The following is a 272,722-nucleotide window of genomic DNA, read 5'->3' as shown; positions in this document are numbered from 1 at the left end:
GACCTTTCCCGGAACTCAGATGGCGTGTTATAAACGCTAACACCTAACCATAATGAGCTCGTCAGGTTTAAATGTCATGGTTGTTCAATGTCCTCAAGCGACCTGAAAACAACTACCAAATAATGACGACTACAACGGCTCAGACGGGGACTTAGCTCAAATGGTAGCGTGCTCGTGTAGCGTGTGAGGGATAGTTGGGGTCAGTGCCTCCATTCTCCAGCACACCTTTCTCAGTTCAAAGTTCACTAATACAGCAAAATATTAGTTAGCGGTCTCTGAAGTCCATCAAAACTTTGGATGCGGAGCTCAAGCGGAGCGGAACCATTACATCAAGCAGCAGTAGCTTGACGTAATAGATGCATGGCCACAAGCACGAGTCTATTTTTTTCGACAACTGGAAATGTTTTGCACAGCCTTGATGGCAAAACTACTCCTGACTGATATTCTAGGATGTATTGAATGTTTTGAAGTCATTTTCATGCAAAAGTGGTTAACCAGGGTGAAATCCAAGAAGGCTGCCAAATGTACTTTTCCTTGTATTTCTGGCCGTAAGTGTCTCAATAGTAAAGATATATGTTTTATGGGTCAAATAATGCACTGGAATGCCTTCCAGGTTTCTTGTTTAAGTTCAAACAATTATGGCTGCCATGATGGAAGCCATTCGGCCTGTTGAGATACAGATAATACAGTACATTATGCTTATAACCCCATAAAACATATTTGCCATGTTCTGCATGTCTGCTAATGGAGTCATGATAACATTTTCTTCCAAAAAAAATGATATTACATTTATTATTATTATTATTATTATTATTATTATTAATAATAATAATAATAATAATAATAATAATAATAATAATAATAATATCTTTGCTCAGCAAAAAATTGCTAATCATCAGGTTTACATTTAAAGGTGCATTAAGGAGTTTTTCAACTTTGAAAATGCTTATTTTCCACCATAAATATGTTAAAAAGATCCAATGATGTGTACAATTTGCCCTGACATATTAATTATAAGTACCGCTAACAGCGCTAAATTGTCACTTGAAAGTTGCGGTGCCGGTTCGGCACCAGAATTTTTTGGGGGAGAATTTGAGATGATGTGACGTAATGCGCGCTCCCGCTGGCCTGATTTCCTTAGGTTTCGTTTTGTCCGCCATTACTCCGCCAGATGTTAAGTGAGCAACAACTGAGCAGTATTCAGGATGGATCTTCCAGAAAGTAAGAAAAGACCGGCTTCTAGCACTGACACAACTCCAGCACAGACTCCACCAGGCAAAAGAAACTTAAATTTTACTCGAGCGCTACTTAAAGAGCGGGGAAGACGTTCCCGTCTTCCGTGCACGTACATGGACGCAAGCCAGTGTTTCACTAAGCTGCAACTACGCACAAGGCCTGCAGGGGCCGTTGTTTCGCATAAAATGTGCAAACTCCTTAATGCACCTTTAATATATCCTAGAATTTGCATTTTAGTCAGGTACAAACATTACATTACATTTTCAGAAGTCAGCATAATGGAACTAATCTCTGGACTACAGTCGCTGGTACTAAACACTCAAAGAAATACTGACAGAAATAATGGTTCCTCTGTACTGTGAACATCAAGATAGAACAATACTTTTCATTTTAAAACTTTGAAATCAGGTTTTAACACATGCTTTGAAAAAAAAAATCTGATTTTTAAAATATACGTCTTCCTGTTATTCAGTCTAGAAATGTAAACAATTAACAGTAGCTTCACTTTGCTTCAGTCTTTAAGTTTTTAGTTTTTCAGCGTCAGTGTCAGACTTGCTCTTGCAGCAGTTCCTCGGGCAAAACAAACATTTCTGTCATATACAAATACCAGATTTTATCAGATTGTGCATTATGTTGTGCATATGGAAATTATGTGTCCCTGTTGTTTTCAGAGCAGCCAGATTTGTGGCAAAGAAGTCAGGAGGAAGACACTGACCCCGTTCCAAGAATGAGTGCAGAATGGGAAGGACCGTTGTGCCAAAGCTGAGCAGGGTGGTTCTTCATCTGGTTGCCCCTGTTGTCTTGTGCATCAGTGTATTTGGAAGAGTTTCCTTTGGGCCACAATGCCTGACACAAATGCACGCTTGTCGTGGTCGTGTGACGTGGTGTTTAAAAAAATGAGAATACAGTGCTCATTGGTGAGGATTTGAAAATGAACATGTCTGAAAAATGATCCAGGTATTGCCAAGGGAAGGGTCAGGGTAGCTTTAATGTACATCTGGACAACACGGTACTTTATTAGACACCAACACACAAATGCCCATCTTGCACACACTGCACACTTTCTTCCTTTTGTCCTGACATGGCAGGAAAAATTTGCTTTTTCAACAGTTTTCTACACAGCAGCTTTGGTTTCGAGTCCAGTAATTGGCAAAATATCATTTTCATATAGATGTAATAATCAAAGGCTTTCAGGAAATTAACTTTTTAAGGGTTTTTAAATGCATTGTCAACATCCTCAACCACGGCGGCACGTGTCTGCAGCACACAGACATCAGGTGACCCCCGAGGGCAGCGTGGAGGAAGCCGCGGCCGACAGGCAGCTGCTCGGCACCACCCTGTTCGGTTTCAAAAAAGGGCAGGGTAAAAATGGCAACCTTCGACGTGACAGCAGTAGCTGCTAAAAACAGACGTGACACCGGCGAGATACGAGCCTCCACCCTCCGGGACGAGAGCGCCAGGCCTACTTTTCAGCCAGACAGAGGGCCGACGCTCCGCTGCTTTCAGCAACAAATACACTTTTCTTTAGTCTTTTTTTTGTTGTTATTGTCATTGGTGTAGATTAGTTTGCCAAAATCTGAAGTCATGGACAACTTGGAGAAACAGCTGATTTGTCCCATATGCCTGGAAATGTTTACAAAACCTGTGGTCATCCTGCCATGCCAGCACAACCTCTGTAGAAAATGTGCCAATGATGTTTTCCAGGTAAGCAACTCACATCTTTCAGTTTTTTTCTTTTTTTAATTTACAGTCTGTCTTTTAACAGAAGGAACTGCGACGCTGTATATCCGTGTCCATTGTTGGGGTATTTGCACTGTTGATATTTATATCACATGGCCTGGCCTACATTTCTGATTTATTGAAGAACGAAACACTCACCGTTTGGATAAGAGTCTGAAATGTCGCACTTTAAAACAAATCAATATCTATTGGCTGAACTAACAACTACTTCATGTGATAAATCACTGGAATTGGAAAATGTTTAGTCCTCGGAGTCAGTCATTTAGACGTGTTAGTCCCTGCATTAAAAGCCTTGTGAATCATCAATAGAGCTTTGGTAATGAGGGATTTTTTATGGGCTGTTAAACCACTAAATTAACATTTCTTAGCTGTTCATTAGAACTGTTAATTTTTTCCTGACGGAGATCAAATCCACTCACCGCCGTTTATTAAGGATCTGAACTGTCTTTGCCTGCAGGCTTCAAACCCGTACCTCCCGACGAGAAGCGGCTCGCTCACGTCCGGCGGCCGCTTCAGATGCCCGTCCTGCAGACACGAGGTGGTTCTGGACAGGCACGGCGTCTACGGCCTGCAGAGGAACCTGCTGGTGGAGAACATCATTGACATGTTCAAGCAGGAGTCCAGCAGGTGATGGTTTTGTCCTTGTTTAACACAAATTGCCACAACGGGGAGTTTTCTTTATTATTCAGCGAACAGCTATAGTGAATGAGGGAATGGATGAACGCAAGAAGTGTCCGAGTTACAAGTGTGGCCTGACAGAGAGCTGGAGTGGATGACAAGATGCTTTAGTACATCTGATTTCTCCAGGATCTGACTGAACAGCCAAAAGGCTGCTGTGACATTAGATCCACAACACTTCTGCTCTCAGGAAGCTTCAGCGTCCCTCTGAATCAGGCCTGTGCGGCTCTGCTATGGACGATCAAACTTATGAGGAAAGACTGTATCTGATATAATTCTTAAGAGGATAAGAATACATGACAGTGCGAGTTACAGAGAGAAAGAGTGCGGAATTCGTTGCAGACCTGCACCCACACCTGTGTACCACTCAGCATAAAGGAGTATCGATTACAGTGCCGGTAGTCCGTGTGTGGGGCGAGCCTGACTGACAGATCGTCAATAAACCGCTGGGATGTGTAACGGTGACATTATCAAACTGGCCGGACGCGTCACATCAATATGCGGCCAGATGTGCGCCGCGACGGGGAAATACAACTGTTTTCATTTACGCCTAAACAGCAGCAAGCCGGCGCCGGCGAGCAAGGAAGAGACGCCCATGTGCGACGTCCACGAGGACGAGAAGATCAACATCTTCTGCGTGACCCACGGCGTGCCCACGTGCTCCATGTGCAAGGTTTTCGGGGCCCACAAAGACTGCGAGGTGGCGCCGATCACCAGCATCTACCAGACGAAGAAGGTGAGGGCATGTTCTCCCCGTGTTTTAAAGGAAGTGAATTTGAGTGCCAAAAAAGTAACTTTTTGCCGCGTTTTATTCAGTGCATTTTTTTTTGCTACTTCACTCAAGTTTTAGGTCGGTAATCAGAGCGTGTGTCCTTGTCCCCCCCCCCCCCCCAGACAGAGCTGAGTGACGGGATTGCCATGATGGTCGGCCACAACGACAGGATGCAAGGCATCATTAGTCAGCTGGAGGAAGCCTGTCGTGCCATAGAGGTCAGTGTCCCACCGCCGCTCACTCAACGCAGCGAGCCCCACTCTGCACCTGGTGCCTCTAATGCGCCTGTACAGACATACAGACTGATGTAACGCGTCCTTGTGGCAACCACTCTCGCTGCTTTTACCAGTCTGTGAGATATTAACAACTGTCTGCTTTACGCGCCCCGTCTTCCACTTTCCGCCAGTTTTTTTTCCCTCCATATCTTGAATCGTTATTACTTTCAGAGTTTATGATGTTTCCTCTGCCTCGTTCGTCCAGGAAAATGGCCGCAGGCAGAAAACGCTGGTGTGTGAAAAGTTTGACCACCTGTACTCCATCCTGGAGGAGAAGAAGAGGGAGATGAGTCAGAAGGTGACGGCCGAACAGGAGGAAAAGGTGAACTACATCCGGGGCCTGACCAGGAAGTACGGCGATCACCTGGAGGAGAGCTGTAAGGTTGTGGAGATGGGCATCCAGACGATGGAGGAATCTGAAATGGCGTTGTTTCTGCAGGTCAAAGCCTATTTCAGATACTGATGAAAAATGTTGACAGACAATACATGAGTTCCTCCGAAGTATGCGCTTTATGCACAAAAAGAAAATGGTCTGTTTTTCTCTTTTAGAACACAAAGGCTCTGCTTAAACAGTGAGTATGTGATGCACCGATTCGTCATGGAAAATATCACCTTCCTCATTTTTCTGTCCTTTTATGGTTTGCATGGTTTTTTTTTTTTCATAGCCCGAACACTCATTCATCAAAATCACACCTTCGCTCAGTAGCTGTGGAAAGTAAATCTGTGAAATGTTGCAAATCCCTATATTTAACCTTTGCATGCTAAAATGACTGCCGCAAACGCGCAAAACATCACAGGTTGGATACATTTGAGAGCCGCCACCTTGTCGAACTATAAATATGCCGTTTTGCACCTCATGTGCTCAGGATCGCAGACGCATCCAGCACGGCGCACTTGGACAAAGTGGAGCGCGGCTACGAGAGCATGGATCACTACACTGTGGAGTTTAAGAAAGAGAGCAAGGCCCTGCGCGGCCTCGACTTCCTGCAAGGTGACGAGGGCAGATTTTCATCATGGCCGCCGATGGCGACGTCACTTTTAACTCAGGGCACCTTTCTCCGCCCCCGCAGGCGACGAAGACGAAGACGAGGAGGACGAGGACGCGGAGGCGGGCGCCGGGGAGGGAGAGGGGGCTCAGACCGCGGCTTCAGCCGCCTCCGCTCAGCCGCCGGTCGCCTCCCCCTCCCCCGGCGTAGCCAGGAGCGCCGCCTCCACCTAGCCACCGTCGGCCCGCGGCCCAGGCAACGCCCAAAACCGGGAGCACGATAATTGTAGCTCCGAGATGTTGATTTCAGGTCAGTTGTGATACGTTTTCTCACAGATCGGGGAGCTGTGAGACGAATTTAGATCTGTGCCAAAGGGAAACCCTGAGCTGGGAGGCAGATCTGAAGGAAGAGGCAAAAGTTTCAGTTTTCTGTCTCTCATTTGTTGTCATCGTGCGTCACCGCTTACCGACACATCCCGCTTCTCTTTCCTCTTAATAAACAAGCGTTTGGGGTCTTCTTTTACTTCTGAAATTTATTGACCAACCAACAATGAGAACCTGTGGGTTCTTTCCAGATAAATTCATGCATTTTTTTTTATGAAGCTGACCTTTTGCAACTCACCGCTTAGAGATCATTAGAGTGCATGACAGGAGGGCCTCTGGTCTTTCTCCCTGTTATGTACTTTTTTTTTATTTAAGACTGATCTAACTTTATAGGTCCAGCATCAGTGTAAAAAACTACCGCCTGGCATTTCAGTATTTCCTACAACCAACTGCTTATATTTTGTTTCCTGTCCGTTGTTGTACAGCTGATATATTTTCCTATTACAGGATTTATTGTATATGTGACACATTGTGGGACATTAAAAGCAATCTGAGTACAAATATAGAGTACTGGTTGTTCTGAAATGCACAAGATATTGTTTAATCTTTTGGTGTTGCTGTACTTTCAATCAATTTTTTTTTTTCATTTCTCCTTCTCTCTCTACTCTCAGAGGAAATGCAGCTTGTTAGGTTATAGCCCCCTTCTCAGAGAAGACCGTCACAGTCCTCCTGCTGTGGGTTGATAAAAGCACCGATGCATAGTGTCCGCTACACTTTCAAGCCACGTCGTCGTTCGTCTTGCTACGGTTCTTACCATTCTGTCGATCCACTATAGCTGCTTCGCCACTGAGACTCCTCTAATTATTACACTGTGAGTTTACAAGTAGGCTCAATCCGGCACCGAGCCCCAAGTCCAAACAGGATGACTCACAGCCACGGCTCTCGTTTGGTTTCCCCTGCCACGGTGGGTCAAGGATCGACATCCACACACACACACAGTCCTTTGCACTCATTAGCCGTCGGTGGAGCGTCTTTGAGCTATCTGTGGTTGCCTCTGCTGGTATAATGGGGAATGCCTCCCGAGGATTAAAGGCTTGGAAGAAAGGATGCTGTACAAATGTTTACCTGCATGACTGCGGGCGCCCCAGCAGCACGCTTGTTCATATCTTTGGCAAATTGTTGCTTTTGAAAGCTTTTTTTGTCACTGTTAGAGAGGAGGCATGCTGTTAACCCACGACTTGGCTCCAGAGCAATGCCATGGTTACACCATATACAATTTTTGTGTTCAGTTAGAAGAAAAAAAAAGCCCCAACCTTTCCCTTCTGTGATATCCAATCAATATCTGTGTAGGCATGATTCAAGATGCTGTGTGGCCATTTGTGCTCTCTATAACCACAAGTTTTCTTTTTTTTCCTTCCCTGAACTAGTAAACCTGGATTCAGTGTATTTATTCTATAAATACATGTATTAAAAACCATCCAGGAGATATTTTTGATCAATTCAGTAAATTTAGTGACTGGATATTTTTGCCTAATATGTAAGGATTTCCACAGAGAAGTTTAAACATTGCTTTAATTTTTTTTTTATTAAAAAATATAGATATAAGACGTTCTGTTGCACAACAGAAAATTGACTGGTTGCACATAAGTTTATTAACAAACATAAATAGTTCATGAATACAGTGATTCGTAATCTAAAACAAATTGCCACTTTTGTCAATGCAGTTCATGTATTAACCAAAAGTGTTGATCTCAAAAAATGAAGAATTGTACAGATTTGACACCAACATTAAAATGGCAAGGTACAATCGGCTCATTATAAGTCAAGCCCGTTTCTGCTCCATAGTTTGAGGTTAAAGCTATAAACAATAGAAGTGATAAAGCAGCACTATATTGTACAGAGCATGTTTTGTGCTGATGGTAGAAATGCAAAAAAAAAAAGAAAAAGAAAAAAGAGAGGAATGAAGAAAGAAAAAGAAGTGGGGGGGTGGGGGTGGGGGGGGATCTTTGGCGGACAGGGAAGAGTCCTTCATTTCCCGAAGAGCTCCATCATCCTTCTGTTGTTTTGCGCTTGCTGGGCCAGCTGTTCCGCCCTGGACATCTCCATCATCTCCCGGAGCAGGTGGAAGGTCAGATCCAGGGATATCGGCGGGTCTTCGGATCTTCTCCCCCTCTCCATCGAGTCATCCCCGCGGTCTCCGAACCCGCTTATGAGCGCCCTGATGTTCCCAACTTTCCCCTGTAAAAGGCGCCGCGTCAGCTGGAGTTGTAGCGCTCTGTTGTAGACGGCAGGAGATCCGCCGGGAAACATGGACGCGGATGGGAAAGAGTTAGAGTCCCCGTTGCCCAGTCGGATGAAATACTCCTCTCCAAGCCGCTCCAGAATCGGACCAGACTGCTGCTGTTGCTGCTGCTGGGAGATTTGGGTTTGGGGCGCTGGGACGCGCAGGGTTCCGCCGGGGCTTTCAATAGCCCGACATTCGTAGCGCGGTAAGAAGGCAACTAGCAGAATCACGGTGGTACCAAGTAAATTGAGCTTCATGTCAGGATGTCAACAGGAATCTTTAAAGAAAAGAAAGGAAAGAAGAAAAAAAAACAAGACATCATGGGATTATTTGAGTGCGTTATTATTCTTTCAAGTGTGCCACACATTGTGCTGCGTAAAAACGCTTTTACGCACGAAAAAAATACAGAGAAAAATTCATTTAATAACTTCTACTGTCCATATTTTAACTTAAATATGGTTTACGATTTTATTTAAGATCGGCTATCATCTCTTTCTAACGGGATAATGTCATTTAATATTGCGTGATTGGATACTGATGTGGAATATTTGCGCGTAAAGACGACTCAGATTTATGTTTCAGCACGAATGAAAGTTGAAGTATGGATCCTCATATGTGCTCACTCGATGTAAAAACAACACCAAAAGAGAACATAGATGTATTTCATGAACCATAAGCACTTTTCTGTGGATGGTTATAATCCTGGAATATCACAATTGTCGATTGCTTTCATGAAAAAATAAACCACAATCCACTCCTGTCGGAAATGGAAAGAAAATAGTAAATAAAGGATGGATGGAAAAAGAATAAAACTGATGAAGCTTTTCATACCTTTAGACTTTAGAGGAGGTCCAGTAGAGCCTCGTAGGTTGCCAGGTAGTTGGCGAGATGCCGCCCTCCTTCACCTCTTGGAAGAAACAAGTATATAGTTACTTAAGGGGGAGATGCTGAATGGACTTATATAGCCACCCTCAATGTAAGTGTCGCGCTCCAAGCTGAGATTGAGTCTGCGCGTTCTTGCATGGGTGTAACGTGAATGGACGCCTCTGACAAAGTGCTTTAGTTTAGATGAGATGACTCATATGTGAGCGTGCGCGCGCGTGCCCGAGCGTCGACTCCTGTGCTTTCAGAGCAGGCCCATTAGGTGCCACACCTGCCGGCATTTTTTAACTTGAGTGAGTTGGTTAAAAATAATTACACTACCGGGACAGAATTTTTTTAACAGTATAGTCGAGATGAGTTTGGAAACTGGAAATTCTTCCCACAATAATGCAAAATAAAGTGGAATTCACAAAAAAAAACCTGTTTTGATTTTTCTTGGCTGAAAATATGTTCTCATGTTGCATGAAACAAGCAAAAGGTTCTGATGATGCACTCCAAAGGCGGAGGTATAGATGTACATTTTGGTGAATCCTGCACACCTGCCTCATATTCTGCATTATATACACTGATTATTCTACTGCAAATCTGCATTGTATTCCGTGAATGAGCATTTGCAAACATCTCAGGCAGCGAGCGAGACACAGTCTGCCAGTGATTCATTGCTGCTGCACATATGTACGTCACTACCTCCGCCATTGGGTGTCTTGACCATTCTGGAGGGGCTCGCCGCCAAGCCAAGGCGGGGAGCTCAATTCAATATCTGACAACCCATTAGAATATTAAACAGTTTGAGTGTTTGACTTGTCTGTTTCACACTTAGTCCAACTATTGTGTAATACCAGAAAGCCACCAATTAGTCATACTAATGTCTGTGAATACACATCCAGTGAAATGTGTTGCTGATTGGAAAAAAAAACTCTGACTTTTTTCAACTTTAACATGAACTCAGCATATTTTTTGAGTCACCTTTAACAATGTGGTTGAAAAAAAAAACCTCATTAATCCTTAACAGTAAATCCATTTCACCCAGACATTCAGCCTGGGGTGAAGTGAGTTCCGAACACACACACAGCATATGCATTTGTCAAAGTGGCTACTGAGCACTTAAGTCAAAAGAGTCAAGCTGAGTGAGAACAGGGGAGAAATTTCATTTTACCAAATGTAGCCATGAGGTACAAAGTGTATTTTCCCCAAGATATGCACTTTTTTTTTTTTCCCAAAACTTGCACATTATCTTTTCACATTTCGCTGGATTACTGCGTCCTTTGCAGCCTGTGCGGAAGTGTTTCGCCTGTAGCTCCGCCACTTTGTCGCTCGCCGTGCGCCGCCGTGCTGCTGCAGGGGAGGTGTCAGGTCCCATCATGAGAAACACATGTTGCCTGACACAAATAGAAAACACCGCCGGATTAGAGGTTGACTGCTCGTGGTCAACTCACGTCACCTCATTTTCAAATCACTGTCCCTTGTACACATCAGCGGGAGAGAAATCCTCTTCTGTTCTGCCACACCGGAAAAGACTCGGGCTTAAATTATCATCCCTTTGTTTCCTCAATTAAAGCGAATCCCTCATACGATTAGATTAGATAATACTTTAATGATCGTTCCTGGGAAATTGGGATGTTGCTACTTAATATGACCTTTGCTTCTGACCTTTAGTTAAGCAGAGAAAGGTGAACTGAAAAGGTATATTTCCTTAGCAGGTGATTGCGTCTGGGGGCGAACATTTCACAGAATCACAATCGGATGAATAAATTCTTCCCGGCAGCAGATTCCTTAATTGATCATTTGCTTTTCCAGTTGTGATCTGTTACAAGCACAGGACGAGTACTTCTCACTAAATTGTCCTGAATAATTGGACGGGTTATTCCCACACGGGTTGAGCTCATGTTTTTCTCAACACTTTGAGCGTTCGTGACCTCGACAAACAAATTTTAATTCCAAAGTCACTCTTGCTGTTGAAGTGAGTGTGATTACTGGGACTGCTGAGCCCGCGGCTCCCTGCTCGGACCACCTCCTGACCTCAGTCCTGTTGCTCAGGTGTCCTTCTGGTTTACGGTCCAGCGATAAAAAAAAAATAAATAAAATAAAAACCTGTTATAAAAACACCTTTAATAGAAGGAAGAGCCTGCCCTTTCATCTTACTAAAAAGACGTGAAAAATATCAGAGAAATGCCATTTCTTGCTTTATAGTTGGTCACAAAACTGTGTAAAGCGGTCATGCAATTTCCCGTGAGGCTATATGGGTAGTCAATGGGTGCAGTAACCTTTAGCTGTGCGTCTATGGAAAGGTGGATAACGTAATCCTGCAAATAAAAAAATCAAGCGGTTTAGTTTATTTGATGTTAACGAAATCTTCAGTGTAACACATCCGCATTTTACAAACAACAGGTCTAACGTGAAGATGTGAAAATGCGGCTGACGCGACCGGATCGCTTTTTGCAACGTCCAACGCGTGGCAGCCCTGGTTTTTCTTAGGTTTCTCATATTTGCATGCAGCTTCTCAGCCTGGACACAGCCTGCATGAGAAGACGTGAGGCGAAGCTGCATGGAAATCCCCAAGGGGCGTCCTGTCTATACCGATCTGGCGTCCGAAGGTGTTAAGTCAGAGGCTCGCTTAATGCTCGTTCACGTAGTGCATGCCAGTCTTGTCTCACCGGGGCTTCGACGGGGAAAAATAATTCATATAAAGACAATATTTATTGACACGTACTGCAGCCCTTTGACGGTTAAATATCAAAGTTTGACTCATCGGGTGCCGCTCAGGCTCTTATTGTTTCCCACCCCTACGGAAATGGTGGCACAAACTATCTGACCATCTGTCGTCCGTGTTGACGTCGCCTGGACGCAGGAACTGAGAGAAAGGCGGATTCAGAAAGGAATAAGAAAGTAGCAACCCGGTGTTACTGCGAGTATTACTTTTAATGACCTCTAGTTAACTGGAAAGGGCAGCTGAGGAAAGGTTTTTACAGGTCTGTTCATGTTGTGTAATTAGGCTGCTTGAAGGGAAGAACTGCAAACTCTTGATAGTGATGGCTTAACACTATCGAGGGCGTCAAACTCATTTGGTTACGAGAGCCAAGCTAGTGCTAATGGTACAATAACATAGAAATATTAAGGATTTTTCCCCTGTTTTAGTGAAAAGATATGTGGGCATATCATGGAAAAAAAATACATAAATTTTAGCATTTTCTTACAAAACCTGTGTAATTTCAACATTAAAGCACTTCTAACAATAGTTTCTGGTGCAAGATGCAACAAAAAAATCCATTCATCCATCGTCTTTAATGGCAGGACACTGGAGGACAACAAAGAAGATATTAATTCTAAAAAAAAAAAGCAATATATTGCGGGTTGCATCGGACCTTCTGGAAGGCCCATTTTGGTCCACAAGCCACATGTTTGACACTCCTGCAGTATAGCTGTAAAATGGGACTAATAATGTTAAATCTTCTTTCTCTTTTGGTTGAATCTGAGCTGCGAATCATCTTTACTTTATTCTCAAAAGTTGTTTTCCAAACGAACAGTAATCACTTAAGCACTGCAGGAATATTAAACTGTAATTTTTTTTCTAATGTGAAACTCTGATGTTTGTGGCTTTAAAGGCATTCGTTTTTCAAAACAGTTTAAAAATCTATAATTGTGCTTTTATGTATATGTCAATACATCTCTATGGCACCAGGGAATGGTCAGTTACTTGTAAGCATTTCTCAAATGTGAGAAGATGTCGCATTTGCTCTAAAAGTATGGAGCTTTGAGTGTTGTTTACTGATTTCCCCCTTTTCCCCTGAAAAGCAATTACTCAGAACTCCGAAATGAAATGTGCTTGAATGTGAAACACCTGAATCAGTTGTACATTCTCTCTCGTTCGACCATAATAAATGGCATTAAAGCCGCGGAAGTAAATTTCTCTTCTCACTGTCTTCTCTGTCAATTTATGTCAATTTCATATGCGATGTAGGTTAAGGTGTCTGCTGGAGGAAGAACTGAGAGCTCTGCGTCTGTGCGAGGTGTCTTGTTATGGAGTGATATTCGGGGATTCAGTGATTCGTGACATAGAAGAATAACGTCTGACTTAAAGGCGGCAATTGTCCAATTTTGCACCTTTTCAGTATGATGAAACAAAATTAGAATTTCGTGTGAAATCTAGGCCAAAACCATTTTACCAAAATTGTAACCTGGTTTCCTTTGGTCTTTGATAGCGCTCGTTTGGGCCCCTTCATCTGAACACAAGATGCTGAGTCTGTCTTCCCTCCTGCATCCCCGGCGGCAAACTTTCCAAATCCTCCACAAATCAGTCTTTCTGTCAAAGTCTTTATATAATTGTTATGCAGCCGTGCAGGGCGACCAGTGGCAGGAGATCAGAAACAAAACGATGCTTTTTGTCGGATGATTGACAAACATCTCATGCATTGACAGGTCAAAATACCAGGAGGCCTTCAAGAAAGAAACATTTAGGAAATATTTCTTCAGTTAAAACTTTGCACACCACTGACGTCAACAAATGAATTTACTGGTATTTTCCATTCACAACTTCCTGTTTTCTTTGTTTGCTTTTTGAAAAAGCTGTGTTTATTTTGTTCAGCGTAGCGTGCATCAACTGTAGTAGATGCAAAATGTCAGAATGCAAGAAGTCCACATTAAACTCGTGCGGCTTCATTTAAGGGCCTTCCTGTTGTTTGTGTCGCTCTCAGGCAGGGCGACGCGCCGCTGCCCCTTCATGTGCAGCCCGACACCCGGATGACCACGACCACGCTCGGCATGTTTGCCCCATAGCGCACACATAATGGATGTCCTCCTCGCAGAACGCGAGAAGCCAGTGAAGATGCGGTGAAATCAGCTGTGCTTGTGTAAGATGAGATACTGTTTTTTTTTCTTCTTCTTCTTATTTTTCTTTCTTTTTTTTTTTCAAAAAGTGCATTTATAACAGTCTAATGGGAGAAAATGATGGAGGAGCAAACTGGGTCAAAATCATTTGGAGACCTCTGGTGCAGAGCGGGGACTGTTTTCAGCACAACAACAACAACAAAAAAAAAAAAATATATATATATATATATATGTAGTTTTGATTTTGGTGTTCATTGCATTAGGAGACCACTGGGAAATGTTACGTTCAATAAAGACTCGTCGTACATAACTGGCTGCCTGATCTGTTGATGCCTCACCCCTGGGTAGCACCAGTGACTCATCCTTTGTTTTGTTTTTTGTTTTTTTTTTGGTTTTTCAGTTTTATTGGTAAAGATCAGAAGATGAGTGAAAGTTTCCTCGTGTAAGTTGGAAAGTGCTTCTCCTCTTTAATTGTTTGCGTAGGTGTCGGAGTTCCTCCTTGGCTTCACAGTCTTCCTCGGTGAGGGGGCAAACAGGCGGCGAAATCAAAAGGAGGCAGACAAGAGCACTGTGGGAAAAAAAAAAAGAAAAATACAGGAGAAGCAAAACAAAGTGGATGATATCCACTAATGGCAAAAACAAGTTAAAACACTCACATGTCGTGTTATTAAAACTGAATTGCTAAACAGTAAAAAAAGAACCCGCGTTGGTTTGTGTCAATTTATATGTTTTTAATACAGGTGTTGCTGTGCTGAGAGCATTAACTGTGTCAGAGAATCACTGCAGGAGTGAACCTTGTTCTCTGCGATTAATTCGATTGAGTGGCTGTAATTTAAAAGCTTCCTAAGCTCGGCATCACTCAGCTGAACCAGTCGAATAAAACTAATGTAATGAATCAATCAGCGGAGATATACGCATTAATCTGGACTGCCGCGCCGTCGGAAGTCTTTCGACAACGTTCTTAACCCTCCTTGTAATGAGAGAGAGAGAAAAAAAAAAGAATATATAGTAGAGATTTTTTATAATGAAAGCACGAGATATTTCAGTGAGAGGCTGAGAGGATGGAGCCTGGAGTCCAGTGAGGTACAGGACGGCAGGCGGACGCGCACGCAGCCCCGTCATGTTTCATAAACTCATCAGGGGAAGTGATTTGATGGCGTGAGAGTGGCATCATTTGGAGCTGTGAGCGACGCAGCCGTTAGACGTCATACGGAGGAGAGAGGTGCCAGGAACTGTCCCGTCCTTCAGTTTCCCCCCTACGCCCGCCTCGCCCAGAGCTGATGGGAGGTCATCCAAACTTTTAGCAGCGCAGGGGATCCGGTCCAACCGTCCGCGTAAGCGTGTATAAGTGACCATGTTTTTGCACATAACTGCGATTCGCTACAAACTGGGAAAACCTCAGAATCCCCCCAGGATTCTCCCCGATTGAAACTTTGGCCCACTGACTGAAAAGTCGGACTGTCCTAGTTCAGCAAAGTTAGTTTTACTTACAGCATGACCTGCCGAAGGCCATGTAAGCAAGTCGTCTCTATTTGTATGCTTCAAATTGCAGCTGCCAGGCTCCCGTGCTCTGCAGAGGACGCTGCATTCCGGTGTGTTTGAGAGCAGCTACTTCCGAGCCTACAGCACATGGTCTCCACACACTTGAGCCTGTCTCGTTCCTTTATGCGGTATAGAAATGTATATGTCACCTGTGTTTGTGTATGGTCTCCCTCGGCAGACCTCGTGACGCTGCTGCTGCTGCTGCTGCTGCTGATCAGGCGTTATTGCGTCGAATCAGTGCGTCGAAGGAGTTTGAGTTCTTGTTTTTTTTTTTTGTGTGTGTGTGCAACTTTCCAGACGTTAATTGGTTTATTTACTCTGAGGATTTGATTTTGCAGTGTTGTAGTTACAAATCACAAAACAGCCATCGTTGAGATAACCCCGACGGGCTTCATGAAGCTTGTTTTGGTGTATTTAGGCTCCTTGAAAGTAGGAATATTCTCACTCAGGTGAGGTTTGTCTTTCTCGCCTTATCTCTGGAAAGGCAGCAATTTAGATTCGCTTTCGTGATTCCTTGCAATTAAATTACGCCGCGGTTAAAAAGTGAGTAAGTGCTCCTCCTCCGCAGCAGCAGCAGCAGGTTGTGATTGCAGAGTTTCTGTTTAAGGAGTAATAATTTAAATTCAAGTCATTAAATTTGAGTACCTGCATTTTCATAATTGTTGTTTTCAATTTTAAATATTAAGAACTTGTTCAATTATTTATTCTCGCTGCCAAGAAGATGTTGTTTTTTTCCATCTTATGCAAAAATGTTTTACCTGTTCTTAAATTGAACTTGATGCGGTGAGCATATATTCAAGGATCGTAGCTTGAAGGTTGCACTCAAGTGTTGGAGGAACTTTCAGTTTGATTGCTGAATTGCTTTGTGGCCAGTGTTTTTTAATTAGAGTCTTTTTTTTTTCCCGATTCCTCCTGATGTGTCCGGCTCACTGGGCTGTGCAGGCGACTCCTACGCAAGCCGAGCGTCAACTCAGGTGGGCTTCCCCCGAGCTCCTTGACCCCTCTCGGCATCGGCGAGCAGGAATTTCATTACCCACAGTTATGCAGGCGTTAATTAGACGGGGGAATTTGGATATCGGTGCGCCACCGATCTTTCCACGCGCGCCTAGCCGGAAGCCACGGTTCTGCTGTTGCGTATGCACGCGTGTTTGCGTGTGTGTATTCTCACAACAATGCATATTTTAGGCCACTAAACCTACAGCAGAGATCAGGAGTCTAAATATATGCAGCCATCTGCTCGGCTGGGTTGTGTGATATAACGCTGCGCCTCGGGGCGGAGACGGTTTAGTTTAACTTGGATTGGCAATGACTTTCAAACGGGGCAGAAGGAGCAGGAGCCTAACTAACCACAAGTAGGTTGTAGTTAGCCCGAGGTGGTTCACACAATCGCAGTGGAGAGACGCTGCTTTGTTGCGCCCCGGCTCCCTGCCTGCCTGCGACAACATGTAAAGACTCACAAAGTGAATCCAGCATCTGTTTTTCTTCAGAATCATCTGTGCACTGAATCATCATGTTTTATTCGGGGGGGGGGGGGGGGGGGGGTACATATGGAGCCGAGGCCTCGCGGCGGTCTCTCTGCATCACTCTCTGTTGACACATGTACGCAGGCGACAAGCAAGAAAGAAAATTATCCGCAAATCTCTGCTCTGAAGAGAGAAAAAACAAAAACAAAAGTCAAACTCAACTCAAAATAAACCTGAGAATTAGCAGGGTGGTTGTGATGCTTGGTGCTTGGTGGGAAAAAAAGAAGACCAAAAGTGAAAAAGTCAATGTTTGAACGCGCGTGATGCGCTCTTACAGGAAGTTCCAAGAGAAAAACCAGTCAACTCAAAACACCTGCTGACTTCCGACCGTCTTGATCGCAGCTCATTCTTCACTTCCTGCTGGATCCAAAATGGCAACAGGAGCAGCAGGAGTCCCACAAAAAAAACACACACAAAAAAAAAAAAAACACCACCTGAACTCTGAGCGTGAGGGAGTGTGGACAAAATAACAGGAACACCAAATAACACGGAGCACCTATGAAGGAGCAGCATCATGCTTTGCTTTGAACGCAGATTGGAGCCGTCTTCAGATGCCGCCACAGTCTGAAACTGTGTTTATTGAATAGAAGAAATTCCCTTTTGAAGGATGGAGGAGGTGGAAATCTGCTTTGCACGCCGAGATCCAAAACTCCCCATAAAGGTTCATTGATGTTTGGATCTTTTCATTGCTCAAGGGTGCAGATTTTCTTGCTTCTTCAACCAGGTTTCCTTTCTTTGTGCACAGGCGTGAGATAAAAAGGCAGCCGTACACTCAGGCTTCGCACGCCGAAGGCCACCAACTTACTGTTTCCGTGCACGTGAGTGACCCAGGTGAAAGCTCAATTTAATGGGTTTCTTAAAGTCATCCGACCCACGAAGCAACAGCAGTTTGAAGTCCGTCCGTGTGCGACTGACTCTCCCTTGTTTTTCCCCAGCGCCTGGTGGTTTCCTCACCCTGTGTGGCATGTTTAAGGATAACGGCGCCTAAACTTCAAAATCAAATGTAATTTTAGTAACCAACACGAGGCGCCCTGTGAAATTCTTATAAATTGTTTCACTTACTCAAACTCTGGGGCATGAGGGGGGGGGGAAAGCAGCGATTGCATTTCCATATCAAAGCCAGCAACAACTGAGGCTTGAGGGTCCCTGCATAGATGTATGTGATCCATATTATTTATAGCTGAGGAACGTCTCCTGGGATCCCGACGCTGTTTGGTGTGTGTCATGCTACAACAGAGGACAGTTGGGCGAGTGCAGCTTGTAATTAGCGAGTGTTGCATCATGTAAAGCTGAGGGGGGTTGCACACTGCGTGACCAACATTTAATCGCGGCATTGATCAGACAACTTTTTGGAGAACAAAGCAAACTGGCTGACAGGAGTCACTTTGAGGACCGCAGTCGTTAGAGTCAAGGAAGGGCTTTATAACACCGCCGCCGATTCCCTCCTCTGACATGAATCTGATCATACGGGGGTGTTTAGCATGCCAGCAACACACCGACACTCTGTTGGCAATAAGTGACAGTGGCCCCGAGGATGAGTGGAGCAAGGTGACTTCTGCCCTTTTGCTAATGAGCGCCTTTCCTCTGGCTCATCCAATAACGATGACTGATCCATGAGTTGTTCCCCGTTGAATGGGAACAGGAGAATAAAGTCTCCGTTCCCCGCTGCATTTCTAAGAATCAACGGCTTTTCGAGGTTGCCGAGCTCTAAATGAGCCCAGACAAATAGTTTGACACAATGGAACTGAACACATGCGGGTTCCACGCTGGAGGTTAAAGTGTGACGAGTGTCCAGTTTTTGTTTTGACTCAGGCTAATGGAAAAGTATTTAACAGTTTGTTCCAGGATATAAAAATGCCTCCCAAGCTGAATTATTTAAGAATTTCAAACAGGTAGTTCCAAAAGCTTTTTCAGCGTCCGGGGACAGAAGGACCTCCGGATGCTGTGATGAAGACGATGTGTGAAGGATATTGAGTACATGTCTCACAGACAGGGAGAGAGGATGAGCCAAAACTATTGTCATACATAATTAAAAGCAAGGGATTCAATTTTACTGATTTTTTTTTTCTCTAAAAGTCTTTGAATAAGAATGCTTTGTTACTGTTGTATAATCCCTTAATTATTCCACATTTGACTTACTGTATAGAAGTGCGGGGAAATGCATGTAAAACCTACCTTGATCCAATTTGCATTTTACAGAAACGTGCTCTTCGTGTTGTAAATGGCAGTGGATACAGAGCTCACACAAATCCAATTTTTTTACAATTAGGAACATTAAAATTTAATGAATTGGTTGAACTTAACGTTCTCAAATGTATGTATAAAGCTCACCAGAACACATTACCAGAAAACCTGCAAAATAGATTCAAAAAGAGAGAAAGTAAGTATAATTTAAGAGGATCAGATTTTTTTTGTAAACCTAAGTTTAGAACTAAACCAAAGGAAAGGTGTATCTCAGTCCACGGTGTAAATCTATGGAACAGCCTTGAGTGTGAAATCAAAACCTCAAAATCCATCCATTGTTTTAAAAAGAGTGTGAAACTAATTCTGATGGATAGATACAAAGACGCCATGTAGGACATCTTTGAAATTTGTGTTGTATGATGACAACTTGTTTTTTTGTTATGTATTGTTTCTTTGTTATGTATTGTATGTAGCGCGCACATCGGAAGTTTAAAGGATTCTGAATTGACAAGGGGCAGATATTATAAGCTTTTGCTTCTTTCTGTACCTTTTCATTCATATCTGTGCTGAAGTATGCAGATGCAAGTATGTTGCATTCACTTTTTGTTTTATTTAAATGAATGAAATAAATAAATCAAATCAAATCAAATCATCTGGGCCTGGATATTTGCCACTCTGATCCGTTGAATTTACAGGCACATATAGATTTTAATCAAATTCTCCAGCCAGCTTGATTATCACATCTCCAATGCCTGAATGTATGAATTCAATCCAGTGCTTTCCGTTTGGCATGATCAGAATGTTGCTTTGGTTCGGTTCTCTTGGAAAGTGTCTTTAAATCGCAGCCACACGAGATGGCTTTAGTTAATCATTACCTGAGCGTAGGAGCTGACTCATTTCACCTCCAGCCTCAACCTGCTCCTTCCTCCCCTGGATCTGGACTTGCCCTCCCAACCCGGCACGCTCTGCTTGCATTCTCCAGCGATTCGAAGTTTTTTGAAGTTCAGCAGAGGGATAAAACGTTTCTACATATCCTTTCTTGACGTGTCAGTGAGTCCTGGTCCGCCAGGGAGACGACGGGGCTTTCACAGCCTCTTCTGTGCATTGTTGAAAAGGCCAATTTGTCACTTGTCAGAACACGTATTTTCTCTCAAACAATTTCTTTCTGTATCATTATGGGGTTTTTTTTCTTCTTCTTGCCTTCCCCACGGTCCACAGCCATCAAATTAGTTGGCATCAAGATGAACAGCACTTAGCGGCTAAAAGCCCTCTTATCTTAAAGCATGTGAAGCGTGCGCCGCCGGGGCTTCTTCCTTTCTTATTATGAGCCTCTTTTTAACACAAGATAATCAGTGGTCATTGAAATGACTTTAAGTGATATATATCCTTTTTTACAGGCTGTTTTCCTCACATAATAATGTCTGATTGAACACATTTCTCCATCCTTCTTGCAGCCAGCGATTCCTCGGAGGAATTAGTTGCTGCCTGCATTCATTAAAGTCGGTATCAGTCTAATTATGCGCCAATGTGCACCTATGGGCTAATTAATGGTGAATCAATAAGGGCCCTGGATGCCCCTCACGTAAGGGCCCGGCACTCAGCCCCCTCATTATTGGAGCAGCACCGAGGCTTCAAAGAGGATTTCTCAGGCTCTACCCGAGGGGCCGGATCACACATTAGACTGGAGGTTTGGCAAAAGTTGGTGCTTCTGCTCGTCTCGCTGCCTCTTTCAACACCCGTGTGCACCGGAGGGAAGTGAGCACAACCACGGGCTGTGGGAGAAGACGACGGGATATTTAAAGGCGCTCTGCCGCTCACGAAGTCCGATGGATATTCAACGCGATTACGAGGTGAAAGACTGAAAGGACCTGTGGGAACAGGAATTTGAAAATGTTATGTTGACACTACTAATCAGGCGTGAACCATCATTCACTTCCCGCTGACCTTTAAGGCAAACGTCGATTTGATAGCTCCATGGAATAATCTCCTTTTGATACTTGTGGGAGAAAGTAATATTACTGGATAAAATGTCTCCATAATAAATGTAATATTTATCTCCTGAGCTGATCGTGGCCACCAAAATAAAGAAACATATGAAGAATTCTGATATTCTTATTGTGTTAAAATAATTTAGAATTGTATATTGTTTATGTTAAAATGAGTTTACCATGTGAGCAGTACAGAAAATAATGCATGTTTCAAAGTGTGATCAGTGAGTCATAAGTTACTACCATTTTAAAAAAGTCTGCATAAATTTCCAAACTCACTGATCACAAGGGGAGGAGCAATGCACATGAAAACACACCAAACATACGATGTAAAAGCAAGACAAAATAAAAATAAAACCATAAAACATTTAATATTACACCCTACAGTACAAGTGTGATATAAATAGCAAAACCAGAAATAATGACAGTGATAGGGACTTCTGACTGAGAGAAGAAACATAATGAAGAAACCTGGTGGGAGGAGGGATGAAAACTTTAACAGAGGTCAGCTCAGGGCGAAGGAAAGCAGAGGGTGACCTGAGGAGAGACGGTCCTACACTTTCTAGAAAACATGTTTTTGAAATTGTTTGGTGCCTCTTAAGCCGCCTTTCGGTCCTGACGTGTTCCTCTCTGTTTGACCCGTGATGGACTGGTGACCTTTCCGGAGTGTAATCAACTGCTGGTGGGGTTTCGCCCCAGCCGCCAGCGGCCCCCAGGTGCATGAAGTGGTAAAGAATACAACGGGTCAGACTAAATAAAAACGTGAACAGTAATAACAGCTGAAGCCCAGCCTGACGAGAAAAGCTTTCTGATGCAGTTTAGAAAGTTATGAGGCGACTTGATGGAGGCTCCGGCTCAAAGGCGATGAGGTTGAAGCAGATCACCTCACTGCACCCGACCCCCGACCTCTGGAAGTGGACTCGATGCTGGGCTCCGACACATGCACTCTTTTGCACGAACACAAACACGCACAAGACTAATGCAGCCGGAACGACATCTCAAGGACTCTCCTCTCCTTGTCGTGCTGCGTCCAGGAATCGGGCCAGCGCTTTGGGAAGCCGAACTGCTTTAATGGTGAGGGAGTTCTTCCAAGACGCGGCGGCGGGGTTCCTCGCTCATCTACAAACAAGACGCGGGCCGTGTTCGGGGTGTAGCAGGGGTGACGCGCGCCAACAACAACAGGCCCGACATTAGAATCACCTTCCTGCCCTCGTCTGAATGGAGCGATGAGGCGAGCCCCTGATTAAGCCCCGTTCACGTGTTTGTCGTCTGGCCCTTCAGAGCGAGAGGCGCCACGCGGCGCTGGCGGTCGTTTTGGGAGCAGCAGGTTGCTGTTGACGCATTGCTCATCGCCAAATGGCGCTTTTCCGTCCCGACCGCAGCAGATCAATAAAGGCTCTGACCTCAGCTGTCAGCAAACTAAACTCTTTTCACAAGGGGACGCTCATTTCCCCCGGACGAGATGGGAGGAAGACGGCGGCGTCTGGAAAAGTCTCCCGGCCCATCGGTGAGGTCGTGTGGATTGTTTTTTTTCTTGGTGTGGAATAAGCAGCCGAGGGTGAACACGGACAGAATTGATTCCTGTCGAAGAAATCATGCCACATGACGCTGTTACCTACTGTACCATGATGATGCTATTTACCACAGTGATGGCTCTACAGGTTCAGTGCCTGTTCAGGGAGTGTTTTTACGCATTATGCATTCTTCCTGCAGAAAAGCAGATGCCACACGAAGACATAGCACACCTTTCATCGGCAACAGAGAAACAGATATTCCTCCAAACCTCGATAAAAATGAATTTTTGTCCTCTAGCCAAGTAGGTCAAAGACTTTATGTAATAACACAATGCCTATAAATACACGAGCAAACTGTCGGCAGCTAATCATGTCCGGTTTACGCCAGGGTGGCGCTGATGAGATTATTCTGTTCTCCTATATCTGGGCCCGCGGCGCTCTCACCTCCTCTCTGACGCTAACTGGTCAACTTTGGGGAGGAGAAGCAAGTGTTTAGCCCGAGGCGAGTTTGTGCATGAATGAACGTCCCTCCTTTCCCCCTCGTGATTCACAGATCACAATATGCCCACCAGTCGGTGGGTATTTAAAGACGAGACAATAGGTGATGCACGCCGATCTTTAAATGGAAACAGCAGCTTCTCCGCTGCGAAGAACGCGGAACAATTATATACAGTTGTAAAATGTGAAGAGCGGTGTGAAAAGCTCACATGAATCGAATAAATGCGTCATTTTTTTTCCTGAATCCAGAATGCTGTTTTGCATGGGGCAGTGGTTTTCCAGATGTGAGGCACATCTAGGGCCTTTTCCCAGCTGGATCTTATTGTTGGTTTCTAAAGTTTTGGGGGAATAAATTATAATATAAACAGCCGAGTATATAATAGAGACAAATTGACATAATAAGACACCCATTGTGCAAAATCAGGAGTGAAGCAGCGATTAAAAAACAAAATACGAAGAGAGCAAAGCCACTTCCTAAGATCAGATGGAGGTTATTTTTAGACCTTAATTACAGTAACTGAATAGAGGACAACAAAGTTCCCTTCTACAACGGCTGTCTCTGAAAAAATGGTTCAGATCATGAAAGTGGGGGAGATTTTCTATAAACTCTGGAGTTTTTATCTTTCAATTAAGCTTTCGGGAAAAAAAATAAATAAAGGCCTCTTCTTTTAAGAAGTTGCAGGAGTCATATATAAAAGTGTGCTGCTCGTATTCCCGCTCAGTATCCAAACTTTGTGAATTATCATAGAGACACAGTGAAATAGTGTGTGAGCTGCACCTCATGCAGATGATCAGCTATGGCCACTGCGTCAAACAGACTCGGGCAAGAAATGTGATAGAAATGCATCCAGTCCAAAGTTAAAGAGAAAGACGAAGAAAATTTCAAAGTGAAAAGGATAACATATAATATTTATTTAAAAAAAAAAAAAGCACAGGACAATATGAAGCAGATTATTTTTCCTGCCCAGAAGAATACTTTAAAATTGTTTGGCTTTATATATTTATTTCGTAATATTTCTCAAGATGAATCCCTCGTTAACATGACCTTTTCTGTTTCTTATTATATTACACTTTACATTAGCTGCACTGCAAACTCAAGCAAAATCCAGCCGCTTGCTTAAGGTCAAAACCCCCCTCCAAGTCCCAAATGTCATTTCTCTTAGAGGTACTGAGGGAAAAAAAAGAGGATAGGGAATTGATTCTTTCAGCTGAAACTAACAAATACAAAAGAAAAAAAAAAAATCAAAACCTTCGGGTCTCGCAAAGAAGAAGGGAAATGTTCTGGAGAGGACTCTTTCCTATTGCTATCCTTTAAATACATTTAAAGCTGTGCAGATGCAGACAGTGAAAAATGGGAAGTCTCTGCTTCGTGCTCAGTACTTCAGAGAACTTGATCCGGCCCTTGCTGTGTATCCTTTCACATAAAATACACCATGAAAAAGTAATCCTGTTTGGCCGGATTCACCCTGAATCAAAAAGTCAGCAAGAACTGACGCGGCCAGCCGAGCTCAGGCCGTTAACAAGCGGGCCCTGCTTGAATTGGGTGATGTTTTTTTTTTTTCTTTTTAGACAACATATATCCACGTCACAGAGGACCTTATAGCCTCTTCTAAATCACGACAGGGACTTTGGGCCACTAATTACTCATTTATTCCTCTCATCTCCAAACAGAGCATCACTTGTGACCTTATCTCTGCGCCTGTCAGAGTGCTAGCATTCACATGGCAAGTGTGGCGATGAATGTAATTACTGGAGCCCAAAATAATACAACAACACCGGCGACCAGCAGCCAGTCAATTGAAATAGAAGCCCGCCGCCCCACCCCACCCCTCCAAATTAGAGGAGACAAGGACAAAAATAGAGTCATTATAGTCTGGGGTCTATCTCAGAGATCCATACTGAATATATTGGCGAGCGGCGAAGGGATATTAATAATTCTGAGAATTTAATCTCTCATGAAACAACTTAGTAAGCCTATTATAAAGTTTATTACAGCCCCAGAACTTTAAAAATGACATGTAGCCCCAGTAACTCACAGAGACATGGGATTACTTTATTCTATATGCTTATTTACATGATTTAGAAGGAAATATTTAGTTTTAACATGCAGTGATCTTATAAAGGAAGTCTTGCCAGACTCCAGATTTTGAAATCGCTGCAGAAACATGAAGAGGTTCAGTTGAACTGGTACTTTGTGAACTTTTTCTGCACAAAGTTGAATGTAGTGAGAGATCATTTGAACAGACAAGTCCAGAAACAAGCTTTAAGTACCATAAAGTAAATATATGCACAAGAATGATCAGGGTACCATAAACATAAGCTTTTAAGAGAGCTTTTGTTTTTTCCTCTGGTGGAATCTGGACATAAATATATTTTAAGATTAAATGTGTTTTTCAGAAGATGGACCTGGTGGGTGATGGATGTTCAGGTTAAAAAAAAATAAAAATTATGCTCACATTTAGGTTCTACACCCAAAGTGGAGAGGAGCAGCAAAGAAGTAAAACACCAAGTAATTATGCATGCATCCACACTGAACCATTTATTGGGCAAATAATTACATTAAGTTTGAGAATTGATATAGCACATTGTAGCACTCAGTTATATATTGGGCTTTAAAAGAGGATGTTGGAACCATTTCAACAAATCCAGAGAGAACTGTATCCCATTTGGAAACAGTTTTCTTCCATAAATGAAGAAAATGTGTCTCATTCTGATGTGTTTCACACTTTCCAAACAAATCATTTATGTAAATTGGTGTTCACATACTTTATTAAGCCTTATATACGTTTCTAATTTCCTTGTTTTTCGATGAGATTCATGGAATTTCACCTCAATTTGAAATGGAGAATAAATATAAGTGTGGAGTGCTGTTTTGTCACATGTTGTTTATGAGATCAGCAATGACCAGGGTCATTTTTACACACAGAGATAAGAGTCCTAATAGACTTTTAGGCTACAGAACAATACTGTGCATATTAAAATGTTGTTTTTTTCTGAATGCACCACTTGATGCCTTGATTACTTCAGTGACTTTGTGTAGAAAGATTTAGATGCAGCATTTGACACAACAACACCGTGTTCCCATTGATCTCCTAACAAGGAAAGCTCATCTAAACCCACAGTTTAACATCACAGCTGAACTAAGAGCCAATCTGTGGCTCATTATTTGACTTAAGCAGAATGTAGGCGGATTTTAAACTTTAAACTCTATTTCCCTCTTTTCATTTAAACAATGCAAATACATCTAAGTGTTTATCCTTTATTAACTTCTTCACCTTTGTCTTTTGTTTACTGGTTGTCTTAGCAGATTTTAATATTGCATGTATATACGTACAATTAGCCTCCTTGGTCTAACGTGTTTACTTCTGCTGACAACAGACACATGCTAGTCGAGCAACAACAGTATAAAACAAACAAGACCATCTTTCTCTCTGTGGTGCTCATATATTCCGCAACAAAATGGTTTAACAAAGTTGATTAAAACATTTCTGGTTAATAGGCCCAAAGGGAAAATAAAATAAATCATAATAAATTAGAATGACAGTAAATGCAAATCGATTTCATGAAAGCATAATGCACCACAACTATTTCAAAATGTTTGCGTGAAGAGAAAAACAAAAGTAAAGGGGAATGAAATCATTGGGTGAAGAATGGGGCATATTGATGCTTTTCATAATTAAGAACTGTAAGTTCTAAATGTATTTAAATTTTGTAGACTGAATATTATGCAATGAGATATATTTAGATCATTACAATTGCCTTTTAAAATGGTACTCAAGATAAGTAGTAGTCATTCAACACTTGCTGAGTTTGATCTGTGGATTACTTTTGTGAGAGTTTGTACTTTTTCCTGTATATGATCTGGCTCGTGTTTTCTAAATTAAATTTCCCATGGACGTCACATTCAGTTAGAATTTTTTCCTCAGTTTTCTTTTTCTTTTTTTATAATTTCGTTAGCCTTGTACTGATTTAGCCTGAGCCTAATGTCATTCTTTTCTCCTCGTTTTAGTTTGTGTCTGACTGACTCCACCTTTGCTAGCAATTTAAAAACTGAAGAACACTAGTGTTATTTAGGTTCATTGGCAACGTTAAAGAAAGATTGATTTGCAAACATCAGCCAGAATTAGCTGAATTAATCCAGCATTGTCCTGTGGTTAGTTTTTAGATGCGTGGACAGCTCTGTGGCTGCTACTTGTGCAGTACAATATCATATGGTTGCTGCTTCTGGTATGATACCCTTCCTGGCTGCTGCACGCGCTCACTGTGTACTGGGTAAAACTAGCGAAGCAGCATCGCCTCCTGGTGGCCATAAGAGGAATTTCTACTTTTCTTTGACCCGGAAGTGATTTCAGCCTATTACTTCTGTGTTGCTGTTGCGCACGTGCGTAGAGACGCACGAGCCAACATGGAAGCGTGCAGTGTGGAGGAGCTGCTGGCCAAAGCCGAGCAAGACGAGGCGGAAAAGCTGAAGAGCATCACCGTCCAGAAGGAGCTGGACCTGGAGTTCGACATCGGGAACCTGCTCGCGTGTGACAAGAACCGCCTCGAGCTGCGGGACCTGAAGAAGGGGCAGAAGAAGCAGGACTTCCTCCGGTCGCTGGCGCGAGACAACACGCAGCTTCTCATCAACGAGATATGGAAGCTCCCCACGGAGAGGGTCGAGGGGACCATCGTGGCCAAGCTGCCCGCCCCCGCGACCCCGCTGCCCAGAGAGAAGCCCCCGCCGAAGCCGAGACCCCCGACGAAGTGGGAAGAGTTCGCCAAGCTGAAAGGCATCCAGAAGAAGAAGAAGACCAACCTGGTCTGGGATGAGAACGCGAAGGAGTGGAGGCGGCGGTGGGGCTACAAGCGGGCCAACGACGACACCAAGGAGTGGCTGATCGAGGTGCCGCAGACCGCGGACCCCAACGAGGACCAGTTCGCCAAGCGGGTCAAGGCCAAGAAGGAGAGGGTGGCGCGGAACGAGTTCAACCGGCTGAGGAACATCGCCAGGGCGCAGAAGGTCAAGGTCCCCGGCGCGGGGGGGCTGACCCCCAAAGCCCAGCAGTCCAAAGACGAGCTGACCCGGGCCGTGAGCGTGGCCAAGACCTCCACGGCCTCCATGGGCCGCTTCCAGGAGCGCCTGCCCAAGGAGAAGCCGGCCAAGAGCTCCGGCAAGAAGAGGAAGTTCGAGCCCCTCATCGGCGACTTTTCCAGCGAGAAGGAGAAGCAGCTGGAGCTGCTGAAGCTCATGGAGAGCAAGAAGCCCAAGCTGGACATCACCAAGGCGGTCAACAAGCAGCTGAGAGAGGAGGACAGCGAGGAGGCTGCGGCCAAGCACAAGAGGGGGGCCGGGAAGAAGAACCGCAGGAGCAACATGGGAGGAAAGGGCAAAGGAAAGGGGGGCAAGGGCAGAGGGGGAGGGGGCAAACCTGGGGGCAAACCTGGGGGCAAACCTGGGGGGAAACCTGGGGGGAAACCAGGAGGGGGCAAGCCTGGGGCGGGGAGAGCAGGAGGGGGGAAGAAGAAAGGCAAACCTGGTAAACACTGATGACTGTGGAGTCCTGTCTTACTACACCCACGTGCCTCAGCTGCAGAGCTTCTGGACATTCATGATCAATGTGACTGATTCACCTGTGAGCAGCAGGTGTGAGGCTGTGACTGTGTGTGTGTCTCCTGTCGTGTGTGAGCCAGGTTAATGCTGAGGTGCTTGTGAGAAATGGTGGAATGAAAGAATCTGTCACATAAATGGGGAAAAAAAACTGTACAAATACACTTTACTATTGCAGCTTCAATTCAAACTGAGTGACTCTTCCCTTTTGTCTTTGTAAATGTCTAATGCATACATTTATTTGACATATTTGATGTTCTGAGTAACTCACTAGGAAATATTTAGTTAATCTTAGATGCTTGTTTTGGATGATGATATGCATGGAGATATATATTTATATTACATCCAGTCCATTTTGAAAAAGCTGCTGTCACTAAGAATGGAGATATATGTTTAATGATATCTCGAGTACTGGTTTATCCCTAATAATTGAATTTCCATTAAAAAGTTAAATCATGTGTTAATCCTTTTTTGATTTATTAATAAACTAAAATTTACAGTGTTTTTTAGATTCTGTTATTTTCATTCTGTTTCAATGTAATGCAAGATGAAACTAATATTAATACAGAATAGATTTGAGGTATTTGGCTTTTAATCTAAAATATGAAAGTCCCTTTGTTTTCTATTTGTAGTTGTGAATATTCTTAATGTATCACCAGATTTAATGCAGTAAATGTTAAAGATCTATTTTTGAAACTCAGTTTTTCCAATATGTATCTAAAACTCTTAAAAGCTTAAGATAGCTCAACATATTTATCTCCTGATATGTCTAAAAAATCAAATTGTTCAGACATTAATGCATACTTGGTGAAAGTAGCTTTGCCCAGTCTGCTTTTTCAACGTTTTGCTGTTCGTGGTTATGTTAACTATCAGTATTTGTATTCAGGCGTGTGTTTCCGTCCCTTCAGCCTCCGCTATGAAGTGATGCATATGTTTAATTAATGCAGCGGAGAGAGTCGAGGCTTTCGTACGTAACTTTGTAGTTCACATGACTTTTTAAAAGCTGCTTTAGATTATCTTCATAGATAAAATGATCTCTCAGCTGCAGTGTTCATCTACTTTCTTCTTCTCAGAAGTTGACGTTGGTTTGGTTTTGTAAGCAGCTTAGCCGTGGTTTGGGTTATATAAAGGCTTTGCTTTTGGCCTTGGTGTCTAGACTGGAGGCATCACACTGAATTAGGAGCAGTGAGAGGTGCAGCAGATTCCTCACAATGCCACAAGTTTGATCATTGGAAGGAAACCATGGTCAATAAAGCCTATTTTGACCATGGCGTTTCTGTCATTTGGCTGAGCGCATTTAGTTTATTCAGTGGGATTTCGTGCTCTGTAGATGTGTTCACAGACTCTGCTCAGTTTTTAAAAAGCGTGCCAGCAGTCAGCCGTTTAGCCGGACTACCGAGGCCACAGATAATGTGATCGGTTTCATCCATTCAGCGGCGTTTTCCATTCCAGACAGTAAACAAGTGAAGAGGGCCAAGTTAATCTTTAACCCTCCTGACTGGATTTCAATTGTCTTTCCTGTTGACTTGGACTACAAATAAAATACAATATGAATGGCACATGTTTCCTGTTGGGGATGAAGTCAATAAACCTGTTCTATATGTCTCCTTGCTTTGTATAAATGTCATTTTTCTTTATGGTCACAGGCCGCTCCTTTGTGCAGATATGATTGTCTGGCTGAGTGACTCATATTGATGGATGCTTTTTAATCGCTGACACACGCTCACAGCCAAGCCTCGCCACACCGGGACAGGAGAGGGGAGGCGGTGGGATTTCAATCACCATCTGTTGAGCAGTCCGCCGCCCCGTCCCCAGCCCATTCATCTCTGTCCTTTCTTGCCGTGCAGGCCACTGGGAAGCGGGACACAGTCAATAACTCTAAATCAATCGGGCTGCCTGGAAGAGGTAAAATGATAAATCCTCATTCAGATCAGAACGAGCTGCGGCACTGACCTCTTCACTTGTCATGCATGTGACCAGATGGTCCAAAAAACAATAGAGATTGGCATGAAGGAGGTTTGATCAAGCATGATCTCTAAGAACGAGGTCGTCTTTTATTCCATATTAGAGATATTCAATGTTAAAGACAGATCTTTGATGTGTTTTGTAATCTTTTCATTGATTGGGACTCAAACTGATCAGATCTTTGTTCTGTAATCTAGGATTTTATGTGTCTCCTCCTGCGTTGTTCACGCTTGTGCGTTTCACCCTGGGGAGGTTGTGTTGTTGCTTGTGTCCAGCTCCACTCGGTGCTGCAGTGGATTAGTCAGCTGCATTTATTTAAAGGTAGTGCAGAGGGAGAGAGAGGGAGAGAGAGAGAGGGAGAGGGGGAAGAGACCGCAGGAGCTTCTGTCAGTGGCAGATCGTCAAGATGCAGCGCATCTACATGCACAGCAATGAACACTTTGAAGTCTTCACCACTGTCCTTGCCCCACAAGGTGAGTGGAATCATATCTGCAGTGAAGCGTGGCGTAGCATGACATTATTTATGTTGTTAGTGGGAGCAGGAGGGTGTATCAGTTTCAGCTCTGATGAATAAATAATGCTGCAGATCCTTGGTTTGCCCTCCCTGAGGTCTCTCCTCCTTCATGTTTGTGTACATGCAGTTATGTAAATAAACACTGGTGTATATTTGCAGTTGTGACAAACATTTTTTTTTCTATTGCTGATTCATTTTTCTGCCATTGGTTCACAGGGAGGTATCGTTACAGAGCTGAGTCTGAAAAGGCAAGTTCAAACTTTCTTTATTCCATCATCTTTGAGCAAGCTCTGTTAGTTGGCTTGTGTTTTCTTCATTTAGCCTCACGTATTCTGCAAAACAAAAGCAACATTCACCATAAGAATATGACATTGAGGTCATGTAAACTGTCATGTACTGATATAATGCTTTCAATGCGTCTGAGCCCTCTGACAAACATGGGCCATTTTTAGGTTCAACAGATCATGAAGCGCAGACCCAGATTTGGGGTTTCTATTTCACTGCACGCAGGCTAATCTCCCAGTAATCCCCTCCATTCACTGAGCCTGACCCGTACACTGCCTGGAGGGTTTGGACACAGTCAACAAGTGTTTATAGCCACACAGAGGACAACACAACACAACACAACACAACAGAATATGTCTAATTCAAACCTGAAGAGTGATATAAAGTGGAACTGTACTGTGATCCCCCCTCTGTCCATTAGATGGTAGTGGTGCACAGCTACAAGCCCCACTGGCCGGATGAGCTGGAGCTGTCTGCAGGGGAGGTGGTCCTGGTGCTGTCCAGGCACGAGGAGGGGAGGTGGTTCGGGAGGCTGCAGGGTGGGCAGCAGGGATACTTCCCCGCCTCATGTGTGATGGAGCTGGGCCAGGTGGGTTGGAGTTAGATAATTATAGTTAGATGATTTTGGAGTTCAGCAGTTAAAAAGACTGTAATAAAATAAATTTAATTATAGAAAACTGTATTTTGGGATTTTAGAGCTTCACCTAACACCCAGAAGGCTAAATATGACAATACTTCTTCCTCTGTTGAATTTTGACAGTTCCCCTAATCTGTTTCTGTTTCATCGCACAGAAAACTTGAATGTCCTAAAAATAGAGTCAGCTGAACCAATATTTGTTTAAAGTCACTTAAAAGGAGAGAACTGTTACAAGGAGCATCACTGGCATAATGAATTCAGCTCACAAGAATAAATACTTAACATTTAATTAACCTGACTGAGCAGAAAGTGTAAGTGTATATTTTTCATTGTAATTCAATCTGACTGAAGGTTCAAACTCCACTCTCTTCCCTCCACCTTCAGGCAGGTCTGCCTTCCAGAGGCCTGAGGAGGAGTGTGTCTCTGAGACCCTCAGCCGGGGACAACGAGCGTGCCAGGTATGGAAAGTAAGTGTAAACACAAGAAAGAACCTCATCACTATTTACATGTAACACCCCCACCACCACCCGCCCTCCCTCAACAAGTATTCACACATACATACACACACACACACACACACACACACACTCGGCATCCGGCAGATGTTCCTCCACATCCCCCATCTCCAAATCCCACCCCAAAGCTCTCCGCCCAGCGCCCCTGAACAGGTGGCCCCTCTCGTCCCTCATTAGTTAACAAAGCACACTGATTGCAAAGCCTCCTAAACACACACGCACAGTGGCGCACATACACACACACACACACACACACACATATATGTGCACGGGCTAGTCGGTCCCATCTCCCTGCACTGCATCTCATTAGGGCCAAAAGAGGAGTGAGAGGGAAACAAAACCCTGTTATTCATCATCTGAAAGACTGGAAATGTACAGTATGACTCAAACGAAGGATTTTATTACATATTTCACAACTTTAATAGCTCATTTTTAGAATTGCATCATTTCTCGTTTAGTTTGTGTGTGAATCATGAACGTTTATGTGATATTAGACACACACACATAAGGTAAACACGGGTCTCTGCACGGCTCCATGCCCATCCTGTCTGCACACAGAGGTATGTGGGTCATAAGGAATAAACAGGGCCTTTGTGTTTGTTATTTCCTCTTTGTCCCCCAGTGGACACGTCCTGCAGGCGCTGAAGAGAGGGAGCAAAGCGGGCGGGGGAGGGGGAGCGGGGCTGGACGGGAGCCAGGCCGAGCGCCGGGGCCCCTTCCTGGCGCAGAGGCCCCAGATCCCTCTGCCTCAGCCTGTGGCCTCTCAGCCCCACATGCACCGATCCCCAAGCCTGCTCCACAGGATCTTGTCCAAGTGCCGGAAAAAGAGCGAATGCCAGGGAGCCACCAATGGAGCCTTCGAGGGCGACTAGGAAGCTCTGCTCTCTGCGCTGTTTGACCGTGTTGGGCTGGTTCAGCCTGGTGGAACTGTGTCGGAGGGGAGGGTGGATGGTACGCAGAGGAGCTTCTCAGAGATGCAGACACAAGTCCTGAAAATCCTGACATGAGTCTGTGTTTCTGAAATTCTTGACTTGGCTGCATCTCCAGAAGCAAGCTGGACGTTCAGGGCAGGATGTAAACACCCCAATTAGCGATGCCTTGGAGAGCGGTTCGTTACATGTGACGGACGGGGCGTGCTGGGGCATCACTGAGGGGGGCGTGAACTCCAGCAAGCATGTCAAAGAGTTTGAATGCGAGCGAGCAGAGCTGCTGTTCTCTTCTGCGCAGTTATTCAACATCAAATGCTTCTGGAAATATATAAAACAGTCTGTGTAAAAAATATATATGCTAGCAGGTAGCAAAGCTTTGTAATGAATACATTTCTTTTTCTATAATGTTGATGCTGTCACCTTCAAGAATTTACCCCTGCTTTTTGTTATGTATATAATGTATATTGCTATATAATACACAAGGTATTGGGAAAGAGATGATAAAAACCAGCAAACCATTCCTGTCTGAGGTCTTTTTATTTCAGTATAAACATGCCTCAACATATTACTTAATACTTAAGCTCCTGTTCATTTTCTCTGGAGCTCACTGGGCCTCTCCCTCTTATTTACCAGAGCTGAAGTGAAAGGAGAAAAAAAAAACTCTTTGGAGCAAAAGGAAGTGTGATTGAGGCCTGCTGAAAGCCTCACCGAAGGAGCAGGGATTGTGTCAGTTGCCCCAGCAACACGGAAGCAGCTCTCAGAAGTTGCGCGTCGGCTTCTTCTTCTTCTTCTTCTGCGGTGCCTCCCAGCACGTCCCCGTGGCAGGATCTCCACATAGGGTGGGCTGTAGATTACCTCCTTCCAGGGGCACACAAACAGCAAGCCCCAAAGCCTAACTTTGGCCTTGACCCCCGTAAGGAAATCCAGCCCTCCCTCAGCCCCCGCTGTTTGATATTCACTGTTGTATAATCCTTTGTGATCAAGGCCGTAGGAGGCAGTCACTCTGGGGCCAGTGTTTGGGAGGCATGTTCTGCACGGGAAAAGGGTGTTAATGTTACAAAGAGAGACGGTGCCACTGGTCCTCACGAGCTGAATATGCAGCCGCTCACACAGATAATCTGCCGTTGGCGACTCGGTTTTTATGCCAGAGAGGCGTTGGAGATCAGCAATGAAGCATGCAAAAGACAGAAATGTGGGAGCTTTTCAGAGAAATGTAGTCAGAGGTTCAGATAGGACAACATGAAGTGCAATTATACGTCAGTTTCTATTCAAATGAAAACAAGTCATTCGGTCTAGGTGGTGCTGCTGCTGCTGCAGAGGAAAATCCTGGTCATATGTGAGCCTGACTTACCTCACATGCTGCTGAACACCCAGCAGTGGAAACAGTGACCTATATCAGGCAGCGAGGCCAGGGTCCAGTTTTAACACACACACACACACACACACTCAGGGCTGTGGACTCTCCCGCCTAAAAGCGCCCTGCCCCTGCTGCGCTGTGTTGGGTGTCTCTGGGAGAGGTGGAGGGGAGGGGGAGGGGCACTGGGGTGCCTGCCAGATGACTGTTCTGTCAGCCCTATAATGGGCTGCCATCTGCTGTCTAGCATACACAAAGACAAAACACTGCGTGTGTGTGTGTGTGTGTGTGTGTGTGTGTGTGTGTGTGTGTGTTTGAGAGAGAGAGAGAGAGAGTTGGTGCGCTCTCTTATGAGTGTGTGCGGGAAGAGAGGAGGTTTTGTCAGGCGCCTTGCAGGCTCTATCTCATGTCTTCAGTGTACAAGGTGGACATTAAAAAGACATGAGTCTGACTTTGACACTCGATGGGTCAATAATTGTAGAAACAGAATAAGAACACTCAGGCAGTTCAAACTACGGCATTCACCAAATATATGTATGTTTGAATAAAAAGGACCGAAAATGTGACATATTTAAGAGGTTGAAATCCTGCATGGAGTGTTTCTGTGTCAATAAGTCACCGTCGTCAGAGGAGATCTCTCCTAAGCACATGCAGAAAGCATAAGGTTGATGGGTCGACGCCAATCGCCAATTAAGAGGCAAAAGGTCCCTGACATCTTTCAGCTCACAGGGCGGGTCACTCTGGAACAAAAGCCGCTCTAGTACAAGAACGAGAGCAAAGGGAGGGCAGATTGATTAAGTGGACGTGGCGTGCATGTGGCGCCTGCGTGTTTATGTGCACATTGTTTGGATGCACGCGCGCCGCTGCCCCTTTAGCATAAGGCAACTCGTCACGTTCTGCAGCACCCCCCCGCACCCACCCAACCCCCCCTCCATTTGGGGGGCAATTGAGTGAATGGAGCCTGTAAAACCAACAGCCCTAAGGACAAAGGAACCCGGGGGCATTAAGTCATGGGTGAGTGGGCCCCTTTAGGGCCAGCAGCTGACCCTGTGGAGAGGCCTCTTGTTCTGGTGGAGGGGGCTCGTGTCCCTGGACCCCGGGCCAAGTTGACAACATCCCAACATATACATGCATGCATGGCAGAGGGGGGGGGGCAGGGGGCGGCTTAAAGCACTCTATCAGTTGTCAGAGACAGACTCCACCTGCTCGGCTGTCAACTCCACCTGGTGAGCAGACTCGGAAGGAAAAGGCCGGGATTTATACTCCTGCGTTCCACAAAAAAAAAAAAGAGAGACCGATCTAAGAAATCAGTGTTTTGGCAAAGAGCCCATGAAGTGACCGCACCTGCTGTGAGCATGTCAGAAAAGTAAACGGACATCAGAAATCTTTATCAGGCAGGAAAAGACACGAAACACACTGATTTCTGCAGAAGCAACTGAAAGAAGAAAAAAAAAAAAAAAGAGGTAAAAATGTTGATACATAAAAAGTCAAAACGCCCAACAGTCATGCAGTAAATGCATTTATTTCCCAAATTAAGTGCACGGTTACAAAATCAGCCGGCAGAATTTCTATGGTACCTTGGTTATGAGTTCAACTGTAAAGGCTATACAGCATAGCGCCAGAGTTACACCTGTGATTCACGTCGTAAATGAAAAGCAAAGTCCAGCATCCTGTGTGTATTGCTCATGCATAACTACAGTAGTATAAGACAACTGCTAATAACCTGCAAATGTACTTAATTCCCTTAGAACCTATGATGTTACGTGGCAAAGTGTTGTTAAGGTAAAAACGTCTTTTCTCGGACTTCACCAATGGAATGTACAAAAAAAAAAAAAAAAAACACACAAGTCAAAACAACAAACACAAATATATACAGATTGGACACATCTCAGCCACCAGATTCAGACAGAAACGGACGACAAATCATGGACGCTAGTCTGCTTTCTGTCAGCGTGTCGTGTACCATATTCTCTTGATCTGCCTGATAAGATTCCCTTCTTATTCTCACTCAGAGGCGCAATACGGGATAATCCAGATTATAACTAATACTCGATCTACTAATGCGAGGAGACCGTTTAAAGCCGTAGTGTCACTTCAGCAGATTAGAGTTTGCTTCTTGATGGTCAGTAGTGTTGGACAGGCGACCTGTCCAGGGCGTGTCCCGCCCTCGCCCAGAGTGAGCTGGGATTGGCTATAACGCGCCTCAGCCCCGCACTGGATTAAGCACTATAGAAGATGAATGAATGAATAAAGATGGATGGATGGATAATAGTGTCACCATTCAGGCTGTTAACACGGAACCACCTATTTTTGAATAGTGCTCAAATTCACAAATATTTAAAAGAACATTTGAGAGAATAGGTAAGAATTTGGATCTTGCTCCAGTGCATTTCAGCAGGATAAAGGGAAACACTGGGCTGCTGCAGCCATCAAATTTGAAATAATACGGTTAGCAATAGCTGCATTCATTCCCCAGAGCCAGATATACTGTATATGCCAAAACACTCCCATGTAGTGTGTTTTAAGTATACATTTTTTTTTGCAGAGGAACAAGAAAAAAAAACATTTTGAAATCAAGCAGCATTACGTTATTGTTAGCATTCGTTACATGATGGGAAAACATCCGTCTAAACCGCACGCACACACAACCACACACAAATAAAGACAAGAGCTACATCATGAAAACAAATTAAAAAAAAAAAGTGCAATTTGTCTATGATTAGAGTTCGGAGATGGAGTTCTGCTACCTAAAAATGTTGAACACATTTCAGTCCAAAAAAATGGAAAAAAAAAAAAAAAAAATCTAAATGTTACAAAATCACACGTAAAAACTACTCAGTGATTACTTGCTAGATTTTGCCTGACCAGCAACAGATATCAACATCACATTAGTGGCAGTGCACGTACTTCTAACTTGGAGAAATGAAACTGAATGGTAATCCAATCCTGATTTTAAGAGAGAAAAGACAATATAATTCTGCAATAATTTCTCTTAAATCTTTCTTTTTAGAAATAAATAAATTAGTAGACATTAAATAAATAAAACCTACAGCCTTCATACAAAACGTAAATCCTTCTCAACCAAATGCTTGTTGTTGCTCACAAATGTATAGGAAAAACCTGTCGGTATGAGCGATCGCACAAGGAAACGCCTGTTCATTTTCTATTTGACAGAACTGCTTTAGAGCGAGTGAGAGTTTTTAGGCTGTTTTTCTCAGCAAAGTTAAACTTCTTAAAACTCATGGCATCCGATTTATATTAATATCTAAGCTTTCGAGCTGTCAGATAATAAATAAAACAAACAGAAATAAACATTAAAGGTACCCTTCAACTTCTGAGGTTCTTACACACGTAAATTACAATGAAATACATTCAACTGATGTCTCCACGGACTTTATGGCCTTGGAAAGGAAACGCTGTGTTGTAAAAAGAAAAAGGAAAAAAAAAAAAAAAAAAAAAAAAAAGAAAGAAAACAGATACCATCACAAGTTCTATCCAGTTTGCCCTTGAAAACACTGCCACTTTTTCAGCAGCGAAAAATCAACGCAGTAGTGCAATACTGACAGCTTCTTACTTCAGTCCTCAAAACGTCGCATCGCCTCAGACCGCTATGATCACAATCACAAAAACCACGACTGCCTTCGAGAGCCTCGAGCTGCAAATCAACGAGTCCTGTGCCGAGTGTGTCTGGTTAAAAACCCCTGGTTGTGGGTTTAGTGCGTCTACAATCAAAGCTAACCAACTGCAATTTTGTGGGTTATTTTTTTTTTAAAATGTGATGACAGCAGTGGGATAGTTGAACGAAGCGAGCTGGAGGAGATATATGATGAACGCCCTTCTTCTCACTCAAACAATATATTAACGATATAAAACTGAGAAGCAGCCACTGCTAGTAATACACACTCTATTTCTACAGCCTGTCGTGTGTGTGTGTGTGTAGGCTGCTTCGACGTTACTCGCTGCTGCAGAATCAAACTACACTGTTTCTGTACAAAAACTGCTGAGGCAGCACAGCTGGGTGCTGAAAACGAAACGCGCCTCCGGACGAGAGGCTACCTTGGCAGTGATCTAGAAGCGTGCTGGAAACAACACCGGCAGCCGCGCCTCTGCGGTGGACGTCCTCGGCAGTGCGTCTCGGTGTCAAAAGCAGGAGACGGTTTGTCTTCACGGGATTGTCTCTTACAGGAATCAGCAGGGGTTCTGGACAGATGTGGGCGGATGGAGGGGGGGGGAGGACGGCTTCTTAGAGGACAAGGGCCCTTGAGGTAGAGCCGGACGACGGGTAGGGATTCAGGTACTGACGAGCCTGTTCTGTCATGATCAGCTGGTCCTCTGTCTTCCCATAAACCACTGCTTCCCATTCACTCACCTGCGGAGAAGGTCATAGTTGTTAAAAGTGATGAAGACCGTCCCATTAATACATTCCTACAGTTATTTCCCTCATTTGACAGAAAACTCTTGCCTATGCAGGTGTGTGTTGTCCGTACAAACCTGCGTGGCGGCGTGTTTAGGCGTCTTCTGTGAGGACGGAAGCGGTTTCTTCAGTCGTGGACTGGTGAAGCGCTGAGGGTGGACGGGGACAGCAGGCAGAGAGCGGCTGCTCTCCTCCTGCTCAGGGATCGAGGCGTCCAGCGGAGAACTTGTCAACTGACTTTCATTAGACACCTGCAACGAGACATTTCGGTTCAGCATCTCTCACCATACAACAGCAGATTTAACAAGCAGAAAGAAAATCTGGAAATAAATTTGAAGGTTTAAAGGTTTCTAGTCAAGTCATTCTACACCTTCCTGTGCTCTGTCCTCACGTTTGAGGTAGAAACTGTTATTTTTTCTGAAGCTGTTGTCAGACTGACTCACCTGTGCATCGTTTAGCTGCTCTTGTAAGAGTTGGACACTGTGGCTGTCTTTGTGGCTCCAAGGGTCTAACACTAGGGACTTTCGCACTTTTCTGGCAGGTCCATCCATCTAAATATGAAAACACAGAATAAGTTACATTGTAATTATAAATAATAAATACAGACATAACAGAAAGCAAAACTTCTGTAATGCAAAGTGACATACAATATTTTTCCACGCTTTGCAGTCAGGCTGGAAATCCGCTCTGTTGAAGATGTCTGTTCCAGTCTCCTGCTGCAGAACTTCTCGAATGTCTTCCTCCAGAAACGCCAACGGCTGCGGCTGCAGAGCACAAGCAGAGCAGTGGAACCAGCAGAACAGACGGACAAACAGTCACTTGGGAATAATCTATTTTGACCACTCTTACCTCCATCTTGAGCGGCCCGTGCATTTTCTCCTGAGCAGCCAAAGCGTTTTTGAAGGGCGTTGGCGTCCTCGGGGTTGGAATCATGACTGTCTTGCGCAATTTAGGCGTCCTGGAACTGCAAAATTATACGTCATTACAATATCCAGCCAGTAAAACCTTTTGTTTTGCGTGTCAGCTTATTTATGTACCCATCGTTTTCTTTCTGGTGCTTCGGCGTGGTTTCTTTGTGGAGCGGCGTGTTGAGGTGACACCTCTGACCGCACACAGGAGTGGAGGTGAGGGCAGGATTCTCCAGATTCAGATGCTCCACCCCTGATATGTTGCAGAACTTGGGAAGCAGAAATACCGAGTTAGTCCCAGTAACATGTGACGTGAGTGTACCATCTGTACAAAGGAGAAACCAAATTAAAAAAGGACTTTTATTTACCCGTGACGGGGTAAAAGGCAGTGACTTTGTGGGCGTTTTCTTAGGCGAGTTTGAGATATTTTCCAAGAAGGAGGCGCACGTCCTGTCACAAAGAGGAGATGATTCTCCTCTCTCTCTTCTCTTCCTCCTCTCGGTGGTTGCCTGGTTGGGTCTGGATGAGTTGACGGGGGTCAGGGAGACGACGCCCCCCAGGCCTAAAGCATCGACGTTCCTCTCAGGGCCTAAGCCTGCGGTGGGGGTGTTGACCGTGTAGCCCATGGGATTGTAAGCTGTCCTCTCCTGAAGGAGGGTGGCGTAGCCCGCCTGGTCGTGCCTGGGGGGCGTCGCTCTGTCCGACAGGTCAAAACTGGCCACGTCGCTCCAGGCAACAGGGTCCTGCAGAGCAAAACACATCTACAGTGCATTTTTAACACATATATGTTATTTCAGCTCTTTCGGACCGAGACACAGCTAATCTGTTTCTGTCAATCGGCTACTCACTGAATCAATGAGTTCCATGGTCTCTGCGAACTCTGGTATGGTCTGCAGGGTGGAGAGCACGGTGCTGGCCTCTACAGCCAGGAACTTGCTGGGGGAAACAGGAAGCTGCACCGGGGGTCCCTGTGGGACCTCAGGGCCCCTCCATGCTGCTCGCTCTGCTTGCTCCTCTATGCTGCTGCTGCTTGTGGTCATCGTGTCGTCCGACACGCCGTCGGACCAGGTTGAATATGACTCGGCGCTCTGAGGGCGAGAAGAGCAGCGTTAGGCCTGCAGCAGGCTGGAGTCCGGCGTGACAGAATGAGGCTGCTAGCTGCTGCGAGACAATGCAGTTCTGCAATGATGTGAGTGCGAAAGTGTGGGAAAAAAAACCAGGTGAAACTGCAACACACCACCTCTGACCAGGAAAGCATAGACCGTGAAGAATCAGCTACTAAATAGATGCATGGAATAAATATCAATGATGGAAGAAAAGGAACAGGAGGGACAGAGTTTTGGATTACATCGGTCTGCTGGCTAAGTGCTGAGTGTTGTTATCGTGTTGTGAAGGTGGAGATGTCATGAATGAGGGAGGGAGTGTGTTCATGTTTGAAACTGAAGTCATGGGAGGAGGCAGTGTGACTACCAAGCACAGCTGCAGGCCAGTCTGAGTAAGTAGCGAGATGGGGAAAAGTAGTTACTATAGCAACACTACAGCAAATCAAGCTACAGGCGCGCATACATTTGCGCCATACCTGTTTCACATATACACTGCAAAAGGTTCACGTTTTGTCACGAATATGAGATTAGAGTAGATTTTCAGCATCAAATTTAAAAAAAAGAAAAAGATGAAGTCACTGAAATTAACCTTATGGAATTTATAAATAATAATGCTACAATTTAATTTCAGTCTCAACAATAAGTAAAACAAATTACTGTATTTAATGTTACAGTGAACCTATTTGCAGTGTGTGTGAACTACAAACACGCAGGCTATACTGGCTAAGTATGCTAACACACATTCGGAGTGTGTTCTTACACATGACACTCTGCACTGCATTTGTCGCTGGACTTCGTTCTCTGCTGACATAAGCAGCAGCTCAAGCTCCTTAATTCTTTGCTCTCTGTCAGGATCATCAAGGCAGGATGGCTGGAATAAACAAACGTCCAGGAAGAGAGAAATTTGAGAGGAAAAAAAAAAAAGGGAAGGGAAAGAGTTAGGATAGTTAAGATCATCAGGAAAACACATAAAATACCCAGGGGAGAATTGAAACGTACACCGAGTTCTCTTATGTTAGATGAAAATAACAAGACATTCAAGTATCTGATTTGAAGTGCAGAGTTAGCAGTCACGAGATTAACAATAGAAAGGCCAGAAAATGAAGAATGTGTAAAGGGTTCCCCACTTGCATGCACAGAAATATATTCAGAGAAAATATAAGACTCACTGATATGTAGCTTGAATTCTCAGGAAGACTGTCCAACATGTGCCCGCTGTGAGGATTATATGAATACCCCCCCATCTGCAACACAAAGGATCACACTCAACACAACTTCAAGTAGTCAACACGTCCGACAGATTGAAGAGGAGACTAAAAACAAACCTGGGTGGGTCCAGGCATGGGCAGAGGACTGTGCTGGGGCTCGGATGGAGCTGGAGGACACGATCGATTGTGTCGTTTCTTCACACTAGTCGACGGAGCAAAAGTCTTGCAGCCATCTTGCAGGTACCCCTCATGTTCTACTTTCCTCCTCATGGTGGAATTCCAGTGGTTCTTGATCGAGTTGTCCGTCCTGTTGGACATCGGATTTATGTGTGTGAGCTACATGTTGAACGCTTCTTCACTCAGACCGGAATCATGTGAGCCATGTTGCATTACCGTCCTGGAAGAAGCTTGGAGATTTCTGCCCAGCGGTTGCCAAGCCTTTTGTGGGCTTCGTAGATGATTCGATCCTCTTCCTGGGTCCATGAAGACTTCTTCACCTCCGGGTTAAGATGGTTGTGCCACCGTTCACGGCACTGCTTTCCGATCCTTCCCTGGAGGTGCTTTGCGATCACTGACCAGCGCTTGGGGCCATACTTATGTACAAGATCAATAACCTGCAGCAAGCACAATTACACAAGAAACATCAAAGATTGTTTTATATTGGAGTTTAACACATTTATTATCCTTTAACTGCTGCAAATTCCAACATTTGGTGTAATCTTTATATCATACAAGATCAGGTAGGGCTTGGCTGTATTAATTCAAAGTACAACATTATATTAAAAAAAGCTCATTTGTAAAAGAATCCCCAGTGTTTAGTCTCGCCTGAGGCAGCAGCAGAGCATGCTCAGCCGTTTCCGTCAAGCCTGAAAAATGCTGTGGCGTCATTGTTGGCGAGCCGTGCTTTCACTGATAGTTCTGTGTTTCTGTTGTGACGCCAGATTTTCAGAGGAATGCAACATCATTCTTCACATTCTTAAATAAAAGGAACCCATTTAAGGAAGGCAATAGTTATCAAAGAGCTGCTGAGGATATTAGCTCACCAGTCGGTACAAAAAAAAAAAAAGCTGGGCAGAAAACGACAGACTTGGAAAGTCTGTGTTTTATTAGGTGTTACATAGTGGAGCACTGAGAAAAGAAGCCAAGGCAAAAACAAATTTGGCGGGAAGTAAGCTTGCGCATGTGCACAGTGCTGTAACAGTCGAGAGGTAAGTGATACATTGCACACTGTGACATTTATGTTTGTACTGCATCCTCTTACCTCTAGTAAGCAGCTCCCTGCTCTCCCCACGGCTTTCCCTCGCCTCCCCTATCATTTACCTTTTCTGTCATCATTTCTTTCTGTCCGTAGCAGGAACTCTCGGCTCATCTTACCTTCTGATCCTCCTCTTTTGTCCATGGGCCTTTCACGAGCTCGGGATTGAGCACCTTCTGCCAGCGATGCTGACACTGGCCATCTGTCCTCCCCTGTGATTGAGACGCACAAAGAGCAACACCTCACTGCACAGTTAGGTCACAGTTACACCTACTCCTGACCACTTGGAATAAATCATTTCCTCCAGGTACTTGACATTACTGTTGAAATCATAGACGTCAGGAAAAACAGCAATTATGGGATGATTGAAAAGATAGGACAACTGCTCTCAGTCACAAACTGAAGAGACTGATCAATATGGAGCGACTTAACAGAAAGCTGCTCCTAAACACAGAAAGCCAAAAGGTTTTTCACTTATTTATTATGCAGTCCAGAAACAGAGATACTCACAGGGAAAAGGTTTGCAATTAATTTCCAAGAGTCAGTTCCATGCTGCTCAACAAGCTTTTTCAACTTTTCATCCTGAGAACAGGAAAGAAAACAGAAACGTTAAGGCCTCCTCAGGGTGTGAAACTGGATAAAATGAAGTACGATCCCATACTCAAATATATTCATATCTCCAAGAAAATAACACACTGTGCGGAACATGCAACAAGCAGTTTTAATCTCTCAAACATTCTCAATCAAGACCTGATATCCACATCTAATGAACTCACCTCGTCTCGAGACCACTTCACTTTGCACAATGTCTTCTTATCTTTGTTCTTCTCTTTGCTCTCTGGATCAGTTGAGTGCAGCTCTTCATCCTCATCACTACTAGAATACAGTATTACAAATGTGGAAAAGGAGTGAAAGCAAAACAAATATCATTAGTGAAGACAGCTGTTTGTCAGATTTCCAGTAATCTTGATATCGAAACAATACTGTGTGGAAATCTTTCCCAGAATCATGACTGGGAAATTGAGTAATTTTTCCTTGAAGTTACACGAGTATCAAAATAGTACAATGAGACAACACAATTGCAGAAATTCACATGCAAAACTGTGTCCTGAGATGTGGCAACTATTTCCTCAGGGTCAAAGAAAGTATTGAGAAAGTTCGAAAAGTTTTACTTTCATCATCTTGGCTACAAACTCGAGTAGAGGACAGTGTTGGCAAGGAAATATTCTACTTTACCACGGCATAACACTTTGAAGAATGAATCTGTGAACATAACTATTCCAATGCAATTTCGTGAGGCAGTTCACCTTTTGATGTAACAGCATGAGATACTAAAAAAAAACAAAACTAAAACCTAGTAAATGTTGACATGAACAAAGCACTGAAACACAGATGCCACTATCGAGATATATTAAGAGTTTATATCCATTAAAAAATGACAGAGCATTGAAGTATTAGCATCTAAATAAGTGATACATAACATAACATGTTTCTCAGTATAGTAAAAATCAAAAAACGTTAATGACAATGGAAGTAAGCAACATAATGTATAGGATGTTCTATGTATAGGAACACTAACATAACCTTTACTAATGAGACAAGAGGCTGGAATCTAATCTTGCACACAGTGCTTACCACGATATCCCACTGAGGAATAATGTTTCGCACTGTGGTCTGTTTAGCAGACTTTAACAAATGGCCAAGAAATTGAATTCCTGAGCAGCTCCCGGGAGTTGCTCCCATACCAGACCTCAACAGTCACACAGGTACAAAAAAATACGTGTTTTCTTCAGGACTTGCATGAAAGGTCGACTTTAATGAGAAAACTTGAAATTGCAGTTGAATTTTGTTAGTGATTCTTCACAGAAGTGGCACAAAGTGAACTGAGCTTAGACTTTTGGCTAAACAGGAAAGAGGGGCGTAGATCCCACATCAAGAGGCTCTTTCACTGCTAGAGGTGTATTTGTGTGTTGTGCATGTGTGTAAGAAATGGAGGAGGTGTGCAGAGGTGTGGTCAGGGAAATGGCAAAGCTCTAACGGTCCAGTATTTTAAAAAACTAAAAAAGAGGAGGTACTATTATATAAGCTCTTGGCATCATGTTGCTCAGCAGCTCATTATTCATTTATAAACTTTAGATGTGTCATGAATGAATCACTAAATGCTGAGGCTAAGCTGCAAGTAAAACAGCTCCAATAGCAAGGTATTCATAGTGTGCTCCTTTTGGGAATAGATCATAGTACATAAAATGTTTATGCTATACTGTTAAATACTTGATGCATTTTTTAAAGTGTTCTAATTGCAACTACTCCAACCATTTCCAGATCAAAAGAGAAGGAACAATATGTAGTAGATGATACATAAACAGTTATTTTAGGTTTTAATATAGTGCAAATATAAATAAGACAAACCTTTAGTGTCATTTAAGGTTTGAGGTGACTGTGGAATATGGAATAATATGTTTTAAAATGCTGCTAAGCATCTGTTGATACAATTGAAATTACTTGTTTATTCTCATCAATCATTTTCTGGGCATAGATTTTCTCACAGGCCGTGAAAAGCAGTGAATCTTTATATCTTGAACCTGGAAGAAATGTTATTTTTACTTGATAAATGATGGAAATTGTTAGGAAATGTCACATTGCTGACCAATTATTTAATCATTCAACTGAAAGTTTTCACATCATGTAAATGTAAACACATGAGAGCTCATTAACTGGAATAAAATTTGAGACATTGCTTCTCCTGAAAATAAATATCTATTGTTCTGTGTACTTGGGGTCTATGTTTTCTCATTTTTTTGATTTGGTTTGATACAATAAGTTTCTATACTTTTGGAGTGTTTTTATCATTTCTCCTTTGCAGATGAGAGAATTATAAAGTGTATATGTTGCATCTTTTTTTAAATCAAATGAAGCTTTTTAATTCATTCTATTTGACTGATTTTCTTATTCAGATCACATACTATACAAGAGCCAGAAGGCTGTTTTTATTCAGGTTAAATTTCGAGTAAAGTTTCAAGGATGCAGCTGTTGCATAACTACTGCTTGACAAAGACCAGCCCGCCTCCAATGTAATGTAAAGCATTAAAACCTATATTTATCTATCGAGATATGCATACGTAGTGTGTGTATTCTTCAATGCACACTCATTTTTAGCTCATTGAGAGTTATCTGTTATGATCTAATATGTATGTACCCAGCAATACACTGACTTCCATTCATAAATCTCAAGTGGACAGGTGCACATACAGTACATACTATGAAATGAATGAACGCACTGTATGTACAGGGCTCACAGAGCCCACCAACTCATCTGAAGCTATGTTTACGTGAAGATGCAAAGCGTTACTGTTTATTACTTACAAACAACAACAGATGGCTGGACATGAAACCGATAACGAAACAACACTGCATGCTCATTGCTGCTGGCACCCACCTGCGTGATTTCACGTTGTCCATGACAGTCTGTAGGACGATTGACACTTCTCAAAGACGACCCTGTGTGTGGCAGTTTTCTAAAATCCCACATTAACACTCGTATATCCATAGAAAATGCTGTCCGTCATTGCCGGTAGCATCTAGCTAGCAGTATTGGGCTAGCCAGAGAGCTAACTTATCGTACATTAACATTACGCTCCCTTGGTGCAAGCCCTCAGCACAGACTTCATATTCCCACAAAAAAAAGCGTCGGGACGTCTTCTTCTCATGCGTGGGTCTTCAAAGGCAGCATTGAGACGTAAAAAGCGGAAACTACGCTGGTGATACTCCTATATTACTTTCATTTCTCTCCGCGCTGTTTCTATATTAGTCTTTCTGCTCTCTTCTTGTTTGGCGTTATGATATTTGTCCATCCCGCCGATTCTCGCGCCCAGCCCTCTGCGCGGGCGGCCTCGCTCCTGATTGGTCAGAAACGGGGCTACTAAAATAGGAGTCAATACTCGAACCTGATAGGTCAGAAATTAGGAGTAGCTCGAATGTGATTGGTTGGAGACTTGGGGAGGCGGGAGTTGTTTTGGGCACTGTACTGTCAGCTTTTGGAGCAGAAAGGGTCTTTTCATCCAGGTGGTGGTGGCTCAAAGCGGGGTGCAGGGGCTCTCGGAGGCCATATAGGGGGTGGATGCGATTTCCACCCTCATAATGTGTTCTGAAAACGCCATGAAATCCATATTGAACGTTTATGTGTAACCAGTAAGATAAATTATCTCAACTAAATATTGTTTCACATACTTTTGCACAAGTATCATGTTTATTTTTTTTTTATAGTTTCAAGAGTTCGTTTCAATTAAAGTTCATTTCTGTAGCGCCGAACATAATACAGTCATCTCACTGCACTTTTACAGTGAAATGGGGACTCCGTGTACTTATAAAATTTGCACTAATGTACTTTGACACAAGCACATCACCGAGCTTCATAAAAACACATTTTTACGATTACAGTTGATGAAATTGAATTGCCCATGAGTGAAAATGATATCATTGGCCTGTAATTTCCTCTTTGCTCTGACAAGCAAAGTCGCACTGTGTTTTGCTGACACCTTGTGGACAAATCTTTGTTGTCCACATTAGTATTTTCATTCATACAATGTAAGAGGAAATAATATTGATCAAGGGCCGTGTCTGTATTGTTCCTCCATTACTTTTTTTCGTTAATGTATTTATAAAAAAAAAAACCCAACAATAACACCCTTGGTTTCTTTGTAATCAATCAGCGCAACTGCAAGAAGAGGTCGATTCAGGACACTGGGGTAAGTGGTGCAATGCGTCTGTTTGGGCTGAAGCAATAGAAGTCACAGCCAAGAGTGAATGGTTAACACTGGGAATGCAAACCATATGTTTTCCTATGTATTGCTAAGCTTCCCTAACAACCACGTGATGTCCCATTTTAAGATATCAATTCAATCGTTCAATAATTTTAGTAAATTAATTGTTGCTAATTAAAGTGTTGTCATTCTCTGTTTTCTTGAAGGGGTTTCCCGAACACAGTTATTTATCAATTCAGTGTATAAAATGACGATAGTTTGAGTGATTATTTAGTGCCCACAGCTCGTCTATCCGTAGGTGGCACTGTTTAGTTGTTTGACTTCTCAGTGTTGTCATTCCTCAGTGTAAAGGCAGCACTACTCAAGCAATCAAACACAAGGCAGGGAAATGCTTTCTCTACCTCCAAAATTAAATACAGCTTTTCGCTTTAGTCGAAGCACAAACTACACTGTAATCACCATTCATTCAATAATACCATCCACAATTCTCAGCTCATCTGTGACATCTTTGTGTTTTGTTTCTGCTCAATTTGATGGTGGTAGATAAAAATAAAATAAAAAATAAATCCAGTCTTATTTATTCTATTATATTATTATTTGAACAAAAATAATAATGTGAATTTATTCATTCAACAAAATAATACGACTTACATAATTTAACCTTATGTTCACTCACATATACTCTTGGTGAGAGTTCAGAGTCCCCAGTTAAACTATGAATGCACAGGGGGACGTGTATATTCAGGGTTTGATCCAGATACACTCCAATTGATTATAACACTGTGGCAGCACTGCTTGCGACCATTTATGTATTTATCCCAATGCATTGAAGGTGTGCTGTACTTTGAAGAGTCTTTCCGGTGTTTCGGAGTAACTTGCTTCCCCCTTAACTGGTGTCCGCAGGCGCATAAAAACTGGAAAGAAATCTGTAGCAGTCCCGAGGAATGCCGCTTAACTGCATTTAAAATATAGTTTTGAAGCATCATACCTTCAGTGAGTCCAATTATTTTTTTTACATTTTCTGTTATTAGCAGCAACGACGGGCGCTAAAGGAAGTCCATCACCAGTCACCAAGGGAACCAGTCAATCCGAAACACCGGTCCGCCCAGTGTGCTTTGACGGCGTTGGTAGTGCGGAGAGATCCCGTGACACATTTCATCGGAACTTTCTGACGGATGTTTCCTGCTTCTCCCTCACTTGTCAGACCTCTCCAAACTTTTAGGCTTCACTCTCGGGCTCATGTCGAGCCTTGGACCGGGGAAATGGGAGCTGTTTTGACAGCTTGAACGCCGCAGAGAGGAGGGGGAAAAAGCCACACCGGGAGCGAAAAGTAGATGAGCGCCGCATCAAAAGACTGTAAGGTACGTGATGTTCGAGTGAACGCCAGCAGTACAGTCAACTCGTCCTGGCTAACGTGATGTCGACCAATGTGGACTTAACTGACACAACTATTGTTTCAGTTTCATGTGTAACGCTGTAAAATAACACCTTTTGTGATGATTAGCAGTGCGATATCTGCCAATTGTTACATAATGGAAGTTTTTTTTCCCCTGATTTAAAACTAAGATAAGCTGAAGTTCCATCGACGTATAATGTCTTCAAACTTAATTCAATCAGTTTACGTGCGATTGTTTAAACAGCGCTTCAACAGAAAGGGACTACTGTAATGTTTTTTTTTTTTTTTTGGAGCATGTGAAAGCTCTCATTTCGTGTCTGTTGGTGTTTCAGTCGTGTCCAGCTCCTCCCTCCACCGGTTCATTTTGTTCTCGCCGCTGCTTCTGTTTGGGAAGAAGGTTTACTTTTCCCGATAATACACGTGATAAGGTCAGATATTTGTGAAAGTGTGACTAATGCTAATGAAATCGCACTTACAGAGTTGGAAGTGACTAATTAACAATCCCCACATTACTGTAAAGAAGTTGTATACTTGTACATGTTCCTTTAGTATGGCAGTTTAATTATACTTCAGTACAAATTACATTTCAGAGACCACAGGGAGCCCAGTTTGATCTCAGTAGTGTATAAATACCAGTCACTCTATTGCAATCTCTTTTCATATTCTCTTTTCATGTGTCCCCTCTATATATTCTGAAGCCTTCCTGCCACATTGAGTTTCCTCACAGTGAATCCTCTCAGATCATTTCTGCCTTTGCCATACATGTTTTTACAAGTCTCTGTAGCAATCCTTCGATGTTAATGTGATTTTGCTGTTGAACAGGTACTTTATACTCTCACTGATCCCTTTTGGACCAGACAGGACTCTCATGTTGACCAGTTTTGGGTCACGGGCTGCATGTTTGACACTCCTGTGTCATTAATACTATCAAAAAAAAAAAAAAAAAATCAGATGCATTTTTTAACAGATCATTTGTGTAAGAAATATTTGTCTTTATGTGCTTTATTTTATGTCAAGGAAAAGCAATTTGTACCAATAGATGGACTGTGGTATTGTTGCAGTAATTTAAATCTTAAAGTGCAGTGCAATTGAGATTTCACATGAACTTGCCCTTCTTTCAGTGTATCAAACTGTTGCCTAGAAAAGGAAGTCTGTGCGCTGTCTGGACTGTCAGGTTAGGGTAAGACTTTGGTCAGTGCTGAGATTGTTTGCACGCATCGGGGGGTTGACTGAGTTCATGCCTCTTAAACTCCCCCAGCTGCACTTCCTCAATCAGAGATTTGCCCCTCTCATTTAAAATAGACGCTTCAGCATTAAATAGAAAAGTATTGGTAGTGATCCATTGACATAAAACAAGCATCCTTCGTCAAACATTCTAAAAGTATCAGCTGTGATTTCTGCTTTGTTTTCTTTCTGAAAGTCCTTGACACGTGTTGCAAAGCCACTGTGAACCTCCCTCCCCTCCACATCCCCATAGGACCCTCAGTGGCAGGAGTGTGTGTCTGAGTAAAGCAGGAAGAATGTTACTTTTGATCTTGTGTAGTAGTCGAGCATATTTGGACCTGTCAGCACATGTTAATTCACGCCGTGGTGTGATCACGGGGCCTGCTGGTAGGAGAACACGCTTCACATTAATCTTGTTCCTGTTATCGCACAGCCCACTTTCTAAGTTGTATTTGCTTTGCATTAAGCAAACTACACAATGCATGCATTAGTGGGTGTGGTGGTGACCAGAAGCGTCCCTGTAAATTCCAGTTACGCCTGATGGTTTTAGGTTATTTTTATATTCAGCAAAAATATTTCTGGAATGTTAAAAAGCGGGTCCTACCCTGTAATGTACAGTGCCAATTAAGCATGAAAACAAGCACAGATGTGAGAGATGCGTGGATTCCAGGTATTACAAAGCAATAATTATTTTTGGATTAGATGATTGTGAATAAAAGCCAGCACATAAAACTGCTGTTGATTTGCCGCATTCGTGTTTTAAGATTTGCTTCTAACAATTTATGGACATTGAGGTATGTCAGTCAACAGTCAGTAGACAGCATTTAGGAGGTTTTTGCTGGTGTGGCAAAAGAGTATTTGACCTTGTTATCTAATGAGCCAAATATCTGAAATTGTTAGTTGTAACCTCTTTTTTTTTTTTTGTTCTCCACAAAAAAAAAAAAGAACAGTGTCAGGGAGAAACCTCGGCCGAGTTCTCTCGTACGTAGCTGAACATAAAACTGAAAGTTTAACGTCGTAGCTAAAGGAGGAAAAGAGCCAGTGATGAAGAGGGCATGAAGGTCCTCCCTGACTGCACACATGCATTTTAAAGAGGCGCCGCTCTTTTACCGTTCACCCCAACGTGAGCTGAATGAGAGATCTCTTCAGGGTGCTTTCACGGTCTCTACGCACAGAAAGAAATTTGACGTGAAGTCATGTTTTCCTTGGATTTTGAGCAACATGCGCAGAATATAGTAGTAAGGGGGGGGGGGGTATCTAAACAAAGTAGGCTGACCTCACTAACTTCCAACAATGGACAAGTCAGAGCAGCAGACAAAGAGCTTTGTTGTAACAGCAATAGACGTTACATAATTCAAAGGGAAGGATCCGCCTTTTTGTTTGTAATTTTTTTTTCTAAATGTAAATTTAGATCAGAGTGCCAGATAGTTACAATGACTGTTGTAGTTTTCTATGAGAGCTCCAGATGAAATATAATTGACTGTGTTATAGCAGACTTGATGCAGCTTTAATGCCTTTCTTTCTGACCTTGTTTTAAAGTCCTCGCCCTGGCAGCTGTTTTAATTACACCTCAGAAATGAGCTTTATATAATCCCCGGTTTAAATTTAACCCTCTGTGTAACTCCATCGTCAAAAAAGCCCTGGAAGGCTATTGGATTATAAAAATGCTCTTTTACAGACCAAACGGGCAAAAATATCTTTGAAACGAACGTGGGTATGCATGCATACATATATTGTATTTACGAGAGGGCGTGTGTGTATGTGTGTGTGAGATGAACTGCATGTTGAAGAGGCTCCATAGATACAGACTTGTGGGGGAGATAGATAACGCCACTAACAACGGAGCAAAAAGTAGAAACGAGAGAGTCATTGATTATATTCTGCAGCGGTAGATCGTGTTGAAGTGTTAGTTTAGCGGGACGGGCCAGATTAGAGTGAGGATGGGATGTTCCTGCTCAGAGGGAGCAGAGAGTTTGCTGGTTGTCCAGGAGGACACCTGCTCTGTTTGACCCAACTGACCTGAAATTTGTTGGACTTGTACTCCCGTGTCATCCACAATAAAGCAAACAAGTCACTTTTTAACTAGAGTGACACAGTTCTAGCTTTTCATTATGATGTGGAGTTTTTTTTTTTTTTTTCAGTCGTTCAGACCTCGAGTTCACCTGGAATAGATGATTGTTCAGAGATGAAATACTGTTCATCTAATAATTGTCAACTCAATTCAGTTTTATTTTGGCAGTGCCAGTTACAGTGTTTTTACAAACCCCACTAAAAATAAAATACAGAGAAAGACTCAGCAGTCCCACATGAGCAGACATGTGTGACGATGGAAAGGAAAAACTTAACTTCACCATAAAGAAACCTCTGCAGAGCCAGTTAGACGTGGCAGCTTTCCGGATAGAGGGCCAAGGAGGGACGGATTTCAAAAGCTGAGGTCCTGCAAGGAGGTAAAGAGAGGTCAGAGCGGAGAGAGCACAGATTACAGCTGAGACGCAAGAAGTTAGTGACAATCGTACGTGTATTTGTGTATTAAAGAAGTCTAAACCTATAAGCAGCTTAAATGGAAACATTCTTCAGGGTAACATGAGCCAGTCATAACTATGTGTTCCAATTATGCTCTGATCCAATCATATAAACACTCCTTTCCGATTGCGATTAGATCAGATCAGTCTTTCTAAACAGCTTGTTAGATTGCTCCCTACTGCTGGAGCTGCTGATACCTCCAGTATATACAAGGCTGCTGCGTCTCAAAACAGCGCTACACACTCGTCTCTTCCTGACACGTCTGTCATTAAGTTTGATGAACTGAGCTGACAAATGAATTGTAAATACTGGGGGCGGCTGGGTGAAGCTGGACTTACTATTGTGTGAGCATATCACAGGGCAAAGCACCATGGGATTGAACCACTGAATGAGTCACAATAGTCTTGGTGTGTACAAACCTGCACCCATGTTTGATCATTGAATTCAGTGTTTGTGTACGTGGGACAATCTGCTCTATCAGTCAGAAAGCAATCAGACTAACACAGCTGGTGTTAACCAGAAAGGAGTCTCGTTTCTCTTCTCGGCTAACAGAAGGAGTCTGTTCTCTTTGCTCTTCCACAGCTTTGACCAGAGATGGGGATCGGCCAAAAAGATACTTAGTTTTTGTTTTTGTTTTTTTGTTTTTTTACCTGGAGGACGCATTGCTTCGTGACCTTTCACCTTTGAATGCCGACAGGATCGAGGATGGAGGAGCACTCCAGTCTCCCCAATGTCTGCATTCCCTGCCACAACGAGCAGAGGGACAAGAAAAAACGTTACACAGTGCGTACATTGAACTCTACTTTCCCTATGCAAAGGCAGTTTTTAAAGTTAACATGTAAATATTTGTTCTGCTAAGTTCTGAGGAAGATCTGATCGTCATATTTGAGCTGACACGAGTTCTCGTGGCCCTTTGCAGGTTTACAAAGTGATGGTCGCTGTCGGGCGGCAGGAATGGTTTGTCTTCAGGCGATACGCAGAGTTCGATAAACTCTACAACACGGTGAGTTGTGGCAAAACCACATTTTGATTTCACTTCAGATGTGACGCATCACACCTTCCTGTGGCTTTGTTTGTGCGTCACGGTGTTAGCACTGGCATTTAGAATAATTATAGACTCTAAACCTTTCTCTCTGCCTCTTCTTTATCTTTGAACACAGTTAAGGAAACAGTTTCCATCTATGAATTTGAAGATTCCAGCCAAAAGGATATTTGGGGACAACTTTGAGCCAGGTGAGAGCTCGTATCACAAAAGCCTATGGCCGACGAGTCATTTTAAATTTATGCAGAAGCTTGACTTGTTTACACTACATTTATTGTTTATACCTCTATGTCTGTCCAAATAGAGTTCATCAAGCAAAGAAGAGCAGGATTGCATGACTTCATTAAGAGGATTGTTTCACATCCTCAGCTCTGCAACCAGTAAGTGATGAGATTTTCACGTTTATCATCATTTGATATTTGATATTTATGGATTTTCATACCGTTCGAACTTTATCAACATCGATTGATCTAGATTGAAAATGTTATCAGAGCAAAGTATCAAACTTGGCATTCCAGTTACCTCATTTCTGTTTTTCAACTTTCAATTCGCAGTCCAGATGTGAGAACCTTTCTACTGATGGACAAACTGCAAAACTTTTCAGATGCCTCCGAGGACGAGGACGACAAAGTAAGTATCTGTTTAACAAATCAGGATTTTTTTTTTACTTTTTTTTTATTTTGTTCTGCTTTTATTCCCTGTTTTTAATGAGGTTATCTAAATTGAGACTTTTCTGACAGTGTTTCTTATTCTCAGCTTCGTACTCAACTTGCATCTCGGTGTCTAATCCAGACAATGTTTGCTTTGGTGTTTAACAGAGCAGCTCTACCTCCAGAAACATTAACCTGGGACCCTCTGGAAATCCACAGTAAGTTCACCATTAACCTACATTGAAAATAGATCAATAAAAGTCCTGTCATGTTTTAGCATATTTGTAGGTACATGCATTCTCTCACTGTTGAAATTGAAGTGCTGTTCTTTTCTTTCCAGTGCAAAGCCCACAGACTTTGACTTTTTAAAAGTCATAGGAAAAGGGAGTTTTGGGAAGGTATGTAAATAATGCAGAACACTATAATGCTGCTGTTTTTGTTTTCCCTCTGTTGGTGATTCTGCATTAACAGTACAGGAGTATTATGCTGTCATTCTCTGTGAGGGAACCGCAAGTTTTAGTTCTGCATGTGTTGGTTTTTTTATTCAGGAAGTAAGAACCAGTTTGCTTTGTTATCTCCCTACCATATTCTCATGTTTACTCTCAAAACGTGTGAACTTTGTCATGTTTGTGTTGTAGGTTTTCCTTGCAAAGCGAAAGAACGATGGGAAGTATTATGCCGTGAAGGTCTTACAAAAAAAGGTCATTCTCAACAGAAAAGAGGTAACTTCACTGTGAGACAAGACTTTGATAAGTTCCAGGTTTGTCAATATTGACATGTGTACCATGATGCTTCTTTTGAATCATCTTTCCTGCTAGCAAAAGCACATCATGGCCGAGCGCAACGTGCTGCTGAAAAACGTCAAGCACCCTTTCCTCGTGGGTCTCCATTATTCCTTCCAGACCACAGACAAGCTGTACTTCGTCCTGGACTTCATCAATGGAGGAGAAGTGAGTTGTTTCAGTTTTCGTGAATAATCTGATCACACCGACGTGAGTCACGAGCTCCACAGCAGCTGAGAAATGTAGTAAAACAGGAAGCGGTGAATATGCCAAGCATCTCAAATGAAAATGCTTCAGAACTGTACTTTCCCTTGTCAACACACCTCCCAAGTGCAAACGTCTTATAAGAGATGATTGCATTAGTGGGGAGAATATCTTGTGAGTGTGACTTCCTCAGTGGGGCTCCTTCAAGTGTGATCAGCTTTTTTTGAAAGCTGCCATGTGTGACTGTGTGAGGATGACTCATTCCAATCTGTGTCCCGGGAAACCTTCCTCCTGCCCTTCTGTACTTGATGACTACTCAGACCTCTCAGATAAACATGATAATCTGATCACAGTTGAAGTTTTAATAACAACAAGCCACCATTCTCTGTAGCGGACTGTTAAGATTATGGATTTACCTTCGCATTAACACTTCCCCCCTCCGGGATATTTTCATTTCAGCTTTTCTTTCACCTCCAAAGAGAACGGACCTTTCCAGAACCCAGAGCAAAGTTCTACATTGCTGAAATGGCCAGTGCTCTGGGATATCTGCATTCTCTCAACATTGTTTACAGGTGTGTGGTAAATCAAAGTGTAACAAATTGTGTTGAAATAATGCAGTCTTGTCAGTCATCATACTGCCTTGGTAAACTTTGAAATTCTGACTTTGCTGCAAGTCTGAGATATCTAAACACAACATTTTGCCAAGTTCATACCATGAAATGAAACTGAAAATAATTTTCCCTAAAATATGTCTGATATCTACTGGACTCAGCGACGGTGACACTTGTAGCATTCTACATATTCTCACTTGATACACACTGTGAAACGAGACCCACTGATCTGCTATTTTTTTTTTAATAGGGACTTGAAGCCAGAAAATATTCTTCTTGACAATGAGGTGAGTTTTCCTTGTGGCGAGTTGTTTTCAATGAAACCTCAACTGCAGGTGCTTCTCTGAAAATTTGACTGCCATTAAGCAATTTATTTTTTCCATCAATTAATGAAAACAGTGAATGGGTTCAGATATTTGGCACAAGTTGTATGTCCAGTGAACTCACTTACACCTCAGTAGTTGGGGATTAATGTCCACAAAAATTACCAACCTCCAGTACAATATTTAACAAGATCAGATTGTTTTTTTTTTTTTAACACTTACACACTTCATTCTCGGTTCATATTTCTCCCACGATTTTTATTTCCAGTTGCAGCTTGACGGCAGGCGTGCGATTGGATTAGGTCCCACTAATGATTTTTCTGCCTAGACTCATTGAGAAAGCGAGGGCACTGTGAATGGGGCGGCCCGCAGCCAACATTCCTGTGTAACAATAGAATCCTCAGTCCTGAGGGATAATGAGCCGCTTGTGTGGCACATGTTGACTAAAAATGTCCCCGCGTCCTCTCTTTAAAGGGCCACATCGTCCTGACAGACTTTGGATTGTGCAAGGAAGGCATTTCCCAGACCGACACCACCTCCACGTTCTGTGGAACACCTGAGGTACGAGGATTTGGATGTTGCCGAGTTCTGTATCGAGCTGTTCCGAACAAGACACACACTCAAGGTTGAAATGTTGTAATGAAAGCACTGCAACAATTGTTGGGTTTATGATTTCAATGAGTGTGAGGGACTTCCAACTCGCATTCCCAGAAATAAAATTTGATGAAACATTTGTTTCGTATGGTTGAAGAAAGAGTATAGGTGAGGTGAGAAAATGTTGTTTCTTCTCATCAGTACTTGGCTCCAGAAGTGCTAAGAAAGCAGCCGTATGACAACACGGTGGACTGGTGGTGTCTGGGCTCAGTGCTGTATGAAATGCTCTTCGGTCTGGTGAGTTTCTACTTTGATCCCTATTTTCCATAAGTACGTTGAGTGTGAAGATGTAAATGAAACGTCCCTCGAAATGCTGAATCATCTGCCTGCGCTGCCACGTGTTTCTACTTCTCTCTTTTATTTTTCCTTCTTTTTTTTTTCCTTGTCTCAGCCCCCGTTCTATAGCAGGGACACACACGAGATGTACGACAACATCCTCCACAAGCCGCTGGCGAAGCGTCCCGGTGCGTCCAGCATGGCTTGGTCTCTGCTCGAAGGCCTGCTGGAGAAAGACGGCACACTCCGACTCGGGTCCAGGGACGACTTTGTAAGCGCAGGATTCTTAATTTTTCAGCTCCCTCTTGTGGCTCATCATTGAAAATAATCACATCTAAGATTCTTCTCCTTGTTTTCAGAATGAGATCAGAGCACACGGCTTCTTTTCCTCTATTAACTGGGGTGAACTTGAACGGAAGGAGATTCCTCCGCCATTTACACCCAACGTGGTAAACATTTGTTTTTTTAAGTACTTTGCTGTTATATTTTAAACATTTTAGACTGAATGTATTTCTCAGTTTTGCTCTATTTGACTGAATCTCAGTAGCTTTTGTTGTCTTTTCAAAATAATTTCTTGAATCGTTTCTTCCTTCTATTTTCTTTGCACAGAGCTCCTTCAGTGACATCTCTAACTTTGACCCCGAGTTCACAGAAGAAACAGTTCCCAACTCAATCTGTTGGTCTCAAGAACACTCCATCGTCAACGCTAGCGTTATGGAAGCCGACGACGCCTTTGTGGGCTTCTCTTATGCACCGCCCTCTGATGACTCCTTCCTATAAAACATTCCCAACAACTCAGTGTTGCCTTAACCTTTGTAAGTTTTGTAACTTTTGACAAAAGGGAAGAATTAACATCATAGATGAACTTTCTCTATGAAGCCAAAGCAAGCAGCTGAGAAGAATCTGCACTTAAAAACAAAGTATGACTTTATATTTTACCCATATGTGTGTATATATAACAGAAGATATTTTAAGAAAAGACACCTGTACCTTATTAGTGTAACCTTCAATGGTTTCTAAGTCGATCCTTTACAATGCCTTACATTTGACCCTTAAATAACTCAATTTTTTTTTCTGCAGTTTTCTGAAACACACTTGAAGAGTTCACTGGACCTAAAATGCCACAATTGAATAAGTGGAAGATTGAATTGTGTTTTCTTTGTAATTACTGTATAAACAAATATGTATCATACATTATATTGTAAGCTGGAGGTGGGGATTACTTGAGATTCCACCGAGTGAAGCATTCTGGTTCGTAGGTCATGTTTGCATTGAAAAAAAGACTGTCTTCAACCTCTTTAGTTACTTTTTTTTGTTGGTCTATGTCAATGCTGATCATTTTTATTGGATGTTTGGGTTTTGCTACTCTTTGCCTTAATGCATTTATTCATTCAAAAAGTTAAAAAATGCAATGCTTTTCTTCGCCTGGAAATGAGGTTAAATATATTCGTGCATCGTGATTAAAATCAGAAAAGTTATAAAGTGTGTTTTTGTCCAGTATTTTATGTACAGTTTTAATCAGGGGTTATATGTGGTATGTGGTGAACATCCTTCTATGAATCAGCTGCTTTTTTTTTCTTCGTCACCAGATGAAATAAAAGACTTGCACTTAATGAAGAACATGGGAGAATCAAAACATGACTAAACAAAGTGTGGGATGGAAGTGAAACTGTGATCATTAGCAGAGTGGAGGAGTGTGGCCTAGAAGGGCATATTTCCACATCGGCTCCAACTTCCTGTTTAGTGGTTCAGTAACAGCAGCAGCAGTCTAGTGAAGCACATATGCAAAACTGGCAAAGCAAAGCCCCTCATTAGCGCTGAAATAATCTCTAATGTTGACAGTGACGGGATGTCCCAGTGTAGGTGAATCCCGTTTTATTCTAGCATTTTTAAATAAGCTTGCGTTCACCTTTACAACACCCATGTTGCTTTCTCAATGGGTCACTTCAGTTCATTCCAGCTCTCAGAATTCACACATTAAGTTCAGTGCAAGTTGGCTGGAGAAAGTTATTTATCTTGTTTACTACGTTGATCCCTCTTAAGCAATAATCCCTGCATTTAATCCATCCTATTCCAGTGTATGGAGGATTGCTGGGGCTCAGGGCCTCAACCAGTTACTGTGGGATTCGAACCTGCGACCTTCAGTTCTCAAATCCTCTTCTTCAACATGAGTTTCTGTAAATGGAGGTTATTTCTTTGGGAAAAGGAAGGAACGGGAACTAAACAGCTTAGCTAATATGTCGTAGCAACACGACTCTAACACAGCAATAAAATAATGTGAATTTTTATTTTTATTTAAGATTTTTTTAAAGAATAGTAAGTGTGATAAATGACTGGTTCACAGATAGTTCAGAAAGTTCACGCGCTTACCTGAACTTACCTCCGCCACAGCAGTTTCAACCTTTAGCTTCAGCTTTTAATGAACATGGCGGACGTTTTATCGTTAAAACAATCGATTTTAATCTACTTGGAAAGAAGCGGCGGCCTCGAGAGACTGGCGGAGGACTGCGAGCCTTATAACGGTATCTTATATCGCTGCTTTGAAGGTCGGTACAGCTGATAATTAAGCTAATAGTTCGCTTGTTTCCAGACCCGCAGCGGACCGAGGCCGTCTACAGGTTCAACGTGTCTGTTCATCCTTCTGATGTGATGGAGGTGGATCCCGAGCTGGGAGACTGTTTGCTGCACGACCCCCTCACTGCCACGACTCTCTTCCAGTCTGTACGTGAAAGCTGTCGGCTAACTGCCCAGGGAAGTTAGGTTAAGATGCTAACAATGACATGCTAACTATATTCACCAAATCCCTCTTCTAGGCTTGTTTCCAGGTAATCAAGAGTCTTTCTCTGATTGGAAAACTGCAAACAGAAAGCCAGGTATGAACCAAGCAGGGGTGAAACTACTCCATTGATTAAAATGATAATTAAGAAAGACAAAAATGTAAAGAAATATGGTATTTTGCTGGTTAAATTTTACTTTTTGCGTTTTTTTTTTTCAGTAATAAATGTATTTCCACTGAAAAAATATTAACAATTTTGCATTTGTGGGATGAGCAGCTATCAGAGTTGTAATGATGGAAAATGTCCAAGTCATCTCTCACAATACGAGATTTTCTTTGCTCTTTGGTTACAAATGACAAAGAAAATCTGGACTTCTGGTAAATATAGCAGACACTGACAATGCAGGCAGTGCAGGAGTATCAAACAGCCTGGGCCCTGGTCCCATCTGGCCCCAAGAATAAAAATACTTGACATAAGAAATCAAAGCATTTTTTTCAGTTGTGTTGCCTTTTTTTTTTGTCTTTAGGTCAATGTCATCCTAAACTATACACATTTGCCCCCATTTCCCGAGTACACACTGGACCTCTGTAGATTTCCGCGTGTACATCGCCCCGTGAGGCCTGTCTCCATGGAGGGCCTTGTCATCGCCATCACAAGGGTCACGAAGTACACCCAGGGAGCAAGATTCCTCTGCACGAACGACGACTGCCCCTCTGCTGGAGGTAAGTCCGAAGAATACTCATTCTTTGTCTTAATTGCTTTGGAGCGTTAATTGTTAAAAACAAAAACATCAAGATCTATTCTTGTAGGTTCAGTTTTTCAGAAAAGTAATATTCACAGGTATAATGTTAGATTCAAATCCCATGACTCCAGGGTTCCACCACATCCGGGTCCACACACCCGGAGCCACGGAGTCGGCCGTCGTGAGGAATGACTTCAGCTGCACGAACTGCCGCTCCCCGCTGACGGAGGATGTGAAGTTCAGAGTTTTGGGAGGTGAGAGTAGCTGGGAAGTGCTTCTCAGTTCAGAATGATGTGTGTAATGTGTGGTCATATCTGTGCACTGCGTGTGTTTGTTTTGGCGACAGACAAGCAGCTGGTGGAGCTGATTCACGCCGAAGCGCTGGACGTCCTCACAGGCCGGCACCAAAGCTCACTCAGATACCAATCTGTCACTCTGTTTCTCAGAGGTATGTCTATAAGTTTACAACCCAAATGGGTCATTGTATAGTTTGATTGACATTTATTTATTAATTCAGTCCATTTACACTAAAATAATTGATCATTATCAACAAATTGGACATTCATGACGAGGTGAGAGAAAAGCTGGAGAAATATGTGAGCATTACATCAATCGTCGTGATCCAAATTTATATCCACAAAGAACAGAAACACATCTCATGTGTTCATTTTAGAGTAATAGAATCCTAAAATAAAGAATACAACATCATGACATCAATGTCAAGTGTGCCTATTTATCGATAAAAGCAAATCTTTATGGCCCAGAAAAACAGCTGCATAACAGAAGGGCAAATCTTTTCTCTAAAACCATTTTACCAGCATGCGATCTGTTGGTTGTGTTTCCAGTGTCTGCAAATAGAAAGCCGCGTCACGTTTTGCTGCCCGAGAGACATGAGTGAACATCATTATATGATTTCACCGCATTATCTTGCACGTGTGCGCAGGAGTTTGACAAGGATCCATCTGGTTTGGCATAAAAGAGATGCTGGTATCTTTGCATGAAACCTAAAACACTGGGTTCAAATCGACTGGAATTTGAACCAGTAACCTTGTAATTGATGCCACATTACAAGCACTTGGGTTAAAGACAATAAATTTAAAGGACTGATTGCTATTTTGAATACTGATGTTGTAAACTTGTTAATTTCCTTCCATGCTATTTATTTGTAAAAACACATTCTCATTCATTACATTTGCTCCTACTCACGACGAATGAGGATGTGGTCGTTTATATTTACAGTCAGATCTACTGAGTCTCGCCATTAATTTTCTCTGGCTTTTCAAATGAGGCTCACATTGGCGCACTAGCTCAGTAGGGGAGAGTTTAAACAAATAGATTTCTGTGAAGCCAGCTGTGTGCAGTGCCTCACTGAAGGATATTAAGTGTTTCTGTCCCGTCTAGTAACATTGTCCCACCGGTGCTCCCCGAGAGCTTAGCAAATCTCAGCAACACGATTAACATATTATGTTGACCTAGTCTTGCGGAGGAATTCAATACAGTGGGTTCCCGTTACTAAACATATATGTTAATAAGTGCAAGGAGCACTCATTAGCCGGCTCGGCGATGTGCACAGTGAATTCTTTGTGCTGTAGGCCCCTCTCTGTTTCTCTTGGCAGTGGTTTCTCGGTGGCATGCATGTTTCTTCAGTAATCAGCGGGCAGCAGAGAACAAGCACTTCTGAGTCTCACTGCTTTGTTTTCCTCACTCGCACAGATGAGCTGTGCAACTCAATGAGGATCGGTCGGCGCTACAGACTGCTGGGCATTCCTGCGCATGTCCACAAATGGCCCAACATTGCCTGCAGTGTCGAGGCCAATCGTGTCCAACCGTGGAAGCCAGAATGTAAGGAAGCCAGTTATTTCAGGACTGTAAAAAAAACGTCAGTCAGATATTTAGATCAGCAGTATGACTTATAACCTCCTCTTTCTCACTCCACCTTCAGATTGCAGTAAAGTCAGCGCCAGCTTCCAGCGGTTGTTGAGAGAGACGTCCTCCTCTCTCTGGAGATTCTCGGCCGTTGTGGCTCACTGTTTTGGGCTTCACGTGGCTCCTCCGGGGTCGTACAACACGCTGAAACTGAGCTTGCTGCTCAGCTTGATGCAGACCACCACAGACGCAGAAGACACGTTCCACAACGTGGATCTTCTAGTTGTCACCACTGATACTCTCATAGTGGACAGGTTCAAGGGTTCTGAAACATGATGTTTTATAAATGTAAAGCTTCAGATTAAATCATTATTTCTTCTTCTTGGTGCTAGACTCATGACCTACAGCTTGAGCCTGGCGTGTTGCGGGGTCAAGCATCAGGCCTCTGCGGAGATGTTTGCATCTCTGTCCCACGACGAACACGGAGCAGGCACGGCCAGCATCCACGCCGGTTCTGCCCTGCTCGCCACAGAGGGGATCTGCATGCTGGGAGAACTCAACCGTTACAAAAAGGACAAGCTGGAGACCCTTCAGTCCGGTACACTAATACCATAAGCTGGTTCCCGCTTTGATATCTTCTGCCAAACACGATGCTGAGTGGATTTTTATTTTTCCAGTCCTGGAGAGCCGCACCGTGTCCGTGTTTATCCCAGGGAAGAAGTACGGTGAAGATGCGGACCAGCAGCTTTCATTTCCAGTGCAGTGCAGCTTCTGGGCCCTCACAGACTCTTATCACCGGTCCGGAAGAGCAGACTGCACTTTACTGGGAGCGGCCGTGAGTCACATTACGAACCGCAGTCGTGTAAAGACTGAAAGCAGTTGCATTTTAGATCATTGTCTGGCAGATGCAAACAGCAAATTGAGATAATTTAGGTTTTTTTTTTTTTGGTAGCGTCATTCCTGAACATTTCCCCTGAAATTGTTTTCTTTTTTTTGTTGTTGAAAGAAGCCAACGATATGAGCTCAACAATAAACTACCAAATAAAAGGGATTTTAAGAATAATTTTCAATATTATTTTTAAAAAAATCTGTCATTTCCTTCGTTGTGAGCAGGAAATGGGTCCCGTGCCCGTTCAGCTGGCCGACGCCTTCGGACTGGTGGTTCAGTGTAAAGACGACGTGGCAGAGCGGGCCCTGCTGGCCCAGACGGTTCACACCCTCCAGCAGGCGATCCGGGCGCAAAGACCCCAGCGTTTACCCTGCTGGGAGTTCTCTACCCAAGAGTTCCAGGAGGTTGTGAAATGTCCGTAGGATTAATATGTTGGTGAAAAACATAACCTCAACTTGTTTCATTAATTCTGTTTCAGCTGGTTTCTCATGCTCAGGGTCTTCAGGTCGAGCTGAGTCCAGCAGCCGAGAAAATAATCCACGGTTACTACATGGCAACTCGCAGAGTCCGAACCCAGAGTCAGGGGGTCAACGTGACGGTGGCCTCCATCAAACTACTGTAAGTACGCTGCTGCTGAATGTAAACAAATTATTGGTACACTGTGATTCCATCGTACGTTTCAACGAAGAGCTAAAAACCACACATGGAATCCACACATCTCTGCTGTATATACTGATTTACATCGGGAATATTTTGTATTTCATATAAGTGGTTTCATATAGCTTGTAGATTGCAGTTATATAAAAGGGCAGAAAATGACATGCAGCTAAACATAATCCACTATAACATGATCCATCGTTTAGAATTATCACCTTTCTGTGGCAATAAAAGCTTGAAAAGCAAGCAAGAAGTACTAAGCTGGTACAAGATCTGTGTAATGTCACACTTGCACACTAGATGGCACTCATTCAGACTTTTAAATTTTATGACAGACACTTGTTTTCAAAGTGATGTTGCACAATTCATGCAGAAACAAAATTATGAAATGAACTCTTCGGTCACATCTATATTTAGGTTTGAACCCAGTTTGGTTTTATTTTATCACAGGATATCATTGGCTGAGGCTCACTGCAAATTGTGCCTGAGGACTCTGGTCCTGGAGGAGGACGCTGTGATCGCCGTGCTGCTGTGTGAAAACTCAGTCACTCTCAAACATGGTAATTTCATTTAGGGGGGGAAAAAAAAAATCAGCAATTTACTTAAGAAAATATTCTTAAAATATAAACATGACTCAAATATTCCAATTTTCTTGTGCAACACTATTTTGGCAATATTAGAAATACAATCCTCAAAGATGAATGGTGAAAATGAAATAAAAAGAGATTCAGTAATAAGATCAAGAAATAAATGACATTTTAATTTATTTAATGACCATTATCTTGCTCATTTACAGCAGAGTTTTTGATGAGATGCTGGTTTCTTTCCGCAGGCGCCTCCGCTCTCGTTATTCCCCCCGACGCGGTGTTTCCCTGTGACCTGGCAGGCGGGGACGGACTGCACAAGAGGGACGCCATGCTGGACGAGCTCCACCAAAACATTCTGCGCTTCATCTACGCCTACGCACCTGGAGCAGGGACGTACATTACAGAAGAGTAAGACCTTCAAAAAAAGATCAAAAACACAGGTAGGCAAAAAGTCCAATATCTTCTTTATTATTTTCAGTGCAGATTTATTGAAAACAAAGGTAATTGTAAGTCTTAAATTTGTCAGTGCTGTAAGATTTTGAAACACTGGAAATACATGTACAGGTGTCTTCTTACCAATTGTGCTTCTCCGTGTGTCATCTGGTCATTTACTGGCTCCATACGTTTAACCTTATTAAAAAAAAACAGAACAGTGTGTGTTAAGTTCAAGATAAAATGTCAAACTGTGTAGTTTTGACACCGAGCTCAAGTTCAGTTAGTCACATTTTCATCAGCTGTTTCTCTGATGGGTAAACGGCGAAAAGGTGAACTCATCACGATTTGATCCAGACTGAGGAGCCAAACAACGGCCGGTTATATGAGAGGCTTTACTTACCAGAGAGGAGGTGAAGCCAATACTGCCACGTCTGTAAAGAAACGAAAGACAATGTCTTCATGTCAGGTAAATACAAAAAAGACTTGAAAGCAGACGAGATAAAACTTGTAGCTGTTGAATCAGTAGTCACAATCTCATCACTCTATTTTCTGATGGGTAAACGGCGAAAACGTGAATTCATCATTTTCACAGCCACACTAGTTTCTACTGCTCCAATGTTCAGAGGAAACCTCACGTATCTCTTTAGTTTATTCCACTCACTCCGGGGTGAAATTACCTGATGGGGCGCGGCAGACCAGACGTTCGTGTCCGGATCATTTTATCCGACGGCGCGTGATCTGCAGCAGCTGAAATAAAAACACACTTGGGATCAGTAACCTTCACAATCCAGCATATAACATCAAATTGTCACTTAGTGTGATGCTGGCTATTCAGTTTATCACGTCTTCATCATGTAATTTTCTGATGGGTAAACGGCAAAGAGTGAACTCATCACTGAACCAGCTGCTGAATTCTGGGGAAAAAACTCAAGACTAATGTTAAACATGAAGAACTCACCCGAGAGGCTCAGGATGGGGTGATCTTCAGCGGTGGCACTGCATCTGAAATCACACAACCAGACTTTAGATTTCCACAACTTTTGACCTTTTAATTAAAAATGGCATGTTAGATAAGGTTACTTCTTACCTTGTCAGGTGTACCAAAAAGCCATTTTCCTCCTCAATCCTGAAACACAAAAGTCTAAATTATTGAAAATATCGTCTTCATGTACAGTTCTGAATCAGAACATGGCTGTCACTAACTAGTCAGTGGAAGACATAATTACTCTCAGGAGTGATAGAATATTGATTTTCACCTCAGATGAGTGAAACATACTGAAGGAATAGCCAATACAGGGAGAGCAGATGACTGATCACCTGAAGGTCAAAGGGTACAGTGTAACCCAGCAGCTCTGAGGACGGGTTCAACAGCAGGTCACGACCTCTGCCATGACCTCACCCCCCTCATGTGGGGGCCATGAGGGGCTTCCCCAGCGTGATAATGGAGGAGTCAATTCCCTGACCAGCAGCTCTTCTGCTGACCCCTGGTTCAAGACCCGCGAGGACTGGAGCAAGGAGCTCAACTGTCCAAAACCATGATTGATGTATTTTTCTTTTAAGATCTTCACGTGCTGAGGCTCACACACTCCAAGTGAAGGTCCGATTTAACGATAGTCTTGCTACTTGTGTCATCATTGCAGACCCATCCTAGATGTTAGTATCGAACAGGAGTCACTACTAAACAGTTATGATAAAATCCTCTTTAGCCACGTGTGTGGCTTTAACTGCAAGATGCAAACAAAATAACATGCAATGCTTAAGTTTAAAATGCCTGAATGAACCTAAACTACATCCAGTGATGTTTCTGCAGTTTTTCCCCCGTTGGACGCACACGTGGTGCCGCCCACGTGGCCAACATGCTAACTAGCTTCCTGCTAACCACTAACCTACTCGTGCTAGATCTCACCCTTATTTAGTCTGGTCAACAAATCCAGCATATTGCAGGCTCTAAACTCGTGCAAAACAGGCGCACTGCAGCTTACCTGCGCTGCAAAGGCAGGAAAAGGAAGTTAAACGCGGGACGGGAGAGAAGACACGTCTGCTCGCTGCCGCCATGTCCGAAGCAAGAGGAAGAGTTCCCGGCTGCTGCTCCTCCTTCTGCGCCCAGAAGCTGCGCACTGCAACACTGATGATCTGTCTGTCTGTCTGCTTCAGTACCATGCAACATTTCGAGAGATCTCTGTGATCTGTAATACTACTTATATTATTATAACAACTTATATTGGATATCTATCTATCTATCTATCTATCTATATATAATCATATAATAATATTCTATTTTAATAGTGAATGAAGGTCAACGTTTCTTTAAAAGACTACATTTATGCACTTGGCTTTGTTATTCCTCAATATTATGAGCCATCTCATAAAATCACATTAGTTCTAAAAAAAACAGACAAAAAAAAACAAAACAAAAAAACCCCCAAACAATAAGAATTGGAGCGATTGAAGACAAGCAAACTGTTCATCATGTTTCATCCCTTCAAAAAAGTAAATTTAAATTATTTGCGTCTTCATTAAATTGTCTGAACATAGTTTCTTCTTCTTCTTCATCTTCTTCTTCTTTTTATTATTATTATTATTATTATTATTATTATTATTATTATTGTTATTGTTATTTTAGTATTAGTATTATTAATTTATTTTTTAATTTTTTGAAGGCTTGGAAACAAATATTCCCTGTGTGTAACACAACAGAGCAGGTGCAGATTTTTTTTCAGTCACAAATGTCTTTATTGCGACTTTTATCACGGTGCACGTCTCCGTTGGATTTTACTAAATGTCACGATACTAATCAAAATTTTTAAAAAAAAATAATAAGAATAATTTAACGTGTGTAAAAATGCCAATGCAATTTAGGATTACGTTTTTTTCTTCCAATGAAACTTTTACAGACGTCTTTTGTCACGTTATTTATTCACAAACACAAATACAACCATGCATGTAAAAATAAGGAAGATGAGATGAAGAGCCTCCATTGTCGGCTCCCTGACAGACCACTTCACATGACAGATGATAAGTTATTCACACATGCATTTAGTGCAAATGTCTCCACTGAAAGTGCACAAGTCAAGCATGACGGGCTCGTGGAATTCCTGCAGATGAACCATGGCACATGTGTGGAACTGCACAATGCAAACGGAATGAGCCTAAAGAACACGTTTACTCCAATTCTATACATTAAATTCACTTAATATATTAATTCACACTGTATTGCTTTCCGTGGAAATTGGACAGGCTGCAGTAGAAATAAAGCATGAAATCATGCACTTAATTATACTGCTGGATGTAGATGGTTCATGTTACTGAGATGTGGACGATGACGGGCCTTGATTCTCCTCTGAAGGGTTTGAAGAGTTCAGGAATTGTCCACTCGCTCCGACGTACAGTCTGGATCTCATTGGCCACTTCTGTGAAAATATTAAAATTCTTTATGTAAAAAGTGATGATTTATCTACCATTTTAATGAAAAATTATCAGACATAAAATAACTATATTAAGTGCATATGTTTAAGTAATAAAGAGTTATTTTCTCGTGGCTGACCTTGACAGGGTGCAGGTATCCGTCTCCTTTCAGGGAGTGTAACGCCTCAGTCTTGGTGCTCTCTCCCTCCTCCGCGCCTTCCTCCTGCAGAGTTCGAGTTAAATGCGCGATGTAGGTGGTGGCCAGGATCAGCACGTCCAGTTTGGACAGCTTGGTGTCCGGCGGCACCGACGGCAGAGTCCTCTGCAGCTCCAGGAAGGCGTTCCTCAGGGTCTGCACCCGGCTCCTCTCCCGGGCCGCGTTGGCCGCCGCCGGCCGGCCTCTGCCGCCGAGCCCGGCCGTCTGCAGCACCCTGGCCCGGTGGAGCTCCCGGCGGCGGCCGTCCGGACTCGGGCTGGAGCTGGGGCTGGACGCCGGGCTGTCATCCACCGCCGCCCCGGAGCAGCTGCCGCCGTCCATCCGGAGCGTCTGTCTGCCGACCATCCGGCGCCCTTACAAACCTGAGGAGAGAAACCGGCCGTCACTTTGAGGAGTTCAGTAGTTCTTTTTTTCTTGTTGTGTATTTATTAAAACCCGTTCGGTGCTGTACTGTTAAATAACTTTTAACTTATTTTATAATCCATAATATTAAAGTAATGTTCTCGATCTTGTCTCCGGTTTCAATGATCTGTCAAATTGTGCCAAGAATATTATCAAATGCTGAGATCTTCACTTTATACACTGAGAAACTTGAAAAAAAGATGTATATAAAGCAAACAGACAGCTTCTCATCCTGATCGTCCAGTGAGTGGCATGTCAGAAACGTTTTTTCCAGGTCGTTGGTCTGATAAGGAGTTTACCTCTGCTGTTCCTCAAAGGCGCTGGTTTGGAAAACGACATGAAGGCGAGCCAAAGAAGTCTTCTTTCAAAGACAGGAAAGTGCTCGTTGATAGTCCCAGATCCTGATCCTGAAGAGAAGCGGCGCGTCTGCAGGACCGGAGCGCACCGGCGGCACCGTTGCGCGCATCCAAGCGCTTCACCTGTGCGCGTAAAAGTCTCCGGACTCAGGAGCGCCTCATTTATTGGACGCAGAACGTGGCGGATCGGTCTTTTAAATCACTCTCCTCATTCCCTTTCTCGACTTATCCCTGCGTGGAGGCAGCAGAGGCTCGCTTTCAGCGCCAGAGGCAGGGCTCCCTCTTCCTCCAGCTGTGATCTGTGCGGGCCATATCCGCCTCTAATTGGCTGCGAACCTGACCCTGTATTTTCTTTATAAGCCTATCAAAATGTGGCAAAAGCATGAAACGGAGTCAGAATTACCCCCAAAATGGGCTCTTCGTGGCCAGAAGTGAAAAAAAAAACAAAAAACTATTGGAGCCGAACGCTATTTGCAATAGACCATGAAGACAAACTGACAAGTGTAAGATGATATGCAAAACATTTGACGAATTGCCCGGGTGTCTTGAATTGCAAGCTCATTGGAACAGCTAATAAATAAACTCCAGCGCTGCAATCAACAGGCAGGCATTGAGGAAATTCTTGCGAGACTCATAAATTAATCACTCGGATTTTCTTTGCTCCAAACGGAGATGTCGGCAAATTAATGAAAGGAATTATTCATAATATGTATATCCTCGGACTGTTCTTAATAAACATTGTTTTTGTAGGGATGGGGGTAACAGTATACTGCTCCGGGCCACTCATTACAAGCCAAAGTAAAATAAGGTTAAGTAAGCTTGTTGTTGCCCTCATTATCTCACATCATCTTTCAGAGGGTGTAAGCACCCACATGGCTCCTAAAACCTCATTCAAACTCAGAGGAACAATGTTCATAAATAAGCACATCCACATTCTTATTGTATTTGAGAAATTCCAAAAAAAAAAGTCAGACTCATTTCTCACAGCTGTTTGGATGGGAGCATGTGTTGTTGGCTTTGGATGGTGTAAAGACTTGTAGTGATAAGGCAGAGGGATCATTTGTATTGTGCCACTCTGGATCTGGCTGCACACTTTTTACTGGAATGTACTCAGAAGAAAAATTAAACACATCATAGGAAATGTCGGGTTATAAGCAAATATGTGATTATTTATATCCTCAGTCCCAAAAAATAAAGGCAGAAACGAAGCAGCTGTGAAAATGAGGGGAAGCAACACACATGGATGTTCATTTACTCTTTAATTTTTGGAGACTTTCCCTGGCTATTAGTTCAGTTATATCAGTCATAAAATGAAAATATGCGGTGAGACGTGAGATGTTTGTTAAGCGCTGGAATCCTTCAGGACACTGCAGCGACTCTGCGGATGTGTGGACGTCCTGGAGAAGGGGACGCTCCCAGTCTGTCCTTGATATGAAATATCCAGTGATCGAGGCCGAGGTGCTCCAACATGCCAGAGGTGTGTGTGTAGGTGTGTGTGTGTGTGTGTGTGTGTGTGTGTGTGTGTGTGTGTGTGTGTGTGTGTGCTTTGGAGCAGGTCTGCTCTGCTATGCCTCCATATGTCTGAACAGCAGCGGTGAAATAGGAACACGACTGTGGCCGTTCATGGGAATCCCTAATGCTGGCGCCCTACAAAAAGACAAACGAAAACTTATCTAATATTAAAAATTAAATAAAAATGTATCATTGCTCAAGCAAGAAATGTTACATCTCAAACCAGAAAGTAAAAGGAAAATAAATTAAAATGAGAAAGCCTCAATTTATATTAAAACAACTGAATGGACAGTGATGGCCTCTGATTCTGGGCAGCATGAAATCAAGAAACACTTTTGCACATTTTAGCATAAAGCCTATCAGCTCTGTTTTCATATCAAGAGCAGCATCATTCAGTTTATTCTAGACATCACTGAACGGTGAGACTGTAATGGCGTCTACCTCTGTATGTCCATGTGGCTGTAGATGTGACCTGGAGCCGGGCCTTGACCCACGGAGAAGCTGTCTGGAACATAAACAAATTCAAATACACAAGATTTTCAGGTTTAAAACAAACGATGAATGTGTCGCACAGCTAATTATGCCGGGGTTATTTCAGTCTTTCATGTGGCTTCCTCATTTAACTGAGTTAAGGGAGTGTTTAGAGTGTTGAACTGATATAAATTATAATCATAACACACTTGTATGGAACAACAGAAAAATAATATACAAGTGATCATTAATAAAATGTCTCATGCAAAATGTATGATCAATACAATATTAACAGAGATGACAATGAAAACCTAATAAAATCCTAAATTGAGAGACATACCTCGGTCCAGATATGCTCCAGACAGCGTGGATCTGTTGTTTTTCACCCTCCTGGCCTGTTTTGATGCTTTCCATTTAATTAGGAACTGTCTGGTTAATTCATTAATTTCCTTTCCATCTAGAGTTTCTGAAAAATAAATTCAAAAATATATGCATAAAACCATAAAGGAAACAAGGTGTATTTATGATTTATTATGTTAGTACACCTTCAATATTTATCTACATATGAAAATACATTTTCAAACACATATATCAAGGTGAATAAATCAATAAAGTTTTACCAAGAGTTTTGCACTCAGTGATGAGGCGGTCTCTGTATTTTGGCCTTTTACACACTGGATTTCCAGACAAGTCCATGAAACGAAGCTGAGGCCAGTGGCTGAACAGTTCCTCTAACCCCTGAGAAGCATAAACAATGATCTAATAATTTGATTGAAAAATAAAAGAACGCCCAACTTTGTGCTCAACAATTTGTTATGAGGTCAGTAATTAGAGGCAAAGATAAGAATAAAAAAAAAAGTTTTGAAGACATGGCATATATGTGAATGGCAAAAGTGAAACAGAGGGGCTGAAAGAAAGTGCATAAACAACACATCAGTCTGTTTTAATAAACAGTGTCGCCGGTGTCATGTAACTACAAGTTCTCTCCTGGGGCGGCGTGAGGCTGGCTCCTCCAGCCAGTTGCCTGCAGTTGTATGTTTATCTAAAGGCACATTAATCCAAGCTTGGAAATATGAATACTCTCTGGACACGCTCTGATTGTTCATTGCCTTCCTGTCTTGGCCAAAGCGCTTCCACTTTTCCAGCTTGAGCTGCAATCAGTTCAGAGGGGACCCCCGAGCGCCGCGCGCTCCCAGGCTTTGATAAATGATCGTGTCAGGGCCGTCACTCAGAAGGCCCTCACTGAAGAGGAGCCCAGCGCCAAATTGCCCCCCGCACGGGGGCGTGGAGAAACCGCCGGGGCCGGAGAGCGGCTGAGCGCGCCCGGCTCGCTCGCCCGGACTAATGATGGGCCAGTTATGAACCTGTATTTGACCAGAGCTTCGATTCCCCTGTCCTCTACTGCCCTGCGCACGGCTAACAGCCTCAGAAGATGCTCCCCATTTGTCACCCAGGCAGACTGCCTGTCATAATCTATTTTAAAAAATCCATAATGTTCCTCTGGATTTTGACCAAATGGTGCAGAAGAAGGAATTGATCCTTTAGAGCGCTGTCTTTGCAGAATCAATAGTGGCAGACGGGTTGTATAAATTATAGGAGATATCTGCTAAAAATGACACGTGTACAATTACCTGCATCAACATCTGCAAAAAGAGGTAAGAAAGCAGTCAATAGCGAGTGCTATTGCTATTAATCTTTGCGTTAATCTACAGTGATAATGACCAATTATGGCATTTTAATGAAACTCATTACACTTTTCAGCTGGTACATCAGTTAAAACTGAAAAATCCCCGTCGTTACAGAGTCAGCCTGAAAAATAAAGGCCTCATTTATCAAAAGTCCACCGGCATAAATCACATCTCTGCCTCAGATTAATCTCCGATAAAGTGATATCCTGGTGGTTCGGGATATCAAATAGAGGATTTAAAGGCAAAGGGGGAAAATTCAACCTTCCGAGGAAAGAGAGAAACTTGTGCTTGTTTAAAGCTGTCAGCGAGAAAAGTCTCCCGGGGAATAGCTCGCTGATTTGTTGAATAATTTTGACCCTGTGCGAGCTACAGAGACTGGGAACCCCTGGCAGGATTTGCAGGATTTGGTTCTTTACAGCCCACTTCTCCATAGAATTTCACACACCGCTGCAGAAATCACAACGTTAACGCCAAGCCGATCAGCTAATAAACGGCACGCTGATTTTAACATCCTGTGTCGTGCATAGCTGCTGTGATGTGGTGTTCAATGGAATGTGAAACTTGCAGTTTTCACTTCTGTCACACACGGATATAAATCTTGAAAATCAACTGTAACACAAGCATCTTCAGTTCAGTCTTATAAAAGAATATATTTACCTCTATATTGTGCAGCTTATTGCCAGCAGCAGAAAAATGCTGGAGTCCTTTCAGCACAGAGAGGTCCTGGATGTCATCGATGTTGTTGTTATCAATATTCAGGACACACAGAGACTCCTGTACCAAGAGATATCAAGAAAGAAAAAATATATTCAGGGGTTTTCAAAGGTTGAAGTTCAGATTTCCTTGTGCCTTTCACATGTAAGGTATCATTTCTCTGTGATCTTTTGTTCGAAAACCAATTTAAGCCAGTGTGATGTTGGAATAATAAGATTATATTTTGCAGACATTCAACTTCTTAAGCGTCTACTGTGTCTAAAAATGTTTCATAGGATTTTTTAAATCCTTTTTGGCTTATTATCTCTCTTTCTGTTAAGCGTCCGGATTTCTTCTCTGTCCATGTTTAAACTACTGGGAGTCCATCCAAATCAGGCTCTATAAGGAGCTCTCGCTAAATATTCATCATGGTTTTGAAGTTCTATATAATGGCACATTTATAAAAAGCTGGAACTCTTTAAATTTGCACAGCAATTTCTTTAATTTATCCAAACAAACTAGAAGCTGGGACTTTTGGTGTGTTTATTCGTCGCCCGGGCGGTAAACGAAGTAAACAAACCAAACTGATTTGTCCGACCGGAGGGCAACAGAGGTCTCTTTGATATCATCAAACCCTGCACAACACTGCTTTTACAAGGATCACACGAGTCTGAGGCACCTGAGATCTTCGCCACCAGACAAGATAACCTGCCATCTGACACATCGCGCAGCGGTTTGTGTACCTTCTTCTCTCTCGAATCCCACATAAAATTTCCAATGAAATAAATGAGCAGAACCTCCCCAAACTACCCAGAGAGTATGGGAGACTTTTTTTCTTTTTTTCCCTGGTGCTATTTCTGTACGAAACAGTGCAAAAAATAGGTCATACGGCAAGTGAGAGAAGAGTCTGGGGGTCAAAGAGCAACTTTTCCTCTGGTGTCAGCCTCTGATTCTCCAGATGAAGCTCCTTGAGCTGGTGGAGCTGCTCCAAGCCTTCCACCACAGCAATTCTGTTTCCACCCAGATACCTAGAGAGCAGGAAAACCACACACATGTTCACACATACCTCAGACTTCTATTATTATCGCAGCGCCGAGGAGAATCAATCCCGTACTCACAGTTTGGAGAGTTTCTGCAGATTGTGGAGGTTGTCGATATGAGTGATGTTGTTGTTCTGCATATATAGATGGGTGAGGTTGGAGGCGAAGCCAAGGTTGTGGATGTATGTGATGTGATTATCATACAAGTAAAGGACGGTGAGGTTTTTACACGCAGAGAGATCTCCCTAAAATGAAAATCAGAGGAATTTAAAAAGATAAATGTGTGGTTAAAAGCAGGAAATAAAGCACATGAAGGCCGGCCACTTACAATAGCTTCAATATTATTGCTGGAGAAGTAGAGGTGGGTGAGATTCTTGAGGTAGTCTTTGAAAGAGCGGCCCCTTTTCTTTTTGAAGTGGTTTCTGGACTTCGCAATCAGATCTACAGTAAGATGCACCATGGTGGCTTCTCAAAGTCTCTGCTTCAGAGAGGATCTCTTTCAGCTTCAGCCAAGCATTCAGTCCACAGCAGAGACTCAGACGGCCTGTTTGAGAGGAAAATAGACCTCACGCTGACCGAGTAAGCAGCCAAAATGTTGAAAGAAGTGAAATGACAAGAGGATTTGTGACTGCAAATGACAGACTGGGCATGTTCATATTTCTTTGAATGTCTAAATATTAACTGTCAGTCTACAAGTAGAAATAATTAGTGGGAAACATGACATTTTTCAAGAAGGCTGCAAAGAGGGAAATGGATTGAGTAGACCACTGAGTCTGTGTTGTAATTAGGGGGATCTCTTCCCCCATGTAGTCTGGGCAAAGTTTCCCCTGATTCCTCTAATATCGTTTCCCAGTGGGGTTGTTCATTAGCTCGACCTCCAGGTGAGGTATTCAGGTTTGATTCTTCCATGTGGCCGGCGGCTAAACGCTGTAAGGAGGGAGACACATGACACCTACTCTCTTCCACATTTCATCTCGATTTATCTGGAGAAAAATGAAGCCGATCGATAAAAGCAGGGCTGGACTATGGAGAGGAGCTGACAGGTTTCCCATATTTACTGCATCAAACTAGCATGTCGTGAATATCTCCACATTCAGCGTGAACGTATCCTACAATATGGCGCATTTAAATAACTTTAAACATCCGGTAAATTCTCTTACCTTTGAGGATAGGCTGAAAGTTTTTTTTTTTTTTTATGTGAACTAATTCTTCTGTTTTCGAAGACGTAACGTAAACTGCGACGTTTGACGCTTTGTTTGGGGCCGTCAAGCCGTTGCTATAGAAACCACAGCGGAAGACGAAGCGGGTCGACGATTTCAACGGGTCACCGAATTTGACGCAACACCTCCAAAACTACTTAGAACTCATAATATTCACACAACTACTCTTACACAGCCTGAATTTTACTCAGTTGCAAGTAAAAGTACTCTTGCTTAAAATAGTCGAGCAATGTATGTTGTACCGTTAACAAAAACTATTAAAATACTTAGTTACTTTGGGATAATAAATACAAAATAAAATGCATTAGTTCCCAATGAAGCAACTTTTATCAACAAATGTAGGTGTTAAACAAAGATTTGATCAGTTTTGAGAGAAAGATTATTGATTACAAAATAGCCAGATCAAAAGCTGTGAATATTAATTCAAATTGAGGGCATACATAGGAACTTAAAATAGATTAGATCAGTGGACTTTATTGTAACTTCATTGTCCTTTCAAGGAAATTGGTTTTCAGCCCAAAAAAATATAAGACTGGGACTTTGTGTGTATTGGACATATTTAACACTCCTTGCTACCTTTGTCGTCAGTTTGACTGAAAAATAAAACAGGCATAATTTCACAGAAAAATCTGAAAATAACATTACTGTAAACTATGTTAAGGCTAATAATATGAAGTCAAAATGAGTAAAATTGGTGAATCTTACAGTTTTACACATTTTAATAATTATTTAATGCATCTTATTTGATGCACTTCAATATATTAACTTGCGCTCTATTTGTGGTAAACATGTAATTTCATTAAACAGAAGTGTTTTCCATTCAAGACAACATACCGAGGAAAGGGTACGACCCATGTCTCTCAGTGACCCCTGCAGTGTAATCTATATCAGGTCACGACCTGGGTTTCCTGTGAGAGAGAGAGAGAGAGAGAGACATGCATTCACTTATGCAGGAGCACACAGCAAAGAGGAAGTGGGGTACATACATCTTTTTGAGTTGGGATCAACTTCTTCACACATGGTCTAATGCTCACAGCCAAATTCAATACAATACATCCGAAAATCTTTTCAAGGCAATTGGATCTGCAGGGCCCACATACTTTCAGCTATCCATAGTTATGGATCTGTTTCATCAGCCTTCTGCTCTCATGAGTCGTCAAACACAAAGGTGTCAAACTACTGCAAAGAAAGCTTTATATAGTAATGAGGAGCGCACAGATTATAATATTACATTTTAAACAAGAAGGTTGAGCAGATTTTTGGCTGCCCACAATTTGACTTGATTAAAATTAACATAAATTTCCTTATTGCAGCTTTAGTCATGCATACAAATGTCCATCTGGGGATAATCACAATATTTACATGTCTGAACGAGTTCAATATGTTTCGGTGTTATTTAAATCACCATGAAAGACCAAAAATTAAGCGAAACTATTTTAAGAGAGCATACTTGAAATGTTTGCTCAGCACTGCGACTGTCATCTATGTAATACATTTAAATATCTGGCAAAAAAAAATTAAGCTATTCAGTTCAAGGTGTGCCAAAACCTAATCCAAACAAGTAAATTTTTTTAAAAATTACATCAGAAATAATCTAATAAGTTGCCTCTTTCCAAAGCACAATACGCAAAACCCTCCATTCTGAAACATGGCTTAAATAACGGTAGAAGAAAATCATTACAAGAAGCGGTGCCAAAGCTCATGCAAGTGAGAGAAAGCAGGCGCTTCCACTGTCCCACTGGGATTCTCTCCTCTGCAATACATGACATCAAAAATATACATTCGGCCATTACAATACCATAAAGGAAGACATCACGCAAACCCGGGCCAAAGCAGCTGTCAGCTCAAAAAAGGGCAGACGCAGTGAGTGTCTGCCCCGATGGAGAGCAGACACGCGGGGGTGAATAGACTCCAGTGTGCGCGGCTTCTGTTTCTGCGCTGCATCACTGCCACATCACAACGGGGCGAGCGGGCCGCTCTGCCAGAGCGCGCACCGTCCAGCCGCCGAGGGCCGAGCTGGGCAGGGGAGTCGCTCCGCAGAGACGTCCCGCGCACGGCGGCCGGGTCCCGTTGAGCCTGAGCAGGAGCTTCAGTTTGTTGTTCCATTATGTAATGCGACTGCTGAGTGTTGAGAGCGACCGCAGAGTTAGCTACATGTGTAAATGTTTCTTTTCAGCAACATCATGGCATGCTGAGGCATTACTCTATGTTTATGAGACAGATATACATTGTTTTATCTAAAAAGAAAAGTCCACATCCAGTCCTTTCACTATTTCATACTTTATTTTTTTGCTTTTTGTCCAGAATGATTTTCTTGGCTACTTCTAGGAGAAAGACAAAACGGAATAGAAAAGAAATCCCCCGTAGAAAGGTCACACACCAACGCTATTCTGAGCAGTTCGACAGCATTAAACCAATAAATGTTTAAACATGCACATTTAATCACTTTCAGGAGAAATCAAAAATCGCCTTGTGGTTCAGCTTCAATTGGCAGATGTGTTGATTTGATTGAAGAGTTTGTCCTTGATGACTTGGGACATCAGGCCATGGATCGCCTCTATGGTCGTCTTGCAGCTAAAAACAAATAGAAACGAAGAAAAAAAAAAAAAGCATTTAGACTCCCAAAATACAGCAGATAGAATTAAGATATCTACAAACAAAACAAAATAAAAACACCATCCACCTGTCTCGTGTTGCTTTGGCCAGCTTGTCCTCAGATTTCCGGTCGTGTGTGTCCAAGCCGAGCATGAAGCAGCCTCTTCCCAGCTGAGCCTCCGACTGCTCCAGCTTCTCTGACAGGTCAAACACCTGGCCCGTGGTGTAGTCCGAGTTCTGACCATCCAACACACACGCACACAAAATACATATAGAAACCAATTCATGCACAATTTGCTCACAAAAGCTGGAAAACAGATTTTCCACAAAGACATTTTTGCCAAATGACAACAAATCTGTCCAGCGAGCGGCGGGAGAGGGCTGTGGTGACTGAAGAGTAGTCAGTGAAAAGTTTGCTTAAGGTGAGGCCGTGTTTATAGTGAAAAAAGGTAATTAAAACACAATGACACAGGGGCCCCCGACTCGGGCGACAGTGTAGCAACTGACAAAGCCCGTCAGCCGAGGAGCAGCTCGTTCCTGACATGTAGTCAATTCATCTTCATCCAGAATGCCAAAGAGCGAACTGTTTGGATAAGCCTGGTGCCTTTTTAGCCCGTTAAGTCAAGCTCGGGACGGAGTGACTGCAGTCACAATGGGAATTCTTATGAGGGGCTTTCAATCTTTAGACTGAGCCGCGGGAGAAAGGAGCATCATCTTTGCGCTCAGGTCTGCCTTCAACGCTCCTCCGCCGAGTTCACATCCAGATTATTACTAAAACCAATAAACAGGGACTCGGGGCCGATAAACCGCAATAAATCACTTCATCACAAGCTGGTGGCCATATGTCTCTCTGAGTTATCGTGTCATTTATTCATCATAAATCAAAGTGTCAAACAATTAACAAACATTTAGCAGAATTGGGTTTGTGAGCTTGACGACATACCGTGAGGAGACTGGAGGAACTGAGGGTATTAACCCAGTATTTATTCCAAAGAAGTTCCAGCAGCTTTCTATCGAGGGAAGACTTGAAGTATGTCACCTCCAAGGCGTAATACCTAAACAGGACAAATGAACATCAAACATCGGGTAAAAGAAGCATTCACATGAAAAATAAACAATAAAAGAAGTCATTACATTACTCTTCAACATTTTAATAATCATTGTTAAATGTAAATTACTCACTGTTTACAGTGGACACCAAAGTCTTCAATCTTGTTCAGAGGGATTGTCTGATATTCTGATGGTCCCTCATCGGGGGGTTTGTAACCCTAAAAGTCCAGACAGGAAACTTTTAAATACTTACTCCAGTTTAACGTATGGCAAATACAAAATATAAAAGACAAGTTTAAAAATTACACACACAAAAATATCAATGATTAATATTTATTAAAGGATAATTTACATTTCAAAAAGGAGAGAATTGCTCTTTTTCATATATCTTTGCTTTACCTTTGGGTAGGTTCTGAAGGCACCGAGGTTGACTTTCCCAGCAGAAATAGTCCGAGTCGGGTCGATCTGTAGGAAGCAAGATACAGTAGAACAGGAAAACAAAGTCAGAGGTCGTACAAACCTCCAGGGACTCCTCAGACCTGCCCACCCGGAGCCTCTGACTGTGGCTGTCAGCGTGGTGAAGGCACACACTTCATTACACGATGCCCCTGGCATTTAAGTACCGCGAAACCAAATGAAGTGTAAATAACATATATGGTTGCAATAGCAAAATATTCATCAGCACTGCATGGAAAGCTACGACTCATACATCAATAATCGCACTCCCTTCTCAGTTACACACACATATTTGTGTATCCTTACACTGAAATTGAGGGGGGGAGAAAAAAATCTTTCTTTCTTGAACCATTTCAACAGGAGGAAATTAGAAAGCACAGTAAACAAAACATATGGCCCTGAAATAAAAGTAGTGAGTATTTCCGGTCTTACCACAACAGCCACAAAAGGCTCTTGAAACTGCTGGTTGAGCATCTGAGTGCTGACGTCGATGCCCGACAGCCAGCATCCATAGCCTGGGTGACTGTGGTACCAGCCAATGGCGTTCTCCAGACGACCAACCTGGAGAATTGAAAAGAAATGACTCGATGCATGACAATCGTAGCATTTTAAATATCCTAAATTAACCAATATGGCAAATTTCTAAATCACAATATGAAATATTGAGCAAACTAAGTTACTGTTATGATGATATGAAAAATGTTGAACTGGAAGTTGATTGCATGTTTCAATTTTTGGAAGGTGTCACATAAAAAAATTGATCACAATTAGAGTAAGACAATGATTGAAGAAAAAAATGGACATTTGACTTTGTACATGTTCACAAGAGACACGATTTAATAACATATCAGTGGAAAACTCTGTCACTGCATTGATTTCTTGACTCTGAGGAAGACTCAAAAACAAACAGTACATCTTCACAGATGCCATAAATACTTCATATCAATGCAACATTTTTCAATCTCTCATTCAATCATATTATAAATTACTCTTTAAAAAATGCAACTATAGCATCACAGCATCTGACTCAGAATGAATGGAGAAAAAAATAAAGCATTATATCAACATGATGAGCTTGGTAGGTGGAAAAGTAGGAACTCTTCAGTTAGGAATAAGCATTTGACTGGCTGTGTGTCTCTTGGAATGCTTTCTGTGATGGATTAGCACCAAACACAAGTCAGCTGGGAGAGGCACAAACTACTGGCAATCCTTCTTAGAACAGAGTGTTAGCAGATGATGGATGGATACCCACAAGATATTTACACCCAGCTTGAAACTCATCGATCAAAATTTGCCTACTCACAGATATTAGTGTTGTTTTGAAGTTTAATATTTATGATGCATGACAGAAGTGTTGACCAACCTGTTTAGCATTTTCAATATATGCAGCCATGTATTCGTAGGCTGCAGCCTGGGCGTTGACTCTGGTTTCTGTGCCCTCCACAGGCAGAGCAAAGCTGTCCATGATGATCATGGTTTCTCCATCCACCTTCCCCAGCATGAGGCCCATCACCTCCAGGTTCCCTCCAGACCTGGCGTGCATCACCATCTTCAACAGGGCCAGTGCTGAGATCTTGCAGTACTTGAAGTAGTGGTGACTGTGAAGTGTTTAAAGGGTGAAGACATTAGTACATGACCATCACACAGTCTGTGACACTGCTGCTGACACACATACAGGTATGCTAGTTTACAAGCAAGCTATCAGGAGTTTCCTCACAAACACGTTAGAGAACACAATTCACTCCACAAATACCGGTGCACAGGATGGAAACGCAAGCTTTAAACCTACTCTTTTGTCCAGGGCTTCGCAGCGAGGATTTCTTGTTGTTGTTTTTTGTCATATTTGTAGATTTCATCGATGCTCTGAACTTCCTGCATGCTGTTCGTCAGCTCCCATGTTTTCTGAGCCGTACTGCTGCCCGCCATGACGAACGATCTGAGCTAAACGAGTAAGTAGTTTTAAACAATTTCCACTCAAGTACAAGAAGAAATGCTTTATTTCTTCGAGAGATATAGAAAACGGACTCGGACGTTCACTCGTTTAGGGAGCCATGACACTGAACGATACCAACAAGACAAAGTGAAGTCTCGAGGAAGTTAATTTGTTTATGGAAAACAAAACAGTGTTGCCTAATTGATATGGTTGGAATTTATTTTAACATAGAGTAAAACCTAATAACCACTGTTTGTGTACTCCGTAATGCTACTTTCGTTAAAGGAAATACTTCTGTCAAAATTTAACCACCCCTCAAAACAAAATGGTTTAACCCAGAGAAGTTGTTGTCGAAGCGTCAGGGACACACTGACATCGAGCGGCTACTCTCGGTAATGCTTCTTTGTTGAGAGGCTCGCCTGTCATAATAATGTAAAAACAAACATGTAATCCTTAAAATTTATGAGATATTTTACACTGATTCAGTTTTATTAAGATTGAAATAATTTCTATTGCGTATTTTCTGAGATAAGAAATACTGTAAGAACCGGTGTATTGATACACCAAATAAATCCAAAGATCTATGATAGTTATCTGCTCTTCAGATCTATGCTCTTCTCACGCATTCAAGATCATCTTTTTGTGGCACTTTCATTTAGGATGACCACTACCTTACTTAGATTAATCAATTTCAAGAGATTGCTGTGTTGTAACATGACGTTTATTCAGATTCACCCATCTGTCTGCATTGCTTTACACAACTCAGGGTAGTTGGGGTACTGGAGAAGATCCCAGATGTGGTGGCAGGGACAGGTTGAACCATCACAGGGAAAATGGAAAGCAATAGACAATCACAAACATTCACATTCACAGCAACGGGCAATTTAAAAGTAACTCTTATACCTGATTTTTTTTTCTTGGAAAAACACCTTGATGAAACCCTATTCCCAGGACCCCAGGACCAGCAGTGCTCCCTTCTGTTTCAAGGTGGTTTATATCACATATCTTCCATTTGGCCGTGATGACAGTGCTGTAATTTGTGGGGTTTAAATGCCAACAATAATAGTATTATTAGGATTTCATTAAACAAATACATCAAATGCAACTTACAGTGAGCAAATCTTGACTGCATGGTTTACCATGTGCAAAGTTTTGGCAAAAATGTTTGCAGTTTGTTGCAATTTTATTTTAAAATGAATTCCGAACCTGATTTGGGCTTAAATGGCTTTATATCTTGGTCAAGATTGTCAACCAAAACTGCATTTCTGAAATTACAATTGATAATTGCAACTTGCCACAGTTCTATTATTCAGTTCCAAAGAGATAAGCTAATTTTTCTTTGAGGGAAACTAGTCAAGTGGTTATCAGATGATATAATGGTATTATTCTTTGCTGTGATGTCAGCACTTTTGATTGTCATCTTCAGGTCAAGTTGAGGTTCTGGACTTTCATCCATCTGAATCTTGGATTACAGTAGTTGGCCTAATAATTTTTGAAATCACACTGGGGTGCTATCAGCTTAATCAGTGGTAATTATATAGTTATATATAATTTCCCTTGACTACTCAAACTGTAATGATCACCATCCTTAATTTGCTGAAGCTGCTTTACATGGCCTCTTGAAAATCTATTATAAAACTCTTTCAGCTGATGAATTTTCAGTTTATTTGTTCTATTTCCATATTGTTGGAACGCTGAGGTTGAGCCCTCTGTCCCGTTTATCTACTGCGCCACACCAGCATTTTTTTAAATTATTTTTGTGTTGTTGTGATCACATTTTGATGTACAGTATCTTTAAGCGGCCTCCTCACCACTTGCAGGCGCTGTTTGTTTCTATGAAACTGAAAATTCCGAGGTCCCTTTAACTCAGCTCGGCTCAGCTCACGTGGAGCTGCTGGCTGGCTGCGACCCGCGTGCAGGCTGTCGGAGTCGTTCACGGACCAGCCCAGAACCGGAGGTCCCACGTTCCCGTTCTCCCTCTCGCCCACCCTGATCATTCCCACCCCGTCGAGTGTTTGGGTGAGTTTTCCGTGTCGTTTTCACTCACGACGTTGAAAAAAGAAAAACTTTTTCTCATAGAGTTTGTTTACATGTTTGACAGGTTTAGCATACTTGATAGCCACGTTTTGAAAGGACAAGTCTTCTCTGGGAGTCAAGCTGCTAACTGTCAAGATGACTGAAGAGCTGGAGCGGATCCTGTCGCAGCTGACACAGCCGGACAATGAAGTCATCCAGCAGGTAACACAGCTTCTGAGCGCCGTTTGTTTTAGTCAAACACCGGTAACGCTCAAGACTAGCAAACTGTTGGAATGTCTGATTGACTGGTCAGTTTGGTCATTGCTCTAGGACCTGTTTTTTTTTTTTTTTTCTTGACAGGCCACAGTCCTCCTGAAACAGGCTTTCAAAGATCCAGGCATCATACCAGCCCTGTGTGCTGTCATGTGCAACTCCCAAGACCCCCAGGTGTGTGTGTGTGTGTGTGTGCAGTGGCGGTGCCTCATACAGAAGTAGCTTTCATTTGCACAAATAGCACATGGTTCATTTAATTTGTTTTATCTTGATCCACACAAACTTTTGTGTTCATTTCACATTTTCTGTGCAGGTTCGCCAGTCTGCTACAGTGATGCTGAGATTGAGAGTGAAGAAACACTGGAAAAAGATTAACCCCAATGACAGAGAGAGGTTTGAATCACCACCCTGCTCAGTTTGCCAGGATACCCACAAAAACGCGATTGTGTTTAAATTTCCAATATTGTCCTTAGTCTTGTAGAATTTGCAAGCCCTGTTTGATTCTTTAGTGTGCTGAACATCTACTTTTAAACTGACTTCATTGAAACATCATGAAATATAGGTGGAGGATTAAAAGAAAATAGTATGGAGATGATAAATTAAACCTACTACATTGTCACCATCGCTTTCAGTTGGTTTCTATTTTTCTGTCTATTTTCTTCATGTTCAGTCGGGATTTTTCTTGTTTAAAAGGTTCATAGATGAAAAATGAGCAGGAACCTAATTTTAAGCTTGAAGTTAAGTTAATTTATCATCAGTTTAATGTTTGTCTTTCTCCATACAGCCTTAAGGCTGTGGTGTTGCAGGCCTTCATGCAAGAAACGGAGTAAGTATTTCTTTAAAAAAAATAAAAAGAAGCCAAAAATGTTACCTGTATTGTTTATAACCATATTATACCAGACCATACTCACTCGTGAAATGCCAGAGTGTCTTATTTGCTGTGCTTCTGCTTTGCAGGCATACAGTGCGGCACTCGCTCTCCCAGCTGTGTGCAGTTATGGTTAAACACGAAACTCCGGATCGCTGGCCTGCCCTGCTGGAGCTTCTGAATGAATCCACCAAGAGCAGCAACGCTCAGGATAGACAGGTACAGTCACTGCTCAAACAACATGATGTTTAATTACGAGTTAATGTCTCTGTGGTTCATGGTAGTGGAGCTCAGTGAAAGCTGATTTTCGTTACAAAGTGTTTTCTGGATTGTTTAATATCCTGACTCATTCTTTCTCTGTATTTGTCAAAACCTTTTCGTCCCAACAGGTTGGCCTCCTGTTGCTGAATAAGGTGATGGAGTCCAACCCAGAACCGTTCAAGCCTCACTACAATCAGCTGCTTCAGCTGTTCAGTTCTGTGCTACAAGACCACAGCAACCCCTCCGCCTTGTACTACTGCATCCTGACCCTCACATCCATCACAGCTTACACTGGTACAGAGGAGATGGTGAGCATCGCTTCCGTTTAATACACTCAAACTGTTTTCCAAGGTCAGAGCTGGAGTCAAAAATGTCAATTTCAAAAATATGAATGCCTTTTGACTGATGTGTTGTCTTACATCTCTGCAGGCCCAGATGCGTTCCCTCGTTCCGAGCCTGATTGTTGCTCTGAAACACCTCATCAAGGCCGATCAGGTAGACTGTGACGTTCTGAAAGAACATTATGGCCTAAATATGTGGATTAACCTGACATGCTAATGTGTCTCCACAGGATCAAGCCAGTGAAGCCATGGAGGTCTTAAATGAGCTCATGGAGAGTGAAGTGTCCATTATTGTTCCTCACGTCGCTGATATTGTCCACTTCTGCTTGGAGGTCAGATCAAAACGTCCAAATTCGATTATCCTCAGCATAATTCCACTTGTATCTGGTTGCAGACAGTTTGACCAGCGTTCGTTTGTGTTAGGTGGGCAGTGACACTTCACTGAGTGACTCCCTGCGGGTGAAGGGCCTCTCTTGCATCGCCTTTCTCATCAAGTTGAAGAGCAAGGTAGAGACACCCACCAGCTCATATAAATGCGTGGTCTACTTGTTTTTATTTTATAAAGAAAAACAAAGTTTACTATTGAGGAAATAGTATCTGCAGTCATTGAAACACATTTTATTCTGAGTTCTGGATGTTTGTAAACTTGTACTTGGCGTCAACAACCAGATTATTAAGACACAAGCCTGTAGATGAACAGCATTTTCCTCATGAAATGTAACATTTGCATGTTTTTTCCACTTTGCAGACCGTGCTGAAGCAGAAGCTGCTGAACCCCATCCTGCAGACCATTTTTCCGGTGCTCACTGCGTCCCCCCCACCCGGCGAGCAGGATCCAGAGGACGAGGAGGACGACAGCGGCGATGGCACAGACGATGAAAATCCCAAACACACCGCCGCTCAGGTGAAGAGGAGTAGCCAGTGTTCACATACTGTGTGACTTTAATTTCAAGTGAAAATCGTATTAAATTGTTTTTTTTTTTTCTAGATAATTGATACTATGGCGCTTCACATGCCTCCAGAGAAGCTGTTTCATCATCTTGTGAGTTATACAGTTATTACACAGGCATGTAACACGTTTACAAGGAATACTTTGATTTTTGACTGTGTGTGATCTTTGTGTCATGCGATAGCTGCCCCTCACTCAAGCCTGCCTCACCAGTGAAAATCCCTACCAGAAGAAGGGCGGTCTGATGTGCCTGGCCGTGCTGGCTGAAGGATGTGCAGACCACATACGCACCAAGTACGTCTTGTTTTATGAAATTGCTCGTTCTCAAACATCTTATAAAAGAGAATCTTCAGTTCCTGGGTGCTTATGCTATAGTAATATGCAAGATCTGTCATTTTGTCTCTGCCTCTGTAGGATGCTGTCATCAGTGCTGCAGACAGTGTGCCAGAGCCTCTCTGACAGTAACCAGGTGGTCCGCAGTGCTGCGCTTTTTGCTCTGGGGCAATTCTCCGAATATCTACAGGTAAGTCCGGAAACACAGGCTATCATTTTGAAACGATTACAGTTGTTTTTGTTGCAAGTATCCAATTAAATTGTGGCTAGTTCAGTTCTTTTTTGTTATATAATCAAATTAGTACAGTAAAACCACGAGTTGTCTGACTTTCTTATCTTTTTCTTTTATCCTCTGCGTTCCAGCCTGAAGTCAGCAAGTACTGTGCAGAGTTGATGCCGTTACTGCTGGGCTACCTTTCTTCCTTGAACGACACCAAAGTTGGTCATGTCACTAAAGCCTTTTATGCTCTGGAAAACTTCATGGAGAACCTTGGTGAGAAAAAAACCATTAGACTATCACCTCGCCAACTGAGGAAAATTTACTATATATTTACTAAGTTGTGTTAAGAAATAAAAGTCACTGCACACATGTCAGGTTTCTGAACACTTTGTTTTCTCATTTCTCTGAACAGGCGCTGACATTGAGCCCTACCTGCCCACCCTGATGGACACGATGCTGTCTGCTCTCAACAACACTGACAACCTCAAGATTAAAGAGCTGGCTGTGTCTGCCATTGGAGCCATAGGTAGGACCCTGAAGCAGGAATGGGTAACGCTGGTAGCTGAAATGATTTTAGCCCACAATGTGATCAGAGGCCCGATTGTAAGAGGAGTAATCAACAATACTCTAAATTAACCTCAGTGTGAATTGACGCTGAAGCCTGAGGTATAGTTGTACAGCATTTTATTTACCATGAATACATGGTAGACAGGCAGAGCATACCAGATGCTAGAATGTTATTGAAAATAAAGAGACTCAGTCCCGAAATGACTGAATAACTTGTGTTCTCAGCCAATGCTGCCAAGGAGCTGCTGGTTCCCTACTTCCCTCCAGTTATTGAAAGCCTGAAAGGCTTCCTCACCACCACCACAGAGGAGATGCGATCTCTGCAAACTCAGTCTCTGGGTACGTTACCTGAACACACTCACAACATCTGAGCTGCTTTTTTCACGCTCAGGATTTGATCCAGTTATACGTTGCCTTGTTTGTTCCTTTGCGTCCAGAGTAAATGGAAACTAATCCTGGCACTATATTTTGTTTTGTTTTGCTCTCAGATACTCTCTCTGTGCTGGCTCGAACCATTGGAAAAGATGTCTTCAGTCCTCTTGCTGCAGAGTGTGTCGGTTTGGGCCTCAATCTCACGGACACCATCGATGACCCAGACCTAAGACGCTGCACGTATGTCATTTATTCAGTGTGTTTGATTTGTCCTCAGTCAACAGTCCAAAACAAATACTGCTGAATGTGTCCAACAATATTTTAATTTTTCTTCAAGTGTGTCTGTGTTTCCCTCCTTGCAGGTACAGTCTGTACTCTGCTGTATCCACAGTCAGCCCTGACTGCCTCATTCCTCATCTCACCCCGATAACCACCATCATGTTGCTGGCCCTGAAGTCCAATGAAGGCATCACGGTAAAACACGACAGGCCTGGAATTAATTTTTGAAATAAGTTGTAGTTCTAACGCCACACTGTTGGACTCATCACCACCGTTCTTTCTTCCTCCTTTCAGGCCCACCTTGAGGAGGACAAGACGTTCGTCCTGCTGGACGACGACGACGACGATGAGAACGAAAACGAAGAACAAAATGACGCGGAGCATTTTTTGGAAGATGAGCCGGAGACGGATTTGCATGATGTAGCAGGGTGGGCTTTACACACAGACACACACATACACAAACGTGTTGACCTAAAACGGCTCTCACTCAGCCTGATGCCATGAATGTCCGTCTGTTAGGTTCAGTGTGGAAAATGCCTACATCGATGAGAAGGAGGACGCCTGTGACGCTCTGGGAGAGATTGCCTTTAACACTGGGTATTATAGATATTTATTGCTATCTCCCCTCCTGCACGATCCTTCTGTCATCTCCCTTCTAATGTAACTCTAGAAGACCAACACCCATTGCATTATTTTATTCATTTAATTGGGTCTAACCTGTGTCTGACATTTCTGATTTGCGTTTGTGTTTTTGCCGTGGTTTTCCTTCACAGAGCTGCCTTCCAGCCCTTCCTGGAGTCCAGCTTCCAGCAAGTGTACGAGCTGAGAGATGTAAGTCACTGGTCAGAACAGCTCGTCCTCTTTGTGTAATGTGCTGTGAAGGCTGCCTTGTGGGTTTTTTTTTTTTAATTTGCAGACCATGTCCAGTGGGTTTGCTTTTAGCATTATCAATCTATAGCAATCTCAGCAGGTTGAATTCTTCTCATCCAGCTGGACTGTAAAAAAAAAAAAAAAAAAAAAAAAAAAAAACATATATACTGATGCTTCCCAGAGCAGTGATGATCTCTTCACTTGTTCACCTATTATCTGTCATTTGTGTGCATACCACGGTGCAGCGTCATTCTTTATTTGCTTCGTCTCTAGTTTCCCCATGAGGACGTCCGCAGGGCCGCTTTTGGAGCCATGGGCCAGTTTTGCCGCGCTCAGCACAAAGTGTGGAAGGAAAATCCCACCGAGACCAACCACCAGGGTAATGCAGAGAAGCAGGAGAGGGAATTGAGCAGCGGTGCTTACTGTTAATGTGAATTAATGATATGATGAGCGCCTTCAAGTTTTGAAGTCTTTACACTGTCAGATCAGAATTTGTACATGCACATGCTGTGTCAGACTTTAAAATAAGAACCAGTGCTGCTGGGTTTCTTTTCCAGCCCTGTTGAAGCTGCTGGACGTGGTGCTTCCCTGCTTTTTGGAAACTGTGCGGAAGGAGACTGAGCGGCAGGTCGTGATGGGCGTCCTGGAAACCATGAACGGCGTCATCAAGTCGTGTAAAGGAGAAGCTTTTCAAAACCCCACGCGCCTCAAAGACGTCAGCCACGTGATCCGAGACGTGCTGAAGAAAAAGGTCAGAGAGGAAACTGAAGGACGAACCCGCGTCTCTGCTGAAGTCACATTTTATGAAATAACCAAATGTGAACTTTTCTCAGTGAAATCTTTGGGGGAAAAACATTGCTTTTGTTGTTTTAGACTGTTTGTCAGGATGCTGGTGGCGATGAAGCTGATGATGAAGAACAACAGGTACTAAACATCAGCAGTTATTCCAATGCATATGTAACATACCGCCTGATGCAGCTTTATGTCGATAGTGAATGTGGAACTCATTCTGTCTGTTCTGTCCGGGTTCAGGCCGAGTACGACGCCATGCTTCAGGAGTTTGCAGGAGAAGGAATCCCTCTGGTGGCGTCTTCTGTTCCTGCAGACAGCTTCGCCCCCTTCCTCAACGACCTGCTTCCCCTCATCATGGCCAAAGCGGTGGGCTTTGCAGTTAACTTTTAACTTTTAAACCATTTTCTCCAGTTTTAGGTTTGTGTAAAACTAACGCTTCTCCCTTTTAAAGAAATCTTCCTGCCCGGTGTCAGACCGGTCCTTCTCCGTGGGGACCATTGGAGAAATCCTTCAGGCTCTCGTCAGCGTGCCGGGAGGCCGCGGCGTAGCGGGCCGCCTGTCCAACCGCTTGCTCCCAGTGCTGGTGGCCGGAGTGAGGGACAGTGACGCCGAGGTCCGCAACAACAGCGTGTTTGGACTGGGCTGCCTGGCGGAGGCCGCCGGACCCATCATCGTGTCGTATCCTCCTCGTGTCCGTGTTTCTGAGAGATGAGTGTTTTCTAACAGTTCGACGTGAAGTTGTTCCTTAGCAGCGCTCCAGGGACTATCCCACCATGCTGTCTGTGTTTTCCAATATGCTCTCCAAGGAGTCAGACCTGCGAGTGATCGACAATCTGTGCGCCGCCCTCTGCAGGATGATCCTGAGCAACGTGGACGCCGTTCCTCTGGATCATGTTAGTTCTGTCAACTCTGCCAACAGAGTATTAATCTCATGTAAAGTCTGGGATATCAAGATAAATATGTTTCCCCAAATATTTGCTGACCGACAGGTCGTACCTGCTCTGGTGGGTCATCTTCCTCTCAAAGAGGACCTGGAGGAGAACAAGACGGTGTTCAGCTGCCTGGCCTTGCTCTACAAACACAGTCGTGATCTGGTACGGAGAAGCTGAGTGACGTCTGAGCATTTCACATGAAGTCAGATGTTGAGAAAGAAGCAAACGACACCGCCATCAAGCCAGACTGTTTTATTATTAAAAGCTCTTCCATGTTACAGTGCATGTCCCTTTAGAGCAATCTGATTGCTCGACATTATGATTTACAAAAAAATGATGAAACCAAACGTCAGGTGATGTTAACTCAGACTTCATGAGTGAAGACGTGTTGCTCTCCTTTTAGGTTGTGAAGTTGATGAAGCCCATAGTTGCTGCCTCGGGTCACGTTTTGGGCAACAAAAACGTCGATCAAGGTGAAGATTTTTCTTTTTTCTGCCGTATTGAAGTCTGAACATTTCAGATTTTGATGTTGAAGCTGTCTCTGCACAGCGCTCCTCTTCTTCTCTTCCCCTCCCTCTAATGCCTGACTGTTCCGTCCCTCCTCCACAGAGGCGCAGAGCGCTCTGGTCGCCCTCCTGAAAGAATTCGCCCAGAACAACGGCGCAGACTTCCAGGCAGCAGTGACTTCGCTTCCTGCAGAGCAGCAGGCCCACCTGAGCGCGGCGGTCGCCGCCTCGTAGCCCGCAAACGGCAGCAGCCGGCGAAGATGAAGGTGTTTTATACTGTAGCTTCAAATCTGGACAGTTTGACGTGAGACGATTCCCAGTTCGGGGTAAATTCAGCACTTCGATTACTCTGCAAGAGTTATTATCAAATTCTACAGTTGTGACAGTTAACTTTTTATTTATTTACTCGTTTGCATGCTTCCCTGAAGTTTTATTAGTTTAAGTTCTGGCTCACCATCCTGTAGTTTGTATTTTGTTTCCTGGTTCTTTCTGCACAGTGTTTTCAATATTAGTGCCACATTTCTGTCCTTTCTTTCCATCAATTGTAAACATGAACCACAAAATGTTTAGGAGCCGACTGGAACCTCCAGAGCTCCGTGTGTTCGCCTCCAGCTTCCAGCACTGCCTTATTCAGAGATGATTCCTCGGCTGCTTCCAAAGTGGTTTCTGTAACAGCAGCGTAACTCTGTGCAAAGCTCACTAACTCCTCAGATGTTATTAAAACAAAACCAAAAAAAAAAAAATCTTTTATATGTTGTGGATTTAATGAATGTTCATCGGCTACTCCTGAAGCAACACAACTTAAAACTTCGCGCTGCTTATTTTTAGTATAAATAAATAAGAATTCTACGTCACAGACACAACGAGGCCGGAGAGTTTTTACAAATGTCACAAAAATGAAAAAGCAGTTAATTTCAAGCCGTTCAGCCTCCCGCTCCGTCAAAGTCAAACAAAAACATAAAAATGCAAACTTGATGATTCTGCTGCTCCTCAGATGTCCCGCTGCCCCGGAGCCTCCGTCCCGCCAGGCTGCTTGTTTTCCATGTCTAATGCCATCGTCATCTCCACAGGCTTCAGCCCGTCCTCCCCTGATACAAAAACACACACGACACATTTGTAAAAAACCCAGCACTGAAGCAGCGCACGACTTTCAAATTCCACACGTCTGTGACGGAGGAGGTGGACGCCCAACCAGGGAGCCATTTCTTATTTGGTGCAGCAGTCTGACCGCGATTAGTAAAAGTTGCATTGAAAGCTTCTCAAATAGGAGGTGAGCTGCTGCGGTGAAGTGTGTCCAGACCTGTGTGCCTCTGCTTCCAGGGGAGAATGTCCACCCCTGTGCGGCAGAAGGAGCGGTCGGTGTGGGCCTCCGTGCTGTACAGCACCTCCTGCAGCTGTTTGTCTCCTGGTTTCTGTGCTTTCACCCTCACCTGCAAGCAAAGGGAAGACACAAACCGTAACCTCACACCTTTATTCCAGTTTTACACTCGTTGGCGGTGTTACCTCCAGGATGGTGATCTCCTTCTCCTTCAGCTTTCCGGCTTTGTTCTTCACCTGCGTCTTCTTTGTGTCCACCCACACCACCCTCTCCTTCACCTCTGACCTGAACACACGGAAAACACTCGCCGGTTAGTCGGCGCTCCCTGAGCTGGTTCGCCTCCGCCCGGGGGCCACACTCACTCTTGGATGCCCAGGTCGGCCAGCGTGGTGTCCAGGAAGGGGAAGGGCTGGTGCGCCGGGTCCAGCTGCACCTCGACGGGCAGCGTCACCGCCATCGGGACGTCCCACTCCAGCTCCACGCGGATCAGCTTGCCGTGCGCCGCCGGCCTCTCGGCGGCCTCGCCATCCTCCACCGGGCTGTTCGTCTCGTCCGCGGCCAGCTTGACTCACCGGCTTGTATCCCTGTCCTTATCTGCCGTCTCCGTGGCTCTCCACAAATCCTCGGCCGTGCTCTTTCTTCCCCGGGCGGATGATTCAGAGGAAGAGCGCGAGTGTGTCTAATGCGTACAGACTCTGCCCCTGCAGCCTGATATAAACGGCTCGTGCGAATGCGAGCTATGTGTCGCTCAGATGCGAGGTTCATTAGACTGTCAGGGGAGTGATGTACGCACGCCGGTGTCTGAACTCCCAGGTGTCCGTGTGCATCAGCAGTGTGTTCCAGTCCGCGGCCACCGGGACAACACGGCTGCCACCGAACGGACGCACATGCGTTTATTTTTAAAGCGTTGCTTGCACTGACTTGAAGTTGATGAATGTTTATGTTGAGGGTGGGCAGAAGGAATGTTGAATAGCTGTATCACAAATTCAAAACGCTTTAGAGGAGGAGCACGAAGAGAGACTAATGGAGAGCTTGTAAAATGTCCTTGTCAATCTGTTTGTATGAGCATCAAAAAGGCACAAAGTGAGCCGGAAATTTGATACAAAATGATGAAAATGACCACATTGAGACACGCAATGGTAAAAGAAAATATCTTTCAGAATTGTAGAGGATGCTTGTAGCACATTAATGCCACCAGATCTCCGACAGGATTCCTGTTGAGAGAGGGTTGAGATGTTCTACATGTTTTGTAACCCAGCCACGGTGTGGACGGCAGATTGATGAGCGTGTAATGAAAGAAAGCCTCTGCAGCTCATCTGGCCTCTGACTCTCACTGGGAGCCTCCCTCTCGTTTGCCCTCTGCCTTCCCCCGACGGCCGAGCCAAGCATTAGGATGATGTACTCGCCCTTCACGGCGCACCGTCACATTCTCGACTTTTGATGAATGTCCTCCAGGCTGCTGCAGCAAAAACACGGGGCACGTGTAAAACGCCGTGCTGCACGGCTCTCATGTGCTTTCCTGTGTGTCGGGGAGTCTTTTCACACTAAACCGGCACATTTCTTGGGCATCTAGTTCAAATCTCATAAATCTTACTGACCTTTGACCCTGAATTTGCCTTATTTGCGATGCTGACAAGTGAAGTTCTGACTTGCAGAATAATGCATCTATGAACTTTTTTACGAGGAGGTAGAAAGGACGATCCCCTGGACTCGCTCTGGTTCCTGAACGCATCGCAGGTCGCATAAAGGAAACCACTGTGCTGATGTGAACAAATGTTTGAGCTCCCTGACTGCGGCGCTGACCCCGGCTCAGACCTGGCAGTCACAATGAGGCGCCACATTGATGAGGTCTCTCTCTCTCTCTCTTACCAACGCACGCCGCCGCGCATTCAACAAGCAAACACTTTAATTGTGTGGAGTTGCTGAGGCGTGAGGTCAGACCGACGCTTTCTGCCAGCAAGGCACAATCTGATCCTGCTGGAGGGCGGCGGAGCGACCCGCCCTGCCTTCCGCTCACATTATGGAGCAGCACAAAAGACTGATCTGAGAATGTGGCTATGGACACTTTTGGAGTGGCGTTTTTTTTTTCTTTTTTCTATCCGGTGGAAACATTTGGGGGGGATTGAAATCTGCCACTGCGCGGACAGGAGTGAGTGGGATTCAGGAGTTGGCAGCAGGTGCAATGAGTTGTTCAATATAATGCCTCAGCCCGGCACAATTTATGACTCACAATCCAAATATTTAGTTTTATTTCATTAAAAATTTAGTACAATTTGAAAATGTCTCAATGGTTGTCAACGCCGCTAAACAGAACAGGTGTTTTTTCAGCAAAATCTGAGAAAAAATTCAATATTACATTTTTCTCTGCTGAGCAAATAAGATTTTATCAAAGGTAAATACTGGGCAGTACAAATAGCAAGATACAAACCACATGTAAGCTTTTTTAAAACCATTCAAAACTGCAAAAATTCATGCGGGTCAAAATCTTCAGTTCATATTAAGATAACATGTGAAACGGCAATAAAGTCATTAAGTATAAATGTCCAATAATAGAACTGTATAAATACACTGGAACCAACACGAATTTAATACAATGTTGAGTTTCCCCTTTTTTAAAAATCTAACAATATTTAAAAACTCGGTCAATCATGTTAAACATTAAATTCATTATCCCAACCGGGTAAAAAACAGGAGAGCTGATCTGAGAGAACGTCACAGCGACTCTGCAGCCTCCAGGTTCACCGCGATGCGACCGTAAGGTTCAGTCTGACGAGCCGTCACCTGGCCGGCGGAGAGCAGCTCTGTGGAGATGAAATGTTGAAACGAGCAGATCACAGCTCGGGACTCTGAACACAGCAGATCATGTCTGCTCGCTCTTGATGCCCTCACCCAGAAGTTTGGAGAAGGTGTGAGCCGCAGTGAAGCGGTCGGCCTCCAGGGGCAGCATGGAGTGGAAGGAGACTTCACCAGACCCAGTGTGAAGGAGGGAGGCCATCAAGCTGGGAGGGGAGAGGAGGAGAGGGGTGTGTGAGCGGGGTGTGGTGGGATCCAGTCGCTACTGCTTCAACTGTTTCTCATAATAAACAACCTCTTCAGTTCGATTTAACTACATGAACTAGGAGGCTGCTGCACTCGACGGGTAGCCATCTTGCTCAGGAGTCAGAACTTTCCCCTCTTAAACCTCATCGACTTGAACAAGTGACCTTCAAGCTGACCTCTACCAGCCAATCACTCCACACTGCGACCTGCTATGAGAGCAGCGGACCAGCAGGGGGCAGTGTCAACGCATTACCTTCATTCAGAAGCTGTGAGCGCTGTAGTCGGTGTTTAAAACACACACAAGACACCTCTCAAATGCAGAGGAAAGAAAATTAAGGGTCAGGGAAAACAGAAAGGACAAAACAGTCGTGAAAATAATTTCATCTTTGGGTTGAATTTTGATGGTGTGACTCAATACTAAAAACTTTCAAACATCAATATGTTTTCTTCATCATAAATCAAAGTAACATCACAAAACAAAATTCAAAAGGATTTCCAATAGTAACTTTTTATTAGTAAATTTTTCTGCTCTGAAAAAAATGTAATAAGTTTCAAAGTCAAATGACAATCTTCAACTTTAGGTAATAAAGTTGTTCATCTGCACTGAAGGACGACTCGGTTTTGTTTTTTGTGTGTTTGGAGAAGTGATTTATGAGCGAAGCACCTGGGAGTTTCCCTGTCCTCTCCATCAGTCTGGGCCTCGGGCATCTCGATCGTTTCTTCTGCAATGGGCTCCATCATGGGCTGGACATCCTCCAGTAGGGACCTACACACACACACACACACACACACACAGGTAGATCATCTCTCCGTTTTCAGACCCCACAAAGAGAGGAAAGCAAGCGAACCCACAGAGACACACCGACTGGTATCCATCTCGCCGTCCGTCTGTCTGACCACCTGAGACTCACCATCTGCTGGTTGAAGTAATCACATCGCTCACAGATTTATCTTCTTTGGACACGTCCAGGCTCATATTCGTTGCAGCTGTTTACACACACACACACACACGCACACACACGTACACACACTCCATGAATTACTGGGTGTTTTGAAGTAAACGATGTGCTGCTAAAACATGATGTGATGAGTTGATGTGACGTGTCAGAGAAAGAAGAATTCCCACATGAGCCGTCTGCGGGATGAAGTCCCGACTCGCTGGATATCTGCAACACACAGACGCAGCAAAAAAAAAGCAAAACTCAGAGTCTGAGCAGATTAAACTCCTGTTATTGCTCATCATCTCCTCAGCTCCGCTCTCCACAGACCCACCTCCCTCATCTCGGAGTGCTTCCTCTTCCTCTCCGCTCTCAGGATTTCTCTGTCCTGTTCGGATTCCCCCCCGACCTCCTCCTCCTCCTCCAGTCCTCCTGGGTGCAGGACTGTGATGAAGGCCTGCTGCTTCCATAATGACAGCAGGTCGGCATGGAGGAGGGCTGCAGGAGGGTCAAATCGATTAAATGACTGCTGAGAGGATGTTGGAGTTTTTGTTAAGTCTGGCAGCGAGACATCGTGGTTTCCAGGATGCTTTAAAGTATTGCAGGTCTTACAAAGTATTAACTTTGAACCTAAACGTTTCATTTTTTTTTAACTATTTACCAACACTCAACATATTCAAGGATTTAAAAAAAATGTTATGTTTTTGCTCATCAGAGGTTGTTGAGTAATAACTCAGACGTGTAGTTAGTACTGACATCCACAGGGGGCGCTGAAGAGCTGAGCTGCAGTGGTAAGCCAAGTCAGACTCTGGAAGTCCAGCTGCACCTCTGACTGAGAGAAAAGACGAAATATTACTATCACAGGTCATCACAGGGGCTTATCTGGAGCTAAGAAGGGAAAAAAATGTAATTATATCACATAATTAATCACAAGAAATTAAAAATATCAGGGAGGGTAAAAGTCAACGAGCTGCAGTGCAGAAGGCCGAGAGGAAAGAAGAGGAGAGCTGGAAAACTTCAACTCAACTCACAGTAGAAACATTCCTGCTTCGCTCAGGAGTTAATAGTTTTTGCAAATCAAGAGTTTAAAATGTTACATTGAGCTGATTTTACTGATGGTTTTAACTGAAATCAACAAGGTTTATTTATTTCAGATTTCAGAGTCTGAAGCTGGAAAGAAAAGTAAAGAGAGCTGCAGAGCGACTTGACTTCTGTGCATCGAACAGTTTTTCCTTCTGCAGCAGGAGAGCAGCTCCTTCCATCAGCTGCAGCAGCGCCACCTGCTGTCCACACATTAATGTGTTTATGCCTGTCCCACAGAGCAATAACAGCACTGATCAAGTTCATTTCTCTATACTGTGATTATTTATTTATTGTTACCCTGCACTTAGGCCTTTTTTATAATTTTCACACTTGATTTGTTACTTTAATTTCACTGTAATTTGATGGGATCAGAAATTTTTCCTACAGCTAAACTGATTTTGAACCAATGCTAAAATACACAAAATGGAATAAGAGGTATGAATCCGTGCAGCAGACAGAAGCAGCACATGATGCCTGTTTCCGCGAGAGCTGGAAGGTGAACGGCTGAACATGAAGCAGACAACCTTGAAAATGGAGCAGATCCAGAGCGGCGATACGTTCTCCGTTCCTGACCTTATCTGGGGGCGTCAGGAGAACAGAAACGGCCGCTGGAAATAACCTTCAAAGGGCGACTTCGCCCATTTCTAATCTGATTGCCTTTCAGTCCGTCCCTTTGCTTAACTGGACTGAAGGAGTCATCGATTCACTGCTTTCGCCGTTTCTTTGAGAAATCTCTCCTGTGCAGCAGCAACACGTTCATTAAGTTGAGTTACCAGCTTCAGCGTCTCCGTCAGCGGGTTCTCGATCTGCCCCCTCATCGCTCGTTCAGAGATCTGAACCTCGGGGTCCGCGAAGACCAGCTGGCGCCGGCGTCCTCCGGCGGGCTTCCTGGCAGGACGGACTGCCAGCTGATGGAAGAGCGGGAGAACAGACAACGAGATCTGTGAAATCTGATGAAATATCGTTGTGAATGTCATGTTTCAGGTGTTTCATCTAAATCAAACCTCTTCCGAAGAGCTTGCTGAGGTTCCGGGTCCGTCTTTGCCCAAAACCCCAGAGGGAGAAGAAGGCAGGGCAACATGCACGGGGGTCATCTCCAGGTGGGCAGCGCCCTCAGGAGCCTCCGGCGTTCGGCCCAGCTCCGTCTCCTTCAGCCTGCAGGCAGCGCGACAAAATCAGACACAACTAATGAAACAGACGGCGAAATAAAGACCGGCGGTGTGATCAAGAGCTCATTAGTGTCGGTTTGAAGTCTTTAGATGAGACTCACTGGTCGGTAAACGATCCGGCTCCCTCGGCTTCCCCCGTCCTCTCCTCCTCTCCTGAGCGAACAAATACCAGAAAATACGTCAAAACACGCTGAAAATATTTAGTCCAACAGGTGCTTGTTTTTCTGAAAAAGCAAGTTAACTAAATGTTGCATCATCTGAATGTTTCACAAGTTGACGGAGTCAAAATGATCAGTCAAAATGACAAAAGCTGACAAACAGGAAACGGCACAAACAAACACCTTGACCGAACGGATCAGGCTGATCCAGCAGCAGGTCGATGTCTCTGTCTGTGGCTTCGGGAAGGTCGTCACCCTCAAAGCACGGCTACAAAGAAAAATCACAATATTGTAATCGGGGAATGTGAAATCCTCAACGTGACGATCAAAGCCAGAAATAATATAAATGGTGAGGTGATTAGAAGCGATGTGGTACAAAACGCCAATAAGAAGTTTCGGGATCATGTTTTTTTGCTTGCAAAGCAAACCGGAATCCTCGGGATGAAGTGGAGGCGGAGGAGGACGACCGAAATGAGAGCAACACATCTCCGTAAACAAGCTGTGAGCGCCGCCTGATGTGATTAAGTCGGATCTTATCAGGCCGAGGCGGACTTCATCAGCTGACGGGGCTTCAGGAGGAGTGTTATCGGTCCCTAAGTGACAGAATGGGGGGGCCTAATAGTGTGTGAAAGCGCCGCCGGACCGAGACCCGCGCTGCTCAAGCACAGGTGGATTTTACAACTAGAACAATGAGACTCTTCGCTCCTTCATCCGCCGTGAACGGAGAGAGGTGAATTGAGGACAGTCATTTAGACATCAGGTATTTTATGCCCCCGTTCTTCTGCACCATTAACTTTACTGTTTTTTTTTCCCCCATCCCATTCAAGAAAATAAATGGATTTTATGAACATATCTATTAAAGAAAACCTGGTCTTGCTTGAAACAATAAAAAGCAGAAACTATATAAAAGTAAACTCACAGGTCCGTCATAAACGCACAGAACTTTCTGAGTCTCCGACAGAGATGTTAAGCGGAGCTGCTGTGGGCGCACGGTCCACATCTCCGTCCGGTGATTCACCGGGACGTCGAAAAATGATGACGGCAGTGTCTCCCTCCCCCCCCCCAACGTATGTGACAGGGAGTTTACCTCAGCAGCGCTGCTGACGAACTGCTCCCTCTCCGTCAGGGTGATGGCGGCTGGAGACGACCTGAAACCTGGTTCGGCACAGCAGGAGGAGTTAGCAGGAGGACGTTGTTTGAAGGATGCGAGGCGGGCTGAGAGTCACCTCTGCTTATGGCGCTCCAATAACGGACAAGAGTGAACAAGAAAGAGAATTAAATGCAGAATAAATTAGATGACCTTATCCTTCAAGAATACAATGGAGGAACCTCATCAGTGCATTACCACTTCTCGAACTTTTGAAATATGGCCTCGTCTCAAGTCAACCAGCTGCAGCGCCTCAAATGTAAAATACACAGTGTGTGCCGGTCTCACCCTGTTCCTCAGGCGTGCTGTGATAACTGGGCACCAGAGAGTGCTCTTCATTCACAAACTCTGCCTGGAAACACACACGACGGCCGACGTTATGCAGCGAACACAAAGGTTAAAGTTCATAACAAAACAGTGATCTCTTTAATTCCTCTTTTGCTTCTCTGTACCAAAAAAAGCACGGAGCTGTGGAGCGGAGTGGTGAAGTGTGTGTAATGAGCTGTGTGTGACGGCGTACGGCCCGCCGGCTACCACAGCAGAACCAGAACATCTACATAAGAATCAATATTTAGTTGTCTCATGTCTTCATTGGTATTCTGTCCGTGTTACTGTCTCTCTGCCCTGAATTCTCATCCATGAATAAAAGCTGCACGCTGGGAAATATTCCACGTGGGGCAAAGTTCAGCCGCGCTTATCAGATTTATCGCATCCGTCAAGAGTAATAAAGATTTACTGTCCGACATCGGCAGAAGACTGAAAGAAGGAGTACTGCACTCGTCATGGAGAAGAGGGAGCGCCAAACACACGCGGAACACTGATTTATGATGATCGTGTCAAAGAGCGTTTGATATGTGAAAAGATGTTTAATGACCATCCAGTCTTTATTATCTACAGCAGCACCTGTAGCTCATCTCCTCAGGGAGTATCTGTGTCACATCTGGACTGTTCGAAACAGGTAATTTTCATGGCTATAATGGTTTGAAAGGGCTAAAGAAACATACCAGGTGTACTTTATAAGGACTGGGGAGCTGATCTGATCCCATGAGACCAAAGAAGGGGTCCTGAGCTCCTTCGGCCTCCTCCATCATGCACAGGGGGTCGGGAACATCCAACACCCTCCTGACACATACACAGACAATGTGATGCCAACATGGCTGTCACACAGATCTTTGAATATTGCACAAAATGTTGTCATTAATAGGAAATCTTGGTATTACTCATATACTACTGCCGCTCCATAAAGTGACTTATTTACAAAGCAAGCCACTCACATCAAAGTAGCTCTATTTGTCCATCGCTCACTCAATAAAACTCAACCTTCTTCATAAATTCACAAAATAAATACACCTCATAAATATGCTATGGTGAAATCTTTTACTCTCAGCTTTCTCCAAACACACACACAGCTTATAACTCCAGATGTGGCAGAGAATAAAGCTGTCTATGAAAGTGAATCATTCAGACCAGACCTGTCAGCTTCAGCCATGTCGATATGAACGTAGTTCTTGAAGCGCAGCAGGCGGCTGATCACCTGTTGGATCTCCTCTGGAGGACAGAAAGGGAGTCAAGGAGTTAATCAAATGTTATGCAGGTGAGATTTATAATTTTCTAATAAACAGGACTAATTGATGTCAATACTAACACCAGAAGTTGCTGCTTTTTAAAATTATCGTCTGCACACAATAACATTTTTTTTTTTAAGTTTAATGATCAACTCAACTATGCCATGTTTAAGTTAAGTACAAAGGACATGCCTATACATAACTGAAGCCTTGGGAGGTTGTACTGAATTGTATTATACTGGTGGATGAAATTAAATACCATTGCCATAACCGTGAGCCACTGTGGACGACAGGCAGTAGCTGCTTTCTTGGCTTCTCCCGCTGCCGACCATGCTGCATTGTGTTTCACTGTTTCCATCAACCGTGACAACAGCGCGATCGCAAATCTGCCTGATGCAATATCAGTATCAGGGTGTAATTTAACACCTGCATGAATTGAAACTGTTGAGCCACGCTGGATAATATTGTTTTCATCGGCTGTTGGTTTCTGAATTGGATGATGTGAAGGAGAGTGCAGCCTGAGCAGAATGTTTTATCGTTGACCCGTTTCTCTCACCCAGCAGGAAGCCACACTGCCGGTGGTACACGACAACCACCCCGTACTGCAGCTGGGACGACAGGTACAGGGAGAACCGCGGCTTCGGCAGGTTCGGCTGCGGCGCAGGAACCTGTGCGGTCACGTAGTTCAAGATGTCGCCGCTGTCAACAGTTAACAGAGTCAATTTCAAGAGAAATACATGCACAGTTCTTGTTCACGAACACTTTCTGTTTTCTTTGAAATTCCGAGAAATTATTTGGTGATTGGCAGGCCAAATTTGAGCCGCCTGTGGGCCAGTTTTGGCCCACGAGCCTTATGTTTGACAGCCGTGTCTTTGATTCACTCCAGAATATACAAACCTGCTAAAAACTTATTGAATTATTCACACATAAAAGAAAAAGAAAACAGAATTTATCAAAGCCCAGTACTAATATCTTGTGGATTTATGGGGAACAAATAAATCTGACTAGATTATTTACTGATTTCTCAAAAGAAGAGAAAAAAAAAACAGGAAAAAATTAAAGAAAAATCAAATATTATTACCATGTTTGGTTGACATTGACACTGAGCAGCTCTCTGCGATTCACCCTGATCCCCTTAGTGGCTGCTAGCCTGAATAAATACACAGATTCATCATGTTTAGAAACATCCATGCTTAGTTTACAAACAGATGTGACTCAGATCAGAGGATTTTACTGCAATCATCATATCATGTAGTAAAGTTACATCGGCTTGTGGCAACAATCAATCAAACTTCCTGAAACTCACCAAATTGTGGAGAAACATCCAGACTGGCGGTGGAGGACTATTGGATAGTAAAACATTTTGTTTAGCTTGATGAGAGCGAAGATTTGAGAATCCGACAGATGGAAAATTGAAAAGTTTAGCTCATTGGGAATTGGTGAATTTGGCGCGGATTGCTTTCCCGCGTCTAATTACTCGACCAATCAGAAAGCAGAGATTCAAATTGAAGGAAACAGCCGTGAGGCGTTCAGGTGCTTCAGCAACATGGGTCTTTAGGGCATCGTTTGTATAACTATTTTTTTCTTGCTCTGTTGTTTCTTTAAAAAAAATAAAAAAAATAAATAAATAAAAAACAAAATAAAATACAAAAATTTTAAGCAATTATTATGAAGTAATGATTCCCACAGAATGAATGAATAATTAAAAAAAATGTACTCACTTAAATTTCACTCTCCCAATTTATGTTATTTTATTGTAATATTTTTATAAATGAATTCCATTACTGCTGTAATCTAGAATGCCCTCATCAATATTTTTACTTGCTATATGTTTTATCAAACGTCCAGTACTATATTTGTATTTGTGCCCATTGAAGACATCTTTACTCATCAGAACATCACACAGTGTGCGGTATTTGTTATTTAACAATTACTGCACTGGTCACTATGAAAACATTTCTGATAGATTTGAATTTGATGTATTGCATCTCAAGTTCTCATCAGTCAAAGAGAAGACATAATGCTTACCTGCACAAAAAGGTCACCTTTGCCAGTTGTGTATATAGATGTTGCCATGACAGATGTTTGAAATGTAATATTAACTTACACGCCAAAGAGGTCACCAGTCCATCACAGGGCAAATACACAAAAACACAAACTCACATTCACAAAAAAAGACAATTTACGATAACCAATGCATATTTTTGTACAGTGGAAGGAAACTGGAGTAAGACAATTACTTCGGACATAAGACAGTTCATCCTGCTTTACAAAGATATAAGAGAGATAGATTAAAGTAAGACAATTCAGAATCTTAATCTTAAGTGATTAAGATTATGATTTACATTAAAAGCATGCTAAAGGCAACAAAAGAGAAATATATAATGTAAAAGCTTTATTAGGACTGTAATAAAAATTGGAAAACTATTATTCATCGGAAGGCCTGAGCAAATAATAGTGTTTTAAGTCCTAATTTAAAGGAAGTGAGTGTATCAGCAGTATTATGCATATAGTGGAAATTGATATATTGTTGTTATACTGTAGTTATATTATAATTATTCTGTTATATAGTATATATTTATGGGGATAACTATATGGTATGTTTGGGTATATATCATGTATTTATAGGGATATCTGCATGGTACATGTATACATATATTTTATTATATCATATTATATTATATGATGTCCTATGATGTATGATTTTAAAACTTGTTAACAGTTAAAAAGGGGTAGGAATCTCTAAAAAGTTTTTACTTCTTCCTATTCCTTTTTTCGAACTATGCTGTTATGTTGTTGTTGTTTTTTCTTTTTTTTGATTTGCATTAACTTTCTTTTTTATATTTTTTTCTTTCTTCTCTTTATACACGTTCGAAAAATAAATTCATTCATTCATTCATTCATTCAGTCCTCAGGTGTTCAGAAAGTTTGTTTCACAGCTGCTTCACCTTTTTCCTACTGAATGGGAACATTCAGTAATCCTCTTCCTGTGGACCTCAGGGGTCTGAATGTTTCATATCTGTGATTAAACCTGAGATGTATTTTGATCATTGCTTTATATACAAGAAGTAAGATTCTGAAGTCAATCCTTTAACACACAGGCAACCAGTGCAGAGATTTATGCTCATGTCGGTGTAATGTGATCCACCTTGTGTTGGTGAGGACTCTGGATGAGTGCAGCTGTCTGGCAGATTTTTTTTTAAACTGAGATCTGTAAACACACCATTACAATCATCCAGCCTACTGAAAATAAATGCAATTCCTCTGAAACTTGTTTGATCAGAATCCTTTAAATCTGTGAGAAAGGCTGATTTTGACTGATTTGTGGCTTAAAGCGATACTTCAACATTTTGGCAAATTGGCCCATTTAGCGCAATTATTTAGTCATTTCGAACAGTATACTTACTTTTTTTGTGAGGGCGAGCTGTTGTTTATTCAGAGGTGAGTCAGGGAAGGTTTTTGGGACGGACACAATGGAAGTGGATGGTATTTTTGGTTCCCCTCGTCAAACTCATCAAATACACAATCCAACAACCCCAAAACACTTTGGTGGGCAAATTATAATCCGCACATTCACTGCGCTGTGGAACACCAACAAATAATATTGTAGTGTTACGACACTGAAGCAAATACTGGGAACTACTTTTTCTTTTGAAATCACTACGCCCAGACAAGTAGTTCCGTCTTAGCAATCTTCGCATAAACAACTCAATCTCGTAATTTTGCATTAATACTTCACAGCGTAGTGAATGTGCGGATTATAATTTGCCCACCAAAGTGTTTTGGGGTTGTTATATTGCGTATTTGATGAGTTTAACGAGGGGGAACCAAAAATACCATCCACTTCCATTGTGTCCGTCCTGAAAACCTTCCCCGACTCAACTCTGAATAAACAACAGCTCGCCCTCACAAAAAAAGTAAGTATACTGTTCGAAATGACTAATGAATTGCGCTAAACGGGCCAATTTGCCAAAATGTTGAAGTATCGCTTTAATGTAACTGTTAGATTTCAGATGTGAGTCCATAATTACACTCAGATTTCTGGATGTCTTGAGCGACATGAAGTCAAGATGAGCGCTGACCTTTAAAGACCACTGTCTCTACTGGTAAAGTCAGCGGAATGGTTAGAAGGCTTAAGTATCACTGTGAAAATATAACTTGTCATGAACTTGGGTGAGTTGAAGTTTGCCAGTTAATCACTCTCTATCGTGAGTTTTCTCTCGGTTGAAGTTCAGTTTCTGTCATGAGTTTGGATGAGTCGAAGTTTACTGTTTCTATTTTTACCCGGTAGAACGCAGAGGAAAGTGTGACGTCACCGCGCTGATGGGAAGTGGTGAATGATTGGCCCCGCCCCTCCCGCAGAACGCTTGGCCCCGCCCCTCAGGCAGGCGCTAACGTGGACGTCTGAGTGAAGCTTCTCACACAGAGGAGAAACTCCAGCAGGAGGAAATACACTCCCGACCCGCTCCAGTTTTTTTTTGTTGTTGTTGTTTTTGTTGTTGTGGACCGAGCACCCCCTTTTAAAATGGCGTACCACAATTCGTACCGAGGCGCCCCGCACATCAACGCTCCCCCGGACCAGGGCTTCCTGTGGAATATCTTCCAGCGGTGAGTGTGCGGACGGCGGCTCGCTCCGCCGCTGTCTGCCCGTCTCTGACACTCCTTCCGCAATGAAGGGTGGTGCTGACACCGAAGTAGTCATTTGACAGCGCGTTCTTTTCAGTCGCGTCCTTCCCAGCCGAGCCCCGCAGTGGAGAGAGTGATTTACCAGTTTCACCTCTCAGCTCAGAGCCTTTTCGACACTATACGCTCTCGGAAGTGTGTGTTGCGTTACTACACCTCGGCAGCGCTGCATTGTTTGAAATGGTGCTAAAATGAAGTCAGATGAGTTGTCTGGGACCTCTAGGAGTCCTTGAAGGGGGTTTCCCGCCTTTCAAAAAGATAGACAGCTTAAAGCTCTGTATCAAACATGCCCCATTTCTTCAATGAGAGACTTGTCTCACAACCACTTGTGTCTGTGTCAATTTGTACCAAATTAACATTCACAGTGGATTCTCCCCAGGAGGAAATCCTGGCAATAATACCTCCATATGACGCAGTGCATCTGTTATTATATACATACCTACAGCCATACAATATTTTGGATTCATGTCTTTCAACCACAGTCGTGATTTTAGTGTCAGCCATGGCCACTGATGGTGATCACTTGAACCTCAGAACCCGGTCAAAAAGTGTGTCAGCAGCTAAGAAGGTCATAGTAGTAGGCACTGAGAGAAGTGTTGATATGCTTTGGCCCCTGGTAATAGTAAGCTATATAGTTATGTAATACTGCAGAGGATTTTTTTCCTTTCAACACTGAGAGGCTGCAGGCTTCAAACAGCCTTAACGAATTATTTATGTATGGTGCAAAAACCTCAGAGAGATCCGGCCAGCTGTAAACATTTCGTCTCATGTCTACCTTCCCGTGTCTCTGTCAGGGACGCAGCACTTCTCATGGCTATCATGACCGTGTTGCATGTTCTGAGTCATCATCAGTTGCATCAGATAAACACAGGCATTATGACCACGGTGACCACATCGCTCACATGAGCTGCCGCCGCCGCCTCATCTGCATCCTCCCGGTGAAAATCTGCCAGAGCTGTGCTGGAATTCCCTCAGTCATGTGATCAAGAGTCAATAGAGCATGGTTGACGCGGGAGGCCTCTCAATCCCTGTGTCACACGGAGACACACACACACATACACACACCCCTGCCGATTCATGACTCACCGGCCCACTCTTGAGGAGCTTTTGAAAATTCACTGACACACACACACACACACACACACTCGCACACAACCTTTATCTTGTCTGATCATGATTCTGCCTGTGTGGGTGTGTCTTGACGGCAGAAGAAGGGAAGCCATTCATTCTCGAGGTGCTCGGCACATGGCGCACATGAGAGTAGGCAGAGTTGTTTGTTAGTAAGCTTCTAATTTCAGTCTGTTTTTTTTTTTGAGCATATTCGCTTGGGTGACCTGGCTCTGTGTGAATCACGAGAAAAGCTGCCTCTCTCACGACGTATGACGCTGGTATGACAAAAATGCTGGTGCGCTGCCTTAAAGACTCAACAGTCCTTTGAGACGGTGGAGATTTGTTGCCATGGAAAGACAACAAGGTTCGCCGTTTATCTGCTCGTCTCTTGGGCTCAGCATATTCAGACTTGTAGGATAGAAATGTGTGAACACGACAGTGGAGAAAACACAAATAAAATCCATGTTAAGAATTGCTGAAGAGTCATTGGACAACTTAAACCTAAGGCTGTACAAAAGAAATATTTGCCTCAGTTGACCAACATTTTTAAACAATGGGAGAAAATTAGGAGCAGATTTTGACAGATTACATAATGGAGGGTTGATCTTTTACTGCAGCCGTTTGAAATCCACTGTGTCTTCTTCTTCAGCCTTTCCTCCGTTTGAGCCGCACAGACATTACCTCTCTTTTGGAGCGCTTACGTGGAAAGTAGGACAAAGCATTTGTTCCACAAACCGTATTCATACGAGACTGCTAAATAGGAAACAGTGAAACGCTGGGAAAAACTGAGCAGGAAAACAGAACCGGTCACGGTGTTTTACACCGGTTCTCTGCCCCGAGTACAAGCTCATTACTTGACAGCGTAAAGATGGAAACACCAGATGTTTAACTGTCTGTTCTGCGGGCGAATGGGAGGTTTAATGATGCTTTCACTGTTTCTTCTTCTTCTATTTTTTTATCCGGTGAGGTAATTCTACCTGCAGCTGAGTGGCTGAGAGCAGGAAAAGGAGGAATCAGGAGAAAACTGGAATTTTAATACACACACACACACACACACACACACACACACACACACACACACACACACACACACACACTCGAGTCAGTCTATCAGTGTTTGGTGAGGGCAGGGAGCCCCTGCTGCCCACACCCACTCAGCCGCTCCACCTTCAGTGTGACAAAAAGCTCATTTATAAAGACCTTCTTGTTTTTCCCCTCCAAGAAAACTGAAGGAGGTTTGTTTACTTTTAGTTTGTTTTTTCACCCAAGAGGAGTGAAAGGAGTATGTATATACACACACACACACACACACACACACACACACACACACACACACACACACACACACACACACACACACACACGCGCGCGTGATTACAGTGCAGAAAACCAAAAAGGGAGTCAACATGGAGGAGAAACGTCACATCTGGGGGCAAAAATCCAGCTGACAAAGTCGAGGCTGTGATTGACGTACAGCTTTTATTGTTTAAGATAATTGGGGCTTCCCCATCTCCCTCCCTCCGCTCCTCCTCTTCCCCTCTCGCTATTCAGTCTGTTTGTTAAGTGGGCTGGGCGTCAACAGGTTGGGCTGGGGACGTTGCTAAGGAGCAACTGAGTCATGGGATGTTTGACCGAGCCGCCTCTCCACAGCCGCTGTGCGCGCTGCTCTCCAGCTGCTCCATGATTTGCTGTCTTGGCATCTCAGAAAAAGATGATTTCTCACAAGATTTTATAAATGTGTCTTCATGAATTAATTCCCGCATCACAATACTGGCTATTGTTTCTGAGCCAGCACCTCTTTGGTTGTAAGATTTTATTTTCTCTTTATACAGTATTTCCAGAAATGTCTTGAAGAGGGCTTGAGTAGAGCTGAAACAGTTGAATAGTTTTATACCGTTACCTCTGAAGTGTGGAGCATAACTTTAGAATCTGGCAGATTTTCACTTGTTTTATGACCTTTTATAGTGTCATTGATTATGATAATGAATATTACCCTAATCCACAGCTCTTTTGTTGAGAAATCTTTTTTCTCGCAGAATAAATTGGCCAATAGATTTTCTCATGCTTTGTAGTGGTTGGTGCTCTCACCTCACATCAAGAAGTCGCTGGTGCGATTCCTGGTTGTTGCCTTTCTGTGTACAGTATGCTTGAATTCATCTTCTATACCACTTTATTTAAATGATCCCGGCTGGCTCTGCATTAGGGAAAGACACACGGCAAACACAGCGACACACGCGCACACACTCACATTCACAATTTTGTGCAGTTTAGTCCCAGTTTACACAATGTTTTCAAATGAAAACCAAACACTTCAGTGGCAGTTTGGGTTTATGTTTACATGACACCGACTCGGAATTACTGAAAACGGAACCTCTTAAACACTGAGTAAACAGGAAAAACTGAACTTTTGTGAAATGCTGGTATTGCGCTTGCACACTGTGGCTGAAGTAAATTATTTTGCGCAAGTGTGAGAAGTCCAGCAATAATAATAAATGCATCTCTGTGTGGTTGAATTTCCTCCACTGAAGTCGGCATTTACTATACTGCAAACTGGATCACATGTGGAGAAATGATGGAGGTTTCAGTCGATTGATGTCTTGCAAATGGAACCTTAAGGTCACTGATTAACCAAGGTAGACCTCATATTGTTGGATTGTGCAAGAACGAGCGTCAAGTCTACGAGCGTTCTCAAATGTGAGACCAGAGCTCCAACCACTGTTATCATGTTTCTTCCACACGCTTTGTTTATTTGTATGCTTAATTCTAGTGTGTTGCCTGCTTCAAAACTCCTTCAAAAACCTTCAAAAGATGTTCAGTGGAGACATTGTTTTCGATCTCTGTATGAATTTTCTTTCTTGTGAGGCTTTGGGCCCACGGTCTCAACCGTCAGACGCTAATCTGCAGCAGTCTGTTCTCGGCGTTTGTTTGCGGTTATCACTTGGAAAAATATGTTGCAGCATTTGAAATTCTTGCAAGCCGACACTGTGCTGGTAGCACTGAAAGTTACTTTCACAGACGGCAAGGATTCAGTTTCGCTTTCGCTGTCTCAGCATCAACACACACACACACACACACACACACACACACACACACACACACACACACACACACACACACACACACACACACACACACACACACACACACACACACACATATTGACACACAGAGGCTCTGAGCTCGTCGGGGCGCCTCGCTCAGAGCTACAAGCTGCTTTGTGCTCCCTGATTATAGTCCTCCATTCATTCTCTGTGGAGTGTTGAAATCCTAACACGCGCTCCGAGGGGTAAAGTTTCACCTGGCGAGTGAGGACGCCCGCCGCTATTGTGTGCCGCATTGTGCGTGGGTGTGAAGTGGTTAAAGCGGGCGGTATCTAATCTTCTGTTTTTCCTTCCCCAGGGTCGACAAGGACCGGAGCGGCGTGATATCAGACTCAGAGCTTCAGCAGGCCTTATCCAACGGTATGTCTCTGGGCTCTCTGCCACTCCCAGTCGTTTTTTTATATTTTCTTTGCTCCTGTCACTTTCTCTCCTTCCTTCATTTATTATTTTCTCCCTTTCTCATCTTTGATCGCTCTGTCTCGCACTCTCGTTTCCCGGCACACACCGCTGGTCGCCGCTTCTCTTTGATTTAAGGTGAGAAAAAAGGAAAGGAGAAGAAGGAAGTTTCAGGATTCTATTTTTATCTATGGGTGGCAGGTGAAGTGAAAAGAAAATGAATGAAGTTTTATTTTTAGCGTCGGACAACAGAGGAGCAGGTGAAAAGTTTACCAGGGTAACATCAGACAAAACGGCTCTGATCTACATTTGGTGTTGACAGTTAACACGGCGCTTAAAATTAGAGATGTGGATTCAGTTTTACTCCAGTTCACTCCGTGATGTTGATGACTGTAGTAAAATCAATCAGCTGCATTTCAAAGGATGGATTGTGGCTTAAAAAATAAATTACATTTTCCTATTTTCTCATGAACATAACTTTCAAACATGTTTGCCTTCCCAGTCGACGACCATCAGTCAGTAACCGCCTAATCACACTTTGCTATGAGGGATCAGTTCAATTATGCTAAACTTAAAAAACAACTAATGTTTTGCTCCTAACTCATCTCCCTTCTGTTTTTTTAGAGGTACATGTGTTTCTGTGGCTTTCTTTTGTCTGTGGGTCTTGACCTTAGACCTGGGCTTGAATCTTAATTGAGGGAGAAAGGGGTTCCGGTCTAAAAGGTGATCTTGTCTTCAGTGCAACTCGCTCTGAAAGCTTCTGCGGGGAAAAAAAACAGAGATTAGCTGAAGATAATCTTTATTTGGCATGAATTTGATTAAATTGTTTTGGGATAGTTTGTCTTCAGTAAACAGAATGTTTGTTCTCAGTTTGTTCTGAGTTCTACTATAACAGCAGGTTTAAATTGTTTCTGGAATCAAACTGAACAAACTGATAAAATACCATCTATATTATAAAAACCCTTTTCCTGTATTTTTTCTTATGGTTTCTATAGTGTCACAGAAGTGTTCTACAATGAATCATTTGTCTGTTAGTATATAAATATGACCATTTTAGAATGAAATTAAGGTCAGAATACTTTTTCCTTGCCAGACCTTTAATGTCTCTTTGTGGACAGACGTTTTTCAGCTTAAATATTTTTACTTTTTAATTTTTTTTTTTTAATCTTGTTCATCACCATATTTTCGAAAGGAAATGTTTTCACACTTAATCTTACATAATGTGATTCAAACTATGTCCTGGTCTGTGAAGGTCAGTGCCACTGTGGCTTCACATCTAGATTAATTTTGTTGAAATGGGTTAGGGTGAGGATCGACGTCTAAGATCGGAGACTCCCATCTGTTTCATTTACTCATACAGTACCTTCATCATGAAACATCAGAGCAGACGAAGCTTCACAGACCTCCCCTTAAAACTTAATAATCAAGTTAAATAAAACACACACACACACACACACCCGCACACACACACACAGACGACTTCTATATACAGTACGACACTCCTCCAACAGAAGGTGTGTGGAGCTTAGCGCCTCGTGTCGGGGATAATCTGACACACTGAGCGGGTTTTCTTCAGATGACTTGACCACCTGAACCACTGCCCTCAAAAATCACATTGCTGAACGTTCTTCACTACATAGATCGAGGAGCAGCTGTGTCTGCTGAAGTGTTTTCTCTGAGGCGTTCAGTCGTATGGAGGCCGTCCCTTAACGCTTCATCAGCGGACATGAATATTGATAGATTTCCTTTAACATGCCGATTGACCCTCTTTCCTTCCGCAGAATGTCATGCATGGATTGTGTGCGTTATTAGCCGGCTTAATGATGAAATGTGTGCCCGCTGCCCAGCCGGCACCTGAAATATTAATTGATAAATCCATGTAGTGTTTTATTCATGTAGACTTGGCTGCCATGCAGCTTCACACAGCAGAGCCGTGCCTGTTACTTTTTAATGGAAAGTTTCTTTTCTAGATTAGCTGACTAGTCCAGAAAATGTGAAATCCTTAATTTGTATGGCTGATCACGTCATGAAATACCCACGAGTTACCTAAAAAAACAGGCTCGGTTTGTTTTCAAGCAGGTTACAGCTCACGAAAATCTGCTTCCTGAGATTTATTCTCGGCTATTAAAGGCTGCTTTTGTCTTCAGGTTTTCGTGAGGTTACCCACAAGCAGGGGCGCTTATACTGAGCAGCCAAATAAAGCCCAGTTTTAGGGAATCATTTTAGCATTTTGTGTGCATCGCCGCAGAATGACGGCTAATCTGATCCGAGCCCGAGAAGAAATGACTCAAAATTCAGCATGAAAAGGACTCCGGGATACAACACGAGGATTACAGCCGCTGGTGTTGGAAGTGCAGTCACTCTTGGTCTTATGTAGTTCAGAAGGAGCAGGATTCAAGCGGGATTATGGGTTCATTATACACCAGGCCTCCAAACCAAAAGAAAAAAAGACATGTAGTTGTGATTCTGCAGGCAGATGTAGCGAACAGGACCGAATCAATCACGCAGGTCATCTGCTCTACTGAAATCCGTGGATGGAAAGGGAGTGTTTTTTATGCTTCCTTTGACTGAGAAGCGCTGCCACAGCAGAGCGGTCCAGAAAAGAAATCTATTTTCTCGCTGTACGCAGAACCGTAGCAGCATATTGTCGTGACCTTGCGACAGCGCCGCCTAATGAGACGTAGGTTTCGGTGAGACGCTCGCCCAGAAACCGTCGCGCAGGTTGATGTTTGTCCGCTCATTAAAATATAATGTGTTCCCCATCAAGTTCGGTGCCTGAACTGCTCCTTCTGCTTCTCAAAGACTTTTGAACATATTGCTCTCCCCAGAAAGCCTCTTTTTTTTTCTTTTTTTGTGGGCACTTCAAAGGAGGAGGGAAAAGAAGTGTTGAAGCAGCAGCAGCAGTGAAAGAATCTGTTATCAGGGCAGTGCGCCGCGGCTCTGGTTCGGCATACTGATTAGTGTGTGTATGTGTGTGTGTGTTTGTGTATGCATGCATGAACACATGTACTTCTCAAGTGTGTGTTTGTGTTAATTTCACCACCATTATTTGCCAAGGGTCAGTGTGAGCAGTGCTTCTGCCTGCGGACTTGGCGTGTCTGTGCGTTCCCTCACAGTTGTGTGCGCGCCGTGCAACGAACGGCAGGTTTCCTCACCGGCTCGTTACCGTGACGTGAGACGTAGCCAGCGAAGCCCAACACACACACTCACACACACCGCAGTGCATCCTGTCCCGCAGTGTTGCCGGCTCCCACCACCAAGCCCGTCTGTTGTGGCTCCGCTGACCCTCCGCCGACGCCGCGTTTATTTACATCGCCTTCCTTCCATTGACCCAGCTTTTCCGGCCATGACGCTGTAATCCATCTCTTGCTCGTCTCCCTCCTTCCTCCCCCTCTCTCTTCTCTCTCATGGGTGTGGAGTGCAGCCAGTGTCAAAGCCCAGGAGGGAGGCTTCCTCCACCCCACCACATCGTTCCTCTCCATCCTCTGCGCAACCGTCCCTTTTTGGAAATCTTTAAACCACATCCTTTCTTTACATCTTTCACCTCTTGTAATTTTAAAGCAGAACACATATATACAGACACCTACACATTACATCAGTAAATGAGTAAATTAACTGATAAGATACAAATTGATAAAAGAAAGTGTAACCAAATACAGTGACAGACAGATGCATTATTTGCAGCAGTCTCATGTTCCCCTTTGTCAACATGACCATGCATGGCTAACAGAGTTTGTTGAAGTCCTTCTCTTTACCCTTGGTGATATACGCCAGTGGTTCTACTCCGATGCGGCCCAGCAGCTCCTTTGTCCACATTCGTGTGTCGGTGCGTCTATACGTCTCCAACAGAGTTCAGTGGCTCTTCAGGCCTGCAGAAGTCTAAAGTCCATCATTTGTGTCCGGTTTGATGTGGTATGTAAGTGTGCACAGTTTGACCACATTAAATTTAAACATTTCTGACTGACTTTTTCAGACCTGTGTGCAGAATTAGAAAATTAAAAAAGGTTTAGATTTCCATGAACAATATCTGATGTATGATGGAGGCCAGCAGAAGTTATATACACTCTCATTAACCATTTGTACTGTAGTAGTTTAAACTTTTGTCTCTGTGCTTTCATAAAAAGATTAATTCCTGTCTTCGTCATCTATATCCTCCTGCATGTCCATTCAGGTGCTTAGCTTATCCATATTCCTTTCAGCAGTGTGTGCAACTGATAAATGATCATATTTAGAAACATAACCCTTCCCTCCTCCTGTTCTTTCTGTCAGGGATTTACGGTTAGTTGCTACCATGTCGTTCAGTTCAGGAGGGACGTTATCAACATGATAGTTAAACCCATCAGCAGTTGTGTTTACTGTTATGTCTTTCTTCTTTATTAATCAACATTAATACTCATTTTGTGTTGTTCACACAAAAAAATGTACCCAGACAATTCTCCAAAGTGTTCAGTTAATTTAATTAAATTGGGAATACAACTTTTAAAATTTGCCAGGAAAAATACAATGTCGTCTGCATATAATGAAATGCGATAATTCTTTCCACCAGTGGTAATGTCTGATATTTCTGTGTGTGCTTGCCAAACAAGTTCTTTTAAATGAGTGAATGTAATCCTCTTACTCTGCTCTCTGTTCAAGTTATAGTCCAGGGCGAGGTCTTATAAAGCACAGTATGGAGTACTTCAGTAGAGTATATGAAAATAAAGACAAAATCATCTTGTTTTCTTTCTGGTAACATATTTAATTGTTAATTGTTTAATCATATTTAATCTAAAACAAAGATATTTTAGTCATTAGCCGTGCTTTTAACTTCAGGTTGTTGTAATTTTTGGATACAAAGTCGATAGATATACTTGTACGATTTCTCCTCTCTGCCATTTCATCTCCCTTAATTCCTCAGAATGATTTGGCACCGGCTCTGTTCCTGCTGTGTTCGCTGTCTGTTTGTCCTCTTGCACTGAGCATCTCTCTCTGTTTCTCTCTCTCTCTATCGGGTGTGCCTGCCTCTCTTCCCTGAAGAGATTGTAATCAGCCCTGTGTGGTTGATGTGTGCGCTGCAGCTGCGTCATTTACTACAAATATGGATTTCTCTGCCTCCTCTTTGCTCAGCAGTGAGCAGAACAGATATTGTACCAACATGCTGTCGCGCTCCCAACCGTCAGCCACTTCGCTGATTTATTTGGATTTCTTCGAGGAGGTAATGTGGTGAAATTGCTGACATGCAGGGCAGCATTTTGTAGAACTGTTAGTTTCAACTTGCAGCATATTTCCACAGATATTTACCCAATTTAAAATCGGACTTCTGCTCATTTTCTGGGGTTTTACATTATATGCAACCCAGTTTATGGAACCTTTTATGGTTTACAGGGCAAATCGTTGAAGACTCATTGGAGCTCTTTCTGCATCTCCTCACTTCACACAGCTGTGGTGTTTCTCTTCTGGTCTCTCCGCTCTGAAAGATCACTTCATCCACACTGGACAGTTTTCAGTTTTGCTCTTTTGCAACAGCTCAAAGTGTGCCAATGTGCAGGGTCAAATGCGCACGCACTCACACATTGCGATTGTTTCAAAAGCCCTTCTTACTAAAAGTCCTTTATTTGTTGCACAAGTTTAACTCCTGTCATGTCTAACGTAAGACTCTTAACATAAGAAACGGGTTCCTAACAAATGTTTTTTTTACTGACTTGTGTTTCAAAGTAGCATCCTTAAATTCCTTGTAAGTTCTTTTAAAGGTTCTAATTGCTGTCAGTAAACTACTGAAATAAGGTTAGTGCAGTTCGGAGACTACTTATGCTGTCTTGTAGCATTATTCAGCAATGATTTGATTGATAACTCTGATGATAAGGTTTGTGTTTTTCAGTGAATGATAGATTTATGGTTTGAAAAAATCCAATAGTAATGATTAAACGTGGCCTGCTTACGCTGTTATTTGATTTGTACTTAGTTTTTTTTTTTTTTTTTTTTCCTGTCAAGGTCAAGCTAGCGATCTGCTCAGACTGGGTGTGTGTATTTCCAGGCCTGTGTAACGACTCTGTGAGGTGTAGAGCGGAACATTTAAAAGGTGTTTGGAGAATTTTGCATCTGTATGTGTTTGAATTAGTCGAATGTCTGCGTGTGTGTGCGCGTGTGTGTTTAAGCATCCCAGTGAGCTCCGTCACGACCGTTATATGTACACACTGCGGTCGGCCCACTCTGTTTTTCCACCGGCCGGCCCGCCTCCATCCTCTCCTGAATCTCACCGCTCTGCCAGTGAGAGAGCCCAGTGTACGGCGGGGACAGAGGGGGTATTGTCCCGGTTTGCCATCACACAAACACACACAAACACACACACACACACACACATCTCAGCAGTCCTGACCGCCTCACGTTGCTCAGCCGCGGTCCGCCTGGCAAACGCCGGTGACCTCGCAGTGAGCGACTGGTGCAAAACTTGCTGGCGTGAGGAGGAGGATCAGCAGCGTTGCTGGAAAGGTCACACCTTGTTGGTTGCTTCGCCTTTCGTCATTTTTCTCAACGGCGCAATGCTAAAAAAAGCGTTTTCTGTCATTTTAACACAAAAAAATACCCGCAGGTTTTTCATCTCACATGTTTTCCATAAAATTGCGAAGTAATACCAATAATGTGACTTATTACAGTCACTAACCATCAAATGTTGATGATCAGATGATAAACATTCAGTCACGCTGACCTGTTTTGTCGAATTTGCCTCCCGTCGATATCCTCACGATACTTAATGTGTGGCTTTCTGTCAGCGCTCCAACAGATAAATGAGGAGAATAGATTCTGGCCCGGTCCCCAGCTCCGGCTCCAGCGCCAGCCTGAGGCCGCGTCCCAGAGCAGCTCCATCCACATCCCCCAAACAGCCTCGCCCATCAATAAAACAAACCCGCCAAGAGGGAGGCGGCGACTTCTGCCTCCTGTGGCCCATACAGTATTCAAGCAAGTCACAAAGTGTAAAGTTTTAAACTTGTAATTTCATTCCCCGCTCTTCATTATTCATTTGGAGGCTCTGACAGCACCCAAAAGTAGAGTCGAGGTGAAAATAAACATTAAAACCAAATTTTTGAAGGGTCTGCTCGGCGTGAAGTGGTTTCATTTAAATGATGTGCTCTTATCGGAGCTCCAGCAGCTCTCTGCAGACCTGCTTACTGCTGCCGTGGCTCCAACTGCAGAGGGGGAAGGAAAAAAAAAAAAATCAGAAATGAGCAGCGCAGTGTGAAAACGGCTCCACGACGTTAAAATTCTGCACATGCAGTTTTAGGATCTGCAGATAGAGTTGCAGGGGATAATCTCGGGTCAGCAGAAGTAGGCTGGAGAGTTCAAGTTTCAGCAAGAGAAAACCGCAAATGTTTTGTTCGCCTCGTCTCCTCGTGCCTCCTCTCTTTTGTCAAGCTTTCCTCCACTTGCCTTTCTCCTTTTGATGTGTTTTTGTTTCCTCTCTTGGCCGCGTCCTCCCACTCTCACTCCTCTTCATTTCTGGGTCTGAACTGGTGGAACGCCGGTAATAAGTTGCGGTGGTGAGTCGGCGAGGATCGAGACGCCCCTGATAAATCTCGGTGTCTTGAGAGTTGAGAGTGTGAAAGCAGGCTATAAAGTATAAACACTCACCCCAAACCAAAGGCCCACCAGTCTGTTACTCACCATTTAACTGACAGCTTTATTCAAGTAGAAGTGAAGTTTGTCCTTTAAGTGAAAAATGACTGTGCTTTTTTGGGGGTCGAACGACAACGAAAGGCCACGAAAGTCTCCTCACGTCTGAAATAATATGTTCTGTCTCTGGTTCAAAAAAAAAAAAGAAGTATTTTCAGTCTGTTATTAGTGTGGGAAGCTTCTGTGGGAGTTGAAGCATGACCTCTGTCTTTCATGTGTCCAAACACTGATCAGTACAGCTGTATTGAAATAGCCTTTGCATGCACAGGAAGAACATGCAAACATCACTTCATGAACATTCTGTTGAGTCAAGACTCTGAACGCTCATGAACGACAAATTGTTTGTTTCAGACGGCCTAAAATGTGACTGCAGTGTTGGGTTTAGTGCAGTGATATTGTTTATAATGGTGTTAATGTTCGCAGCAGGCCTCAGGAGTTCAGGATGGAGGGTGTTTACTGACTGTGGTTCTCAACTCTGAACAAAGCAATCATTAACGTTATCCTTCCACCTGGACTTTTCCTGAAGGAACAAATGAACGTCTGCTGTAAAAAAATAGACTGCGTCCAAATCACTCCCTGGTTCACTCGTTCATTGCTCCCTGTATTATGAGATATAATGATGATCATCATCAACATTTTTTTCTACTAGCTCTGACAGATGTGGAGCTTAACAGTGATCATTTTCAGCTTTTAAGTTAGCTGCAAATAGACTTTAACTTGTATGGTGCTTATCTTTACTGCTTTGCATTTTCAGAATCGGAAAGCTTTTCGTTGACAGGAATGTTCAGCATGCCAGTCATTTGTTTTTGGGATTTTTTTTTGGCAGCAATATTGAATTCTCATCACACTTAATACGTTCACACCCTGACAGAAATATCTGCTATGTAAGGTGTTGAGAAGAACTTACAGTTAATGAGCCTGTCTACATGACCGTAAAATGTGATAAAGGAGCATCGTATAATTCTAATAATTGCACCTGATGAGTTTACATTTGCTTTTTGATACAAGCTTCTGTTCATTTTCAGGACAAAAGAGTTCTGATTATTTTCAGAATAACAGAGACACACGCACAAGAGCAAATCTCGATTAGTTAGTGGTAGTAAATTAGTGCTCATAAAAATTGATGTACCTTCTACCTCCAAGCCCAGATCAGTTCAGCTGTATTGAAATAGCCTTTGCATGCACAGGAAGAACATGCAAACATCACTTTTCATGAACATTCTGTTGAGTCATGACCGTGAACGCTCATGAACGATAAGTTGTTTTAGTTTCAGACAGCTTAAAATGTGACTGCAGTCTTGGGTTTAGTGCAGTGATGTTGTTGGTAATGGTGTCAGTGTTCGCAGCAGGCCTCAGGAGTTCAGGATGGAGGGTGTTTACTGACTCTGGTTCTCAACTCTGAACAAAGCAATCATTAACGCTGTCCTTCCACCTGGACTTTTCTCGCAGGAACAAGTGAACATCTACTGTCAAAACAAAAAAAAGTCTGCGTCCAAAATCGCTCCCTGGTTCACTCGTTCATTGCTCCCTCTATTATAAGATATAATGAACATCATCATCTTCACATTTTTTTTTTTCTACCATCTCTGACAGATGTGGACTTAACAATGATCATTTTTCCTCAACTGTATATTGATTAGGATTGGTTAGGGGACTTCTGTAAACTGAACAAACAAAAAGTAACTGAAAAAATATTATTATCACTATTATGTATGTTATGTCAGATATCAATGTTACATTTGTCATGCTGTGTTTCTAACTGACTGCAAGTTAGAAGCTTGTTGTTCTAAATCCTGATCACAAACACTCCGCTGATAAAATCCAAAGAACTTTACCAAATAAGTCTTACTAGTAAAAGACAAAATGCATAATACTGCATAACGGAGTGGTTAACTCTTTCACGATCGAGACAAGTTAGTTTGAAATGGTCTCAGGTTCACTCTAACTTCAAATAAAACTATTTTTTCTGTACTATTTCCAGGTGTTTGAAAACTTCTACTATCTAACGATGCAGACTGCAGCTCAAAGTTAATGATATTTAGAGGATCTTAGCATTTTCAATTGCCAAAAGTCACTGTGGTTTCTAAGATTTTCAGCTTTCAAGTTGGTTATAAATGGACTTTAACTTGTATGGTGCTTATCTTTACTGCTTTGCATTTTCAGAATCGGAAAGCTTTTCGTTGACAGGAATGTTCAGCATGCCAATTGTTTGTTTTGGGATTTATTTTGGCGACAATATTGAATTCTCATCACACTGTCCACACCCTGACGGAAATATCTTACGGTCAATGAGCCTGTCTACATGACCGTAAAATGTGATAAAGGAGCATCGTATAATTCTAATAGTTGCACCTGATGAGTTTACATTCGCTTCAGATATGTGATGCCTGAAAAACTATGTATTTGTTACAAGCTTCTGTTCATTATCAGGAGAAATATGTTCTGATTATTTTCAGAATAAGAGGGACACATGCACAAAAGCAAATCTTGTTTAGTTTGTGGTAGTAAATTAGTGCTCATAAAAACAGATGCACCTATTACAAAAACATTTATTGGAATGACAGAAGAAACATTTTAATATGGAGAATATAAATTACAATCTTGAGATAGTTTAATGATATAAAAACGCTCCAGCTCCCACAACACCTGTTAGCTTGTGTACTTAATTTTCCCTGCGAAGCGTCGGGATAATACACTCTTTAAAGCTTTCCTTCTTTCCTAATCATTCCCCGTGCAGCTCGGCGCTCCTTCATCACTCTCTGAAGACATCATTGCGGGTATTTTTGGTCCGGTTGTTAATCTCTGCCCCTCTGTTTCGCAGGAACATGGACTCCTTTCAACCCAGTGACGGTCCGCTCCATCATCTGTAAGTAACTGCCGACGGCGAACGCGCTCGACCTCCACACAGCGACCTGTTGTGCGCGGAGGCCGTGACGGATGCTTATGTGATTCACGGCGACGACCACGTGATTAATTCATTAGGCTGTGAGCAATAGGAGCGAGGCCGTAAACAAAGTTCGTCTTGTGATCCAGGACTGCTGCGCTCCTGGAAACCTGCAGCCATCAATAAAGAGGAGAGGAGAGAGGATCTGGAAGGAAAGGGGGAAAATGACGGCTCCCTCAGGCTGCTTTTAGGAAAATTGGGAATTATCGGGCGAGGATAAAAACTTTAAATGTTGCAGTCAGCTGATGGCTTTGTCGGATATCTGTATTGTGAACAGTGCAGTGTGAATTCGTGTGTTGCTACTTTTGTCGACAACACATCATTAGCTGTTAGTGCTGGAAGCTCATTACTCACTGCGTTTGTCTCGCCCTGTTCTGCTCACAGTTGACCGGTAGCTCTCGTATAGTTCAAAGCTGTTTTGTTCGTGCAGCTCTGTGTTACTGTTTCACTAAGCTCCTGTTTACGGGAGGAACTCTTCATTATTCAGCCTTCTGAACTCATAGCTACATATGAAGTAAAACTACACTATATGTGACTTCCACAGTGAGTCCCTGTTATTCCGTTGTCTCCCCTTCCCACTGCACCATGCAGTCTGAAGCCATGGTGACCCCCCCCCCCCCCCCCCCCCCCCCCCCCCCCCCAAACCCTTTGTTGGGGGGTAATTGGATTGAACTGCATGAGGTTGAGGAGAGGAGATTTGATGTGGGATCAAGCTGTTTTCTCTCTGTTATAACGCAGTCTCATGAGGCCAGGGGTTAGCCAAGTGTGAGTCTTTCTGAACCGCGCCGTCAGTTCCACTGTCCTCCAGCAGCCTCAATAAAACCGCGTGATGCCCCACTGGCTGCGACTCCTCCGGATTTTGTCCACAGTTTCTAAACGATGAGTGTTTGACACCGAGGGAGTAACGCTCTTCTCCTGTTCCTCCCTTCCTCTTCCAGCCATGTTCGACCGGGAAAACAAAGGCGGCGTGAACTTTAACGAGTTTGCCGGCGTGTGGAAGTACATCACAGACTGGCAGAACATCTTCAGAACCTACGACCGGGACAACTCCGGCTTCATCGACAAGAACGAGCTCAAGCAGGCGCTGACTGGATTCGGTGAGCAGCAAAGTATGCTTTGTGTTTTTTACTTTTGATTGCGGAGGTGGAGGGCTCTCTCCGTGGCGGTCTCGGCTTTCTCTGGGTGCGCAGGTCAGATTCCTCGCAGCTTTACTTTGAAAATAATTGTAATGATGTTTCAAGTATCAAAATAAATAAACCGTAGATTCTTCTTTCTTTGTGTTGATGTCTTCACTAAAACAGCCTCCAGTCGTCCTCCTGACGTCCAGTTTAAATGAAGAAATAACAGTAATTCTTTAAACTGTTGTTTTCTCATTGCTACAGCGTCACGTACAGAGTGGCTGCCTTAAAAATGCTTTTTAATGGGAGCATATCACAACTTGTCTCTGCCACTTCCGAAACTCGTTAATCCACCCGAGTGGGCCCGCAGCGGCTCGGCTCCGAGCGCTGCGGCTGTGCCACAGTCAATTTAAAAATGTTATGGTTCACTAAGAAGTCATTACCTGGCCAAGGCTCCTGTGTACGTAGCTGTTCTGTCCTCTCACTGCCGAGGAGCTTAACTCCAACCTCTGGCCGATTGTCCCAATAGGTCGGCCCTGAAAGCTGAATTCAGAATCGGCTTCAGTTGGATTTCTAATGGAGGAATGTTCTGAATTGAATCTGTGATGAAATGTGACGGAGGATGTTGTGCTGTGCAGGATATCGTCTGTCAGACCAGTTCTACGGCACCCTGATAGATAAGTTCGACCGCCAGAGGAAGGGACAGGTGGCCTTCGATGACTTCATCCAGTGCTGTATTGTACTACAGGTAACGCATGCACGTTTTCAACAGGAAGTTACAGTCTTTGCTTTGACTTGAGCCGGGCTGCTCGTTCCCATTAACTGTAGGTTTAGACAGCGATCGGAGAGCCTGCCAAGTCTAACTGAAGCTTGAAGACATAACAAGTGCCGCGCTTGCTCAGCACTGAAGCTTTTATCTTTGATCCTGCGCTAAATTTAAACCCTGATCACACACTATTACTGTACATAGATAAAGGTAAACACTGTAAACTGTGATTGTATTTTCCATGTGATTAAATTCCTTATTTTGTGCCCTCTCCACAGAGGCTCACCGACGTTTTCAGGCGGTACGACACAGACCAGGACGGCTGGATCCAGGTTTCATATGAACAGTATCTTTCCATGGTCTTCAATATAGTATAACGTACACGGATCACCAACAAACGAGCACAACTGGACACAACTGTGCCAAAGCTACAGGCACCTCCTGGATGTCTACCATGATGGACACTACAAGATTTTTTTAAATCAATTTTTTTTTTTAGCCCTGGTTGGGCTTTAAATTTAGAAAAAAAGAAAAACTTAGAGATAACTTAAGTTTTTTTTTCTTTTCTACTGAGGTTGTCATATCCTCCAGATGATGGTAATCATCTGGAAGCACAACATCAATGCTTGATGTATTACATTAAAAAAATCTTGTAGTGTTTTTGTTCGTTGACCAATCTGAAAAATGTCTGTTGGGGACTCTGGGTTGGGGGGAAAATAATACAAACATCTGTTTTTCTGTCTGTCTGTTAGTCTGTCTGTTAATGTTGATAACATTTTTAATGTCTTAACTTTAATTGATGGAACTTAAAAAAAAAAGAAAAAGACGAAATATCTCTGCTGAGAATAAAATGATGCATTGTAAATATGATTTAAAATGCATTGCATGCTTTTCAGGGAAATTTAACCCCACGTTGAAGCATGCTTTCCCTTTCTCTTGACTTTTCCTCTGCCCTGTTTTGCTCAAAGCCATGTTTACAAAAACTGTGAAAGCAGGTGACGCTCTGCTTTGGGATTCACTGACATGCCAGCTTACATGCCATATTTGTACGGACTTATTTTTAACAGCAAATCTTCAAAAATGTTAGAACGTATAATTTTTGGTAGAGGGTAAGCATAATGCCTTTAGTATGGCTGAATTTTTGTGCATGATGCCTTAAAAACATGTAAAAATAAACAACACAAAAGAGACATCTTTTATTAAAAAAGAATAAAGAAGAAGACAAGTTGGTTTCGCTGTCATTATTTACAGTGGATGAGTTTTCATGTGCATTGCAGGGGGACAGGTTGGCTCTGAGCAAGCTCAATATCGCCCCCTGCTGTGCCTTTCCGGTTTTTACCACTGCAATGCACCAAGAGTCCAGAACCGTGTGCGTGCGCTGTTGTTTCTGTGAGGACAGATTTAAACGTTACACAGTAATAAGGAATTGTTCGCAGAAGTCAAAGTTTGCTTCTAAAAAGTTTTCTTGAAGTCCAAGTTCTGACTGCGCAGCTTCCAGAGTTTAGTTTATTAAGAAAATACCGTCGATAGCGCTGAAGTTGTCCTTTATTTCTTGTCAAGCCTCGAGCTTTTCGCTAAAATGGCATTAAGGCAGTGTTTGTCTCTAAAGAGACACGTTAAATATCGGACCTTCGGGCTGCCAGTGGCCACAGCTTTGCTTCAAAAGAAACGGTTCAGCTGTTCAGAAGGAGGCACGGAGACGGGTGAGTAAAAACATGCAGTGACTCAACACGGACTGTAGGGGGCAGCAGAGCCCGCCGCACCTGTCTTCAAATTGTGAATGAATACTTTATTTCTCTTCATTTATAACCACAAGGAAATCAAAAAGTTATTTTAGATTCACTCAGTATTTCTTTTGAGAAAGAATATAGCAACAGACTGACATGTCATAAGTAATAATACTTTGTGATTATAAAATATTGTTTGAATTAGTTTTAAGCACATTTCATGAGAAGAGAGGTTTTGTTCAAATTTTGTTAACCTTGAGATCATAACTGAAATTTTGAAAATGCTTGAAAAGTTTGTATGTCATGACTTCATGATATACAAATAGGAAAGCTATGAACTTTTCAATTATATTCTTTTTGTTATACGTACTGTGTGTTAATAAACTGAAATGAAACTTATTTCACCAAATACACCCCATAAGATGAATATGTGTCCTGTTTGTAAAACAGGTGTGAGCGTAGTGTTGCACTGATCGTTAAAAAGAAGGAAAGGCTTAAACCTAAAAGTTAAAAATCTGCATTCAGACACAAGTTATACATATGTTCAAAGAGAATTCAAGACACTTTCTTTAAAACTCGCATTTTTTGAAAGAAAAAAAAAATCTTTTAAAAGTTAGAGGCTTGTTAGAAATGTACACCAATGGATCTAAAATGTGTATTTTTTTCAAGCCTGGATGATTTCTGTTATTTATATTGTGTCCTTACTGTGCAGTGTAGTTACAATAAAACTTAATTTGGATTTGTGCTCCTGTGTAACATCATTTGAAGATATACAATGTTAGTTTGAAGGCAGTTACTTGCTATTTGTAAATGTTTAATAACTCCCTCTCACGCAGACGCGTCCCCTCCCTTAACCCCCAAATGAACTAAAAACATGATCCTGACATTTAATCTCCTTTGTCCCTGCTGATAGTTTTTTTTTTCTCCTCCAGTTGTAAAATGTAATTGAATTAAAAAAGAAAGCCGGCCCCAGTAGAGAGTTAAAATCTGGTTCCACTCCCTTGGAGCTGCACTGGAGCCGTGTAATTATTTGTGTGAGGTGTAGCAGAGTGGAAAGTGCACCAGATTGTTTTTTTTTTTTCTTTTTTGCACCATGACGTGGCCCACTTGGTTGGGTTTTTGTTTAGCAGCCCGTCCTCTTTAGAAAAAAACCTGTGCGGGCAAAGTTAATGCTTTGAGTGGGTTTGTTTTTATTCTTGGCTCTTTTCGTCTTGGATGCGTTGGCCCCTGGGTGTGGTGGACTGCTGGACTCCCTGCGATGAACCTAAACAGTGTCCGTCCACCTCAGACCACAATCACTGATGGGCACATCCATTAACATTCTCTCTCATTGTGTTATTCCTTCTTCTTTTGAGGGATTGTATTTAAATAAGGTCATTTACAGCCCCCGTTTCTTCCCATTTAGTGCTTGTATCTCGGCCCGAGTCTCTTCCTCGGTGTTGTGGTCCGCACCGACTTCCCTTTGTGCTCCTTCCTCTGTAATTAGCTGCAGGTCAGACTGTGGTCTCAGATCGGAGGGGATCCGTGGTCACTGTGGCGATAAACCGTCCCGAGGCTCGCAATGCGGTGAACCAGGAGACAGCCCGGAGTCTGCTGAAGGAGCTGAAGGCCTTTGACACCGACCCGGATCTCAGTGTTGCTGTGCTGCATGGGAAGGGTAAGAAATCTGAAAAATTTGACCTCATATTCACTCTCACCTAGGCGGAGAGTTTTTAGACATGTGGTGAGGCGTTGCGTAGTATGATTATTCACTGACACAAATACAAACTATTGCAAAATTAGTTGATGCTTTTGAGAAACTCCAGTACAGAGTTGGACATTTTTGACTGCAGTTTTCCCCCCAAAAATGATGGAAGAATGGTTCTAAAAACGGGAAACTCAAGACAGGTTACTGGTGAAAGTGAAAATATCTTTCACAACTCTAACGTTTAAGGATTCACACCTTTCATGCATAACATTTAGAAGCTGGGCTGGGTGATGGAAAACCCAGGGACGCCCCCTGAAACATGTACTCTAATCCGACTCCTGAGCCTTTCTTCCTGACCTCAAGTACTCCGACCACCTTCTCCTGTTTTTTTCCTTCTTTTTCCTCCCTAGAGCGCTCAGATCTCACTGAAACGCTGAGGTGACCAGACAAGAACACACACACACACACACACACACACACACCTGCACGGTGGCCTGCAGTGTGTCAGGCCGCCCAGGACCGGGATCATGCCACGGCTCCTAATGCTTCTAAAAATAATCAGCGAGCGCGTTCCCTCAGTGGAAATAATGTCTCCAGGCCGGATCGACCTGTCTGCTGTGTAAAGTTCAGCCTGGCATCCCAGGCTATACTTTGGACGCTGGAGCCTCTCCAGATGATGCCTCTGGTTTCAGTTGCAAACTGAAAGCAGTGTGTGTATGTGTGTGTGTGTGTGTGTGTGTGTGTGTGTGTGTGTGTGTGTTGGAGAGTAATTAGCCTGCGTGGAATTGGCTAGCAATTAGCAGCACAGTAGGTAGTTTGAGCAAAAGTGGCTCCTCTGCGATTCCCACAACGCCCGTAATGTGATTTTAATCATTCCGCCGCACATTCCCGTCAGCAGGGTGTTCTCCACTGCTAAAGCAAGGCGGGCGACCTTCAGCGGCGATTAGCGGCGTGCCGGTGCTTGCATGCGCTCGTTTTTTCGGTCGTTTTCGCAAGCATAAGGAATCCATTTTGTTCAAATTAGCACCGACACAATCACACTCTGGGCTCTCATTTTTCAGTGTCACAGTTTTTTTTTTTTCTTTTTTAAGCTTATGAAATTAAGAGTAATTGCTTTCAGCAGGTTTCGAATATGCCGAGTCGTATTTGGAGCGTTTGGGATTCAGATTTCTGGGGGTGTTTGCAGTCAGGTACATGTTCCAGGCCGGCTGTGTCTCTGCACACTCACACACACACACACACACACACACACACACACACACACACAAAGATGGTTTTAGTGTCATTGAACACATCGTAAGATCTGAAATGTCCACTCTGCTCTGGAGTGCAACGCATAAAGCGTTTGTACCAACACAGCGAAACCTATTACCTTTGACCTTGAAGGTTGTTTGTACAGTTTTTGTTTCACCGTCATTTTTGTAGTTCACTATTGTAATTACAGGTAATTTTCCTAAACTAAACTAAAGAAACAAGCGGAATTCGGATATCAATAACATGCGCACACTTTGAGGTTTTTCTTCAGGATGGATAAAAAGAGAAAAACAGGTTAAAACAGATTTCAGGTTATTTTGACTTTAGAGAAGACTTTAAACATTTCAAAAATGTTCCTAATGTTGGGTTATTTGCTTTTATATGTAGAATATTCTGAAATCTGTCCTCAAAAATCAGAACTTTATTGAACCAAACGTCTTCAACAGTCTATGACAAACTCTTATCGGGCTAAATAAAGCTGGAGTTGTTTTCTTCACGGAGCCTGAACAGCTCCCACTAATTTCCTCTTACAAGGACAAAGAAGTTTAAACAGCTCAGCTCCCATAAACAGCGTGACACACTATTTTTTCTGTAATTGCTGTGTTGACCCACAGCGGTAATCAAAGCTTCCAGTCGATGGGTGTTGCTCTGCACATGTGTTCATTACAACCAATTCTATTACTGCTACATTACAGGGAGAGATTTTTTTTTTTTTTTTTTTTTATGAATCCCTGCCTGATTCTGTGACGCAGTGCTCGACGGCCTCCTGAGTAATGCTGTAATTACAACATAATTCAGAGGCTGCAGTTGTAATGCACCGCTCCTCCATTAATGAGAGCATGGTGTTTGTGAGCGCATGATCTGTGCCGGCGCTTTGCGTTCATGCCCTCTCATGGAAGAGGAGCGTTTGAGCGCCAGCCCGGCCGAAGCGAGCCGCTGTCCAAATTGCAGCCCTGCAGACTCCAACTCAACTACTTGTTTTTTTTTTTTTTTTTTTTTTTACATCCTCATCATTTTCCCTTCCTCTCCGACTTTCCAGCTGCCATACTTTGTAATTTTGTGGTCTCTTCCAGGAGGGAATTTCTGCGCTGGTTATGATCTGAAGGAGCTGGCCAATCACGCCGCCCCCCCCAAATTAGAGCAAGATGTCACCAAAGGTCCTGGTCCAATGGTGAGCGATGCCTGGGCTGTGTGTGTGTGTGTGTGTGTGTATATACATGCGGGAGTTATGTCTAAATTCCCTCAAGAAGCGCAAAAGCTTTCCGTAAAATGTAAGGCAGAGAGAATGCGGTCGGTACTAATTGTGTGTATTTTTAGGGGGGCTGGGAAATGCAGGTAGTTGGACCGGCGCTGAGAAAAAGAAAGGCCTCGATGACTGCTGTGCGTGCGCAGAGAGTCCTCGGTTTCGGCTCACTCGTACCACTTGACAAAGAGGCAGAATCATAACAGGAATGATGTAGTGTACACTATGAAATAAAACAAAACTGCAGCCTCCATAAAATCTGTTTGGGTTGCACGCTGAGTGTTTTGGATTGAGTGGACCTCCTGTGCAGAAAATTATAGCGTTGTATCTCGCAGGGAAAAACAGAGTGCCTCATTTTGTTCGGCTGCAGCCAGAACTTGGCTCATTTGTTCCCCTTTTGTTTGACAGTTTGAGGAATGAATTAGGAAATGAAATCTGGAACAGACTGTAGCAGATAAACCATTGGAAATCAAAGCACGAAAAGAGCAGTGAAAGTATGCGCAGCGGCAACGTAAGCACGCGGCTTTGCGGACGCTCCTCTGTTTAGAGCGCGCTTCCTCTGCTGATTGTAGTCGTGCGTGTTTGTTTGTTTGGATTCACCGATCCAGTCGTGTCCTTCAGGGTCCGTCCCGCTTGCAGCTGTCGAAGCCTCTGATAGCCGCGGTGAGCGGGTTCGCCGTGGCGGGGGGGCTGGAGCTGGCCCTGCTGGCGGACCTCCGGGTGGTGGAGGAGAGCGCCGTCATGGGAGTGTTCTGCCGCCGGTTCGGTACGTCTGTCACCAAGTTGCAGTCTTACAAGCAACAAGTTGTACCATGTTTAAATGTAATGTTTATTTATAATTTCCTCTTTTGTTTTTCCTATCAATGTGTATAGATTAGGCTAATCATATATCTTTTTCAAACATTTTTTTTCCCTCTCATCCAATCATATATCATCCCTCTCTTAATGCCAGGAAGTTTTCGCCATTTGTACTTTTTCCAACCTTGTTGCTCTATCCTCCGTTATCACCCCAGCCTCCTCTTGTTTGTGTGCAGGAGCGCAGCGGCGTTGCGATAACGCCGCCGTCCGTGACCTTTTGGCATCGCGTCTGTAGTCTGCTGGGCAGTCTTGATAAGTACAAGAGGAAACAACCGACTGCCAGGTTTCCACCGCCGGCCCGAACGGGGCTTACATATTATTTATGTCACTCTATTTCCTCATAAACAGCGTTTTCCCTCTTTGGCGTCTCAGAGCTTACTGGCACCGCTGGCCCGCTGACTTGGCTACTCCGTAAAAGATCAGCCAGAACTTTAGGCTTTCTGCTGTAAACACTCTTAGTTAACCCTGATCCCAGAGAGTCACAGTTGGCTTTCTTCATATAAAACGTCTCTCCTGTTGGACCGCTGCAGCACCTCCTCTACAGCTGTCAGTTCTTGAGTCATTGCTGCCGAAGGGCTTAAGATACAACCATGGCGTTTATAAATACGGTTGTTGTGCTGTAATTTACTGGAAGTACCACATTTAGAACTTGAGCATCCAAGGCTTATCATCTCAGACCTGTAATTTAACAGGAGAGCATCCTGACAGCGACTCTCTACCTGACTCCACCGCTGATGCTGTCACCTCTCGTTTAAGAAGCCTAATGCTACTTTGAGATGTTTCTTAATCAAATAAAATGCCAAGTAACAAATTAAAAAAAACAAATTTCCTACAATATGCATATTTATCGGATATAATTTTTGATATTTAGTGATAATCATGGGTGAGTTTGAGTATAAAGTCGAGGTAAAATCATGTTTTCTATCATAAGTTATCTCTTATCAAAGATATTAAATGTTATGGCTTCTCACCCCCCAAAAAGCTTTGGGGTTAAAGAGGGGGATGCAGCTTAAGGGAAACACGAGAATCCGCATAGTTATCTTTTCAACAGTGGATTTTGAGCACGGCCGTGAAAAGAAGCTGCCAGACGCTCAAACAAACTGAAAAATCTTCACCCTGCGTGTCACACCAGCACGCATTCAGTATCTAGCCTGCGAGCTGTGTTTGGCCGGCTTTAATGAGCGTTGCTGTGGCTTTGACACATTAAACTACACATTTCCTCCCTGTAATTAATTCCCAGCCTCTTGATTGGCTTGTTTGGCTTGTTTGTCAACACATTTAGCCGTTTCCTCCAGAACCACCCTCTCTGTTTTCTCTCTCTCTCTCGCTGAATGTGCATTTAGGAGGATTAGAGTAGAGACTTCAGTGGATGTGGGCTGGAATAGACATCGGGATAAATAGTGTTTAAGCAGTTAATTGAATGAAATGTAAGTTTACAGTGTAAGAAAGACGCTGCCACATGCATCTGAAGTGATTTCTTTTAGGGAACTTTAAACAATTGAGCGCCAAACTTCCACTGCCTTTCACATCAAAAGTAGGGCCTTTTTCTGCGGGACGTGGAGTTTATTTAAAGATCCTGTGTTTCTCCGAGACGATTTCCTTTTAATGGTCGAATCCTGTAACCGTTTTTGGGTCGGGCGCAGATGGCGGCAGCCGGAGGGAATCCCTGGTGGCTTTGGAGTTGAAAAAAAAAAAAAAACCCCGAGAGGCTCGCAGCGTCGCTCTGATGTGGGCCAATGGCTACCACAACGATCTGACAGTTTTCTGGCATTTGATTGGCTGTCGAAACCTGCGGCTTCCTGTCTGGGGCCCCTCTGCCTCACCGAGGAGGAAATGAGAAGGAGGAGATGGTTGCGTCACAGGAATCTGGTATAAGTGTCTGCCGCTCTTTGAGTTTTCAGACCTGAATTAAAAAAAAAAAAAAAAAAAGCCATGGTGCTAACCCAATTTCCCAATGTTGTTTCGGTTACAGAAGAACATCATAAAGCAAAAAAAAAAAAAAGAAAAATTTGGCAAAGGGAAAGGAAACCTAAAATACTTTAGTCATATATAGAAATCCTGAATGAAGGATGTTCTGCATAATGACAGACGTATTCTTCAAATATTATTCTTCCTCCTCCTCCATTTTCCCACATTCAAGTTAAATTTCAGGAGCGGCTGATGCAGGAACTTCTCATCATATTAGATGATTGTCTGATGCACTACAGCCTTGGTGGTCTTGTAAAATAGCAGCAAAGAAGACACAGGCCTGGCATTACACCAGTGGGCTAAGGAGACGTGAGTCACTCGTCTCTGGCCCAACCCGGCCGAGCGTTTCAAAGCGCGCCTCCGATTGAAGGTCTGCTTGTTTTACCATGTGTCCGTTTAAGTCTGGGGTTATCCGGAAATCGTTAATCCACATCAAAACTAATCGCATTGCCCTCACGGGAGGCCATTGTAGTGGGGTTGGCTTTGATGTGGCGAGGATGCCAGCAGCGCCAGGAGCAAACCAGGAAGAGCCCAGTGTGTCACGTTTCACACCGTCGTGTGTTAATCGGGCCTTTTTTTATCTGATTTTTTTTTTTTCTTCAGATTCCTCTTTTAACTTCATTCGTAATAAGTAGCACTATTAGTAATCTGTTGGAACAAACCTTAACATTCCTTAATAACAACGTGAGTTTTATTCTTATCGAAACATATTTCTTAGCTCAGGAGGATGTCTCTTCTTGCATCCAGGACTCAACTTTTAGCATAATCTCAAAATTGCAATAGCAAATGTTGATTGATTTTTAACTTCTTTATCAATTCCACATTAAAGGATTTCATTGTTAACAAGCTGTGACGATCAAGTCTTTCTACACATTCCTGCCATTGTCCTGTATGTTACATTTAAGCTTATTTTATTCGCATTACATTCATTTTAATGACATTTGTTCTTGGACAATGATGATTATTATCGACTACGGTTAGTTTTGAACTTCAATTTTTTGAATTTCTTGCAAAAAGTGAAGAAAAAAAACATGCTACAAATTTCAAAACACAAACTCATTCTGAATTTCATGAATGTAGAGGTGGAGGAATTTAAGCATCTCTGCGTGTGATTGACAAGGAGAGATCCATCCGCTCGTCTTCTTTCCCGTTCAGTCTATACATGTTTACAGTTGCTATTTGGAGAGCAAAGAACCTGGATACACTTTTTTGGGATTTTTCTTTTCTTTCTACACAAGCTAACACATATTCTCTCAGAATTCTCCTCCTTCCCTCTACATCAGTCGGAAAAGCAGTGAATGGCTTGTGATACAGGAAGAAGTCAATTTTTTCATTCTGCTATTAAACAATAGGAGTTGCTGACTCATGCTGACATGTTGATAACAAGCTACAGTCTTAAGACTTTTCTGCATGATACAAGAAGAGCAGCCACTTTTCCAAACAGTTAGCTCAACATCAAGAACCAAATATCACGCTTTTTTGTTTTACAGATAATCTTTAGTCCGGATCTTTCCCAAATGTTTTCTTCCGTCAGGCGCTTGAAAGCCAAACGCACCTTCAGAGTTTGAACTACTTCAAGGAGGAGATGCCGAGCTCTCAGGTCCCATTCATGTGGGACAAAGCACAGCGCTCTCAGACAGGACACATCAGAGACGGGACTGTCAGAGGGAGGCGGGGGGGAGGGGTGGAGGCGCTGGAGACGGGAGCCGTGGATAAGAGGGGAGATCCTTCCGGTTGCTGATAGCAGTGGTGCCAAAGTCGGCAACAAAAGGCAGACAGACTGGAGGTCAGCCCGGCGCTTTATCTGTTCCCCTTTGAGCCAGGCGTTGTCTTCTTCTGTCTCATTTCATCTTCTTGTGCCGCTCATATCTCCGTCACTCCATCCACTTCCTGTTTCTGCCCACTTCAATGATCGAGGAGCTGAACAGTTGAATTTACTGGAATGGATGCAGAGATGCTTAAAGACACTCCTGGTTTTTGCCTCAGTCATTGGAAATTCCTTGAATCTTTTGCTCGAACACACACCTGCGCTGCTGGAACCACCTGTGCTACTTAAAGGACTTCATCTGTCATTTCTGTTGCTTTTGATTGCCTCGAGGTGTCCAACCTTATAGCCCGCAACTTACATTTTATTAGAACACACTCCTGTAATGTGGCAGGACTGAAATCGAGCATTAGCAGACGGTATGGAGCGCTTCCCTACCCGCTTCCCCCCCCCCCCCCCCCCTCGCGGTCTAATCACGGTCTTCACTCTGCCGGAGCGCCACATGTGCTGACTGTCTGAACCTGAGGCCGGCCCCCGGATTGGTCACACATGTATTAACACCGGTATTCCACGTATTCCACTTTAATTTATTTGAACGACGTGGAGAAATAGGCTCGCTTTGCAGAGAATGAATAGAATCACATTATTTCCATGACTCCCCTCAGAATGAGAGAGGGGGAGGGGAAAAAAAAAAAAAAAAAGGAAAATCCCCCAGCTAGCATGATGATTTGGGGTTATGAAAACATGTTCGACACATGTGCTCTCAATAAGGGGCGGTCAAATAGAATCAGTGACTTGGAGGAATTAGGTAGTTGGGATTGTGGTGTGGAACCGAGGAGGGCTGAACAGTAGGAAGTGTGCCAGTTGCAGCTGGTGCTCTTTAGAAATTAGGATGGATGCCAGAGGCTTACTGTACCTTGCAGGGCGTGCTTTTTCCTCTTGTCTCGCGTTTTTTTACCCGCCTCTCTAGTGGACGCAGTGATAATGCAAATGTGTCCAGTGAGGCCGAGCTTTCACGTGAAGGGAGCAGAGTTACTGTATTCAGGTGTTTCAGACACTTACAGGTGTATTCAGTCAAGAACCTCAGCATTTACTCTGTAAAGTCGTCTCATATTTGAAGTTTGGCTCTTTTTTTTCAGGTGTTCCCCTGATTGACGGAGGCACAGTGCGTCTCCCGCGTCTCATTGGACTGTCGAGAGCCCTCGATCTGATCCTGACCGGCCGTCCAATCGGAGCGCAGGAGGCTCTGGCGTACGGACTGGCCAATAGAGTTGTTCCTGATGGCCAAGGTATGTGAGTGACAGCTGGTTTTAACAGTTTATTGTCTGATTTATTCTCATGCAATCCAACTTAAATATCACCAAAGCAATGAGTTTGACACATGTTTAGCGGTTTGTTTTGTTAATGAACAAATATTAAATTGATGGAGACAAAATTAAAATAGTTTTTTGCTGAAAATGGATAGTTGAAGTAAAGGAATCTCCAAAATAGCTTTGTTAAAGTGCGATTTACTAGAGTAACTTGGCTCTCATGTGCAGATAAATTAAGCAGGTGGCAGCAGTAGAATAGCAGGGAATAATGCATACACAACACTGTAATTCAGTTTTAAAATACTGCTTTATTCTTGGTTTAGGTTTTTGATTTATTGGGGGTCGTCAGTGTGAGTTAAAGACTTTGGTTTAACGGTGTTAGCATGAAAATAGAATTGAACATTGAGCACAACATGAGCTGTCATGTGAAAGCACCAAAATGTGATCGTTATAACATAAAAAAATCTCAGTGCAGCACACAAAACAGGGCATGAACCACATTTTTAACAAAGTCTCTCACAATGAAGATCACTGTAAGTTAGAAATCTATTACAGTGACTCCACCGCTCTGATTTTGAAACATCATAAGTTGCCATAAGAAATGTTGACTTCTCTCTCCGTTGAGGTGCGGTTTCAGGATTAGACTATGAGCACATCTCAAAGTGGCATTTTCTGTTATAATAACCAATAAATGCTCGCTTATCCTCAAATCCCCCAAAAAGCCTCTCTGTGCTCTCTTATGGCTCAATCTCTGATTCTCTCTCCTCCCGACACTGACGTGAGGAGATTAGCTTAATTCTTTTTGGGAACGCTTCTTCACACACTCACTCTTTGGCCCTTTAAATAAGGAGGGAAGGATAATCGCTTAATGGCAGTGGAACATCGGATAGGGGCGACGGAGCTACTTGAAAAGAGGACATATTCGAGGGCCGAGGTTTAGCGAGAGGACTGGCTTCCATGGCGCAAAGGTAGAAACAGAAGAGAGCAGATCATTTCCAGTCGTGTGTTTTTGTGCCACGTTGTGTTTTCTGTTATGAATGTGCCGTCATTCTGTGCCGGGCTGACTTGACGCTGCCGTCACAGCCTTGCAGGTTGCTCTGGAGCTGGCAGAGCAGATCAGCTCCTTCCCTCAGCAGTGTCTGCGTGCCGACCGCTCCTCAGCTCTGTACAGCTGCTACGACGCTCCGTCTTTCACGCAGGTACGCCCCATACAGCACATTAACGCTGCCATATATCAGGCATGCCAGGTTATGGTGTGTTTTTGTTCTGCCAAGCGTTGGAGTATCAGTGTCTGTTATTGATATTTTAGTAAAACCCTTACTAGTTTTACCAAAAAAAAAAAAAAAATCAACATTTTCATTATTTGTTTTTTTTTCCTTTGTGCTGAACTGAAATTGGTTTTGCTGTCTCTCGTCACACTAAGGCCATGCAGTATGAAGTCGACCTCGGGCTGACTGTGATTCAGGCAGAATCCGTTCCCGGAGCGAAGAAATTCACTGCCGGAGTTGGAAGAGGAGGGAAATTCTGATAGAAACAGTCCAGCAGAGGCCTGTTGAAATGTGCTTTCAGGTGATCAAACACCTCTCGCTGCAGTGCTGTGTAAGCTGTGATCGAGTTAGAAGAGGATGACTGAAATATCGACTGAAATGTTTTAGAAAGAGAAGACAAAACTGTGAAGTTTAGCAGTTTTATCATTTCATGAAGTGATTCATACTAATCATTTATGAAGACCTGTCCTGTATTTCCCAGCTGGTTTTTAACCTGTTGATGAACCCAAACTGTGATTTTTGTTTTTGTTTAATCGTTCAATGATTTCGAAGTGAACAGAAATGTGTTGCGGGAATGATCTGCATCCACCAGCAGTGTGAATTGTTGATTTCTCTTTTCTTGCTGAGGAATGCAGATTTGTTGTAAACTTCTCCGACGCCTCCGACTGAAACGACATGAAAAGCGGCCGACCCGCAGGAGCTCGCCATTGTTCCTTTGACTCGGGGTCGAAGAACACTCGGCAACTGGGATAAGGCGTCTGCTTTCGCATCCACGAGCATGCACGTGCATGCGTGACTTAGTAACCATGGCGATGTAATTATTGCAGCGATTCCAGCTCCTCTTGTCAGATCTGCAGCAGATGGAAGCATTCCTCCAGCCCCGAGTGCGCCGCCCTTTAATTTTACCTGTTCAAGAGAAGCATGTGTTGTTAAAAAAACAAACCAGAACCGTAACGCCGTCTCAATGCAGTATTTCTGGTAAACTTTTGGATAAAGACATGTCTCACAAGACGAGCAAGATAGAGCCGGGGATGTGTGTGTGTGTGTTTGAGTGTGTGTAACGCAGATACAGACAGACAAAGACCTCATTAGGTCTAGGAGGTGTCCTGTCTAGACAGTGTGATGACAGGACGCAGAGCTTCTGTTTAATGTTTCCTCCTCCCTCTGCTTCCAATTCATCCAGCGCACACACAGATCACCTGCTCTGCCTCGGGGAGTACGCACACACACACACACTCACACACACATGCATGCACGCACACGCACAGCAGCACTACTGGGCAACGTCAAGCAAAATGCCAAGTAAATATAGCGGTATTTAAGTGCTTTTTAAATCATCGTAAGCCCGCGCTGCGTATTTATCACGGGATTTGTTGTGATAGCGCTGGGAAGCACCAAGACGGAGCTGCAAATCATCGGCGGCCATCCGGGTAGTGTTTGTTTAATCTGACACATGCCCACGATTAATGGCCCATGAAGTGTTTAAAACATGGATTCCACGCTGTTTGTTACCCCGAGCTGACTCATATGAGGCGGTAAAAATGACCCATTTCCTTCCATCGTTTTATCCAGAAAATCTCCGTTTCCCCCTTTTTTCTGTGCCAAGGAAGCATCTCAAAAAGGATCAACCATTCATTAAAAAAAACCTTAAAGAATCGTTATATTCTTTGCTCGGGCTCTGCTGAAACACTAAAACGTGGGCTATAAATCAGGAATAAGCTGCTGTTTGAATAAAATGGGAATCTTGATCCAAGAAAAGCTGATAAATGCATCCATGACATAGCGTCTGGCCCGGCAGGTGATGTTATTTTATAGCTGGATCTGTCACTTCACTCCTTCACACACATTTACTTATTAGCAGAATCTGAGTTCAAATATTCGAAGTCATTATACGTTCCCCCCCCCCCCCCCCCCATGTAGCTCTGCCATTCACAATAGTAGACAAAAAATTAGAGTATAAAAAAGACTTGTATATGTGTACAATATTAATATAATAGTTATACAGAAATAAAACGATGACTTGCAGAAAAGCACCAATGCCCTGAAATGACATTTGGTTTATGCTGTGTATAGGAATGATAAGAGTGGTGTGGTATTTAGTCTGGAAGCTACCCAGCGGTAGATCATTCTGTGTGTGTGTGTGTGTGTGTGTGTGTGTGTGTGTGTGTGTGTGTGTGTGTGTGTGTGTGTGTGTGTGTGTGTGTGTGTGTGTGTGTGTGTGTGTGTGTGTGTGTGTGCGTGCACGGTGGTATGTGGAGCTTTGATGCTGGTTCTCACTCTTCACATGCAGATAAGATAGGGCTCTGGCAGCAGCAGTAGCTGGGCCACGGAGAGATATGGACACCTTCGGGCCTTATCATCAAGACCATCACAGTCTGAAGGACCATGAAGACATAACACAGGTTAGGAAAGGAATTATAGGAGGAAGAGACACTAAAGGACAGAAATAAGAATTTTGAATAATCTGTTCATGAAAAAAAAGCATTCATCTCAGGACGATTGTCAAAGATACACATTTTGTTTTTCAGTTGATGCCTCATCCATTGGTGTAAAGCAGTTAATATTCCATGTGGGGTCACATCTTAGCTTTATTTTTTAATTTGTAAAATGTAATTGTAATCCTGGCAAATGCTTCTTGTGATGTTTCACAAGTTTTCACATGCAGAAGAGGTCTCAAAGTTGAATAAGAGTTGCTGTGCAGAGTGAGGAATGAAGGGACAATTATCTGTGATAATCAAGCAGTGAAACATTTCTCAAAACTTAAATCCGCTTATAGATCACATATTTAACACATTAGTCCCACTCAACTCGTGTGTCGTTGGCAGAGCTGCCATGAAAGATGCTCACTATGTTTTTTCTAACCTATTTTTGGATCCAGTCTGGTCAGACTTGAATCAGGTGAGCACTGGGCTCCAACTGCATTTTCATTTGAAGATGATCAGTTCGAACAGCTGAGCCACAGAAACTCCTGAAGTGTCCCAGCGAGAAGCAGCTCCAACCAGGCACACAGATTCCTTCTACTTTTTATCTTAAATGCTCATTTGAAAAATGCATATTTTGTGAGAAACCTTTTTTTTTTATTATTAAATAGGTAACTTTACTGAAAACAGCAAACTGTTAAACCCAGACTGGGATTCATTTGCATCACTCATGCAACTTCTGACATGAGTTTTGACAGCTGGAAAGGTTTGGAGTGCAAAAACTCTCCAAGTCTGTGTTACAAGGTGACCCCTGTTAAAGGGAGCGGCCAAATAGCTTTATTAATGACAGTCATATGGAGAGATGAAGCCAGAGCACCCACCTTCTCTGTTGCTTCGCTGTGGTTTGACCCCGTCTTGTTACCATTGAACCAACAAAATTGACAAATATTTCCCTTTATGATGAATAATTGGATATTTTCAACTGGTTAATTATTTAATTTCAGTGTTTCTGAGATAAAAAAGACCAAAAATATTTGTGTATTTTCATGCAGGGTTAATTCTCCCCCATAAACTTTATACATGGCGCGGTTTTAACCATCGCCTCTTCTCTCCAACCTGCTGTTTCTCGCTCCATCGTCAGGGGTCGTGCCTCAGCTGGACAGCGTTTATTAAGGGAGAGCTCACGCGCCTGGGTTGTGGAGGAGTGATCCGTGTGTCAACACGACGGATGGGGAGAGTTTTATTCGATGTAAATACACTATAAACACAAAGATCAAAATATCGACGAGGAAATGTAAAGCTGGATTTAAATACTGCAGCAATGCTGGTGAGATCTGCATAAATTAAGAAGGCTGGGATTAAGAAAAAGGTGGAAAAGGACAGAATATTTGACTTGACGGGTTTAATGAAGCGGACAGATGATTATTACTCCAGAATACGGAGATGTGATGTGAGACTCGTCCTCTCGGAGCTCCACCTCTGCCTCAGTGCGCACGGAGTGGGCGGTTTCTGAGCGCACGCACACACCGAGTTTACGCGTACGCGCGCACGCACGCTTAATATGGACTGCAACCTGCTGATTCCTTTTAGACTCTCACGCGCAGCCGGCAGGAGTAGGTGACCGTCACTGAGAATTAAAGGTCGGCTTTTGGTCGGTTTGGAAAACCGTTTATACTGAAGAGTGAATTTATGCGTTTTTAGTTCAAATGGCTTTTATCAGAGCAACCCTTCCTTTTCTACTCAAAGTCGCATCAAACTTGGTATTTTGATCGACTTACCGGAGCTCTGAGAGTAAAGTTTCACATGGTGCGCTTCATCCTGGGGCAGCAGAGCGCGCGACCGGACTCAGCGATGAAAGCAGGACCGACACTACTGTGCGCGTTTTGCTTCAGGGAGTTTTTCAAATGGCTTGATACATTACTAAACCTTTGCTTTTGATCTGTGGGTTGCAACAGATAACAGATCGCGGGACTTTGTGACCATTCCGGGCATTTTTGATTTTTGGATAAACGGCTGAATCTCCGAGCCAGGCACACTTGGGACTCCAGGACGCACCGCGGGGGAAACACCATGACCAGCTGCTGGCTTGCCCTGGCCGGATTGTGGTGGGGCGCTTATTGCTGCATGTTCACGGTGGCGGGGAGCAACTATTCACTGGATGGAAACAACGACGCGCAACCGGGCTTCATCCACCGGCGGCTGCGGACGCACGAGAAGCGGGAGATGCAGAAGGAGATCCTGTCCATCCTGGGGCTGCCGCACAGACCGAGACCGCATCTGTCTCACGGAAAGTACAACTCCGCTCCGCTCTTCATGCTGGACTTATACAACACTATTTCCAGCGAGGAGAGGAGCCGGGTGGAGGGCGCGCTGGAGCGCTATCAGTCCATGCGGACGACCCGGAGCCCCCCGCTGGCAACGAATCAGGAGACTGCCTTTCTCAACGACGCAGACATGGTGATGAGCTTCGTTAATTTAGGTGAGTCGAGTGAAAAAAAGCCGATCGGAGAGTTAATAACAGGAATTTAGTGGGGAAAAAAATTCAAGTCAGTGAAGTGAAAAAGTCCGATTATGAGACTGGATCTGAGAGGAACAGGTGTTTAAGTTTTATTAAATGGTGTTTTTGGGCTGAATCGTTAAAAAAGAAGAAGAAACAGAAAGAAAAGTTACTATAATTGACTTTTTTGGAGACCTGCGTTAACAACACCTGTAGCCGAGCCACTCTCCAACCACCTCCTCATCCGTTACGCACGTTTAGCGCAGGTGGACTTTACCTCGCTGCGGGACTTTGTGCAGTTTTTGTGTGTTTTCTTTGTCACACATCCTCTCTCCTGGAAGACTGGCTCCTCTCTGCTCATTTATAGAGCAGAAATTCTGTGGTCGGTCTTGCTGCGTAATCCCCGCCGTGATTTATGTCTTCACATGAGAAAATACCCAGAATCCCCTTCAAAAACCATCAACCTCCACCGCCGGTGTTTGTGCTGTATATATATGAGGGACTATTTTCTGCAGTTGACCCTAAATCGAGTTGCGGTTTCTGTGCGTAAATTGCGTCGCAGTGTTTGTGTTTCCCGGGGCAGATGTGACTTTAATTAGCCCCAGTTGATGATAAAGAGGGAGGTTTTTAATCATAACCAGTTCGGAACATGAAAAGCTCAGAGTCCTTCCTTCCATTAGCAGCTTCAGTGTTTACAGGGAGACTCTAAACAAAGCGCCTGAAGATAAACAGAGACACTGCCAGAGTCAGACGCTGGTGGACGAGCAAGCTCACATCCAGATTGATCACAATTCTGAGAGTATTGTCATCTGGCCATAAGACCAGGGCTCTGGAATGGAATGTCATTTTTTTCCCCACTCCAGGGATACAATAGTTCATTTTTTTTATACCCTTCACATCAACAATTTGATAGTCACTCACTCCCACAAATGAGGATGAGTTGAGTTGGAGCAGCTGAGCTAGAAGTCTCTGCTCCACTTATTGGTCCTCAGAGTATTCAGGTTGCAACATGTAGTGATGAAAAGCAGGTCTTCAGACAGAAGGAAGCCTCTGCCTGCTGCCGCGGGGGAGTGTTTTGGTGGCACGCTGTTGTTTGTGTGTCTGTGGTTCCTCCGCTGTTTTTGGGTTCATTCTCCTTGCGCTGTGGCACATCTGGCTCTCCGCTCTGATTAATCACGTCCTGTGCATCCCTTTTTGACGATTCCCTCAGATTTCTGCGGCGGCCGGGGGGGGGGGGGGGGGGGGGGGGGGGGAGGGATTAGGTTGCCATCTCCTCCAGCCGTACACAGAGTCCTCACCGCCCTGGAGGAGGGACGGCTTCCTCCCTGAATGTGATTGTAATTAATGTTGGACAGGCCAAGGCTCTCCATCTGCTTTGCAAATAAGACCTTGCACGACTACTGTGTGTCATCGCCGTCCGATTAGTTTTTAATGTGTCTTTTGACTCGATTGGAGTGATTTGCGTGGAGCTATAGAAGAAAGAGGCCCGAAACACTTCTGGGTGGTCCCCCTCCTTTCAAAAACTAGCACAAAAAAAAAAAAAATCTGGATCTCATGTGTGGCCGGAGTCAAACTGCAAATTAGAATTAAGATAAATGGAAGGAAGAAAAGTGAGGGAGGCAAACAATCTGCCTGAAATGATTTGAAAAATACAGAACAACATGGGCAAGCCAAGATTCTTACTTGACTAATACTGTTTGGAGGAAGACACTGGAACGAGATAATCTGTCAAGTCGATTTGAAAGAGACGACAGCGGATCTGTTTAGACCGACGGTCTGATTTAAAACAGGATTCACCTGCTTGTTTTATCTCACTTTGCGTAGATGTTCGAATGTCAGACTTTGAACTGACCCTTAACAGATAAAACAATGACAGTGATTTAAACTTTGACCTCTACTGATGTCTTTCACAACCAGATGTGGGAACCGCTCGGACGGACAGCTCATTTTCTCACCGTGCTCTCCGGGGTCCGGATAGATTTAATAACCCATACATTATTTTCACTCACATGTGCACTCCTTCCCTAACCGCATGCCTCCTCCGCTTCGTGATTTATTCAGACGTCTTGTTTAGTCATCCTTTGCTCTCATCGCTTGTTCGGACTGACCTGCTCAGAAAAAAAAAAGGGAAAAGAGAAAAGGCTGAGCAAGTTGTGGAAAACTTCTAATTGGGTGATGAAAATACATTTTCCAGTTCTTTTTTTTTTTTCATCTTCATTCCTAGAATAACGCGTTCATCACTGTTTGCCTTGTGGATGTTCTGCTTTCCACTGCGGTCTGATGAAGTGACGCTGTGTCCTGTGCCACTGTGCAGCTCCGTGCGCGCTCTGCACGCTCTGCAGGTGCTTGTTCAGACTGATTTTTGCTTTCTTTTTACCCACAAAGTATCATGCTGTAATTATAATTGAAGATTTCAAATGTTCACCCAGCTGATGAGGGCCGGCACATTGCTGGACAAACAAGCTCGGCCGCAGAGCGCTATATTAAGCCCGTGGGTGAATTTTTTACTATTCCTATCAGGTTTATGCGGTGGAGCTGTTACCTCGAGGGTCTGGCCAGTCTGAGATGCACAGAAATGCCTCTGGTTTCACGGGTCACAAAACAGGAGCTCCAGATGTTGTTGATGTGTCGTCTGCGTTTAGCGGTGACGGCTTCGCGTCACGCCAGCTCAACAGAAAGGTGTGCGGGCCTCTTGCTATTTCTTTCTAAGTTTAGGTTGTCTCTAGGGGGCAGCCAAAGCTCCTCTAAGTGGTTTATTCTCCCGGCCCTCTGTTTGCTGTGAGGTACGCGGAGATCCTATAATAATCCATGAAAATCCAGGAGCCATCGGGGCATTGTTTTCCTCTTCATTCAGTTTAGTCTGATCACTATTTAACTAAACTCCTGTTTACCTGAGGATGAATCCGGACTGAACTCAGTTCTCGTAACCACGCTGGAAGTAGCTTCCACTTGACCCTGTATCCACAGGTCCTGCGGTAAACAGTCTCATACCTGTGTGATGTGTTTACTGTCTGCATTGTTTAGAGTCAGTTCAGCTGTTTCTTCTCATTGTATCTGCTCTATTAACCAGTTTATTTTAAGAACCGCGAGCGTCCAGATTACATCTTGACATCTTCCTACAGCTTCACGGGAGACTGATGTTTGCAGCTACTTTACCACACAGACCTCAAACTGAAGTACAGCACATTTATTTTCACCTTTCGTAACATCTGGCCAGAATATGTCTCAAAATATCTCCCGAGGTGGTTAAAAAAAAGAAATAAAATTTGACTTCATTCCATCTTGGATGCCTTTTTAGACCTGGCTTTTATTCCAATGTCTGGAAAGTGAAATCACATATCTTCACACTGGAGCTCCAATATTCAGATTTTTCTTTTTTTTTTAATTTTGCTTTTGTTCACTTGTCTGTCATCACCACTATCCTCATTTTCTCTTTCTTTTTTCTCCTCTCCATCTCTGCACACCTCGCTGCAGAGCTTTAGCTGAGCTGTCACTGACCCTCTTGCCTAAGTCAACAGCCGGGCTCTTTACCAGCCTGCCTCCCACGCTTTAAAGGCGAGCAGGCCTGAAAGTCTTAAGAAGTGGGTTTTTGGGAGATTATCTGGGTCCAGACGGTCCTGAGCTTATTCAGAAATGAAGTGCCCTCATTAAACGGCTGTTTTTCTTGTCTTATGATGCCTGGCTGCATTTCTTGGGGTCTAAGCTCAAGTAAGCCACTTCCTTTTCAAGAAAACGTGTCCCAAAGTGCCAAAGCGTGATCAAATAATTAGTTCGCTTCCATCAAAGAGTCAATTGTTTCAAAGCAGAATCGAGCTTTGGAAAATTTTCACTGAATCGTCTCGAAACACGTCCTGCAAAGCCTTCAGAGACCGGAGCGGGACCACCCGTCACTTCACCTCGGCTTCTGAGAGGACCGTAAACAGTACAGGCAAAGAATTCGAGATACGCTCCAGCGGAGTAAAGGATCTTTCCTGAGACACAAACTTGGCAGATGAAATCTTCCTGCCACGGTGAGAAAAGTTACATTAACACAGGAAAACGCTCCGCGTTTGTTTTTATCTGTTTACGGCGTCAGATATTTCACTGCCGCTACAAAATAACTTGAACTCGCGACGACGTTCAAGAACGGGCCAAGATATACAAATAACGCTGCTTATTGGGTTTCAGCGTTTCAAAGTGCTTCCTCCTCTCTCGTGTTTGGATTGTATTGGTTGTCAACTCTGGCAAAACACACAGATGCCTCCAGAAACAAACAACACTGACGGCGAGGAACATCTCTGGTGAACCAGGATCTGTCTTTTCCAGTGGAGATTCACGGCCGTCAGAAAAGACGAGGTGTGACGGAGAAACGCGCATTTTCTTTCACACATGCATGCGCACACACACACACACTGTGTGGATAGGGGAAAGGCGTAACATCAACGGGATCCCTCACACGACGCACGACACACATGACCCGAGGGTCGGCGCGTAGCCGTTCAAAAGAAAGCATGCCATTTATACACGGAGCGCTTTCTGTCCCACCCCGGACTCTGACGAGCCGCCGTGCACGCACATCGCTCGTCTGCACCCCCCCCCAACGCCCACCTATCCCGATCATATCACTCCGTCTCACGCCATAACTCCGGGACTCAGCAAGATGGCAGCTAAGATTGGCTCTAAGTATTAAGATTACACCTCCCACCAGGGTTTTTTTTTTTTAACTCCCTTCTGGCCGTCTTTCTCCCTCCTGCCGTCAGTTCTCATGTCTTCGTCGGGCATTCCAGTTTTGGGGCGATAGCAGTGTGGGATGAAGGAGCGTGACCAGATAAGGAGGTGAGGTACAGCTCACTCCTTGCTGGTAACGATCTGTCGAACGGAGGCGATAACCCCGCCAGAACATCTGATTAGGATCGGCCGCTCTCATTTATCACCTCTGGGTGCAGGCGCGGAGGAATTTGCTGTGTTTGCTTAGCGGCGGCTCAAACCGGGCTTCTCTGCCATCTCTCACTTCAGCTGTTTTTCCCTGCAGTCGTCTGTCTTCATGTGTCGCTTTTCCTCTGGCCGTGTTTGATGTAATTGCTGATTTTCAGCAATTACTGAACACTGATGGATGGATGGATGTGAGGGTTAGTTAACTCATGAAAAAAGTAGAAAAACACAAAAAAGTGCACTCGTGTGTGTTACTCCAGCTTGTCTATCTCCCCTGTGTCTTTGAGGAGGCCGCACGCAGCAGATCATTAACCGGGACTTACAGTTTGTTTATTTCCTCAAAGCTTTTTCTACATTGAAAGTTTGAACATACAAAGTAATAACTGGTGCAGATGAAAACTCAACACTCAGAATGAGTGATGTCCTGATAGTTTTGGTTTTGGCGTTCGTGGCCTCATAAGCTTCAAATCTTTTTTTTTCCTGTTTGTTTTTTCTGCTGTGTTTTGACCTTGAAGCATTGACCTTTGAATTAATATTGTTCCCGAATGTCTCCTCTGTGTACACAGAACACTCAGGCTCTGCATTGTTTGCCGTCTGGAGAAACAATGTAATATTTCTTTTGGATGTTTGCTTGTTTGACCTCATCCACATAACTGATCGGACTCATCGGTAAATACTCCTAAACTGCAATGTTTTTTTTTTCTTCTTTCTAATGAGCTACATTTGTTCCACTTGAAAGACTCCTTCACTGGCTTGTAAATCTTTTTGATGATACATTGGTGATGATAATACAGGTTGGTATGTCTCAGGAATGTCAGTGTTAAGCGAGGTTGTGAACCTGTGAACCGCTGAACTCCCGACTCAGTGTGTCCTTGTGTGCCCAGTAAACTCCATCCATTACCGTAATGACCCCGCCGGGGGAGGCTCGCTCTGGTAATGGAGGTGACCGCGGCCGGCAGGAACGGCGTAAAAGTCACGGTAAACATTCCTGCTGTCACGTTTTTTTTTTCTTTTCTTTTTTTTTTCTTCTGGGAAGTCAATTCGGGAGCCGGCGGGGATTTAACTCAGATCAATAAAAGACGGAAGAGGAAGAGAGCGAGAGAAAAGAGGGAAGAAAGGAAAGAAAAGAGGCACGCCCAAAGAATTCTTGAAGGGTGAGAAACACTGGGACGGATGGAAGGTGATTTAAAGGCTTCGGTGACCTTGAGGGAGCAGAGGAAGGATGGGGTGTGTGTGTGTTTGTTTTGCGTACTGCATAAATATGTTTATATGTGTCTATAAAACATGAATCATATAGACTTCACTTTGTTGAGACTCTTCAGTGGAGAATTAAAAAAACTGTTCCAGTCTGTAACTCTGTAGGACAACAGAGTATAAGAAACAACATTGTGCATTTTAATACATTGCCACAGCAGTGATGCAAGAGTGTAAAGATTCAGAGAGTAAACCTGTTGCTTTGGGCTCGATAGCAGTGAAAAGAGCAGCAGATCTCTCTGCACCTGTGCTGAAATAAGTCATCGACGGCTTGTTGTTCTTACAACTTCAAAAAACATTCTCCTTGTATCATAAATCAGAGCTTATTTAGGTAATACTGATGAATGTGCCAGGGTGCAGTTCTCTTTCAAGGTTAAGTTCAAGGGTTAGAGAACGAGTGCAGATACTAACTCATCACCTGCGGGCCAAAACAGCGACTCCCTCTCTACATTAAACAAGAGCTCTCCATCCCGCGCCGGTGTCGCGCAGAAAGCCGTCCCCCTCGGCCCCTCACATGTTCTCAGGCCGGCCGTTTGCTCCGAGGAGGACGTGCCTGAAACAACAAGAGCAGGTCCGCGGTGAGAGAAAGGCCCCATGTGAGCGCAAACGCTCCTGACCCTCCCGAGCAAGTAGCCTCCCTCTCTGCCGGGCCGCCGCTGACAAATTTATGAGCCCGAGGCTGACCTGCAGTCTGACTTTACAAACACGATACTGACAGGAAAACAGTCGGAGACGCGAGGGATGGAGGGAGGCGGAGGGAGGAGTGGGACGAGAGAAAGAGACAGAAGTGAGACATAAGCATGTGGTTTTATTGGGGAACAATATGTAAAGCCTGGAGGTGAAGTCAAACACAGAAAAGGTGAAAATGAATAATTTAACAAATCTCCTAATATTTTAGGAGATTTGACAGGACGTGTTTGGGTTTTGGCTCCGAATTGAAGCCACCCATGACAAAAATATATCAGTGCCACGAGGCAGTTTGGATAAAAGGAGCTTATCTGTGAGGATGTGCAGGGGAAACTCTGCCCAGTCCTTCCTTCAGAAAGGACACTGTCCACGTCTCCAACAGGCCTTTATCTGACACACTGTTTTCAACCTCCAGTAGGAGGAAATGTCCCATTTGTTTTTTAATGTGGTCAGGACACACACACACAGGCGCACACACAAGCACGCGCGCGCACACACACACACACACACCTCTAGTGAATAAAACAAAAGCTCTTCACGATGTGATTTATGTCTTTCTCTTCCTTTCATCCACCGTGTTTAAGAATAAAATCGACTCACAGAGGGATGAACAGTGTTTCAAGACGTCTTCATCAGAATCACAGCATCTCATTGTGGGAATAGTTTAGATCTGAACTTTCAGCTGCATTATTAAAAAGAAAACCCGAAGCTTTACACGTTGCTTCAGGACTTGGAGTCCTTCAGATTTGTTAGATGTCTGTTAAACCTCCTTCACCAGCAGTCTGGACAAAAAATATCCCGTTCTTATTTAAAGCAGAGCCGCAGAATAAAAGTCACGTAAGATCACGTGGTGCATGTATAGTTTTGTTTACACTATATGATTGTCTGGAGGAGGTTCTTATGTTCACTGCGGCTTATTTGATCATTTTGACTGGTCTTCACCACATCCTGTTAGAAAAAAATAGCATGCTTCCTTTTAGTTTCATAACAAATCACAGCCGTGTGATACGGTTGATACAATTGTCAATATAAATAAATGTCTATGTTCACCCGTTAACCCGACAGGCTGATGAAGCATATTATTATCTACACTCACTGTCTGCAGCTTAATTCTCCCTGCACGTCTCCTCTCATCTCCCGCATGTTGAACACATTGAAACTCTTGCTTTACACTGAACATTTATCAAGCTACTTTTTAGTCGTTTCTCCCCGACGTACTGAAAGACGATGTGATTGTTTCAGGCACTTCACGTTTACATGTGTAGGTTTTGTTGAAATGTAGACGTTTCTGCGCTTTCATCTCACCAACGCCGCGCTGACACTGAGGACAGACGTATTATTAGAGAGTTTGATTATTTTTCTCCTGATTTTCGCCGAGGCCCACCTGCTTTTCGAATATCCACGTATCCGGTTACCATCGCTGTTTTTGGAGCGGTGCCTGTGTGTAAAACAAGCAGTAGGTCTTACATGTAAGTCAGCCCAGGGGGGAGATTGAAACTGGCCCAGACTGATTTATCAGTGGATCATATACGCTCCTCCTGAGCCGCTGAAATGCATTGTGGTCGCCGCGGACTTTCCAAAGGGAATCACACTGAGGCTCCACTGTCTTTATGACGGAGAGAGTGGAGGGGGAAGAAAGGCAGGCGGCGAGGTGAGGATGGGGAGATGTAATGGAGGAGAAGATGTGGAGGAGAAACAAAGGCGGCGAGAGAGGAAATCGAGTCCCAAGCAGCATCGCAGAGCGAGCTGGCCTTCTACCTCGCGGCTGTGGAATGCAAAGCCACCAATATTTTGACTTCTCCTCTGGAAACAGCTGTGTTTCGCCTTTTCAAAGATATTTTTTCCTTATTTATCGGATCCCTCAGGAGAGATCCATCTCCCACTTCTGACACTGGCTTCCTCCTCTAAATCTGGGAGCAGACCGGTCTAGCCCCGACACACGCGAAAACCCGCGCGCTCGCACACACACACACACACACGCACACCTGCTGCCCGGCAGCAGAGGCTATAGCTACAGATCGCTATAGCAGGCCTCTACTGTTCAATACGAAAGGCGCACAAACATCAACTCATCCGTCAGCATGCAGACTTTATAGAGCGTCGACAAACCTGGACGGGCCGGCAAAAAGGATTCCTCATCTCCTTATTGACCCAGTGTAAATAAAATGACGTCTGGTAAAACTCTGAACCGGTAGAAATGTTTTTGTTTTCGCTGAAATCGGGTCCTACAAACCGCAAGAGCGCGTCTCTGTTTACGCAATATTCACTTAGCGCCAAATGGTGGCCGATTCTTCTGGAGTAAGCCGAGGGAGCCGTTTCCGAAAGGCTCTGCGGTCACGACCCAAGAGGAAAGCATTAGCTAGTCATCATCCGTCATATAAATCGCAGAGGAGACGGAGCCAAACTCCAAGAATGGAAGAAGGACCAAGATCAGAGAGTCTTTTTTTTTTTCGGTTCGTAATGGTCATTGAATTCCTCAATAAATGCTGACTTTAATGGTACCTTAAAACTATTACCGTTCCACCTGTTGCCCCGCATTTGGGAATTTCCTTTTTTGTGACCAACTCACGGCCAAAAATACCTTTATTTTCAAAGCTTGCTGAGAGATTTGCAACGATCTAACAGACCGCTGTGCGCTCGGCCAGAGCTCCCTCTTGGCCACCGGCGTGTTTTTTGGTCCCGTATCCCACGGCAACAGCGGGACGGCGAGTCGTGACAATCTGTCCAGCTCCAAACAATGTATTTTAAGTGTGCAATGTATTGTGAAACGAATCCTCCCAGTTTGGGAGGATTGCTGCTGTTAGTCACGTACGTTAGCGAGCGTTACCAGAACGTGGTGTTTATGTCGCCGCTTTTGTTTATTGGAAGCTTGTTTGCTCCGGTTTGTGTACTCATTTGTGTCAAAATAAAAGGGGCATTTGTTTTGTTTTCCCTAAACAGTACAAGATGTTGGAGAATGGTCTCACATACCAAAACACAACTTGAAATTTTGGGGCTTTTATTTACTACAAGTCAAAGTTGGTCTAGAGGTGCAGCCAAAAGCAATCTGTGAGAAGACGGTGGTTTGACTCTCTAGAGTTTGCATGTTTTCCCTGTGGGTTTAGACCAGGTATTCTGGCTTCATATAGATATAAATACTTGTTTTTTTGGCGGGTTATTTAATAAAGGAAGAGTAAAAACAGTGACAGTCAACTTGGATCCACTTGGACGAAGCGGGTTTAGAAGATGGATGAAAGTCCCACAGACAGCAGGAGTCCAACATTTTTTTGGGATTCGCCAAATCAAATCCATTTATCTTACTTTGACCAATCTGTCCGCTGCTGAATGATTTAAAGTGTAGATATGAAGTGTTTTTTTTTTCCTGGTTGCAGGACTCTTTCCACCAAAGAGGACTTGAAAAGACATGTGGATCTTCCATCCGCAGGACTGAAGTCCGATCAGAGGCTGTTGTGACAGCTGCTTTACAGTAGAATTACATTTTTATTAACATCTCATAAATGTAGCAAAAAAAAAAAAAATCTGTTGTTTATTTTCCAGCTCATTTGTGTCCTGATTTCATGGAATTTCCTTATAAATGTGAAAAAGATGTTACATGGCCTTTTGCTGACAGCTCATTGGCTCCGGTCGTCGTCCAGTGAAACGGACACTTGTTTTTACAGGGACTTGAGGGGGAAACACAACTGGCCATTAATATCAATGAGTGTTTGTGTGCGGCCGCGTAAGTGTTAAAGCAGACAGCCGCCGTGTAAAGAGCACAGATGCAAGTGCAAAAGGTTGAAAATGTGCATAAACTCACAGGACGTCTTCCTGTGCTAATGCACATTTGTCTTATGAAGCCCTGTGAGGCTCTTCGGTGTTAAACTGGGGTCTCACAGAGGTTTCCAACTGGAATTACAGTATAAAGTTTTGCTTTTTGTTGAAAATCGAAGCTAAATCTCATTTTGATCCTTAAAAAAAAAAAAAAAAAAAAAAGACACTTTGCTGCTTCTTGGCTTTAAAACTTTCCTTGCAGAAACTCTGAATCTGTAAGTTCATCTAGAATTAAGATTTATTTGGCCATCCACAAACGTATAACTGCGCAACTTGAGTTCTAACTAGAAGTAGTAAGCCTCCATCCTGCCACCATGAGGACGAAGATCTCTGGATGCATGAATGGATGGATTAGAGCTGAAAGGTTTCAGATAACCAGAAGAAAGGTTATTTGATGAAGTAGGTGCATATTATTGGGTGGTCCAGCGTTGAAGTGGTTAGTGCTGTTGGCTCACAGAAAGAATCTTCCTGGTTTGAAGCTCCAGGCTGAGAAAGCCTCTTCTTGATAGTTTTGCATGCTGTGCTTGTGTGGGTTTTCTCTCAGTCTTCCAGTTTCCTCCCAGAATCCAGGTGACACTAAAGTGAGCGTAGGCAAGAGTTTACCCTGATCAGGACTGACTCCAGTAAAGAACACATTTTCCGAAAGGAATTAACTTAAATCAGTAGTCGTGTTTTTACTGTTCGTCTTTATTTGTGAAATTGCAGACTGCACCTTTAGCAGAGGCGACTTTTGTGTGTTTGCTTTCATTTTACTGTAGACGAAACAACAGGACGGCATGTGGAAACTAGGTTAGTGGTGGAAGCAGCTGGCTCGCTCACTCACTCACTCTTTTTGCTCAGTTTATTTTTCATCGTCACCAAAGTTTTGGAGCTAAACTATAAAAAAAATGCTCACAAAAGCCGAAGAATAAGCAGATCTTTAACTTCATTTCTAATGCTGGATATTGTCTGTTGCTCCAATCCAATGCACTTTGCACGTGACTTTTTTGATCAAGCATGCCAAAAAAATGTGTTTTGGTCGTTATTTGTGCAGTTTTAATTGTTATTGACGAATACAAGGAGGAACATAATGAGTTTTTACATAACTTCGAGGTTTAAAAGTGTCCTACGTTGAATTTATTGGGTCCGTCTCTTAATCCTCAGTCATGGCGATGAAGAAATGGAATCAAATCTCCTCTTGACACACAGGTATGGCATGTCCAGCTACCTGGAGGCCTTCTGGAGACTCAACAGAGAGCTGAATCTGACACTGCTACCGCTCGGCTGTCAGTACATTGATGGAAAATACTGATATTACACAGCCTAACAGCCATACCTCGGATATCTATCTGTTAGCAAAGCCCCAGCAAAGGAGCAATTACAGCAAATTATCCTCCTACCCCCGGGGTTACTCACACACACACACACACATGCACCCACACACTGCGCACTGGCTCAGCATCTCAGAGAGATAGATGTGTATCCAGGCTTCGTTTTATCATCTTGAATGGAATGCAGCTCAGTGCTGATAGAGATTAGAGCAGAGGGAACAGGAATCAAACACTCCTGCCTCTGTGGATGTGTACGTGTGTGTGTTGTGTGTGTGTCCTCGGGACGGCTCGCCTGACATCATGTGTCACGGTTTTGGATGGGTCTTTAGAAAACCCAAATGGATTTTTCAGGGATTATATGGAAGATGATGGGACAGAAAAATGTGATTATTTTGGTTGAAACGGGGCCTTTGTTGCCGGGGACGCCGGTCCAGTGAGGCCAGGAGGTGAAGTGACCGGTGGGAGGTACTGGAAGAAGAGCGTGCTCGACATCCAGGACGTGAATGAGTGTGTGTTTCTGTGTGCACACACAGCTTCACATCACTGGACTGTTTGTTACTTGGATCTATTTCCATTGTTTGAAATAATTGTTCTATTTGATTTCTCTTCTGTACCAATCCACACTTTACTTACAAGAATTGCTTGCTTTGTGCTTGTCATCACTTTAGCGTGTTTCCTGACGTACATTACAACAAAAAACTTAAAAACTACAAATATCAGAAACCATTCAGTCTGACTTCCTGCGACTCGTAAGTGAGATCTCAGCCGCATGGCTGAAAACTTTTCTCACAAAGCTTTCAAACTGAGCTAAACGCACCAGGAAAAGAAAAGTCATGTTTATTTTTGCAAGTAAGCAAAACATCCAGCAGATCATAATTTCCCTTTGAAATATTACGGACTGTGAGCGCTGGGATCGCCGTGCAGCGGAAAGCTCGCTTGGCTGTACTTCGCCGTCTGTCAGGAACAATGTTGCAGAAATCAGGAAACGGCGTGTATTCCCATCACTTTGCCGAGTTCTTGCTGGACACACCGGGTGAAGCTGTTGGCCGCCGTTCTCCGGCCGCAAATGGAGCTTGACAGTCAGCAAAGAGGCTGGTCTCACTGCCTCATATCCTCGCTATGGACGGATGCTGCTGCTGCTGCTGCTGCCTGGCCTTGAATTCTCACAGTAGTGACCTCTGGGAAGTTTTTTTTTTTTTTTTTCCTCATCGTCAATACCTGCGTATACATCAGCGCTTCACATGTATGTAATTATCTGAGGGGAGGCCTTTTTTATGCAACGTCTAGGGGTGCGTATACAAGTGTTTGGCGTCAAGCGCGGCTCCTGCCGGTGGCCCTTGGCTGAGCCCGCGGCGCCCAGCGTGTCGGCTTTGATGCGGGGTCAGGGGAGAAGATCAGAGCGCAGAACGAGCCTCCGAAGGCGAGCGTTCACGCACCCTTACTCGACGCCGATGACGACTCCCGGCGGACCGCCGGCCCCGAGGAGCCGCTTCGCCGGCTGCCTCACTACAAAGCGGGAGAGCAAAAAAAAAAACCCAAAAAAGCAGCTCCCTGTGGCAGCCGAGCACTGCCTCGATGCTGAAGGTTAAAGAGTTTCACTCATAAAATGTGCCTTTGGAAATTTGAAAGTTTACAGCGTTGAGATTTTTTCTTAATTAGATGTTTTCTACTTGAATTAAAAAGCGCCGATCGCAGCGGAGTCGAGATCATATCAAACTCCTGGGAAACTCAGCCTTTAATTAGATGCGACTTTGGAGAAAATTTACGGCGAATGGAAGTCATTGACATATCTGACCTCTCCTCAGAAACCATCAAGTCTGAGAGAAAACCCAGACAGATTATGGGCTGTAATTACATAAACACAGATGGATTCTCCTCCTGCCTCGGACACTTCATTGGTTCAGCCGTCCGCAGATGCTGACAGTTTCTTGGTGAGCAATAATTTGATTGAAGGGTGTTTGTGAAATCCTCATTTATTTCCCTTGTGCACGCGCTCTCCTTTACTCCCGACGTAGGTAATAGGAAATGGTAAATTAAGATTATTTATGACAGTCTTTGGGATCCAGTTTTCAAAAGGCTGGATATTGGAGCCTTTGTTATGCTGCAGAGGAAAACCTCACACTGGCTTCTTGTTCCCATGTTAGTTCAGCAAGGTCAGTGGTTTCCGTCTTTAATAAGACTACCGTCGTCCTATTTCCAGCGCGGCCTGCTGCAAGGACGGACAGCACACCGGCGCAGTATGATTTTTAGATCATGCTTCGGCGGTGTCTGTTTCACTGACCGAATCTCAACATCTGCTCTTTCTCACTGGAATGAAGAGGAAGAGTAAACCGCCGGCTGTGTAACGCTCCAGGCCTTACTTAAGAGGAAAAGTGTCATTCAGAGGCAGGTAAACACCACACTATTGAGACCGAGGGAAGAGGGCGGATGACTTGTGCGTCTGCAACTGTAGGAGGATGAAAAAAAAAAAAAAAAAAAAATGTTGTTTAAGTTGGCAGCATGAAGCAAATCTTTCCGTCTGTCATCAGACTGGTACTTAGTAAAATCTTACTGACAGATCTAATAAAAGTTCCCTGAAGACTCTATTATCTGGGTCACAGGTGCTCTGTTCACACTAATCTATATTACAGCGCTGGATGGGACACCCTAGACTATGGCTGGAAAATATTTCCCATTAAAACACTCAGAAGATGCTGCTCTGATAGGAAAGCCGTGGCTGAAGGAGAATTTCACTGACAGAAGGTGGCTGTTGGTTGTTTTGCTCTGCGGTTGTTGGACGTGTGGAGAGAAAGCGGAGGTGATGTGAAGCTGGAGGGCACTCTGAGGGGATTGGCTGGACAGCATGAAGCCCTGACCGCTGACCACAGACCGGCCTGCCTGTCACACGCCACACGGCCTCTCCTACTTTTTCCGCTTCATGTTGAAGAACAACTTTCTTTTTTTTTTTTTTCTTTTTTCTATTTCAATACCCATTTGTTAGCTTGTCTGCCTCGGATCTCCACGTTCTCCCCTCTCCTACCCTTCCTGCCACCACAGTTACCGTTTGCGTCCTCGCGAGCTGTGGTTTTCTCTAAATAATGACTCTATTGGCCCGGAGACTCTCTGCAGAGTTTGCGATGATCAGTCACTGTCAGACGGGGTTTTGCCTCATCCTCCGTCTCGTCCGCCTGTTTGTCCACTCATGCATCCCACCACTCCCCTGCGCAGATAGCCATCTGGCTCCAACTTTCTCTCACTTGTCTTTCTTTCAGCACCTTTTCCCCTTTTTCCTTCCGTCGCTTCTTAAAGAGACACACATCTCAGTTTATAAAAAGCTGCGGTCTGTTTGCATGGAGAGTGCTTTCAGCTCCTCCCGCTGCGTTTTCACCTGGATTTTTCCCTCCAGATGTTACCACTTCTCTTTTAAATCAGATTTATGTGTGAATGATTATGAATTTCTGAAACACTAAAAAACATTTAGTGAGTATTTTTGACTTATTTGAAAGATTGATGAAAAAACGGTTAAGTATAATAATGTTTTTATTATTACATTTTAAGACAAAATCAAAGATTTTCTGGAATAAATTCAACATATTCAAATGAAAGGTTAAATTTAACAAATCTGTTTCCTTCTGAATTCTTTACCCTTGAACATTTGTTAAAAGTTAAAAGTTAAAAAATGTTTTTGTCCTTATGGTGGTTAAACTTTAATCTTTAGATTGTATTCATTTTCTTTCATTCATATCTATTTGTCATTCTCCACATTGTAAAGTTTTCAGTTTATCTTTTGAGACGTGTGTGTGTGTGTGTGTGAGTGTGCGGGTTTTCATATGGTCGTAGGGACATTTTGTCCCCATGACCATACGAAAACTAGGCACAATGTCATTTGTGGGGACATTTCTTGGGTCCCCATGAGGGGAAACAGCGTTTTCTTGGCCATGTTCTTGTTGCTGAAAAAGTAAAAGTGCAAAAACATTTCTTTAGGGCTACGCATTGTTTTGGTGTGGGTTAGGGTTAGGGTAAGGGTCAGGGTTAGGAGTTAGAGATGAATGGGAGTCAATGGAAGGTCCCCACAAGAGTGGGAAACCCAACATATGTGTGTGTGTGTGTGTGTGTGTGTGTGTGTGTGTGTGTGTGTGTGTGTGTGTGTGTGTGTGTGTGTAGGCTGATTTAATACCGACACCAGGTGGGGCAGGACAGCGGAGCCAGATGTTGCGCAGGTGGAAACGAGAGAACAGCTCAAGTCAAAGGCTCCAAGTGACTCTGCAATCCCTCCATCTCACTCCGTTCCTGTCACCCTCTGTTTGGCTCCGCCCCCCCCAACTGGATCCCACTCTCTCTCGACCCCCCCTCTGCCTTCGTATTCCCTCCTGTCACCACTGACCTTGCGTTTCTTCTACCACTGTTGTCGTGTGTATTCAGTTTGATCATTCATTCACAAATAATTCTGACTTAAAGTCATAATTAAACAAACTTTCTCCATGTTTCTGATGTTTTTTCCATCCTGCTTCTGTTACCTTGATTCCATCACTGATACTTTCTCTTTCTGCCTCATGTTTTCTGAATCTTGGTGGCACGTTAGATCACTTCCAGTGTTTATGTGACTCATCAGAGACGTTTCCCCCCGTCTGAAGCTCTCTGGTTAACCTTCCCTTCCTCTGCGGCGGCTCCTGCCGGGGAAAATGAAAGAGGAAACAGTTGACTGTTAGTCATTTCTCCTTCTCTGTATTCTCTCATGAAAATGAGAAAATGAGCTTAATAACATAATGAGCCTCGCAAATGCGTCAAGCTTTTTTCTTTCGGTTTTCGCCGTCTGTGCCGAATTCACAAATGTAATCACTCTTCTTCCATCTTTAGAATCACTTTGAATTCCTCCCTGAATCATCCAGATCTAAATCCCTTTTCCCTTCTGTGTGTTCCTGTCTCAAAGCTCACGTCATGGTGGATTAGCGCAGAGGTTACGCTCCCTCTGTGCGTTGTGTGAAGACTTCCCTTTGATTTTTAGATGCGAAACCTCGGCGGATTTCAATCGAATTTCAAGCCTGGAAGGTGGAGAGGCAGCTGGAATGCTACTTAGCCCGCTAACGCCACCGAGGCTCCCAGGCCGCTGCCTCGGCGAGCATCGCTCCGATAAAAAGACTCCTAGTGTGAGAAGATGGCCGCCTTCATATTTCACACTTTTAATTTTTTTGTCCTCATCCGGATGCCCCTCCGAACGACTCCCCCTCTCTGTAATTACCAGAGAATTTGATGTAAATAAGGTGGTGAATTGCCAAGTGAGAGCTTGGAGAGGGGAATAAACTTTAAAGGAAATGTGGCCTGCGAATTTCATTAAAAATCTAATGAAGTCATTGCGTACATTTTTTTCACCTGAGTGAAAACTGTTTTCTCCTCGGCTCTTGTGCCACTGCTGTAAAACTTTGTAGCAGCCTTCAGGAAATACTGGCAGCTGAATGCGAGCACCTGTCTGTAAATACCTTCACCGTCTGCTTGCTTGGACTCCGGTCAACACTGTCGCAAGTTTTATTCAACAAACACACACACAAAGAGTCGAAACGCGAGCTGAATGTTCTTGTTTCTGTTGAGATTAAAAAAAAAAAACCCAAAAAAACAGTGAAGACATTCTGCCTGAAAACGGTCAGGATTATCCTGCATAGCAAGAACGAGAACAATCTCCACCGAAATATTATAAATCGCAACCTCAATTAAGATACATCCAAGTGTCAGAAGTCATGAAAAGGCCAGTAGTTAAATATCAAAATCTCTTTCGTTTGACTTCAGGCATTGAACTGAATATCAGTTTTATGAGCCTGTTAATTTTGACCGTAGTTACAGATAGAAAAACCTTTTTTTCACAGTTTTACAGCTCATCTTGGTGGCGCTCCAGAGCAATAAACACAGAGGAGAGGGGAGATAAAGGAAGGTTTTTAGTTTTGCTGGTATTCGGTCGTCGCCATATTTATTGCTCGTCATCCCAAAGGGAACATGAATGCTTTTTTTTTTTTTTCTTGCCGAATTTCAAGCCAATCAGCGCCGGTTGGCGATGAGGCTGCGAGTGAAGTCATGCAGAATAAATTCAGTCCCCACCTTCCACCGCAGGTGTGTGATATTGTATTTTGTGCGTACAGCACTGCGTGCAGCAGCTGTAATAAATATATAACACTATGGAACTCCGCCTGACCTTCTCACCCACCTACGGTTTATCTAAGGCTTTTCAAGCCAAAGAGTTCCTCGATTGTTAAATGGGGAATATACAATTTCAAGCTGTTGGTCTTTGAGCCCAGGGGTGTTGGAGTGAGCGTTGTAAAGTCATTTGGAGTGCCGTGACCCCTCTTCAAGGCCTCCAATACACAGACAGACACAAAAAAGCCTCGCTGATCTCTTTACCCTGCGACTCCGAAGCAGGCCTGTTATCACTCCAACGTGTGTGTGTGTGTGTGTGTGTGTGTGTGTGTGTGTGTGTGTGGGCAGCTTCTAGGGAGACATGATAAAACGGTCACTGTCACGTCTGATCGAAGTCACAGCGACACGGATGTGGATGTTATTCGAGATAGGTGGCTTTTCATTTTATTTATTTTCCTTTCTCGCTCTTTCGCTCCAGTATGAACGGTTTTGAAGAAGATGTAAACTGAGAGGTCTCAGTTTTTATGATTTGTTTTGAGCGAGTCACAGTGACTTTTTCCTTGAAAACACTCTGAGGCCAGTATGACACGTCTTCCCGCCCTCCCTGCCTTATCCGCTGGGTTTTTTTGTTTGTTCAGTTCGGGATTTATGTAAGCTGGAAATGTCTGGGGGATGATTGGAGCCGCTGACCTTCCTGGGTGTGGGTACGAGGTGGAGCTGGCACTTCTGGGAGCATCTGATTGGTTCCAGTGTTCTCACATCAACACAATTTTCTCTTCTCCTTTGACTCTGGGAACAAAATGTGTCATTGGTCCATTTTGGGCGGGTCCCCACATCATAAAATTACCAGAGGGCTTTAACAAGCCTGGCTCAGGTACAAGACAATTTTTTTTTCTTCGTACCTAAGCTTTCAGCCTTTAAAAACATAAAAAAATAAGACTGTTAATTTGTTTAAACAAACTAAAATGATCAAGCTCACATTATCAAACTCATGTTTGAGGCTTAACGTTTACTGCTAATGTCTCTGTGTGTGTATTTCTGTATACAGCCTTCTAATTGCATACAACACTGGCTTCTTTCTTCTTTTCGCCCCTTCTTATTCTCTTTGTGTGTGTGTGTGTGTGTGTGTGTGTGTGGCTTATTCTGAGAGAAACCTCCCGCCGAGACAGGAACCGATTTCCCAGAAGGCACATTGTCATTATGGTGCATATTGCACTTAAAACATATGAGGGAGAGCACGAGTTGGTTTTCGTCATTTCACGCTGTTAGAAGTGGCCGCAGAACGTCTCTCTGAGTTTGCTGAAAGAAAAAAAAAAAACAAACCATGGGCTATTGCCCCGAACTGATGATAACAGGGATATATTTAAGGAAAGCGGAAACCACAAACCCTATCAGACTTTATGTATAAATCACATGTTTTACTGGCTTTAAAGGCTTCTGAGCGACGTCTGCAGAGCAGATATCCGCTCATCACTCACCAGTGTGTATTTACATAAAATCCCTCTTTGTAAATAAAGAGGTTGATCCTACTTATAGAAGCAGCAGCATGACGTCTGTATAATCTGCTAAAAATACATTATAATAATGTAGATTTATTCTCTGATCAACCTACAAGACGTCTTAATAGAGAAGAGATACAAGCATTTCCTTTAACCAGAGACTCTGTAACATGGTTGTGTGTCTGTGTGTGTGTGTGTTTCTGGCCCGCAGTGGAGTACGACAGGGAGCTCTCCCCGCAGCGGCGCCACCACAAGGAGTTCAAGTTCAATCTGTCGCAGATCCCCGAGGGCGAGGCCGTCACTGCAGCCGAGTTCCGCCTCTACAAGGAGTGCGTGAGCCGCGCCTTCCGCAACGACACCTTCCTGCTCAGAGTCTACCAGGTGGTCAAGGAGCATCCTGACAGGTACGTGTGTGTGTGTGTGCACTGAAAATTCCAAAAATGCCAAGAATCAACAGTGTTGAGTTTCTTTGGATTTGAGATCCTATCGCCCCATCATTCTCCCGGTGTGTTACACACACACACTCTGGTTTAGCCTCGCAGAAATAGAGCAGCTTCAAAATCCCGCCGTCCCTCCAGAACGAGCACAGCTAATACATACCAAACATTTACATTACGTGTGCCGGGCTGGATAAACATCCAGCGAGATTTCTGAATGATATTTGTGTTTTGTCGAGCCCGCCCACAGAGAGGCGACGCCGACATCAAGGGAATTCCTCCCTTTTTTTTCATTTTTACTCCGACATCTCAGTGTTTTTGTTTACCGGCGAGAAACACACCAAAGGAACTTCCTCCAGAGTACAACACTTAATATAACATTTAGTGTTTAAAGTGGGGGGGTTTCAGGGTGCAGCCGGGGTTCAGCTGTTCAGGGTCCAGCTATAGATGTTGGCCGAGTATATTTTTCTGTCTGTCATAAGGTTTTTGTACGAGCTACTTATTTGCCGCATTCCTCGCCGTCTACAATGGATGGTTTGTGCTCCTCAGCCTGGAGGTTAAACCTTTTATTTTTGGAGATATTTAGAGATTAAAGGGCCCGTATTTATCTTAATCTGTGCGTTGCTGTCGGAGAGGCTTTCCAAATTCAAGGTGTAACATGTGTTTGCAGAAAATATATATACATAATATATAATGACTGAAAGTGCTGTAATTTCACATTCCTGTCTTCATCCTCTTCGGTGCTGAAAGTATCGCCCGAGGAATTCTGATTTATATCAACAAAAATACCAGAAAGACGTCACTTGCCTTAAAGTCGGAGCTGTTTTCCTCATTTTCCGCCCGATGCCAAACTGTACTGTCTGTAATCTCCCAATCAGCGGGAAGCCAATTAAGTTTTTCTCGCGCTCCCGCCGTCGCGCGAAGAAAAGCCGACTCCTGTTTTGACTCTAAGTCCTAATGATAGAGCGCTTAATTAGCTTGACACCCTTTGTACTTTTCATTGGATTGGAGTGGTTTCTCGAACAGCAGGCGAGGAATGCGAGAGATTACAATGCCAAAAATGTGGCAGGCCAGAACATCGTATTGAGGGAAGGCAGGCTGCTGCGAAAGCTGCTTTTACTGACCCATCCATCAGCCTTTTCCCAGCTATTTTCCTCTTCACTGCTTGGTGTTTTTCCCTTATTTCTTTTACATTTTGAATCCTGAGATGGGCAGCTCTGATCATTAAGTCTATCATGTCTGATAGAGGGAATATTTATCTTCTACATTGATTTTGCAATCTTACAAAATTGCCTTTTCAGCAACTTGAAAGGTGACAGTGCACCAACTAATCAAATCAGCTGCACTTTGACACCCTGCATGACAGCTGAATAATCTGATTAAATTATCTGTGCACAACTCATTCAAGTTACTCATGTTTAAATCTACATCCAAAACATGACTTTATGTGCAGATAATGACTCATGTGAAAGATCACATTTACATTTCTGTATCAAATGTGTGACAACAATGATATATGTGTGATTTTATTTAAAAACCCATAACAAATAACAGCCACTGACTAGACTCCTAAAGAAGATTTATTTCAGGAGAAAAAAAAAAAACACCCTTGACCTTATTATTCCAGTTCATTTACTCAGTCTGTCAATAAGGAGTTTTACAGTAGCTCAAAGCCCACCGATGGAAGCCGAGGACGAAGCAGCAGCTTTTCTCAGACTGACGTGTGAACGTAGCCGTGGGGCGGAGAGTGTGTGTGTGCGTGTGTGTGTGCGGGAAGACCGGGTGGAAGGGGCTCATACGGAAGCCGTCAGAAACACTCATTAATGACCAATAAAGAGGGGCCGCCAAGGCATGACTGCAGGGGCATTCTCCGAACACCTGGATGATTGCGCGGCTTTGATGTCGGTTCTGCAGGGAGGGTCCGGCCGGCCCGCCGCTGTGTTATTACAACTGTAATGGGACAGCGGGAGGACAGGCCCTCTTATCACTCACACTCTGTCTTCTCCGCTCGCTTTTTTATTAAACACCGGCTTGTTTTTCCTTCTGTTTGACACCTTCCCGCTGCGTTAAGCACGGTTTCTTTCACACCAAACGCTGTAAACGATATTAACATTCGTGTAGCCCGATACCAAACCTTGATTCCTTCCTTTTCCTGATCCCTCTGAGAGGCAGACTTAAAGGTCAGGTGAAAACAGCGAATCCCAGCGTTCTCTGTTAAGTGCAGCGATCCGTCTTCCTGTCATTTGGTCATGATACCGAGGTTTCCTTCGCTTTCTTAAAAAAGGTACAGCCATCCTCGCTGGCGTTTGAAATCACAATGAACCCAGACTATATTCTTATCCTTTACTGTTTTTTCAATGTGCTCCTTTACTTTTTTTTCCCGTGTTTTCCAGAATAAAACACATGGTTTGATTGATGTTTGATTAATTTGCTTGGTCGGTGTGCTTCATGCGAGCATCCAAATGACGGCACAGCAATTTATCCAATCTAATTTTATGTTGTTGTTTATGTTGTTGTTGAAGCCTTTTACTCTCATTCTGTAACTGTCGACAACAAGAACAGACATTTTTCTCTTAACCATAACATACATGTATATCTAGAAAGTTGGAAAACTCGCAGAAAGCAGAGGAACAGAGCTTTACTAAGCCATAATAATCCTTTAACAGGAGTTCCAAGGTATAATACGAGCTTCTCAATACTGTCAGATTGCAGATATTGAATGTTGAAATTATCTGAAAAAAGGGGCAGAAACATTCAGTCAGTGTACATTTTTTGGAAAATTTAGAGCTGTAAAATAAAAAGAGCTGTGATGGACTGGAGATCTGTCCAGGATGCACCCTGCCTTCACCTTTACTTAGCTGGGATGAGCTCCATCAAGAGACGATCCTCAACAGGCTGAAGCCATATAGGAAATCAAAATAAATCCAGTTTCAGGCTGCTCATCGTCTGATTTCTCTTTTAAAGTTATACATCTTTTACTCTATCAATCCACACTGGTGATCCAACAAATTCCTCCTTTACATTTCTTTCCTCTGCTAACACCCCACCCTTCTAGGGAGGCCGATTTGTTTCTGCTGGAGTCCCGCCGGCTCTGGGCGGCGGAGGAGGGCTGGCTGGAGTTCGACATCACCGCCACCAGCAACCTGTGGGTGATGAGCCCCGCGCACAACCTGGGCCTGCAGGTCAGCGTGGAGACCAGCAGCGGTAAGAGACAGAACAGAAATATTAATATTATGACTGTTAGTGCAGATTTGATCCGAGGGTTTTCTTTGTTTTTCTCCAAGCAGGGCAGAGCATCAGCTCCAAGGAGGCGGGGCTGGTGGGCCGCGACGGCGCTCTGGAGAAGCAGCCCTTCATGGTGGCGTTCTTCAAAGTCAGCGAGGTGCACATCCGCACCGCCCGCTCGGCCGGAGGGAAACGCCGCCAGCAGAACCGCAACCGGTCCACGCAGCCGCAGGACGGATCCAGAGGGCCGGGCCCGGCAGGTCAGCCTCACGCCGACACCGGAACCCCGACTCACCGCTGCCACACGGCGAGACTGCGATCAGACGCAGATTTGACCCCGGCGCGACCTTGTTCCAGCCGTGACTGATGCTCTGACCGGCTGAGATCTGCGGATGGGCAGCATGTGTTTGAAGTCTGGCCGCGGCGTTTCTGTTTGAGATAGCTGACGAATTGGACGTGACTCCTGCCGGATCTCGCTCTAATCAGCCCCCGTCACATGAACGCCGGAGCCAAGAGACCGAGTCCAAAATCTGTTTTTACTGGAGCTTCTCCGCGCGGATTTGAGGGTTCACCGTGTTCCCTCGCTACGATCCAAAACCCGCGTATTGAGCAGGAAATATAGAGCTTTTTTTTCTCAGCAACGTATAAGACGCGTGATTTATGAAGGGCCTTTTCGTTGGCTCCCTGCACAAAGGCAGAGTTACAGTTTGTGGGAGGATTTGGCCTCAAATTTAAGCTACAAGGACTAAATAATAAAAAAGCAAGATTAATAGTGTTTGTGACAGAGTGGGAGAGAAAGAAGTACACGGAAACGACTAAGCGGGTGAATTTATATTTAAAGAAGAGGTGGTCCGTACCGGTGGCTTTGCGTGATAATTTGGCACATTACGGTGCGTTTTAAATATTCAGCGATCGCGGACCCAGACGGTGAATCTATCTTGACAGGTGACCTAATCCTCTGAGCCGGCTCATCAGTCCTCCTCGCCGCTCTTCCTACTCGCAGGATGATGTAATGAGCGGCTATAATCCTCATGTTATGAGCTTCGCAAGCTTTTCAAATTAAATCAATCAACAATCCTCCCACCTTTCACCTGGTGTGTAATTCTGGCCAGACTTTAAAACCCAGCTCCCGCTGTGAGGCTTCATTGTGCGATACGAGGCCAGCAGGAGCCTGCTGGTCGTATCGGTCTGATCCTCGCCTAATTTGACAGATGAGGCATCTCTTCCAGCGTTTTGAGTCACAGCAGATGCAGCAGAAAATAAATAATGAAAGTGCTGTGAGTATCCAGGTTAGTCTGATTTCCTCTGTTAGTCCTTGATAAAAGAATGAGCTGCCAAACTGAATTTCATCTGCCCGGAGTTATTCCCCGTGTTTTAAAAAAGAAACTGTTTATCCCACTCAGATCTGACATATTTGAAACTGCAGATCGTCTTTGTTTATTTCAACTCTCACATTAGGAAAAGATGTCCACTAAAAGAACTGTTGAAATGGAGAAAAGTACTGAGATTTTCAGTGGAAACTAAAAGCCACAAACTATTTTGGGGATGATTTATCCTTATCTTTTTCTGAGCCAGGATCAGAAATTGTATCTGAGTAACATTCAGTACAAACACTCATGATATTCATGCTTTGGTTAATGAAATGTTGAAAGATTATTTTAAGTATCATATTTGTCACATAGCAGTTTATTTAGTTTTATTAAAGCCACTGCAGAGAGGATGAATACCACTTTTTCTAAGATGTGATAAAAACGGTTTGAGCTTTAGAAGAGGATAAAACATTTCCGGCTGAGTCACAGCTGCAGCATCAATATAACATATTTCCAGGTTTAAAGAAGCTGCTGTCTGTAGCTCACAGTGTTTTATTGTTTCTGAATGTTGGAGTAAACTTCAGCTCTACAGCCCGTTTTGACTTGATAGGTGTGTAAAGCTGGTGCACCTGCTTGCTGGAGTCGCGTAGGACTTCTAATAAACGACGTGGCAGAATCGGCGCCTGTATCCCGGTTCCGCTTCCAGCTGCTCAGACCGTTTCGCCGCTCCTATAGCCGAGGCTAACGATGAGACCAAAGCGGCTCGAAAAATCCAGCCAGATCTTGGCCAGAGCCGCTTCTTTTTTTGGACTTCTGGTGCCCGAACACAGCTGAGTGCACTGACACGGAGCTGCAAATAGCACTTCTTGGCCGGCTACCTGGGAAGTGATTTAGCTCGGCCTTTGCTTCTGCTGCTACCTTGCTTAATGGCTCTGCCATCTGTGGAGCGCACAGAAAGTATTTCTGAGACAAGCTGGGTTTGTTTTCACAGCTACGCCGTGCGAAGCCCTCGCTGGCTGCGCTCCTGTGTTTGCTTCAGAGCATCTTCAGTGACTTTCTCAGTAGGGTTACGCCACTCCGCTGCTAACACAACAGGTTGTAAGTGAAATTCCTGCGGGACTTCTGCTCAGTAATTGCCGATAGATGAAAGCGTTGGCCGGCACAACACAGAACAAAGACTCGTCATTTGTTATGCCGCAGGACAGTTGGAGTTTACCACATGTTCAGTTCTGGCTTTAAAGCTGCTTGCTCTCCCACCTCTCATGAAATGAACCGATACTGACCTTACAGCTACAGAAGGAGTTCAAGGTCACCATTTTGCTGATTTCCACGCAGCTATTTTTCTATGAAAATGAGGCTGTAGGTGTGTTTGTGCGTCTCGCTCGGCATGCGGACGATGAGAAAGCTTCAGAATGTGCTCGAACAACGACAATCTGTTAAATATGCGTCCTGGAGGATTGGACTTTACATAACCCAAAACATCAAGACCTCTCCGCCTCGCCACTCGGGACGACTGGGAGTGTAAATATTTAGATCCTACACAGGAAGCCGCGAGGCCCCCCTCGCGACAGCCGTGTGTCCGCGGCCAGCGGCGCAGGACTGGCGGGGGATTGGACGGGATGGGAGGATCCGCGAGGAATTCAGGAGGGCATATGGTTTCAATACCGCATCACTCACTCCAGAGACAGGGAGGAGGCCGCGATGGATGGGGAGAGCATCCGTCTTGTAGCGCGCTCGTGGGGAGAAACAAAATGTAGATGCTCCCCCCCCCCCCCCCCCCCACTGTATCTGTTTGGCACGGCGCTGCAGTACATCGGGTCAGGCCACCGCAGAGCGTGCTAAAAGGAATATTTCCCCCCCATAATTTAACCCGTGGCTGCCTTTCCGTGAGATCTGAGGCCGGAAGGCAGCGACGTGTTTGCTTTTAATTGCAAATGCGTGCACGAGCGTCTGCACAGAGGCTTTTTTAACTCTCTTCAGCGTGAGTTCCTTCACTGGGATTTTTCTATTAATAGCCTCCTGACTTGACCGGTGCGGTAACACACTGATATTACGGCATCTTTCTTCTGTGTCGCTTTGTCCTCATCGCGCCGTCCGTCATATTTAGACCTATTTTAGTCAATCACTGTTTTGATTTGATAAAATCTGACTAAGTCAGAATTTATTAAAAAGGTCTGCTCAGTCTGTGAAGGCTATAAAACAACCTTTTAACTTGGAAACCTTATTTTCCCAACTGTGACCCCCGCGGGGGTTTTGGATCTTGTTATTTTCTCGTTTTCACAATTTTACAAAGCTGGACTTGCAGTGACATGTGATATTAAATATCTTCCAGATGACAAAGGCGGTTGGCTCGAGCCAAAAATATTTCTGCAGCATTAGTTTTGATATGATCATGCGATTTAAATGCAATAAATCATCTTTGTTTTCCAGTTCTTTTTTTTTTTTTAATGTCTATCTGGACAAGTTTTCCCAGTTATTTTAAGCACTTTTTAATTCGCATTTTCCCTCACATTTAGAGTTTCTTGACAGGAATATTTCTGGCTGCACGTGCGATTTTTCCACCCGCTCTGGGCGCGCCTGATGAAAAATGCTCCCGCTTACCTCGCCAGAAGAACAATGCGACACCTTTAAAGATAATTTGGGGTTTCGTGGGCGAAGCGAGGCTGGGGAGGCATTGGGAGTCGGGCTGGGCTCTGGCTGCGGGGGAGGTTAACAACCATCCGGGGAAGGAATATCACGTCCCGGCGCGGCGCAGGGCGGCCTGTAATTAGGTCTAGCCAGTCATTAGCCGCGCAGCTAAAAGACTGACCAAGCTAACAGTATCGCTTAAAGAATTATAATAACACGGCGCTCTGCCAGCTGTGTTTTTTCATCCGTCCCTCCTCACCTCCTCCTCCTCCTCCTCCTCGCCGCTCCTTCCCCACCCAGCCTCCTTTTGTTTACCGTTGGAGTAATTAGACATGGCGGAGCTCCCTCGCAGGGTTTAATAACCTCTGTGATGAAAGACAGGAAGAAAGATAAACTTCAGTAGTAGTGGTTAGAGCGAGAGAGAGAGAGAGAGAGGAAAAAAAGAAAAGACGAGAGACGTCAGGATACAACAGCGACACTCTGCTTTCATGTGTGTGACTCTCTGCCTCGAGGTTTTTCTTTTAGAAAGCAACTTTTCTGTCACTAAAATCATGATAGGAAGTCGTGTAACTACTGATATAAAATCTGACTTATTTTTGCACTCTTGAATTAAGAAAAGAGACATATTTTGAAAGTGGAGCGTGTCCAAACACCATCTGAAATGGCACCATTTCGTTCTTGTATTTTCGGAACAACCTGTGATAAATATAATTTACAGCCTTTTCCTTGGGACAGAGGGGCGAGCGAGAGCGGCTCAGGACTGCAATGAATGGCGGGTAGTGTAGCGGACGGCGGCTATCGGGCCCGGTTTGTGTTTCCGACGCTATCGAGTCGTCGGGGTGGGGGAACCGGCGGCGGACGACCCGCCTCAATGAATTCAATGTGAATCAGTTTTAGTGCCGAGTTTTAATGTGGCGGGGTGAAATGGATGTTTGTCCACTCTCAGAAAACATTTCCAGGTTAAACACAGCGTAATGTGGAAGCGGAGCTCCGTGCCACAGTGTCCATTCAGATTACCGTCTCATTACGGGACATCCTGCTTCGTCTTTTTTTTTTTTTTCTGTGTGATATTCAAATATTTAGTCCTGACTGTAGCTAAAGATCAGGCAACGACTGCCACCCTCATTTGTTTGTTGAAAATTCCAAAAATATAAAGCAGCACTTCATTCTCATTCCGGATATCTGTGTGCGTGTATACAAAATATCAACTTCCCAACTCCTGCTGCTGTTTTATATTTTCTGTAGGTACAAGCTTTTAGAGGAGGAATTGGAAATATGTGGCGCATTAGGTCGAGTCTCCACTCTGAGTTTGTGACTCGGGTTCAAATCCCGGTTGCGGCAGTCAGAGCATCTGGTGTCAAAACGAGCCGAGTCCAAGGTGCCGGTAGGAACGACTTGCTGCGGTGACCCCAGTAAAACACGGGAACAGCCAAATAAGCTTTCCCATTTTAAAGTCAGAAGTTTTTAATAGTTTTGGGGGTGGGGGGTGGGGGGGGGTGGCAGGTATGGGGTCGGACATTTTTTGGAGAACAGATGACAAATTGACACCAAGGTTGACAACTTTGAGTTGATTTTATTTTTTCTGGTCCATTATTTTGGTGGATGTTTATTTCGGACCCAGGAGAGGAAAACCAAGCGGTCCGATGTTGGAAGATGAAAGAAAATGTGAAATACATTGAGCAAAATGACATGAATGTGACTGTGGAAGGGCGACTTTCCTCCTGGCCTGGTTTTAATCAAGTGAATAAGCACATGTATACATCTCTCCTATGTGGAAGACCTATTCTGTTTAAGCTAAGATAATGTAATTAATAGTGAAATGAATTATTTTTGACTTACGACAGCAGTGTAATGCTAAGCATTTTTGGAATACACACCTAAACTCTGCAGCCTACATGTTAATTTATTTTCCCTTACAGACTGGACCGGTCAGTTGTCCATCTTTGTTTCCAGTTCTCACGCTAAACTAAACTGAAATCTTCACAATTATAGGTTGCTGAAAAGACAGCAGTCAGTGGAGATTATAGTTTAATAATCTTTACAATTAAACTATTTTAATATAAACTTTAAACCGAAATCACAATTGCAGAGTTGTTTGACATGTTAGTTTTTTTTTTGGTTTTTCCTTCCTCTGCTCTCCGTCAAGCAAAAGGAAAAAGAAATGAATGGAAGTCTCTCGGGAGCCGGAGCTCAGCGGTAGCTGTGTGGCATTAAATTTTTACAGGCAGGAAGGGGAGATGTGGTTTATGGGCACCACAAATCTGGGCCTTTACACTCAATGAAAGCCCACAGTAAATATCAGCTTTATTCCTTTTAAAGAGCCCCACAGACTGTAAATGCTGATGGCTTTGAAGGCTGAGAGGTGCAGAGAAAATGAGCTGTGTGTGGACGTGTGAAAAAGAGAGGAGGAAGAAGTATGCCACTAAATGCTATACCTTGTGTTGAACTGCACATCATATTTTTTCATTGGCGCTCGCTGCAAGTGGAATATCTTTTAATAAAGATAGTGGAAGTTATATGTTATTTTATTATTAAAATTTGGTCTGATCTCTGTATTGTCATACCAGCCTAATTCTCCTGATGACTGAGGTTCGTTTTATGTCTAAATAAATTAAAAGAACCAAACAGAAATTAAATTACAGTCCGGTTGTCTGGGGCCGTGGTGGATCGGTATATTAGCTTTCGGTGTGAAGGTCAGACTCGTGCGCAGGCAGCGCCGCAGCTCGATTCACCCTCCACCCCGAGCTGTGTGATTTGACCCGAAGCTGAATGTCACGCATCATAAACCAGACCTGGACGAACGAGTAGGAGGTCTCTATGAGACCGTGTGTAGTGAGTGTATGTGTGCACACTGTGAAGCAGTGTGAGTTTCAGCATGCCGAAGGATAGAGCGCCGCTTTTAGACGGTAGTGACGGCGACACGGATACCAATCCCAAGATCACAAAAACCTGAGAGGCTCATAGTCCAAAATACTTTCATAAATCTGGATTATATGAACTTGATGAAGGCTTTGCCATCTTGTAACGTTAAAGTATCGTAGATACAGTGAAGCGAAGTGTCATTTTCTCCCTATAAACACCACTTCAGTTCAAAGGTTCAGCCTTGTTTTCTTGGTGTACTTTTAGAAACACTATGCAAATACGCTTTTGAAATTAGTTTCTTCGTGCAGCCTGGTCTTACAATGGCCGCCATACAATAAGTCGACTAAAATCAAGCGTTGTGGACTCTGCAAGGCCAGTCAGTCCACAAGGGAGGCAGAACAATCTCACACACACACACACACACACACACACACACACACACACACACACACACACACACACACACACACACACACACACACACACACACACACACACACACACATATAAACTCTGTGTTTCCATCTCCGTGGACTACCCTTCCTATTGGAAAGGAAGGAACCCAAACTGGGGAAACACCTGACTGTATTTGACGGTTACAGACGACCTTGTGACCCTTTCGGCGTTACAGATTGTCGTGACCGGTCTCCCCTTTCATTTCCGTCCTCTCAAAGGATTAAACCCTGCTAATCAGACAACATAAACATGTTCTGCTCCAAATAAAATGCAAAAAAAACCCCATCCCTCTGCATAGACAATTCAGAGCCTATGCAAGTTAATCAAAGGCCTTTTGTATCGGTGTGTATGTTCCTCGTGAAGTGGAAACTGAAGGTGACACTCATCCCGTGTGTGAGCTGTCATGTTCTTTAGTCTAAGATGAATCTTAGTGAGGAAAAACTACTTCTTGCCCCCCCTTACGCTCGGTCTGAGCCTCATTTTTCTGTTTGAGATGAGTCCAGCTAAAACACTGAGGTCTGGGCAGCGCGGCCAGCGCGCCTGTTCAGCATGAGATCGAATCTGATGATGAAATCTTAATGCAACAAGCTCTGGCGAGTTTAAATCGCAGCTCGTTGGTTTAATGAGTGGTTAAGTGGGTTTGGCTGTTAAACAGATAAACATCAAGTCATTCTCGTGTATGTGTGTGTGTGTGCGTGTATATTTGTGTACGCACTGGAAGTGCCGCTTGCAATGAGTGATGGACGTGCAGATGCAAGGAACCAAAATCAATGAGTCTTCCGTAATTGAAAAGTTTTTGTGTACGTGTGGGCCTCCCTCCAGCTGCAGCTGACCAAACAGGGCTGCTGTCGGCGAGCTGCTGAGGTGAGCTGATGGGTGGCGGCCGCCACTGAGTGACAAATCCCCGACTGCGGTCTGACTCACTCGCTAAATGACGGACACACACGCAGACGTCTGGAAAAGACATGGACCGTAGACCTATTTCAGTGAATTTAATACATTTGTCGTACATTTAATAACTTTTCCGACTGCTTATACGTGGGAAACGAATTAAATATGAGTTTAATCGATATTTACTTATGCAGCACCGGTACAGATGAGTGAAAAGTGATTTGAAGGTTATGCAGTAAGATTATATGGATTATAACAAAACAAGAGAGACACTCTAATCAATCAACCGACCAGCTGGACGCTGGAATTGACAGGAAAATGGCAACTGCGTGGCTTTAAAACATAAAAGACATTTATGTTGGACTTTGTCGAGTCTGCTGAGACACAAATTGCCTGATGGAGATGGAGGACTGTCGCCGTTTAGGGAGTTGTTTCATAGGTTTATTATCAACCAGTAATAAAATAAATGAGGCGAGACAGAGAAAGTGAGCACAAAAGGGACCTTGAAGTCTCAGTTGGAAAGTCGGTGTCACCATATTGACTTCACGGTGATGACTGATGCCAGCAATGACCTCTTCAACTCCCAACACCAAAAGGTCTACCTGCGATAATTAAGAACAAACTGGAGGGTAAACACAACGCCGTTACTGTCTCAACACTCGTCTCGCTGACCGCTGATGAATTCAGCTCGGCCGCCGTTCAGACACACCGGGCAGCAGATGGATGTGGAAGCGCGAGCGGCGTGCGGAACCTCTGTAACGAGCGCTGGTGTATGCAGCCCCGGCCCACGCCCTCGCATGGGTCTCCACCCAGCGCATTACGCCAGGCGTGTTGTGTTATTCTTCTGCTCTCAGATTCACCGCGTGATGTGTCATTTTCGCAGGGTTTAATTGTGCATTTTCACATCGTCATTTACCCAAGGAGGGGGTTTCGCTGAGTGTGTTGAAACCTCGAACCCAAGTCAAACACAATTATGATTTCAGTCTTAAGGGGACTACTATGCTGGTTTTCAGGTTTTGTGGAATATTTCAAAACTAGTAGTTCTTTGTTTGATTCACAGTTACAGTCTCTATGTTGGCTCCAAGAGCCCATTTACTTTGTAATTTGACACCAGCATCATTGTTGTTCTGGCCTCCACTATATCTGGATGTGAGGAACGTCTGACCCCCGTAAACCGCCTGTCCAGACTTTTCCACCTCGAAGAAGTTATTTAGCTTCTCTCCAGGTTTCTTTGTTCTTATTTCATCCCACATGTACTAAAGAGTGTATCGACACCTTAAAACATTTGCTGAAGGTTTGTGTTCTTCTGTTTCAGACTACAACAGCAGTGATCAGAAGACGGCGTGCAGAAGACACGAGCTGTATGTCAGTTTCCGAGAGCTCGGCTGGCAGGTATTTTATTTTTATTAACATATTTTTCCCCCCTATGCATGCATATTAATAAATCTACCAAATTAAACTTACTGTTCCGGGGAGTATATTACATAAATCTTCTTTAATATTCAGTAGTTGACTACAGAGCTGAACATTAAGTGTGGGATATGCCTTGTTAAAAGTGTTTCTACACACACAGTGAGGAAAGAAACATGACAGACAGTGAGAGGAGAAAGACAGGCAGATTATCGACACAGACGGGACGGTGCACTCGATAAAAATACGAAAAAACAAGTCCGAATGCGGTAAAACACGCTGAGAATTTGTCAGGGCGAAAACAGTAAGACACCGAGAGGAAGGAAGGAAGGAGGAGAGAAGTATTGCTTCCCTGAGTGATTCCGCAGACGGCAGCGTCTGAGCTGGGATTTGTCCTCGGAGACAAGGTTAACTGTGAGTTTACCAACAGGAGGCAGGTGGGCCTCTGCAGGACATGAAGGGAAACACTGTGTTCTCCTCAGGTTTGGCTTTTAGGCAAAAAACTCCACTTAGTATTAAAATAAACACTGACAACGACTAGCACAGCTGCTCCTGACAGCTGTTGGCACACTGTATTACAACACAGCAGATGCTTAGAGACAAAGCCTGAATGATAAAAAGTGGAACAATATACATATATATTTTTTTTTCTTGGCAAGGCAGATTTATTCCTGTTCTTTCTCTCAGGACTGGATCATCGCTCCCGAAGGCTACGCGGCCAACTACTGTGACGGAGAGTGCTCCTTCCCTCTAAATGCCCACATGAACGCCACCAACCACGCCATTGTGCAGACGCTGGTAAGAGCGGCCCACTGCGGTTCACCACATCCAGTGTATGAGTGTTCCTGACAGTGCAGGAAAGACATTCCTTAGAAAGACTTCCTTAGAAAAATGATACTAGCAGACAAGGTCTGATACAAACTATTAAATGAAGTGGAGAAAATGTGAGTTCCAGTCCTTCAAAGCCTCATTAGCACGTTCTCGTCGTCTTCAGGTGCACCTGATGAACCCGGAGAACGTCCCGAAGCCGTGCTGTGCGCCCACCAAGCTCCACGCCATCTCCGTGCTCTACTTCGACGACAACTCCAACGTCATCCTGAAGAAATACAAGAACATGGTGGTGCGAGCCTGCGGCTGCCACTGACGCCATCGAGCGCTGGCTGGCGGCGCTGCTCCGAAAGCCGGCTGAGGTTGACCTCAGGTGGACACGCCACAGTTTCCTGCCCAAACCCCCCCACCCAGACCTGCGAGGAGCGTCCACTTCCATGCTGTATTCCGGTAATCTCGGGGCGGCTCTGACCATCAAACCTATTTACACATTCAAGGGGACCCTTTGTCGGAGCGCCGCGTTCTTCAATTCCTCCATGGCGGATCAGTTCTCAGAGGAGGCCGGATCGCCGATGAACCACTTCTCCAAAAGCAGAGCGACGCTGTGGGGCTGACTCAGCCTCAGCCTCCACCGGCAGAAAGTGTCTGAAGCGTCTGCGTTAAGACGGGAAAACACAAACTCTCTGAATCGGCGTTGTTAACCCAAACAGCTCGGAGCTGTCCGAATGATACATTGCAGTGAGTACGTTGGCGTTTTCCTTTTTTTCAGAAGTGCATATTCTTCACAAGCCATATTTGCCTTCCCAAAAATATAATATGGACTGAACCAAAGTGACCGCGGGCTATTTCAGCGGCGCGCTGCTCCAAATATCCCGTCCGTGTCAATATTTGCGCGGCTCAAGCGGAGCTGCGACTCACCCGGCCGCTCCGGCGTGATGCATGTTGCGGCCGAAGCGATGTTTTTCTCCAAAGAAGTGAAGAATACGGCCTTATCCCCCCCCGACACGCCACAAGTGGCCGTTTCCATGTCGCCGCGCTCGCAAAGTTAACAGACGCTTCCACCCCCCGACAACCCATCAAGAGGCTGTGGAAAAACTTTCAGTGGACGGTTTCTGTCAGCTTTCTGAAATTAGCTGCTCACATTTTTATTTTATTTTTTTTCCTCCTCATACCCAGAGGGTGAAATCACGCTGCGATTTGTGTCCAGTGGCCACATCTTCCCCACTGAACATGTTACTGTGAGCTTCGACTGAATTCTAGAGAACATATTTTAATAATAAAAAAAAAAAACTAATAAGAATCAAAGTACCTTATGTGCCTAATCAATCATAAATTACAAAATATACCTCTGGTAAGCTGCTGTTTACATTTGTGATCATGTTTGGAGTGTTGTTTCTGTAAATACTTGTACATTCTCAGCTTATTTATTGCACCGTTTATTAAAAAGAAAAGTCACATTAACAGATGCAAGAAAAGACAAACTTATTTTTGAAAAAAATTTATTACGAAATCTCATGTTACACTTTGCCATTATTCACTCTTTTTGTACAAAATCTCTGGGAAGTGCACAACCCACGTCCCGTCAGAGGGGAAAAAAAAAAACAAACAAAAAAATAAAAAAACACTTCCGTCACTGGAGCTCCTTTAGACCATGTGCTATCCATAAAAAACTTTTACTGACAAAAGGAAAAAAAAAAACTGCTGTGTCTTTGACTGTTTGTGTACCTGGGTTCAATAAATGGCGCCCCCGCATCGCGGGCCACATCATGTTCACATGACGTGGGTCAAAGAGCGTCTGCGCTGCGGCGGTCACGGCCCGGCAGGTGGCCGAGCGTCACTGCAGCGCGCTTCGTCACAGACGTGCGCCGAAAAACTGCGACGCTCGGGTTCGTGGCAAATCTCATTTTTCTATCCTTTGACTGTGTGAATCTCCAAAAAACTGGCCCCTCGTCGAAGGACAGGTGCTGATTCAGTGAGTCGAGTCAGAAAAGGACATTAAAACCAGATTTCCAGTTGAACACGGACCTGCTGGCCCTCACACGCTCGAACATTAACCAGGACCAGTTTTATGGAGACCCGAGCCACTTTCACACAGCGAGTTCCAATATTATGGTGAGTTTTCAGGGATTCATTAAGTGCCGAGCGGAGACCGCCTGGGGTGAGGTTTCTGCGCAGAAATCTGGCTTCCAGCAGCAAACGCACAGCGTTGGAGTCGCTCACGGCGTGTGGGTTCCGCTGCCGTTTCACCGGCTCGCGCAGAGATTCACAGAGGTGCCGATATGGAGTAAAAGCGCCAGTCTTCATCAAGAAACATTTGAAGCAAAAAGTGCATCGGTATGGGTTTTAAAATCAATTCATTTCAAAGACGAGCTCGACGTGGGGCAGCATGGTCCAGGCCTGAGACTGGCAGAGCCAGGAGATTCACGGCTCATTAAGACCACAGGAGTCCGATCAGATTCCAGCGGCTCGGTAAACATCTGGGACGACAAGAAACGCGACGCCCGACGAGGCCCTGCTGTCGGACCGCTGTGATGACAATGACGCCGTCATTCTTCCAGCCGCGCGGGTGTTTTCCCTGAGAGTTAAGTCAGATAGGCCGTCACCGGCGTGGATAGGAAGTACCTTCAACTTAACGCTCGACTTCACATTGGGGTTGCCACGACGACGTCGCAGCTGGTTTGAGTGGCGGGATTGTAAAACACCAATGGCTTCCCATTTCACAACATATCCCCTGTACAAAATTTAGCACTGAAAAAAAGTCAAATGGCTACACAAGTCAGAAACATTGTCTTAATTTTTTTTTGTTTTGTTTTAAACGAGCAGAAAGTTTAGTGCCACCCTTTAATTCCTATGTGCAGGGGGTTCTGGTTCTGATTGACTGAGCAGTGCTTGCAGAGTGGTTGTCAGAGGTTTTTTTTTGTTTTTTCGTTTGCAGACCCGATCGATACCATACTATCCACAAAATAATTCAAGGTTGAGCAGCAGCAATGAGAAATACATTCACATCCCAAACACTCTGCAGAAGGTTTTGTCCTTGAACACTGGAGAAAGAACAGACTGCATCCGTCTGTCGCTGGCTGAAGAGAACCCAAGTGGAGAGAGAGAGAGAGAGATAGAGAGAGGTTCTGGCTGCTGCAGGACAGAGAGTGAGTGTCCTACGGGCCAGATATGCAGACTGGGCGAGGAGAGTGGTGGATCCGGAGCGTCAGGCCTTGCCCGTTCTTACAGCTCGTCTCTCGCCTGCCGCATCACGAAGGTGTGCAGGCTCTCCAGGTCCCGGCCGCCGTGGTGCTCGTCGCCCTGCTCCCCGCCCCGGAACATGATCAGGGTGGGGTAACCTCGCACCTGCACGGACAGAGGAGTTCAGCAACGCAAGCTTTCGGCCCTCAAAACCTAATGAAGACATTCATTTTGATTTATTAAAAGAAGATAAAGAGATTAAAAAACACATGGAATCATACAGCTGTTAACATTTTTTAACAATACTGTAATGGGACGCAGTTCAACTTTTCCAAACTTCTCAGACATTTCCTTGTTACATAAAGTGTTTTGTACCTTCTCCAGTGTCCTCGGTCTATTCCTCACACTCATCTCCTGCCTGCTCCTCACACAGAGCATCATCCTCGCTGCGGCTCAGCCTTCGAATGTCGGGTTTAACACCGACCAGCCCAGTGTCTGTATCTGGCTTCAGCTCTCACTGCACGTTCTTTCTGAAACCTTTGTGTTTTTGTTGCGCAGAACCTGCCTGAATATTCTCAGAGCAATACGGTAGTTTTAAAGGGATGCAGCTGAAAAACAGACGACACAATCCAGGATGCTCTGTTTTGGTATTGATTTTATGTTAGCAGTATCACTTTATAGTAGGAATCTTCATCTTCCCACCTGTCAGCGTTAGATAATACCTTTGGATTTCCTCACGGTGACTGAAATTCCACCTACAGTCCAAGCCGATCGCCCGCCAGCAGTCCCTTTGGCCACGACGGCATTTAAACCTGCTTTAGGATTTCAGTCCGCAGCAGCTAATTAAAGTATGTGGCAGCTGTATTATTTTATGAGTGCGAGATAAACCAGCAGCTTACTTTTACTGCGTCCAGTATACCACACTTAATCTTGTGGAATAAAAAGCTGACAGAAGGAGCATGTGAGAGGGAGAGAGAGCGTCTGAGTGCAACATGTGCACTTTATGGGCATGTGCTGGTTCATTGTACGCAGCGTGGACGGCGTCCAAGTGTACTCACGGAGTACTTGTTGCAGAGCGTGCGCTCGACAGTGCAGTCCACTTTGGCAATCTTGACGTCAGTGAGACCGGGAAACTCCTTCTTGGAAAGATCCTCCCATGTTGGAGCGAGATTCTTACAGTGGCCGCACCTAGACGGCAGGATGAGCCCAGAGTGACGTCACTTCAGCTAGAAGGCACAATTCTCAGAGAAGACGGTTTAAAAACACAGAAAGCTGGTTTCTTTTTCATTTCTCCACACTCTGGTCTCATTTAATTTAAACTGTTAGCATCCACTCAAGCCTGAAAATGTCTGTTATAGCTCTCTGTCAATGGCTGTCAAAGTCTGAGCAGGCCTCCCTTATAAATAAAACTATTTTATTCAAAACATCTTCTGTATCAGTTACCGGTAATACTTATGAAATCAGTGTAACAAACTAAGAGTTAAGCTTTTTATTGCCCAATGACTGCAGCAGCTGTTAACAACATCTTATGTGGAAAAACATCAGGAAGTTGGGCAATCGACCAAAAAAAATTGTATTTAGTTATTCCATATTGGAATGACTTGCAGTAGCGACCTTAGTAAAAAAAGAGCATAACGTCATGACGTTAATGATCTTACCATGGAGCGTAAAATTTAATAAAGGTGAATCCCTTGGCTACCGTCTCGTCGAAGTTGGCCTCCGTTAGGAGCAACACGCTGGACTGCAGACAGAGAAATGCACAGATGCATGTTTAACGCATTCACTTAAAAAAAAATTGAAGAAGAAGAAGAAGAGAAAGATTTCACTACTGTTGACAGACTTCAAAATCAGGATTAACAAACAGGCAGAAAGTGGGCAGAAGCTGGGACGTGGTCACTGAGTTCTGCAGTAGAATTCTGGCATCAATCACCAGGAAATAGCTCTTCTTCCAAAAGTAGTAGTTATGCGGGCGCCAACATCATCTCTCTTTTATATGTGGAGTCCGTCTGTCCATTAAAAGAAACCAAATAGGGAAAACGATTCTGCCTCAAATTATTTTAGAAAAATGTTTAGGTTGGAATGCTGCATTCACATAATAAATGTTGGTGTACTAATATGACAACGTAAAATAAATAAATAAAAAAATATAAACTGAATTTGAATGCAGCAATATACAGGAAATGGAGAGAACAGCCTGTAAACGTTCCCTCATGAAAATGATCTCTTCTGTTTTCCCACCTTCTCTTCCTCTTTGGCCGGCTCTTCAGTGGGGATCTCGCTTGGTTTTTGCTCCTCGCTTGGCTCCTGCTCCTCCTCGGCTGCGGCTGTGGCCTTCAGCTGGTTGTCCACAAAGTCTTTGAAAGACTCCAGGTCTCGCTTCCCTTTGTACTGTTCAGTCTGTCAAAACGAACAAATGGGAGAATTATTAGTACAATGAAACCGGTCAGCTCCCCTTAGAATGAATGTCAGATGTGAAAAAAATAGATGTGATTTTGACAAAATGTTAATTTATTCCAGGCGTGCGCTCGTCAGAGTTCTGTCCTGCACGGCCAAATATCGACTCACGTCAGGCGTCACTTCGTACCTTTTGTCCGTTGTGGAAGAAGAGCAGCGTGGGATACCCCCGCACGCCGTTCTCGGAGCACACCTCATAGTGCTGAGTACAGTCCACCTACGTCACAGACACACGAACACGTCGTTAGTGGAAAGAAAGATAACTGCACACACTGATCTGTGAGGGGTTTGTTTAATAAGCTACTCTGTAAACAGACAGCTTAATGATATGATTAGCATCCTGCTCCGTCACACAGATAACAGCGCCGTGTCGGCATCTGCGTCTGGCAACACGAGTGTGCCGCAGGAGGAATCTTTATCCTGCTGAAAAAACCCCAGCCGAGGAAAGGGGGGAAACCAAAACACACTAAATGAAGCGATTCCCCCCCAAAAAAAAACTGCAGTGGGATTTGTGTTCTTTTATCTCGTGTTTGTTGCTCAACGCTCAAGGCTGAATAGGTGCTTTATCTTTGTACAAAGGCGACCGAAGTGTTTGTAAACAGCAGAGGGAGCGAGGAAGCTGGTGATTAACGAAATGACCATCATGAGCGTGTGACTGAGTCCATTTTTACTGGACTCGCTGACTTCGGCCTCAGCTCCCATTTTCCCACACTCATGTGTGACACTGGCTGGTGGCCCGCGAGGAGCAATGACCAGATCTGCTGTGCGAGCCTCTCACAGTTTACTACACTGTATACACTATTACTATGTGTACTAATTAAGGCAAAATTATGTCAATAGAGAAGATACTGCATTTTTCAATAACGGATTTAAGGGAAATGTCAATATATCATAAATTTCAATATGTCATCCAGCCCAATATCAAACTTTCTCAAACAGGGACGGGCGATTTGGGGAAAACGTCCTATCACGATTATTTTCAGTCAATATCAGCTTGTATTACGACGTAAAGCAATGATTCTTGGTCAATATTAAATGTTCCGGTTATAGGTTATATGTTCGGGTTGATATTTCAAGATATCATAAATCTTAAAGTACACACTGAATTTAAACAAGACATGTACCACTATACAGTGGTTTCAGATTAAAAACGCTCTCAATACCGGCTATTTGTATTGTCTGTCAAAGTCTCTTGACCATGTTTCACAGGTCTATTAAGGAGAAGCTATCTTGCGATAAATATATATATTTGTCATTTTATCACCCAGCCCGACTTACAGAGTTAAATCTGATCCATCAACCAAGTCACTATTTCTGCAAAATGAGATTAAAACCTACAGGACTGTGACCCTGCGCTCACCTTTCCTATCTTCACACTGTCAGAGTGCTCGAAGGCGGTGGCCAGCTGCTCCCAGGTGGGAGCCATGGCTTTGCAGTGTCCACACCACGGCGCAAAGAACTTCACAAAATGAGCACCTGGAAAAAAACAATGACGAAAATCCATATAAAGAGCACCAAAAAAATCAAACATGGAAGAAGTCATGCAGAGCGGAGCATATGAACAGTTACACACTTCACAGTGAGGCTGAAGGTTATGGGTTTTGGTTCTTGAGTGGATTAACGTAAAAATAATCTCACCACAGCCGGCTGTAAATGAAAATACACACCACCTACGGGTCTCATGCAACTAATTACACAACATTTATTGCAGCTCTGTTGCCAACATGTGAATTTGGGACCTATAAACACAGTTTTTTAAGCGCATAGGTCATATCCTGCCTTTTTCGTCTCCAAACAAGAAATGGTTTATTTTTCTTCAAAACCAAAACACTGGACTTCAGTGGGGCTTAAGAGCTGTAATTTCAACCAGACAATTATCGTGAGGGCTGCTTGTTTTCGGAGTCGTTGTCTACAAAAAAAAAAAAAAAAAAAAAATCCAGAACCGTGAGGCGACGGGAGACGAGGAGTTCGTGGTGAATGATGCTGTGGATCGTGAGCTGCTGAAATGTCAGTTATGTAAATGAGGGCGATGAGGTTTTTCCATTCTCTAACAAGGAGTCCAAACACGCTACTCAATGTGGGTGAAAACTGAAAGTACATTTAAAAGCTACAATGAAACTGAAATATATCTGTGATGGCAGGATGCAGCTGCAGAAATACACAAGAATAAACAGCCTTTTCTGTTAAACTGTCATTTCTCAGACTTGAACTTCACCTTTAGCTATGTGGGCCTTGAAGTTGAGGCCAGTGAGTTCATACATGCCCTGTTTAGGCTCAGGGGCTTTCGGGGGCTCTGGGTCACTCTGCGGCTCCTGAAAGGCAAATACCAAGAATTAACCCCATTCTTACAGAGCCGAGATAAATCATGAATAAAATAAATGAAGGACACTCACCTCAGGCTCCTCCTGGAGTGTCTTCAGCATCCAGGTCTCCAGAGACTGCAGATCTCTGGGCCCCTGGTACTTCACTGCTTCCTGCTCTGGCTTGAACAACTTCAGTCTACACCAAAAAAACACAAGCTGCATCAGAACACATTATGGTCACAAGCTAAAGTAATGACAAAAAAACAATCTTGCTGGTTCAAGGTTTCAACAATGGAAAATTTACAAAAAAACACTGTTAATGATTATCTGAAGACTGCTGAGTGTGCAGGTTCAGCACTAAGTCTGCAGCATCCAACATTAAGGAGGAAGTCATTAAGATCACGGCAGAATACTAAATGCAGGTCAGTGTGTCACTTCTGTCAACTTGTTTCACCTCAATACAACAGACGCTGCATCATAATCTACCATTCACCAATAAAATCCAACCATCTCAGCTCACCCGGTCATTACTGAAGGATGATAAAAAGAAGAAATGAGGCCAGCAGCGAGGCGTGACGGCGGTACTCACGTAGGGTAGCCTCGAACACCGTGCTCGTTGGAGCAGAACTTGGTGTCCTGGACACAGTCGACTTTCACCACATATGCCGGGGGATCGTCCATGCTGTTGTACTTGTCTGCCAGCTCGTTCCAGGCTGGCTGTAACCTCTGGCAATGACCGCACCTGAACACAACACCAGGCTTTTACTGTGAGTGGAGTGGAATCAGAGTCTTTCCATTTGTGAACCAAAATAAACATCATGTAGACCAGCTTGTGCAGTTTGAAAGTTCTTTTCAAGTTTAACAATACCAACCTATTCATGCACATCTTTGAGATCACTGTGTGGTCCAACAATAAGAGAACCTGCTCTACATGCAGTGTGATGGACGTTTTACGTTAAGGCATGATTTCAGATATCATTTCTTACTTGCAAACACATTAGCATCCCTCTTTTGCTTCATGTCAAACTATTATTTCTGCTAAAGTCAACAAGTGAACTTTGAATTTTTAGAACTCTTCCTATTTAGAAATTAAGATTTGACGGTTCATTTCTTTCATGAGCATACCAACAGATTACGGAATCCTTACAAAAGTTTTAATTACCAAACTGAAAACCTGAATCCACCAAATATTGATTTACTGCAATAAATGCAAACTTTACTTTTCTAATTCTGTGTGTTCTCACTGTGTGGAGCTATAACAAGAATCCCCCACTGGAAACAAAGGATCCACAGTCCATGTCAGGTATACTGATCTCAGCATTTCTTATGTTTTACGAGCCTTAGATGGGAGGACCATGCTGAGGCCCCCTTGGAAAAATATTTTACACATTACAGATTTGAATACAGGTGTTTTTCAGACCAATACTAACAAATGTCTTAATAAAACTAATGTGATGGAGTAGAGACCATTCAAGTTAATCACAAATCCAATCCAGTCAAAGTTAGACATGGGATCACTTAGCTTTGTGGACCTGCTCTAAGAGAATGCGGTCATAGATGTAAACAAGTTTCAGTACTGATTAAATATTTACATACAGCTTCACATCTTCAGGTGTATGCTTTCCTTCTTCCATCACCCTTGAAGGCATATTTGCATAAGCTTACTTCCAGGATATGGATTCTCAACTGTACTTTTAATGGAGTTAAACAACTGTTTATTTGTGGCACATTTAGATCTCGATGCATCTATCCTCAATGAGTCTGTTGTTCGCGCCTTTTTGAGTGTTTATTAACACACTTTGATCACAGGTATCAAAGTTATTATTCTCCATAGCACTGACCTGTGAACACAAAGTGACTCATCAGGTAACTATGACCTTTCCCGGAGCTGTCAGGACCTCGGAGAGGCCGCGGGCCCTGTTTTGGAAACCAGCGACATAGCCCTGCTCAATCAGTGCGTGCCACGTAAGCGCTCAGCTACAACTTTTAACTGTGACTGCGCTCTAATAAACAAGCGTCACAAACTGCATTAAAAAAAGCGCAAAATCCAAAACCAAGTTATGCATTGTCGTTGTCAGATTGTGAACTATTATTCCTGTGAGCAGGGCGGTTTGTTTAATAGTCTTTAACCTGCCAAGCCCCGCTAGTTAGCCGCTAAGCTAACCACACCGGCTGTCTACCAGGAATGACTGGGAGATCCTGCTAGCTTCCAAGCTAACTAGCTTGCATGCTAATTCGCCGGTTTGCTACAACCTCGCAGTTGCGGACAGACTTGCCTACTTTCACCGTTTATGTGAGACACTTAAAAGAAGCAAAGGTGACTGTCAGTCCGCTTACTTCACTTTGTGTGCAGGAACTTGGAAAGTGTTCACTCACCATGGGGCGAAGAACATGACAAAGTGGGGTGCAGTGGGCACCGCCTCGTTGAACATCTCCACTGTGTACGTGTGTTTGGCATGCTCATCCTCCTCCGCATCGGCGTCGCAAAACACGCCGGAAAACAGCAGCGACAAATAAATGAAACACAGCAAAAGGGGTGAGCAGTGCAGTTCAGAAGCCATGATGAAGCTCGGTGGATGAACACTGTCCCTGCTGGTGTGAAAAGGCCGACCCTCCGACGTACACGCCCCCCTGACAGCTTTACGGTGGATAATTTGAAGCTCTGGATGGGACTGCTCAGGCTCGAGATGGCTGCAGCTGCAGCTGCTGTGTTTTGTAGATCTGTTACAGCCCGCAGGCTATGTGCAGCTCCATACATCTTCACTGTGTCAAACAAGTGAGACTTTTAGGAGTTACGAAACCTCGTTTGATAGAAGCAACTTTACTTGATATGAATTTATATGCACGGTGACAGAAAAGAGTGAACAGTATTTCGATTAAATTATTTTTGATGCACAATTTTGATGTACTAATGCTTAAAAACTCTAATCGAAGATAGTTTTTTGATCAATGAAAAATTGAATGGATGTCAAAAGGATGCAGCTTTCTGCCATACAAACACATAACAAGCCACTCAAACTGTGGCTTATTAATTAATTGTTTCTGTCTTTAAGACTTTGTCACTTCAAATCCTCTCACAGTGATAATCTATATGCAACAAGAGGCCATCTTTGCTTTCATTTTTTTAACGCAAAAATGACATGTGAGAAGATAAGACAAGGGCATTGCAGAGCATATGATAGGAGTGAATGCACTGACCAGAGTTCCTTCAAAAGAGCAGAGGAGACTTCACTCAGAGTCTGTGATTCCCTAGCTGATTGGTTCAAGCACTCAAAGGTAAATCGCAAGCTTCATGTACCATTTGAATCTTGGAAAAAAAGTCTCTTTCATGTGAATTTTCCTTTTGTCAGATAAATATTGCATCTTCTCTGTCAAGAAGTCTTCCTAAACCAGATTGTCTTCATGCTGCCATAGCTCACAGTGAGCATACATGAAACTGAGTGGGGTTGTGTATCAGTCTGCAATAACTCTACTCAAGGTAAAAGGGAAGAAAACAGTGAGAGGTGCAATGTCCATTTCTTATAGACGGACTAGGCTCAACACACTCAACACAAAAAGGGATGAATGTGACATAAAATTTTTCGAATGTAAAATATGCTGAAGGAAAGCCAATTCAGTCATCCAGAAATATTAAATTAGCATATAATTTAGGAGACATTTAGGAAAGTTTGCTCACATCTGAGAGTGTAAGGGAAAAGCCAAATTGGCTAATTATAAATGATCCAATAGGTTCTGGTTGACTGCACAGTTTTGGCAGGCAGTCCGGGTTCCCCTCACACCTCAGGCGTTCTTCCTAGAACAAACCGGCTGCTCTTACATCACCCAGCGGCGTAAATCTATTAAGACATCCGTGAAAAGATGAAATATTAGGAAAACAGAGGAAAGAATAAAGTAACACACAGTTAGCATTCTAAATTAGCTTTTTTTTCTTTTTTTTTTTTTTTTTTTAACAAAATGTAGACATCACTCTTCAAGTGACACATCCCTGCTAGTTCAGGTGAAGTTCAGGTGGGCTGGTGGTTTTCCACACTTCATGGTCAGATATGAGTCAGAGTTGCCCCCTCATCACTGAAAATGATGCTTTAAAGTGAGAACCGTTAAGGCAAATATCATAAATCCAATTTATTATGCTAGATAAACAGTGCACGTCTCGTGGGAGCTGGAGCTTTTCCTTGTGCGCACATAAATCAGGCATCTATTCCCACGACAGGGGCTGTTTGTGTTTGTTCCCAGAACAGGAAGACGAACCTGCTGGCTTGTCAAATTGACAGCTGTGTGGGGAAAAAAAAATTTTTTTTCTTTTAATTCAGCCATGATTTCATGATACCAAACTGAGACAGACTTCATATTACCGGTATTTCTCCTCAATCACCTCCCTCTTTTTCCTTTAATCTGGACAACAGGAAGAGTGGGGAATGGAAAGGAAGAGGTTACAGCATGGAAACAGACAGAGGTGTCGCCTGGAGAGTCACCGCGGTGCCGTATAGAATTCTATTCCAGACCGTCACTCACAACCAACCAAGATTTTCTGAATAAGGTGGGTGAAAATGATCCTACCATGCACAGCTAGACTCTGAAGTTAGATATATATGTTTCAGACTGAAGTACACAGATGTGTGTGTGTGTCACGCTTCTGAGGCGGCTGAGATTGTCCCGTAGTTCCCAGGAAACCATTTGGAATTCCAGTGTTAACACACGCACACACGCGATTATTCAATCCGCAGGGAATACATCCATTCAAAGGAGAAGCAATATACATGTAAGAGACTCCCTCGCTGTGATAGACGACGCTCCATTGACCCCAACACCGATGAGAGGAGCTCTTTAACCCCTGACTGTAAAAAGTCAAACATGCTTTCTCTTTGAAGAACCTCAGGAAATGTCTTAGCTTTGGGCCGAGAGAAAAACAGGGTGAGGACATCTGCAGAAACCTGGATTTTTCTGGGGTCATGATTTGGAGACCAAGAGCTAAGTCGCATGAAAACCTGATTACCTGGGTTTGCTGGATGCAGAGGTGGCATAAAGAGCATAAAAGTGAAGAATAAATTTGTCATGGAACCTCGCAGGTGCTTCAGTGACCTTCTAGTGGATCCATCCAGTTGTGCAGGGCAGCGCCATGCGAGCAGCGGCTGCCGCCTCAGCTCTGACGAACAGACGCGGTCATGCAATCAGTCTTGTCTTCTCAATGTTGGCAACAAAGTGAAAGAGCGTATTTTCCAAGCTGTCAAGCAGTTTCCTTTAAAAAGTTCAGCAGTCACACCGTATTTAACACTGAGTGAACATACACACACAAGAGCTGCCTTCTTCAACGTTCTCCCTTCCCATCAAAGGCATTCTGGACTGTTATGACTACTCTAATCATGTTTCTGCTCCCATTTAATCCACTGTGCTGACGTGAAGGTGTCAGCGGAGAGAAAACTCCCTCACACTAAAGTTTATTTGGGCTATTATATAAAAAATGGCCTTGACATGAAATCACGACCAACGGTTTCTGCCACTCTCTCACATTCCAGCAAATGCTTTCCTGGTTAAAAACACAAATTCCTTTATAGGTAATTGGAGGCGAAAACTGATATATGTGGTTATTTTCCTTGACTCTTTGTGCCTGATAAATAACTTCTACACAAAGGTCAGACTCTCCCAGAGGGGATCTATTGTAACAATGACAAGCCAACAGCCACACGTAACCTCTTAATATCAACATGTCATATAGCTGCGGTCAATATGAGCAAATTACAACTGACACATGGATTTTACAGTTTGCCCGCTGAAGCAGAGGCCACATAGTTGCGGGTGTCTACTGGTTACCCATTGTTGATGTCTCGGCACCTTGCCAGGCCAACTATAGCATAGTCTGATCGGGAAAAGAGAGATGAATGGACTCCAGGGACCTGAGGACTTTCTGTTTGTTTTAATAATAGGCTGAAGTCAGGAGCTAAGAGTGCGAGAGTCAGCAGGGGGGAAACAGAGAACTGAGATTCAGTGAGTAGCAGAGAGATGCTTGGCCTTCTGGTGCCACAGCTTCACTTTGTTCTCAGGCCACTATATTCACACAATGAACAATAACACAACGCCGGGTGGCGAGAGATTTTTCTTTGAGATATGTTATTGTAAACATTATTGAAGAAGCACTTCAAATCAAAGGAGAATAACTCCGATCTTAAAACGCCTTAAAAACGTGAACCTTGATAGTTCCTGCTTTGGTAAATAATAACAATTACTAATGAGCTATAAATAATATTGAAGAAAATTAAATTCACTCAATATTTTCAAACACTTAAATTTTAAATAGTTTATTTTTTGGTTTAACAAACATAAATCAATCATTCTTATTTGAAAAATATGTTTTATTTTTTTCTACATGTGAAACAAAATGAGTTGGACAAATTAAAACAGGTTATTCATTGGTATAATAAATTCTGCTTAACTAAATGTATTGAACATAAATCCTAAACAAAATCCAATTAAAGGTGCTGTAGGCAGGATTCCGCATCTCCGCCATCTTGCTTAGGGTTACCTAAGCAAGATGGCGATTTGACCCATCTAAGATAGCGTTTTGAAACCCAGCACAGCCAATCCTGTCCTGTTTTCTCTGACATCACGCCCTGGCGCAAGTTAAGCCCCTCCCACAAGAACGTGCGACGAACGCCCCTCGACCAAACATGGTTAGAGCCTCATGGGCTCTTCTGATTGGTCAAAGATACCTGGAGCTGTCGAGATTCCTTTTCAGCCCAGAACAGAGACAGATGGAAACGCTGCGATAGTGTAATTATGCTACACTCCTAAAGGATTATCAATGGATACTCTAACATTTAATCCAAAGAAAACACAGAAAAATTAGCACTGACTAGCAAAATCCTGCCTACAGCAGCTTTAAGTTCAGTACTGTTTTTTCTAAGTTGGAGCAACTTAATTTCCCAAATATAACATCAAAACGTTTTAGCTCAGTGGACACATAAAGCCAACTTTCATCTAGACCAGACTGGTAGAACTGTGCCAGAGTAATCTTTAAATTTAAGTTTTTCATTGTTGTGGTGCAAAATATATGTGTTAAAACTGTCAGTATTTTAAACTACTAGTTAATAGGACAATTGCTATTGAAAATGACTAAAATCTCAACACAGAGCTGATTTTATTGAAACCTTCTTGTGCAAAATACAATGAAATGTCCAAAAGACTTCTCCTATAGCTGTTGAATTCTGCATGTTTTAACAAACTCACCCTGACAGCATGGTTTCGAGGCTAATGCTAGGTTAGTCTGTGTTGTGTGAACAAGTCGCAGGAATTTGTTTAAAAAAAAATAAGTTTTTTTTTTTTTTTTTTTTTTTTTTTTAAATCCTTGCTTGGTGGTTTGGCCAGCTTGGAGTCTCTTCCAGGCCGGTTTTGGCCCTCGGGCCTCATGGTTGACACTCCTGTTTATGCTCCATCAATGCCACTGGTTAAGCAGCTGGTTTGAAAACTCTTTCACTTGTTAAACAGTCACTTTAAATTGTGCTCTTAGTTTTTACTAGAATAAAACCGCATTACTACCAGTATGTTCTGGAGGCAAACTAATATTTATTCCAGGAAAAAGATGACAAAATGTGTGCAAAAAAAAAAATACTGAAATATACACAATTCGAACCCTTTTGGTTAAATTTGTGCATTTTATTCGTATATTTAAGTTGTTTTAAAGGGGACATATTATGCTTTTTTCACTTTGTGAAGAGTTTCTTATAACTCCTTTCTAACCCTAACCCTATGTGTAACCCTGATGACGTTCCAATTTGAAAATTGTCTGTTTCCTCCCTGTCTTGCTACACCACATTTTGTGAAAATGCCTGCTGAAACGGTCGAGTTTGAGTTTGGTCCGCTTGTCCTGAAATAAGCGGATTTAAGGGTGCTTTCACACCTACTAGTCCGCTAGAGTGGTTCGGTTCGGACATAAATTATTCATAAATGTTGCAGCTGTCAGCTGGTTCGGTTCGCATTCACACCACTTGTTTTTGCAGATGAACTATCCACTATGACCCTCCTGCCCCTTGGTGGCGCTGTTCACATAATAATGTGTTTTGGGTGGCGGAAGTGAACCCTGATTGGCCAGCATGTGTGACGTGATGTGCTGCGCGGCTTGCTACGGATGCCTCCGCCGACCAAAAAGCCTTCTCCACAACAGAGCGGACAAGACCGAGGCTGGTCAACTTTCACACCAGCAGCGGACCGCGCCGAGACCGCACCGAGACCACCTCCTCGAGGAGGTCTCGGTGCGGTTCTTTGTCCCGGACCAAAACTAACTGGTCTGCTTTCACACCAGCGCGTACGAACCGAACCTGCCGGAGTTGGGGACGCGAGTCCGCTTCAAGCGGACCAGATGCTGTAGGTGTGAAAGCACCCTCCTCCCGCTGACTGTGCCCCCACCGTGTGTGTGTGTGTGTGTGTTTTTGTGTGAGTGGGCGTGGACAGACGCGTTCATGTGCATAACGGGAAGCAGGCTCAGAAACAGCCTGTTCTGAAGAGGGCTCCTCAGAGCGACTTTTTAGAGCGCTGAAAGTCCGAACAAAGGATGAATTTGGAGCAAACAAACTTAAATACTATGTTTTTAGGCTTCTGAGACCTATATGACATGACTGAAAAATAGCATAATATGTCCCCTTTAAAGACTATTTCAGTGACATGCTGCAGTTACAGTGAACTATTTTCATATGAAATAAAAATAATGCGTTAGAGTGACTTATTGATGGAAGGATGAAACACGATGTGAGTCCAGAGCACCTGGAGAAAAACCCCTGCAGACATAGAAGAACATGGAAGCTCCTCACAGAAAGGCAAATCAAGCTTTATATAATGAATTATGGTCGTGTTTTATTTTCCAACTTTTGTTAAATGAATACATAACAGGAAATGAGATTTTCTGCTGTTTGATTTCCAATATCCAAGCATGAAACTGGAGATGAGTCATCTCCCATTTTTTTGTCTTCAGAGGTGTTGAATTTGATCGTTCCTACAACGCAGACGTGAACGATTCTGTATCGATACAGGCAAAACAGAATCAGTTATCATGAAGTAGCATCGTTTTAGAGTTACAAACTAACCGCAACTGTTTGTTTTTCGGACTGTGGGAGGAAAGCAGAATAGCCTGAGGAAACGTGGAGGAACATGCAAACTCCATGCAGATTTTTAAAATCCGTGGGAATCACACCAGCGACCTTTCTAAATTAGCAAACTGTCCTTCACAAGCACTATCCATCTTATATTTCAGTCTACTTTTCATCACTGCCATTTAAAAAAAACTTTATTCTGGAATATTTCAGAGGCTATTTCTGACCATATCTAATTCTGTCTTGTAAACATTTGGGAATTACCTTGCTGGACACTAAGTCTTTCTGTGGAATTGCTTTCAACACCAACTTCCCACAGCTCAACATCATGCAGTCCAAAGCCAGAAGTGTTTCCATTAGTAGCACAGAAAGTCATGGCCGTATCATATCCGGGACACAGGATGTGACCGGCAGAGGGGAACCAATGTAATTTGCAGACCAGCTTCCTAAAACCAGCGCTGCACGCACCTGTGCTGGAAAAAAACATTTGGGAAAGGGGCTTTCCCACATGATTGGAATGCTCCCAGACAAAAAAACATTAAAGGATGGAGATCGGAAAAAAGCCTCGTCTCTACATCTGGGTGGCGGAAAAGAGGAGGGAGAGGATGTGAGGCAGCGTCGAAGAGAGAACAGAAGAATGAAGGGCATAAAGACAGATAGAAAGGAAAGCAATAATTTTAAATGAATGGAAAGAAAGACAGGGGTGTGGCGAGAGACAAAACGGACAAAGGAACAGGAGGTAGGAGGAATGATGTGAGATGGTTATGGTGGTTGTGGATCGCCATGACAACTCTTTTTCTCCCAAGTGTTTTTACGCTCTACCGCTCTCTGCTGGATCCAAGCAGACGACTAAAGTCGTGCCAGGTATCTCCAAAAAGAAATGACCATTACTTTCCACATGCTTTGTTCTTACAAGATGGACTACTTTCTGTCTGCTGGGACATCCACGCAGTACTTTGACATTGGTTTGATATTGACAGATGAGATTACACTAATTTAGTTTTTTCCTCTATGCATGTTATACATGTTTACAAGGAAACCGACCTCTGCTATCACCGGACATCTGTTTTCATGATCACTCCGTTTCTGTGATTTACACAAAAATAATGTGATCCGTGCCTCGCCGAGCACCGCGCAGCGCTGAATATTTATATCCGTCACCTGAGGTGAGACATCACAGGTGGTGACAGGACCCACCTCGACTCGGAGGCCGCCTCTCACACACACGTCTTGGTTCAGAGCCGCCTTTGTGCGGAGCCCTGCTTCCTGCTGGTAAAGCCATCAGGATGTGCTGACCAGAGTGTGAGGGGAGGCGAGATGGGGCACGGAGGGAGAGGAACGACTCCAGGGTGAAGAATCAGATGACCTGGAATTAAGGAACGTCCCCGTGCTTCCAGAGTCAATCCATCAGTTATGCCCAAGGGTTATTCTCAAAACTCGATCTTTTTCATCCTCTTAGCTCTTTGGAGTATTACTGTTTCACTTTTGGCAATATCTGATGATAGATGCTCCACAAATTAGTGGCATAAATAAGGAAAAAGTCCACCTTGAAACCCACACACTCCACTGAAGTGTCCTTGAGCAAGGCTTTAAATCTCTACCAGCTCGTGTGTGCTCCTTTGTAGCCGGGCCCAGCCTCTAAAGCAGCAGATAGGATTTCCTTATGAGGATCAGTCGAGGATGACATACTATTTGTGTCTAAGAAAAGAAAATGCCAGATTGGTCCTACATGCAGGTTGCATCCAAATATCACCGGCAATCTACAAATCAAGCGGCTGCCACGGAGGCTCGGCGTTACGGGGAAAGCGGAGCTCCAAAGTGATATTTCAGCAGACAGTATTTCATGCGAGGCGGGCCATAAATGTCACCTATAACCAATGAGGCTACACTTTGCCTAAGCAAAGGCCGTATATAAAGACTGTCTGTGGTTTTTATTCTTTTTGGACATGCTGCGAGACACTTTAGGAGCGCCCCACTACCTGCCTTCATTGCATCAAGGTTTGTTTTTATTTTTCTCCACTTTGAAAATAAAAAAAAAGAGAGAGAGAGAGAGAGAGAGAGAGAGAGAGAGAGAGAGAGAGAGGGATGCTGTCACCCGCTTACTGGTACTCTCGCCTGCTCTCATGGAAAATGTAAAAAGGGGCCCAGCCTTGTTGAAGTCAGACTGACATTGCCAGCGAGAGGTGGCCAAGTCACAAAACAGATGTTTACTGTTTTCCTAAGGATGATTTGTTCTCTGCTCAATACTGACTCCAGTCCAAGCATAACCCGTGTCATCCGAACGCAGCGCCGTGCGACCGCGAGGACCCCAATGCACAGAAAAGAGCGATGTTGTTTCGGTTTAATCTGTGAGCAACTTTGAGAAACTCTATGATTTGCACAGGTGACTGGATTGGTCCATAATTCAAGCAGGTGTGCTATAAAATGATCGGATGGCTCAAACGTAGGAAAGTTGTGGGTCTGTGTATGTGTGTGTGTGTGTGTGTGTGCGTGTGTGTGTGTGCTCTGCTGGATGTGTCATCCTGAGTAAGCAGCCGGTATGAATCATGGCCTGCACGTCCAGTCTGATGTATGAATGAGTTTTAGGAAGCCTTTGTGCGTCTCGCGGTGCAGCAGAGCGCCTGCAGACGCACTTGAAGGTTTCTCCACAGAAGCCATTAAGCGGTGCGTCTGTTGGAATAATGTGTTTGAGTTGGCCGTGGGGCGGCAGCAGGTGCTGGGAGGACCGGTTTGGAGCTGCCGCTCCCCGGCGGCTTTGATCCTCAGGCCAGGGTCCAGTCTTCCTTCTCTGAGTCTTCTCTTTCCACCTCTTCTTTATCTTTCCTCCTTCTGTGAGTCTGTTTGCTTTTCTTCCCTCCGTTTGACATACTGTTATCACTGCTGATACCTGTTTCTTTTTTCTCTCTTGTTGCATCATCGTTTGCTCTACTGTCGATTGTGCTTTTACCTATTTTTGAGTGTTTTTCCATTTTATACGACTATCTTTTTTCTGTTTTCGACTCTCCTTGATTCCTTTGTTCCCATATTCTAGCTGTTAAAGCGCTCAGTTGTACTCCAGTTGCACAGCTGCTAGACATCAACGACACGACGGTACTCAGCGCAGAGTTTGAATTCGTCATTAGAGGTGTGAAGGTTGCTAACAATTACAAATGTTGTATTCATGAGACATAATGAACAAGGAAATGTAAATATTTGGAACTCACAGAAATGAACTCTTATACCACCTTGGTAATAACATTTTGTTGCTTTCCTGAACGTATTACCAGCAGGCATTTGCAGGCAACCACATTTAAAGTATACATGTAGTAAAAAATACTAAAATATCACAATGATATGTAAACAAAGCCAAAAAATAATGCAAAAACAAGCTAAGTAATTCATAACAATTGATTAAAAGCATTCTCTTCCTTTTTTCATATTTTCCAGACTGTTCACTAAAGTGCCAGATACCTGAATAACCTCTTGGTAAGATTCTTTATTCATTGATGTTATTCATGCAACCTGCAAACAAAAGTAGCCCAACTCCATGGAACAACTGTGGATCTGGCAACCCCGTCGCTTATGATTTATAAAGCACCGCACCATCCCTTTAGCAAAGTGCCTGGCCTTTGAAAGGAAAAAAAAAAGCTTGTTTTTCAAACAAAAGTTTCCACGACTTCGATGTTCCGCCTGATTCCTCCACTTACTGTTTCGGAGGAAGCTGGCTAAACGTGCGTATGTGTGTTTTGTGCTGAAAGTAAAACCAAACCACAGCGAAGCCTAACGGGATCTTGACTCCGTGCGCTCGGCATGGGCACGCAGCAGATGAGTCACAGTTGTAGATGTAGATCCCGCCTCCCCCCCCTCCATCTTCGTCTGGACTCAAGGTAAAGCCATTACGCTCGGAACGAAGAAGCAGCCAAAGCAGTAGCCCACTTGGGTTGAGAGAAACGGGAGAGGGAAAGCATGAAAGGTAAAGCCCAGGGCTGTCCGGGCCTCTATTGAAGGAGCCCACTCCCATGCATTCCTCTGCCAAAAGCCCGAGACTCCCTGGAGAAAGCCGGGATGAGAGGCTGAACTCACATTCAGGTGGGGGGCTCACGGGCTGGAGCTGCTCCAAACACACACACACACACACTGATGCATGCACCTTGTCCCTCACTCGCCTATCTCTCTCATTGTTCTGTCAGTCAGGATGGTTTCTTCGCTGTGATCCACAGCGGGGGAAACTCTGTTTCCTGAATGGGGGAAGGCACACGGAGCCTTGTAAAGCACATCTGATTGATTTATGGGGTTCCAGGGGTTGTGGTAGGTGGGATATTAGATGCTCCTTGGAGATCTCATTGTGAGATCATTGGGAGAGAGAGAAAACAGTTTGATCTGAGAACAGCAACAAAGAAATTCCCTGCTTTCACAAATCCGAGCTTCCTCAAACTGAACAGTTTGAGGTCTTATTTTTTCTGCTTTATTTTTCTTCTAACTTCATGTTCTGCAACTTTAAAGGTATTAAAGAGTTTTTCAGAGTCAAACATTGCAGCATCAAAATAGTTTTTGGATTGTATGAGGGATCTGGAAAAATCACGGGGAGAACATGCAAACTCCAGACAATCCATTCCTTTCAATCTGTAGCATCTGGGAGAATTTCTGAGTTGAAACTGAACAAAAACAGGGGTACATCTTGGGAGTATTGAGTCTGTCAAAGTGCTAACACACACACACACACACACACACACACAATGAGAGGGAAGTGGAATATTTGGCGTAAATCTGCACATTCAGCTGGAAACATGAAAACTCAACAGAGATCCGATGTGAAACCTGGTCCTCTCCCTATGAGGTGACAGTGCTAACGACCTCCTCAACCAGCTGCTGCTGGAAGACGTATGAGGGAAAAGATTTCTTCTGATGTATATCCACTTCTCTCCGGAGAGTTATGGCGACGCTGCATTTGGGATCATCGTGTGGCGAAGACGTTGAAATCATGTGGCCGCCACATGTCTGATCTTTTCCCTGTGAGTGGTGTCTGATTTCACGGGCCCTTAAAACCTTTTACAGCTATATCAGGTTTGTTTTATTGCACTTCTAACAATCGTGGATATGAAAATTACCAAGGAAAAGGCCTGTGGGTATGGCTTTGGTTCATTCAAAGTCTCCATCATGAAATACAAACACAAGCGACTTCTATGGAAACTTTTAAGTGTTTTATTTTTGAATTTTTAACCATTTAAAAAAAAAAAAAAAAAAAAAAAGAAGAAATCTTTGACTGCAACATCTCTGTTAGTTCAATCACTGCGGAGGACTCCACCCACTGCACCAAAGCCTTGAATCATCTTTTATGTTGCCTACCTCTCTGTTCCATGACTAACTCCTTAAATCAAAAGCCAGACAATGAAGTATAAATAACCAATCAAAGACTCTGAGAAAATGTTTTCCCTTGGAACGATGAATTATGTTTGAATAAAACCCCTCGATTTAGCAAAGTCCAAAACAGGAACATTTTGAGAGAAAAAAGTCATAAATCTGGTTTTGAATGAGCTAACAGGAAGGTCACTGATGGAGTCAGGTATTGGCTGACTCAGTATATTTCAGGTCAGACTAAACCAATATCCACTGTGATTACTTTAAGTGAAGGCTTGAGAGCCGCAGACACGATGCTTTCTGCACTATATAAAACCTAACAGCGTATTGTGACACTTGGAGTGAATCAACGTAACTTAAACTTACAGGAACAATCATTTCCATGAGGTAACCGACAGACTACTGTTTCTATTTGTTTACTGAAAACAGCTGTATGATTATATTTCTTTTTACTGAGTTTCTGTAGTTATGCAACCAACCATGATTTTTCAGTATTATTTTCTCTTCTATTCATCCCTTTTACAAAACAGGTTTTTTTTGGAGAGAAGTGTGAATTAATATTCATTTATATGCACATCGTCTGTCCTGATTTTATCTAATTGTTGGATGCCGAGACAAACGCACACACACTCACACATTCACTAATACACACCATTTTTAAGACTGTTAGAGGAAACTGGGACCCAAACAAAACAACACAAAAAATTCATACAGCTGCAGATCATATAAACTCGTCATCAAGAGGTTGAAAACCCGCAATTACAAAAATGATCCCGTCCATGCAGACACAATAAACTGACATTCTAGAATAATTCTAATTAACTTTTCACTGTGAAAAACACTAACCAGGACAACAGTGAGACTTCATTTTATTCAATTAATTAGTTTAAGGCAGTCCAGATAAAGAAAAAAAAAGTAGACTATTGTTAAACTGTTGAAAAGATGAAAAATACTCTGTAAATAAAAATGCGAGATCATATATGACAACTGACCACAGCAGATTTAACTGCATACATCATTTAGCAGAGACGTCAGCGATGATCTGGACAACCTGGTTTTGAGTTTAGGGAGCTGATCCCTGTCGTTCGTGCCTGCTCACTGTCTTTGCTGACCAGAACACTCGAAGGAGCTAATCCGTCATTAACATGACTTGTTTCTGCCATCAATATGCCAGACGTGAGCAGCACTGCCACATCTGTTCATTTACAAGGTGTCTTATAAGGAACACATTTACATTTTAATGACTATATATAAGTAATAAAATAAAAAAAGTATATATGTGCATGAAATTGTAGCTCTGTGGAGTGAAAATGCCAACGCATTAACCTAACACTTGTTCACAGGTCAGATATTATCTTTCTGAAAAGTGGTGGAAAAGTTTTGCATCAGCAGCAAAAGAGTGATAACTTTGTGAAAAATACCTGCCAAAGTACAGAAAACAAGGAAAATCGAAGTGGCTGGTTGGCAGCAGGGCCAGACATTCCTCAGGGGTTCAGGAATCTAGACGACAACAAGCTTTGTGCCGCTGGTAGCCGCTGGACGATGACAGTCCGTCCACTCTGGCTATTGTTTGGCTCGTGATTGACTGAGGAAGGTGTTTGTTGTTGCTGGACTCTTATCTGTGTTTCTTGGAGCAGCCGAGCCGCCGTATGAGCGAGGCTGTCCGATGAAACTGAACAGATGCGAAACATCATGCGCAGCCCGGCTAATTAGACTGACTGCGAGCTCTGTCTTGCGCGCGAGATGGCGAGAGCGCGTGTTTATGGGACAAGGAAGACATCAGGTCTGAGGACGGCGGCCAAGAATGAAGACGAGAAAATTGACGCCGCTCACTGTGCAAGAATGAAAACTGACATGTAGCAGTGCCGGCGTTTGCCAGGGAACAAATCGGAGCTTTCTAACAGGGGAGTGAGTTAGTAAAAAAAAAAAAAGTGGAGCATTTAATTTTTTTTTCATAGTGATTGCTTTTATATGCCACCCAGTGCTCATTTTCTAAAACTGCCAGGATCTGAGACTATCCAGCATGCTTTGCAGAGTTCCCTCAGAGAAATATCAATTTCATACAGCAGCATTGAGCTCTCTTTCTCTCTCGCTCTCTCTCTTTCGCTCTCATTTAGCGATCCACTGGGTGACGTTTGCTTCTGCCAAAGAATTCATATTACCACCTGCATTACCATACGCCCAGGACCCATCCCCGACTCCCCGCAGTGCTGTTATGTTGGATTATTAACTTGCTTTTGTTCACCGGCAATTTCATTTTGTACCCTTTAGCAGCTGAGTAACAGGGTCACATCGCATCGCACAAAAGAAAGAAAATGAGCATGCGGAGGCTGAAAATTCTCATAAGCTGTCAGGAAGGCCCGGGTGGGATTCCTCCTCGGTCCCCATTGTTCCAACACAAAATGCTGAAGTTGTGTTCATGTTAGACCTGCTTTTTCTCATCAGTCGAGTGGCCCGGGAGGCAGAAAAGTAAATGTTTAGTAGTGCCAAGTCTCCCGTAAAGCTCTTAGAGAGAGTAACAGTCCACTGAGGTCGTGTAATTCAATATGCATGTATTTATTTAAGAATCTTCAATCAGTGATTTCTTCATTTTTTTTAAATAACAAACTGTAAAGAAGGTAAACTGACATTTGAACTAACTCAAAATGCAAACCGATAGGAAGACAAAAATGGGACTGAAACGTTCTCCTGCTCTATCTCAAACAGAGCATTTGCCATTCAGCAAATTTAACATCCCCGCAATGCATTTCATTGTGTTCCAGCAGATGTGGAAAGCCGCGGTCTCAGATTGCATTGACCAACACGCCCGTTTTATCTCCGCTCCTTGCCCGACTCGAGCTCCAGCTGGGTGCTGCTGTTTCCCTCACCATTTTTATTGGCACGGCCGTCAGCATCTCCACGGCCAGAGATCAGCGCTCGCTCTGCAAAACAGGAAGAACATGCTGCTTTCAGATACAGGCGGGAGACGAAAAACAAGCCCACAGCGGCCCAGAGACACAAGGCAGCAGAGCGAGGGGGATAAGATGAGATTTCAGCCGGTGTCCAGCCGGTTCCTGCACATGGCATCATTTTACTGAACTCACTGTTCTTATCTACAAGACAACATGCTTCTCTGAGATATTTTCAGCTGTAAAAAACAAAGTTTTGGTTTCTTAATGTTGGTAACTCTTCAGTTTAGGTTTCGATTCATAGCTATGGATATTGAGGTATTTTCTTCTCACTGTCTCCAGGTGTTAAATTGTCTTCTTGATATTATAGAGCATCTTCCTCGAGCAAACTAATACACTCCAGCTGAAGTTAAAATGTCAATATTTACTCGTCGCAGTTGTTGACCTTATTGAGTGAAACAGTGATGAGACAAGCGGTGTCAAACTTCAGCCCAGGAGCCAAAACCGATCCCAGGATGATGCAGTAAAGTGTAAAAATGACGACTGAATGAAAAGTTTCAATACACTTAGCTGCTGTTTTATTTTAGTGGGAGGGATTGTTAGTAATGAACAGAGCAGAGCGATCATAATAATGTATTTAAACATTGTCAGTCAAAGCCTGTTTGTGTTGGTGAATATGCAAAAGTATGCATGAAGGCTACAAAAAAGTAAAAAAGATGACTTTGTTTTGTGATATTTCACAGTATTTGGTACTAAGAGGCATTGCTAAAAATGCCATAGTTTTGAAACAGGATTCGTTGTATGCAACTTTTGAATTACAATCAGTTTGACATCCGTGCACATCATTAAGACTTAAGACATCTGAAGAAAAACAATAATCAAGTAAGAGTTGCTTCTTTTAAGTAAGAATATATCTTTTGTAACTTGTAACATAACTCCAATAAGTTCATACTTTCGGTAACGTACACAGCACTCCAGGACATTGATAAGTTGTGGGAGCAGTAGCAGTAACAATTGCTTTACAATATGCCCAGATTTCTAACCTTACCTTCTTTATTCTGTAGTGTATTTAATAAAAATCAGATTCCTCTGTAGTCCCTCTTATTATTCTGCAATGAGACACTGATGCAAACCCCAGACTGTTTAATCTCAGTTTGTTTTGGCGAAGAGCATGTTCATATTGACAGAAAAGCAGTTGGAATGAGATAACCTTGCTTTCCATCCTGCCTCGGCCTTGTAAGAAGGAGAATATATTTTGGATATGAACCAGCAGCACACACATCTGAACGACTTGTATGTCGAGCCCACTGCTTACACTGATGAACAGCTCACACTGATATAACTTTAACTGAGCAAAACCAGAAAAAAAGCAAAAAAAAAAAAAAAAGCTGCCCTGCTCACAGAGGTTGGTTCTGTTTCCGTATTGTCATTCCTTGTTAGTTAATGATGGATGGTCACCAAGGCAGAGGAAGGCATGCATGCAAACAGCGACGTGCACAGGAGGATGGACTGCCGTTTGCTTAAGCATTGCCATTGGTGAACATACAGTGCCACAGATCATGTCAGGAGAACTCAGAGACAGGATTGTTTCCTGTGGAAGAGAATAGAAAAAATCCTGCTACTTTGAAGATCCTGATGAGCATAATAGTCTCCATCACCTGAAAACTTAAGATATAATAATATTGATAGTGGGTGTGATGAACTGTGGATTTGTCCAGAGTTTAATCTGCTCATTTGCTCATAATCACTTGAATTCAGCTCCAGTTTCCTGTGAACCGAATCCGGACAGTTGTTAAAGAAGACATTTAAGAGAGTAGATATTTAGAAACTTTGCTCATTTTTCTGCTTTGGGTATGAGAATCTGGTAATGTGTCCAAATCTTCCAGGATATTTTTAAATACAGACTCTGCTCGCTGCCCTGCCAGGAATGTGTCCAGTGTGTCCACTCATCCACCGTACACACACACACACAAAAACGCCACTGTGCAAGAGAACGTTAAGACAATTCATTTTAATCATTCATTCATTCATTATACATGTTTAATATCGACTACAGAGGCTTCAACCACAGGTTAGTGAGCTTTACATAGTATATGGAAACCATGAAGGAGTTAAAGAGACGAGGCAGGATGACTACTGAAAGCTTGTTTCAATGATTAGGACAAAAATCTCACCAGAAAACCCAACCGCAACTTGTTTCTGTATAAACTGCTTTCAAAATTTTGGACATGTGACTCAGTGAAATTAAATTAGAGGTGGGAAAGCAAATGCAAAACATCTGCTGCTTAGCATCCAATCTGGTTTCTGCAAAATGTCTTTCATAATGAAAGCTGGTTTACTTGAAGTTAAAGTCAGAGGTCAAATGTCACAAACACTGGAGAGTTGGCGAAGGACGCTTTCTTTTGGATTCTGTTTGAGCGTGTCTCTGCAACATCTGAGCCGTGCTTTAAACACACCTTCTCAGAACAGCTTTCCTAACCTTTAACGATGTTACTCCAGCGCGTGAGAAACCTCACCTGGGCGCCAAACTTAAGGATCCTGTCAGCGTGACGCTAATTTATCATCACAACCCGTCAGGCAGACGTCCATTAAAAACCCTGACAGGTTTAAAACTTCACAGCCAAGCAACAATCAAACGATTACCTGTTTGAAAATGACATATTCCAGACCGTTTTAAAAAATGCTGTGTATATTCCATTGGCCGAGGACAGAAAACGGCGAGCCGTGATGACTTGTGAAAATGCCGAGTTGTTAATCACACTTTTACTGTTATGATTGGGAAACTGTTCAGTCTTGTGGGGAGCAGAAAGCCTGAAGTTCTTCTCTGCACCGGACCACATTTCAAGTACACAGAGCGAGGCCACTGTCTTTGCTTTGCACACTCAAAACAGGCGTCTGTGTCTGGAACAAAAGGCTTCACATCATCATCATCAGATAGACGACAGCTTCTCCAGGTCCTTCTTCTTTTCGCTGTACTCGGCGCTCAGTCGACCTACGGCCTTGGCGTGCTCCTCGTCCACCTCTTCCTTCAACCTCTGCTGCTCCCTCAGGAACTCGGCCCAGTCCTCTTTCAGCTGCTCCATGTTCGTCTGCACCTGGGTGCTCTGGACGGAGACGCCAAGGCGAGAACGCCACAAAGGTTTAAGAAGATACCCTTTTGAAATTGGCGTTTTTCATCTCTCGATGGATAGATCCTGATCTGAATGTAACTTAAATAATTCAGATCAGTAGGGTGTGACTTTCCTCACTGAACTACTATGAGGTGACCACATAAAATCAGTTTAATAATACTTTATAGGAAAAGAAAAGCAATACCGTTACGACTTCTCATCTGTTTTTATCAAACTGTGCTCACCTGCTCTGTGAGTAAGATGAGAGATTACTGGGTATGTCTTTACCTGCTGAGCCTCTAGCTCCCTCTGCTGGACCCTCTGTGCCATATGATTTGCAGCCTCCACTATGAGACAGACACACAATTAAAATGAAACAAATGTATTAAAAAACAAGATAGAATTTAATATCTCACAGTTATATATACATGGGTGGTGAAATCACTCCTATGAAGCTACTGAAGTAATATCACAAAAACATCAAAACATCCATTCAGGTGCTATAGAAAACAATCTATAAACTATCTACATCATTTTAAATACAGGATTTACATTTCCTATTTTATATGAAATAAGGTGACTTACATCTTTTAAGAACACCAGACAGCTGCTGGCTGATGGTATCCAAATCTGCAGGAAGCATTTGGTCCTTTGCCTCCAGCACCATTTTATTGACGTTGTCCAGCAGTCGGCCCTCTCTGTATCCACGTTTCTCCTGAGCAGCAGCAGAGAAAGAGAGCCTGTTTGCACTTAAAACTGACGGGGCTGAAAGTTCTGCTGAAGAAACACTCCCAACATACAATAACGTGGCGTCTGAATGTTTGGCTTTCAGGTCTTATTTTTAGATCATGTGTATGTGGAACATACTATTCAGGTTTACAGTGTACTACAGTGATGAGCATCATCAAATTACAGCTCCAAATGTTTCATCACTATGCACTTTTAAAAATCCAAATGCTGTTTTTACACTGCTGGCTTTTCAAGGATGTTTGATGAATTGAGGCTGGACTCGGACACCATCGCAACAACAGTCAAATACCTCGAACTCTCTCACAAAGTAGCGGATCTCTGCATTGATGACCGGTCGATGATCCAGAAGTCGGGACTGGATATCACCTACGTCTGCAAGATCAACATCACTTATTAGGAAAACAGTCAGGAAAAAAAAAGAAAAAGAAAAATTGCAGCATGATTCCTTTTAAAACAAAATTTCAATACTGTATGTCTTTTCAGCCACTTACTTTCTTGTAGGAGAGACTGTACGTGTATACCACTTCAGTTTTCGTCAGATGGGTAAAATAAAATCAACTGATTTACTGTAAACATGTTCACTTTAGTTCTTTTTGTCCAAATAAGTAACATAATTTCAGGGTTTTAAACATAGTTGCCTTGTGACAACAAGTTCCTGTAAATGAAAACTTGATTTACCTAATATATCGCTTTTAGAAGTGCTTAAACATTTTCAAAGCTCTTTACATCATTAATAACATTCAGCTATGAATTAACTCACAAACCAGTACCGCCTGCTGCCATGGAAGGCAAATCTATTTTGAGGTTTTAGCATTTTGTTCAAGAACACTGACACATGGATGGTAGATATGGAATCAAACCTGCAACCTCGTGTTGAAAGATAACCTGCTATCTGCTGAACTATATCATACGAAGTGATTGTTAAAATCTTTTAGATTTTGGTGGGCAATCCTGGTTCAAGAAGCGTAAAGTCCAGTACGTTTTCAAGGTCTCCTGCACACACTGAACTTCAAAGAACCTTTGCAGAAAGCATGATGGAAAGCCATTCGCTGCCATCATAATGTAAGTTAAAAGATTAAACTGTGTGCAGAACTCTGCCCCCCGCCCAAGACCAAAACAATGTACTTCTGTTTTAAATGGGCTGCATCTCACAAAAAGAAGTCTGTCTTTGTTGCACTACAATAAAACTCTTCTGTTGCTTTAAAGTTTTTGTTCTTCCTAGTTTCAAAGAGGCATATTAGTTCATTTCCTGCACATGCTTGACGTTTGTTCAACCATATGAACAGTTCAAATGTGAGTTTATGGCTGAGTTCTGCAATAATATTTGTGATACATGACACATGATAAAACTGTTGCACTTCTGCATATTTGGTTCAGTTTAGTTCAACTGATGTTTTATTTTTAAACAAGAATATCTTTTGATTAGGCCACAATGTATTTTAAGATTACATTTGATTAAATTGCATTTTGTGTTGTTCAATTGTGGATTTCACATACCTTTAGCAATCTTATCCATGATCAGAACTTCTGCAGCAGTCTTTTCAGAGGCTGGCTTGGAAATGTTTTCTTTCTGTGGAGCTTCAAGGATGACAAATCTTCTGCTGACAGTCCGCTAAATGAGAGTTGGGGAGATGCTCCACATGACAACAGCATAAGTTCATAAGGAGCCTCCTTCAATAATGATAGCAGTGACAATACGAATAAATAAAGCGTGAAAATTCGAAGTCTCCTGAATGCAGTCAGCTGACTGTAAACATGAGTCCTACTACTTCCGGGTGGACTGTACCAAAAGGCTGAGCGGGAGAGGGGCGCAGCGTGCAGGTAAATTAACTTGCTGTTCTGTTCGGGTTTTATTTGATTGAAAAATTGGTACAAATTCCTTCCTCCTTAGGCAACCTCCTCCAATTCGCAGTATTTAAATTTCTGTTTCCTTGTGAATAACACTGAGTCGTGTGTTTGTTTTGTCAGGAGGACGGTAGATGTCAGTGTTGGTCTGTGGCTGAACAACGCGGCAACTCCTCCTCACCCGCAGTGGTAAAGTACCGAACTGCCGAGATTATAAATAACTATTTGAGTTTATTGGGGGAGAATAATGTGTTTTTATTTAACCTTTACTGTGTCTTTACTTCTACTCCAACTAGATAAATTAATATTAAATTATAAAATATCTGTTAATTCTTAAACTACTTGTTAATTTAATTGTAGCAGTCTTTCAGCACAGTTTATGCGAATAACAGTAATAATGATAATAACAAAACAGTATATGTCTAAACATGGTTCAAAAATAATCCTGCATTTTTTTAAATGCTAAAAATGTTGAAATTTCGTTCGTGTGATATGAAATCCATGCTTGCTTCTACAGTTGTTGTGGTTCAGATAGATAGAGGAAATTTGCACGAGTAAATACAATTTACAGATTTATGTGTGGGATTAATCTGTCGCAAATAGGGGATTGAAAAAAAAGTCTGTAAAATAGGGATTAAACTCTGGTTTCGAGTCTGGACTTGGTCTTTCAGTGCAGAATTTGCATATTTTCCCTGTAGATTTTTTTCTCTCCTCTGGTTACTTGAGTTCCCACCAGTCATCCAAAATATTTAGCACCTTAAACCTTCATCTTGAGTGTTAGGGACCTGGGTTTGAATCAGTAAAGGAAGTCCAATGAATAGTTAGAGGAGTTGAATTGATTTGTTGTTGTGTTGAAAACAGAAGCAGGTAATAAAGTTTGACCAAGGCAAAGAAGAGGATAATACAATAATAATAATAATAATAATAATAATAATAATAATAATAATAATAATAATAATACAATATAATCTAGACATTTGTAATTATTATAGGAGTTATAGTTTTATTCAAGTAAAAAACAAAACAAAACAAACAAACAAAAGCAAAACAAAAAACATAAACAAGAAAGCTTATACTTTATAGAGTTAGTTAGTTGCTTTCCAAAATTTAAAAATGCTGAAAGTACTCTCAATATGTATCCATTATTGCCTGATTCAGGATTTTTTTTTCTCTTTACATTCACCACACGATGGCGCTAAATCTGTCACATTAAATTTTAAAATCCAGGACCAGTAAAATGTTGATTCCTGAATTTATTTTGGTTCAGTGGATGCTTAAATTATACTTTATGAAATGCAAATATACTGGCATAAATGCAATGAAAAACACATCACTTGAAGCAAGAGTGAGATTATTCAGTCAGGGTGAGAAGAGGCATTCTCTTGGGAAAGATTTTGCATATGGGTTGTTAAAAGTTTGCTTGTGAGCCCTCAGATTCATTAATGCTGTCATGCTCAGTTAGGGAAAAAATCATTAAGACACCACTTAAGTCCCCCCACTGTCCACACTGTTTAGTTAAACACTTATTACATGCACCATTGGTTTTCAGTCGTGGGCCCATTAAAGAAATTAAATGATTGATCAACAGCTGAGGGATGAAAACAAGTCCTTCAGGAAACATGTCAGAACCGGCACAGGCCTGAGTGGCAGCAGCGTGCATCCTGTTGTGCTGTTTATTCACGAGTCTGCAGGGTTAAATGAGAAACATTCAAATCCACACAGGGATCTTGGAGAAGCTGGTTGAATCCAGCACTGATGATCAGATTTAAACCAAGCGATAACACATGTGTAAAGCATAAAATTAGAGATGTTGAAATAAATTAATTCATGTATTTTTATTCTTCATATTGTTGTTATTATTATTATTTAACAATAATAATTTATTAAGCACTTTGAAAGAGCTTATGCATCAGACACATGATGAAATCAGGTAGACATATCACAATACACAATATAAAAAATACACTTGATTAAAGAATGAAATGAAACATATACATATATAAAACAGATAAATTTAAAAAAGGAATAAAAATGGAAGAATCTGTTGAGTAAGTTCTGAAATCAGATGTTCCTAAGAGTCAGGCTGACATTTTCCCAATTTCAAATTACATGCAGCTTTATTTAAGTTCATTCTTGTAAGAGGATTTCTTGAAAAAAAAAAATCTCATATTCAAACCATATTTATATGGTCAAGAAGGAGAAAAGAAAGTTCAATCCTCTGTGTTTCTACAAAACTTCTAAACCCTAACCAGAGTTGAGATTTCTCCTGCAATAAAGACTTGGAGGGCCGAGCCAACATCAGCATAACGAGGAAACATCTGTCCTGCTGCATCATTATTTGCGAGCGTCCTGATGTTGGGCTGCAGTTTGCGGGCGAGAGCTTGTCGCACGGCAGCAGATCAGGTTTCGCCGCGTTTCGGTCTCACAGGTCTATTAAGTGAATTCAGCTTTTTTATTTGACACCCCTGCACTGAGCACAAAGCCTTTCTGGGACACTTTCCAAAATTGTCACTTAAAAGAGAGTCAGCGTTCAAAGTTATAGCTCTGTGAAACTTAAAATAAACATGACTGCATCCATTTTTTTTATATATGTTTATATTTCTTTCAGCAGCTGTCCTCATTTTTATTCTTCCCTGAAGTCGGATATTTTAGAGTTAAATTTAGTTTTACTTCTCTGTATTTAGCATTATGCACAAGAAATACTAAATTGATTTTTTATTTTTAGAATACATAAGTTGATCTGTAATTTTTATATATGCTTCAATGTAAAATGATAAAGAAAAAAAAAAACTGGATTATTATGATTCACTGCATGATTCTGCCTGTATTTTTTGAAGACTCAGTATTTCTCTTCACCTTGTTTTATTACACTGACAAATCCGATCTGTTCAGAGAACGCCGGACCAAAGCAGCAGCGATCGGCCCCCCTGCGACTGCATTCTCGCCAGCATCCAGATGATCTCCTGCAGCACTTCTACAAACGGCGCTCCGGCACTGCAGTGGGAGGTCTGTGAGTCTGGTTTACCAAACATGCCCACTGGCCCTGCGCGCCCGCCCCGGTGACGCTCCTGCCTCTGTGCCTCTTCCCTCCCCGGCCTCAACCACACTGACCCTGTACCGACGGTGCTCGCATTACCCACTGGGTATAATTATTCTGCATTTAGCTGCTCTCCGTTCGCCCGTCTTCCCTCTCTCTCTCTCAGCCCGGCTGGGTCTTGACACCGAGGTCCAGGCGGACGGCCGCGGGGCCGCTGCTTTGTGTTCACAACACGCTGAACGCCACTGACTGCACAGCGGCTCTGAACAGGTGGGGGGGCGGCGATGGGAAAAGGAAAAGGGAAGAGAAAGTGAGGGGGGGGGGGGGGGGGGTGTTACTCACTGGATGCCAAGGCCTCTGGGCGAGAGAGAAGATGGGGGGTGGAGGAGGGTTGGTAGGAGAGGACCTGCTGCCCAGCATCCTACCTACCTGCCATTTTCTCTCTCTCCATATCCACTTCCCTGCTTCATTCACTCTCTCTCTCTCTCTCTCTCTCTTTCACGCTCAGTTCCTGGACAGGAAGCAGGTCAGTTGTCCAGGCGCCACGACTCTCTGGTCCCTCCTGTGGGGAAGACGTGTGTTTGCTGCGAACACAGATGACAGGAAGTGAAAGGAAGCGACCACAAATATGCAGACTGGAGTGCAGCAGGAAGGTAAATCCAAATCAAGCCACTTGAGATCCTGGTGCAGCGCTACTTAGCAAGTGTAGTAGTGTGACACTGTCCTCCTGTCACGCCGTCCCAGGGCCTGATGGGAAGACACAGTGGCGGCACATGGCTTACAGCCTGAAAATCAACATATGTACTCATCATCCTGTGCTTTTCAGGGAGGGGAAGAGTTTTGTTTTTCTTTTTTTTTTGCGGCAAAAACACAACAAAAGCTTGTCAGACTCGTCATGTGACGAGCGCCGCTCTCCTTCCAGCTGGAGACTGGCGCGCCGGCGCTCAGGGAGAACTGGAAGTGTGCGGGTACGCGCGGGCGGACCAGCGTGTCGGCTGCGATTAGCTTTCTCGGCGGGCCCCCGCTGCCATTTCAGGACTCGTCCCCGAGATTAAGGGAAACTGCACTGTCATTTCTCCCATGGGGGGCCGTCCCCCTGTCCTCTCCCGTCCCGGCACGGCGACGGATCGCCTCCTCCTCCAAGAGGCAGCGTTAAAGTCGACCCAGGGCAACAGGCTTGGGGGGGGGCGGAGGCTGCAGACCTGTTGAAGCGCAGCAGCGTCCTGCAAAACGTCCACAATCGAAGTGACAGATGTAGGGTGGAGGGAGCACCGGACAAGGATCTCTCTGCGTTTGTCTCGGGATAAAATGATTTTTCCTAACGGAGGCATTTCAAAACACATGAGCAAAGAAATGGGATCACACACACATGTTTACACGCACACTTCCACCGAGCAAACGGGGAGTGGAGACTGCGAGGTTTCAGGGAAGGATCGACTGAGCTCCACTTGATGGTTTTTGAAGTTTTTCTTTAGTGTGTGTGTGTGTGTGTGTGTGTGTGTGTGTGTGTGTGTGTACACGCACACACTGGGTGATGTTGGACGTGGGACAGAGCAGAGAAGAAAGGCAAGGAGTATGAAAAAGGGGGTCTGCCCTGAGGTCACGCACGCACACACACACACACACACACACACACACACACACACACACACACACACACACACACACACACACACACACACACACACACACACACACACACACACACACGCGCGCGCACACACACACACACACACCCTTCCCAGGCTGCTGTGGCATGTTTGGAGCAGTGCCTCGTCAGATTAGGGCCATGCTGGCTGTGTTTGATGGCCAACCTGGACAGACAAGGCCTGCCAGGCACAAACTGCTCAGGCACATGATGTCAGGGCGGACACACACACACACACACACACACAGATATACACATATACACACACACAAAAATTATCCCGCGCCAGACCAAAGAGACAGATGACACCCAGCATGAAGCTAAAGCCAAATCTGTAAGCATCCGCTGCGATCCAGCTGGCTAGCCCTAGGGTACCTGTCTCTGCGAAGTGGAATCAGCGTCACCCCCGTGAGCTGTCAAATTAGCTCACAGGGCTGGAAATGCTGAAGAGATTTGGCCCCTTGTTGTGGAAGAGCAAAAAAAAAAAAAAAAAGAGGAAGAGGTGGGGGGGGGGGGGGGGGGGGGGGGGGGGTTAGTAGTATTAAAAAAATGTTAATAATTCATCCTCCTTTTGGGGGAAAAAAGAAACATTCTCAAACTTGAGTAAAGGTGGAGGTAGTAGCGTTTGTTCCTGATGGGGGAGGCTGTGTAATAAAGACCCACGAAATGTTCCAACGACATTAAAGACGCACGCACATATGTGCTGATACTAGCAGATGCACGTGTTCAAAGTCGGTAAAAAGAACGACACGTCTTATGATTTGCACACATGCACGTATACACACACACACACACACACACACACACACACACACACACACACTCAGGGAGCAGCCTCGCATACACAGTGCCAGGGGCAAGTTTTCAATTACTGCCAGTGCTAAGCAGTCACCTGGGAGAGATGTACCGCGTTTGAGTGGAAAGGCATTTCCTCCAAGATTATTATTTTTTTATTTCGACTTGTCCCAGTTGTTAGACAGCTGTGAATGTCAGGCACATGATCAGAAATGACGTTAAACAAAACAGTAAATTTCCTCGGTGAACATTACATCGTGGGAAATTATCAAAGAGGGAGCCTGTCTGGAAAGTGAGACTTGTAACAACTGTTGAATGTGTCAAAAGGCTCCTGCATAAAAAAAAAAAGCCTTCAGGATTAAGTAGTCAGTTTAGTCAAAATTAGATCATATAGCCGCTGTGAAGCGCTGGAAAACAGGAGTTTGTAAGTAGTGCAGCAGCTTGAGCAAAAGCTTCACGGACACACAGGAGAGCTGCAAGTAAAACCTAAAATGTCCATTTACCTAATTTGTTGTAAATTTATCAAAAAAAACTAAATTAGGACATTCAGATGTCATTTGTAACTGTATAGCACATTTGTCATAGTTGTAAAGGGATGGATTTATGATGTGGCTTTGTCAGAGGGAACTTTAATTTGATCATTTTGAGGTTAATGTGATGAATTTGAGGTTTTACATTTTTTTCCAGCAACATTTTCCCCAATTTGTGAATCTGCTCAGTTCAATTCAATCAAGGCATATTTTATGATGATTGCTTTGTAAATACATAAAGTTAAATTCAAACTGTACTAATAATTTGATTAATTTAATGATGATAATAACCATCACAACTTCAGTTTTAAAAGCCCTTTCCCTTTTTATTTCTTGTTCTGTAATTTATTCTTTCTTGTTTTGTCTTGGTATCACTGTATGGGTCTTCCTGTGGAGAAGTTGGAACTGGTTCAACTCCCAACCTTTCTTAAAAGTCCTATTTAAATAGACTTTGCTTGCTTGAGAAGTTGATATTGATTCCATATCATCATCAACCATATCAACAAAAGGTTTCTCACTCACAGCAAATAAATGGTGAAAGCACGTCTGTTTATTTGAAGCTGGGGTAAAATCCTCGACGTGCCCCCCCCCCCACACCCCCCGCCATGCTTACACGCTAATGGCCACAGTGGGTTTCCTGTGTGTGAGGCGACAGGGACAATAGTGAAGAGGTACAGACTGCCAACAACAACACTGCTCCCTGGTGTGTGTGACAACATGCTGACCCCAGTGTGTGTGTGTGTGTGTGTGTGTGTGTGTGTGTGTGTGTTAGGGTGTAAGATGGAAGATGACAGGAGTTTATAGCTGATGACCACCACGGTGAGCCCCCCCCTCCTCCTCCAGGGAGGTGCTGTCACTCCTCCATACTTGCTCGTGGTTGGTGTGAGCTCGTTCTTGCTGCGCTTCTTCAGGCGGTAAAAGTTTGCCGAAGATATTTAAATGTCTGTATGAAATTTTGTTGTCACTCAGGAAATAGTTGTGAAAATAGTTTTTTTGCTATTTGAGAAATAATGAAATGGGCCTTTCTGGTCGTATTAGAAATATTCAGAGGGCGTTGAATGAATCAATATTTCCAGAAATGTGCAAATCTTGGAGCACATGCACCAGAGTTTTCTGGACAGATGCTTTTCCACCCCGAAGCAACAGGAAAGGGTTTTATTTATCCAGCGTAGAAAACACCAAATAATCCTCATGTGCAGTCACAGATTTTGGTTAGAAAACAACATTAATTAACTCAAATTATGTTTTATTGTTGCTGCATTTAATTCTTCAAAAGCCAACTATTTAAAAGTAAAGAGGACAATAAAGAGAAAAGAGCAGATGAAGTGGAGGGTTTAACCAATTCTACATATGGGGGATAATTATTAAATTTTTAACACACAGTACACCCCTCTGTGAATTAACATCTATATTTTTGTGTATTTTAATTATAATTATTGTGTTTATCAATGTGCAATAACCTCACTCAGTTCTTGTAAACAAACTTTAGAAAAGACACTTTGAATAATTTCGCAGAACATTTCCTATGAAAAATTAAACAAGGATGAGTTAAAATGGAAAAGATTTTTAAAACAGTGATTTCCTGCTTTCTGAAATATAGTAACTTCTAAAATATCTGAGACAACTGAGATGCCTCTTCGACAAAGTTGGGGAAAAAAAAAACAAATCTGAGATGATTATATGAAAGCATTAGAAACTCACTTCATCTTCATAGAAACATCTCGAAACTTTTACAGACATTCCTGATCCCCAGAGGATCAATGTCAGTGATGCCTGCTGTCTCTGTCAGATAAAGATGAACCCTAATACATGTTTGAATTAAGTTCAGAATGAACTTTTATACTAAGCTGTCAGAGATAATACAGACTCCATCAGGATGTAAAAGCTTTAATGCTTTCTATGATGAATGATGTTGGAATATGAATATTCAATAATGATCAGTTTAGGGTCTCACTGCACACATCTTGGGAAACGTCGGCCCTGTAAACAAACGACACGATAAGAAATGACGCACTCGACGCTCAGTAATCTTTGAACATTCTGAAAGTCATAGTTGCAGCTTCAACACAATTCTGTACTTGACTTCTAATTCTCTTCTCTTCTCTTCTCTTCTCTTCTCTTCTCTTCTCTTCTCTTCTCTTCTCTTCTCTTCTCTTCTCTTCTCGCTGATGTTTGTCCCTGGAGGTGCTCGCTCTTAATGTCTTTGACTAAACTTCAGCCAGTCCTGACAGTGACGGCGCCCCACAGGAACAGAGTTGAGAGGATACCAATATGATTGTAATGGAGGGTTTGCGGGCAGGGTCTATCACACTGTGTCACTTATGAAAAGCACAAAAGCCAACTGGCGGGGTGCACGGCACTCCTGGCTCCAACCATGAATAAAAAGAAAGGAGGGGGGGGGAAAAAAAGTAGGAGCTACTCATCTGTTCAGTGGAGACGGAGGAGAGAAGGGGGACGTTTTCGTTTTTGTGTTCCCTCTGTGCCACACTCTCCACTGAAGAACTGAAGACCGGGGTGTCGCGTTAGCCGCAGAGGTTTTAGGATGAAAGCTCGGTGGAAAGGTGACATTATCTCACTTTGGCGCTATTGTGGAGAAATGATCACTTTTAAAATACTTGCATCGGCAATTTAATTTAACAGAGTCATCTCCTTTGATGATGCACTGCATTCGTTCCCACTGAATTAACATTTCAAGCGAATAAAACACATTTTATTTGGATCAAACTGCTTTAATTTGATTTACTGAATTAGTAACCATGAATGTGAAAAAAAAAAAATTCTCCATCAGTTTGTATGGCAACAATATTAATTTTGAAAAAAAGAAAAACATTTTTCAGAATCCACTCATCATTTCTATATGGTGAATATTTATGTGATTTTTTTGTTGTTGTAAATAACACTGACACAAAACACCTTAATAACAGTGCGTATCATTGGCATTGCGGCAGCATTGCAGAGTGTGAAATGACATTAGGACAAATAACACACCGCATTAACACCATGTCAGTGGCTTGCAACTCTCGTTTATTAATTTTTTTCCCTTTTTTTTCCATGCATATGCATTTGTGTACATCCACTGTGCCGGAGCGAGGCGCCGTCACATGGCCCTGTCCTCAGGTTAGCGCATGAATGAAGGCTGTAAAGAGGAGGATGACAGCTGTGAAAGTCACAAGGGGAGTCCGCCAGCGCCGCTGTAAAGAAGGCAAAGTTTCCCTCCCTCTGGGGATGACCTGCGTGTGTCGGGGTGGACATACATATGTCTCTGTGAAGAAAACATAATAGCCATTGTGTACACGGAGATGTGTTTCCGTGTCCGTTCGCATGTGTGCGGTCGCTCCCGGAGCTAAGACGCCACACACTGGAGTCCATTGTGGAGGCTATCAGCGCTCTATCAGCACCCCACATCCCCTCTTCCCCTTTTTTGCCTCATCAACGGCATCTTTCATTGGCGGCTCACCCTTCCACCTTCAACCCTGCGGCACAGACAGAGTGTGTGTGTTTCTGTGTGTGTGTGTGACTGCGTGATAATATCCTGAGGAGTTTACTTCAAAGACTAGTGGTTTTACATGGGCTGGAGTTTGTGAAATGCTGAGACATCTTTGAGATGGATAGATAATCTCCTCTGTGTGTGTGTGTGTGTGTGTGTGTGTGTGTGTGTGTGTGTGTGTGTGTGTGTGTGTGTGTGTGTGTGTGTGGGTGTGTGTGTGCATAAACCTCAACTGCACAACATTGGAAAATCAGGAGATACAGAGATGACTTTGTGTTTTCCTGTCCAAATGTCGATTTCATGCCACCCTCATTTGCGGCTTCTTTTCAAAGGGAGCAGTGATCAGCTGTTTGTCATGTGCTGTTAATTTTAGCCTGCATGTTGACTGCTTTTTGGGTCTCCTATCAAGATCAAAATGGTATTAACACAGTGGTGAAACACTTCTTGTAGATCCTGCACAGATGAACGACTGTCCCCGAAGGTCCTCCCGACCATTTTTTTTTAGGGCAAATAATCTCATTGTGAGCGCTAAAGTCGATCTGTTCAGCTGATCAGCCGGTTCCTAGAACCAGCCGCTCGCTGACTGCATTCTTCTGCGATGCAACTTCGAGCATGAATTTAAGAGTGCGAGTCGGCGCCCCTGGCTTTCCATTTTGTCAACCAGACCCCCCTGGGTATTGTATTGTACAGTGAGGCTTTAATTCATTTCATGGGACTGAGCCAAAGAAAATAAAAGCGGCCCTCAACAGAGCAGTCTGCAAATTTGTGAATTAGTTTGCTTTCTAACCTTTGAGCAATCTGTTTGTCTTCAGCTTATCCATGCCTGTCAACACACACACGTCCTTAAAACCTTCAATCTGTCCTCAAGCAGGAGGTTCATCAAAATATGAACTATTGTTTTGTAATATCTCTATCCTGACACTTTCTGTTCTCCCTCAAAGGGTTGGCTTCAGTAACTGCTCTGCTGTAGATATTAGCAAATTACGGCCTGTTTACACAGTCGCATTGAAAGCCATAAAATCTGATGTTTTATTAACAAATCCTTGGAAAACGGAGTGTAAATGTCTAATTTATATCACATACGTACACCTCAATAAAATAACCACGTCAGAATTGTTATCAGAAATGTAAAACATGACCTTTAGATGTTTCAGCCTGATTGGGAATTGTAATGTAAAACAGAGGTAATCGTCTCTGAGGCTGACTAAAAAAGTTGAGACGACGCCGCATGCAAAAGTATCAATACACGAATTTAATCGACCTGGACGAGGATCAATTTCACTGATATTCAATATTTCTTTCTTTTCGCATTATGTCCTTTAAAGACCAAAATCATTGGAGTTCACTACGGGGTGAGGAATTCTTTATCTCGGTTCTCACCTCACATGTCTCGGCCGTCCCGTCTGCACCGTGATGACGCATCCCGTTTTTCTGTGGCATGTCATGTGTGCGTCTCTTTGTGTTTTGTGTGTGTGTGTGTGTGTGTGTGTGTGTGTGAGGCACAGGACGGCCAGTCATCTGAGCCGAGTCTCGGCCAGACTGCAGCTCCGTGGGCTTGAACCCAGCATCCAACCAGAAATCAGCCGTTGTGCGGAGTTTTTCATCTTCACAACTGAGATCACTCACTTCAGCTGCGATCAATAATGGATGTAAATTTCAGCATTTCGACTCAAACCCTGTGCGCTAATGTCATCTGAACTTATTGTGTGCCGTGTGGAGACACCGGGATGAGGACGCTTTCTTTCCATTATTATTCGCACATGGAAACTATGAACGCTATAATTCTATGCCCTCGTCATTCCGCACATGTAACGTTTCCATTCGAGCAGAAAAGATGACAGTGTTTACAGAAATCGATCCAAAGAAGATACAACAGAGACGATGTTTGTATTTCAGTGCACGTCAGAAAAATGGAGGTGCAAAGTCGGAGGAGAAATTAGACAAATAATGGTGATTAGATTCATCTTTAAAATGGAAACAGAGGAGCTCACGACATGTTTACGAGAAATTGCTTTTTTCTTCTTGAATTAATCCCTGCCCAGGGGAAACCGGTGATTCTGCACAAAGAGTTTACATTTAAATTACTGGAACTTAAGAGCAGTCTTAAATTGTCTGCAGATGGACTATCCTCTCTGTTTGGTATCAAATCTTTGTGTTTTTTATGGGAAAGGACTGTGCCCGGTCATTTGGTAGCGGCGTTCCTCGGTGTCAGCCACCAGGCACCGCCGCCACGTCCTCATTAAAAATAACTAGCTGGTTTTCACACAAGAATAATAAACCGGGGAGGTGGGGGTGGGGGGGTCATTAAGGTAACCACTCATACTCAAAGTTAATGATATGAAACCTTGTTTATGTTCGTTGAAATGTTTTTTTAATCATTAGGGAAATGAGATGCACTCTTGAAGAGGAAGCACTTTGAATTAACTCTGGGTTTAAATAAATTAGTCATTTCGAATTAAAACCAAACTGTCATAATTAAAAAAAAAAGATGGTGACGTATGCAGATTAGGTGAAGGTCTATGTAAATTCAGAGGCTGTTGCTGTCTTCTTTTTTTTTCCCATGGAGGTCACATTACAGGGAAATGCTGAGGGCAGTGGTCTCTGCCCTCGCCGCCCCCCCACCCCCTTCCATGATATCCTCAGTGCCGCTTTCCAATGCCATCCACCCTGAGTTACACTCTCCATTTTTTACTGTTTTTTTTTTTTTCAGAGCACACTCTCCTGTCACAGGGTTTCAGCTGCAATTACTTTTAGTATCACTTCTCGGTGAGAAGTCCACCTCCCTGCAGGCTTCCCATCAGAACCTATTACAGCAGGGGGGCCGGCTGAAGTTAAGTGGCATGACCTGTGGGCTGGATGGAGCATGAGGGGGGGGGATAAATGTATGGATAATTTGTGGAACATTTAAATAAAGAGGAGAGGATTGCGACACACTTTGTATCAACTGAGGCCGATTGAAATTTTAACGTGAAATGATTTAAATTAGGTATTTAAAACATTGAAATTGGTTCCGACTTTGTGCGTGAAGTGTGAATACTTTTCATGTTTTAAACTAACTCTGCGGGCCTGCGCTCCTCGGCTCATTCAGTCGAGTGGGTCGACCGTCTCCCGTGCTTTTTCACCCTTAATTCACCTCTTGCCCCCAGGCCACTAGCATAACCCCATGAATGGGTGCACGGCCACACACACACACACACACACACACACACACACACACACACACACACACACACACACACACACACACACACACACACACACATATACGTAGAAAAAAAAAATACCAAGAAGCTGCAGCTGAGGTAGATAGCGGAAGGGGTGAGGACCGATCGAGGCGACTAATTCAAGACAAGTCATCTGTGTGTGTGTGTGCGTGTGAGAGAGAGAGAGAGAGGGAGAGAGAGAGAGAAGCGACTTAAGGTGCAGTCTTGTGCAATCTCTTTGCCCGGGGGTCACGCATATGTAGTTTAGCACCTACATGCCGAATCAGCCACCCATCTCTCTGATTGATGAGTTGAGCAGTTGGGTCTCGTAAAAACTCCGGTCTATCTGCACACCTGGGATCCTTACGCAACCCAAGGTGAGCTTCTGCGGCGCTCGAGACACGGCGAGCGAGATGCAGACGGCATCAAAAGGACACGGTGTTGTTTCTACGGATCGGAGTCATCGTGCATCCACAGCCTTTGTATTGCTGCCTTATCAAACTACTGAAGTTATTTTGCTCATAAGAGTTCACCTGAGTTACAGCATAACTCAGAACTTGGCTTTGTCAATGTTGATTTATGTTTTAATCTACGCGATTCACAGAAGAATCCCACTGCGAGAAGCTTCCTACTATGACCTCTGACCCCGCCTCTGGCCTTTTAATGAAGCTCATGTCACCTCAACATGAGCAATCAGGCTCTACATGTCTCTTGAGGTTTTAAGGTTCACTATTTATCCCCATTTCAGGAGCAATCAGCACTTAAATGGAAAACAACCACTGCCACTCATTCACATATACACTCAAATATGGAGTTTGCATGTTCTTCTTATACATGTGCACGTTTCTCCTGGTCCCCCAAAAAATGCAAATGTAAGCATCTAAAACCGTCTTGGATAAGGCAGTAAATAAGTTGGATGGATTGTCCCTTTTTTTGTACTTTTTTCTGAATCGTGAAGTCTTTAACCACACAATCACATAATTTAATGAAGGAATGCTGTGTTGATTTCATCCGAAACAACCAACTTATTAGCTTCCAACCTTTTAAATTTTATCGCACAACAAATATAAGAATAAATTAATGAATGAGTGCAATGTTCTGACCAGAAAATCTATTTCAATCTGCCCACAAAATTTATCAAAATATTTCAGAGGAACAGCTGCGCTTGTGGTCCTCATGTGATATTTTTTTCCCTCCTCCTTTTGCCTTTGTAGTGCTCCGTTTAATTTCTTGAACTTGTTACCACATCTTCACATTTAATCCACAAATAATCTTAGCAGCTAATCAATTTACTATAGCTTTATCACGACTAAGTATAGTTTTGAAGATGAGAAAAAGAAGACCAGCCTTGTTAAACCCCCCCCCCAAAAAAAATCAAAACAAAAACAAAAAAACAGTTCTCATGAGTCATTTTTAGAAGTATATCTAAAAAGTTGAGGACTATTTTCATATCGTAGGTCAGCTGAGCCGTCACCCCCCCCCCCCCCCCCCTTCCTGTGCCTTTGTGTCCTTCATAGCTGCATCCTTGCTCATGCGCTCGTGTAATTGCAATAGACAATCAGATGCCATCTTTATAGGCGCATGGTACAACTGTCACAACGTGTGAGGCCACGGTGAAGCGCGGTCGATAAGTCCTGTCAGAAGAGCTTACGACGCGCTGACGCTCCCCCCCCCCCCACACTCACCACCACCGCGGTGTTGATTGTTGCACCGAATCAGTCAGCGAGAGACGGCCGGCCCGGTTTCCAGCAGATGTCTCGGCCAATGCCTTTTCCTTCCCCTGATGTTGTTAATAAGAACTAATGAAGGGTGGTGGCGGCGGCGTGGCACTCTGTGTCGGTGGAGGAGGGGGGGGGTTGTACCATCGTAGTTGGCGAGAAAACTAAAGTTGACAAAGGTGTCGGGAGACGATGATGAGGTGACGGGTTAAAGCTAAATGCTTGGATGTTTCTAGGGGGGTTGGGGGGGGGGGGGGGGGGGGGGGGTGAATCCTGCAGCCTCCGGGTCCAGGACTGAACTGGGGAGATGACTTTGACTGACATCCAAGTTTTATTGTTGTTCCTAAAAGTTCAATCTGCGACCGTTTTCTGAGTTAAACCGTCAAAATATATTTACATACATTAATTTTCACCCTTGTCCTCTTCTGCTCAGCAGGACTCAGAGCGAGGGGGGGGTATGTCAGGCCCTTTCCCCGCCACAGCTCCTTGGCGAGGGGAGCAAATCATCAGCAAATTGTGATGATAACCCCACCTTATCAACCTCTGACCCCTCTCGCACCAGGCAGCCGGCTAAATTGCACTTTCATTTGGCCGTCGGGAGTCGGGAGGGGGACACAGTCGGTACGGTGGGCGGGTCTTGACTGTGTGGACTGAAGGCCACGGCGCGGGGGCCGCCCCCGCAGAGCGTCGCTCCCCTCGCTTTCAGAAGCGGGCGCCAAGGTCGTCCCTAATTGGTGCCTGGGTCCGGGTTACCTGCTGCGGCCTCATCGCCGCGTCTGGCTTTGACCGAGCCCCAGTTTGATCAGGGAGGAGGCTGGCTGTGAGATCCTGCCAGCAGCGTCAGCGCAGAATCAGCTCCAAATGACTAATCATCATTACGAGGGACCACTTTCAGCAGCTCCAGGACCATCTGAAAGAAATTCTGCTCCGTGCTGATACAACGAAAGAGAAGCTGATTGAGTCCGTTAGTTTATTATTTAACATTTTCTTTTAGATTCACATTTATCAGTTTGTTTAAAACATTTTGATTTCATCATAATCTTTGGAAAAAATGCTTTTTTTTAAGCAAATGGTTGTTATACTAAGGAAACCAATTGATTTTAAATACAATTTCCTCATTTTGGAAATATTTTCCCAAGTTAAATGAACACAACATACATCGATTAGGAAGGATTTTGAGAATTTACAACATATTAGGACAACTTCTGGTTTAAAATTTTCATAATCACACAAAACAGTCAGATAATCACTCAGTAAATGTGAATTCCACTAAACGTGAATGAGGATGTCTCTATTTTACGTTTAACAACGCATATATTGATCACTGCTTTGGCGACTCTGCATTTCAATGCAAAACTTAATGCGCCGTAGTTATGTGAAAATATTTTGTTGGATCGGCACAATAACGGGATTTTTCATGCTTACTTCGCTGCCAAGTGTCGCACAAAGTTCTGATTTACATTAAGAAAGTGTTTCAAAACTTCCAGTTTGCCACTAAAGCACCATCGACAGCAGGAATTTCCATTTCTTCTGAAACTTTAGAGGATGAAACTTGATTATTTACACCTCGCCAGTGAGCAGAACTGGCCGCCTCTAACACATCCGAAATGGCATTCCAATCAAACATTAACATAACCGAGAGCACAAGGGCTTCTTTAATGGTCGACCGCAGCATCAAGTGCCCCAACCGGTCACAAGGCTCGCTCAAATGACTGCGAGCTGTTTTTATCCTTCACATCTACTTGGTAACACTTTGCCACAAACACACAGCGAGCGGTCTGGTAGAACTTGGGTTGAACAATCGCCGTTTTCTGGCGGGTTTTATGGGAAAACAAAATGCTTGAAGAACACGGGAAGCGCACGCTGAATAATCCTCAGGAGAGTGCAGGGGTCATGAGCTGAGCGTCCCTTTGATTTATTGGCACAGGATGAACGTCACTGTTTACAGGAGTTAACAGAATCACTGAGCTTCGTAAAACACCAGATGACAAAACGTGAAGCCTGGAATCAAATGAAGCAGCCGGCATTTAACTAAAGAACAGAAAATAGTATGAAGACCTTAAAGTGTTACAACAGGAAATCAATGACAGAACTGTGAGAAACTAATCAATGAGAGGCTTTGCAATGCCACTATCTAATTTTTCTTCAAGATTTACTCCATATTTCATTACCTTTATCATTTTAACGTGCAGCAGTGCCACCGTTGCCTTGATTATTAGATCGTTAATGGTGCTAATAGCAAACATGCAGCCAACAGCGGAAAGGCTTTCAGAGGCGCGGATCATTGTTCACATGTCACAAAAAGATCTCTCGGCCTCTGGGTGCTCTTTTTCTCTGTGTGGCCTCCCTCCCCTCCTCCTCCTCCTCCTCCTCCTCCTCCTCTCTTCGCTGGCTGCCTCCCTTCGTCCTTCTCTCTCCAGTAGCCCCCCGTGGGAGCAAGAGGGTTGAAATGACACACAGTGGCTGACTGTCGCCCAGGGGCCCGGGTTCTGGCCTTGGCTGGCTGGATCTGTGTGGCAGCTGGTGAGCCCGCTGCCCTCTCTCTGGCCTGCAGCATCAACAGTGGTGGTAGTGGGACTGATTGGAGCCTCACTCTGATCTCTGACTCTGGGGCTGACGCTCAACTGCTCACTGCTGCCCACACAACTGGTGGTGAGGAAGTGGAACGGAGAGAGCGGGGATGTAATCAGGAGAGGAACAAAAAAAAAAAAAAAAAAAAAAAAAAAAACGCACACGCACGCACGAGGAGAAGCTAAAGCGTCCGGTGAAATGGCCGAGAGACGCACGTGGAAACATACACACAGCCTTGTACAAAAAAAAAAGAAAAGCGACTGAATAAATAACAAGTCTGAAAGGCCGATTAGATCCTGCAGGGCAGAGAGCTGGCAGAACAATATGGACTGTGGTCCTCGGGGTTATGATGTGGAGCCAGCGACCACGTTAATCTGGACCAACTGTGCAGAAAAGCACTGAGGTGGCACGGAGGAGAGCTGCGTTTCCCAAGGACATACTGTACAACCAGTGAGTTAACATTTTCCGTTGTCTTTGAACTTGTAATAATACTAAATTAAAAAAAAAAAAAAAAAAATAAAAATCCTCGTTAATAAATAGAAACAGCTTTTTACCAGGCTAGCTGCAACAGCAACAGTCCTTTCAAACAAGACATCCAAAAGTCACAAAAAACAAAACATAACGTCACCGATTCACATTGCTGCTGAACTAAATGATTAAGAATTAAGGCGCCAGATTTCCTATAAATAAAGTCAGCATCGTAAACTAAAAGAGGCGCTAAGGTGACCGATGAGCTCCTTCTCTCAACCCTTGTTCAAGCCAGTGGCAAAATGATTCAAAACACTGAGATTGGTTTAAAAATATCAACTGAACTAGATTTTTTATTAGCTGTTATTCCCTTAATTGTACTTCATACACAAACACATTTTTCTCCCCCATTGAACATCCAAAGAGTAAACGACTGGAAGGAAAAAAAAAGGCAGGAATGAAGGAAAAAAACTGATATGACTGTGCAGAAACATCCTCGTGAAACGACGCAACTCTGGATTGCCTGATCCAGAGGACAGAAGCTTTGTGATGGGTCAGGCTGAAGGAGGAAGAAGAAGAGGAGGAGGAGGAGGAGGAGGTCTCAGTGGAGTCTGCCGGTGTAAATTCTGTTCCTGAGCACAACTACGGGAGGGAGGTGGTGCCGCACGCCTGGGTAGTGCTGGATGTGGTCGAACCACCGCGTTACGTTGACGTACTGCTCCTTCTCCTGGATGGCCAAGTCCACCTGAGGCACAGGAGAATGGAATCAAGTGATCAGTTTCTGGATGATTATATGTTTATATCGCATTCTGATAAGGAAAAAAATTACAGAAAATAGTAGAAATACAGATAATCGGACCTGTACCACCCATTTCAGACCCAAAATAATTTACACTGGTGACGCAGCCTGGACCTTCCTGTTCAGCGTTACAATTTAGAAAAATCAATAATAGATTTTTTTTTAGTTTTATTTTTCTAATGTAATGAAATGTTTTAACTCCCTGCATTTTGAAGCTTTCTGAAACTCACGTTCTTTGACTTTAATTGCAATAACTTTCTGTGGCGAATGTAATGGAAAAAAACAGTTATTGATGCCTGAGTTTCCTTGCGTGCAAAATGTGCAGCACAAACAAACCTGCCTGTAACCACGATCTGATTAACAATTTAGTAATTCATTGCTCTTACACCAATTTCTATCGATGCATTTATAGCATCTCTTGTTTTGTTTTTATTAAACTGCAGAATATTTTCACAGCTTTCAGGCAATAGTAAAAATTCTCTCAGTCATGAGCATTTTGATAGAATTAATAAAAGTGACATTCAAAAGGTTAAAAAAGTATTGGAGAAAGAAAATGAGAAAGTTCAACAGAGCAGAGGTATTTTACTGCTGTTGCTCAACGCAGGTGAGGAGCTGCTGTGGAAAAACATGATTCATAGAAACGTCCTTGGATAATAAATGTTATTAGGCGGGTGGATTTACAGCATCTAATTAAGTGAAATATGGAAATTCCCGACACGGACAACACCAGAGCCCTAAAAGCATCAGTCAGGTTTAATGTCTGTGGCGTTGCCTTCCATGAATTGAACATCAGCGCCGGCTGATGGTTCAGGGTTGGGTTCGCTGACCTCCTGTCCCCGGGGTTAAGAACCACACTGATTGGAAACCAAAGTGACGCTGCCCTGCCTGGTGGCGGGGGGGCAACCTTCCATCTCCGCCACATCCACTGACATCTCTCAACATGTGATCTGCCCCTCCCTCCATCTCCTTCTGCCTCTCCCATTTCGGGACTCACTTTTTTTTTTCTTTTTTCCGTCCTGTAAGGCGTAACAAACTTACTTGTCCCTGGTCTGAGGCTAAAGACATCACTTTACGCCACATCGCTTTATTTGTTTGAAGAGAAGTGAGAATGTGTTTGTAATCCCGGCGTTTATTGCCAAGTTGCTGCCGGTGCCCTTCAGCCATATGACTGGTCTTATTGTGTGTTATGCGCGATGACAAATTACTCATTAAAGTTGTGGTTTGATGGAAGCGAGAGGTGATAGAGAGGGAAAAGAGATGAGTCCCTGTTAAAATGGGGGGTTTAAAAAAAATGTACTGACAATAAAAATCAATCATACATGTCTGTGCATGGAACATGTGATGCTGGATAACTTTGTGACTTTACTGAACTTCAGAGAAATCTTCACAAAGCATCCCTTATTAGAAAAATCCAGTAAGCACACACTGACAGCTTCATTTGAATAAAAGTGGAGCATCGAAAGGTGACTTACGATGAGTGGATGGATTCCATAATACATAAGTGTATCGGCTACGGTGAACTGGTTCCCAGCCAGGTAGACTTTATCTTGCAGGTAGAGGTTGAGGTCCTGAAAAAGGGGCAGAGAAAAAAAACAAAACAAAACGAAAACATGTTATGCAAATCGCAACATTACTTATGATAATTTATGCATTATTGTAAGCATTCAGATGTAAACACACTTGTCTTCACATGACAGATGAATACATTACAGGAATCACTAATGAGGCCTCCTTAAAGAGAAGAGACAGTGTTGTACCTATGAGTCGCGCTGCGTCCCATTTTAAACGCTCCTGCAAAGAGCCAGCTCTGCTTTTTACCAAATGTTGTCCTGCTAATGGACACCGCAGACCTAACGGGGACACAACAGCAGGTTCATTAACCTATATGTCTGTGGGTGCGTGAGGTATGGGAGTCTGGATGCGAGCTTGCGTGTGCTGTGCGATGCGGACGGGAATAATACGTAACCTGAGGGGGTATGTCATCCCTCCCCATGACTGGCGACTTAGCACAGATGCCGTACGAAAAACAGGCTATTTGTTTGCTCCGCTAACGAATGACTACAGCTCCCGCTTGCAAATCTAATGAAGCTGTCTGTAAACTTGGGCGGCGTTTTGTGTGTTTCTCCGCTCGTGTCTGGGCATGCAAAGTTGTGCATGGAAGTGCTGGTCCCAGGGGAAGGACCATCTTTAGCACTTGTACATTGTGCAATGGGAAAACTCCACACACATGCATGCATACACACACGCACACACACACACACACACACACCCTCACGCACAGAGCATCTTGAGGGCAAATGGAGTTATTGTGCGGCAAGAGTGGGTGATGCCAAACAAGGCATGAAGACTGCAGACTTCCTCCCTGTCCACAATCAGATCCTTGCTTTTCTTAGCCTACAGCCATGGAGCTGAAGCCCAGTCGAGCATCAGAGGGGAATCAGCCCCCCCCCCAGCACACGGAGCTTCAACCTGGGTCACCTTCTACCTGCTCCCACCTTAAATTAACATTCACATAGCATTCATCTAAATATGTTTTACTTAGCACTTTACAGGCTGGACAAGCAGTCTGTTTAGTCTGTTTAATGTCTCCTTTATCTGTCCGTACTCCAGTGGTGTTGGCTGTTGTCGTCACATTAAAAGAGACTATTTTCTATCGCTGCAGCATCTCTTTGAGTCAGAAAACAGTGACCTCTGGAGTTTGCAAAACTTTCTTCTGTCACCGGGCCTCCAGGCAACTAAAGCTGGCGATGCCCATCTCAGAACGCGAAACTTTAATTTCTGAATACATTAAATGCAAAGGCTTGAGAGCTCAGAATGTTTCCTCTGGTTCATGGTAGCTGACAAGAGTTTTGTGAAAAGCAGGATGCTGGTGTGCTGACTGAAGACAAAGTCACTGGCACATGTCAAGAATGGAATAATGGAGCTTTTGCATCATAAAACAAACAACAGTAGTTAAATTCTGAGGCAGCGGGAGGTCACTCGGTGTTCGCCTTAATACGGTTTACGGAGCAGAGCCAAACTTTCTTCAATGCTCAGCGTCTGCAGGGGTTCAGGGCCAAGCCGTTCTGCTTTGATTATCCTGACACTACGTGAGTGACAAGATGTTTATTCGGTAAACAAGTCTCAGCATGAAAAGTATGAATTTCGGATTTGCATCCCGGGGTGAGAAAGTTCAGCAACTCCTGCAGTTGACACTTTTATGTCTGGATAATTTAATGGGAGATGACTGGCGTGCTTAAAAGAGGAGCGTTAAAGGATGCAGCTGAAGCAGCAGGACAGGACAGGGGGCCACCAGGCACCAGCCCTGAGCTGCTCAGGGCGACTTCCTTCTGTAAGTGGCACCATTAAAATATTTAAGAGGCCTGTCCAGATAACATGCTGCCACACAGCATGACTTCTCAGCCGTGCCACAACAGTGTGTCACGCTGAGAAGTGCCGAACACACACACACACATACACAAACACACAGACGCTTCACGCTGACAGCACGGTGCCAAGAGGCGCCTTGCGTCCAGCAGACCAGTGGCTGACGATCCATTTCACGCTGACTGGCGTCAGGCACATTAAAGCATTTTTCTCTGTCGCGCGGGGCCATGTCACTGAAGGGCCATACATCAGTCTGTATTCCTGTCGCTCGCGTCTTAACAAGGCGGATGCAAACCCACTTTGACCCAACCAGTGGCTAGAAGAAGGGGCTGGGAAGCTGAGATTCTTTGGCACCTCTGCCATGCACTTAAACGACTCCCACGTCGTGACAAATAAAGATGGATTTGCAGAAATTTGTAACAAAATGTGGATAAAATCAAGGATTTTTACAACCATGAGAACATCTTTCCTCACTAAATACACAGAAAAACACTGCAGTCTGCTGTGATTTGGAATTTTACAGGCTCCAGCAGAAAATAGACAGAAAATATTCAGGTAGGATACAAACTGGGTTTGAGAAATTTAGGATTATAACAAATTGTGATTTATCAGACAGATATTTGAGGTTTTGTTTCTAAAAATTTACTTGTAGATCTAAATTTTCAGGTTTATTGTTGCCGAGATCCACTCCCAGTAACGCTTAGATGCTATTTCCTATTTCTAAACGAGACCTGAAAATAGTTGAACTGCTCCTAACAAATACTTAAATCTTTTTTTTTGCATCAATAACATTTAGTGTAAGTGTTGACGCAAATGTCAGTGAAAAATAGCACTACAAACAGAACCCATATTCCTCTTAACAAATACTCCACACATTAAATGCAAACTGTTAATGCAAACTTTGAAATCAGCAAATTCTGTAGCAACGTTTCTTATTGTGATTTTACTTTATATTTGATTAATGGCTCAACCCGACCTCAGGGCTCAGGTTATTCCTGTAGCTATAGCGTTCATAGCACAATAACCACTAAATGATTCTTAAATAGACGTGAGTGTTGGCTTAAATAATAAAAAACACAGGAGAACATCATCAAAGCAAAATAAAGTCACGAGAATAGCTCCGAAACTAAGATTAACTACATGAGTTTTGACTACATGTGAAATTTTATTTTGATGCCATTTCTGATTTCAACTGCTACAAAATAAAGTCGGGTGGCCACATGGTGGTGCAGTGGTTTGCATTCTCAAGGGTAGGGGGTCCTTCTGTGTGTCGTTTGAATATTCTTCCTGTGTTTGTGTGGGTTTTTGTTAAATATTCCAGGTTTCTCCCACAGAAACATGCATTTTAAGTTAATTGCTGACTCTAGATTGAGCGTGGGTGGGTGGTATGTGTGTTTGTCCTGTGATGGGCCGGTGACTGTTCCAAGGTGTATTCGGCCCCGTGGCGCAGCAGATCGAACAATATATCTTGATAAATTCCAGCTGTAGCCCCGATTCTTTACCTTCAGAATGGTCTTGATGTCTTCCTTACAGCAGCAGTCGAGCTTAGTCACTTTGTACTCCAGCCACTGCTGCACCACTGCCCTGCCCTCTGCACCGTCCCCAAGAAGCTCTGCTCGCTTGGCTTCTTTCACTAGGTGGCAGGCGATGGTTACCTGCCCCACCAGTGGAGGGCCATTATTATTCTGTAGGACTGGTACCTGCAGACAGGTCAAGGAGGAGGCGGTGAGAGAAAGGTTAATGAAATGTAAACAAACAAACTCAAACTATGGAAAAGAAGTGAGGAGATCTGTGCGGGGTAAATTACTTCCTTGCTGTATGCCTATCATTAGGCCAGTGATTATTGTAAATATTGTTTATTTCCTTTTTGCATGGTGCTGTCTGTCACATTTGCTATGTTTGGAGTGCAATGATGAACATTCAGTCAAATAATCAGAGTGGTTCAGAAGAGACCTTATTGGTTTAATGAAACCATGTAACACAATCAGATCATCCCCCAAATCTCTTGAGTAAATTTTCAGACCAGTTTTTATACTTGAATATTTAATGAGAATCTTCATATTTATGGAGGATGAGATTTAAACACAAATCAGGATCATTATGACTCAAACTGGCTGACTAACAGGACAAGTCAAGCAAGTTTATAAACGGTCTCGCAGCAGGTAGTTGGACGATATAAACTGTCAGAGGTGCAGAAGGCGTCAACTCTGGCTGGGACATGGATGTTGAATTATTTCTTGGGATGAAGTTCCCCAAACACAACGATGTTGTTATAAAAGTTAATAAGCAAAAGGATTGTTGTCAGTTCTTCAAACCTGGCTACACATTCAAACACTTAACTACTTCAAATCCAATGCATTCTTTGGTCGTATTTAAGGCATATTCTAACATCAGTGATGCATTTAGAAGAAAAAATTTAATTTGCTTTTTACAGACTTAAAAAGTCTGGACATCAGAATTGTGCATAGCGAAGTGCAAATAGGGAACCATGTATCGGCTTACAGTTTTAGAATGGGTGGGGCACAAATATGGAAGTTGATACCAAAATCTGGGTTACTACAAGCAGTTAATCACAGTTTTCATTAGAAATAGACGACATAGGAGAGTTGTGGCTGAATCCACTGTGGACAGTGACAGCTGACTGACTCCACCCCCGCTTCATTACATTCATTACAATAGACGACCAGCCACAAAGCGTGGAGCTTCTTCATTGTGCTAAAGCGAGGAAATAAGACAACTAGAAACAAACATGCTGCCGGGATATGTTAGGAGTATCTGAGCGACTGTATCGTCCAGAGCAGCCCGGTTCATTTGGATCTGATTAAGCAGCGTGGACAAAGCAAAGGAGCCGCTCCACACATGCTTATCACGTTAGCATAGCCCTGTTAGCATCACTGCAGCGCTTGCAATAGCGCACACAGTTTCGAATAACACCTCCATTTATTAAGATCTGTGAGCGGTACAATAAAACAGTCACTTCACCTTCTTATCCCCCTGTGTACTGTACTTGTTAGGCTTTTTTAGTCCCAAGTACTTCTCCAGCGACGCTAGCTCTCGCAACGCCATGTTTTACCTCGTCGTGGGGGAGGTCAGTGAAGCGCGAATGGGATTGGACGAAAGTCTGAAGTCCCGCCTACTCGAATTTGACTGACAGTTGACTTCACCAATTAAAACAGGCTGTGCGGCTCTTTCGTTTTGTTGCATCAGTGCTGATACTTAAAATAAATTAATGAAATCATACAATAAAATAAAAAAACAGAGACTTTTTTATTTAATGTAGGAATATTTTTCTTGCTTCTTTTATTTTATCTTGCTTGCATCACTCAACTTCATGGACAAAAATTAAATAACATGGCATATATTAGGTATAATTAACAATAATATGTTCCTGCAAGTGACATGAACAGTTGTTTTATTCTATCAATTTACTATACATTTTTAGGCAAATGTTGAAATTACTCTGTTGACTTTAGCGCTTGATACTGTATATCTGAAATCATATGAAAATAAATCCTAGTTACTTACTCACACACACACACACACACACACACACACACACACACAAACAAACTCGCTGCAGCTCTTATGCCCAAACACCATCCACAGCAAAGCTGGTTGACCCGATCCAAAGTAAATGTTAAGCAGTCCTGCCAGTTCACTAGAACATGCACGTGATCCCAGGATGTTTCTTGTGAGTGTTTGTGGTCAAATGGAATCAAAATGACAGTTGAAACTGGAGTTTCCCTCTAAAGTCCTGCAGCAAAGTTTTTCTGCCCTGCTTGTCTGTTTCCACAGTGTGTCCTGGCTGTGACATTGTGTGTGTCATGTCTGGATGGATTTGTACTGTGCTGCTGCGATTTCTCCATAATGAAATGTCAGCTGTCAGTCAAACCTAGGTGTACTAACTATGCGCTGTCTAGGTGTGTGTGTGAGAGAGAGACAGAGAGAGAGAAAGGCAGAGAGACCATGTACCTTTGTATTTATGTATGACACTACAGAGACTGACAGTTGTGTCGAAATGTCACACTGCAACCTTTACTTTCATTCATTGCTGATCCTCTTTGTATCGGCTCACCTGGATGACAGCATTTGAGGTTATGGCTGTGACGTCTGCTAACAGAGTGGGCCGTACCTCAATCAGAACCCCAAACATCCCCCTGTCCATGTGTCGAAGTGTCCTTGAGCGAGACAGTGAACCCCAAAAGGATGGATTAAATGCCTTGCATGGCAGCTGTCACCACTGGTGTGTGAATGAGTCGATGGTTAACAATGTAAAATGCGCTACAGACTGCTAAAGCAGCGGAAAAGTCCTGTACAAGTAAAATCCATTCACTAAATTAAAATTGTATTTCTGTGAAGCAAATTGCTTTTATTCAGAAAAAATGAGTATACAAGGAAAAATGAATGAAGGGGACAAACGCTGTGAGCATTAGCTTTTAACTTCTGTTGCATGTAAGTATAGTTGTAGTTGGTAGATTTGGGCAAAAGTAATCACATTTTTCACAAAGAAACACCCAAAAGCTTAACGAATGAACACATTTTTTTTTTTTTGGAGTGAGCAAGTGTTGACCAAAACTTTGAATGAACGTACTCCAAATTTTCACAAAGTAGTTTACAATGAAGAGAAAGCCATTCTGTGCAGGTGAAAACTAATGAAAGATCAGTGATATGATCAACTACTCTACTGGAGGAAATCATCCTCAATCCATAATCGAGCAAAATCTGTAAAATCTCTCTGTGTTCATATGTTGTGTCTTGGTAAGACAACTTTAGTATCCAGTGGGAGACGAGCATCAGTCGACTTGCGTGTAAATGTTTGATTGTGACTAACAGTGTAGGGTTATTGGGGGTGGTGTGCGCTGTATAACTGAAGTCAGTTTCGCATCATTTTCTTAAAAATAGAAAAATAGAATTGCATTAATAGTAATTGCTATTCTTCTGTTATGTTTGTATTGTACACATCACTACAATACGATAAACATTCTGCTTTGAGTCTGAAGTTACAATAAATGAAAAAATGATTGCACTATTTTCATAATGGCATCATTAATTTTTACATCATACTTTATTTGTGACCGTACGGCTTAATGCATAAATAACTAACATTGAAGACATGTAGCGTAACAGTTTCATGTTGAATTTCCAGGGTTTTTAGATTTCCATATGACAGCCGCTATACTTCATGTGAACTACTTTCACTGATGTTTATTGCCTTGCACACCCACTGTATCCACAATGTTCCTTTTCACCGCGTGCACTTAATATAAGAGAACAGATGATATTTTTAAACCCAATTTGTTGAGAAAAAGCTGTCCTAGAAAACAAATTAATTATAAGAATGAGTACACAGACTATCACAAATGATTAGATGCCATGAAACAAGGTAAGGCTAATTCTGTGGATTTTCCTCCCATCCAACCTTCCCTTTTTTTTTGCTGTTTGTTTATTGGCTGCAGCATGTCACACACTTTTACCGTAGAGTCGGGCTTCCATAAATGCATGCCTGCAGCATTAAAGTGCGTCTCCTTTAACTAAATGCCTTGAAGCTGCCACATCCTGTCTGTACTCAGGCGGGCTGAGGACAATGATCCCTAGTGCCTGGGACTAACTGTAGCCTGTGGGAGTTTTCTCATACCGATTGTGATACACAATCTGGGGTCACATTAGTAAGGAAATCTACAGTGGGGGTCACCCATACTGCCGACGGGCTTCTCGAGGAAGGCATAGCCATAAACGCAGCCTCAGTCCTGGTAGATGTATCCCCCCCTCCTCCCCTTTGCCTACTCTGTGGCTTACAATATGCCGTTACACTGATTTGTCTGGCCGGGATGCAGCGGCCCGCAGCCCCGCCTGTCTCGTCCGTTACCTTTTATGACCTGTGAAAGCTCTTTGACGGAATCCTGTGTTTTACCCACTCAGATGCGTGCAGATGGAACGGCGGGATGGGTTGTGAGTACGCGACACGAACGCTGTCAGCACAGATTGGTGAAATTGCGCATTGTTGCTCGGTCGGATCCCCACCGCGGAGTAAAGACGGGGACAGGCGCCAGGCGGTTAGGTGACAGTGTGGGAAAAGGCTGAGAGCTGTGAGAGGAAGACAGACAGATGTATGGGGGTCAGCACACTGCCTGTACCCACAGCTCCTGTCAGGGTTTATTTTTGATTTGATTTTTTCCAAAGCAAACTTGATGCATGGCTGAAGAAACTGACTCTAAAATACATTTAAGCAACTTTGTGTCTTTTAAGTCGAAAATAGTGAGAGTTAAAAGGTTGGCAAAATAATACCTGCAATAATGGTTTTATTACCAGTGTTGTTATTGATTAACTGTCCAGCCTATGGAAAGGTAAGATCTCAAAATTCTGCTTAGATTCACAAATCAGATCCAGTCACATATTAAAGCCATACAAGTCGTACTTCCTGGCATTGGAGAAAGAAGTCATAGTTATATATATATATATATATATATATATATATATATATAAAAAAAAATTAACAGACAAATTCATTTTACTCAGAGTTTCCAGATTTTCACATGATTTCAGAAGTTATTGCTGGTTTCAGGTCAGTTACACAGATCTATTCTCCAAGACAGACGTTTCATGTGTTTCCAAGCCAAATCCACCGTACACTCAGTCACTTTCAGTCAGTGTCGTAAACGACTCGCGATAGTCCGCACAGTAGTGTGTCTTTTGGCCCAGAGCTGCTGGCTCTGGTAGTGGATGAGAGTCAGACGATGCCAGAAATGTCGCACCTGCAGGCGGCGGCCTTTGGGCCTTCATGACGACAACAGTGATGGGATTATAGGAACCACCCTGCCGCTCCATGCAGAGCAGGCACCCAAAGGCTAAAAACAACAAGCTGGTCCCGCACTCCATCACACACACACACACACACACACACACACACACACACACACACACACACACACACACACACACACACACATGCAAATTAGTGCATGTTTGAATATGTTTACAAGGGAGAGGGAAGGGCTAGATGAGCCAGTGACAAGGGTGGAGTGATGACATTTTTGTGGCATTTCATGTCTTTCCCTTCACATTTGTGACACAAGATTAGCATTGGAAGGCATACACATAGAACTGTGTGTGTGTGTGTGTGTGTGTGTGTGTGTGTGTGTGTGTGTGTGTGTGGAGATGGAGGGCATTTCCGTCTCTGATCAGGAGAGGCCCCGCAGTCAAACGAGAGGAGTTATAATGGCAGTTTCTCCATTTCCTCCTCCACTTACATGCCAGCCCACGGAGCTGTGGGACACGCTGGGGGACACAGTACCAGCTCACAGCCACAACAAGCCCTGTCCCTGCCTTCCATCCAGCAGCAGTCACTTAGGAGTATTAATTACCACTCTGAATTTCCTCCTCCATAGCCATCCGTGTCCCCCTCAGACAAACAAGCACGGTGGGAGGATCTTGATTATTATAGCTTCTGAAAAGTCAGATTGTCTTTTATTGAAGTTGCCCACTGGCCATGCAGGTTTCTCTCTCTCTCGCTCTCTCTCTCTCTGTCTCTCTCTCTCTCTCTCTCTCCCTTTGTGTGTCTCTCTTCCATGATTCAGACAAAATCTTGGAGAAAACTGTTGCCGTGCTCTCGCTGTGGCCCTGAGGTCGATGAAGGAGACTCCCATGTTGTTCGAGGTTTGAAGTCATGTAGCTCACGTGGGGTTTAAAGAAGGCATAAACACATACACACAGACACACACACTGGAATCTGTCACACACACACACACACACACACACACACACACACACACACACACACACACACACACACACACACAGACACACACACTCAGCTGCTGTTCTGTTTCCCACCAGCAGGGAGCACTGTGGGTCTTTCAAAAACCATAAAGTCCACCTCTGCTCAGAGTCCAGTTTCAGTCTTGAAGCAGGACTCTGCCTTGTAAAAATTAACTTTTTATGTGAAATAAAAAAGTAACAGGTAAAAAGAGTTGTGGATCATGCATAACTTATTCCAGCATAGTTTCTCTATTGTAACGGAAATCAGTTTATTCAGTTAATCATTGAAACGATGAAACATATCAGCCATGTCAGAGCGATAATTAATGCAGGTTTAAATATATATATAAATATTTAAATTAATATGTTTGTCAAATGTTTTGCATCATCTTTACTGTAGAAGAAGTCAGAGATATATTCAGCTGTGTCTTGTGACTGAAGGGCGCAATTTTTTTTATTTCTTCTTATATGTTTTCTCACATGGTTTTAAATGAAATCCCATCTTTTTAACTGTAAAGTTTAAAATGTCCAAGAGTAAAAAACGTATGAGAACACATTTGAGAAACCTCTGCCCGGCTCCTAATTCTCCCTGCTCATCCGTCTTCATGTCTTTAACCCATTAGTTTGATTCACTGCCTCTGGAAGGAAAAAGTGAAAGCTCAGGCCGGCACTTGTCTCTCCTCTGACTGTGTCCACTATATCCCTTTCGCGTGGCACTTTATGGCCTGCCGGAGAGGTGTAGCAGGGACACGTATGTGTGTGTGTGTGAGACTGGAAAAGAAGACAGAGAGTGGAGGGGGAGGGTGGAGAGATAGATATAGGGAGATTCAGAGGGTTATTTGTCCCTCTTCTCCTCTCTGAGAGCCAGGAATCATGGGCTGCATGACAGGTCGCCAGCCCCCGTTGGGGGTGATCTATATGAGGCCCTCTTTATTGGCAATTTCAACCCAGGGACAGATGAGACTCCAGCCAGCCAGCCGGACAGCCAGACTATGATGAAAGCAGCCAGGACTCACCTGTGACTCACACTGAAGGCTAGAGAAATAATGCATCAGAGGTTATATGTGGAGCTATGTGCACTGTGCGGTGTGTGGATGTACGAGCCAAGAGTGTGTGAGGTAGAAATAATGTATGGCTGCTGTCATGCCCAGAGGTCTCTGTTTAGTATGGAGAGAATCACTGAGCTGTGTTGCAGGCAGATTTCGATTGAGATGCTTTGGATACTTTACATATTGTTGGAATGTAGGGTAAATAATTCAACTCAGAGCAACCGTCAAGAACCTGTCCTTGACTTATTGCTTTTGGCTTCCTCGGAGTAACACGGCTGTGAACACACATTTCATAACAAAAGCACATACTGCACTGCATGTGAACCACATAAAACTCAGTCTGTGCCGTATGAATTGAATATTGTTCTGCCTGAGTGCGGGAAAAACATTAAAAAGCATTCTAAAACCTGGATGTTAAGCTGATTGTAATAAAACATTAAAGCCGCCATAAGTACTAAAACATTCCTCAAAGATTCCGATTGAACTGACACATAACGCCGTTCTCTCGCAGACGTTCTTAACATCCTGCACTGGGTAACACTGATATCACATTCAGCCCTTTCTCCCAAGTCTGCGAAACACATTTCCCATTTTTCAAAGTCCTGAATCGCACAAGGCAAATCACTGAGAACTAGCATGACAACATTCAAGCTCTGAGCAGACAATATATCCCGAGGCCATTCCTCCATCCAACGCGCCGCTGAATGAAAGACAGAAGCTTGCAAAGTGACGAACACCATGAAATAGCCCTGTAATGAACAACTGCTCTCATATAGGAAGGCCCGTTCAGTCAGGAACAGCCATTAGACCGGTCTCCCTCTGTTCATTCCTAATCGATTAGTACAGTCTGCAAAGCATTGATCAGTGGCTCGCTTTCAAGTGTCGAGATGGCGGGGAGGTTTAGAAAATACAGATTTAAGGGCACTGAGCGGGTTTAGAAAGAAGAAAGCTAAAAAAAAAAAAAAAAAAAAAAAAAAAAAAAGAAATCTCCATTTGTGGTCCTGAATACAATGAAGAAGAGGAGTTTGACACCACAGTAGGAGTTAAGCAGTCACGATGATGTTGACAACAGTGCATATTACGGCGTGGTTTAAATAGTACATCTGCATTTCACTACTTACTTTATGGCCAATTTAAAGTCATACTGCTTCATGAGTTACATTTTTGGGGGCATTTTTTGACACCTCGGGCTCTCTCTGAAAGCACAGAAGCAAAGTGGGAACAGTTACGTTGCTTGTATGGAAGCTATTCTGTCACTTTCAGGAGCTGTTCCAGTCCAGGTAGGGGTTAATATGTCATCCTTCACTGCAGAGCTTTAAGGTCATTTACAGCAAAGAAAACTTGGCTATCACAAAGAGGTAAGCCATCGTAGACAGTTTAGAAATGACTCTTGGAGACACTGCTATTGATTTTGATCCTCCAATGAAGCATTTAGTGAGAATATCCTCAGTTAAAGTCCAGACTCCAGCGACTGTAAAATCAGTTTGCATGTTCACCCTGTAAGTGCTGTCCTGATAACTTTTCCTTGTGGGTTAAAGGACTCAAAGCCAACATGTTCGCTTTGTTGATCTGGACATTTTTTAAGTCTATCTCAACATGTTATGCATTTATTCTACCTAAATATGTACCTCTCTTCCATTCCATCCTGTGCGCTTGTCGTATATTCTGTTGTCATCGTTTCTCAGTGTTTGTCACTGTGCTCTTCCTCCCTGCCTCCATGTTCACTCACCGTCTAATTAACTTAATAAAGTGTAGCAATTTTGACATTTAGGGGCCTAATTTGCTCCACAGTAGTGGACCGGCAGAACGGCATGGCAGATAACGCGGACTGACAGGATCAGAGAAAAGTCTGTTTATCTGGGGAATTAAAGGGTAAAAACAGGCCTGGCTTAGTGATAGGTGCTCTCCTGCTCGGTGTGTCGATGTGAGTGTTTGCCTGTGAAGGGAAAAACTTTTGTGCTCGTGTCTGTGTGTGTGTGTGTGTGTGTGCTTTTGTCTCTGTGTTTAAGTGAGAGACAGATCCAGTTATTACTTAAATGACTTATGGTATAGGCTGATACAGGGAGTCCGCTTGTTTAGGCCTATCAGTGTTGTCCATCTAAAATGTTGAACTCGTGACCTTTGCCTCAGGTTTCTTCAGCCTTGCTGGTGGCGCTTCACACAGGCCGGGTTCTGTCTTTGCAAATCTGCCTCTTAATAAAGCTATCAGATTCACCAATGCACAAAAAAAATACACACACACACACACGCACACACTGCTCTGTTTGCAGATACAGCCAAAGACAATCTTCCCATCTACCTGGAGGGACCTGCTAGCACCAGCGCTCGGGGCTATACACATCCTCCATCAAAACATCACTGACAGAGAAGTCAAGTCTCTCCCTCTCTCTCTCTCCCTCTCTCTCTCTCTCTCTCTCTCTCTCTCTCTCTCTCTCTCTCTCTCTCTCTCTCTCTCTCTCTCTCTCTCTCTCTCTCTCTCTCTCTCTCTCTCCCCTCTTGCCGCCTCCGACCCGTAACCCATTTATCTTGAGATAACTTTGTCAGATTGTCAACCAAACTCTCCGGTGGGAGCCAAGCCCAAAGCCTATTACGGGGGAATCAGTGCGGGCCGAGGCTGGTCACTGCTAAACGGATACTCCCTCCGAGCTCCCCCTGCCTTTACCGCCTTATTGGGGCCGCCGCCGCCGTTCCCACATCCGCTCAAGTAAGCAGCCAGTAATCAGGTTGCTGAAATCCCACACCGTTCGAAAAGTGTGTTGTTTTATTGATTACATAAAGAAGCATCGGTTATCAGCGAGCAGACGGAACATTTGAAAAAAAAAAAAAAAAAAAAAGTGAGTGGAAGTGGATTCGGTGTTGTTGACCTCTGGTGTCACCCTCTCCTGTTCCTCCTTCCTGCCTCCCCTCTGGCTGTTAGGAATGAATTGTGTGTACATACAGAATAACCAAAACATTTAATTTAAGTGGGAGCAGCATTGGGTGGCAGCAGCAGTATCACAGAGACGGGCTTGTGTTGAAGCGCTCGTGCGCGCTTGTGTGTGTGTGTGTGTGTTCATGTTTTCTTTAACCCCGATGCTTTGTGACATGCCGCCCAGGATGCTGTGCTATTCCCGGCCAGGAGACCTTGGGTTCATGAATAATTTGCCACCGTTAATCTTGAGTTGTCTTGATTTATTCTGGGATGCCTTTGAAGCGCCAACATGCTGAGGGCTTTACAGGGATGGCTACTAAGCTAAGGAGACTAACAACAGCAATAAAGGGAACTGAAGGAGGGAGAGTCACAGCGAGAGGGGAATGAGGGGAATCTATTCTCCTTAGAAAGTTGCCGCTCTCCGCTCTGTTTTCAGATTTCTTTCTTTCTTTTTTTTTTGTAACACGAGACTCCAAGGCTTTTCACACAGAGTGTATTTTTTTAAACAATATAACAGCCAACAGTGAAATGTTGTTATATCACTGACTTTGCAATGAGGTGTAGTAAGTATGACTTATTGATTTGCCATCTGACTTAAGTTCTCCGGCTGACATGACTTTAAAATTTCCATATGCACTGGAAAATATACAGAGTGGAAATACAATGGTGTTGACAGTGTGAAGAATTGTGCTGCAAACAGTTCTAAATGACACTGTTTAATGTCTTCAATGAACAAACTCACTGAAACAATGACATGGAAGATCAGACATTTTTCTTTTCTTTTGTTTGATTAAAGCTGACTGTTGGAATACTTGGGAAGTCTGATCGGTCTGGAAGACACTCAAAGAAGTTTTTCATTGTGGTTTTGTGATGTTTGGCTCAGGAGTAGAAAATAACAAAGTCCATGAGATCACCGGGGATAATTACTGAGGCACTGGAAAGCAGGACACTAGAGAACTACACACACAGAAAGACAGATGAGCCAACAACCAGAACACACAGAAGATGCTCAATGTGAACCGATCACACAGTCAGACACAGGTGACACACATCAGTACAATCAGACACGAGGAGGGGAATCTCGGGCCCTGAAATGAGCGATAGAGTAGTAGGTAATAATAGTGTTTTAGCCAAGCAGATAAAGTGAACCAATGACTATATGAAATAAAATCAATTTAAATGGATGAGTGTGCATGGATGAAGCAGACTCCAAAAGATGTCATCTCCCCCATCGACATCTATGTGACACCCCATTTTAGTGGTGTAATGACCCGGCACTAACAGCTTTCATTGGACCCTATTGGGGTCAGTGTCAGTTACTGTATACTAAACCATTAGCCACAGACAGACAGGTGTGTTATGATTAGTCTTACATGAATGTTTCTGCCCTTTTTCTTGGTACTAAAAATGTTCATTTTGTTCATATCACACCACAATTTGTGCAGTTTATTCTGTTCAAACACATTTTTTTTGTAGCTGTTGAAATTACACTGAGATATAATCAAGATAGTGTCAATTTATTTTAAGTGTTTGTTGAAACTCGAGTCCGTATGACTGATTTGACAGGAAAAACAAACTTGTATGAGCGCTCTAATTGCTGGACTTTTGATGGAAAGATGCTTGGGGGGTGCTGCAGCATGCAGTGGAGAAGTTAATAATAAACAACCATTTTGACAAATAAAGTGACCTGCTGTTGACATACAGTCTCCCACCATGTGAGTTACTGGTGACCTCGGTTAGTGTGTGTGTGTGTGGACATGCTATAAACTATTAGGGTACGAAGTGTGGTCCCAGGTGCACTCCTCCTTGTTGAGGGAGCAAACCCCTGAAGGCCAGGACAAGATGGCCTGTTGTTTGGGCTGGAAGGCTGAGCGCCGAGATTTATTCTAAAGTGGAATCGCTGCACTCGTCACTCTCAATAGGATCCAGCCGTGTTTACTGAACAAACCTGGGGCGAAACTTGGTAAGCTGTTTACTGAACCAGATTCAAGCACCAATCTTGTGTGTGTTCATGGTTCTTAAACAAGTAAACTCAGATAGGAGTTGTTCTCATTTTTTTAATGTTTCTGTGCGCACAAAATTACCAAAACCGCTGTTTAAATTTTAAATTCAAATTTTGTCCTGTTGGCAAGATTTTTTCCAGGAGACCTGCTTAAAAAAAGTTTAAAAAAGAAAAAAAACACATCGGCAGCCGAAAAGGTGAACTTTCAAAAACTTGAAACAAACTTAAAAGTATTCATACGTAACAACTTCAACTTAAGTTTTCATTCACCTACTTTCAGGCCATGAATAAGACCTGGAAGAGGCTGGTTCCTCTATCCCAAGTAACTGAACAAAACACATTATAAAGTAAGAATTTACTGTTAGTCCTTTACTAACAGAGGCACCACTTTTCCAAACATCTATGTATTTGGTGATTGGAGAAAGATCAGAACATAAAAACGCCGCAAAGAAATACTGTAAACACACATTCTCACCGGTTCTTCAGCAAATTGTGTGTGTTAAATAAAAAGAAAAGAGAAAAAAACCATGCTGGCTTCTATGTTTCTGGTTCACCAGTATGAACTTCTTGTGACATACTGTTCAGTTTCAGTGCTGTAATATGTAAATTCACACCGTCACATCTTCGTTATGCAGGTGAAGCTGTGTGCATGTCGAACATCCTTCAGGACAAACGCAAAGGAGCATCCGGTGCTGAAGTAAAGGCAAGATATTTTTCTATTTGGCGGCAACACTTTAATGTACAAACACTTCGAGTATAGGGGAATATGTCGGCTATACATACCTATGTATATATGCAGCATTGACTTTTTGAGTGACCTCGGGCATAGAGGGAAGATCAGAGACATATGCATACTGTATATGATTTGCAGCTGATTTAGGAAAAAAAAAAAAAACAAAAAACAAACTTTAATTCCACGGACATGCAACTATTTCAAAAGTGCCCTGAGGGGTTCAGACAGAGAAAGTCATCTTAAAAACACAGACTCATAGATGCATTTAGGGAATCTGCATCTTCTAATTTCCTATCTGAATTATCCACTTACAGTCAGACAAACAGTTGAGATGGGTATCGTCCTCGATATAAATGAACTTCCTCGAAAACACTTATGTCCTGTTTATTTGTCGATGTCGAACGGAGTTAAAGCTGTTTCTCATTAGTCTCACCGTTTACAGGTAATAATGTTGCCTTCTAACAGGGCACTGAACAAGAGGAGTGAAGTTGTTTACTTTGTATATTTGTACTGAGGACAATTTTATTCTAATATTACAACTTAAGAGACATAGTCGAGGGAACGTAGAAGGGGAAAAAAAGGTAAATAACTACAGTTTTAACATGAGTTTCCCTTTATTTGATTAAAAATAGGATTAATACAATGGATGGCTATCTATGCCGACTCATGGCCTGCTACTTATCCAATACAATTGTATATGCATTGAGGCGGACAGTAACAAACAATAAAGATGATAGCTTTATTATATTTTAGATGCAATGAAGCAATAACAGACCAGAAAAATCCAACATATTACCCAACATGACCTGTCTGAGAACAACCAGACTATGTGTGCAGTGGCCGTGACTAAGTACACCCAAATCATCTGATGGAGAAAAAGAAAAAAAAAAAGCCGAATTGCGATGCATTATATCGATTTCCTTTTCGGGGGTCTTCTGTTATGAAGGCGAGAGGTAAGTGGCCGAGACAGCTCCATCATTACCCGGCAAGAGGGATCCCACCTCACCTTCCCGGTCAACTCCAGCTCCGGACGGAGTGTGTGTGTGTGTGTGTGTGTGTGTGTGTGTGTGTGTGTGTGTGTGTGTGTGTGTGTGTGTGTGTGCGCGTGTGTGTGTGTAGGGGGGGTGCATGAAGGAGTCCTCACAGTCGCAGGACGGGTAGCCTGGCTGTCATCTCTGTCTCGTCCACGCTTGACAATCTCACTAACGATACTCTCTCCCTCTCTCTCTCTCTCTCTCTCTCTCTCTCTCTCTCTCTCTCTCTCTCTCTCTCTCTCTCTCACTGGCTGGGGTTTCTACCAGTGCTGACAACCCACATATAATTAAGCGCCATGAATGCGGTTCTACCTATGAGTGGAGCTGACAGCGAGGGGCCTACCTATCTCCACTCTCCGCCTCCTTCTCCTCTCCCGACTCCTCTGCACCCGCTCGGCAGCGGCTCAGTGGAGCGGTGGGCCGGCCGAGGGACGGTCGGGGACCCACTGGCCCTAATTGATGGTCTCTTATTCTGGGGAGGGTGGGTCTGGGTGGGCACGTGGAGGCGTGGGGGTGGCTGTCCTTGGATTAGGGGGTGGTTGGAGTCTGCCAGCAGCACCCCACCCCCCTCTATGTGCCGCTTCCGTTATACTTCCCTGCCCTGCTTCTCTCTCACAGTAACCGTTTCTCTCTCTCTCTTTGTCATTCTATTTCTACCCATATTTTTATCAATGAAAAGATTGGAGAAGAAGAGTTGATATCTTGTATTGATGATTCCATGATCACAGCAATATAAAGAAGCTAACCAGATGTTGTGCAGCAGAGAATCCAGAGGAGATTATCCGTCCAGAGTGACAGTGATCACCTGAAAGCCTCAAGAATCAACATGATTGAAATAAAAGATGGACGGTGAAAAGAAAAGAGGGTGACAGGGGCGCGCTCCACACCTCTCAAGATCACATTTATGGCGGACGTTCCTGTATGTGTGTTGACACCAAAGCCTCGATAATCGCGGCGCGTCTCGAACGAGTTCCCGCTCGGCCCGCTCACACCCCGGCGTTGTCGCTTCTCCAACCAGTGAGCGAACGAGGAGAGGAGTGGGGGAGCGGGGAAAGACGCGGATGTACAAAAGTGGGGGGGGGGGGGGGGGGGGCTTCGATCGCGAGCCGTCAAGTGATTAGAGCAATTACTCGTCAAAGATCTGTCACGGCCAATCACATCTGTGGAGGCTGGCGAAGGGGTGACCCAGACCTGCCTGCGTCGGATCGACTGCTGCCTTCTCTGACAATGTATGCTGTTTGTGATATCAGGATGTTCAGGCCTCTCGTGCCGCCGCTCTGTCAAGGCTATTATCTCTAACTAATGACTACAAAGTGCTGGGGAAGGAGAGGTGTTGCTCGCTCAGTAATTGGTTGTTAGCTGGGGGTGGAGATAAGATATATCGACATTTCCAAAATTTCCAATAGTTCAGAATGATGTTTAATGAAATAAGATGTCACACTGACACCAGTACCTTTGGTACTGATTCCTCCAATTAAAAAAAGAAATAACACTTTTAAAGAGATTCTGTCTTTCGGCAGTGGGACATATTGCCATTGCAAGGCTGCAGGTTTGAACCCACATCTCCCTCTGTCGAAGTTTCCTTCAGCAACACAATGAATCCCAAATCGCTCTGGCTCTCAATGGCTGGATGCAGCAACTTGGATGGCAGCCGTCATCTTTGGCGTGTAATTGTGTGTGTGAATGCTGGAATGTGATTAACAATGCAAAGTGCTTTGGGGACTTCTGAAGCAGTGGAAAAGTGAGCGAAATCCATGTACTGTTTCACTGTCCTTCCCTAGATGCTTCTTCTGATGTTAGTATTCGTCAGCCTCCACAGTGGTGTTTCATAGCCCCTAAAAAACATTGATGTACTTTGATATAAGATGTCTTTTTATTATTTATCTCACTGGCATCTTCAGTCATTCATAAATCCCCCTTGCTATTATGGCCATTCATATTGTGCCATACCATTTCACTTTTCAATTAACCGAGTAATTTGAATGAAACTTCATAAATGAATCAAGCTACACACCTGCAATCGAGATGGAGACAACAAAAGAAATACAAATAACTTTTTTTTTTGTTTGAATCGCTATAGTGAACTCACTCCAATACTCTCAGGAAATACCTGGTTGTCACTCCTCTCTTTCCTTTTCCTGACTCTTTCGTTGATAATCCGTCGGCCAATTTCATTCCTCCATCTTCCTTATCTGTAGAGCACAGCAGAGTCACACTGGTAGTTTAGTTTGTCAGCAGCCAAATTCATTCGAGGCAATTGGAAGAAAAATATGTTCCTTTATTTGATGACTTTTGTTTTGGCTTTATGAGGGACTATAGATTTTGCTGAATGGACTTCACTTATTTAACAATCTATTTTGCAGCTTCACCAGCTCCTTGACAACAACGCCGAAACATCAGTTTGTTGAATCAGGCTTTTATTACCTTCATTTATCTCTCTCTGAACATAGACTTGTTACACCTGTTGTCAGTGTGACTGCAAATCTAAAAATTAATAATATAACAGAAATGTCACACAAAATTTAACAACTGTTGAGATCGAAGACAAACTATCACCCAAACCACAGCTGTAACTGAGCAGTACTAGTTTGAAGATGTTGCAAACATAATATCCCTCATGCTTCCATGAAATGTTTCAAAAACTGATAATTTCAAGCACATTTGAACAAGCCAAATTGAAACTGTTAGTATGTAGATGAGAATAATTTTAAAAAAAGATAATTTTGTAATATATGAATATCTTGCTGACACACAATCATTATCAGACTCTACCTATTCAGTTCGTTCTCATTGTCTTTCAATCTGTTTAATTCTCCTGACTTTCTATCCTTCCATCCTCTCCTGCCTTTTTGACTCTGCTAAATTCAGAGCTGTGACACTAAATGAAGGCTTTTGGCAGTGCTGTGCTGTTATGGAAGACAAACCGGCCCTGCAGATCCCCTGCTACCAGAACCCTGGCAGCACAGCTCCGAGATCGTTGCGGATGACCCGCGCTGCCGCTGAGCCTCCTGTGCATCCGTGTTGTTTTGCCCGTGCGCACCGCAGTCCTTCACGACCTCTTCTGTTGCAAGTGCTGCAAGTGTACAAACATGTTATTTCAGTGTTGGGCGAGATCGTGTCTCTGAGGTCAAGCACACTTCTCTTTTCAAGCGATTTATTTTTCTCTCACATCTATCTGGATGCAGTACCTAGTCATATCGGCACAGCAGCAAACAGAGAGCAGCGCTTGTAATTATGCCAAATCGCAAAATTGACTGCTAAGGACCTCTGCTGCATTTGTGCATAACAGGTGGGCTATAGAAACGACTTGAATGACTCTTCTGAGCATTTCTTTAACACAGAAGTCAATCTATGTGTTATTCAAACCTCAAAATATACGTGGCACGAGAACCCTTGTTTGCTTGACATTTATTCAGTATATACATGTTTTTATTCCCCCGTAGTTTTGTGAGTCTTTTCATGTCTTTTCAAAAGATGTTGCACGTATCGCTGCAACGCCTTATAGAAGTGCATGTGTGGGTTTGTTTGCATATCATGAGTGTGTGTCACTGGTTCCTAACCTCCTCCGTTGAGCTGTGAATGCACTGAGATGCACGTACAACTCTGCGTGCCATGTTCACACTCTGGTAAGATGTTTTTAAGTAATTGTAAATTCATGGATATTACGGTCGACGATGAGCTTACCAACAAAATATGGGTGTTGAGCTTTCTGATGCACGAGCATGAATAATCTCAGGTTTTATAGATGTATATATAAATTTAAACATACACATATATTGCACCAACGCTTCACAAATGGGGGTGATTATGAGTGATTATCCTCAAAACACCCAGCATGTAGTACATGTATGTCATATCTGTGTGATTACATATGTGCATAAATACAAGGATTACTTGTGTACTGCAGTAGGGCCTCGTGATTTCAAGAGTGCAGGCACGCTGCCATCTTGTTCAACTCTGAACTTGTTTCAAAATCAAGGCAAGAATGAAGAAGTAATTGAATATGACAACATTTAGTTGCCTATTTATTTCTGAATGTTGTTTGGGACATGGTCTTTGCCTTTAATTAATGTATCAAATGTTATAATTTGTTCTTTTGCAGATGCGTCTGTTTGTTAAGTGGGCTAATCTTCCTTAGCCTTTTAGAGATGCGACCACTAAGAATAGCAAACAGTGACAATCTGCCAGAAACTGTGACTGGCTGGGGCTGGGAATACGTGCCCCGGGCGATTTCCAGCCCTATCTCAAAACCTTACATCATCTATTATTCTCCCGCTCATATTGATATGTAATTTTTTCTTTTATCCATGTACAAATTCAAGACGACAGACGCAGAAGAGCAAAAAAGAACAAAAGAACTCAATATGTAATTTCTCCTCCATCCCTCCTTGACTCCAAACAGACATACACATTATTCTGCGAGTGTTTTTTTTTTTTTTTTTTTTTTTTTATCGTTCTCTATCTTTGGAATGATTGTTTTTCAAAGTTGAAGTCGGATATATTGTTTGTGATGTCTCCATGCAGTCCGGCTGTCACCAGCCCCCAATGTCTACATTCTGGATATTATTTCTGGCTGTCCGTACTCCATCTTGGGGCACAATGGAGCCTCTTTCATTTTCTGTGTCATAATGCGATAGCACAAATTTCCCTGCGAGGCATCACACTATTGGAAAAGCGAATAACATATGTTGTGTCTCATACTCACCCTTCTTCCCCTTATCCCACTGGTGCAGATGACCAGTGAGTCTGCCAGTGCCAAGGGCTGAGGACAAAGAGGGAAGGCAGGAGGAAGAAGAGAGTGTTCTGGAAACATGTCACATAGACTATCATTCATCTCCACTGTGAGGAGCAAAATAATATGAATTTTCCCTATCAAAACCCACAAGAGAAGCCATAATGCATTAAATTCAGAGTACCTACACCACCAAACATGGCTCTGTAATGTGTTGCCTGTATGTTTTATTGATATTGGAGGAGAATAGTCTGTGCTGCCTTGAGGAACCTTCACAAAGCAGATTATCTTTTCCTTGGCATGTACTCTGACTTGGTGCTGCTTTCCAGGAGGGTGTGTGTCTGTATCTCTTTTTCTCTGTCTTTTTCCTCCCTCTTTTTTTTTGTATTGTATCATGTTTCACTAGGTGGCTTGGCCATGCTAATCTTTCACTCAACACTAAAGCTTGCAGGGCATGCTGGCAGCTTTGTTATGGAAAAAGCCTGAAAAGAATAAATAAGCACAAAGCGAGAGGGACCCGGAGCGGCACGTCCCCGCTGCAGCCACGCTGCAGGAGTGGCTCCACACGCCTCTCTGAAATGGATAGGGACAGCTCTGACAGCCAGGTAACTTCAGATGGCTTATCTACCCCTTGATTGGTAAGATGAGGGATGGTTATTAAAGTGAGATAAAGAGAAAGTGAAGTGGAGAGCAAGCCAATGAGTGTGAGTGGGAGAAAAAAAAAGAGGAGAGTTGGTGAAAGTGAAAGTAAGTTCAGATGAGGCGAGAAAGATGATGAAAAGAGTAGCCACTTGGTCCTTTGAGACCCCTTTTTCTTCCCTCGCTGCCAAATTAGCCCAATTAGTCAAAGTGGCCTCTGTTCAGGCTGCTGTCAAACCCCAACACCGTACAGCAGTGCCAGCGGTCATTCTGTCTCATTTAAGTTAAGCTTTTGACTCTCTCCTCTGCCTCCTCTCCTGAGCCACCTGCACTTGTCTCCGCTGAATGATTACTGTCAGTGTGTGTGTGTGTGCGCGCGCGCGTGCACGTGCGCACTAAGAGATTCTCTCTGTGTGTTTGCATGTGTTTGTGGAGAAAGCTTGAAAGGGAGACGTTCCCTTTAAATCAATCCCTAACTGGCCAGCGTGGTGCCTGAGCGTCCTCCTTATAGCTCCGGCTTCCAAAGCTGAGGTGTGAGAAATGTTTTCACTCCCCGGGTAAAATCTACCGAGTCTCTTTAAAGCTCACTATCGCCGTCACTCTTTTATCTTTAAACATCTGAAGTGCCAAACTTTTACTCAGTGCAAAGGAAAAGAACTGGGGGGATGAGGATGAGGATGAGGGATGAGTAAAGTCTAGGAAAAATGCCCTCAGCACGGGTGTACTGATTTGGCTACACACTAACAATGCCTCACCTGAAAAAAAAAAAAAAAAAACCTCAGCAATTTACGGTAATTGTTTAGTCTGTCACGCTTTAATAGAAAAAAAAAAAAAGCTCCTGGAAAAAAATAATGGGCACCTTCTCCCTGCAGCATCTCCCATGACATCATTCTGTCACAAGTAACACAAATGCACAAAGTCCCTTAAAAAAACAGCCGCCCCTTGTTCCCCGAGATGAAAGAATCACTTATCCAGTAACTCAGTAGCCACAGTCATCTTTCATTTCAAATCTTTGGAATTGGAGGAAAACCTGGTCTCTGATAATTACCTGCCCACGGGCCTCGGGAGAACAGAGTCAGAAGAAGAAGTGATAGAAGGAGATGCACGGGAGAGAGAGAGAGAGAGAGAGAGAGAGAGCTTAATTGGACGACCTTGTTGCATGAACAAACACACCTTTAACCACATGAATAGCAGTGGCAAGACGGCGGAGTCGCTAAGTAAGCCGGGGTGCGTGCGTTCGTCTCTTTAATTCGTCTCCTCTGCGGAGCTGGATTTCACCGTGGGCCCTGTCACAGCGAAGCCAAACACACTTCAGACCGGCTGAAAAGGAAGGAAGGAAGTCTGTTTACCTGTGTGAGCGCACGCGTGTGTCTGTGTGTGTGTGTAAGTATTCATCGCGGCTCAAAGGATGTCTAATGTATGACAAATACTCTGCCACGTAGAACCCGAGTCGCCAAAGGATATTAGATTTGCTGTGTGCAGCTCCGTTAGAAGCTGAATGAGACCGTGCCGAAACAGAATAATGACATCTTTTAGTATTCTACTATACATGTCACATTTGTTTTTCTTTCGACTTCACAATTAACAAACTCAAATATTTTCAGTAAAATTTATTTAGAGTAAATATATCAGATGAAATGAGTTTCAATCCAGTGCCAAAACCATTATGATTTTACTAACATGAGGAGATTTCTTGCATTTGATGTTAAAGATCAAAGCCTTTCAGGAGCTTATACACCCATTCTATGTAAATAACATCACCGCTTTTCATTGTTTTACGACTGAAATCATCACTGATCAAGTCTTCTGACTCGAGCTGTCAAAATCTTGTCTGAGCGCTGCGTTGCTGACTGCAGCTAATGATGATCCCGTTGGATTTGTGTCATAACCTGTTTACACAAATCATCTGAAGAGGACTGATAGGAAGGGATGGGAGGAGCCTGCACTCTTCTGAAATAAGATAAATGTGCTCCCTGATACTCGTATTTCTGCTTTGGAAAGGTAGGTGAGGGTGTGGAGTTTGTGATTGGCTGTGTCCATCCCAGCAGACCTGTGATTGGCCGATTGGATGTGTTTGCTTGTTCTCACTCACACTTCAATGTGAGTTAATGATGAGAATACAGAAAAGAAAAAGAAATGGGCAAAAAGTAATTATTTATAGAGCAGTAGACATACAATACAATATTTTCCCCACCATGCATATTTTTGTGCATAATACAACCTTGAAACCCCCAGTTGTTCACAAATATTTTCTAAGGTTGACTGAGTGCTATTTTATTCTACTCTTTTATTTCTTTGTCCACCAATTTTACCCCTTCTTTCTCATAATCACCCTATTGCTGTTTGGAACTGAAACAATCCTGACAAAAAGTGCGTGCATGTTTATGTGAAAGCCCCAGATTATTCTTGTTTATTTCGTGTGCAACCATCAAAGGTCATGACCTCTGACCTCAGAGTGGCATCCTCTGAGAGTAACTATTTTGCTGCTTTCTCCTTCAGCACTTGAACACTGTGCTTCGGTGCTGACATGGTGGAATAATCATTTTGTTCACTAAGTGCAGCAATCATGAAATTCTGTTGATTCTGACTCAGACGGAATTTATAATTATTGGTGTTTGAAATGTTTTCTTTGATTCTGATTTATTTTGTCTCTCATTTGGTAATCTTATTAAATCTGATCAGAGATTAAACAGATTGATAGATTTTCTACTTTTTCCTGCTGATGCCACTGTTAATGGGTCTCCATGGCCACCAATTATTGGTCGCTGATGATATATTTGTTTCTCAGTTTGTCAGTTTGGCTAGTAGTACTCGCCATTCTGGTTTCACCTTCTTTTTCCGCCAAGAACAAAAAAGTGAAGGAAATCTCAGTATTTTAAAGACTAACTCTGAAAACTGCTTTCATCCTTTGATAATTTAGATGAATCATTAACAAACTAAACATGTTGCAGATATTTTGGATTTGCTTTTTTTTTTTTTTTTTTACAAAGTAAATGTTCAAACGCCAACAGAAAACTGTAGGAATGGTAATGGCTCACAACTTAAAGAAACAACAATGAGTTTAAACTCGTTCCACATTGTTGCCTTTCATTATGAAACATTATGAAGGAATTTGGAATCAATCTGCCGTGTTCCCACTCGGCATGGCTGGAGACGACCACCTCTCAGGCCCTGCCGGCCACCTCTTAACCCCAGCTCCGGCGTGTGTCAGGCTGCTCCGGGACCCACCGGGCTCTTCCACAAGCCCGCCGACTAATTAGGCCCTCCGCGTGAGTCCGATATGAAGAGCTCGGTCGCAACGCGCAATCGACACAGTCCTACTGAGCGGCCAAATGAGCCGGGCACGGAGATGGATGAAGAGACAGATGGCTGCTGGCTGACTGGTGGGAAGGGGCCGTGCAGGGCTGCAGAGGAGACCCAGGGACTGGGGGGGGGGCGGGGTGCGGCTGTGTGAAAGGGGTCGAGGCAAAACAAGGTCTGGTGCCATCCAAATAAGACGGAGGAGATTGAGATGCAAATAAGACAAGTTATAGAAAAGTAGATGGAGCAGCATGGCGTCATCTTGGGATGCTCCACTGGGTGCAGGGTGAGGGCGTTGGCATAAAAAGCTAGCAGGCGTGCGTTTTTCTCATTAACCCTTTGTTTATTCTTGATATGATGTTGTTTACAAGTTTCACCTGAGGCGTTTTTTGGTACTGAGACCTTTGCCTCCAGAACTCTTTCATTTCATGTTGCGGCTTGACATGGGTAATTACAATTATTCACTGGAGAATTACATCGCCCTAATCTAATGATGTACGGCGCTCGCTTCAAGTTGCAATAGCTGTATGTGAAAATAATTACTGTCCTCGCGCTGATGTTTTCAGAAAATATGCTTTTTGACGAAGGAGAGGTTCTGTCACCTAAGTGCTCAGATTTATTTATTTTTCTCGTGCTTGTGTGTTTTTGCTTCAGACGACATTTTCAGCTGATTCCCTCTGAGCTAGAAAAATCCCTGTGACAGACCTGTTTCTGTTTTCATGAAGAGGTCTTTCTGTCATACAGCCTGCAGACAGAAGCAGAAAGGGCATTAGCTAAGCATCAATCTCTCTCTGTGTGTGGGAGTGTGTGTTTGTATGTGTGTGTGTGTGTGTGTGACAGAGCGAGCGCCCCTCAGATCTTCTTTGACATACCTTCAGCTATGACAATAATGAAAAGCACAGAGGTGCATATGTGCGTGTGTCTTACAGCTCGGGTGTTATTTAATGTGTTAGATAGTTGGGAGGTTCGACAGCCCTGCAGTGCGTCCAGATTCCACAATCCCTGATTAAAAAAAACAGCTCCCGGAACGGCATGACGACAGTGGAAGTAAGTCAGATTTAACCTGACTAACTCAACACAAGAAGGACTGGTGAACGCAAAAACCAGTTGGGGCTTTGAGGCTGATTCCAGCTGATAGTAAGTGGGTGCACGGTCCACCTTGGAAAGTAACGCACACTCGTGTTCACAACTCTGTGAGTCAGTGATGAGCTTTTTTTTTAAGTTTTGGTGGCTGAAGGAGGCGACTGGAGTCCCTAGAGAAAACCCTTGCACAGGGAGAACATGCAAATTCCACACAGAAAGGACTGAAACCCACAACTTTCTCTCTAGGAGGTGAGAGAGCAAACCACTACACCACAGTGCAACAATACTCAGTCAACAAATAAGTCAGAATGTAACAAAAAAAGAGTAGTATGTGAATGAACTGTCATGTCGGAAGTGATATGATGGCTTAAAGGAAGAAACCTGGAATACAGACACAGAGGAGGCAGCTTTAAGGGGATATTAATGCAAGAAAAAGATCAAGACAAACAAACACCAGTTGCCATCAGTGTGTGATTGCTTTTCCCATCATGCTTTGTTTGTACACCCGCCCCACAGACTCCAGCTCTACATCCACAACAGAATGAGCCGAAATGGAAAAATCTTTCAATTCGTCACATTATTGATGAGATCAAGGTCATAACATTATTTTTTATCGATAAAACATGAAATATCAGACACCTGTCCAGGCAGAAGAAGCAGTGCGAATGACGTCTGTACTGACCGATGACCTTTTCCAGCTGTGGATATGATTTTATTTGCTAATGTTTGTCAGTCCTATGCAGACACACATAGACTTTAACTTATGCAGAATATATTCTGCAATCTCAACACACTTTACACAATCAGTCTACACACTCTTTCACCAGTAGGCTACAGCTGCCATGCAAGGAGCGTGTTGAAACACAGTCGGACACATGGTGAGGAAGGAAGATCTTTCCTCAGGCTTCATGTTACTCATGAACTGGAAATAGATAGCATCACTAATGAACTTCCTTGAAAAGAACTGAATGCTTCTTGATGAATAAAGTTATTCAAATGCTAAAAGAAAAAAAAAAATCACAAACATCCTACTCAAGTTGACTGCTATAACTATTCCTTCATGACATTTGAGAAAATTGCTCCTTTCAAGTTTCATTCTGCAGCAGTGTGCTGCTCTGCCAGCTTTCTTTTATTTACTGTACTATTTTTCAGTGTTTGACTGCTGGGCCACGAGGCAGTGTGTGTGTGTGTGTGTGTGTGTGTGTGTGTGTGTGTGTGTGTGTGTGTGTGTGTGTGTGTGTGTGTGTGTGTGTGTGTGTGTGTGTGTGTGTGTGTGTGTGTGTGTGTGTTTTCAAATGCTCTTAAGCATCCCTATTAGAGGATCTCAGTGCTACACCCACCCAGACAACCTGCGGTTCACGTTCTCAGAAATAGAACAGGTTCAGTCTCCCTCAAATGTGACTTCCAGAGCAGACGCTCATGCCCCTTTTGGACGCTTTTATCCACAGTCCCTATTCCACTGTATGCATGGGAGGGCCCAGAGGGAATCAAGCCATTGCTCTTTTTTTTTTCTCTGCCTCCTTTTTCTCTCCATCCATCATTCTGAGGTGAGTGAGTGAGGAACTGTATCGGCTTGTGAATGATCCGAGTTCAGCAGCTCAGCCGTCAGTAACTCACAACCGAAGGGAGACACTCTGGGGAAAATGGTCTCAGGTGCTGCAGTCTGAAAAATGCGTCCGGTTCTCAGAAATGAGCGACCGAATGCACCTTTTAATAGAAATCATCACCATAAATATCAGAAGTTATGTAAGTTTGTGTTTTCTCGCTGGCAGTGTTTTGACACAGGTGTACCTGTCATGTGGGTGTGCGGTGTGTGTGGTCGGGGTGTGTGTGTTTTATGTGCACGCGCTCCATTCCGGCTCTCCCAGGAGAGCCGCCGGTCCCCGGCAGTTTAAATTGGAGCTGCTGAAAGGCCCTTGGCACAGATGTCACCAGGTCCGAGTCTTTTCTGGGCTTATCAGATCATGTTCCGCTTTTGGGACGCTTGTTTTTCGTCTCCGTACGCTTTTCCACTTCTTCCCATCCAGCAGGCCCTCCCTGTCTGCTGCCAGGTATCCCTCTCACACTCATTTCAAGTCAAGCCAACATTCATTCTGCGCCTGGCCTGCTGTCTGTTGCAATTTGTGCGTCTCAAAGGGAGTTTGATTTCTAAGTAATGAGACTGATGCCAGCTATTTTTTTTTTTTCATGCTAAAAGACGTCTCTGGTTCCAGCTAATCACTGGCCGATGTATATAAAGGGTCTTTGTGGCCACCGGAGTACACACGATGACTCTAAAATCCCCAAAATACACTGTAATGGATCTTGGCTAAACTTTTGATTCTAATAAAGTGGATTTAAAATATATATCTATATTAAAAAAAGCAACAAAAAAAAACACATAACTTGCTGAGCAGGATCACATTGGGAAGCACAAGTCTTTTCAAGTGAAATAGAAAAATAGGAAAATATCAGATGAGATGTTGATGCTCCAGTCTGTGGTACAGTGAAGATTTAAAGTGTGACAACTGTGCAGCTACAATATATTTAGATTTATTCATTACAAATAAGCTCAGTATTTTAATTTCTCTGCCTCTCTCAGACTTGAATGGTTACAAACTGGTAGAAGTTTGACCTGTGGCATTTTACTGCACGAAGACATCAATCTAAACCTAGTCCATTCCTGACAATGGGTAAGTGCTGCACATTTCATATAAATAAATACATACAGACACCAGTAAGTGCCCATAAAGATGTAAAAATGCAAAAAACATTGCACATTAAGTACACAGTTGTTTGGAATTTTACCCTTGCTGCATATGAAAAATGAGCCTTGTGCATGAATTTACAATTCAGATGGGTTTCCTTAGGGATGCCCATTTAAGACGCATTGGTATAATATATTTGTTGTCTTTACTGCTCACCACTGCCATTGAACATCATTAGGTAATGCGCACTCACTGGTGGAAGGAGAGCTTATGTTTATCATCATTTGCCTGGCAAGGAGTCGTTAGCCGGGGCCTTGGGTCGACTCTGTTGTGAACCGGGCGCAGTGCATCACCGCCATGACTGCGTTTCAGCCTCCTCTGCCTCCTCCGATCATCTATCATATCAGTTTTACATACTAAAGACCAGCAAAGATGAATACCATTAGCAGCATGTCTGGCGAGGGCTGCATGGTGTGTGTGTGTGTGTGTGTGTGTGTGTGTGTGTGTGTGTCCTAACATGTCTGAACACTTGCATCTCATTTAGAAGTGTGTCACAAACTGCAGACTGGTAAATAAACAGGGAAAGTCGCGGCGGCCATGTTGGTTCAGGGAGCGACAAGTCGGCACTGAGTGGATCCTTCCTGCCCGCTGTGAGGGATTATGAGGGTCATTTTCCAGGGTCTTGAGAAGAGGTCTGTGTGGGACTCGGCATTCCGAGGTTTTAGCTCCATTATACGCTCCCCTGTGGGGGTGCAAAGGAAAATCATCCATCATGTTTTGGGGGTAAAAGGGGAAGATGTAATGGTCATAACTGTGTCCTCAACCATTTTCCTTTGAATATATCTTGTTCCATTTGTAAAGTTACACAAATTGTATGAGTTTTCTATGTACTTTCTTTAGGAAAAAATTTTGTCTGATCGTCAGTTGTGGAAAAATGATGATAGATTCTTAGAAGAAAACACTGTTGACATCTTTGCATTTGTACAGATAATCTGTTTATTTGCTTATGTTTTGTCAGGACTGTTGCTCTCAATAAGCTACATACAAGACAAACTCCGCAGCCTAACAGTGCCCCGGAGCAAGCGACACACACAAAAAGGATCTTCTTACCATTTTGTTTTTTTTTCTCACAGGGGCAGGCTGGAAATACTTTCTGACTCTGGATAATGGAGAGAGTCATTTGACATGGCACTGCACGTTCAATAAAATGTCCTTCCCTCCCTCTCTACACTACTTTTTACACCACTTGTGTGGATAATTGAATTAGACGTTTAAGACTATTATGATACTGCAATTAGAGATTATTTAATTCCCTTTTTTATCAGAGGGCTCTTTAATTCAAGCAGCCCACTGTCATTGTGATCCAAACACAAGGAGGATGTTATTAGACTTGCATCTTTAAACCGTTATATTTTTGTTAGCTTCTAATTGCACCATAAATTGCTTTTTATCCCTTTTATATGTTGGCGTTTTCACAATTTGTGATTGTATTAATGAATGTGCCTCTTCAGCTTATTTAAAGTGATTACAAATAAATGGAGCGTTAACCAGAAAAAAAAGGCACTTATGTTTTATTTTTTTTACCTGACACCTGAAGTAATTGTTGCCTGTTGAAAGCAGCTGAAAGGGCAACATGCCTTAAAGAAACAGTTTTTTTTTAAACAAATTTTTGGTAAATTAGCTCTTTGCTGAGATTTAGAGAAGGAAATTGATTCTAGTCTCCTGGCTATATGGTAAAAATAAAACTGCCTGCAGAAGTTAATAGCTTAAATTTTAGAAGAGAAACAATCTGGCGGGGGGAAATAAAGTGTGTTTCTGTGCCAATTAATCAATGATTTATGTCATATAAGTTAGAAACACTCATATGTGGCTGCTGTTGCAGTTTAGCAGAGACAGTCTTTCTCTTCTCCGTGTTTTTCTTCTTTTTCGATCCTGATAAGCAGCTGGATTCATTTTTATAGGCATTTTTATACAACATAGAAAAAGGCTGTTTCCAAAAATGGTAAGAACTCTTCGATAATCACGATGTTGAGATTACCTATAAAGATATGAACAAGTGAGTTCAGACACCTGCTTTTTTTCTCTCTTAAGAAGCAATAAAATCTCTTCTTGGTTCTTTTAAATCCTCCTTCAGATGAATGATTTCTTTTGAAATGTTCTACCTTTTTGTCTTTCATCTATTCTTCTTTATTCCCCCCCCCTTCTCCGTCCAACTGTCTCCCGTTCCTGGTCCGCCGAACAGCTTCTCCCACTGCGGGTAATGTGAACGGACTGAGTCTCCCGGGTGTCGCGGCCCCCTTTCGAGCCTCGCAGGCAAATCTGCAGCAGCCTCTCAGACGGAGAGCGGCACACGCGGAGTCCGCGGCAGTCTGCAGGGGCGAGGAACAGAACGATGTAAAAGGATGATGATGGCTTTCGTCTTGGACTTGGAGGATCGCATCGCCCGCCGCACGCGGAGCACGGCGGAGCAGGGAGCAGGCTGCCCGGCCAAGGCAGAGTGTTCTTGACAGTGCTTTGTTTTGAATCCACAAGGACTTGACATATGCCTCAAATCGTTTGCTCTCACCACGCCGCAGATCCATGCTCCGCTGTGATCGGAGACAGGGCCCTGCTGTCTGCTGCTGAGGGTGCGTGTGTCCGTGTCACAGCGACTTCGATTTGTGTGTGTGTGTTGGTGTGCCATGCTCCCGTTCGCCCTGCATGTGTGCGTGCGACTGTGTGTGCAGTTGATGGGGAGCATAAACAGCAACATCCGACAGTGCTGTTGCCTGCTTCACCGCCGATCTGCCTCTGCTTCCTTCGCGGGGCAAGACTCAGCACTCAGGAAAGTAAACAACTCTCGACAAATAAAAAAAAATCCAAATCAATAGCCCCTGACCTTTTCCACCATAACTGTTGCTCTTTAGAGTATTAGAAGTCATTTCCAGTATAGTTCATCATGACTTCCATGATATAAAGCAGAGAGTTAATCCCTTTAGTACCTTCATTCAGTTTATATGACTCCGCATCTCTGTCAACATTACAAGACAAGGTGTCTTAATCCATGAAAACAGACGATATGTGATGTGAATCAGGCCTCATCTGAACCCTTTATTTATCTAACCAGTGACTTTCTCACTATACAATGAGTGGGCTAACCACGACGCCGCTGCGCCCCCGCTGCTCCACTGATCTGGAGCTGCTTGTTGGAAGATAATTATCACAGCATCAGTGTTAACCATGCGCATGGCTTGGGCCTTTTAATGTGCAGTTTGTCTGTTCACGCCGAGTTTCTGGGGAATTCCTCTCAGTACTGTGGCTTTGTCTCTCAAAGTGATGCTTGTTAGGTTAATCAGTGAGTCTAAACTGTATGTAGGTGTAAAGGATGTATAACTCTCTCTCTCTCTCTCTCTCTCTCTCTCTCTCTCTCTCTCTCTCTCTCTCTCTCTCTCTCATCAGCAGCACCACCTCCTTACAACTCCCACTTGGGTGAATCAATAACAGAGAAGAAATTCACGTTTTCAATTCACATGTTTTGTCCACATTTTTACAAATGATTGCAACATTTTTGGACTGAGCTTGCATTTACGTTGTATCAAAAAGACACCCTGGACAGCTAGCATGAAATAGGTCAGCTCGCAGAGTTCCTGATTGCTAGAGCATGGCCACAGCATTTCATGCTACATTAGCCCGGTTTTAAGACTTAATCTGCCTGTATTAATGTTTTATGCCTAATTTCATGGAGGCGAGTCCTGGCTGATTCGGCCCTGGGAACCAGAATATTACCTGGCTGGAGCTGGTGGTCCTGAGTGGCATGGGTGAGCGACCATAATGAGCGTTTGAATATACAGAGTGATTGTGCTAAAGTATCAACCCGCATTGCTTGTTTAATGTTGTTAAAAGACTAATAAATGCCAATTGCAAAAAGACAATACAACGGTGAGGAGAAGGGATACTGGCAGCTGCACTACAAGCTTCTGCAGAACAGAAAGAAAATGATATTAATTTAGAATTTCAAAGCAAAAACTTCCTTTTCCAGTTCTTCAAGCAAATCACTTAACTACAGCACATTTAACCTGCATGCCGCGGAGTTTAAGTTCCCACTGTCACGGTGCGCTAAGGTGGTGCAGTGCAGCGCTGCATAATAAATGATTTGCATTGCCCTGGAGCAAAGTGCTAATCAAGGCTGTCCCCCAACTCCAATCTAATTGTCCACATCCAGCTGATCAGGCATACGAGGCCTTTTAACCAAGCACTTACTGAGATCATTGATTTGAGAAATGATCCAGTGGACTGTAGTAACTCAGATATGATTGGGTGGGCATTTAATAGCATTCGGGGGATGGTCTTGTTGATGTCTGCTGCAGCGCTAATTGTAGCTAATTTACTGTGAAACTTCTCCCAAGATACAGTTGTTGGGGGAGCACCCATAATGGCATTTTTTTATTAGAGTAAATCGGAGGGAACAGAGGGAAAAAAGGAGGGAAACACCCATATTAAGCCAATTTTATGCCATAGTTTTCCTTCACAACTTGGAGAAATCTTAAATTGTGATTGTGGAAGTTAATGTTAAACTGCACAGCCATGCAACAATAAACATCCAAGATCCATCGAGCACTGGCTTGATGAGCTTTTATACACATGCATCCACATTCCAGTGACAGGGAATAAACGTAAAATCATCTACAGCATGATGTTTAATCAGAATATGGTCTGTACTCTGATATACGACATACGGTTTGATTGTACTGCAACACACATAATAAGAAAGTACATAGAACACACACAGCAGTCATAGGTGATCTTCAGTTATGTGTTGACTCAAGCGTTCAGTATAATACACACAAAAGTTACGCAAACATCCTGCGAATAACCTTCTTGCTGGATACTTATTAATCTTCTCTGCGTACACGCCATCAGCTTTAAGGCTGTCTAATGACTCGTAGCGAAGGCAGTTCTCTGTTCTTAATGTGGGCCTACTGGGATCAACCCCATGCTTGTGCGTCAGGCTGTCCACTCATCAGTTCCAAAGGACAACCTTTTCTCCCTCTTTTTTCAAGCTAGTTGTTCCACAATCATTTTTCTTTGTCTGATTCTCTGCTTCTTCTTTTATTTAGTGGTTTTTCCATCCAGGAAGATCTAGTGGAATTCATTCACAACGTGACAGCCGTGAAAATCCTCAAATGTTTCTGGTAATGTTTCATTTTACCTCATGATTATATCATATTCTAACTTTGTCTCGACCACCTCTTACTCACCGTCCCAGAGAAGTCTTATTATTGCTTCAGTCACTCTCCAGGCGAACTCGTCACCTCTGTGTTACCTCTGGGTTGTCCCCCACTCCGGGCCCCGGCTCTTTTCCAGACTGCATTATTCCATTTAAACTTCAATCCTATTTACGGCCTATCCTTTCTCCTCGCGCGCCCGGGGCTATCAAACTATTCATCCAGTGGACTTCATGTCACCCGGCCCTGTCATAAAAGCCTCTGTTGGGATATGTGTGCTGGAGATGTGTGTGTTTGCCCATGTGGCGCAGATGAAGAGTGTGTTTGTCTATATATGTGATCCTGTTGGAGATGTATGAGTCTGCATGTTTTTGTATATAGTAACTACATTGTGTGTTTGCATGCGGTGGAAGCAAAAGATTTGTGTGTTAATATCCAGAAAGTCCCCACGAGCTGTGATGTGAGGAAGAACTTCCTGGTGCCAACATGGACTCCGGGTTGTTTCAGACCTCCATTCATGATTCGTGACATCTTGTTCACTTATTCCCTTTACTGAACTCATATTTGGGATGATTAAAGTTTAAAGTAAGTCGGGTTCTTGTACGCATTAGAGACTGTTTGAAACAGTACCATATTGGGGTACCATAATCTTTAAAAGCGTGTCAGTAGAAATGATAGATTTTAAAACACTAGATTACTCAAAGACAACCCATTTCTTCAGGTGTGGAACATCACAGAAACCCGCTTGCCGCCTGTCTGCAGCAGTCGGCATTTTGTGTTCCTCTGCTACTCTTCCAACATGCTGAACATGGCAATATTTAGATACAGGTTTCCAATGTTGTCAAACAGGCAAAAACAACCCATCCTGCATGGGTATCACCAATTATGGTTGTGTCTCAAGGAAAGCTAACTTGCTGTCAGCTGACTTGTTTTGGGTTTTGAAGTGAAAACAGATGAGAAGCAGCAGACGACATGTTTGAGAGGAGGCACCTCGGAGGAATTTAACGGAGGAACAAATGGCGGAAAGACGGAGGCGATGCGTCCAACGGTGAAGGGAACTTGCGAGAGGAACCTGCGAGATTGACGAGAACGGATGCGCCTCCTTGTCAGAGAAAGAGACATTTAGTGAAAGCAACACAGAGAGAGAGAGAGAGAGAGAGAGAGAATTTCCACAGGAGCTGTCAACTTATGGCTGAACAGATTTCCCCCCTTTGACTTCTTCTCTTATCCCAATTTGTGCCCTTGTAGAACGTCCTCCATCAGCAGAAAAGGGAATCTGGAGAAGAGGTGGGATAAAAGATATGCCCATCACCGTCCTCCTCTGAACTGTTTTTGTTGTTGCTTGTTGTTGCCTCCTTGTCTCTTACGCGGCGTCCTCCCACCAATTAATCTGGGGGGGATGCTCCTAATGGGCCGCTGCAGCGATGTTTCAGGCGAGGCTCTTTGGTGTGCCGGAGTCGAGGGGTGTGGGTGATACAGTGAGACAGGCGAGATGAGGGATAATGTGAGATAGATTGACAAGCACAAGAAGGCATTAGGCAAATGGCATCATTAAAAAGTGCAGTTACCTGAGCCCGGCTTCATGTGGCGTCAGATGAGAGGCGAAGGGAGAGAGGGAGGAAAGAGGGAAACACGTCGGGGCTTTGCGCCTCCAGCTTTGCTGCTCTGGTAATTTTGATCTTCTTGCTCTTCTTCTCCTGTTTTAATATCCTCCACCACTTGACTTGAGGCTTGCTTATGAGACAGAGACCAAAGGAGAGGTGCTGCGTTTGGGGCGTCCCTCTTTGATGCAATGTGTTCGTGTGTGTGTGCACGTGTGTGGGTGTGTGTGTGTGTGCACGCTGCATTGAAAAGCACTGATCCACAGGGAAGACACTAAACTTTTCAAACAAATAGCCAAAGTGATCATATTCATCATCTCACGTGTTGATCTTCATAATGGATGAGGTGGGCGGGACTAGAAGGGAGGAGTTTCATGAATTTGTTTTCAATTTTTATTTTAGTAAACATCGTGACAGATATAACTTGTCACCTGGTGGACAAAATGCAAAATGATCAACGTGTCTGTCGTGTGGATGTGTGTGTTTGTGTGTGTGTTCTTGTTCTTCGGTACTGCTGGGGACCTAGCACCATGGGGACAAAATAAAGGCCCCCATGAGGGAAATCGATAAGTTTTCAGGTAACGACATGTGTTTCAGTCACTGCGGTTAGGGACAGGCTCTGGCAAGTGGTAGTTATGGTTAGGATAGGATAGGTTAGTCAAGGTGTCGTCCCCATAAGGCATCGACAAATAATGTGTGTGTGCTTGCCTGCTTGCATATGTGTGTGTGTGTGTGTGTGTGTGTGTGTGTTCTCAGCGTGCATGACCGTCCTCTGTTGGTGCTCTTTGTAAATGGCAGCACAGGCAGCCAAGGAGAAAAGGGAATGTGAAATCATTTGACTGCAGAGATTCCTGCTGCGGCGCCTCTGGCAGCAAGTCACACACACACACATGCATACACACTTATACACGCACACACTGTATTTTATGTTCAGACCAGTGTGTTATTGAAATATTATCTCCCTAACCCAGTTTTCTTTACCAGTCTGTAATATACACTGTAGTAATAGCTGGGCCAGAAACTCCATATCTTGCATAAAAGGCTGACTGCAACAGGAATGACGGCACCTTATCTTTGTCCTCTCAATCGCTGTGCAGACCAAAAGGCATATTAGAACATGTAAGTAGTGTAGTTCAACCTCTTGTTAGATCCCTCCTTGTGCTCTCTGACTGATAAAAAAAGAAGAAAAAAAAACTTTGGCTGTTTAAATATTGCTCTGATGTTAAAGCAGGAATCTAGTTTTTGGTTTGTTTGATCACACAAGAGTATTGAAGATCCAAAGTGAGGTTTTTCACGAGAAGATTAAAGATCTGTTTAGAATCTAAGCTAAACTAATCATACTTTATTAATCCTTTTAGGGAAGTTTGTTTTTCTGCATTGACCCGTCCAAGTCTACACATTAGGGAACTGATGGAGGTCAAGGGTCATGCTCAGGGACCCAAAAGGAGCATTTCAGTCAAAATTGCAAGTAGTGCAGTTTAATTACATGTCAGCATGTTCTTGACTTTTGACCAACCTTATGCATCTTTAATCTACTCTTTAAAACTCTTACCAGCATATTACCAGCTTTTTGATGACACTAATGATAATCTTCAATGTTTAAAATACAAGTCAAATATTCTGTATCGCTGATGTTGTGTATGTATGGGACTATGTGAGTGAGGCGTGTCTTATCATATACTTGTATACGTTTGTCACTTCTGGAGGTCCACACCTGCAGATGAAACAATTTTCTCATTTCCACCATAAATTGGATCCGGAGTCCAGGACGGGGGAAAAAAAATGTTCCCCGTGTGATTGTCACAGGCCGACTGCTTGCTCGTTCCCGAGTGCAATAGACCAATGAATGAATAATGAAATAAATAAAATCAATGCCTCGCACATGTTTCAAATCCATAAACCTATCTAATCGGCTCGGCGGAGAAATGGAAAGCAGTTGAGGCCTCACTTCCTCAGTGTTCCACCATTATGCAAATTGAAGCCAATCAAACTGCTGCCATGGAGAAGCTTTGTAATAGAGCCTTGATTAGCTAGGCGGCTTTGAATCAGCCATAAAAAGAGTCATATAAATGGGTAAATTCAGCCCGGCATAATTTAGCCCAGTGAACTTAATTTCACTCTGAAGTCACACTGTGTTATACATATGAACATTATAGCAACCGCTGATGTTAAGTGAGAATTCATCTTTTCATCTTTGATGTCAGCGACGGATTTGGTGCTAATTCAGCTGTATTGTTTGCCTCACTTTCACTGCAGCCTGGTGCTGTACAACAAGTTTTTTTTCTTTTTTTGGACAGAATGAACGATGAGTCGAGGTAAAATTAAGAAAATATTTTAGTTAGAGGTGGAACCTCAGAAAACTATCACCTAATAAACAAAAGAAGAACAGCAGTAAGAACAAATATCACTTCTTGTTTTCATCTCTCTGTTCCACACCCCCTCTTCTGACCGACCTTGTTTGTTTGTATCGTCCCTCGCAGAGTCAAAGATAGGTCTGGCCTGTTTGTGTGTCCTTGTGTGTCCCTCCGTCCCGGCCAAAGACGTGTCCAAAGACATTAGAAATAGGTGAGTGAGCACTTCCTCTAGCTGTGTCCCCTCTGACCTGCTGTTGTCCTATTTAGTGTTGTTAGCCTGCGATATCACTCTGGCGTTTCCCCTTGGTGACGGTAAACTGCTGTCTCTGCCGACCTTGTTGCACACGGAGCCAGGCTGCAGTTTATCGTTTGGACTACGGTGGACGTGCCCCTCTGTGTCTGTGTGTTTGTGCACGTGAGAATACATTGCAGTGACACAGTGTAAATCGTTGGCGAAGTAGTAGAGCACCATAAATATTGTCATCCTGAAAAAAATCAGTCATGAAAACTTCTCCCCAAACATCAGTCTTGCAGATTCCTGGGGTTTTACATTGTTGTTTTACAGTCCATTACAATGATTTTGTGTGCTTGGGAGAGAACATAGCCAACAAGTGAAATGTTAACAGTGACCAATTTTTTTGCAGGTTTAACAGCAAACTGCATCTACATGGCTTACGGAACCGAGTGAAGGTTAACTTGAAGTAGATGAAACTAGTGGAAGTCTGTGTGTTAGCAAAGCATGAATGTGTTTAAAGCTACAGTGCGTAACTTCGGTCGCCCTCGTGCGGAATTCTGCGTTCTTACAACAATAAAGCCGGCGCTTCCACATGACGTACGCCCAGGTGTCCCCGGTGTGATTCGCGTTTCCACAGCGCGAATCACCGTTGGAAACGGTTTTTATTCTGTGTGAACAAGGACAGCTGGTGAAAAAAAGATGGACTCTTCCGAAGAGGTAATTATTGTTTTCTTTTTTTTTTTTTTGTCACAGAAACGCAAACAGCTTATTACAAACGGGAGACAAGGTGCATGCTAATTTGTAACTGACAGGTTAGTGGATGAAAAGACCCAGTGGTCGTCAGCGGAAATCATTTGTTGTCCGTTGGTCTCCAGTAGCTGCTTCTTGATGAAAAACGAAGTGTTACACACAAAGTACAGTGTTTCCTGCAGGAAGAAAGTTTGGCCGGGGGGGGGGGGGGGCTGGAGCGTGTGGTGTCGCTGCTAACGCTGCTAACGGCTAACGCTGCTAACGCTGCCGGTGTTCGACTGTCGGAGAGTTTTTTTTTCTTTTTCCTTTCCGTTGTCCGGGCGCTGCAAAATTTGGCGCGGGCAAGGCGCCTGGACTGAAAAGGTCTGGCGGAAAATCTGAATTAGCATGTCGCTTCCTCGGTCTGACCTGAGCTCCTGCCTGTTGCTTGGAGACCCTCCGCGCGTCCTCCCCCTCCCTTCTTGTTGTGACGTAAAATAAGTAATTTCCTGCGCGCCAGCGCGGGAATGTCGCCGGTCGACACGCAAAGCAAGAATTATATATATTGAAAAATCCCGCGACATGTTAGAGGAGCCGATTGGCTTAATCTGCATTTTGTCATCTGCACTAGTAGTGGCTTGGCTAAAACGCTAACGCTATTGCTTTAAACAGAGAGCATTAAAGGGATACTTCAACATTTTGGCAAATTGGCCCATTTAGCGCAATTCCTTAGTAATTTCGAACAGCATACTTACTTTTTTTGTGAGGGCGAGCTGTTGTTTATCCAGAGGTGAGTTGGGGAAGGTTTTTGGGACGGACACAATGGAAGTGAATGGTATTTTTGGTTCACCTCGTCAAACTCATCAAATACACAATCCAACAACGCCAAAACACTTTGGTGGACACGTTATAATCCGCACATTCACTACGCTGTGAAATATTAATTAGTGAAATGTTGAAGTATCCCTTTAAGATACAGTATGCTGGGATCAGCTGATATGGGTGTATTCATACATTCATTCTGCCAGTAGTGGATAGAATGCAGATTGCATGTTGTGTTTGCAGAATGAAATAGAATTGATGAAACTCATGCAGACATCATCTTTATTTAACCAAGTGTGCAACATAAAATTCACGAGTTTATTGCTGTATTAAGCTGTGCCAGACTGTGAAAAAATACATATAGGAGAATTTGGTTCGAGATTAATTCACAGTGTGATTCACAATGTCTGGAAATGTCTTGTGTTTTATATCTGATTGCTGCTTGTTTTTAAGGAAGTGTTAATGGACTCATCTCATACTGCGACGCTGTAGTTTATTATAAGATAGTTCTTGTGTTTTTTTTTTCTCTGAATAACATCTGTTTCTCTAGTTTTTTCCACAACTTTTTCTTTGTGACACATCATATCTCATATTCCATTTCTCTTTTCTTACCAATTACATATACATTCACTGTTAAAGCTTCCTGTAACTTTGATTACTTCCTCCACCAGCACGTCAAACTCCACTGCACTGCACTTTATTTTGCGCTGGTGGGGGTTCAGATCTGCGTCCTATCACTCCATGGTGAACATAACGTGGAAACAATATATTTCCAGCTGCTCGTTCTTGTGTAAACGGGGCACAATACAAGTAAATCCCTCATCTGAGGAGCCCTGTTCATGAATAATGTCATTCATGGGTGATGACTTGCAAAACTCATTCTAACTGAAAGAGCAGTCTATTTGTGCAACCATGAAATTTAGCATGCTTTATACAGGATGTTTGAAAATCAAGCACATGGTGTTCCGCTCTTCTGTTTTAGAGACATCCTTCCCCACTTGGTTTCTGCGTAAATGAAAATTTGTCTCCATATTTGAAACCATTTGTATCGTCCTCCATTCTGAAAAGGTTCAAAACGGTGTGGTTTTTTAGTAAGCTGTGTCCCAGTTACCGACGGCTGCAAATTGTATCAAAAAAAGTGTTTAACTGAAGGCAGAAAATTGCATTGCTTTGCACCTCCTGGAACAAGTAGGACAGAGTGTTGAAATATTGATGAACTGGTCTTTTAATGAGTAATCTAACAGGTAATGCAAAATAATGTTTTCTGGCTGTTAAAAAAAGCTATTTGTAAATTTACTTGCGCATACGGGGGGGATTTTACTCTGTAATGGCAGCGCGGATTTATGAAGATCTGGAGCTGATCCGAGCTGACCCTACGTGAAGGCAGGGTCGCTGGACAGGTCGCCAATCCGTCAAAGACTCTGTTTGAGTGAAACCTTCCCTCTTGTCGCCCTGTATCGGCGAAGCTTTGTCTCGTTGTCTGCGAGCAGCCGCTCCGTGTGGATGGTGCATGTCTGCAGGCGGCGCACCTTGCTGTACACATATCATTTGGTCTTGTAGCAACAAACCCAGAAAAACAGAAGTAATTCTCTCAGAAAGACTCACATACAGATACATATTTGCCTCCCGAGGTCTCCGCTCGCTTCTTTCATCTTTTATTCAAAGGCGCTGAGCAGGGATAAAAAGATTGGACAACGCAGTGAGAGTGAGGAGTGGGAGAGAAGGTGGTGTGTGTGTGTGTTGAAGACACACTTGCGTACTCATCGTTTTTTTCCCCCCCCGCCTGCTGTCGGCAGGGGGGCTCTCTAATCATGTTTTTAGTAGTATTTACTAATGTTTCATTCATTAAGCTTCAGCGGCCACGAGAGAGACATCATCCATCCGCCAAAGTGGAGGTTATTATCGCCTTAAATCATCTCACAGCGTACCTGTTTGGCTGGCTGTCACAGGCCGGCGGAGGCCAGCCCCCGTTCGCCCCCCGGGGACAGAGATGTCACTCTGCCTCCCTCCGTTTCTCTCCCCTCCGCCATTCTTCTCCCCCTCGCATCATTATCTCCTCTTGTTGCATCTTTTTCTTTCTTTCTCTCCCTCTTATCCGATAACATGATGTTGTCACATTAGCTCGTTCGGCATTTCTTAAAGGGCGCTTAACAGCGCTTGCAAAAGAAAAAAAAAGAAAAAGAAATTGCTGTTTAAATAATGAATAATGTTTGCTGAAAAAAATACACATATTATAAATTTATCCGATTATCATACAAAAGTGGTTTTAATAACTGCGTATTATTTTGCACTGAAAGACAATCCAAGAGGTTTTGTGAAATGTTTTCCTGTCTAAGCATCAGGGCCAACAATTGTCCTTGCAGCACCTGGTACGCTTTGTCTTTGAATCTGCCCTCAAGCACACACACACACACACACACACACACACACACACACACACACACACGCACACACGCAATTACGCATACATGCAGACACACTTTACCCCCTTCCCTCCATCTTCATCCCGGTTGCTCATGCTCGGGCTCTTTCTTTCCGTTATTCATCTCTGCCTCCCTCTTCCACTTTCTCTCCTCGCAATCCTTCACTTTTCGCTGCTCAGCACAGCAATTATCGCCCCACCTCGCTTTGCGGTGACCTCTGAGATGATTAAGTGAGATTACCTGTACAGTACTTGTGTGAGAAGCATGCTGGGAGACAGTTTGTCTTTGTGTGTGTGTGTGTGGGTGTGCGTGTGTGTGTGTGTGTTACAGTATAGCTACAGTCGTCTTTAGCCACAGGGCAGGTCAGCCCCTACAGTGTCTGTATGGCTGGCTGGCTGCTTACAGTATGTAGCGGTGATTTGTAGTCTGCCTCACAAACGCAGCACTTATCATCTGAGGCCTAAATGAACAGATTGGTGGAAAATACAAAAGCCACAGAGGAGAATAGCGCAGTCTCACACACACTTCGTCGTACCGCACAATCAGGGAACTAAGAAAAGTGTAAAAGAGCTTGTACAGTCCAAGAAATATGGATGACATTCATCGCTGCTCCATGAATTCTTTGCTGAAATAATAAAGGATATATCCCAAGAATGAAGCTCAAGTCCTTCCACACACCCTAATTTAAAGGCCTGCGCCTGCAGTCGGGCGATTGTTGGTCCCCCCCCCGCTTTTGTTCCAATATGCGTCTCATTAGGTGTCCGTTCCTCGGCGCCACCTCCGGGTGGAACTTACACTAATGAGGACACTACATCTAACGAACATCCTCCTCCCTCCGTCCTTAATTACAGCGCCGCGCCTCTCCCCGAGCCAACATGGCACCCAGATTCGCTGCGAAACCCCCGCTGAAACGCAAGCGCCACAAACCTCCGCGTCCCCAAGAGCCGAAACAGAAGACACATGTCCGTGTCCGCTGCCGCCGCCGCGCCATGTTTGGAGGCTGTAGCAGCGGGGCTGTGTATGCGCGTCTTTGTGTAGGGAAGCGGGTGTTTGTTCATTACACGGTGAGCTGTGCCATTATTTGATATTAGCTGAAACAAGCTGTAGGCTCCTGGGTAGATTGGTGATTAAACATGCAGCTACAAGTCCATGTGTAACGTGCAGGACGTGACTTGATAATAGCTTAACAAGGGCCGTAATGACTGATACACTCGCTATTTACATATTGATGTAACCGCCGTGGAACAGGCTGTTTTTACTGTACAGTATACAAAGTTTTCCTGTGATTTATTTTAAGAGAAGAAACGCTTGCAGGAGACTATCAGGAAAGTAAAAAAACACGCAGGGGAACGGGATTTTTGAAACTTTATGCAACAATTATATAACAGTTCCTTTGCGATTGATGACAATGTAAGATGTAAAGCGACAAATATTGTTGTAGGGTGCTTTTTTTTCTTATTAGAGCTTGAACAGGCTGTAAAGCAAATGCATGCCGACACTTATATGACGGTGAAGGAGGCAGACTCGAAACAATAATGCACCGCAATGCCTAATGATATCCCTCGTGAAGCCTTGATGTTTCTGTCAGTTTTCTATTGCAACATGGTTCTGAGACGTGAGCGTTGTTTTATTAAAATCAAATTGTATTGCGTGCCGGCTCACCTCTGCGCTACACACATTCACAGGTAGTGCTGTTTTCGTGACGCACTCACATGTTTTTGCGGTAATTTCAGTTCTTGCCTTGAGATTTAATGAATCATTCACGGGTTTTGGAGCCGCGGAGCCCTTGAAAGGATGAAATCCAGCTAATCCTCGGTAATAGGCATAAATTATGAACAGAGGATGTCCGATAGCCGCATTATCTGTGGCCAAAATAAGACGGACTAATTGGTCATTTTGAGCATCTAAAGACTTCTAGAAGCATTCCACTTGGACATCCTCTCGGGCCTACATTTCCCATGAGCACCTGGGGCTATTATATACAGATTCATAACAATTTCTGAGAGACTGACCCATGGTCGCCGCCGTTGGCTTCTCCTCCCTCTCAGAATTCGCAAGGATGTGAGGCCACTAATTAGGGCAAAGTGAAGATCCAAGTATGCCTCAAACTTTTGGACCCATTT

The 272,722-nt window shown here is 43.5% G+C and overlaps 18 protein-coding genes and 1 non-coding gene across 23 annotated transcripts; 8 read left to right on the top strand and 11 right to left on the bottom strand.

Annotated features, from left to right (window-relative positions):
• Positions 1–1,585: 1,585 nt before the first annotated feature.
• On the top strand, positions 1,586–6,541 carry trim55b (tripartite motif containing 55b). The gene is made up of 9 exons (XM_030099720.1): positions 1,586–2,007; positions 2,797–2,940; positions 3,434–3,603; positions 4,213–4,390; positions 4,549–4,644; positions 4,907–5,140; positions 5,251–5,273; positions 5,568–5,692; positions 5,772–6,541. The coding sequence occupies exons 1-9, from the start codon at positions 1,975–1,977 to the stop codon at positions 5,918–5,920; spliced, it is 1,152 nt and encodes a 383-aa protein (XP_029955580.1). The 5' UTR covers positions 1,586–1,974; the 3' UTR covers positions 5,921–6,541.
• A 1,098-nt stretch (positions 6,542–7,639) lies between these two features.
• On the bottom strand, positions 7,640–9,320 carry crhb (corticotropin releasing hormone b). Its single transcript, XM_030099936.1, has 2 exons — positions 9,126–9,320; positions 7,640–8,571 (listed from the first exon to the last, which is right to left on the bottom strand). Exon 2 carries the CDS (start codon positions 8,549–8,551, stop codon positions 8,039–8,041), a length of 513 nt encoding a protein of 170 aa, XP_029955796.1. The 5' UTR covers positions 8,552–8,571; positions 9,126–9,320; the 3' UTR covers positions 7,640–8,038.
• Positions 9,321–27,617: 18,297 nt separating this feature from the next.
• Positions 27,618–28,779, top strand: rrs1 (ribosome biogenesis regulator 1 homolog). Its single transcript, XM_030100085.1, has one exon. The coding sequence runs from the start codon at positions 27,655–27,657 to the stop codon at positions 28,777–28,779; it is 1,125 nt and encodes a 374-aa protein (XP_029955945.1). The 5' UTR covers positions 27,618–27,654.
• Positions 28,780–38,483: 9,704 nt separating this feature from the next.
• mybl1 (v-myb avian myeloblastosis viral oncogene homolog-like 1) lies at positions 38,484–44,936 on the bottom strand. The gene is made up of 16 exons (XM_030100084.1): positions 44,911–44,936; positions 44,703–44,802; positions 44,437–44,508; positions 44,046–44,138; positions 43,065–43,285; positions 42,789–42,978; positions 42,633–42,707; positions 42,224–42,334; positions 41,209–41,448; positions 40,729–41,121; positions 40,490–40,629; positions 40,302–40,416; positions 40,100–40,216; positions 39,896–40,003; positions 39,530–39,703; positions 38,484–39,407 (listed from the first exon to the last, which is right to left on the bottom strand). The coding sequence occupies exons 1-16, from the start codon at positions 44,934–44,936 to the stop codon at positions 39,282–39,284; spliced, it is 2,301 nt and encodes a 766-aa protein (XP_029955944.1). The 3' UTR covers positions 38,484–39,281.
• Positions 44,937–49,798: 4,862 nt separating this feature from the next.
• Positions 49,799–59,856, top strand: sgk3 (serum/glucocorticoid regulated kinase family member 3). 3 transcript variants are annotated; one of them, XM_030099724.1, is made up of 17 exons: positions 49,799–50,047; positions 54,527–54,612; positions 54,749–54,832; positions 54,990–55,062; positions 55,176–55,251; positions 55,426–55,501; positions 55,690–55,739; positions 55,862–55,919; positions 56,160–56,243; positions 56,340–56,471; positions 56,967–57,079; positions 57,369–57,405; positions 57,916–58,002; positions 58,237–58,332; positions 58,487–58,642; positions 58,731–58,820; positions 58,981–59,856. In XM_030099724.1, exons 2-17 carry the CDS (start codon positions 54,535–54,537, stop codon positions 59,149–59,151), a joined length of 1,461 nt encoding a protein of 486 aa, XP_029955584.1. In that variant the 5' UTR covers positions 49,799–50,047; positions 54,527–54,534; the 3' UTR covers positions 59,152–59,856. The 3 variants fall into 3 exon arrangements, with proteins under 3 accessions (XP_029955584.1, XP_029955583.1, XP_029955582.1); XM_030099723.1 differs by having other exon boundaries at positions 54,486–54,612; XM_030099722.1 differs by having other exon boundaries at positions 54,412–54,612.
• A 940-nt stretch (positions 59,857–60,796) lies between these two features.
• On the top strand, positions 60,797–70,453 carry mcmdc2 (minichromosome maintenance domain containing 2). The gene is made up of 15 exons (XM_030099739.1): positions 60,797–60,893; positions 60,962–61,092; positions 61,185–61,244; positions 61,675–61,870; positions 62,022–62,144; positions 62,237–62,338; positions 63,604–63,744; positions 63,845–64,070; positions 64,149–64,354; positions 64,434–64,591; positions 64,870–65,049; positions 65,124–65,263; positions 65,753–65,862; positions 66,135–66,329; positions 69,959–70,453. The coding sequence occupies exons 1-14, from the start codon at positions 60,797–60,799 to the stop codon at positions 66,299–66,301; spliced, it is 2,037 nt and encodes a 678-aa protein (XP_029955599.1). The 3' UTR covers positions 66,302–66,329; positions 69,959–70,453.
• On the bottom strand, positions 67,147–67,229 carry LOC115394808 (small nucleolar RNA SNORD87). Its single transcript, XR_003932165.1, has one exon. It is a non-coding gene; the product is annotated as a small nucleolar RNA SNORD87 (small nucleolar RNA).
• Positions 69,293–70,747, bottom strand: tcf24 (transcription factor 24). Its single transcript, XM_030099740.1, has 3 exons — positions 70,648–70,747; positions 69,869–70,308; positions 69,293–69,734 (listed from the first exon to the last, which is right to left on the bottom strand). Exons 2-3 carry the CDS (start codon positions 70,289–70,291, stop codon positions 69,627–69,629), a joined length of 531 nt encoding a protein of 176 aa, XP_029955600.1. The 5' UTR covers positions 70,292–70,308; positions 70,648–70,747; the 3' UTR covers positions 69,293–69,626.
• A 1,522-nt stretch (positions 70,748–72,269) lies between these two features.
• Positions 72,270–76,568, bottom strand: ppp1r42 (protein phosphatase 1, regulatory subunit 42). Its single transcript, XM_030100083.1, has 8 exons — positions 76,437–76,568; positions 76,187–76,353; positions 75,958–76,096; positions 75,033–75,149; positions 73,308–73,425; positions 73,028–73,153; positions 72,658–72,721; positions 72,270–72,351 (listed from the first exon to the last, which is right to left on the bottom strand). The coding sequence occupies exons 1-8, from the start codon at positions 76,566–76,568 to the stop codon at positions 72,270–72,272; spliced, it is 945 nt and encodes a 314-aa protein (XP_029955943.1).
• Positions 76,569–79,598: 3,030 nt separating this feature from the next.
• On the bottom strand, positions 79,599–83,503 carry cops5 (COP9 signalosome subunit 5). The gene is made up of 8 exons (XM_030099958.1): positions 83,219–83,503; positions 82,793–83,027; positions 81,862–81,990; positions 81,373–81,438; positions 81,106–81,191; positions 80,867–80,978; positions 80,012–80,160; positions 79,599–79,902 (listed from the first exon to the last, which is right to left on the bottom strand). The coding sequence occupies exons 1-8, from the start codon at positions 83,353–83,355 to the stop codon at positions 79,812–79,814; spliced, it is 1,005 nt and encodes a 334-aa protein (XP_029955818.1). The 5' UTR covers positions 83,356–83,503; the 3' UTR covers positions 79,599–79,811.
• Positions 83,504–83,737: 234 nt separating this feature from the next.
• Positions 83,738–93,664, top strand: ipo4 (importin 4). Its single transcript, XM_030099934.1, has 32 exons — positions 83,738–83,754; positions 85,183–85,381; positions 85,464–85,600; positions 85,739–85,825; positions 85,965–86,044; positions 86,436–86,477; positions 86,609–86,738; positions 86,909–87,088; positions 87,210–87,275; positions 87,352–87,453; positions 87,545–87,628; positions 87,870–88,025; positions 88,110–88,163; positions 88,255–88,364; positions 88,485–88,593; positions 88,767–88,896; positions 89,036–89,149; positions 89,416–89,529; positions 89,679–89,802; positions 89,925–90,036; positions 90,136–90,269; positions 90,361–90,438; positions 90,615–90,672; positions 90,985–91,090; positions 91,269–91,462; positions 91,585–91,635; positions 91,744–91,869; positions 91,955–92,181; positions 92,264–92,396; positions 92,493–92,597; positions 92,839–92,908; positions 93,045–93,664. The coding sequence occupies exons 3-32, from the start codon at positions 85,535–85,537 to the stop codon at positions 93,173–93,175; spliced, it is 3,273 nt and encodes a 1,090-aa protein (XP_029955794.1). The 5' UTR covers positions 83,738–83,754; positions 85,183–85,381; positions 85,464–85,534; the 3' UTR covers positions 93,176–93,664.
• A 267-nt stretch (positions 93,665–93,931) lies between these two features.
• LOC115394730 (uncharacterized) lies at positions 93,932–95,024 on the bottom strand. The gene is made up of 5 exons (XM_030100082.1): positions 94,950–95,024; positions 94,622–94,821; positions 94,445–94,544; positions 94,242–94,371; positions 93,932–94,029 (listed from the first exon to the last, which is right to left on the bottom strand). The coding sequence occupies exons 1-5, from the start codon at positions 95,022–95,024 to the stop codon at positions 93,932–93,934; spliced, it is 603 nt and encodes a 200-aa protein (XP_029955942.1).
• A 1,947-nt stretch (positions 95,025–96,971) lies between these two features.
• rec8b (REC8 meiotic recombination protein b) lies at positions 96,972–104,720 on the bottom strand. Its single transcript, XM_030100080.1, has 18 exons — positions 104,665–104,720; positions 104,440–104,508; positions 103,915–104,057; positions 103,266–103,341; positions 102,798–102,915; positions 102,082–102,145; positions 101,734–101,801; positions 100,830–100,914; positions 100,590–100,641; positions 100,324–100,474; positions 100,093–100,227; positions 98,993–99,068; positions 98,571–98,734; positions 98,425–98,464; positions 98,210–98,285; positions 97,963–98,064; positions 97,149–97,258; positions 96,972–97,060 (listed from the first exon to the last, which is right to left on the bottom strand). Exons 1-18 carry the CDS (start codon positions 104,718–104,720, stop codon positions 96,972–96,974), a joined length of 1,674 nt encoding a protein of 557 aa, XP_029955940.1.
• Positions 104,721–107,701: 2,981 nt separating this feature from the next.
• On the top strand, positions 107,702–125,760 carry pdcd6 (programmed cell death 6). 2 transcript variants are annotated; one of them, XM_030099815.1, is made up of 6 exons: positions 107,702–107,966; positions 112,551–112,612; positions 123,117–123,161; positions 124,178–124,336; positions 124,996–125,105; positions 125,402–125,760. In XM_030099815.1, the coding sequence occupies exons 1-6, from the start codon at positions 107,884–107,886 to the stop codon at positions 125,498–125,500; spliced, it is 558 nt and encodes a 185-aa protein (XP_029955675.1). In that variant the 5' UTR covers positions 107,702–107,883; the 3' UTR covers positions 125,501–125,760. The 2 variants fall into 2 exon arrangements, with proteins under 2 accessions (XP_029955675.1, XP_029955674.1); XM_030099814.1 differs by having other exon boundaries at positions 124,178–124,348.
• Positions 125,761–126,504: 744 nt separating this feature from the next.
• On the top strand, positions 126,505–140,178 carry LOC115394490 (probable enoyl-CoA hydratase). Of its 2 annotated transcripts, XM_030099811.1 has the most exons (7): positions 126,505–126,826; positions 128,337–128,507; positions 130,865–130,962; positions 131,656–131,800; positions 136,765–136,914; positions 138,019–138,134; positions 138,359–140,178. In XM_030099811.1, the coding sequence occupies exons 1-7, from the start codon at positions 126,703–126,705 to the stop codon at positions 138,461–138,463; spliced, it is 909 nt and encodes a 302-aa protein (XP_029955671.1). In that variant the 5' UTR covers positions 126,505–126,702; the 3' UTR covers positions 138,464–140,178. The 2 variants fall into 2 exon arrangements, with proteins under 2 accessions (XP_029955671.1, XP_029955673.1); XM_030099813.1 differs by lacking the exon at positions 131,656–131,800 and having other exon boundaries at positions 130,865–130,948.
• Positions 140,179–142,205: 2,027 nt separating this feature from the next.
• On the top strand, positions 142,206–178,595 carry bmp6 (bone morphogenetic protein 6). Its single transcript, XM_030099695.1, has 7 exons — positions 142,206–143,102; positions 162,905–163,097; positions 166,186–166,334; positions 166,418–166,615; positions 175,818–175,894; positions 176,600–176,710; positions 176,907–178,595. The coding sequence occupies exons 1-7, from the start codon at positions 142,694–142,696 to the stop codon at positions 177,054–177,056; spliced, it is 1,287 nt and encodes a 428-aa protein (XP_029955555.1). The 5' UTR covers positions 142,206–142,693; the 3' UTR covers positions 177,057–178,595.
• Positions 178,596–179,579: 984 nt separating this feature from the next.
• Positions 179,580–187,287, bottom strand: txndc5 (thioredoxin domain containing 5). Its single transcript, XM_030099696.1, has 10 exons — positions 187,054–187,287; positions 185,267–185,419; positions 184,768–184,873; positions 184,590–184,686; positions 183,735–183,850; positions 182,505–182,591; positions 182,159–182,317; positions 181,579–181,661; positions 180,979–181,108; positions 179,580–180,085 (listed from the first exon to the last, which is right to left on the bottom strand). Exons 1-10 carry the CDS (start codon positions 187,236–187,238, stop codon positions 179,963–179,965), a joined length of 1,239 nt encoding a protein of 412 aa, XP_029955556.1. The 5' UTR covers positions 187,239–187,287; the 3' UTR covers positions 179,580–179,962.
• A 16,707-nt stretch (positions 187,288–203,994) lies between these two features.
• bloc1s5 (biogenesis of lysosomal organelles complex-1, subunit 5, muted) lies at positions 203,995–207,581 on the bottom strand. Its single transcript, XM_030099732.1, has 5 exons — positions 207,337–207,581; positions 206,129–206,211; positions 205,675–205,804; positions 205,378–205,436; positions 203,995–205,083 (listed from the first exon to the last, which is right to left on the bottom strand). Exons 1-5 carry the CDS (start codon positions 207,353–207,355, stop codon positions 204,910–204,912), a joined length of 465 nt encoding a protein of 154 aa, XP_029955592.1. The 5' UTR covers positions 207,356–207,581; the 3' UTR covers positions 203,995–204,909.
• A 17,353-nt stretch (positions 207,582–224,934) lies between these two features.
• On the bottom strand, positions 224,935–232,394 carry eef1e1 (eukaryotic translation elongation factor 1 epsilon 1). The gene is made up of 4 exons (XM_030099935.1): positions 232,289–232,394; positions 230,809–231,006; positions 227,413–227,508; positions 224,935–225,886 (listed from the first exon to the last, which is right to left on the bottom strand). Exons 1-4 carry the CDS (start codon positions 232,370–232,372, stop codon positions 225,743–225,745), a joined length of 522 nt encoding a protein of 173 aa, XP_029955795.1. The 5' UTR covers positions 232,373–232,394; the 3' UTR covers positions 224,935–225,742.
• Positions 232,395–272,722: the final 40,328 nt, after the last annotated feature.

The sequence above is a fragment of the Salarias fasciatus genome, chromosome 9 (assembly GCF_902148845.1).
Source record: "Salarias fasciatus chromosome 9, fSalaFa1.1, whole genome shotgun sequence".
Lineage (NCBI taxonomy): Eukaryota > Metazoa > Chordata > Actinopteri > Blenniiformes > Blenniidae > Salarias > Salarias fasciatus.
The sequence above is the reverse complement of the archived record's forward strand: the minus strand, read 5'-3'. Positions and strand labels throughout refer to the sequence as shown.

Coding starts and splice junctions, on each gene's coding strand:
- ipo4 (XM_030099934.1), top strand. CDS start 85,535: ATGACTGAAGAGCTGGAGCGGATCCTGTCGCAGCTGACACAGCCGGAC. Junction 88,164..88,254: donor AGAAGCTGTTTCATCATCTT/GTGAGTTATACA, acceptor GTCATGCGATAG/CTGCCCCTCACTCAAGCCTG. Junction 92,397..92,492: donor ACGCCGTTCCTCTGGATCAT/GTTAGTTCTGTC, acceptor GCTGACCGACAG/GTCGTACCTGCTCTGGTGGG.
- ppp1r42 (XM_030100083.1), bottom strand. CDS start 76,568: ATGGTGCATCTTACTGTAGATCTGATTGCGAAGTCCAGAAACCACTTC. Junction 75,150..75,957: donor AGACTCTTCTCTCACTTGCC/GTATGACCTATT, acceptor CTCTTGGTACAG/GAGTCTCTGTGTGTCCTGAA. Junction 72,352..72,657: donor AGCCACATGGACATACAGAG/GTAGACGCCATT, acceptor GTCTTTTTGTAG/GGCGCCAGCATTAGGGATTC.
- bmp6 (XM_030099695.1), top strand. CDS start 142,694: ATGACCAGCTGCTGGCTTGCCCTGGCCGGATTGTGGTGGGGCGCTTAT. Junction 166,335..166,417: donor CAGCGTGGAGACCAGCAGCG/GTAAGAGACAGA, acceptor TTCTCCAAGCAG/GGCAGAGCATCAGCTCCAAG. Junction 175,895..176,599: donor TCCGAGAGCTCGGCTGGCAG/GTATTTTATTTT, acceptor TCTTTCTCTCAG/GACTGGATCATCGCTCCCGA.
- mybl1 (XM_030100084.1), bottom strand. CDS start 44,936: ATGATTCTGGGAAAGATTTCCACACA. Junction 40,630..40,728: donor TGCCTTTTACCCCGTCACGG/GTAAATAAAAGT, acceptor CTGCTTCCCAAG/TTCTGCAACATATCAGGGGT. Junction 40,004..40,099: donor GCAAAGCGTGGAAAAATATT/GTATGTCACTTT, acceptor TTTCATATTTAG/ATGGATGGACCTGCCAGAAA.
- rrs1 (XM_030100085.1), top strand. CDS start 27,655: ATGGAAGCGTGCAGTGTGGAGGAGCTGCTGGCCAAAGCCGAGCAAGAC.
- rec8b (XM_030100080.1), bottom strand. CDS start 104,720: ATGTTTTACTATCCAATAGTCCTCCACCGCCAGTCTGGATGTTTCTCC. Junction 101,802..102,081: donor CAGCACGCCTGAGGAACAGG/GTGAGACCGGCA, acceptor GTGCCGAACCAG/GTTTCAGGTCGTCTCCAGCC. Junction 98,735..98,992: donor CTTCAGCGCCCCCTGTGGAT/GTCAGTACTAAC, acceptor ACCCTCCTGCAG/CCCTCCTCCATGCCGACCTG.
- crhb (XM_030099936.1), bottom strand. CDS start 8,551: ATGAAGCTCAATTTACTTGGTACCACCGTGATTCTGCTAGTTGCCTTC.
- tcf24 (XM_030099740.1), bottom strand. CDS start 70,291: ATGGTCGGCAGACAGACGCTCCGGATGGACGGCGGCAGCTGCTCCGGG. Junction 69,735..69,868: donor GATACCTGCACCCTGTCAAG/GTCAGCCACGAG, acceptor ATATTTTCACAG/AAGTGGCCAATGAGATCCAG.
- trim55b (XM_030099720.1), top strand. CDS start 1,975: ATGGGAAGGACCGTTGTGCCAAAGCTGAGCAGG. Junction 4,645..4,906: donor AAGCCTGTCGTGCCATAGAG/GTCAGTGTCCCA, acceptor TCGTTCGTCCAG/GAAAATGGCCGCAGGCAGAA. Junction 5,693..5,771: donor CGGCCTCGACTTCCTGCAAG/GTGACGAGGGCA, acceptor CCGCCCCCGCAG/GCGACGAAGACGAAGACGAG.
- LOC115394730 (XM_030100082.1), bottom strand. CDS start 95,024: ATGAACCTCGCATCTGAGCGACACATAGCTCGCATTCGCACGAGCCGT. Junction 94,822..94,949: donor AGGCTGCAGGGGCAGAGTCT/GTACGCATTAGA, acceptor CGGTGAGTCAAG/CTGGCCGCGGACGAGACGAA. Junction 94,030..94,241: donor CTGGAAGCAGAGGCACACAG/GTCTGGACACAC, acceptor TTTTTGTATCAG/GGGAGGACGGGCTGAAGCCT.
- cops5 (XM_030099958.1), bottom strand. CDS start 83,355: ATGGCGGGCAGCAGTACGGCTCAGAAAACATGGGAGCTGACGAACAGC. Junction 80,979..81,105: donor TTTGGTGTCCACTGTAAACA/GTGAGTAATTTA, acceptor TGTCCTGTTTAG/GTATTACGCCTTGGAGGTGA. Junction 79,903..80,011: donor GCCAAAGCAACACGAGACAG/GTGGATGGTGTT, acceptor ATTTGTTTTTAG/CTGCAAGACGACCATAGAGG.
- eef1e1 (XM_030099935.1), bottom strand. CDS start 232,372: ATGGCGTTGCGAGAGCTAGCGTCGCTGGAGAAGTACTTGGGACTAAAA. Junction 231,007..232,288: donor GTACACAGGGGGATAAGAAG/GTGAAGTGACTG, acceptor ACCTGTCTGCAG/GTACCAGTCCTACAGAATAA. Junction 225,887..227,412: donor ATGGAATCCATCCACTCATC/GTAAGTCACCTT, acceptor CCTGTGCCTCAG/GTGGACTTGGCCATCCAGGA.
- pdcd6 (XM_030099814.1), top strand. CDS start 107,884: ATGGCGTACCACAATTCGTACCGAGGCGCCCCGCACATCAACGCTCCC. Junction 107,967..112,550: donor CTGTGGAATATCTTCCAGCG/GTGAGTGTGCGG, acceptor TTCCTTCCCCAG/GGTCGACAAGGACCGGAGCG. Junction 124,349..124,995: donor TGGATTCGGTGAGCAGCAAA/GTATGCTTTGTG, acceptor TGTGCTGTGCAG/GATATCGTCTGTCAGACCAG.
- mcmdc2 (XM_030099739.1), top strand. CDS start 60,797: ATGGCGGACGTTTTATCGTTAAAACAATCGATTTTAATCTACTTGGAA. Junction 64,071..64,148: donor GATACTCTCATAGTGGACAG/GTTCAAGGGTTC, acceptor TCTTGGTGCTAG/ACTCATGACCTACAGCTTGA. Junction 64,355..64,433: donor GCTGGAGACCCTTCAGTCCG/GTACACTAATAC, acceptor TTATTTTTCCAG/TCCTGGAGAGCCGCACCGTG.
- sgk3 (XM_030099723.1), top strand. CDS start 54,517: ATGCCGACAGGATCGAGGATGGAGGAGCACTCCAGTCTCCCCAATGTC. Junction 58,003..58,236: donor CGTTCTGTGGAACACCTGAG/GTACGAGGATTT, acceptor TCTTCTCATCAG/TACTTGGCTCCAGAAGTGCT. Junction 58,333..58,486: donor ATGAAATGCTCTTCGGTCTG/GTGAGTTTCTAC, acceptor TCCTTGTCTCAG/CCCCCGTTCTATAGCAGGGA.
- txndc5 (XM_030099696.1), bottom strand. CDS start 187,238: ATGGCTTCTGAACTGCACTGCTCACCCCTTTTGCTGTGTTTCATTTAT. Junction 184,687..184,767: donor CACTCCAGGAGGAGCCTGAG/GTGAGTGTCCTT, acceptor TTTGCCTTTCAG/GAGCCGCAGAGTGACCCAGA. Junction 182,318..182,504: donor TCTTCCACAACGGACAAAAG/GTACGAAGTGAC, acceptor TCGTTTTGACAG/ACTGAACAGTACAAAGGGAA.
- LOC115394490 (XM_030099811.1), top strand. CDS start 126,703: ATGGCATTAAGGCAGTGTTTGTCTCTAAAGAGACACGTTAAATATCGG. Junction 126,827..128,336: donor AGAAGGAGGCACGGAGACGG/GTGAGTAAAAAC, acceptor CTCTGTAATTAG/CTGCAGGTCAGACTGTGGTC. Junction 136,915..138,018: donor AGTTGTTCCTGATGGCCAAG/GTATGTGAGTGA, acceptor CTGCCGTCACAG/CCTTGCAGGTTGCTCTGGAG.
- bloc1s5 (XM_030099732.1), bottom strand. Junction 205,805..206,128: donor ACTTTGTGAGAGAGTTCGAG/GTATTTGACTGT, acceptor GCTGCTGCTCAG/GAGAAACGTGGATACAGAGA. Junction 205,437..205,674: donor GTCTGGTGTTCTTAAAAGAT/GTAAGTCACCTT, acceptor TCTGTCTCATAG/TGGAGGCTGCAAATCATATG.